The sequence below is a fragment of the Nasonia vitripennis genome, chromosome 4, assembly GCF_009193385.2.
Source record: "Nasonia vitripennis strain AsymCx chromosome 4, Nvit_psr_1.1, whole genome shotgun sequence".
Taxonomy (NCBI): Eukaryota; Metazoa; Arthropoda; class Insecta; order Hymenoptera; family Pteromalidae; genus Nasonia; species Nasonia vitripennis.
In genome coordinates this window covers 15,151,781-15,432,400 of record NC_045760.1, presented here as the reverse complement: position 1 = coordinate 15,432,400, position 280,620 = coordinate 15,151,781, and the positions used below count along the sequence as shown (strand labels likewise).

General features: G+C 47.2%; 19 protein-coding genes and 1 long non-coding RNA gene across 56 annotated transcripts in view; 10 read left to right on the top strand and 10 right to left on the bottom strand.

The window, feature by feature from the left end:
* Positions 1–9,702, top strand: part of LOC100114560 (xaa-Pro dipeptidase) — a 31,644-nt gene extending 21,942 nt beyond the window's left edge. For 5 of the 6 annotated variants that reach the window (XM_032598961.1, XM_031928532.2, XM_031928534.2 and 2 more), the window contains 6 exons: positions 638–699; positions 1,120–1,164; positions 7,659–7,928; positions 8,013–8,457; positions 8,533–8,684; positions 9,340–9,699. In XM_032598961.1, coding sequence (XP_032454852.1) covers positions 638–699; positions 1,120–1,164; positions 7,659–7,928; positions 8,013–8,457; positions 8,533–8,684; positions 9,340–9,415 — 1,050 coding nt within the window. In that variant the 3' untranslated portion in view covers positions 9,416–9,699. Of the gene's footprint in view, positions 1–637; positions 700–1,119; positions 1,165–3,496; positions 5,261–5,330; positions 7,587–7,658; positions 7,929–8,012; positions 8,458–8,532; positions 8,685–9,339 lie in introns of those variants that run through there. The other variant, XR_004344839.1, reaches the window with a different exon arrangement.
* A 40-nt stretch (positions 9,703–9,742) lies between these two features.
* LOC100114633 (C-Maf-inducing protein) lies at positions 9,743–40,309 on the top strand. Of its 5 annotated transcripts, none has more exons than XM_031928529.2 (11): positions 9,743–9,885; positions 9,975–10,575; positions 13,284–14,573; positions 33,873–34,052; positions 34,209–34,316; positions 34,386–34,984; positions 35,115–35,213; positions 35,535–35,787; positions 37,453–37,710; positions 37,808–38,108; positions 38,189–40,309. In XM_031928529.2, exons 3-11 carry the CDS (start codon positions 13,284–13,286, stop codon positions 38,311–38,313), a joined length of 3,213 nt encoding a protein of 1,070 aa, XP_031784389.1. In that variant the 5' UTR covers positions 9,743–9,885; positions 9,975–10,575; the 3' UTR covers positions 38,314–40,309. The 5 variants fall into 5 exon arrangements, with proteins under 5 accessions (XP_031784389.1, XP_031784387.1, XP_031784388.1 ...); XM_031928527.2 differs by having other exon boundaries at positions 9,746–9,885; positions 9,970–10,575; XM_031928528.2 differs by having other exon boundaries at positions 9,746–9,885; positions 9,959–10,575.
* A 1,211-nt stretch (positions 40,310–41,520) lies between these two features.
* LOC100114667 (cartilage oligomeric matrix protein) lies at positions 41,521–57,800 on the bottom strand. Of its 5 annotated transcripts, none has more exons than XM_032598960.1 (18): positions 57,611–57,800; positions 56,978–57,359; positions 54,150–54,248; positions 52,010–52,180; positions 51,702–51,919; positions 49,623–49,824; positions 49,407–49,492; positions 49,253–49,319; positions 48,941–49,145; positions 47,621–47,869; positions 46,645–46,798; positions 45,265–45,417; positions 44,633–45,014; positions 44,198–44,551; positions 43,700–43,927; positions 43,168–43,439; positions 42,844–43,081; positions 41,521–42,655 (listed from the first exon to the last, which is right to left on the bottom strand). In XM_032598960.1, exons 3-18 carry the CDS (start codon positions 54,223–54,225, stop codon positions 42,576–42,578), a joined length of 3,135 nt encoding a protein of 1,044 aa, XP_032454851.1. In that variant the 5' UTR covers positions 54,226–54,248; positions 56,978–57,359; positions 57,611–57,800; the 3' UTR covers positions 41,521–42,575. The 5 variants fall into 5 exon arrangements, with proteins under 5 accessions (XP_032454851.1, XP_031784383.1, XP_031784385.1 ...); XM_031928523.2 differs by lacking the exon at positions 57,611–57,800 and adding an exon at positions 56,176–56,248 and having other exon boundaries at positions 56,978–57,330; XM_031928525.2 differs by lacking the exon at positions 57,611–57,800 and having other exon boundaries at positions 57,174–57,330.
* A 6-nt stretch (positions 57,801–57,806) lies between these two features.
* On the bottom strand, positions 57,807–69,235 carry Akhr (AKH-like receptor). Of its 11 annotated transcripts, none has more exons than XM_032598768.1 (8): positions 66,397–66,820; positions 64,242–64,519; positions 63,571–63,719; positions 62,932–63,037; positions 62,068–62,275; positions 61,559–61,682; positions 61,208–61,340; positions 58,375–59,846 (listed from the first exon to the last, which is right to left on the bottom strand). In XM_032598768.1, the coding sequence occupies exons 2-8, from the start codon at positions 64,476–64,478 to the stop codon at positions 59,811–59,813; spliced, it is 993 nt and encodes a 330-aa protein (XP_032454659.1). In that variant the 5' UTR covers positions 64,479–64,519; positions 66,397–66,820; the 3' UTR covers positions 58,375–59,810. The 11 variants fall into 11 exon arrangements, with proteins under 11 accessions (XP_031784266.1, XP_032454659.1, XP_032454661.1 ...); XM_032598770.1 differs by lacking the exon at positions 66,397–66,820 and adding an exon at positions 68,673–69,235 and having other exon boundaries at positions 59,080–59,846; positions 64,242–64,577; XM_032598771.1 differs by lacking the exon at positions 66,397–66,820 and adding an exon at positions 68,673–69,215 and having other exon boundaries at positions 59,080–59,846.
* Positions 69,236–71,699: 2,464 nt separating this feature from the next.
* On the bottom strand, positions 71,700–73,731 carry LOC100114781 (protein AATF). The gene is made up of 2 exons (XM_001599642.6): positions 73,391–73,731; positions 71,700–73,255 (listed from the first exon to the last, which is right to left on the bottom strand). Exons 1-2 carry the CDS (start codon positions 73,609–73,611, stop codon positions 71,839–71,841), a joined length of 1,638 nt encoding a protein of 545 aa, XP_001599692.2. The 5' UTR covers positions 73,612–73,731; the 3' UTR covers positions 71,700–71,838.
* Positions 73,732–77,128: 3,397 nt separating this feature from the next.
* Positions 77,129–82,966, bottom strand: LOC100114818 (peptidyl-alpha-hydroxyglycine alpha-amidating lyase 2). The gene is made up of 7 exons (XM_016988009.3): positions 82,575–82,966; positions 82,199–82,383; positions 80,473–80,671; positions 80,005–80,233; positions 79,277–79,513; positions 78,730–78,842; positions 77,129–78,170 (listed from the first exon to the last, which is right to left on the bottom strand). The coding sequence occupies exons 1-7, from the start codon at positions 82,752–82,754 to the stop codon at positions 78,054–78,056; spliced, it is 1,260 nt and encodes a 419-aa protein (XP_016843498.2). The 5' UTR covers positions 82,755–82,966; the 3' UTR covers positions 77,129–78,053.
* Positions 82,967–86,586: 3,620 nt separating this feature from the next.
* Positions 86,587–91,964, top strand: LOC100679468 (growth arrest-specific protein 1). The gene is made up of 5 exons (XM_031929039.2): positions 86,587–86,881; positions 88,656–89,046; positions 89,641–89,852; positions 90,120–90,460; positions 91,033–91,964. The coding sequence occupies exons 2-5, from the start codon at positions 88,675–88,677 to the stop codon at positions 91,035–91,037; spliced, it is 930 nt and encodes a 309-aa protein (XP_031784899.1). The 5' UTR covers positions 86,587–86,881; positions 88,656–88,674; the 3' UTR covers positions 91,038–91,964.
* A 3,970-nt stretch (positions 91,965–95,934) lies between these two features.
* On the bottom strand, positions 95,935–165,028 carry LOC100679497 (ETS-like protein pointed). Of its 3 annotated transcripts, XM_031929034.2 has the most exons (11): positions 164,215–165,028; positions 156,270–156,379; positions 147,865–148,099; positions 114,080–114,196; positions 112,217–112,420; positions 110,183–110,467; positions 99,067–99,363; positions 98,685–98,978; positions 98,090–98,407; positions 97,449–97,746; positions 96,434–97,362 (listed from the first exon to the last, which is right to left on the bottom strand). In XM_031929034.2, the coding sequence occupies exons 2-11, from the start codon at positions 156,372–156,374 to the stop codon at positions 97,299–97,301; spliced, it is 2,217 nt and encodes a 738-aa protein (XP_031784894.1). In that variant the 5' UTR covers positions 156,375–156,379; positions 164,215–165,028; the 3' UTR covers positions 96,434–97,298. The 3 variants fall into 3 exon arrangements, with proteins under 3 accessions (XP_031784895.1, XP_031784896.1, XP_031784894.1); XM_031929035.2 differs by lacking the exons at positions 147,865–148,099; positions 156,270–156,379; positions 164,215–165,028 and adding an exon at positions 120,991–121,691 and having other exon boundaries at positions 95,935–97,362; XM_031929036.1 differs by lacking the exons at positions 147,865–148,099; positions 156,270–156,379; positions 164,215–165,028 and adding an exon at positions 121,003–121,164 and having other exon boundaries at positions 95,935–97,362.
* A 1,726-nt stretch (positions 165,029–166,754) lies between these two features.
* Atp5j (ATP synthase, H+ transporting, mitochondrial F0 complex, subunit F6) lies at positions 166,755–168,152 on the top strand. Its single transcript, NM_001172346.1, has 4 exons — positions 166,755–166,799; positions 167,065–167,224; positions 167,408–167,535; positions 167,612–168,152. Exons 2-4 carry the CDS (start codon positions 167,082–167,084, stop codon positions 167,650–167,652), a joined length of 312 nt encoding a protein of 103 aa, NP_001165817.1. The 5' UTR covers positions 166,755–166,799; positions 167,065–167,081; the 3' UTR covers positions 167,653–168,152.
* On the bottom strand, positions 167,701–176,457 carry LOC100114949 (DNA polymerase epsilon catalytic subunit A). Its single transcript, XM_031929032.1, has 23 exons — positions 176,232–176,457; positions 176,004–176,127; positions 175,704–175,922; positions 175,386–175,609; positions 175,058–175,301; positions 174,555–174,963; positions 173,969–174,463; positions 173,379–173,899; positions 171,797–173,299; positions 171,474–171,701; positions 171,170–171,402; positions 170,881–171,085; positions 170,630–170,811; positions 170,397–170,566; positions 169,984–170,320; positions 169,723–169,912; positions 169,481–169,647; positions 169,111–169,399; positions 168,963–169,034; positions 168,697–168,884; positions 168,480–168,615; positions 168,178–168,389; positions 167,701–168,103 (listed from the first exon to the last, which is right to left on the bottom strand). The coding sequence occupies exons 1-23, from the start codon at positions 176,309–176,311 to the stop codon at positions 167,800–167,802; spliced, it is 6,732 nt and encodes a 2,243-aa protein (XP_031784892.1). The 5' UTR covers positions 176,312–176,457; the 3' UTR covers positions 167,701–167,799.
* Positions 176,458–176,617: 160 nt separating this feature from the next.
* LOC100680389 (DNA-directed RNA polymerases I and III subunit RPAC1) lies at positions 176,618–178,315 on the bottom strand. Its single transcript, XM_003426870.3, has 7 exons — positions 178,175–178,315; positions 178,039–178,101; positions 177,757–177,947; positions 177,498–177,682; positions 177,225–177,413; positions 176,908–177,144; positions 176,618–176,796 (listed from the first exon to the last, which is right to left on the bottom strand). The coding sequence occupies exons 1-7, from the start codon at positions 178,232–178,234 to the stop codon at positions 176,684–176,686; spliced, it is 1,038 nt and encodes a 345-aa protein (XP_003426918.1). The 5' UTR covers positions 178,235–178,315; the 3' UTR covers positions 176,618–176,683.
* Positions 178,316–178,569: 254 nt separating this feature from the next.
* LOC100114990 (bifunctional glutamate/proline--tRNA ligase) lies at positions 178,570–186,271 on the bottom strand. Its single transcript, XM_031929033.2, has 16 exons — positions 186,173–186,271; positions 186,044–186,087; positions 185,519–185,704; positions 184,659–185,423; positions 184,125–184,296; positions 183,648–184,049; positions 183,109–183,562; positions 182,817–183,041; positions 182,012–182,221; positions 181,594–181,812; positions 181,330–181,521; positions 180,115–181,260; positions 179,632–180,033; positions 179,172–179,563; positions 178,962–179,105; positions 178,570–178,880 (listed from the first exon to the last, which is right to left on the bottom strand). Exons 2-16 carry the CDS (start codon positions 186,084–186,086, stop codon positions 178,712–178,714), a joined length of 5,121 nt encoding a protein of 1,706 aa, XP_031784893.1. The 5' UTR covers position 186,087; positions 186,173–186,271; the 3' UTR covers positions 178,570–178,711.
* A 231-nt stretch (positions 186,272–186,502) lies between these two features.
* On the top strand, positions 186,503–189,882 carry LOC100115025 (dihydroxyacetone phosphate acyltransferase). The gene is made up of 7 exons (XM_001599807.6): positions 186,503–186,850; positions 186,966–187,381; positions 187,454–187,864; positions 188,168–188,684; positions 188,770–189,056; positions 189,130–189,383; positions 189,476–189,882. The coding sequence occupies exons 2-7, from the start codon at positions 187,087–187,089 to the stop codon at positions 189,800–189,802; spliced, it is 2,091 nt and encodes a 696-aa protein (XP_001599857.1). The 5' UTR covers positions 186,503–186,850; positions 186,966–187,086; the 3' UTR covers positions 189,803–189,882.
* Positions 189,883–189,896: 14 nt separating this feature from the next.
* On the top strand, positions 189,897–192,316 carry LOC100680447. Of its 2 annotated transcripts, XM_003426871.5 has the most exons (5): positions 189,897–190,381; positions 190,463–190,543; positions 190,648–190,740; positions 190,979–191,023; positions 191,081–192,316. In XM_003426871.5, exons 1-5 carry the CDS (start codon positions 190,294–190,296, stop codon positions 191,266–191,268), a joined length of 495 nt encoding a protein of 164 aa, XP_003426919.1. In that variant the 5' UTR covers positions 189,897–190,293; the 3' UTR covers positions 191,269–192,316. The 2 variants fall into 2 exon arrangements, with proteins under 2 accessions (XP_003426919.1, XP_008208386.1); XM_008210164.4 differs by having other exon boundaries at positions 190,979–192,316.
* A 505-nt stretch (positions 192,317–192,821) lies between these two features.
* Positions 192,822–194,108, top strand: LOC100679599. The gene is made up of 4 exons (XM_003426865.5): positions 192,822–193,180; positions 193,266–193,346; positions 193,454–193,546; positions 193,759–194,108. The coding sequence occupies exons 1-4, from the start codon at positions 193,105–193,107 to the stop codon at positions 194,049–194,051; spliced, it is 543 nt and encodes a 180-aa protein (XP_003426913.1). The 5' UTR covers positions 192,822–193,104; the 3' UTR covers positions 194,052–194,108.
* A 387-nt stretch (positions 194,109–194,495) lies between these two features.
* On the top strand, positions 194,496–196,925 carry LOC100680505. Its single transcript, XM_003426872.5, has 4 exons — positions 194,496–194,937; positions 195,023–195,103; positions 195,192–195,284; positions 195,572–196,925. Exons 1-4 carry the CDS (start codon positions 194,862–194,864, stop codon positions 195,859–195,861), a joined length of 540 nt encoding a protein of 179 aa, XP_003426920.1. The 5' UTR covers positions 194,496–194,861; the 3' UTR covers positions 195,862–196,925.
* LOC100113566 (annexin B9) lies at positions 194,973–202,514 on the bottom strand. Of its 10 annotated transcripts, none has more exons than XM_016987992.3 (7): positions 202,314–202,514; positions 201,733–201,780; positions 199,377–199,761; positions 199,103–199,182; positions 198,777–199,023; positions 198,481–198,662; positions 194,973–196,204 (listed from the first exon to the last, which is right to left on the bottom strand). In XM_016987992.3, exons 2-7 carry the CDS (start codon positions 201,760–201,762, stop codon positions 196,154–196,156), a joined length of 975 nt encoding a protein of 324 aa, XP_016843481.1. In that variant the 5' UTR covers positions 201,763–201,780; positions 202,314–202,514; the 3' UTR covers positions 194,973–196,153. The 10 variants fall into 10 exon arrangements, with proteins under 10 accessions (XP_016843481.1, XP_032455749.1, XP_032455751.1 ...); XM_032599858.1 differs by having other exon boundaries at positions 199,377–199,758; XM_032599860.1 differs by having other exon boundaries at positions 199,377–199,758; positions 201,733–201,796; positions 202,314–202,388.
* A 2,292-nt stretch (positions 202,515–204,806) lies between these two features.
* On the top strand, positions 204,807–207,376 carry LOC100115119 (probable ATP-dependent RNA helicase Dbp73D). The gene is made up of 6 exons (XM_031929037.2): positions 204,807–205,033; positions 205,108–205,757; positions 205,841–206,053; positions 206,138–206,348; positions 206,420–206,860; positions 206,936–207,376. The coding sequence occupies exons 1-6, from the start codon at positions 205,011–205,013 to the stop codon at positions 207,291–207,293; spliced, it is 1,896 nt and encodes a 631-aa protein (XP_031784897.1). The 5' UTR covers positions 204,807–205,010; the 3' UTR covers positions 207,294–207,376.
* LOC100115153 (lachesin) lies at positions 207,350–268,911 on the bottom strand. 2 transcript variants are annotated; one of them, XM_016987995.3, is made up of 10 exons: positions 268,571–268,911; positions 237,990–238,046; positions 219,314–219,458; positions 214,751–214,866; positions 214,337–214,522; positions 213,980–214,163; positions 213,058–213,189; positions 212,856–212,975; positions 212,578–212,748; positions 207,350–212,402 (listed from the first exon to the last, which is right to left on the bottom strand). In XM_016987995.3, exons 3-10 carry the CDS (start codon positions 219,375–219,377, stop codon positions 212,002–212,004), a joined length of 1,374 nt encoding a protein of 457 aa, XP_016843484.1. In that variant the 5' UTR covers positions 219,378–219,458; positions 237,990–238,046; positions 268,571–268,911; the 3' UTR covers positions 207,350–212,001. The 2 variants fall into 2 exon arrangements, with proteins under 2 accessions (XP_016843484.1, XP_001599961.2); XM_001599911.6 differs by lacking the exon at positions 268,571–268,911 and adding an exon at positions 238,164–238,473.
* Positions 268,912–276,608: 7,697 nt separating this feature from the next.
* On the top strand, positions 276,609–278,160 carry LOC100677891. The gene is made up of 5 exons (XR_134135.4): positions 276,609–276,834; positions 276,937–277,136; positions 277,224–277,470; positions 277,667–277,838; positions 277,914–278,160. It is a non-coding gene; the product is annotated as an uncharacterized LOC100677891 (long non-coding RNA).
* The last annotated feature ends 2,460 nt before the right edge of the window (positions 278,161–280,620 follow it).

Genomic DNA, 280,620 nt, shown 5'->3' with positions numbered 1-280,620 from the left:
CATTGACAGCGCGAGTTTGCAACTATATACATGTATACACATAAACCCAGGGACAAATGCTAAATATCTGTGTCATTGAACTCTTAAACGACCTGTTATTTCTTTCCTCGCTTGCGACGTTACACTGATCACGTATGCGCGCGAGCACGATACGTATACGCTCGCTATAAGTATGTGGATACAGAAGCACCACGAAAATATTCACATGTAAATATTTTATCTTCGCGCGTCTGGCTCGAGACGATTGTCTGGCTCATCGCACCCTGCGCGATTTGGATAAATCGAGAGCGATCATCTGGACATTGTTATGATACTGCGGTGTGCACCGTTTTTCGGCCGAAAAATCGGCTATCGTCGCTTCGTTATCAAACCAGACGTGGAATCAAACCAGATATCCACTTCTTCTTAAAGTAAACATTTTCTCAATCGATCGTACATGGGTTTTCGATCTTTCCGAGCTGAGGTCAAAGGCCGCACGTGCAGCTCGTAGGCTTCTAAAATAATAAAAATCCCTGCAGTATACGCTGAGCAAGAGTTTTTCTGCGATAAGTATCCCTCTCCCTCTCTCTCTCTCTCTCTCTCTCTCTCTCTCTCTCTCTCTCTCTCTCTTGCTGATCGTTTTCGTTTTCTGTTGCAGCACGGCGTAAACAGCGACAGCGGTCTGACGAGCAAGGAGGCGACGTTCGAAGGCATCGACAAGTGAGTACACATGCGCGTTCGCGTTGCGCAAAACGTCGCAACTCGTGCGTGAGTAATTCGCTCGCGAATATATAATGCAGAGGAAAAAATGCGCCGAGAATCATTGAGCGAACAGACGCGAGAGAACAATCGAGTGCATGCTCAAATTAGCCCAGTGTCCACACAATCGCCATCAGGATGTATAGTTTTTACGGAGATGCAGATTTGGTTTCATATCATCCTTCAAATTCACCGTTTGCGCCGATTTTCATTGCTGGACCGCATGGGATCAGCGATGGTTAATGATACGTTGCGCTCTCTCGGCGCTGATCGCGATAAAAAGATGAATAATTACTCAACGAAAATTTTTTCCTCTGCACAGAGAACCTTGGCCGGATATGCAAGCACAGCGAACGATTACATGACTATTTTCTTCCACAGGTTCGAGGTGAATAACGAAATACTGTACCCCGAGATATGCGAGTGGTGAGTTTTGCAATTATCCTCGTTCTCTATAATATACAGGAGATGGCTTTTTATTTTGTTTTCGAACCGCGATCGGAGCGACGCTGTGCATAAAAATACGCCACTGGACGATGCTCCCTTTCGCGTATTCAAGTAGTACAGGCGAAAAAGTCGCATTGCGCGCTTTCTTTTTATGCAGCACTAAAAAAACTATGCTAATCTAACAAATTATTCAGCATGAGTTGAAAATCCGCCATGTAAATCGCGTCGGAAGCGACATAATGCGTTCATTATTTTTGTCTGCCTTCACTTAACGGAAATACACCGGGCCGGTTAAGTAGATAAAACAGTCAGATCCATAAGTCGCAGTCACTGGTCGTTTCCTCGTGAACTCATTAAAACCGTCGTCATCTCTGCACAATGTTTTTCCCGTGTGATGTGACTGTAACGGAAAACATGCGAATCACGTGATTAATATCTTGAGAAAGCCCGCAGATAACGTGGAGTCTTATTCACGACACTGCGCTCGCGTCTGTGGGACAAGCCCCCTTTTATAAAATCGCAAGTTGTTGTTGTTTTTGCGCTTACCGTCTCCTTTTCTCTTGCTCGTTGTAATTGACTGAGCTGTGGAAAAGAAACGAGATCGCGCCCAAAGCGCAGAAGAAGAATAGAGAACGGAACAACAATAAGCGCCGATGGAATACAAAGTCAAGAGGAATAGGCAGCCGAAGATAAGCTCTCAAATAGACTGGTGATCTCGAAGAGCATAGTATATAGCATACAACGACGATGTCGTTCTTTAACTTGGCGATCGCAAGAGACATTTAAAGTAGAGCTCACCCGCATGCGTCATGTGTGTGTGCGTGCGTACACACATATACCTATAACGCAACGCAGTTCGAAGCGCTGCTGTATCAGACACTGCGAGAGAGGCGGAAGTCTGGGACTATACTGGGACGCGGTCTCACCCACAGCGCAATACTTGTGTGCACGTATACACGTCAATAAAGCGTATATAATAAGCGTCAACAACTCGCGCGCCAATCGAGATTATAATAAAACAAGACGCACACACACATGCACACAGCGATAAGCTGTCGTCGGCGTTGTGCAACGCATGCGGTATGCCGCTGCCCTTCTTGGCTCGTGGTGCAGCGACTGCCCGACTTTTGTTTACATGCGACAATCGCGCTGAACTCTTTCCCAGCCCAGTATGTACAACATAGATGTGCGCTCGTATGTGCTGATACACTCGCGTCTGTGCGTATACCTATATATTCATCACACGCGACAAAGTGCAGTGCACTGCACTCTGTCGCGCGCTACTTTCACACTTGCAGCTCATCCGCCGCTGTTCTGTATGACTATATGTGTATAGATAGTCGCAAAACGCTATGTATTCATATTTATGCTTGCGTGTAGTTGTCCGACTGCGGCCTAGTTTCTTCTTGTTGTTGTCGCTCGCTCGAGTGACCAGTGATGGAGCGCTGATTTCTTGTTGATCAATCAATTCCTCGTTTGGGTTTGTACCGCTGCTATGCATCTATACACGGAAAAGAAGGGTTAGTTGTGATAACCAAGTGTACTTGGTTGGAATAACCAAATTGCTTGGGAAAATACGCACCAACTATTTTGTTGGTATCATTAGCCAAGTGGACTTAGTTAAGAAAAATTTGTAACCATAACCAGCTATATGGTTGTAGTATTTTATGTAGTCGCGAGGCGACAAACACTATTTAATCTTGGTTATCTTAATCAATATATTGGTTTGTAATACAAACAAAATATATCGACAATGATAATCAATTTGTCAGTACAACCAAGATAATTGTTGGTTCAAGAAATAATTTAGTCCTGATTACTAAAAAAGTAGTCAAGCTTGTTTCCAGAACGATGAAGAAAAAAATTTTTTTCTGATTTTTTTACTTTTTTAAATTTATTATTTATTGTTTATTTATTTATTATTAATTATTATTATTTATTTATACATGCAGATTTATTTTATAGACCCGTTTACAAGTGTGCTATTATTTTTTACATTTAATTTACATGTTTAAAATTTTATAACACAATTAATATATCTGAAAAAATTTTCTACCTCACTGGGGATCGACGAACTCGGGTCTTTCAAGTCTAAAGGCGGAGATTCTGTCGTCGCGCTAGCGATCCAGTTGGTAAATAAGAAAATTTTTGAAAATATAAGCTGCAACTCGGATTTCAACGAATATCTTGGTAATTACAACAAAAATGTTGGTTGACTCATTATGAAAACAGTGATGTACCAGAAAAAATGTTGTCCTTGCCAAGTAAATTGGTTAGTAACCTATAAAGTTGACTTTTTCATTGTAAAAAAGTAGGCTTGGTACAGTTAACCAAGCACCTAGTTCTCATAACCAATTTTTGGTTAACCAATTATCACTTGGTTACCACAACTAACCATTTTTTTTCGTATACGAATGCGCTTATTATAGCACGATAACGCGCGTGGCTGCAGTACACAGTCGATCGATTCAGAAGGTTTTTTTTATCTGTCTTAATACGATTTTGAACGTCTTATAAATTGTCGCGATCGATTTTCCAGAAACGGGCTGCATTGATCCCGAAGTTGTTCGCACAAATAGGAAGAAATAGACTGTGCTTTACGTATACGAGGCTATTGCGCAATTTACGTAATCGTTTACTTATGTAAAATTGCTGATTTAATGCATAATGATGGGCATTTTTTTGTATCAATTTCATTCACAGCAAAAACGCGCATATCGAAGCCACGTATGTACGCACCGACGAAGTAAAAGTATCAGCAGGACATCGACTTTTACCAAATCAGGCGGCAGCGTTCAATTATACTTACTCGCTCTCCGCATCGCGTACATGCCTGCACATGGACATTCCTCCCGACCGTTCGTGTTTATTTTTTCAACGCTCGACGCGGTCGCACGTTGTTTGTACTCATCCAAGGTACACAGGTTGTACATACACACGACTTCGAGAATCGGGAACAATGAGGGCGTGCACGCGCGCGCGGCCGAGGAGAAAGAAAGGAAACACTCGCTTTCTCCACATGTGTGTATATACATTATAAGTACGCGCTGCGACTTGTAAGCTATGGCTTAATGTATGTATACCGAGTAGCTTTGCAAAAAACGTTGCGGAATGTCGCGCGCCAGAGAGCCGAGGAATGAGTTCTCATTTACGTGGGTGATGTAAATTTTAGTTTTTTCGGGACAACCAAGAGATGTATTAATTTTGTTTATGTGCATATACGCGGTAAAAGGTGAACAATGAGGAGAATACCGCGCGTAAACACGCACTAGGAAGTATTGTTGGACGTTATCGGACTTGGCAAAGTATCGACTGTTATTGATGCGCTCGATGATGTTAACGCATTTTTTCTGCGATCAGTGTTGAGAATGGAAGAATTTTTCCACGGAAGTGAGCATTAACAGCTTGCTTTAACGAGGCGCGTATATTCTTAGATCTAGCGATGAAAAAAAAAGTCAAAAGAATCAAAGCGACGTACACATTTAACTCCCTTTCGCGAATTTTGTGCTTCGAATGGTGACCTAGCTTTTGTGTATGTACACTCCACGTCAAAACGAATCCTCCAATGAAAAGGCGAATTTGCTTTAGTTTATTTCAATGAATCAAATTAAATCCTTCATAGCTTTTGTACGTTTTCTTTGAACTTTTGTGACTTTCAAGCTTATGGCTGGAGCGGAAATTATGATTCCATTTCCATATAAATATTCCCTTTGTTCGCAATCGATCCGTTCTACTATACTTATATGTTTGCTTTCATTTAAAGAAACTGCAGATGTTTCGCAAAATATCAAAGAAGGAAATTCAAAGCATTTCAGTCGCCCATCGCCATCTACCGGTATTTCGTTCGAATAGCTGCGAATCTGTTTTGTCGACAGACGGACGGAACAAAACCGGTGCAGAAAAGTAAACCATCCTTTATCTGCGTACTACTTACTTTTTAACATTTTCAAGTCATTATTTTTCTCGCAAATAATATGATTTTGCAAGTTGTTTTTTCATGTAGGTTTTTACTAGTCGCTTCTTGACAATTTCGATATGAATATCAGCTATTTCTCCTGTACTAGAATTTCTTTTGGTAAGGTTATGTTTAGAAAATTCGTGATTATTTAATAACTGGTACATACGATTTTTTTATAATTTTATAGGTAGCATGCTAAAACTGAACTTTATCGAACGTTCTGTAAAAGTAAAATCAAACTTCTGTACATCATTTCATTCATCATGTGGCGGAATGGGATGTCAAGAAGACTCGCGTATTTTAGATTGAGCGAAAAGTCAGATTATTTCATAGCAAAATTCAGTAGGTGGCTAAAGCGTAGTAAAGAAATTGCATCAAAACATGATAATTTAATTCGAACTGAAATGTTTGTACAAGAAGGATTCGATATTTATGAATTGCCCATAGTTATTAAAAAGATCAGTGACATACATTTTTTTTGTAACGCTAAAAACGTTGATAATTTTCCTGCTACTCTGTGCATTAGTCAACCCTTCAAGGAACATAAATCAGAAGAACATTGTAATGCATTGCAAAACAGGAAACAAAAGATTTGCATTGATGCTGATAATATTCCTATTTTATTTGCTCAAGAAGTAAATATTTCAAATATCTTGAATGTGGAACAAATTTTTAAAGAGACTGTAAACTCAATATCAGAGGAAAAGATCAAGGCATTATTATTAGATTCAGCCATTCATATGGATATTAATAGTAGGATGGCACTGGAGTGCTTGAAAAAAATTATTAACATGGAAAGAAAACATAGAAAACTTATGAGAGCTTCAAAATTTATACCAAATCGTCATATGATGTTGAGACAGTTATCTGAAATTATTATCACTAGCCAAGACAGTGGAGTAATTTTGAAAGCACTCTCTATAATTATAAAAGATAAGTTTTTACCCCCAAATAACTCGTACAAGGATATTCTCACTAATGAAGCATTGATCAGATCCACCAATGGAGATTTCAGTATTCAACAATTAATTGATATAATTAAGATTCTTTCTATTTTTGGAGATGCAAAATATCAAGACGCAATAGATTATTTTTGGACCGGTATTGTAATAAAACAGGAAGACATCACTGCTCATCATTTGGTACCATTATTCAAACTGCTTAGTTACATGAAAAGAAGTAGAATCAGAGTGCAAATTTTATTAGAGAAAAAGTTGATAAAGAACTATCATAAACTGTCTGCACCACAGATGACTGACATACTAAATATATTTCAAAAATATTCAAAGTCATCGGTAGTTATGAAATGTGCCAGTAAGTGGGCAACTATGCACCTGTTATCTATTTCGAAATATGATTTTTTAGAATTTGTAGAGAGTCTTACAACTGCCAAGTTCATAAATTTCACTCTTGAAAAAGCAATAGAAAAAGCACTGGATATGAAAAAAATGAAGAGCAATGATCATTCATTGATGTCAGCTGTTGCTGTTTACTGCTCAACGGTTCATCTGAGGAATATATGCATATGTAACAGAGTAGTAAAATATCTTGAAAAACATAGCAAATATCTTCCACTGGATTCATCAGTTGAAATGATAGTTGCTTTAGGAAATTTAAATTTTGAACTGCAAAGCAAAGATGATTTTTGGCATGCTTTCGAACAAACATTAGATAATCAGTTTTTTTACTTGGAGCAAGAGAAGGTGATGCAAGTTTTATTGTCTTGTGCATATATAAACAAGTATTTTCCCAAATGTATGCAGAAGATTTTTTCACCGGGATTCTTAGATAACTTGGAATCGCAAGGTGACACAGCAATGGCACAATCGTTGAGAAATCAGTTATATGTTCTAGATACAGCAATGACTTTAGAGTGCACAACATACAGTGGTCCACTTCTATTTCGTTCAAATCAATTAGATCCAGTTGTCATTGACATGCAAATCACAAGAACAATTAGCAGAATTCATAGTCAATTAATAAAATTAGCAGGTGACAGCGAAAAATTGAGCACACATGTTACTTTAAGTAATTTATCCACAACACCATTGTATATAATTGATGCTTTGATTCATAAACAATCGAAATACACGCGAGCTTTGGAATTAGATTTGATCAAAGAAAAAAATGAAAATACAGCTGTGATTGTATTGCTACCACACCATTACTGCTGGGGTTCGTGTAAATTAATCGGCGAACAGGCGATGAGAATAAGACACCTAAGAAAATTAGGATTTAGAGTCATGCTTCTTGATTTTAATAATTTATGTTTGACCTATGGCAAAGTACACGAATTAGCAAAATATTTAAATCGTGCGTTCAAAACGGCGTACGAAGCTTTATAACGTTCTTCGACTAAACTTATTATAAAAAAAGCACAGCGTGGGTATTCCCCGTAAAGTGAATGTTCGCATAATACAAAACTAGAATTTTTAAAAGAGTCGTACGTTTTCCTTCTTTAAAAACTGTACCGAAAAGCTTCGAAATTGCTATTAAAATGAATTTATTTTTACAGCCGTGTGATAAAGACCCCCAAGGAAATAGAAGTCCTGCGCTACGTTGTCAAGGTGAGCTCAGATGCGCACAAATCTGTGATGAGAACGGTGCGTCCAGGCCTAGCCGAATTTCAAGCCGAAGCTGCCTTTCAACATTACGCTTACTCCGTCGGAGGTTGTAGATACGTCTCTTATACTTGCATATGCGGCTCTGGATGCAATGCCGCTATTTTGCATTACGGGCACGCCGGAGCACCGAACAACAAAGTGCTTAAAGATGGCGATATGTGGTAAGCATCTGATCCGCACATTTATTTTTCTCAAAATTTTACATTGGCTATTTTCTGAACGCTCAAATTTTTACGTGATTTCAGTCTCTTTGACATGGGTGGAAACTACTGTGGCTACGCAGCTGATATAACGTGCAGTTTTCCGGCCAATGGCAAGTTCACCGACGACCAGAAGATTGTCTACAATGCAGTGTTGGACGCCCGTAACGCCGTAATGAATGCAGCAAAGCCTGGCGTCCTTTGGACGGATATGCATCTGTTGGCCAATCGAGTTATGTTAGAGGCTCTAAAGAAGGGTGGCCTGTTGCAAGGTGATGTCAGGGACATGATCAAGGCGGGTTTGAACGCGGTCTTCCAGCCTCATGGATTAGGGCACTTCCTTGGTCTGGACGTGCACGATGTCGGTGGTTACCTGCCGAATCATCCGGCAAGGTCCAAGGAACCCGGTTTGAACAAACTCAGAACTGCCCGACCACTGATGGCTGGCATGGTTCTCACCATCGAACCTGGTTGCTATTTTATTGACTGGGTATGAGAGGACATTTATAAATATTGATTTTGTCTTTTTGCGAAAAAAAAGCGAATGCTTGTTTTTCTGTAACAGTTACTTGACAAGGCTCGTGAGAACAAGGAGCAGTCTAAATTCATCGTGTGGGAGACACTGTCGCGCTTCCGTGGCACTGGAGGCGTGCGTATTGAAGATGACGTACTGATCACCGAGACAGGCACGGAAAATCTGACGATCGTACCGCGCACGTAAGTAGTTTATGAGCAATAAAAGCAGCTATATGTGCGTTTTAGCGTATTTATAACTTTTACTTACTTATTTTTAAATTGATTATACTTGAATTTGGAGCGCTGATAAAACCTCTAATTTAGTAAATGGAATTGTGCTTTATTAGCATTCGTATAAATTTACTTTGCTCCTATTAATTAGTGATGACTAATATGATAGATACAGAAATAATTTAGAGATAATAATTACCGTTTTATAACTGAAAACTTTCCAGTTATTACTTTAAGAACAGGAGCTGTATACTCCTTTGCTAAAACTTTTAATTATCTTGCGGACGTAAAATTTTTATTTATGACTTTTAAAATCATGTTATCAAAAGTTGTTTTGATCCTTGATTAATATTGCAACTAATTAAAATGCGCGTCGAAACACGTAAATTAGTGCACTGAAAAAAGACTTAATCGTGGCATTTTATTATATAAATTATTGATAATCCTTTCCTATGCGTCTTTTTATCGCTTTTGTAATTACGTCGTTGGCAATAAAAAGAAACTCATTAACAATCTAAAGGAAAAAAGTAGTCACCTGGCCGATTCTGATATACGAAACTTTTTCCGTTAGTCAAAGATAGACATCACCATCTCACTTATACTTAATTAACTTTTTCTTTTGCAGTGTCGAAGAGATTGAAACTTGGATGGCGCCAAATCGTGAAAAATTGCAACTACCTCAGGAGAAATTGTGCGTGTAAGCCATTCGCAAAATGTAAGTGTCGATTTGTCATTCGTCCTTTTGCAACCGTCGAAGAAAATCCGTAACAACTGTGTAAATTCGGCGATTGGCGTCAATTTTCAAGAAGCAGAGGAGCTCTTCGTTGAAAATTTCGGCGCGTTTATCATACTCAAATGACTGAAAAAGATGTAAACACTTGTTATACATATATGTATATGTAAATATATATTATTATTATATTATTTACATATATATTTTTTTCATGTATTTTTATGGAAAAGTTATTAAACGGTAGTTTTACAAGTACAGGATTTTTTGTATGATGCGGGATCCAGAAGAATCCTCTCTCCATAGATTCGTATGAATTTCCTGGTTCTATGCTAATCTACTCATTGGAATCGACGATTTATATAACTGTGTGTTAAGAAATATTTTTTGGACTCGTGAATTCATTACTCCAAGTCTGCTCTGCACTTCGATTCGTGTGAGGTACTTTCATTTATACGGTTTATTAGATAAGTTTTTTTTATGGTTTATCGTGTTCACCAATTTCTATATTTAGTACTCTTATAGCGCAGTATCATCGATGCGATAGCCAAATCCTCGAGTTAATGACGTCAAAACGCCATACATGACGTAAAATGTTTGAGCATGATAGTCTTATCCTTCGGTCATTTTTTTCTTCTGTCAATGAGAAGGGAGTCAGGCGCCAGATATAATTCAGCTGCTAATTGCAAAACCGGAATGAATTTCACGAGATTTCATCGAACAGAATACCGAGTTGCGATATCCCTTTCTAAATCATCCGACACGCGTGATATGATGAAAGAAAAAGAAAGAAAATTTCTGCGACTGTGAGAAGTGATGAAACCAATAAATGGCAACTGTCATTTAGACTATTAGAACAAAAAAATGAAAGAGATTGTGTAGACACATGTCTCCTGTCGATCTTTAGCCAACACGAGCGGACAGAAAAATGTGAATAGTACACGTCGATCGTTTACCTCTAACCGATCGAAATATACACAAACGCGGCGTTCAGGTATATATGTATAGCCTAGCTAGACACAAAAGGAAAATTCATTCAAGTGCACGGATGTTTTCCTCCCGAGCGACTGTGCGTCAATAGTCGCATGTAATCGCTCTCACGTTCTACGTCTTGCGGGACTTTTACTGCAGGTATTTATAGTAAAACTATGCTTATGTGTTAGGTGTCCAATGCGTCATTTAGAATCCTAGATTTCAAATATTATACATACATCCGCCGACGATAATAACTGTTTAATAAGGAAACTCTCGTTGATCACAGAAAATTAATACTTCACGACATTACTTGCCGTTGTAGCTTTCATGTAACCGAGCGATTAATAATCGACGAAGAGTGTACCATCGAATGGCTCTTTATTGCGACAACTTATATGTACAGACTGTGATTCTTGGCTTTTCCCGGTTATATACTTGGAAGTAACGAATTCGAACGTTTGCCCAGGCAAGCGTACATACGTACAGCCCTTCCGTTTGCATCGAATTCTAGTATTGCGAAACGTGCGCGAGCGAAGCTAATTTGTATCGTCAAAGTAAACACGACATCGTGAATGCGGCTTTTGTTTATTCGCGCAATGTTTCACTAACTGAAAATCTTTTTTTCTCTGTACAGCTCGCGTGTAAAGCGCATGTCATGATATTTTTCGCGATGTATATGAAATATTCGCATCAGCTTGAACTAAGAATATCGCTTTAAAACGAAAAACAACATTCACAATTTGTGAGATGAATTTTTCATCGAAATGATAGAATATTCTGCAAAGTTTTTTTAAATATAATTTTTGGGATTTTTATGTCTGTGACCTGGCCGCATCACATGTATAGAAGAATACATTATTCAAGTAGATTTGTCAGGGCATAACAAGACACGTCTGACTGGATCGGACATCCATCCACTTAGTCGAATACCGGTCTTTGGGTTTTCCACGAGACTCATTGTCTCACACTCGTTCTATCATTGTTGAAGTTTTTTTTGGAGACCGTACTTTTTCATCGTCAAAAACCCCGAACATCCGTAGGAAAAGCCCAGCGAAATTTCTTTTTGCGCGATTACGACTCGAACTTTACATTTCTAATACGTTTCGTTTTTCCGGAAAAAACCAATTCCAATTGCGAGTCCTGCACTCCCTACGTCAAAGTTCAATTAACTCCGCACGACAGCAGCACGTATTATAATTAACATCGGAGCGGCACCCTAAAAATCGACTCGAAACGTCAAACTCTCTGCGTAACGAAGGATAAAAAAGTAGGCGAGACAAAACACGACTTTAAATATATCAAGCCCCTCGACCACGCAAACAATTGAAAGTAATTAAGAAAACATCACGCAAGTGCACGCGTCATCGAAATTGTTCCTCTCTCTCTCGGAGATGAAAAAAAAAACGCGCATAAATCCACGTCAAAAAGTCTGGTGTTTATGCCTCGGCGTTGTGCGCCGTAAGATATTACGCTGCGTTTCGGGAAAAGAATCGAGGCTCGAAAAAGGGTCGTGTAATGAAAATACTATAGGCGAGTCAGCGACGAGCGGGGTTAATGAATGTCGTTATAATAGTGTCGTTAAGTTAAGTCGGTTATTGGAATATATTGCGATCGACACCTGCGTACTTCCCCTACTTGAATAGGACACCACATATGGGAGAGTCTTCCCCCGAGCCTGTACAGAAAATTGCCTCACGAAAAATCCTCCACACACATTTCTAATACACACGGAGTATATACCCATACGCGAACGAGTCCCGCGCGATCTCGAATTCGACTCTATCGACTCGGGGGGCGCCGGCGTAGCATCAGATTCAGAGCGCGCGCGCGCGCGCGAGCGAGAGAGAGAGAGAGAGAGAGAGCGCTCTCTTTCTCTCTCGGCGTTTATTATCGTGCGCCGAGTCAGTAGCCGCAGTTGCGCGGTCGCCGTCGTCGGCACACGACGTCTCACCGTCACGAGAGCGCGCTTTTCGCTCATCGTCGCATACCTATAGAGAGACACTGCGCGCAGCAGCAGCAGCTCCGATTTACGCTGTCCGAAAGCTGCGACAGTGCTGCACGGCCTGGACAATATTACATAATACGGTTGTACTCTACGCGCGTAGTTGTGCCTGCGGTGCGAGTGCGGTGTGATACGCGATTGCGTTGTTCGTACGCACTCGCGCTACGATGCAGCGGACCATCGGCTGCTGAGGGGTGGCGAGCTTGCAAGCTCCGCAGAGTGCGCGCGCGCGCGTGTCTGTTTACACGCGGATCGCTGTGTTTTCCGTTGCCAGCCACGCGGCGACCGTGTACGAGCCAGTGTGTACTAAGTGCCCGGTGCAGCGGCATCCGTTCTCCGAGCACACGCCCGAATAAATAGGAGAGGGATAAGGAACAAAGCTCGCGCGAGCTGGTCCGGAAAATGTCGCCGCGCTCGGGCTGGTCGAGCCCGAGGACGGACTGCCGCGTGAGCAGCTCGACGATGCCCAAATCGCGCTTCAAGCCCCGCAGCCCCCAGATTAAGGCAGCCCAGAACGACAGCTCGGCCGCGACCCACGAGCTCCAGCTCAGCTTGCTGGACGAAACGATCTTGCTGAGCCACGGGCAGCTCGTCTGAAGGGAATCGCGCTGCGAACTGCGCGCTTATCCTCCGAGCCTCTGCGAATTAGCCGGACGCCGCGGTACTGCCCGGATTCTCGTTCACTCGCCGTTGTGATCGGCCGTTACTTACGCATACCGGCTGGCATGAGCGGAGCCGGACCCGCACTGCCCGCTGTTCCCGCGAGCTGACAGGTGTGCTGCTTATCGTTACCCGCGCGCGCCCACGCGGGCCACATAGGAGCGAGTAAACAAGTGACGAAAGACTGAGCACAGCCTCGAAGATGTACTGCTTCCAGAACCCGTTCTCGCGGGCGGCGCGCAGCGTCGTGACGAACCCCCTGAGCTCCAAGTGCAGCTCGGAGCCGAAGCGGCGCAGCAGCGAGGCGACGAGCGAGGGCTCGGGCTCGGGCTCCTCGATCCGCTACATCGACCAGCTCTCCGGAGCCAGCAGCACCGACACCCTGCCCGGCATCCGCAACGACTACCTGGACAACGAGCTGCTCTCCCCGGGCCCGGAGTGCCTCGCGTCGCCGACCATCGTCTTCACCAGCGAGGACAACAGCAAGACCACCGTGACCACCGCCTGCGCCCCGGCCGAGGCGCTGAACGCCGGCACGCCGTCGACGCCGCCGACGCTCGAGGAGCACGTCGGCAACGGCTGCGCCACCAAGTCCCGCCGCCGGCGCAAGCTCCTGCTCTGGCTGCGCTCCGACGAGCTCTCCAACTCGAGCAGCTCGGCCTCGCCCTCCCCGGCCAGCGACTCGTCCTGCAAGCAGCAGCAGCAGCAGCAGCAGCAGCAGCTGCAGAACAAGCCCTCGCCCAAGCACCGGCTGCAGTCCCGGAGGCACTACTCCACCGGCTCGAGGAGCATGCTGCTGCGCGGCATCGAGACCGGCTTCAGCGACGAGGAGGACGACGACGAGCTGGACGACGAGGAGGAGGAGGAGGAGGACATGGACGAGGACGAGGAGGACACCTGCGCCCTCGAGGAGACCGAGACCGAGGAGGCCTCCTCGCTGCCGTCCAGCCCCGCGGCCCCGGCGACCGTCGGCCTGGCCAGCGGGGGTCCGCTGCCCAGCGTGCCCTACTACGGCTTCCTCTCGGTCAGCGGCGGCGCCATGCGCCAGGAGAGTACCAGCACGAGCTCGCCCCAGCTGACGAGCGCCTGCGCCGCCGAGGGCGGGCGCACGCCCCCGACCGAGAGCCTCGTCTCGCTGAAGGAGGAGAAGCGCGCCGGCAGCACCGAGACCGTGGCCATCAAGTCGCTGCAGCACCTGAAGCCCGGCGAGCCGTCCGGACTCGAGGCGACCCTCGGGCTGCCCGTCGCCCGCTCCTGCCCGAACCTCGAGCGCCAGAGCGCCGGCTGCTCCAGCGCCAGCGGCTCCTCCAGCCCCAGCCCCAGCCCGGGGCCCGCCGGGCCTCGCTTCAAGCCCATCGAGGAGGGCGACATCCAGGTCTGCTACCTCAACCACACCAGGACCCTCGTCAGCAAGATACTCTCCAGCAGGTTCCTGCGCAGGTGGGAGACCCACCACCTCTATCTCAACGACGCCTGCCTCTCCTCCAAAACCGTGAGTATGCCTCAGCGGCTCTCGTGCGAGTCAAATTAACTCGCATTAGTTGATTGCGACTTTCGAGTAATATTAACTTTCACGAGCGCGCCGGTATAACCATATAAAAGAAATTCCCCATCCGTATGCTCGAAATTGCCGGTCGCGCGAGAGAGAAACGAATTCCGCCGCTGCAAGTAAACGACCCCTCGCGCTCGGTCTAATTATCCGAGTTACTCACCGGCGGCGGCGCCCCTTTCTCACCACATCGATCTCGCTTTTATTTTCGTCCATCCGCGCTTCGAAATTGCCGCGCCGCTCGACCGAAATATATGTATTCACCTGCTCTCACCGTGTATATAGAAGATACGATCGGCCCTTCTACTCGCTTCCCGTCTCGCGTCTTCTGTTGCGATATACTCGCGCGCACGAGTCAAATCGCTTCCTCGATTTCTGCAGGCACCAATCGGGCCTCCCGATCTCGTGCGCGCGCACGCGCGCGCATAAAAATAATAAAAACGATAAATCTCCTTCGATCTTTCCTCCTCGAGATGATTCGAGGCATTCTCTCGTCAGTTTTGTTTTCGTCCCTTTCGCCGGACGCCGATACTATATGCTATATAGGCGTAGCCTGGCGCAAAGGATCACTGCACACACGCACTCACGGCATATGGAGAAAAAAGAATCCACGCCGCTTGACGTCATCGAGAGCCGAGGGATGTTCCTTGTCGCTTCTATAGGTATAGTACGCGACAGGCGCACCTCCGCGAGCGGCATCGAGTGTGCGCTCGCGCACTCTTTGTTCCTCTCTTTTCTGCCATTTATTTAGCCCCGCGTCGTCGACGTCCGGATGATCGTTAATCATACGTAGGGAGGATTTATCGCCCAGTGGACGACGAGACCGAGGATTAGCAGACGCGTGGAGAGAGCTGCGGATTAACTTTCGATGTGGATGTGCGGAAAGTGCGAAATTGCCTCGGGGCCTATACGCCGATGCTTGCTTCAATTGTTGAGTCGGCGAACGGCTTGACCTGCTTTCTTTTTCGGCGCTGCGCTCAAGGAGCTTACATTACGCGAAATACTGTACGGTCGATTGATTGAAATTTGACGAGATCCTTGAGTGTGTATCAGTCATGTCTCGGTGCGCTTGCTGCAGCGGGCCGAGAAAACTTATCATTTCGCGGTTCCTTGTTTCGTTAACCTTTCGATCGGTCAAACAACAAATTGCCTTGAAACAAAGGCTGCGAGCGACTTCGTCGACGACGGCGCGGACGAGAAAGAGAGAAAGGCAGAGGAAAAAAGCCTGAGAATTAACGATCCCCGTCCAGCCAAGCTGCACGACGTGAAACGCGAAGTAAAAGAGAAACAATTCCGTTAATTAGAAGCTCGCGCCAACCCTTCCTCTTATACGCTCCGCATCAATTTTTCGTTCGCCTCACGGGCTCACGGGCTCTGCCTTTCTCGTATGTATACGTATAGGCGTCGACGAAAAACTACGTCGCGCTAATATCGATGAGTAGTTGCGCGTCGGATAATTTATATATGCGGCTTTCAATGTCTTATTAAAATTTTTTAAGGTAGACAAAAACTTGCTCGTTGCAGCAGTTTATACTGTATAGCTCTCGACGTTGAAATCCGTTCTCTCCCAACCAAGTTCGGATGAACGTACAAGGTTGCCCGCGGAAGGGATTCGGCGTTGCACAACGCAGGGCAAAGCGTGCACAATATAGAAGCCTCTTTAAATCCCTCGCGCGTCAAAGTCATCGATGAGTTACAAATTCTAACTACTTGTACTATGACGACTGAACACAAAAACCTCCGCAGACTCCATTCCGGTCGACAGAGCTGCTATATAATAAGGTACATTTAAGATGGCTCATTAGAGAGCAACGACTCATCGCGTCGTTGACGCAACCGCGCCGAGAAGAAAGGGTCAACCGCATTGCATCACAGCCAGGTGCGCAACACGAGCGTCACCGCTATAACGTCCCTTTTTTCTGGCTTTGATTGTAGTCGACGATATACGCGCGGCGAGTGCCGTTCATCTACGGGCGCGCAAGCGATAGGATTGCGCAGGGCGATAAGGAGTTATAGAGGTCGACGCCATCTTTATCGAACTGAGTATTGGTCAATTTTCGAGATGGAAATATATGATTGACGACGCCCCCGGAGCTCACGATTATGCTCCGGAAATTTCCCGCGCGGCCGATTTATACATTTGTACTTTTACAATTGCTCGTGTGACTCACTGCATATAAAACTGCATCGCTCGCGCGCGCGCGCGCGTCAAGCGACGGACAAATAACTTTTTTTTTAATCCTCTTTCGTTCTACTCGCGAAAAACAAAGGGAACACAATATCCACGCGAGCTTGCTTTATTGGACTCGACGTGGCGCGCGCAGAAAAGTCTAAATAAATAAATCTCCGCGGAAGAGAGAGGAGGTGAGCGCTCGCCCGGAGCAATCTCGCACGTTCTATTACTTTTCTAATACAGTTACAAGAAAGGAGGAGGGGGGGGGGGTAGCAATTACGGCCGCGAAAATTGACCGATCGCATATTATGTATACGGGCGCGAGAAAAGCATGCAGTGCAACTTCGCCGAGGATTTACCGAATTTCTCCCTTCATTTTGCCCTCGCCCCTCGCAGGATCCGCATGTAGGCATCGGTAAACGCTCTGCTTATTATACCGTCGCGCAGGTAGAGCTGGAGCCTGAGCGTTCTCGAGTGCGCAATTTACATACCACTGGATTGAATAGCTCGGGCGAGCAAATTAAAAAAGTTTATTCGTTATGAGCTAATGAGGCTCCGAAGTTTAAATTCCTATCGCGTCTAAAAATAGTAGTAAAAGAAAAGCGAGAGAAGAGAGGTGGATATTTTAAGAACGACTATGGATCTCGTTCTTTATTTTTCTCTGGCTCTCGCGGCATTCTGCGCGACGAGTCCTTAACGCGCGCGACCGACGTTGCGTCAGGAGGAGCGAGAGACCCGCTATATACGAGGATGCCATAAGCGCGCGCGACAAAACAGTCCTAAAACGTATATGATACCTATACGATACCGAGAAATTCGCTCAATCGTTAATTCGTATAAAACGCGCGTACGAAACCCGAGCATTCCTCGAACGACGCTCAACTGATGTGTACTTGCGTTACTGTAATTAACTTTCTCTTTCTCTCTCTTTCTCTCTCTCTCTCTCTCTCTCTCTCTCTCTCTCTCTCTCTCTCTCTCTCTCTCTCTCTCTCACCTCCGACGATGCGCTCACGTGTGCAGCTCGAGACAGCGTTATACGTCTATCTCCAGAAATAGCCTTTCTTCGCACCCTCCTACTCCCTCTTTTCCATTTTGTCATCTGCAGTGTCGTCAGCGCCGGCCGATGTGTATATATATGTGTACTTGCGCGCATCGAGCCGCGTGCTCCCAAATGATAATGAGTACAGAGAGTTCTTTGACTTCCCCTTCGACGCAGCGCGTTGTTAATGCGCCTTGTGACGTCCAGCTCGTGACGCGGTTCGTGCGTGCCATGTGGCTAAAAAATAGTGCGCAGTCCACACAAGTAGAAAAGAAGCGAATGCAGTTTTTGCGCCGAGGCCTTTTTTGCGCCGCCGAGCTTCTTGCGCGCGAGCGACGATGTCACAGGCGAACTGACACAGACTGTGTGTGTGTGTGTGTGTGTGTGAAGTAGCGACTAGCGTAGATTCAATGCACATTGCATAATGCACCTCGACTGGGGCACTAGAGCTTGATTGCATCTTTCTTTCATAGAGACTTTGAGCTGCATGCTCTTACTGCGCGCATCATCGGTCTCCGCTAATGCACCGCCCAGTCGAGGATGGATGTGTATATGATATTCGGAAATACAATCGTAGTTTTTCGTCATTTTCGCACTGAAAAATAAAAAGCGAAAAAATCAACCGGAAATATACGACAATTTTTAGCTCAAAGGGAAGCCTTGTGACACGTGTGCACCGGGCCAAATTCCGTTAATACATTCGAGAATAGAGTATGATCATGAAGCATAACTATTATCAGCAAAAAGGAAAAAATAGAAGCTCGAGCTCGAAGACCATTACTTTTTCTATCGCTCCGGCGCGCGGCGCTCGATTTCATTGGTATATACTGGCATAATAAATTTCTCTTTCGTGATCGGCCGTTCGTCGAGGCGCGCAGTAAAAAGACGGTCGGATATATACTCGCCTTACTATTCCATCGCGATCCAGGCGAAATTCCTCACCGCGTCATCTGTTTTCGCTCCGGGGCCGATTGAAATTTACGAACGGCCGTGCGCTTTTCGCGGGAAAAACAAAACGAGCGTTTTCTATACGGCGCGAGGATTGAGAGCGCGTACGTAAATCGTAATCCGCCGCCCGCTAAGAATAAAACGCTGTGATGGTCGCTTGAAATATATAAAAGCTGTGTCTCCCGATGATTGCTCGGCTCTCATTGTTAAATTAAGTAGTATATTTTCCAATCGGAAAGAGAGAGAGAGGGCATGTGCGCACACGCGGGATAAGGGGGATGTGCGTAGACACTGACTCCGGCTGCAAAAACAGAATTTATCACCGCGAAACGTCACGTTCGACTAAAGGCGCAGATTAGACTTCGCTCGTTCGGTCGCTCGGTCGTGTATGCATTTGCGTTGTTCGATCATCATCATCCGCTTGGAATTTCCCCTTTTCTTTCTGTCTGTCTGTCTGTCTGTCTCTCTCTCTCTCTCTCTCTCTCTCTCTCTCTCTCTCTCTCTCTCTCTCTCTCTCTCTCTCTCTCTGTACGTATATAATGCAGCCGATGTGTTCGAACTTTATCGCGCCGAGATAGTCGAGGAACTAGCTCATTGTTATCGTTTGAAAATTCAATTTTTCTCCCCGCATCCGCGCAGCTTCCGTTGATGACACGGTATTATACGCGCTTCGTCTGCAGCTGATCTCCGCGCCCAAGCGCATCACACAATTCTTTCTCAAAATATGTGTTTTTGTTTGCGTTACAGAGCTTCGCATGAACGAGCCCGTCTGACAATGTGACATAGACGAATCCCGCTTTCCTATTTACCGCACACACGCACACACATACACACTACACCGCGCGACTTCAATAAATATTGTCACAGCGTACAGTTGAGGAGAAGCGGACGATAGCAGGCTAAATATTGACTGTATGACGGAGAACGTACAGACGACGATGCGAAATTTGTTCAGCCTAGAATATGTGAAAGGACTTACCAATAAAGTATCATAGACGTCATAATATATGTATTGCGTGCGCGCGCGGGACTCGGAAAAGACGGCGCCGGGGAGAAAAAAATTGGCTGGAAAGGTCGAGCAGGGCGCGAAATACCTATTCGATCGTAACAAGATAGATAGGAGATATCGTCTCGGCTCGGAATTAGGTGCCCCATATGCCTGGGGGAACGTGGATCATGAGAGTCGAATTTTTACATATCTCGGTATATATACCTATATTACGGCCTGAGCCTGAAAAATGAATAAGCGGAATGTTGTAATGCGGAATCGATGTATATAGCCGGGCTTTCGGAGTGCGAACAAAGGATGCGGCAAATCGAGGTACTCGCGAGGATAAGAAGATAAGCTGCGAGACGTCTTCCAAAGTAGAGCAACGACTGTTGTACACATAATATAATCTTATCGCAAACGAGCGGGCGATACTGCATCGCATACAACCGAATCGGTCACTTTTTATGTGTGCTTTTTCTTACACGTGGGCATCAATATGTACAACTGTCGTTGCGTCCGCTGAAACCATCCTTTAACTAAAAAGCCCTCGACGGGGTCGGCAAACTTAATCACCACGACCAAACAAAAAAATAAATAAATAAAAAAATAAATAAAGCGAAACCGTCAGCCTCGAGACTCTTCAACGGAAAAGTAGTAGCTAGAGCCGAGGAGAAAAAACAAGAGGCAGGGCTCCTCCTGAGCGCGCTAATGGAAATGAAACGACCATCCACTCGACTGTCACCGTCAGAGTCCATTCCGTATGCGCTGAGCCTTGTATTAAAGTCCGCACTCTCTGAATTATCGCAAGCTTCACCAAATTCTCATTGCTGAACACCTATCGAGAGCTGAGTATGGGTATATCCCTTATCTCTCTTTCGTTCGATAAGCAGTTTAATTCTTGAAAAAGATAAAAATTCGCAAACAAGTTCCTTCGTGATTAACGGATTATAAGTATTAGTTCCAGTGGCAAGAAAAAGTCGTTTTATCTCACGAAAGCCGCACGCATTGTAACACAGTCGTTCTCACCAGACCCATCTTCGCGGTGGGGGCTCGTCTGAGGCACCGGAAGCCGCACAGTCTGTGCGTTTACGTGTATACCTCTATATACATCGTAGGAAAAAGAAGAAAAATGTGAATAGCTATGCAGGCGACCGCTGATTCACTCGACTTTGGTGGCTGAAGAGCCGAGTGGATTTTTAATTACGAGAAGAAGGTCCGACGAGTCATATAGTTAATAACGACCAATCCTTTTGTAGGAACTCATTATGGTAATATACGCTTGGGAGATTAGCGGAAGAGGCTATATGCCCAACTCTCGTCCGGGGAAATGAAAAGTTTTTTCGGACACTCTATACCGCTATTAAAGAGAGAGGGAGATAGAGAGAGAGAGAGAGAGAGAGAGAGAGAGAGAGAGAGAGAGAGCCTCTTAACGCGAAGCTCTCGTTTAAATAAAATCTCTTTCACATCTGTACTACAAGATATACATGTGTATCAAGGAGAACAAGTTTGCTTAGCTAGAGAATTTTCGAAACCGACTTTTGCGCAATAGTAATAATTTATTAATTGATCGATCGTCGCGCTAATTGAATCAACTAATAAATCGCGTCACAAAATATCTTTCTCGCAGTGTCTATATATAGATTTAGGTATGGGAAATCGCCAGAGAAGATCTTCATATCGCAGGTGCGCGAGGCGCGAATCGACGCGACGAGTCTTTCCCTCTCTCTCTCTCTCTCGCTCTTTCCGAGTTCGGGTTTCTTGCGGCGCTTTTACAACAACTCGTATACTCATACTCAGGAGCGCGTGAGAGAGCCGCGCGCGCGTTGACGTCAAAGCTGACCCTGGTTTCAGTATAGCGGCGCGCGAGCGCGCGAGGCACTCTTCTCTCTCTAGATCATCGTAACGACGCTCTCTCTCTCTCTCTCTCTCTGTATATAAATATATGTATATACACACAGACAGACGCGCGTACATTATGAACCGCTGCAGCGACTGATGCTCTCGAGAGTGTTGTGTCTACGACCGCGCGCGATTCTGATACGCTCGATTCATCCTTGTGTGCGCGATTGATGAAATGAACGCTCCGAAGAAAATCACCTGCATGCATGAATCGCGTGTCTCTTATTTTGGGAGCGTCTCAATGAACAAATTTCAAACAACGAATTTTCGTTGGCGTCTTCGGACGCATTGAGTTCGAAAATGTATACCTGATGGCAGCAACTTGGTTAGCTGGGTGTGTCCCCCGAATTCTTATCGTCTTATAACTTTCGAACGGACTCGTTGCACATTTCCTGCGCTTTTATCACAAAGTCATGGACCGCCGTTTGATCTGCGTTTAATTCACGCGCGCACTCTCCCTCCCTTTCGAATCTACATACTGCTCTTATTCGATATTCAAATGTCGCGCTGTGCGCCGACAACACGCGAGCAAAAACAACTGGCATTGAATGAAGCCGCTTGCCTCTCGTCGACTACATAATTTTCGGGACTGTGAGCACGTGCCGTCGTCGTTTCCGACGATGCCTCATTGCAGGCTCGCGTATGATTTCGTAATCGAGCCTGATACGCGTCGTGTTAATAGAGCTGAATAGAGAATGTTCAATTTTCACGATAGCAAGCGACGTCTCTTGTGTTGGCCGAGAACTTCGTGACGCCATAGCTGTGCAGCGATTCATGCTCTCTCTTACGTATGTATATAGGTGTAAGCTCGCGCAGAGTTAGCTGAGGTTTTCAAAAATTTCGCTGAGATATTCAGCGATTTCGAGAAATCTCTCTGACGCATCGCCGGCGCTCAACCAATACCATTAATTACAACTCGCCCGTTTATCGTGTACAGTAATAACGATATCCCTTCCGCGTGTGCAGTATACAACGACATACCGGCAGCTCGGTCGCGTGTCAGAAAAACCAAGCCAAGATTACTTCCAGCTGTCGCGCACGTACACACACAAACACACCTATACGCTCACAATATAGGAAAATTTTCAAAATGTTTATTGGTCCTAAATAGTAAACATGTCAGCTGCTGTGTATCAGCTGTATACAGTCAACAGGAGTGTAAAGGTTTGTTGACTCGCTATACGTCGCCTCGGGAATTTTTAAATACGCGAAGCTTTCCGATTAAACCGCGTCACCGACGGCGTAAGCCCGCGAATGAGGATCCCTGCAGAAACACGCACAACAAAGAAGCCGACGACGCGAGATCATATCGCGTTTAAATCGAGTTAATCCACTCGTCGTCGCTTTACAGCGCGCATTGTATGGATAGGGGCTTGAAGATTATAAGCGCGTTATCTTCTCAAAGACCAGCGCGTCGTGTTGCGAAAGTCCTCTTGCACTTTGGAATCGCGGCGTTATGCTGTAGAATGCACGAGTTACTTTTGTTCGCTTATCTGTCGCACAATTATTGCTGCTGAACCATACGACGACTACAGCGTTGTTGTTTGTTTCTCGAGATTAAATTTATTCTCTTTTTTCCCCAGTGTGTAGCGAACTTTGAAAGCCGAGATGATCCGCGATTAATACGTTGCGCGCGTCTCATGCGTATAATGAAGCCTGTATCGAATCGGATTAGCAGTCGGTAATGGTGTACTGCATCGGACGAACATCATCCACGAATTTCCATTTGATTTGAAAACGTTTAAACGCGATCACAATGCGTTTACGTAGGCTCACAACTATCGCGTATAGGTAGACAGAAATGTTTCGCGTATCGATCGTCGCTCCGCAAGTTTCTTTTTTGGAATCTGTTTGATGTGCCGTGATTTCGGGGAGCTCGATATCGTCGGTCGCACATACGTTTACACAGAGTGATCGTCTACTTCCCGCCACGGCTTCCCCCGCCGGGATTTTGTGAGTGACGCGCGGTTGTTGTTGATTCGATTGATTGACCGACGTCGCGAAACGATAAAATTTGTCGATCGTGCGATGATTAGAAGTGTGAGAGGACTGCTTTATCTCACCTATACAGATTGTTGTATATACAAGTGAGTTAAATTCAGGCGGGCAAATAAAATTATGCCAAAAGATGCCCCGACGGCGCACAGGTATTTTAATGCAATAATAATCGCCGCGAATGACAATTAAAATTTATCAGCCGTTGACGTCACGCGTCGTATTTTCCATTGCCGCGAACAATAATGCGCGAGCAAAAAATCCAACGCATTATATATTGTAAGTACAAGTTTATTTCAAACGTGCACCGAAGGACAAGCGACTTCGCGATGTGTTTTGTCTGCTCTCCCGCCGCGAGCGCGAAGACAAGGCGTTATATATTCATCCGAAATGTTCTACCTGTCAACAGGATAATTAAAATCTCACTGCGGTGATATCGAATGAACAAACGCGGCGCGATTTAATCAAAAGTTTCAAAATTAGCTGAGCTCGAGACCAGGCAACTGAAATTCAATGCGGTATCGGCATAATTTGCATAAGAAAATTATTTCCGCTGGGGAGCACGTGTTTGATTAATCAAGAATAGCAGCAGCCAATTTCACGCTTGCGCGAAAAGGAAATGAGAGTGGAAAACGAGAGGCGGAGAGAGAAGGCGAAGGCCCGCCATTATATATCGCGAGTGAACGAGGAAAAGGGATCGTCGGCGCGTGCTTACCGATAATCCGCGAGTCGATCGATGTAAAATTTCCTCCATCCCTCTCTCTCTCTCTTTCTCTCTCTCTCTTTCTATATATATATATATATATATATATATATATATCATCGCACCGGAGCGATTTGGCTCCTGGATATAACGACGCTACTTCTTGCAATACTCTACTTCACAATAAGTCGGCATCTGTAATTGAAATTTCAAAAGCACCCCGCCTCGGAGCAAATTGTTCGAAGGGCAATCTCGATTTTCGAAAATCTCATCACGCACGCAAATATGAACGCATCCGACACTAGGAGGCCATATCCGTGGAAGTAAGCCGGATCTCGGGGGGCTCACGATACGCATAAGTATACGTGCAGGCAGATAGGCAACAGTTTGGTTAGGATATCTTATGTGTGGTTGCGCAATCTCTTCGTTGCTGCAGTCGTGAAAATTTGCCTCGAGAAAGTCTCCTGCAAAGTTCCGATCGGACCTCATCTTTAGGACTCATTTATACGATTAATTATTATTATATTTATTATTATATCAGTTCTGAAATATTCGACGCCTAGTGCGCTAGCACAAGTACACGCGCGCAAAAGTGAGCGAAAGCTCGACCGTTATCCGGACAAAAATTGGCAAAAGGGACACTCCTCTCCCGGGCGATTTGAAAAACTTCATTCGGAAAGTCTTGAAAATGGCCGGAATTTAAAAGAATGCTCGCCGCCGCGGAGGAGGAACTGAATTCCGAGTATATTGTGCGTTGGCCAGTTCGCCTCACGGGAAACGAATTTCAGCTTTCCAGCATTGTTTGGTGCGGGTAAAAATCCGTTAAACTCTTTGCCGAGCTCGCATTTCTAGAAAATTTCGTCTCTCGAAAATCCACGCCAAAAGCACGGCTTTTCAACTCTCTCCCTGTAAGCGCGGCTGTGCGTATACTCTCTATAGACGCACGCTTTGAAAAATTCAAGGTTCGCCCCGCGCCCGGACATAATCGTCCTGGAACTATACTGCTGCGTCTCTTTTGCTCGCGATATATACGCATAAATATACGTGTATACTCGTCGCTCAAACATTAAGTAAGGTCGCAAGCAGGCCCTTCGGCACGTACACCTCGCTTCATTATGCAAGACGCGCTTTTCTGCGTCGCACCAGCGGTTAATTATTGACGTGGTTCGCGAGCACAGAGTGCGATATACTTGTTTGGCGGCGCTTCTCGCATTAGACATTGTATATGTGCGTGAAAAGAATTCAACCGAGGGTCAGCGACGTGTATTTGTCTAAGCGGGGGATCATAGCAGTACGACGATGGCTATTCCGCTGGACGCTCGTCGGCGTAAACAAATTTTAATTCGGGTAAGAGAGCTCGACTTTTCTAATACTATTATACGAATTCAATGGTCTAATTGAATTTTGCATAAATCATCGGCACGCCCGACCCTGTACTTGAGCACACCTTCCTGTTTAAGTCTTCGAGAATTATTAAGGTCGCGTTCTACGCACCGAGCGGCCTCAGTCAAACCGAAATTATTAAAGCATGGACATAGTGTGCGTAACCTTTCGTAATACGATTACACGTCGTCGAGTGTGTAACGCGAGATTATGTAACGCTCGGCGCTCAACTCTTCAACGGCGCGCGCACGTGGGCTCGAATCTCTCATAATACACACCGGAATTAGAATTTCTAATGAATTCGTCAGCGATTATCGATGATGCTCCATCCGGTCCCAGGCTTTCTATATTATACGTTTCCGCGCCAAGTACGCAGCAGGCTATATTTAAAAAAAAGAGCAGAATCTTTCTTGATATCACAGCTGGTCAGTGTAAAAATCGCCGCGGAAAAGAAGCGCGAGTCATCGTGTCTCTGCAGGAATTGTTATATCCCCGATAAAAAATGTTATCCAACGCGCGATGCTCATCTTTTCTCGTTTGTATACAAATTGCACAACTCGACGGGATATCTAGCCGCGTATAGGCCGTCGGAGTTTTTTTTTTAAACAAGCCTTTCCTCGATAACTGCATCAGATATTATAATCCAGTTGACATAACAGTTGGCCCACGAGTTCCGCTTCGCTGCTTCTTCTCGCATTAGTTTCCGATTTAGACTTCGACGCAACTTACGCGTCATCGCAAAAAGGAGCCCTCGCTATCGAAGTCACGCAAGTATAACGGCAACGAAATCAAGGTGGCTGCGCGATTCGATCAAGCGGGAAGCTTCTATTTTTTTTTTATCAAAGCTTCGAACGGGAACTTGTGCTTCCGGGCGAATTTCTAGGCGTGGGTAAAGTAAGGTATACTTAGTTAAATTATGAGGTTGTTATTTTCTCCCTCCGCGTCAGCGCTGCGTAGATATCTTTATCATTATATATTCTCGGCATTCAATCTAAATGCAAGTGGACATAAAGGAGTGAAATATCGCTGCAAAGAACGAGATGTATGGTAATTTTCGAATACATTATATATACATATATATATATATATATATATATATATACATTTCGCGATCGTTATATTATACACATTCGTCACTGTCGCGCACTGCGAGAATAATATAATAAAAGCGCAATTAACGCGCAGAGAGCGATAAGCGAAAGAAAGCTCCCTTGCGCGCGGCGCGTGTCTGACCGATTCCCGGCGGCGACCACTTGTGCACGCGGCTATAACAAATCGCGACTGCGCCTATCCAAGTTCTCAAAGCGAATGCACATATATACAGTCGCTCGGATAAGGCTCCAGGCTATATACAAATACATGATACGCAAACTTTTCAAATTGCTCTATAGTCATACGAGATCATGCCGCTTTCCAAGCGAATCAGCCGCTTAAATCCCCGTGTACCTATATATATATATATATATATATATATATATATATATATATATATATATATATATATATATATATATATATATATAATCGTCGTTTTTAAAATCGCTTTTCAATCCTCCAACAATACACTCGCGAGCGTCAAACTTTTTTAATTTAAACTTGCGTGTGCGTGCGTGTCTGGGGATACAGTATACATGCTCAGGCGGAGGGGCGACTCGATCACGCGCGCATGCAGAGCCAGCCTTCGCGTGACCTACATACACACTGCGGAGCAGAGCAGCCAGCTCTCTCTCTCTCTCTCTCTCTCTCTCTCTCTCTCTCTCTCTCTAGCTCTCGTATACACTTTGTATAAGAAGGCCTTCTTCGGTTCCGCGTCGTCACGAGCTTTCTTCGAGCTTTATATTAAAATGCGCCAAAGCCAGAGAGTTTATGCAGCGCATATAGTCCCTCGCCGCTTCTTATATCCACACAAGGAGAGCGACGGCTGTATGAGAGCCAAAAAGTGCAGCGTTGCCGCGACGACGATGTGCGCATCGTATGCAATATTTCTCACACTCGTGTACATTGTATCTGTATAGACTTGTAAATTGAAGCTCTCGGAATGCATCAGTTCGTCTTCGATCCCAAAGCTCTTTTGATGCGCTCGATAATAACCCCCGCATCACCTGATCATCGGTGGTTGCGCAAACGCTTTTTGCACACCGTCGTCATCGCGGAGAGGAGAGGAAGAAATCGCCATCGAGCCGATGCACCCTGTCGCTGGGGGGCGGCGTCGCTTATCGCGGGGCTTTTGGCCGCTTCGCTCGGTTCATTCAAGGGATGCAGTAGCTCGGCGAGGTGCGCGCGCGGCGGCGGCCGCTGGCCTAGTTTCCTCGCTCGAGACTGCTTCAGCAGTCGTTCAACCCTCGGCCTAGATTCACCCCCGCTCTCTCTCTCTCTCTCTCTCTCTCTCTCACACACACACACACACGTACTCTTTCTATCTCTCTGACGTCATTCGCGCTCGTGCACCCTATATTCACAGAGGAACGGGAACACGGAGCAGCGCACGTCTGACCCGGGCCGACCGAGAGAAAACTCTTCGGCTTGCTCGCTGCAGGCCGCCTAATTAATATTAATTTTTATCGCGCGCACGGCCAGACAGGCCTATATATGCGGGGAGCGCGCACTTTTTACATATGCGTGGTGGGAGCCCAACGCAGTAGTGTATAGAACCTTGAGCGCGAGCGAAGACCTATCCTCGCTGCTATATCATGCTGCTGTTGCTGCTGAGTTCGCGGGATTAGCATGCCCTCTTTGCTGCCTCGAGGGCTTTTTGCGCGCGCGCGTGCGCGGGCTAATTGTTGTTGCGCGTTCTCGGAACTAGGTAATATACCCTTGCACTGAGAAAGCTTTACTATCTTAACGACAGGGTTCGATTCGGAGTACGCGAATTGCATCGCAACGAATGTACGTACGCGTAAACTCATTCGACTGATGACGTCGAGCCGCCTCTTTCCTCAAGGCGGATCTAAGAAAAATGAGTGAATTTCCTGACGTTAAATCCTCTTTGCATCGGCATATTCAGTATAAGCGTGTATAGCGCGGTGGTCTCCGTGAAATTCGGACGCCGATAATTTTGTCCGTGCGATATCGCACGCGTGTACGAGGAGCTGTTTTTTCGAGACGGTTATAACGTCAAGCGACAGACTTCTAATTGACGTAGGCAAGTATATCTCGGAACGAGCTAGCGCGCGGGTTTACATACTCACGCTTGAATGAAAGCTCGGCTTGTGTGTGCGTAGCGCGTGGATCATCTGCCCTGCTTATCGGCACTTTTTGTTTTCTTTCTTTTTCGGCGCTGCTTTTTACGCGGATTTTCGATCCGACCAGGCAATCGGTGCCAAAAGTTGCGTCACTTTTTCGTAGAAAACTCGCGGCCATAAATCTGCTTTGTCATCGTAATTGTGTTTAATTCCGCGACTCAAGACGAATCCCCTTCGCGGCTACAGCACTTCATCAGCAGCCGAAAACGTTGCCGCTCATAATGCACAGAGATATGGAGCACGAAAATTCTAAACGAGCGAAAAAACTAGGTCAGCGCGGTCAACCCCCTTCGCCCCCGCGCGAGCGCAACTGAGAGATCATTCATCTTTTAACCTGATTTAAAATTCAACGCCGTTCTCTCGAGTGGTCGAAAGTTTTCACTCGCACATAATCGTATCTAATTAGCCCCGTATCAATGAGTAAATAATCCAGTTGAAGAGCTCGATAGCGGCGGCGCCGGCGAGAAAAGTTGGCGTAAATTGATTTTCCGCGGAAGACTGATGACTCCGAGGCTGTATAGAGCAGCTCTGACCTCAAGAGAGCGAGAGCCTCGCTAGAGCCTCGCTAGAGCCTCGCTAGAGCCTCGCTTAGTTCGCGAAGACGCATCTCGTCGCAGGAGAAACACTCATCGATCCACCCCCCGGCAAGGATGAGAGAAAGAAAGAGAGGGACGTGCTGACGAAAAAGTCGCGCCGTCGATCGTTCTTGCATGCAACGAAACATCGAGTGTATGTGTGTAAAATCGATGGCGTACGGCGCATGTTATTAAGTGGAGCAAAATTCTGGCTCGATAATACACTGTCATTCATGAAAAGCCCCAGCCGAGTTCTTTAACTTTAATTACACCGCGACCTTCTTCCTGCTTGCGTAACGAAAACGTGTACGCGTATATACATTGGGAAAAATAAGACAGCTCTCCGAAATTCGTATATCGAATGCGCTCCTTTGATGTCATCCCTCATCGGCGACCCATTTCAGCCTCGTGTGTCACGTGCGGTAATATGTATATACATGTATGTATGTATATAGTTGCAAATGCCCGTGCGCGCACACTCCCTTTCATCCCTTTCATCGTGCAGTGCACGCGGAGCATCGTCTTCAGGTCTTCGCAGGTCCTCGCGTACAGCTCGTTCGTCGATCCGAGCGTTCATTTTCAGCGGAATATGCGTATATTCCAGCCTCGCGTCGCGGCGGCGCGCGCGCGAAATCGATCGCGGCCGGAATTCCGCATGGTCGATGCGTCGCCGCCTCCTGCGCTCTCGCGCGATGACGCAGTCAGCTGCTAGCACCGCGGGGTCGTTGAGGCGCTAGCTGCCGGTCTAATACTGGGGCACTGGTTTCTAGGCGGGTGCGTTATACTTTGACTCGCCGACGAGAGCGAGAGAGAGGCTTTTAATTCATGTATTATGGCTATATAATGTAACCAGCTCGGAGGCCGCGATCGATGCGGATAGAGCGCGGGAAGGCTCGATCTTCTCGTCTTTTTCGAGACGCGCATACTTATAGCGGCGCCATTCAGTCTCGCGCGGATAGTGCAACATACCACGTTATATGATTGGACGGTCTCGTCGATTTCTTGAACTATACTGAAAATCTCTCGAAGTAGGAAAAACTGTCGTCGTACAATACACCGCATCGCCTCCCTCTCTCCCTCTAGTATCAGTGACTGATACAGTGCGATCCTCCTCTCGGCCGCGCGCCGCAAAGAAACTTTGAAACGAGTTAAAACAGCTCTGACGTATGCGGCTCACATGCATGTACATGTGCGCGCGTATATATGACACAAAGTGGGTCAACCGCGCGAGTGCACGGCGCACAGTGTATAGAGCGTCGTTGCGTAAACAGCAGTGCCGGATCGCCGAGCTAGAATAAGAGGAGAGCGCGAGAGCGGAAGGAGGCCAGCGCGCCGCGCGTTTGTCAATGGTTAATCGATCGCGGCCGCCCCCGCGCGACGGATCGAACCTCGCCTCTCCTGCATGCACGCGGTACTTTGCTCTCGCGCGCGACTTTCCTCGACGAGTCTTTCTCTCTGTCGTCATGCGGCCGTTATCGCGCGTAATCGCCGCGTGCGCCGTGTGTTTATATACGCATACGTGTTTATATACCCTCTCTCGTATATGGCTTTGTCGGGCGGCTAACCGTACCCGAACTCGATCTACTCGAATATCGATGAACCGTCGAAATACGACGACGCCGCAGCTCCGCGTACAGCCCTCAATTAAACCGGTTGAAAATATACTTTTCCCGCACGCTCGCGGTTGATTATACCGCACGTCGGCGTAACTCGTTAGACGAACGAGCCGTCAGATATATCGCTTCGAGCATAGCTAGCCTCGCACGCGAGCGAAAAAGGTATTATATGTGTACGAGAACGAGCGCGAAGAAAAGGACGTCCGCCCGCGAGTTACCCTCTCGTAAAAGCGCCTCGTAAAATTTGCGCGCCGTCCGCGGAAAATTGGATTCTCGACCGGCTGCGGAAAATCACTCGTGTCTAGAGGTGACGCGAGAAAGTTTTTTATCGGCGGAGGCAAGCTAATGCGGAGCTCGAGATACGCGCAACGCCCACGTCAGGCTGCGATCAATCGACGACTCGCAGACCGTGCGTGCAGAATATTCGTCGCACGAGACGAAATTCGCGCGCGATAAGGCGCGTGAATGAAAGCTCTGCGACGTGTCTGCCGCGCTGCACTCGCGCACTCTGGCTAACTTAACCAATTGCCCCTAAATATTCGCTTATCGTGCAGCACCTGCGCTAATCGAGGGTCAGAATAACATTTTCGCCCGGCACTCATTCTTTTCCACTCGCCGAGTGTTTATGTATTTTTACGCGACTGCGTGATTGTGCTGATGTATCTAATATACTACTCTTATATTATTTACTCTTCGCGAACAGCGGGGCTGCCGATTTCAATCTGCCCGAGTGCTTTTCATTTTGTTTTCTCGCTTTATCACAATTTTCAGCTGGTCTCTTCCTTAGCTGTCGTAAGAGCGCTGTTAGTCGTAACGTTTCTCGGTATACGCCTATGACGGGGAGAAAAGAACCTTCGTGCACGTTTGCACGCGATATGGCAAGTCTCCGTCGCGGGGTCGCGCCGCGTGAGTAATGCCGCTGTTTACGCTCTCATATATTTTATATTTACGCACGCCTCATTCTCGTATTCGCTCGTGTCTACCATTAGCGACGGGGTTGCAGACAGTCGGGGAAAACAAATCCGTCGTACTGGCTGCTCAGCTCTGGAGCGACTCGATCCTCCCATGTGTGTGTGTGTGTGTGTGTGTGTGTGTGTGTGTGTGTATCGAATTCCGTTATTTTTGTGTTCTTCGAACGTCGGTCGAGCTCTTTGGGCGTATCTATAACGCGCCCGTCTGCACTCGGCAGTAGTCTATTTTTCTTTCCCTCGGCGTTATGCGGACACGATTCTCGGGCTACACCGTTGGCTGTATAATACACGCACACGCTGCACATTCGTATATACGTGCATAGAGAATAATTCGCGCTATACACACACTGCGCCTCGTAAACATATGCGAGTGTTTTGCGCAGGCCCGCGCGCCAAACGGACGACAAAGCCGAACTTTCTGCCTGCGTATGTTGCATACGCGCGCGCGTAAACATCCGTCACCTAATATACGAGCGCGCTATACCTGCATATATAATAAATTCAATTTCCACTGCCGCCGCCCGTATATCGCTATATACATACATCTATACGTATAGCCTGAAAGAGCTTCCGTGTCGTATGTATGCCATGCCCGCCGCCTGTGTGCTCGGCCGTTCCAAACAAACACGCGCGCACTGCGATTACCATCTAACGCACACTAACGCGGTAATCTTTCACGTAGAGCTTTCGTTGCACACGCCGCGTTGAACTTCTCGTCGGTGAAGCCACGCAATGCCTCGCGATAAGCCGCTGAGTGGGGTAAGAGCAAAGTATTCTCGAGAGGCACAAGCTCATTACCGCACAGCCGAGCGTAGCTGGAAACTGCGAGCGTCAATAGCAAAGCCGACACGCGTCGGTGTACCGGTGTACCGTTGCTTCGAGCTTTGACGAGATATCTCTATACAGGATTCAGAGACTGCCGCAAGGGGGGAAATCGGAAATCGGGTTAGACAAGGGCTGGACGCGTTTGACGCTTGTCGTTAGCGAAATTTCCAGTAGGATACTTTGGCTTTCTATTGCTCTGCTTTGAATTCGTAGAAGCTCCTTCAACATCCTCTCTCGGCGAAAAGACTGCATCTGAGCCGACACACTCCGAGCCTTCTGCCAGTGGCAATATTTTAATCGCTCTTCTCTCCCTCTCGAGGATCGTAACCCGAGGCTGGAAATTCAGCAGTCGAGCCAATGACCGCTCGCTCGCTTTGTTGTTGTTGCTGCCAACTATACTCGACGGCTCGAGAATTATACATGCTGTTCTTGGAGGGAGAGCTGAAAGAGAGAGCTTTTAAATATATATATATATATATATATATATATATATATATATATATACTCGACCCAATAATATGTCGACGTCCCGACTTCGAAAGCTTCGAAATTTCCGAGACGATTATACGGAGATATACCTATCTAGCTATCTCCGTTGTTTTCCCTCAAATTATAGTTCTGTCTGCTTACTCTTCCGAACGAGTACTCGCGCATCGTTATGTGTATTAGCAGCGGGACGAGGAAAACCAGGTCACGGTGCAGGACATGCCGCTTCCTGCATAGACCGTTTGAGCTCACTCTTAATTGGGCGATCGTGTATGAAAGGGATGTTGTCTCGAAACGGCGTACTAGCCTGTTATAGGCATAATAGCTAGTCTCGAGAATAAAGCGCACAGCTATATACAGTTGTGCTAATGCAGGTCGTTATCTCTTGTGCCACAGCTGACCGGGTTCCTCCAGCAGCCAGTGCCCTACAGCAGCATGACGGAGGTGTACGCGGTCGCTCGATGGGATCCGACCTACAAATACTGCCTAAGAATCGTCCTGCCCGACGGCTCGCTTCTGCTCCAGGCGAGCAACGCCTACACGCGGGATCAGTGGTACCACTCCATACTCTGGAAGGTAAGACTTTCTGAATTTTTCAACGAGAATCGGCAACTAACTCCGCCCGGCATTATGCCGAGGAAAATTTATACGCGCGGGCCGCAGCAGCGGACTGCCGAGTACAAAGTAAAATAAGACGAGAGGTCGATGCGAGCTTTCTCTTTGATTTTGCAGAAAAGCATCTACAAGTACCAGCACCTCGTGTCCGAGGCCACGAAGGAGGAGGTCGTGCTGCGCGAGCTCAAGGCCCTCGTCGACTTTGCGCTCTGGACGCCTCTGCAGGTAAGGACCGCGTAGTGGACGAGATTGGTCGCGCGCGGCGGTGGCAAAGTTAAAACGCGGCGCTTTCAGGACGAGCGAGTGGCGGGAGCGCCGCTGGAGTCGGTGGCCAAGCTACTGGACGAGCCGAGCCATCTGGAGAGGGGCGACGACGCGACGGCCGCGACCAACGCCATCAACAACGGCATCACGAGCAACGGCCCGCTGATAATCTCCAAGCTGATCGACGACTCCTCGCCGGACGAGGAGCTGTCCATCAGCAACTCGATCAACTCGACGAGCAACTCGGACGTCATGCAGGAGGACAGCGAGGGCCGCAGCTGGGCCGAGGCCGTGCTGAACGTCGCGGCGCCGCTCCTGGAGCGCGCGGCTCTGCCCCCGAGCTTGGCCCGCGCGCTCGCCCGGCTGGCCCAGCGACACCCGCGCTCGCCCCTCGTCATGGCGCTCAGCCCGGCGATCACGCGCTGCCTCAAGCACACCGTCGACTTCGGCAAGTCGCCCGACATGCGCCGGCTCCTCCAGGTCTTCATCGCCGCGCTCTACGAGAACGTCGACGGCGAGCTCGCCATCAGGGACTACGTCGCCTCGGTCCACGGGCCCGGCAGCGACTGCCCGCACCCCAGGATCCTGCCCAACCTCGTCTCCATCTGCGTCGCTGCGATATTCCACAGGTTATTTCTTATTAAAAGAGAGGCTGCGGTGCATAGTCTCGCGCTCGTAAACTAATGCCTAAACTATTCATCATTTTCTTAACGAGAACGCAGCGCTAGCAACAGTTTTACGATCCCCTCTGCGTTCCAGATTCGAGGTGAGCTCCTGCAAGCAGCAACAGCAAGCGGAGGAGGCCGCGCCCACGTCACTGCCACCCTTAAGATGCTATCTTCTCGTTCTGAACATTGCGTACGTGAGCAGAACGTTTCTATTTATATAAGAGCAGAATCAGCGCATTATGGCTTGCATTACGCGCGCACCTGGTGCCTGCGCTTTAAATTTGCCGCGCGACGGCAAGCTTTAATTGCTCACACGAAAGCGTATACGCAACAATTGTAATTTATGCAACGGAGACGTTAATTTTCATTTGCGCATTACGTGCGTCGTTCCATATACGCTTCCAATTTGCATATTAATGAACGAATGAATTTGACGCCCTCGTCTCGGAGCTACAAAAAGCCAGCTCATTACAATTAAATGTCCTAATTCGCTTTCACGTGTGTCGCGCAGATCCGAGTACGCCGACTGGCGACCGGGTCTCGGGGCGCTGCTGCAGCCGGTCCCCTTCCCGGAAGACGCCCTGGCCGACAAGGAGGTCCAGGAGACGGTGCTGTCGTGCGTCATGCGCCGCTTGGCCAAGGACCCGCGCTGCTCGGTGCACCGGGTCCTGTTGCCGGTTCGAGAGCCCCGACCTGGCTGGATCCACATGGCTGCGCCATCTAGTCCCGCCTGCCCGGACGAGGGTCAGCTCTTCGGCGATATGGTGAGTTGGTGTTTATCCTGCAAGTTGTACGCTCGCGATCGGCGAGAGTTTTCGACGCTGGTATCGACCATAGGCGTCCCCGTCAGGCGTTATAAAATTTACGCGCCTACTTTACGAGCGGAGGTTGCTGCCGCGTGACTCGCATACCTTATTTAACACGCACAGCGTTGATGCTTGATTATTCAGACGGCAGTTAAAAAATAACGGTCTTACGCGAGAGCAGAGGGTCGAGAAAATGGCATTTCAAATATTTATTAAACATCGTATTAAAACCGGGTAAATATCAATGGCGGCAGACCCACCCCCGCGCATGAACTGTCAGGTTAATGAAAGCTCATATAATAATGCATGAGAGAAATGGAAAGTTGATTGGAAATTTGTCAGAAGTCGGTCTCGGTCGATGGCCTTTCCCTTTCATCGACCTCCCGAGAGAGAGAGAGAGAGAGAGAGAGAGAGAGAGAGAGAGAGAGAGAGAGATGTGCGTTGATCTTGTCGGACAGCAACAGCACATGTGGGCGCGATACGCGTAAGAGAGTGTACAACGTTTATTTGCGAGGAATATACATCGCGGCATCGGGCGATTGATCGACGAGGGCAGCTACGATTGACTGCTCTCTTTGGAGGCCCGGCTCCTTTGCTCTCTGGAGATTTGTTTTCGCCTCGCGCGTTACGGGCTTTTTATTTTCGACGTCGGGCTATATTTACGATGTGCGCTGGTATTTTTAAAACAGCCTGTTCTCTGCCTTCGCATACACGCGTTTGCAATCATTGTCACGCGCAGCTAGATCGAACCGAAGCTCGCATTGTTGATCAAGTCGCGAATCGCGTTATGCGCGTGCAATAGTGCAAGAGGAATGTATAGCTTTATTAAATTTTTAACAAAGCCATTATTAGTTCTCGAAAATAAAAGCCGAGCACAATGGTGCCGCGGACGACAAAGAAGCTGATCGAATATCTGCGAGCTATGAATTTCGAGCCTGCTCTTTCGTTCTCCGGTTCTCCGCGAATAAAAGCGCGTTTTTCATGATTCCTCGTGCGTTATTACGCGTCGAGTACATTCTTTTTTTCTCGTTCGAATTCGCTGCCGGTATATCGGAATTGACTGCTGCAGAGGGAGAAAAACAGAGCGATCTAATACACTGCACCCTGCACTCAGGGCGTCTATACGCAGGTCTTACAGGAATAAAAATACAAAAGCGTGCAATAATACCCAGTCTCGGTTTCCGGCTTCTGCTGCTGCCGCTGCGCGTATAAGCTCTCTCTCCGGCGGCTGCGACCTCGCTTGCTCGGCCGACGAGCATTTATAGAAATGGAACGCGCAGCGAATTTCCACGTGCAGCAACAGTGCTTTCCTCGCGCTTAAAGTCTCGCTGCTACGCGATGGGGATAAATCTCCGATCGGATAACGCGCTATATTTCCGTCTAAAACGCTCGCGGCGCGTAATAATATAATAGAAAGCTTCGCGCGTGTAATAACGTCGAGTGTCGACTCGATCGGTAATAAGCAGTTAATTTTAATTAACGGTGTACCATATATAGTAGTATATTACGCAAACGCGATTAGGCAACTTTAGCGCGCAGCGGCTCGATTGACATGGATCGATGGGTGATTGATGTGCAGTCAACGGACGAGGGTCGAGTAAAAATTGAAAAACGAAATTTCAGCTAACTACCCTGCTCGCCTGCTGCTGCCGGCGCAAACGCTTCATAAGCTCGCTGCTCAAGCAGACGGGAGGCGCGTGCATCCTGTTGGGCGTACGCGGCTGCGACGCCGCGCAGGAGGCTCTCTGCCTGATGCTGGAATGGCGACTCCTGCCGAACGAGGAGGCCCGGCTGCAGGTCGTCTCGGCCCTCCAGTCCACCGAGTCCGGCAAGACGAGGTACTCGGCGCTCTGCCAGAGGCAGAGGAATCTCCAGGAGCTGGTAGGTTTCGCCTCCCATCGGACGGCGCGTGCGATTATCGCGACGACTCGCGAGCGATCGAGGTTCGAGCACCACTAAAAATCACTGCTCGTTGCAGCAACAGAAGGGCGGGCCGCGCAAGCTGACGCTGCCGGTGCGAGCGACCGACGCGGACGTGGCTCTGCTGCTGGGCGGCGGCGCCCTCGGCAATCTCGAGTGCCTCAGCCTGGCCTTCACCTCCGTCACCTCCGCCTGCGCCGAGCAGCTGATCAAGCTCCCGGCTCTGAGGTACCTCAACCTCTGGGCCACGCAGTTCGGCGACACCGGCCTCCAGATGATCAGCGAGCACCTGCAGAAGCTCCAGGTGCTCAACCTCTGCGAGACGCCCGTCTCGGACAAGGGCATCTCCACGCTGGCCTGTGAGTCTCTTGCTTTATCTTTCTCTATTCTGTGATGCGCTCCTCGCTCTCATACCTCATTCTACTCGATCTGCCCGCAGCTCTGACGAACCTGCGCAAGCTCAACCTCAACAGCACGAAACTCTCGGCCTCGACGTTCGAAACGCTGAAGAAGCGGCTGCCCTCGCTGCAGGAGTTCGACGTGCGCTACACGGAGGCCTGGTGACCCGAGTACACGCCCGAGAGCGCCGCCAACTCGAACGGCTGCTCTCGGGACGGCTCGCGCAAGTCGCTCGGCAAATCGGCGAGCGCCAAGGCCCAGCGTTAGGGCGGCCGGCGGCTCGACGAGGAGGGGTGAAAGAGCAGCACTGCGCAAACATCGGGAACGCTGAAAGAAAAATGAAACGCACCTAAGCGCATCCTCCTCCGTATATCTCTCTTTCTCTCCGTCTCTCTCTCTCTCTCTCTCTCTCTCTCTCTCTCTCTCTCTCTCTATCTATGTAATAATCGTTGCATTTTCTCGCGATCGACGAACGGTCCTACGAGCGTAGCTCTCCTACTTATATATTGTATATGTATAACGAGAAACGAGAATTAATACCCGTTCGTTTTTTTCTCTATCTCTATCTCTCTCTTTCTCTCTCTCTCTCTATAGAGCTCGGTCTCTATCGTCTATCTCTCTAACTTTGCTCCTTACCCACCACGCTCACTCTTTCCTCTTGATCCGATATTGCCTTCCACCACAGACACACACAATACGCGCACGCGCACACACACACACGTACAGACTCGTCGTCTATCGTTTGCGAGACGCCTCCGATAACCGTACAAGCATAAGCGTGTTACATTCATTATGTTTATAATCTAAACGTAAGGCCCGCAACTTGCGTGCGAGATTCACATGCGCCGATTGTTTGTTCTTTTTTCCGCGGCTTGAGGAATGGCAATCGAAAAGCCGAGCTTTATAGCGTTGTTTAAATTTTTGTACGTGTTGTCAATGTTATAATATAATGCTATTCGTTGTGAAACTTGTTAAAGTTGTTTTTGGAAAGATTTCGTCTTTTTTATGACGCCTTTGCAAAGTATTACATTTATTATCTAGATTCGCTGGTTCTAATTCACTCAGACGTCGAGTTTTATTTTTACGATGGTTTTATCTGCCTCTCGTCTGCCTCTCTGCACTCGATGCACAAGGGTGAACAGTTGCTCGTCTGATGATGATTCCTTGCTGGAGTAAACGATTAATATATTCCCGCTCATTGGTACACGTGTCATTGTAAGAGTTTCCAAACTTCTCTATGCATATATGTATAACATTAAACTCATACATGTATTACAGATAGAACCAAAGAGAAACTGGTTATTTAATATTATAAAAGAAATGAATCATGCACGATGGATTTATCTCGACACTTGATGTTCGCATTTGTCTTCAATTAAAACGGCACTACGTATGGTGGCAGTTTTCTCTGAAAGTTTTAAACCTATACGAATGACTGAGGCATAAACGTTCGTCAATTGTAATTTATTCAATTTGTTGACATGTGGAACCGAAGGAAAAATATCTCGGTGAAAAAGTATTTACTTGAAATTGAACTTGACGCTGCATTGTCCGTGTTATTCTTCAAGTAAGTATTTTCTTGAACGCTGTTGGCGTTTACGCCTAATCGTAGCAACGTTAGCGATTAATCCTGAAAACTGCGAAATTGAAGTTGGCTTGTTATCACGACTATAATATACTACTACTACTACTATTGCTACTACTAGAACCGTATGCTATGTACTTAAACCAGTGAAACGATTATTTTTCTCTTTATTTTCTACTCTACGCACAAGTGCAGTGTAACGACTGTTCCAGTCGATAAACGAGAAGCCTATCTCTGCTTAGAAGAAGCTATTTATTTTGCTGAGAAAACTCATAGAGTGTAGATTCGATTCATAAATCGAAAATCTCTCCATTTGTTTTCTATACATATCATCCAACTGCATACTCTAAGACTTGAATATATTCCATTAAACTTTAAGCAGCACTCTTTAGAATCTTTTATTAAGACTTTCAACTCTGTTCTGAGATTCTTCTTGAATACATATATAAATATACTGAACATTCGCATGAGAATAGATGGATTGTTGTAAGCAGGGATAGTTGAGAAGTAAGAGAGGATATTAAAAAAAAAAAAAAAAATATCACAATAACGGTGAAAGTCTCAGAGAACCTAACGCCCCGCGGGCGACGTATTCGTCTTTGTGTGAATGGGTGTTTTACTCGGCAACATACCAAAAACATTAATAATGATAACAGAACTAGAAGAGACTGAAAACGGTAGAGAAATTAACTTCCGTCTTTCATAACATATACATAATATATGAATAAAAGTTATTATTTTAATTGCAGCTGATTAAAAATGACGACGAGCATTCTCGCTTGCATTCTCAAAATCTCTAATTAAAAAATTAGTTTTACCTATATCATATCTCATAGATTCTGGAATAATATATGAAGTTACTATTTCGATCGCATTTTTTAAACTAGTCGTTGCAATGATTAAGTTCTTCTCACTAAAGTCCGAAATTAATTTTAATACCATTTCCAGTCCCAGATAAATTATAGAAAAGCAGCGGATCACAAAAGTAGAAAAAAAGTTGAACTCGACCGACTGCCCATAGCAAAAAATTATATATCATACAGATACATATTGCGATTTCAGTGTGAACACTGCCACGCGCCCTCGGCCGATGATAATGACGACCGGCTCGCCATGACGAGGGCGCACCGACATAATTTTGATCTTGTGCAGTCGCGCATTAACTGTGGACATTAGTACAAGCATCCTCTAAAAAGCATAAAGGATATAAAAGAAATATTTCGAGAACGATGATATATATGACGAAGCGATTTTAGTGTATATAGTTAAGCGCAAAACAACAAGGTTAACATTAATAATTTATTTCCGGTAGATCATATTTATATATAAACATATTATCTATTATTATTATTATTTTAATTTTATTGCTATAATTAATACTATTATTCGTCGCACAAGTTGGTGTAAACGCAGTCAGAAGATACAAAAAAGATATACAAACAAACAAACCAAGCAAACGATGAGGAAATAAAAACAGTTCAAAAGACAAAAAAGTATAACTATGCGTAGAGCAGACTTTTCAACGCGCCTCGCAGTCGCGCGACTTCAAAAGCCGCGTACGATGCATACTATATATAATTTCTATTCGATTAAAAAAAAATAATAAAAAATAAAAAATTTCAAGAAAAATATTAATAAATGTGGAAAACGGGCGCGAAAAGATCGGCCAGTTGTAAACTGCTGCCTTTCGAGCCGCTCGCGTTATACATTATTATGATTACAATAATTATGTAATAAATACTTAAAACGATTATATAGGACGACTGATTCCGCAATGAAAATTTCCTTTTTCGATATTTTTGAGCTATGCAATGTGTCAGGGAAGCAAAGCGTTGCAAGAAGACTGTCTGCGTCAATTTCGAATAACTGCGATTCCAATGCGTAGCCAGTTATGAAGACTCTTAGCTAGGCGATAAACAATAATGAAGAAGAAGAAAAAGAATAATAAAGATTATGAAAACGTAGTTATACATATATAATTCTTGCGTCTAACGCCGATCGTTGGACACTGTGTAATATTCGCTATATTGCGCGCGAACGCGACACCGACGAATGCTATATACACTGCATAGTCTCTTCTTTTATGGATTATTCCTGCGTTAAGATTCGCCTATTATCGCATACCACTTCTGTTTCCTACTTTTAGTTGTACTATGTCTAACTTTATTTTTCTTTATCATACTGCGTGTACTCGTCTCGAGAAAGAAAGTCTAGAGATGAGGTCAATATTGTAACGATTTCGAGCGATACTTGAAAACAATTCTTCGAATGTATAGTCATGATGCATGATTTAAGTATCTTAGCGTTATGTATACTTCTGTATTTACGTTCTTTTATTTATTTTACAAGAGAAAAAAAGCGTCGCATATACTCATTGTCTTTTTCTTTTATATGAATTCTCGTCGCATCTTTCATTTAATCTTCGAATAAAGTCGACTTGTTTTTAGAAAATATACATAATGATCTGTGAAAAAAGTTGCGTTGATATGATTCATCTCTCTCTCTTTATCGTCCACACACGCACACGAGTCCTACAGTCCATTGTTTCTTATATGTAGATCCGCTCGGTTCTCTCCTCGAAAATCCTCTCTCTCTCTCTCCGCAGCTTCCACATCGTGATTGTCCCTATATAATAATAGCGAGCGAGCGCTTTTCCTCTTTGTGTCTCTTCGAAAAAGTGTATGTGTGGTCGTCGCGTGCGAATCGGCGTCTCAGCGCTGCCGAGAAGAAAACTGCGTTAAGGCTTAACAACAATTATACCTGTGGACAACGATCCGTCGCTATACAGAGAATGAGACTTTGTCGACGCTGTGCCTTGGCGGCTCATCGACGTGGATTATTTTCACGGACGATTGTAGTCGGTGTGGACGAGTGGCTGTATGTTCGGGGGCAGCGTCCGATACACCTCGTAAGGCACGGTCTCTGCAACAATGCGAAACAAAGCGAAACCAGTGAAGACACTAAAGAATTACGGCGTTGACTCAATAAACAGTTACTCGAAACGATCTCTCGTTCTTTCAATCTACTCTCACCTGTGCACTATAACTATTATCTCTCTCATTTTATTTTCCTAATATCGTTATACAGTCATACAAAGTGCGATGCCTCACCTTTACACGTGTACTTGAGATTCGACCAGAGCACCATTTGCTGGGAGAAAGCGAAGACTCCGAGTCTGCCGCCTTTGAGGGTCGAGTCAAAGTTATTGCCAGAGTCGGCGATGAGCCTCTGGCCTTCGTAGATCCAGAGACGGATCAAACCGATCCTCGGCCTGTGAATCAATCGCCACCTGTAGGACGTGTACTGCTTCCAGCCGACCTTTCGCGGATCCTTCCACAGCAGTTTCACCTGTTGAACCATCGAAAAAGTTTTCACTCGACGTTAAAGCGCAAAGATTTGGATGTCGCCTTTATCCGAGTGAGTATGACGCAGACCTGATCGCGCGTGTTGCCCGTATGCCAGAGGCTGTTGCGCATGATTTCACCGGGTCCGGTCTTGGAGTCGACGAGCTTCAATTGGATGCCAGTTTCAGCGACGGCCCGGAAGGGTTTCGGCTCCCAGTATGTCTGCAGCACCTTTTTCCACATGACCGTGTAGAACTGCCGAGTGTTTTGATAGGAGAAGACGAAGCCCACGTAATCGTCGTCGATATCCGTGTTGACGAAGAACGTACCCTCGAAATCGACGCCGCTGAAGCTGTCCAAGCCTGAACGAGAAAAAAACATCGATGACATCTATGGATATTTATGGGTGAACAAAATCGTACACGCTTCAAACATTTCAAGTCAACATGTGCATTCCGAGTTTCCATTGTTTCTGATTTTGTTTACAACTGTAATTTTGCTATTTAAACAGCATTTTTTTTTAAACAGCATCGGGGGAAGAACGATCGCTCTTTAAACAACTTTCTTCGCAGCAGCGTGAGCGCTCCGGCAAATTTGATAATGGCCGATCAGGCTGACTTACCGACGGCAATTCCAGGATCGCTATTCATCGTCTGATAAATTTCGGAGCCATTATGGTGAATCTCCCAGATTGGATCTTCTTGGGTCTTGCCGTAGGGGTCAAGAGCGATGGTGTCGTATTTTCGGAAATCTGTAGCCCAGACTCGGCTGTTGTTCGGGCAGATGTCGATGAGGTTTCCGACCTTATCGTTATCGTTGTCATCGAAGCAAGCGTCGCCGATTCCGTCACCTGCAATTGTTATTCACGCGTCACCAGATCGAAATCCGAGTGGTCGTTATGATTTCGGATCGCTTTTCCAAATTGAAAATTTTCCACGGCCCAAGCGGCTGAAAAGACACAAGCCGCCGATGGGCAAACACGAAAGCAACGCGATTCAGATATTCCTTATAACCCTCCGAAAAATAAGCCTGAATACACAGCTAGGGGAGAGCAGTCAATATAATCTACGTAGCCTGATGATATTTCAGATAAGGGGATAATTCAATCGACGCAGCTCACCATTGAGATCCGCCTGATCGGGATTGTGCACGTAGGGGCAGTTGTCCTCGTGGTTGAGCCGGTCGTCGTTGTCGGCGTCCTCGTCGCACTCGTCGCCGATGCCGTCGTTGTCCGAGTCGGTCTGACTGGGATTCGGATCGTTCTTGCAGTTGTCGATGTCGTCCTGGATGCCGTCCTTGTCCCGGTCGTGGTTGTTGTCGCAGACGTCGCCCACGCGATCGCCGTCCTCGTCGGCCTGGTCGGGATTGTGCTGGCGCGGGCAGTTGTCGCAGACGTCGCCGATGCCGTCGTGGTCGGTGTCTTGCTGGTCCTCGTTCCAGGTCTTCGCGCAGTTGTCCTCGTTGTTCGGCACACCTGCAAGACACGAGATCGTTGTTAAGAAGTAAAAAAAAAAAAAAAAAAACGGTAAGCTTTCGCTGGTCCTCGCGCGCGTACCATCGTTGTCCATGTCGTTGTCGCAGGCGTCGCCGATGCCGTCTCCGTCAGTGTCGTGCTGATCTCTGTTCTTCACGTAGGGACAGTTGTCGCAGACGTCCCCTACGTCGTCGGGACCCTCTTGGTCGCTGTCCGCCTGGTCGCTGTTGGCCAGCAGAGGACAGTTGTCCGACAGATTGAGCACTCCGTCGTTGTCGGCGTCCTCGTCGCAGGCGTTTCCCATGCCGTCGCCGTCGGCATCTTCCTGGCCGCTGTTGGGCGTCTTCGGGCAGTTGTCGGCTCGGCAACGCAGGTCTTGGCAGTTGAGCCGCTCGTCGGGGTAGCCGTCGCTGTCCGAGTCTACGCCGCAGATCAGACCGTCGCCGGCCCAGCCGACGTTGCACTGCACGGGCAAAGCAAGTTGACTTCAGTAAAGTCTTGGCCGTCTCGTTACAAACGTAACGAGAAAAGTACGATCTGCGAAACTAATTTCGAGCGCGGAATTTTAAGTTTCAGCGTTATTTTCTCGAATCTAAGTAATTGGATCGAGTGTGAAACTTTTAATGGCTTTTCGAAACTCATTTGTAAAGGTGTTTTCAGGTAGAATCGTCGATTAGTCGACTAGATTGAATTATTAAAAAAGCGATAATCACCCTGCAGGAATACTGGTTGACTGCGACGCAGATACAGTCGGCGTGTCGGTCGCATCTCATGACTCCATCCGGACAGACTTCGTGACTGGGATGGCAGCCTACCGTCTGATCGCCGACAAAACCGGCTTTGCACGCGCCACATCTAGCTGTCCCCTAAGAAAAGATTCCTTTACACTTTCTTCTATTAATATTTGCACAAATCAATGCCTCACTTACTTTAGCAACGTCTCTCTCTCTCTCTCTCTCTCTCTCTCTCTCTCTCTCTCTTTCTTTTGCTCCTCGCATGCCTTACTCTATAATTATGTATTATTTTATATAACAAAGAAACTCGTCCTCGATTGGGATCACCAATGCTTCGGCCGGTCGCGACGAGAGGCATCGCCAATCCAAATGAAAGGAACGTATACACAAGCAATGATAGAGAGTCATTTTTTTGTTTTTTATACATCATGTATATTTATTTCTTTATTTCGACGCATAAAAGAAGAAACTACAAAACGAAAGTTAATATATTAATAATGCATGTATAAGTAAGACAGAGTTATCGAACATATTCGTGTATGATGACTGAATAAAAGAGAACGGGGAAATGGTATGTAGAGAAGAGATAAAGAGCGCTATACCGACGCGGTGACGGGAAAGTGACGAACGTTACTCCAGAGGCACGGATTTACTCCCGCTTTTTCCTTATTACGCCTCATTTCTTTCTTTCGCTCACTCACCCACTCACTCGCACTTTCTCGTTCCGTATATAATACATTATCATTCACCCAAGGAGTGAATTCATCGATGTCGCATGCGTATAATCTACAGCAGATATATATATATATATATATATATATATATATAAACCACACTTGCACGCGCAGACACAAAGATTCTCGAGGCTCCTTTTTTCTCCTGATCTCGTGCGAGAGGTACAACTTTTCGTAAAAAAAGGCCGCTAGCGCTCGTTGCTCGTGTGTACGTATAGAATATAAAGAGAGGCGCGTCTGTGTAGAAAACTGCAAATAAGTGCTTATAATGTGCAGTATAGTATAGCAGTAGTATAGAGGAGCATAGATTTTCGCTAATATTTACTTCTGTATTATATGTAACGTATACAATATATATATATTTTTATAAAAAGTAGTGGTAACTCTGACGCGCGCGCGTGTGTATAAAAATGCCTATATAATGTACGCGTCGACCCAAAACTGCCGTACTCGCAAGCGTATATATATAGATAAATCGTTGATTCGGCTTATCGCCTATGTACAGTTAGCTGGGTCGGCATTATAGCGCTCTCGTTTCTCGATATAAGTATGCCTCGTCTACGATGTACGTAATAATATAGCGTTTGCCTTATTGTGTGTCAGTAATTCACGGGCAGTAAGTCACCTCGGAGTTGATGCAGTCCGAGTTCTCGACGCAGCCGCCGTTGTTGTCGCTGCAAGGGTCGATCTTGTAGCAGAACTGCTTGTGCGTCAGGGCGTACTCGACGCCGCGTCCCGAGGAGCTGTTGCCGCTCATGCCTTCGGGGCAGGGGTCGCATCTGCATATGCAAACAGAAAGAACGGAGCGTCGGCTCGCATTAGTGTACGCCGACAGTTCGTTCTGCGCGTCTGTGTATGTTTTTTTGTTTTCTTCTTCTTATATATAGCATATAGCTAAAGCTGCACATTTCAAATTTATTCTATATTTTGCCCGAAATTGCGCGAGCCGTAGTTTGGAACTACCGAAGCGTATAAGCGCTCGGAATTTAAAAGTTGGACGCATTTGCATGACAAAAAAAAAATAGCTGAAGGACGAGAAGTCCAAATCTCGTCTTCCGATTTAAAACTTGCGCGCGCGAGCGCGATGGGCATTTTCTCGTTCTGCTCTTTTCAGGGAAAGATTCTTTTCCCGCGCGGTAAAGTGATTAGAATCTCGTTGCAGCCGGAGAGTTGCGGAAAGTTCGAGGAAACTTTTGGAGAATCTTTTTCGCGCACTCGCGCTGCGCGGCATAATTTGATTAACGGAAGTATAATAGAGTCTAAGCGAATATAGGGCATTCGGTATATAGGGGAAAATGTTGAAAATCCAATTCTGCCCATATACCAATACGCAATGTGTAACGCTATATAAAAATCCGAACCATTTATCAAGCTGCGATAACGCGATACTCCCGAGCGGTTCGCAGAACTTGCTCCAACTCCGATGAAAGGGTCTTCCAAAGCTGTAAACGAGTTTATTAGGCACTTTGACTGTGCGCGGCTCCCCTTTCCTTCTCGAACTCGCGAAGAAATTCCAATAAAGCTCTCGCAACTATATATATATATATATATATATATATATATCATAATGCGTCATATATACAGAAGCGATATGATCTCACCTGTATCCGCTCTCGTACTTGTGGCACCTGACTCCCTGCCAGCAGGGCTTGGCAAGATCGCACTCGTCCTCGCGGCTGCAGCTGACTCCGTTGCCGTGATATCCGGCAGGACAGTGGCCGCATCGGAAGTACGGCGGCACGTGGGTCGGATTGCAGGGTACGTTCGGGAAGCAGGGATTCGGCTGGCAGGCGTTGATGCGCTCGCAGTGCTGCCCGTTGCCGGTGTAGCCGCGCGGACACGGGCCGCAGCTGAAATTCCATTTTCGCGCGTGCAAATTATTATACCGTGTGCATGATTAATTGTATATTGTTCATCAGCCGTACTACATCATCCGCTTATCCGTCCCATTTCGTTCGGATTCGTCTTGATTCCAGACAGTATATCTATACTATATATACGTTATATATGTTGACGCAACCCCAATTCCAATCGATCCCCCTGTCATCCCCCGGCTTCTCTTTTTCTCATTATTTTCGCTTTCTGATTGCTCGGCGACGCGCGGAAAACACTTTCTTTGCGTGTATTTCGCCGGCGAAACGTCGATACACAGATCAACAGAGCCACTCTCTGTTGCCGCTTAATTTTCCCGCCCCGTAATCAATCCGAGGACGCGAGGGAAATGTGTCCCAGCACGAATTCAGGCAGCTTCGCATGGTCCGCCGACTTTTTCTATAAATATAACGAGATACACGCGAACACGCATGAGACCCTTTCCAAATTTTCCGAATTATTCAAACCCACGCGGCAATAAATCCTACGCTGAAAAAATCAGCATCCCCCGCGCTTATAGATAGTCAATCTACTGTATACCCCGGCTTATTTTAGTTAACGTACCTGCGGTTATCCGCCCCCGCGTATATGTTTTATCCGCAAAACACACACTCGGTTAAATCAATTCTAATTTTCCCGGCCCCGGCGTATTTTCATTCTCGAAGGAACGTGCGTAGGGGGGAGTGCGAGCGCTTTCGTATGAAATGAAGGGATATATATATATATATATATATATAGATATATATTCGCAAAATGAAATTTGTTGAAATGTTGAGCTCCTTGATTATTAAAGGCACAATTAGGTTGAAAATAGTCTGCCTACACTCTGCGTAATAACTCGATTTTACTATACATACGATTTTCATGAACGATTCACAATTTTTCGGACTGAAGTGCGGTCGTAAACAAACATTTTAAGATAAACATTTTATCGGAGTTACAGTACAATTTCTCGTAGGCTTATACGAAAGTGCTCCAACTCGTCGAGAGTAAATTCGTAATGGCGGTAATAAATGGCAATGAAAGCTGCAGCCGCAGAGAACACTTACGTGAATCCGGTGGCGGTGTCCATGCAGTCGACGCCCTCGAAGCAGGGGCCGTCGCTGCAGCCGGGATATCTGCGGCAATTGCGCCCGTCGCCGTAATAGCCAGAGGGACAGCGCAGACACTGGGGACCGCTGGGGGTGTCACGGCACTCGGCGTTCGGGAAGCACGGCGAGTTGTACCGACAGCTTCGTGGAGGCGGCGGTGGCGCTGAAGCGAAAGACGCGTTACATTCGTCGCGTAATCGCAGGGACGTGTACCGAAGTACGTATCCATATATATATATATATTTTTTTTTAACGGGTATGAAGACTCACGTGTCGGTTTCTCCTGGCAGGCCGCGCAGTTCTCCAGCAGCTCCCGGATGCGCTTGGTCTCGAGCAGCTGCGAAACAGATCGTCTCTCATTCGCGCGAAATTCAATCGGATATTATGCGAATACAAGCACATTAAAAATTAAAAATAAACTCACGTTCAGATCGAGCTTGGTCCACATCTTCCTGATCGCGTCGATGAGCTGATTCAGCGTCTTGGCCATGAGCTCGTCCGTGTAGCAGCCTAATCCGGGCAAACACAGCAGCAGGGAGAGAGAGAGAGAGAGAATTGTTTACTCGATTTTACCATACGGCGAATACATAATATATATATATGTAGCTATCTAACACGAATGCAGACTAATCGCGCGTACCGTTGGGATCGACGAGGGCGGGAATGTCGCCGGGAATATCGCCCCTCCTCCTGACCCTCGTGCTCTGGTTGCCGTGCAGTTGGCGCGAGTCCTCCGGCACCTCGAGGTCGTAGAGCGTCGTGCTGGGGCAGTCCTCGCGGTGCAGAGCCTGCTCGATCTCGCCGCTTCCATAAATCCTCGTCCTGTATCTGCGCTCCCGGAACTGCCAAACAAATGAGAGACGTACGGACAGATGTTTAGGCGGCGTCGCCTCTTTTCTCTCTCTCTATCCTCCTCGCCATTGTTATTCATTCGGCTCTGGGCCGTTTGACGTGTCGCCGAGGGCTGCTTAGCCGCGCGCGAGGGGGTGGAAAATTTGCGAAGCCATTCTGGTTGTTCTTTTCTTTGTCGGCGCGTGCGCGAGCGTTGAGTGCCGAGCAAACGTTTATTTTCGAGCGCACACTAAATCCACTAATCGAGAGGAGCTCTCGAATTTTCTCTCTCTCTCTCTCTATTATAACGCGCGGCGGAAACCCCGAGCCATTGAAATAAAACTAACGCGCGCGCGTGTATACGTATATAAATTTTCGTAGAATAAATCCGTGTCGTAGTCGTGGAGAAAAGAGCAGAGGCTTTCAATTTACAGACGGCGAGAAGTTCTCGGGAAGTATAATCTCATGAATAAATCCTCGGAGCCGTAAACATTATTTCGGAAATGTCGCTTCGACAAGGCGCGCGCACACGCTGTATCTAATACACGGAGGAGGGTTGAATATAAATAACCCGGTCACGTATAGCAGCTTTTTATTCGAGAACGCGCGAGTATAGGGATCTCGAGCTTATGCCAGACGCTTTTTTTTGCTCCTCTCTCGGAGAATATTTTCCGCGAGACATCGAGGAAGTGGCGCATTATCGCTCTTTCTTAGGCGCGCGTAATGTATAACACGACGACTGATCGCTCGAGATGAAATGAAATTTCCTGCGCGCATATTACTTCACGCGCGAACACTCATCCCGAGTCACGAGTCGTAAAGTTGCATGAAAAGCGAGAGTCGAGGCGCAAACACGTGTCCTCCGCAGAGAGATCCGTCGTTAAGCCTGGGTAAACTGCCCGATAAAGCCATAGTCGGACGCGGATCCCCTACTCTCTCTCTCTCTCTCTCTCTCTCTCTCTCTCTCTCTCTCTCTCTCTCTCTCTCTCTTTCTCTCGGCGAGGAAAAAAGCGCGCAGGACACAACGAGTCATCTGTAGCCGCATACCGTCGGCGGCTCTTGCGGGAATAACAAAAAAGTGCAGCAGCAGTGAGAGAGAAAGAGTTGGGCAAGTGGCTGAGCGCGTGCGCGCCATATTTGGCGAGACCTCGTCCCACGGACTCGAGTCGCGAGAGCGCGCGCGGTACCTATATACTATACGAGCATACGTATACTCCAGATGCGACGCGCGTTCGTGTAGGATCAGAGACCGTATGCGCCTTGTGAGAATAATGCGCGTTATTGCACATGTGCGCGGCGAGGAGCGATGGCGAAATCAGCGCTGCAGCAGAATAGCGCGCGATCGGAAGGCGCGATGTATAGCATAAGCGAACGGTTTGCCCTTATCGAGAGAAAGAGAGGCTGCGTATGCGCGTGGGAAATCCGAGAAAGAGAGACGAGAGATATGAGGAGCCTATAGTGATTTTCTTGTGGCAGAAGCTCGCATGTCTCTATGAGGATCGTTGTTTATTTTTACGCGTATTTTTTGAGGGAGCTTAATTGACAGATTCAGGCTGTACCGAGGTGAGATGTCAATATTTTTTCAACGTGAGCCCATTTCGCAACCGCGTTATGACAGCGTTATGAAGCGGACCCACTTCTTTGACGCGCGCGCGCGCGTGCGTGTGCATTAAGGCTCGCTTATTTTTAGGGAGAACTTTTTCTGCTCGCGCGATGCCTCCCAAATAAATCGGAGACACTTATAAGGACGGCGCGCGGAAAACAAATGCGACGCATAAGTATGGATTTGAAGCTGACACGTGGTCGTTACAGTAACGGCCAAAAAGGCAGCGAGGATAACAATCCGCAGAATGACTTCCTAAACGCTCGTCGCTATAATCGCACTCACCACTTCGAGGGGCAGATCACCGGCGTGTTGAGCCATTTGTTTGAGGCTCCTCCTCAGCGCGATCTCGCCCTGCAGCTTGCAGTCGACGTAGACCTGGACCTTCTGGGCTCGCTGGTCCACGATAAGGACGAGGTTCCTGAAGGGCTCGGATATGTCCAGACTGTCGGCGACGATGTGTTCGCGACGCGGCTGGTTGTCCTGGACCGTCTCCAGGATTACTGAAGTGAGAGGTGAAGGCGAGACATGTATGATGTGAGACGTGCGAGGGTATAATATTATTATGCATGAAACGTATTGCGGTGACTTACTTCGCTTCGATCGCCTGTCGATCATGGCGACGAGTTTCGACTTGGCGTTGAAGGACTCCGCGGCGAAGAACGTCTCGATGGAGTTGGTCGGCTTCTTACGGGATTTCACGTGGTCCACGGTGATGGCGAACTTGTCGTCCATCAAGACCTTCTCCAGAGTTTTGGTTAAACCTTTGGAGGGGAAGAAGGTGCAATTGCTTTATGTACTTTTGACGATGGTTTGGTAAGATTGGCCGTTAAAATTTGAAGCGCGATATTTAAACGAGTTTTGATTTTATTTAGACAAATATGCATTAATTTTCGAATCGAAGCGGAAACATGCGAAACATGGCAATCGATTCCCCGGCGAAGTAGTGACAGTCGAGATGCGCCAGACGACGAATTAGGAGATTTTTGTTTGCTACTCGCGGATATAGTCTGCATTTCAGTTCTAATTGAACGACAATGGTATTTGTAAATAGACGTAGGTTAGGGTGCAGACGTCGGATAAATTGAATTAAGCCGCGATAGACAGTAAATTAGAGCAATTGGTGAGAGCGAAAGACCGCCGCTGTCGCTTCTCAAATCGATCAATCGCGCCAATAACTTTCTCGCAAGCAGTATATAATAATAATCGAAGTTTGTTTTTCGAGATTTGACCCAGTTCGACCCAAATCATGACACATAACTATATTCTTCGCTTTACGATTATAAAAATAAATCACTATATTTGTATAACATTCGAATTTTAAACTCATCGATCGTCTGGTTGCATCCAAATTTTGCATAACGGACGAATAAATAAATAGATCTAACGTGTCTCTCAACGCCTAACGTAATATGACGACTCCTAAAGGGACAGCGTTGCATCTCGGAGAACGTCGAGTTGACTGACCCGTGGCGTCTTGCGATGCTCTCGAACATACCCCACTGTTGACTACCGGGTTTTTCCTGACACAAACAGGCCACCGGACGGGTTTCCGCGCGATGCATCAGAGAGCACATCCAGCGTGAAAAAGGGCGCGAGATCGCTCGGCGCTCACTGCTCGCATTCGCGAGCTTTGTTGAGAGAAAATTTTTTAATTTTTAATCGCATCGCCCGGTGGATCACCATGGATTAGGTAACGCTCGCGACTACGAGCTTGCAGTTTGCGATTTTCTCTGGCGAAGAGTACATTTTTTTTAATTATGCTGTTGCGATGAAAAAAAGAGTTTTCCTTTGTGGATTTCGCTTTGAAGCTACTGATATTTTAACTGATTAAAAAAATTTGTTGTACGTTTGCGCGAATTCTAATAACGTTTTTTCACCAGTAATTCGGTATCTTGATATTGAAGTTGGCATATATATCAAATGATTTCAGTGGATTCTCAATTGATAATTTCACTCTTGGACCTTCGCCCTGATTAGCGTATACAGCCTAAAAAGTACAACTTGTTTACACGTTACTGGAATACACATTCGAACAAAAAGTCATAAACGTGAATCCAGGAAAAATGTTTTCACGAAATCGAAGGAAATGAAAGTAGTTGTTGGTTATATTGAAACGTTTTATATCCCTGAATTTTCCAAATTTATCATGTGATACTCGAACCGAGAATCGAATGATCTGATAAAATTACAAATTCCTAGTTCGCTCAACGCGCGATCAGCCTTGATAAAAAGTTTTTCCCCGAAAAGAAGCGTATACTCAGTTCATCGCAACAACGTCTAAATCGACTGTTAAAATTAACCATGCAGTGAATTCCCGTCCCGGCAGCGGCGGCAATTACACGTCGTCTTCCTATCGGCTCTTTCCTCTGTTTATATACTCCACATAATGTAACACACTCCCCCTCCTCCCCCTCCTCCCCCTCATCCCCCTCCACCTCCTCCGCTGCATACATCTATATCCGTAACGTCGCATTACGCTCGTGCGGGATGAGTAAAAAAAGGCGATACACAAACATGCGGCTCTTCCTCCGCCGCTTTCAAGCGCGCGAAACATAACACGCGTCTTTTGAACGTTCTATTCTCGGTGCGCCTTACTCGTCTTATGATTTTTACGGCTCTCGCGCCGGTGCGGCGCTTAAATATAGAAGATTAGAAAATAGTTTTTTCCGCTTCGAGAAGTGAAGTGAAAAATAAAAAATAAGGAAATTCATATGAATCGTATAGACTTACCCTCGTCGGGCGCGAGGCTCGAGCTAGAAATAGTGGCGAGCGCCACGAAGAGCACGATCGTAGCGACGCCTCGCATTGTGACTGATGTGCTCGGACGATCTGCACCAGAAATATACAAATTTTTCATGCCTTTTTCAACGTCGATATGTGCGATTATGTACAAGTGGGCGTTTACGTGAAATTTTTACTCTCGAGCTCGAGAACAACGCAGTTAGTTGGAAATTAATGATTTATATACAGTTACGGCACAGCTGCTGTACGCGAATTATTTACAAATGTTTAGTCGTGTTATCGATGTCGCACCACATACACGTTACGCATATACATATATTATATCACAGTAGGATACGTCGAAATAAAAAAATCACGTACGTCCGCACTGTATAAATACTCGAGGGAAAACAATAAGGTGTATTATATGCATGTGTATGGAATAACGAGTGGAATGAACTATACTAGGACACAAACACTGCGTACAAACTAAAGTAAAGCCAAGCGTAAAAACACAGAATGCCAGAAAGCAGCACTATATGGATTTCCCGCGAGATCCGATCCATCAAGCCCGCGATATAGCAATGGTTCTCTATATCGGTATGTATCCGATCGGCGCACACGCACCTTCGAGGGCTCAGCTGTCTTGCCGAGGACTGCGGGGCCGGCTCTCCCTCTCGGCGAGAAAAAGCTCGGGGATCTTGTCTGAGGAATCCGGAGTGAGAGAGAGAGAGAGAGAGAGAGAGAGAGAGAGAGACTATGCGATGAATGTGTGTGTATGTATAGATGTCTCTCCGCACACACTGCGGGTGTATTTACGCGCGCGACTTCGGCCGCGCTACTCGACTCTATGAAGCGCGTTTAGCCGGCTCCGCGCAGTTTTATACGGCGCCCACACGACGCTGCTGCCGCGCGCTCCTTTTTACGATAAACCTACTGCTCCTCTCTCTCTCTCTCTCTCTCTCTCTCTCTCTCTCTTATAGAAACGGGGAAAGAGCGCGCGACCGAGTTGACACGCGTTGTATTTCGGGGAGAAAAAGAGAAAGAGAGAGAGAGAGAGAGAGAGAGGGATGCCTCGGGACAGGTGGGACGGGGGATATAGCGGTGCGGTTCTCGGGTCCCTTACAGGATTTACAAGTGCAGCCGTAATGCGTCGTCGGGATTTCCGAAGACTTCTGTAAAAATAAACGGTGATGCTCTTTCTCTCTTTCGAGAAAAGCCCGAGAGCGAGAGCGAAATCGCGGAAAAAACACGGCAGAGCTCCGATTTCAATGCTGCGCAGACTTCTCGATATAAGCTGTCACGAGCTCGTCCTTATGCATCCCGCTCCTTCGCGCACAATGGACTTGCCTGCCAGAATCGTACATAATAAGCTGCACATAAGGTAGCGCGCGTTTATTCTCACAGCCCGCGGCGAGAGGCATCGCAGAGAGCGGAAAAGGGAATCGCGCGCGAGCGACGAGCGATAAGTCGCCTGAGCGTTCAGTGACATCGACGCCGATGCTTATTATCGGAGGCAATTGAGCGTTTTTACAGCGCGAGGTCGTGCCGGGCGAGTTTGCGCGCGTGTGTATACATATAGAGAGGAGAAAGAGAGAGAGAGAGAGAGAGAGAGAGAGAGAGAGAGAGAGAGAGAGAGAGAGAGAGAGAGAGAGCAATGGGCGGGTTTCCGCTCGAGAGCTTTTCCGAGGGATTTCTACGCAGCACGTTCGATGAAAGTTCTTCGGCCAAGGGTCTATTCGGGAATCGCCGGTTATTGAGCTTTTCATTTTTCCCCCTCACGCTTTCTCTTCCGCAGCGAACGAAGTTTCTGCGATTCAACTTTGCGACAGTTCAAAGCGTCGCGTACGCAAGCTAGAGTTCTTGATTTGTTTATGCAAGCTTGCGGCGCGCTTAATTTATGGCTACAAAGTGGAGGAAAAGAGGGAAAGGTTGTGCGAAACTTTCACGCAATAGTCGGTGAATTTATATCGAGCGAAATTTCAATTAAAAATATATATGGCAGGTTATTATAATATATAATATATATACCTACATCGAATGAAAGAAAACAAAGTAGCGAAATGGATGTCAATGTTAACTTCGGCCCTCGCACGCTCATATAGTCGCTGCAAATGGTGTATAAACATTGAATATTCATGGGGCGGCGGAGAGACTCGAGAAATGAAATCGCTAACCTAACGCTCATAATCGCCCGACTTTCCGATCGGGGGGAAAATTAGAATTTCGCAGGCGCGGCGCGTTCCACGCGCGACCTTGCGCACAGCTGGACGCACTCGGAGCGCGTGGGAAGCCGTTCCACCTACGGAATATTATATAGAACCCATTGGTCCTTATCCGTTAGCTGTACTCGTGTATTAACGGATCTCTCTCTCTCTCTCTCTCTCTCTCTCTCTCTCTTTCTCTCGTGCCGTTTCTGCGTTTCCTACTCTCCGTCGAGTAAATATAGCTCTTGATGCGTTTTTTCGGCGAAGAAGGCGCCGGTATTATTCGTATCGTATCGTACCGTAAGCTCGCGCCCGAGTTATCGTTTTGGCTTAACGGGCTGATTGCACTGCGATTGCGAGTTGTGCTGACCTTTGCGGAATTGCGGCGATGTATAGCATGGCCATTCGCCCGTATAATATTTGGAACTTTATACGTATAGTTATATTTCAAATAATTTATAACGAGCGCCGGAAATACCTCGATCGCATGCTGTTGCATTCATTCAAATATTACGCATAACATAGTTTGATGTTCGAACGCGCGCGGCTACCGAGTTCGAATAGTTCAAACGAACCTAGCTGTGCGTGAAAATTGATAGCGAAACAAAAACCGACGCTCGGCAAGCTTACCTGGCTCGGATTTTCCATGATGAGCTTGCTCCGATCATTCCTCGCGCCTCGATGAATCCCGTACGCGCGCACATGTTGTACCCACAGCGATAATTATCGATGAATCGCGAAACGATGATTATATTTTCCTGTATACACAACCCGCGCTCCGAGGAGCGCGGGCCATATCAGTTTCGAAGGGACTGTATACACTCACGCGCGTGCAATTCGTTTCACATCTCCGTTGCGCGCTTTTCGTAAAAATAACACTTCGTTAGCGCATACAAGCGCGTATATAGGCGAGGGTGGCGTTGAACGAAAATCATCACTCGTATTCTCCGTCGATGGGCGCTTTCCTCGTATAGCCTGCCTCACAGCGCACTGACGTTGTTCTTGATTTTCTCTGAAATCAGAGCGACGTGCGAGAGATTTAGAAAGAGGAATTAGCGAGGCGTCACTCCACCACGCGACGGAGTGTATTACAGCGATATATCGAATCAGGCTTGATTACATCAGCATCGCCAGCCCCGGATTAATTGAATCCGCCCCCCCCCCCTCCGCCCCGACCCCCGAATCTCCGCAGCTCCGATGGCCGAGAAATTGATATGTTGCATAAATATATGTATACGCGCATATAGGTAGAGGAAGACTCACCATCGCCGAGGTCGTTAATGCCGAGCTCGATCGCGTCGTACTTGCCCGATGGCACGAGGGTGATCTGCGTCTGGATGCGCACTCGTCGCTCGGATCTCGGCGAGGCCTGCTGCCAGCTGACTCGACAGCCCATCTCGTTGGCCGAGCCCTTGCTCGAGCACGTTATGATCTTGTGCGAGGCTGAGACGTCCTGGCGACACAATATGTAACGCGGCTTTCATGCGGCTCTTTGCTGCGACGCCACTGATGCCAACGGATGCGTGCAGGAGATGCTTTGGTTTGTTTGCTTGCCGGATGTGGTGTGTATGTCTGTCTGTTTGTGTGTGCGTGCGTGTGTGTGCGTGTGCGTGAGTGCGGTGGTGTACTTTCGCGCGATCGGAGCCTAATGCCTCTGCTAGTATTGCAGCTCTTCCTCGAGCTCCAGGTTTCGGGTGTAGGTGAGCGTCTGTGTGCGCAGGATCATCCCCTGTCGAGTGATTAAGAGAAAGCGGCTGATTTCTTTATCCCTTGAAATTTTGCAAACGTGAAATCGTGCTGCGCCTATATGCATATAAACGCGTTTTTCGATCGCGGCTATTTTTTTATTCCACGCATTCGGTGTTTGTACACTTCATGTTTACAAAATTTCGACTTTCCCTTTTTTCAATTTTTGTATGCATATTAAAAAAGCACGAGTATATGGCGAATTCGTTGGTTTTTCATGTCACGAGAGTAAACTTTGAATGATAAATTTTTGTTCACCGTGACGCTCTTTACCGACGTTAATAATTTCAAGAAATCAATTTTATTAGAATTTCTACTCTAAAATAAAGTTGGACGAGAATGGAGAGCAATTTTAAAATGTGACGAACGTTGATGAGCATTTCAATAACTCTTGATAAATTAAAGTAATAAAGTCCGAACGAATATACCTTTATAATTTCAAATGAAATGAATGTGACTCGAAATACTCGATATCCACAGAGATATGACAAGTTTTATTTTTGGAAAACATAGAGCTTCAGCGATGTTCGTTCATCAAAAAATGTAGTCTGGATTCCATGTAAACGAAACCCAAAGAGAAAAATACCCCAATCACACTGAACATCGCTCTTTTGGAAAATCACTCGCTTCTATACATCGATAGCTTTCATTGAACCCTTGCTCAGAAGAGTTGACGAAGGTCGAATGAAAAAAGAAAAAACCAAAAAAGAAATACCGTCTCCGATACTTTCGGTCGACCCTTAACGCTCAACTATTTGGTCCATTTTTTTCGAACCGTTTTTTCTCCTGCTCTATGAAGGGTGTCTCTAAATTTATTTCGGAAAGAGGGTTCATACAAAGACGCGCGCGGGCTATAAACATTGACAGAAAAATCGCCGCACGTAGGTTGAGTGATATTTCACTTATAAGAATTTCCAGTGGGCGGCGACGATACGAATTTATCGACATTAATCGCGAAATTCCACTCGCTGATGAAGAAAGTGCTCTTTGTGTTTTACAAAAGACATTTTATTATCCACATATGTATCATCGTTGAACCGCGATAGTTCCTGGATTAAAAAAATATTAATAAAAGTTATATTTACAGCTTATATAGTACACGCAGACTTAAAAATCATGTTGTATATATAAAGCCTATACAATAGAATATATCGGTAGTAAAGCAATATAGTGTTCACTAATAGCTATAAATGATAGAGTATAATATAAACGTAGGAGCTTCTAGCGCTGTATATAGTAGGAAATCGTACATGGAAAAGTCACAGCCTCTGCAGAAGGCCCGTTGTGTATAGAACGCAGAAAAGAGGCACAGATAACAATAAAGCGTTAGGAGAGAAGCTTAAAGTATTTACGCGCCGCTCTTTAAGACATCTGGAAATTGCAGATCGTTCGAGTGATAGAGTGGCCCCGGAAGCTCAGCGGAGAAAAGATCTTTGAAAGGAGAGAGAAGGAGAGAGCTGACGATAAGGACGAGCTTATAGATACGATGATACATGGGCGCAGTGTAAGCGCATAGTATAGTGCGTATATAGATGAGTGCCTTCGAATGGATGCGTTTCGAAGCTCTTGCGAGTAGAGACTAGACGCTTTTACAGAACAATACAATAATAGATTATTGTTTTTCCAGCTTTAAGGTTCGACGTCGATATTTTTATACAGCTCGTGTGTAGTCTATAATAGAAAATTAGCGGAGCAGTGTAGCTGTCCGAAGTCCTGATCACTTTAGGGTATGTATGTCCCAATTTCTGGTCACCTACAAAAGAGACTTATTATGTATTGCACTGTCTGGCAGCATATGCGACGCAAGTCGTACATACACATTACTATACTAATGACATACGGGTCTTATTTAATTTTTTTTTTCGATCTTTCAATGAGTTCACGCGTGAATACATATAATCGCGATGATGGCGGGTGTATACCAGGACAACTACCAAATTTACGTGTCATACTCCCAAGTTGCATCGAGTTGCGTCTTAGTCGTCGGACGATGAATGAAAGACAGTCTGAAAGTTGAATTTAGGACGAACACTCGCTCTCTCACGTAACACACAAAAAGTGACTTGTTTAGGTGCAAAACGCGCTCGACAAACTTCTTACAGACACAAGTATATAAGCTCGTACACACATAATCTCCGCGAGAAAGTTACACTTTTCGCCTCTATGCACAGGCGTGTATAGCACTAACACACATCAGCTTATTCGTCCCGCGTAGTTCTGCAGCGCCAGTATAGGCTGCATTAATCTCGTACCAAAAATCGATCTATACACGCACACACTCCCACATGTGGAAAAAGTCGTGCGTGTTTGTCCCCAATAAAACGAAGCAGGCGACTGGCGCCAGGACGTGTGTGTAGTATATAAGTATGAGCGCGTGTCGTTTTCTTTTTTTTTTTTTTTTTTGTCGCATCGTCAGGCGAGAAGTCTAATCGAGAGCGACAGCGGAGTAACTCGTGTTTCTATAGTGGGCGCTCGTACCGGTGCCTACAACCAAAGTAACAGATAAGGCTATACTGCAGCGTGCTTTAATTTTTGTACTTCTCGCATCGACATTGCTTTTTTTGCTTTTCCCATCGACATGTGTGTGAATGAACAACTGTATATAGGTTTATTTTTTTTATTATTTTGTTAATTGAAGCCGATTAGTGCCGTGCGCAAGCGTTTCGACTGAAGCGGTCGTTGTTTAATTGGTAGAAAAAAAGTCAAACTGTTTGTTATGAGGCTATGGTTGGGTTAAAATATAACTTGGTAGTATACGAAGCGAAGCTCGATCGCAAAGGTAAGTTGTGGTTATATTTACATCGTCTTCTCGGTTTGTTCTTTGAGTTTCGTATCTGCGGATGCGTTATATATAAGCTTCCCCCGTGTGTAAATAGGACTGCTCGAAATGAACGATTAGAAAAATTGGCACGAGGCGCGATATTGCGGCCTTTCTCACATTAAGTCTAACACGAGCAGTCCATTTACTACACCGCCTCTCGCTGCTGCACAAAGACGTATGAGATGTAGTCGTATGTAGGTATGTATAGTCATGCGTGTGTGATGAAAGCGGACATAATTTATCGTCGCGGCAAATAGAGAAAAGACGGCGCTGGGGTGAGAGCTGCGGCCTACCTTATTGCCTTTGCGAATGTTGAAAGCGCCGTAGACAATGGGGTTCATACAGGAATTCGTGCAGGCGAACAGGAACAGGGCCTTTTGTATCCTCAGGTCGACCTTCGTCGCGGTGACGCTGTCTATCCAGTACCTGAAAAATCCGGACAAATGTTATTATTTCGTATACGCGGCCGCGTGTGTGGAAGAAAGATCGAGTGGCGCCGATAAAAATAACGAGGATGTGCGTGGCGCGGAGAGAGAGGGAGGGAGAGAGAGAGAGAGAGAGAGAGAGAGAGAGAGAGAGAGAGAGAGAGAGAGAGAGAGAGAGAGAGAGAGAGAGAGACAAAAATCAATTACACGCCGACTTACCAGAGGCTCATGACGTAATAGGGCGTCCAGCAGATGAAGAAGACCAGAACGATGATTATCGTCATCTTGAGCGTGCGGACCCTTGCGCGACCGAGAAATCCTAGCGAGGAGCGCCTTATCCTATCTGCGCACATTAAACGGGACACACGTGTAATTTTATTCGAATTTGCGCGCGTGATGTGATTAGCAGGTATTTTTTAACTCTAGCTAGATTTCGATATACACAGCGTGTGTGTCGATCGAATCGAGTCTGTTCTTTATCGATTTGCACAGCTGCGCGCTTGTCACTTCACCCCGAGGACGGAGATCTTCATTTTACCGTGAAATTCGATCGCCGAACTAGTTGGAAGTTCATCAAAGCAAATTGCGCGATTTGAAAAGTCCCGAGCGCGATAATTTATTGTATTATATTGTATTCGCGATGTAGACGAGTTATACGTGCCTCGCGCGAGCATTAATCACGTCTCTTCATTGCCGAAGACAAACGATCTCGCGCAGCTCTCACTTACCAGAAGTGGTGTCCTTAGATCTCCTGTACATTTCGGCGAGAATACTGGTGTAGGTATAGATTATGACGATAAGAGGGAACCAGTACATCATCACCATCCCGAAGAGCGAGTAGGTGAGCTCGTGAGTGAAGCTCGGGAATGTATTGAACGTGATGCACTGCTCGTACCACGTGAATGTCGGATGCGCCTCTACGTGGAATACCACCATCTGCAATTTTCAGTCATTCTGCATTACGTTCTCGGCGGCTCTTACCCCAAAATACACCCCGTACTTCTCGAGAGGCGACATTTATGCGGATTGAGTTGGAAAGCGAAGGGAGGGATGGGGCACGATCCATCGGAAAATGTTTTTGCCCGGCAGACATTCATTTTGATGGGGGAACACAACTTTGAGCGGATCGATTTTTTGCCTGAAACTTGGCCGGCCAGGCTCATTAACTTGCAGCGTTGCGCAAGAATCCGAATATGAAAAGGTCACATATATTGTAGCCGCACAGCTGACACGACGAGTCCGACCCGTAGACCGGCTGTTCTGTGACACTGCTACTCGGAATTTAAATCACCTACCATTCCCGCCCATCAGTGCGTGCTTTAGAAGCCGGGAGGCTAAAGTTAGGCTAAACTACTAATCGCATTGCTTTAAATAAGTTTGAAATTTCACTATTTTTGGAACGTCTATTCGAGTGTTGGCCCGGCGGATAAACTGTGAGGGCAAGCGCGACTCGGGGTGGAGTTGGTGGTTATTTTTTTCAATTCAATATTTTGATATAACTATGTTATTACAGAAGTGGGTCAACTCGGTAACCATGAGAAAATTCATAGGGCACGGCAATTTCGGGCTACTTTCCTATAGCGAGACGTTACCTGGGGCGCCGAACAAAGCGCGGAGCATATCCAGGAGCCGGCTATCATGAATCTTCCCCTTCGGTCAATGTCAATCATCTGTAGCGGTCGCAATACAGCGTGATATCTGAAAACAGAGATATTTTTTCGCGTCTATATCCTTCATCGTTAAAACGTACTCGAGCTATGTGACGATATCTTAAAGGCTGGGTATAAACAGGGTGCGTTAATCGGCTAGGAAAAGAAAATTGAGTTGAATGTTGCAAAATCTGGCTGAATCACGACTTTGACGAATTTTTGTACAAAATTTTCATCTCCATAATGCTACTGACTTAACTCGCGAGTTAAGCATTTCTTTGAAGATGAGATACATCAAACCAGTATAAAATAGAAGAAACCAGTCCAGAACACACTAATATAGATCATTAATTCAATCAGGCGCATGATTCAGAAGCCAATAGTAGCGAGTATAGTAGGCCAATTAATTCACTCAATTGAGCTCTCGCCGCTTCCTTCGCCGCCGGCAAACGCTCCCAAAAGATTGGGAGAAAAAAATTTCCAGACATACGCCGCACGGTTTGCATAGCCGCGTGCGTGCCGCGTGTTTTTCATTCAATGGAATACATCGATCGATACATTATAATGTGGAAACTCGCGCACCTGTCCACACTGATGCAGATGAGGATGAACGAGGAGAGATAGAGTCCGAACATCCTGAAGAAGGACATGATCCTGCACATGGCGTCGCCGGCCTTCCAGGATACCGTGGCTGCCCAGCCGATCTCCAGCGGCATCATCAGGAAGGTCACCTGGAACACAGGAATGATTTGTCTCTCGATTCGGCAGCTCGACTATTTGGGCGTACTCGTTCTCTCTCCGCTGATCAAATATTTGAAGCGGCGCCGGTGTATCGTGCGACACGAGGCGACTTATTCAATGGACGCGGTAGATAAGCTTATGTTTCGTAAATGGAAAAACTTTTATATTTCTCGTCGAGCCTTTGATTAGTCGATCGAACGACGTCCGACTTTGCGGATTTATTGTGCATCGAAGTTTCCCGAAAATCACGCGTTGCTCATATAATTAAGCTTGATCGAGCACACTTTGTTTGAATTGATAATCAGAATAGAGTATAATTTATAGCGCGAAGCAAAAATCGAGTGGAAATTGAAACGTTTGACCCCGCTCCTCCGAGAATCATGTAACGAAACGAGCTTTCTCTGCAATTACAAAAAAATAAATTCATAATTCAATCGAGTCGATTTTTACAGCTGCGCCAATTTGAATTTGAATGAAAGCCGTTCTCACGTTCGTACATTACAGCAACGTACCAATAGGTCGGCGATAGCCAGGTGGATGAGCATCGTGTTGATTCTGGTCCGCGCGGCGTTGCCCCGTCTACGCAGCAGGAGGGCGAGGACGGTGATGTTGCCGACGGCCGAGATGATCATGAGGATGCTGTAGGTGACGATACTGACGACGTGACCTGCATTGAAGCGCATGTCGATCGGCAGGTCGTCGTAGTCCAACGACGCGACCGTTGTCGCGTTGACCGGTGCCGTTGTCATCCTGACGCTGCGGGAATCGCGCGAAACTTGCTCGGGGGTGTCTGCGGCGAGAAAAGTATGTGGCTTCTATCAGTCTTGAAAAATGATTGCTCGGGCCGTCTGGGAAAAAAAGCGAAGAGGACGATACGAGAGCGTCTGATTAGTCCCTGGCAGTACTACTTGTACACGAAACGCGTAAATCTGCTTTCCCCGCTTGGCCGAGTATTTTTATCGTCGACTGGCTTGTGTTTCTCGCGAGTTTAATTGAAAGGCCATTTACCGATTGATAATACGGCGAGAAAACATTGTTCGATAAAACCGATGAAATAATTAGTATAATTGCACAGGAAAATTTTAAAATTAAACTGCGTTGTTATTATTATTATTTTTTTTTGTTATCATTGCGTCGTGTTTGAAATAATTCATGTGAGACTTTTATGCTAGTAGCAGATACAACAATGTAGTGAGCGAAATTGCTTACAAATATTAATTCTTGTGTAAAAGCTCCCACTCGGCGAACTTTCAGCATTAAGAGCGACGAAAGTTCAACCGATATAAATTTAATATCGGAGCGCTTAGAAAAAGATTAAAGCTTGCGCGCGCGCGCGCGTCATTGGAGCGGCAGTGTATCATAGACGCCCATCCGAACTCCGTGGAAAAGCATCCCTTAAAAAATAACCGCCGCGCATCGTATGATGTTTTTTCTTCAACCCATCGTCTCTCACACACACGCAGAGGCCTGTTCAAACAGATAAAAGCACACGCGCCGCAGCCGAATTATTCGATGGCAAACCAAAGGTGTTTTCGCTGCGAGCACAGCGTCTGTGCAAAGAAACGAGCGTGTGTATGTCTGCGTCCACACACGCGATACATATCGCATCGCGGCTAGATAGAGATACCGCCTTATTTTACACCCGATAAGCGCGAGAGCGTGTTTATTAATTTCTTTTAGGAACGATATATCTAGCTTTATTTCCCGATCGCTGATGGTCGGTAACGGCTTTTTTTATATGTATAAAAAATTGTTGTTTCTCTGCTACAGTTTGTTTGTCAGCTTGAAGCGGCGCGCTGCGTTATATTTCATCTAAGATGCATCTAGATCAACGGGATCTCGAGCCGGAGGGCTTGTTGAGCATCCCGTATCTCCGGTGCGTATAAATACGAAATAGATTGCTTGCTAAACCTATTAACCTACTTTCGCGCAATAATGAAATTTATACTGCGCGTTGACTGACTGTGTTCCGCTGTACTTTCTCGAGCTCCCAAGCTCGCTGCAAGCTCCGAGGCTCTTTCTCTCCCTCTATTTTTTGTCCGAATCAAGTGGTGCAGGTAAACGGCTGACAATGGAACCCTTTCAATTTCCTGCCTCGCACGGCGCTATTTTGTTTGCAGCACTTTAACGGCGTGACTCAACCGGGCGAAAGAGTGACCGCTTGGGAGCATCCGATCCTCTCCTGGAACAATAGCCCGACACAGTGTGCGCTACCTACTCTCTTGGATTCGCGTAAATGTTTACCCTCGCAGTTTATATTGGTCGCGGCTTGCAAGTATGCGCGTCACGTGCTGCGACTGCATTCATTCCTCTATAAGGCGCTGAGGGGATCGATTGTTTACGCGTGCTTGCAGGAGCTTCTGTCGCGCGCGTAGCCGAAAATTCCAGAAAATGACGCTCGTTCACGCGATTTTCTTTCGACTCTTGTACGATTGCAACCATAACTTATGCTTTGCATACTAAAAGACACACTGACGTAGGGGCTGGATTTACTCTACACCGAAAATAAATGCTTCGTCGTTAGGTCGCACAATACAGACTCCTCTTTAAAGGAGAAAATTAAACGACTCGAGAGGAGGCAAAGATTGATAGAACGAAGCCTCGGGATGATTTATCGCGCGTCGATCGCTAAGCTCTCGGAAAACAAAAAAATTCTCGCACGCTAACCACCTGTATGCGCAGCTACTTCCTCGCTGCGTCGAGCACCTCCGCAAACTCTCCAACAAACGTCACTGCACCCCTTCTGTACAACACACTGATGAACGGAAAAACAAAGCGCTAGATCGCTATGGTCCGTGAAGAAGAATCGACGTCGGCGGTGGCGGTGGTTCCGGCTCCATGGCCATAATAACAGCGAGCGATGGATTTTACTCTTCCCGGCGTATATACGGATAGCAGCGGGAGCTTTTCGCGCGACGCGCGCTCCTGTAACACTGGGGAGACGCGCGCGCGGTTTTCGCCAAGCCGGGAAGAGCAGACGGAGAACCAGCGAGAGAGAGAGAGAGAGAGAGAGAGAGAACGACGATTGCGCGCGCGCCAGTGATAAGAGCGGCGCACGCAGGTGTCGAGCTTTTTTCCCCTCCTCGAGGCTTTTCTTTATTATTGAAAGAGAGAGAGAGAGAGAGAGAGAGAGAGAGAGAGAGAGAGAGAGAGAGAGAGAGGCGATTGGTTTTGTTTGAGTTGGCGAAAGGGGCCGACTTGATTCCCTCTGTTTGTCCCGGGCAAATGTGTGGCCTGTGATTATGCAGAAGTTCGCGCCGAAGTGGGGCGCGCACACACGATGCGGAATTTTATAACGTGCATGGAGGTGCTGATCGAGTCGCAGAGTAATGCTATATGTAGAGTATAGTTGGTCGAAAATAAGGAAATCTCGGCGCTAAAAAAAAACCATTGTTGAGTCTGCCGCGTGTGCGAGATAAAAATTTATTTCGCGCGAGATAAGAAAGCCGACGATGATCGGCCTTCTCGCGCGTTATCCCGGGGCGGCCTAATAATGTACGAAAGCCGATATCGGATGTATACGTCTCTCGGTCAATTAAGTCAGAGTTGAAAAATCGTCGGGAATCATCGCGGTCCATTACGCGCGAGAAACGAAGCGGGGCTCTCGGCAACAGATGGAGGCTTAATCCCGTGCGGCGGCGGCTTTTGATGAATCGCCTGATTTGTGAAGGAAATCGCGCTCGCTGGCGCGCAAAAAAGAAAGGACCGCAGCCCTAATCCCGCGTTTATGTATGCGGCTTCATTTTCTCCCCTGCGCAGCCGCTACTTATCTTTCTTTCTCTCGCGGAGCAAAAAAGAGAGCCGAATGGAGCTTCGATCGGAAAAACTCACGTATGTATATAGTTCACGCGGAAAGTTGCGGGCCACGAGACGATCACGAGCATGAGCCGCAGCTGATTTCTCTCTCTCTCTCTCTCTCTCTCTCTCTCTCTCTCTCTCTCTCTCCCTCTCTTTCTCGGTGCAAAGTGCACGCTTGTCGCGCGCACGATTTTGCACGGATCAAAGTTTCCACGGGATGCGCAACTGCGGCTCTCGAACAATTGATGGAGTCTGGAAAAAAGGCCGGCTTGTGTTGACTAGGCTCGAGCGTTTTTCCGCCGATAATCGGACTGGGAGTCGAGCCGAGCAAAAGACTAATCGCGATAAAAGTGCAGCGTTATTCGAAAATCACGGCCAAGTATAGACGGTTGTTTCTAGCGCACGTATACACATGTCCACGCGTGCATCTATGCGCAGTTATCGCACACTGGATACGACCACAGAGTTTCTTGCGCGCGTCGACACGCGACGATTGAGTAATCGCTAAAGTTTATACGAGAGCGATTCCCGAAGCCATAGCGTTTATTACGTCTTATGATATTTCTTAAAAATACGCGCGCCATGGGGGAGCTTTTTTCGCGAGAGTACGCGCTTGCTCTAATAACGAGAGAATCGAAAGGTACATCATCGATCAGCGCAGGTATACGCTGTTTCCTCCTTCCTATACACAACTATGCACGCATACAGACATACACAAAGCGCGATTGTATCGAAGGTCCGCATCTCGCGCCTTGTTAGTGTCGCGAATCGCCGGACGGCGCGATACGATCTGCACCCAAGTATATACGCGCGTATCGGTCTCCCGCGCACTCTTTTCACGTGTTGTCAAAGTTGACTCGCCGAAAGGACGCCCAGCGACGTTTTATTCAATTCGATGTAACGCGCGGCATTTTTGTTAACCTACTCGCTACTTTCAAAGCTCTCATTATTCTCGCGATTATAACGCAAACGGAATAACAAAGCTCGAGCGCGCGCGAGTGAGAGAGAATAAGTTCTTATCGTGCAAAAAACAAGCATCTAGCGCTTCTATAGCGAGTCCGATAAATCGCTCAGCGATTTTACACGAACGGGGTTAAATTCAAATTGCCTGCGGCGAAGCTTCAAAATTCTATCGTGGCACTCACCTGCGCAAGCGTCCTCGCACTCCGTACACACACGCGCGCACACGCGCGCACATGCACGCACACACACACACACTGCTATACCGGTGCGCCTCTTGGAAAAAAGGCAGAGATGCGAGGACGAGGCGACGACGGCAGAGCAGAGCGGCGCGTCGCGACTCCTCTTCCGGCCCTAATAAACATATCTGCAGAACTCGTCGATGAACATGACATCCAAGGTCTGTCGCAACAACATCTAGATCGGCGGCTCGCCGCGGCGATCGCAATCTTCTTGGCTGTGCGCTGCAGTACTTATACACACAGACGAGCGAAGAAAACACACACGTGCTCCGGGAGGGTATATAACGGAGGAGAATAGGAGAGCGAGAGAGAAAACGAAAATCGAAGAGGCGCGCGCGCGATAGGAGACCTTCGCTCGCGGTCGCGGCTTCGGGTTTCAAGGTGTGCGCGTATAATGCACTCCTCGCTAAACACCGAAGAGTGAGAGGGAGAGAGAGAGAGAGAGATGGATCGACCGCGACTCTACTCCACTGCTAGCGCGGATCTGAGCAGCGCTGACGATCATTAGCGCGGCGGAGCTGGAGAGGAGCGAGCGAGAGAGATGAGACATCATCATCGGTCAAGGGTCAGCGTCGTCGCTGATAGGCACATATTTACACCGTCTCCGCGTCTATACTATACGTGTGCGTCGCGCGTACACAGGCATGTGACCAGAGCGAGATTCGTATGTAATTACGTGTGTCTCTCGCTCGACGTATCGGAAAACAGTGCGCCGGCCACTATATAGTGCACTTACCTGCGCGCTGACGCGCTATGCGGAGCTGCGTAAATGTGATGTCATGAGTTCTCATAATCGTATGCAAAATTTCGCTGTTTGCCAGATCGATCCTATACTCGATGCACGCCGACGACGAGGATGATTTTCCAAAGCCGTGCATAATGTATTATCGATTTTCTTTTTGCTGCAGTCGCGCATGCATCGCGTTATGATGATTTTCAACATGTAATTCGTATACACATTGAATAGCCAAGCAGATTCAGATACTTGGATAGCCTTTATCCGAGCTTGACCTGTTTATGAAATTACAAGCGATTGCATAATTTGAAAAATAGACGATAACAGTGTGCTGTGTACATAGACGAGATGGCGAAATTAAAACTGTATACCCGTGCATTGTGATGCGTTCACGCGTTGTAGATCACCTTAACAAATAGGCTGTCATTAATCCCTTCGTGAGATTGCTTTATGCACCAGTTGTGTACGTGCAGAATTCGCTGCTCCACTCGAAGCCTTCTTCTTTCTTTCGTGCGAGATAACGAAACGAGGGACGAAAGATTCCAGCACAATTACGATAAATGATGGGCGCTCATCAGATTCGGCAATTCAAATTATTGCGCGGACATGATCGCGCGCGTATACCGTTAAATAATCATGAGATAACCCATTATCTCACAGTCACAAAAAACCTTACACGATTCGTAACTACCGTCGCATTGTCCAAGTTTTTTTTCAAGCACGCGGCGATTCGTTCGTCATTTAATTAAGACCGCTTATCATGGAAAAGCTTGTAGCAGCTTCGAATATTATTACTGTATCTCGAGTCCCGGCAAAAACTTGTTGTTGTTTAGCGCGGCTAACTTGCACTCGGAAAATTTCGTACAAAAATCTCGAAAAAAACGGTGAAAAAACAACAAGATAAACTCGAAAGGAGGAAACGCACCGCCAAAGACGCGTGTAATCGGTGCGGTGAAAAAAAAAGTTTCGCCGACCGTGATAACGAGATTTCGGCTAAAAACAAAAGTTGAATGGCACCGTGCGAGCGAGTCACTCAACTTTTTTTTCGGCTAGTATATATGTGAGAATTGTATCTATACCGCCTGAGAAGTGCGCGACGGCGAGCCGCGTTGAAAAAGAAAACACAACGGATACGCTCCAAATCCAGCGACGCGCGTATTTCACGATGCTGCGTATGCGCGTGTATGCGTATACGTATATTAAACGTAATATTTTCTCGCGGGTGATAGCGAGAGCTCCAAGTTGAGATTGCACGCAGTGTTTGCATATCGAGTGCGTTTACGTACGAGCCTTTGACTTTGTGCAGCTATATTTAATAAACATTTCAAGCGCTCATCATTTATTGCAGAATCAATAATTGCGTCTACGATTCTTCGCGATTAAAAAACAAAATGATATCGGAAACGCTATTTATCGTAGATGAATCTATACAGCGCGCGCCTTGTTATTTTCGAAAAGTACGTCGCAAAAATCATCCGAACACGACGCGTCGATAAAGAGCTCCGACGCAGCTCGTCCTCCGCCCGATTCCTCTCTCACCCCCGTAAACCACGAGGAAACGTGTGCGCAATACATCGGAAAGAGCAAAAAACAGAATGATCGAAAGCGTTATTATTATATCAATGCGGAGAATCGCTCGTAGAATCTCCGTAGTTATACGGAAAAAGAGAGACACGCACAATTAACACGTAATACGCGCGTACTGCAGTCGATATAGATTTAGAATATCGAGATCCCGCGATACACGCGTCATTCATGAGTAGGTCCGTCTGGGTTAGTCCGAGAGGTTCTTCGTCACTTAAACTTAACCGGCTGACCTCGGGTCATTAAAGTTCCGCTACGAGATCTACTACGCACTCGTGCCTTCGGCTATTCAACATGTGCGCGTATGTGTGTACCTGATATTGAGAAAAATTGATCTCCGTTTCTGTTGCTGCTGCTGCTACTGCTAGTTGTAAATTGATAGTTGCTTTATCTTTATTCGGTTTAATCGCTTCGAAAGTTCTGGACACGTGATGTTTCCAGACAGGCGATAACTTGACGTACGGTCGACTATTAACTAGGACATTTGCAGATTAGGATTAGTATAAGAGTGTAAAACGAGCTTTCGACAAGTTTGATCATTAAAATTAATGACCGAGTAACGGACCAAATTGACGGACTCTGGCGAGTTGTTGATCTTCTAGCATATTTAATTATGCAGCGGAGATTTGAATAACGATTGGCAGAGTCGATTCGTTCTAAACATTAATTATTATTAAACATATTTACATGTACATTGTCGTAAATGTATGGTATAGTGTTTTGTAAAAATCATAACAAAAATTATATCACATTCATAACGAAGATTCCTGGTACGAACGATGATTTCTACTACGTCGGCTTCGCTTCTTTCGACTCCTCTCCCACTGCCTTGATTCTGCCAAACAGCGAGCTGTAAAGCTCGTCTTTCGCGTGGTCTGTCCACGTGTCGAATACTGTGATCGGGGCCATGAAGTTGACGAGCTTCTGATGTACGTTGTAACGTATTCTGCGGCCTTTCGTGGCTCTGGTGTCTATTTTCCTTTTCATCTTGCTCCTCATATTTTGCAGCTGAATCCATTGTTTACTTAGCTGGATCGGATCCGTTATGTCGGCTGATTTATACTCGATGAGCTCTCTCAGAAGTTGGTGATAAAAATCGTCGTCGTCGTAGATTTCCGTATCGTGCTCTTGGACGCGCCGTCCGTCATTGTCCTCTAGGGAAACTGCGGATCTTCCAATGATATCGTACTCCGAGCGCTTCAACTGTGTTTTCTTCAGTAATTTCTCCTTATTAGCTAATGCAAACTCTATTTGCTTCACAGCTGGCTGATTTACTCCTTTACTTATCACACCTGATGCTATCCTTGTTTTATCGTTCCACTTTTGTATTACAGAATTTCTGTACTCTGTATACGCTTTGTGATTTTTGGCTAAAATATTTTCAAACTCTGATAGTTTGATTTTCTTTGTAGGGGGTCCTTTCTTTTCTACTTTTTCTTCTTCTGAATCTCCCGACTCTTCCTCTTCTTCTTCTTCTTCTTCTTCACCATTCATCTCATCTTCCGTGTCAGAAGGAATTTCCTCATCCATATCATCCTCATCATTGGATACTTTTTCTCCATCATTTGCTTTCCTCTTTCTGTCGTTCTTTAAAATACCCTTTGTTTCGGGGAAATTATTTAGAAGATTGCTTTGCAAATCTAATAGATTGATGAGCAATCCACTCATTTTTTGCTTGGCATCGTTACAGTTCTTTTTAAAATCACCATTGGATGCGTAATCTTTGTATATATCGTGTTGCGGCATTTTATTGCTGCTCACCAAACACTTTTGTAATTTTATTCTCATTTCCAAGAGATTTTCCCAGAGCTTCAACTGCTCTCTGACGCAGTTACCTTTTTCTATTTCTGCACGAACATTTGTAGTAGTCATAGTTTTGATACCTCTATCGTCAGCTCGATTCCTCCTCAAAGGATTAGACAGATCGATGCTGTCATCAAAATCTAATTCTTCATCTTCATCCTCCTCCTCCTCCTCCTCCTCATCATCATCGTCGTCGTCTTCGTTTTCGTCTGACTTCTCATCATCATCACTCTCGTTTTCTTCTTCTGATTCTTGCTCTCCATCAACATCAGATGCACCATCTGACCCTTCATCCGCACTGTCTTCTGTGCCATCTTCGTCGTCTTCCTCCATGCTTCCCTCAGCCTCGGAGCTGTCATCTTGATTGAAAATGTCCTTTTTGGATATCTTTTTGGCCTTGTACCTAACGATAAACACAGTTTGTTAGACACAACGTTCACGAGGACAGAGAAAGCGTGAAAAAGTTAAAAAGTAACCTCAAAACGTCAAGTCAAACAAGCGACTTTCTGACGCTAGCAATGAAAAGTATTGATCGTACCTTTTGTCAGTGTCCTCTAGAAGAGCAACGTTTCGCCTGCGGATGTTCGAACTGCCGAAATCGTTTTCGAAATCGTCGTTTTCGTCGATCTCGTCGTCGAAGTCCACTACCTTCGCTTTCGTCTCCTCGGCTTCATCGTCCGAGCCGAAAGTCGTAGGTGCCGCGGTGACCAAATTACTGATTTTTTCGGCGAGACTCACTGGCTTCTTCTTCGACGACATTTTCGTTGAACAATTACAAATACTTTAGGCTGACACCATTCGATAAACACACGTGTGTCGGAGAAAGAATGTGTCGCACAAACATAACCCAACCCGCGCGAACGAAGCGGCGTGACAATATTTTTATAGATGGCGCCCGAATCATTCTTTGCATTTTTCAAAATGATCGATGATACGGTGGAGTTCTGACTTGCCGACTGCTGGGCTCTTCTGACTTATGCTCGATGGGTAAGTGCACGTATGATCGTCGGGTAAGTTTACATACGAAACCAATAATGAACGAACGCGCACATGTTCGCGTTCAGCCGAGGTTGAATAAATTATTCTAAGATAATTTTCTGCGTATATAAACTATGCGTGTACCACAAAGAAGTATAGATTAATTCTGGAGCCGGTAAGAGGCGCAGATGAGTTTCTGACAAACACGCATTAATTAAAACGATGCCTACATCATTAAACATGAAAATTACAAAAATATTCATCATCCGACCGATGTCTCGCTTTTTTTCAAACCGATACGACTCATTTCTCATTCATCCAGTCATCGAATCGGAGTTCGTGGAAGAAAAAAATAGAAATAATCACCGCTCTCGGCATGATCCAAAATCGATTAACGATATAGCCAACGCGGCGACTTTGACAAAAAATCTTAGCTCTCAACATTGCTCCCAAATGACTAATCGCCGTGGGTTCGCTCTTATAATACATGAATATATAACAATTAAATAGAAGGAAAAAAATCGTCCGATTTTTTGCAAAGGATTTTTTCTATAATGTATAATACACGACTCTCGCGATTCATCGTAATAACGGCGATAGTTTTCAGCGAAACCGTCGGCGCTCCTCGCCCGTTAATCGGAACTCTCGAAGATTTATCAAACGAGTCCCGCGTTTGTGTGCGTGTATGTGTGTGAGCGCAACCGAGCGGGGGAAAAAACACGCGAACTTTTAAAAAACACGCGTGCATCCTCTCTATTTTTCTCTTTCTATCTCTCTGTTCGCTGCGCTGCGCATTAATCAAATCGATACATGAATAACGAGACGTACGGATCCAAAAAATGCAAAACGACCTTGGCAAAGTAGAGAACGAGGGCGTGGGGGGAAGCAAAAATAGTAAACGGACCAATCGAAGCGAAATATTCTTGGGATAACGTGACACATTGCTATCTTCTCTCTCTCTCCCTCTCTCTCTCCCTCTCTCTCTCTCTCTCTCTCTCTCTTTTGAAAAAGGAACGTAATCGCGAGCGAGTGAGCGGTTCGATCAAAAAGCCCGACGTATCGAGAAAAGAGAGCGACGACCACTCTGCTCGGCTCGAACTTGGCTCGAACGTGCATGGTAATAATCAGAATGATAATAACAAGAAGAGACGATATAATCCGATGAGAGAAAAAGAGGCGGGGAATTCGAAAATCTCCTCTGTCGGGGGATAGCGAGAAAAATGTGTTGATGGCTTCTTTACGATTCGCCAAAGGCGATTATATCGCGCTGCAGCATATCGCCTTTATTTCGTTTATTCGCTGCGGTGCAGAGAAAGTTTTTCGGATTCTCGCTCGATGACGAGCCGTCGGCGCAAAAAGTCGAACATATGAAATCCGCGGCATGCGCGAAAGAAAAGGAGCTGTCGGATGAGAGAGGAAACGCGCTTCGACAACTTAATCGGCACGGCCTCGCATAGGATATATAGATATAGCGCGCGCGCGCGCGCGATTTATCCGTTCGAAAACAGAATCGCGCGAGTATAGGTGTACTTATTGTAGGACGGCAAAAGCCAATCTGCAATCAGGTCTAAAATTTATAACCCTCGCAGCTCGCGGGCCCTTTTCCGCACGGAATATAAGCAGCGCTGTGCGCGGGTATACGTACCTATATATAATACGCTGCAGCTATATAGACGGAGCGAGAGAAGGAAGGAAGGAAAAGGATAAAGAAGGGGAGGCTTTAAGCGCAAACACGTGCGATACGGCCGTGAGCAGCCATTACCTTCTCGCGCGCGAGCGGCCGCTTTGGCTCTTTCTCTCTCTCTCTCTCTCTCTCGCTCTCTCTCTCTCTCTCTCTCTATCTCTCTCTCGCACGACGCCTCGGGCAGCATTTTAACAACTTAATTTCTGACGACGATCGCGAGGAGCCGTCGAAGGGGAGGGAGAAGAGGGAAGAAGGGGCTCTCTCTCTCTCTCTCTCTCTCTCTCTCTCTCTCTCTCTCTCTCTCTCTCTCTCTCTCTCTCTCGCTTTCGCGAGGAATCGACGCGTATGTATATAGGTATACCCGCGCGTCTTCTCTCACTCTTTTTCGCGCGAGCGCATCTGCAGAAAGGAACGAGGGGAGAGCGAGAGATAAGAGCCGCTGCTGCAGCCCTTTCGATGTGACTTATGCGCTTGTACGATATCCCCGCTTGCCCCCTTCTTGAGGGGCTCTCTCATCCCGTCTTTTTCTCCAACGTAATAACAACAATATACGCGCACGGAGCGCCGAAAAATCGCGCGCGAAAAGAGAGAGGGAGGGAGAGTACACACAAGAAGGATCCCTCTATCGCTGCATGCGCCGGGTTCTCGCGTAATAAAGTTATCGAGGAAGAAGGAGCTCCCTCGGCGGCCCGCGGGGGGCGGGAGGGAGGGAGGCCGCCACCGCCGCCGCCGCTGGAAGCAAAACCAGTTTAGAGATGTGTTTTAAGCGAGAGGTTGCACGCTTAAAAAAGCAGTAAGAGAGAGAGAGAGAGAGAGAGAGAGAGAGAGAGAGAGAGAGAGAGAGAGAAAAACAAATGGAGCGAGAGGGAGAAAGGAAGCGAGCGAGAGAGACGAAGCTCGCTTGAGAACAACCGCGCGCGCACTGCAGCGCCGAGAGAGGTAAAAGATGAAAGGCAGAAAAAGTCAGAGGCGTGGCGGGGCGAGATGAGAGCTGCTGCTGCTGCTGCTGCCGCCGACGAGGCTCCTGCCGTCCCTGCAGAGAGAAAGAGAGAGAGAGAGAGAGAGAGAGAGAGAGAGAGAGAGAGAGAGAGAGAACCGACCATTCCGGCCTCTAGCACACGTCTTCATTAGTCCAGCATCGCGCTGTCGCCTCAATGGCGTAGACGCCGAGCCATAGTCGTAGCAGGGCATCAGAGTACGACTCCTTTCCGTGTGTCGTATGTATGCCTATATACTCGCCGCCGATTTTGCGTACCCATATGCACGCTCGCCTTTCGATCTCTCCTCCCGCGTCCCGCGGTATATACCTGTACGCGGATTTATACTTTATTCATGAGCCGCGCGCGTTCTTTTTGCGCCGAGAGGTGTGACGAGTGAGAGAGAGAGAGAGAGAGAGAGAGAGAGAGAGAGAGAGAGAGAGGAGAACGAGTACATGATTGAGATGTTTATGGCGGATCGGAACTTGAGCTGCAATTTGCGATTTTAAGTCAATGGACTGCGCGCCCCGTCGGATTTTTTCTCTCCTTTGCTCCGGACTTTCCCCTCGTCGACACTTACCTGCGACGATTTTTTTATGCTGCAAAAGGGAGAGAGGCTAATGTACATAGGTATGCATAGCTTTTTCGAATCTCGTATATTTGTTACAGGAAAATCAATGAGATGATAACAAAATAACGCATCGGTACTATCACAGTATAAAAACTACGTCTCGGATAGCATACAGTATAATGAAGTCGTATACGTATTTAAGAGATTTCAACTTGACGGAGAAGTAATTTTTTTTTTTTTTTTTTTTTTTTTTTGATATTACAGTTTTTTTATCAACGATGAATTGGGATCCCCCCTGTGCGTATTACATTGAGCGCTATGACACCGAAACGATTACTGGAAGATATATTGCATAGCATAGTTGATTATTATTATCGGTATTACGCGAAAGCTCTGATGGTTTAATCGTAAACATTCATATTCGAATCGTCAAAATATACAAGCAACAGACTCCCCCGCATATAAAATTATACATCCCCATCTTCCCCGCAGCCGAACTGCGCTTGACGTTTATAAAATCTAAAAGGTCCAACTATACATAGGCATTATACGCAATAATACTACTACACACTCCAAAACGATCCTTCCTGACGTTAATCAGCCGTATACATAAATATCACGCGACATAATCAGCGGCGGAGGACAAGACGTGGTTTTCATAACGCTCGGCAAATACAGCCGCGCGAGAGTCTATAGACTCGTCGCGGTAATTGTATTTACACTCTTCGGAGTGGCTTCTCTGTTTGCTCGGCGCATTATGATGAATCTCGAGAGAGCCGATGATGAGAAGGCGGGGGGGGGGAGGGGCGACGACAAAAAAGTCAAGCACGACTGATTTCGAGTGCGCGCGGTTTCATTTGAATTTCGAACATATATCTGTTGTATGTTTATACCCATATCGCGGTTTCGCGAGGCTGAGCCTCTTCCTCTTCTTTTCCTTCTTTCTCTCTCTCCTGCATCGTATTACTTGTAGACATTGCGGAGAACCGATTTACATTTTCCAGTTCGTTAGCAGCCTGAACTTCCAGACGACGTTGGGCCCGATCTCCGAGACGTAGAGGGCCGTGCCGTTGGGGCAGGCGGCGATCTCGTGCGGATTGCTGAACGACTGAAATCAGCAGCAGGCCGGCGATGATTATTGTAATTTGCAAGGATGAGAGAGACGTTGCTCGCGCGAACCGGAGGTGCAATTTCGCGCGCGCGAGAGAGAGAGAGAGAGAGAGAGAGTGAAAGGATACATTGTGCGCGGCTGTCCGCGCGACGCCCGAGTGAGATGTTCGCTCGTAATGAGCGAGGAGTATACGGGTGAAAATAGTTAATTTTTCGGAGAGCCGGAGATTATATAGCTCGGGCCCTTCTCGGAGTTTTTGGCTTCTTCGTTCGGCTCCGCGTCCCTCGGAATTTTCAAATTCCAGCGTCGAAGGTAGTACGTTTATACCGCCGGTGTTAAGCGACGCGTATCAACCTCGCCGATTACGTTCGGTAAAAGACGCATGAACTGCCGTCGTAATAATTTGCGTAGGCGTAATTTGCAAAGGTCATAACTCTCTCACTCGTGATCGTGCGTTGTACCGTTAAGGATTCACATCCGTGCGATTTGCGCCTCTCCGATTCTCGCGTCTCTATATCCAAGCGAAGGCATTAGACGTTTGTTTTGTTCAACTTACGTCGTAGGTCGGTCCCCAGGTCGAGATGACCGAGCCGCGATCGGGATTGAGAGTGAAGCCCATGACCGGATTATTCGGTGTCGTCGGTCCGTTGATGGCGTACAGCATGTCATCTGCAATGCAAAAAGATCAAAAGGTATATGTATATAAAACTTTCTCGTCCTCGCTTTAATCTCTCGGACAGCGAATTCCGCGATAAAAATCGGACGCGCATAAACTACCGTCTTACGAGTGTTTTATATAAGCCGCCGCCGCCGCCGCCGCCGCCGCCGCGATGAATAATAAAAAGAGAACGCGAGGCAAAAAGTCCCTCTCGAGGATTTATTCCTCTGCTCGATCCCTCGTACGCGAGGTACATCAGTTACATCCGGCCGAATAATGCGCCGGTAACCCGAGCCGCGCGGAGTGCAAGTTTTGACGAGTTTATTAAATATCCCGCGGCCTCTCAGCTTGCGCAGAAGGACTTTACAGCTTATATCCACCGCGTCAACGAGAAAGAATAAAAGCGGGAGGAAGCGAGAGGGGCAAAAAGAAAAGAAGCGATTACCGTGCGAAGTGACGCCGAAAATCCGGCAGACACCTGGCCGGTGGATAACCAGCGGCGGCCAAGAGAGCATTTGCTGCGGCTCCTTCTCTCCGTCCGCAGCTTGTTGCTGCTGCTGCTGCTGTTCCAGAGATGCCGTCAAGTTGAAGCAGACTATGCGCTGGTGCTCACGGTCGGCCACGCAGACGTCGCCGCGCTTCAGGATCGTCAGGCTGTGCGGCACCCGCAGTCTCAGAAAGTCTGCAATTGTATTTATTGTTTTTCTTTGGATCGTAAAAGTGTAAGCCGATTTTTGTACATTCGCGCGTCGCGGCTTTCAATGCGTATAAAATTCTAAAGCTGTTCGCTTTCTCCTCGCGCACAATGAAATGAATGCACGCCTACTCTCTCTCTCTCTCTCTCTCTCTCTCTCTCTCTCTCTCTCTCTCTCTCTCTCTCTATACGTTCTATTCATGCGCGAAGAGATTTTTTTATCGGAGCCTTTACACGCCGCTTGTCATATTTCGTTATGCGAGGGTTGAACAACGCCGATTTTTGTTTCTTCGGAAAAACGGCCCGACCGAAAGGACTTTCTAATTGCCCATTTGACGAGGCATAATATCGGTTTTCCGAGTCCCTCGATTTTTCAGAGAGACAAAGACCTTTCTCAAAAATAACGACTCTTGAGAAAATCCCGCAGCTTATCAGATCGAGTCGGGAGAGTAAGCGAAACAAAAGGAGTATATGCGTACCTTCATTGCCGTAGGGTGGAAGCTGCCCGATGACGTTGCCTTGCGGGTTGAAGATGAGGATCCGGTCGTTGCAGTAACCGTCGGCCACGACGATCTCGCCGCTGTTCATCACCGCGACGGCCGTCGGCTGGCAAAAGTGTCCCGAGTCGTCTCCCGGCACGAAGCGCTCGCCCAGCACCAAACTCGGCTCGGGCTGTTGGTTGACCTCGCCTCGCTCCCGCCGAGGGAACTGCCAAGCGGACAAAGAGCACATTATACATTATACGTAGTTTCGCCTGCGCGATGAGAACGATTTTTCTCGGACAGCTTTGGCCTTTCTCCGAGGAGGGACAATGCCTTAGCTCGGGGGAATAAAAACTACGGTTTAACGGTGCTGAGCACTGTGAAGAGAAAATCGGAGCTGGCGTACAAAAAACAGACTCCGGAACGAGACGTTTTCGAGAGAAGCATATTGGGCGTTTGGCTCACCTTGAAGACTTGGTGCAGAGCGACATCGGTGAGCCAGAAGTTGCCGGCCGGGTCGACGTGCACGCCGTGCGGCAGGTAGAACGCGTCGCTGCCCCATTCGTCTTCCACCTCGCCGCTCTCCGGATTCAACGTCAACACCGTATTAACGCCGATGGGCCCGTCCAGCGCCTTTGTGTACTGGTAGTAAGCGTCGAACGAGCTGCGAATCATAATAATGCTGGGTACACAGTGTCCGGCTTTACAATGCTCGCTGCATCGGGCGATTTCAAAGCGCGCCCGTCGGGTGCGCATGTACGCGCATTGTGCTGCACGTGCGCAAGGAGAGTAAAAGAGAGAGAGAGAGAGAGAGAGAGAGAGAGAGAGAGAGAGAGAGAGAGAGAGAGCATTATTCGATACACAGCCGGTGCACGGGAGCGCGACGCTTTCATTTGGTCGGGGAACAATGCGGGGGAGGTGGAGATTTTCCCGAGTAGCCGGTCTTGTTCGTACTTTTTTCGCTTCTCTCGGCCTTATTCGAAAGAGAGCAAGCTACCGACACGCCGGAGGCCCGGGAGATCGATTTACGAGGATATTATTGCTCGCTCGAGCGCGCGGCCCCGAGTGATCCCGTGTAATATCCACCTTTACTCGGCCATCTCCGATTCCGAGCGACCGACTGCGTGAGAACTCGAGAGAGCGATCATCTCTCTCTCTCTCTCTCTCTCTGCAACCGAGTGACTCGGACGACTCAATCGCGCTGTGTTTTTCTTCGAGCGCGCGCGTAACTCATCAGCCCGCGAGGAACAACACGTTTGCGCGCAGCGGTGCGCTTACGAGGATAATGTAAAGAAACAACACGGCTAGCAGGCGGCGGTGTATTTTTCGGAGCCCGCATAAATCTCGCTCGCTGAATCGTGTGCATAATCGCGGCGCTTTTTTCCCTTCGCACAAGTGTCCCGCGTGTATACAAAGGAGAAGAGAAGGGAGCCGTATGTAGGTGCGGACTCGCGCCGTTTTATCGAGAGCTGCATCTACACTCGATCGTTGAGAGCAGCGGCGCGTCGCGCGTCTCCTTTTTCTCGCTCGGCGCTGCAGTCGTAAAGCGAAGCTTTTTATACGCGCCGGAGAGAGAGAGAGAGAGAGAGAGAGAGAGAGAGAGAGAGAGAGTGTTGGGAGAGGAAGGAAAAGGAGTAAACACAAAGAGAGAAGAAGGAACGGAAGAGAGGTGTTATTGGCTCGGAGTGGAGGTGGCGGGGGTCGCACCTTGCGTATACTATCTGTTTCAAAAGGTTGGACCCTCGACTCTCTCTCTCTCTCTCTCTCTCTCTCTCTCTCTCTCCCGTTCGATCTGTCGCGCGGCTCGTTCTTCGCGATGCCCTCGCTTGTCTTACCAGGGAAAACATCCCGAAGGTGCGCGCGCGCGCGCGAGCAAACAAAATCTAGAGAGGCTCTTTTACCTCGGACGCGGACTATACCTGCGCCTCGAGAGGAGGGCGTTAATTCCGAGCAAATAGATTATCCGCTGACTCGGAATTTGTTGTCCACGCGCCCCGAGTGCCCGAGCAAATATACAGCTGATTAGTATACCGTCGCAGCTGCGTCTATTTGTCCAGCTCGTTCGATGGCTCGCGTACGTATGCACAAAAAATTCGAGCACCTGTCGATCGATCGCGACAAAATCGATACTCAGGATCGCCGATCCATCACGCGCGACTATATAGAGGCGGAAAAAATGTGCGACTCTCACTCGTATTCCCAGATGTGATCGCCTCGATGGAAGACGACCGGTCGGCCCTGGGGATCGACCGAGACTCCGGATACCTGACCCAAGCCCTGGGGACTCTTCCAGTTCTCGTCCTGAACGGGCTGCTTCGCCAGGAAGGCCTCCTGGCTGGCCCTCGGATCGACGCCCTTCTCGTGCGGCAGCCGACACTGCCAAGGAGTGAAAAATCGTATAATCATACGAAACGTGCACAGTGCGCGGAGGAATGGAACATGGACTATGTGCTATACGCGCCACGCAACAGGTTCTGTCTACGCCAGGATTATCGATCCCGTGTTTACACCCACACACGTTCAGTATCTCCCGAACGAGCAGTCGATAACCTGGAGGCGCGTTATACCTGGAGGATGTCGAGGACGTTCTCGTAGAGTCTGGCGATGGCCTCGTTCTCGCGTCGCTCGTAGGCCAGTTCATTCTCCAGGCCGAAGTTGCCGCTGGCCGCGTCGTACTCCTCGCCGTAGACGGCCGCCGCTCTCGCCGAGCCCAGAACAGCCAGCAGCGCGACCAACAACTCAGGCATCTCGTCGCTCGCGATTCACCTGTGTCTCGAGCTATCGCACCCTCGCGACCTTTTCGCTGTATGCAGATGAGAGCAGGCTCGGATTAAGGGATATCGCACGCAGTTATTCGCTGCACTCCATTTCGCTCTCTCTCTCTCTCTCTCTCTCTCTCTCTCTCTCTCGCGGGACTGACTGCGGGCTACAGAGCTTTTCGGCGCGCAGGCGCCGCGAGAAAGCGGATACTTACGTCAGACGACGGCACACAATGCACGCACCCGGATGGCGAATAATCGATAGAGCGACGCGCAAGCGCAGGCGAGCCTGTTTCCCATAGGGGAAGCTTATGGCCCGCTCGAATTTTGAATTTCCCGCTGCGGCGGATGTTCTTTACACGGAGCAGAGAAGGGAGAGGAAAGTAGCGGGATAGAGTTGCAGGAGAGAGAAGTGAGTGAGGTTTTTGCGCGAGCCGAGCGTGGAACAATAAACGCGCGGACGGTCGTAAACGTTTTGCTTCTTACACGCGCGGCACGTTGCAACGCGCCTTCGAAATTGCTTGATTGCAGTCGCGGCCGTCGAGGCTGCAGTCGGTTGGGTTTCCTGCAAAGAGTATACACGTTGCGTACAGCTTTACAATGTACTTTATGCTCGTGTTTTTCGGATGAATCTTACTTGTGTATAGTAGTGTACGAATTTACATGGTGCTCGGATTCCGGACGTGGCCCAGCTAAAACATTCGCGCTTCTATATAATATAATACAGCGAAAAGGTGAACCGTCGTTTATGCGCAAAGTATAAATTTACCTCGATCCGCGAGAGCAAACAATACGACGTCGAGTAAGTCGTCCGCGTGAAACCCCCCGCGTTTTACAGTCTCGAATAAATTTCGAGCTTTAGCGCCGGCTCGTACTCGGAATAAGCGAAATAAACCCGTAAAGCGGCGCAATAACGCGAACATCGGCTCTTAAAAAGCGCGAATAATGAATTCCAGTCCCCCGCGCGTCTCTGCATACACGCACCCACACACACACACAGCGCGTGTACTTACAAGCGACCGGCCGCGATATCATTAGTTCGATCGCGCGCCGTCCTCTCTCGTGTCGTATACTCGCGCACAAAGCCCTCTATCTCTCTCTCTCTCTCTCTCTCTCTCTCTCTCTCTCTCTCTCTCTCTCTCCCCCGTGTGTATATGCCTACGTATACGTACTCTCGCGCCACGCGGAACAAAGCTGCTGGAGAACAAGAGAGGGAGAGAGAGAGCAAAAGCCGCGTTACGCGCGCGCTCGTGTGCTGCAGCGCCGTATGAACGTGCCATATGCGGGGGCCGTTAATAAACGTAACCGATCGCTCGCCGCAAGAAAGCGTGTTCGCATCGGGAAAAATCGATGATCGGGACACCGGATAGTATCGCGCATGCATAGTGCGGAGATACATATAGTACGTTGTCGCGTGTTCGATCGAGAGGGCAGGCGACGGAGCAGCTAATCGAACGGAAAAACCGCAAGCGAAAGCGAAAAAGTTAGTGTATCAGGTATCCAGTCGACTTCCTCGCAGTAGCTTCTGCGGTTTGATCGCTTATGCCTACACTGGTTGATCGTCCGCCGATTTTTTTCCCCATCGCCTTTTTCTCCAGCAGCACTCGGAGCTCGTCCGCGAAGCGCAAATATTATCCGATGGCATAACAATCGCGCGCGCGTCTCGATGCTGTTTTGCGAAACCCTCATCAAACTGCGCGGCGCGAGAGCCGATAAAGCCGTTCGCTCCGCGGACGCAGGGACTGCATAAGGCAAACCTTCGCGTGTCCCGGCTAACGATGCTGAAAATACAAGCTCGAAAGCGGCTTTATAACTCACGTCGAAATAAATCACGTCCGCGCTCAGCGGCTATACACTCTCCCCAAGTGTTTTCCAATCAAACTCATGCATATTGCAGAGCTTCCGCGCAATCAGCGCATCGCGCGCGCTTCTCCGATCGAGGCATTACCATACATGCGTCGTGCCTCTACATACACCTATACAACGCATGCATAACGATTTCGCGATTCCGCGCCGAAGAGGACGCGTGGCTCGGTTTGTTCAAGCTGTCCTGGCGAACACCTACACGCGCGCGCGCCGCTCCCTCTGCCGCGTGGTCCGTGTTTGTTAGCTCGGCGCATACACGCGCATGTATACCAGTGTATAGGTATAGTATGGCTAAGCACACGGGCGAGAAACGTAGAAAGTAGCCGCGGAGAGCCGAGAAAATATTGTGTACGGGCCCGTTTCCGTGTGCGGGGCGTCGCGCCGCGGGACCATTGTCCTGCCAGAGCAGCGCACGGGGTCCGAGAAAGAGAGAGAGAGAGAGAGAGAGAGAGAGAGCAGGTACCGGCAGCAGCTGGAACACACCCTCGCTCGGGGTTCTCAATTTTCCTGCTTGCGCTTTTTCGCGCCCGAGAGCCGAGCCGCTGCAGCGCTTGTGTATAACATTATGGGCGCAAGGGAGAGAGAGAGAGAGAGAGAGAGAGAGAGAGAGAGCCAAAAAGCCTTGAGCCGCGGCCTTGTCCGCTCTTCCCCCATTCGTCGGCCGTCCCCCGATGTCCCTTTTGCTTTTTTCGCAGATGTTTGTGTTTTTACGCCTCGCTTGCGAATCATGTAATGCGACTACGTTTATTTGCTTTGCGCGCTTTTATTTTTTTCCAAGTACATCGGAGAGAAGTGAGGAATCGAAGGATGCAGGCTCGTTGCGAATCTCGCTGTCTTCATCACGCGCGGCGCGCGTTAACGAGGCGCTTTATGAGCTTCGGTCGCGGCTCTCTTGAGACGCCGAGTGTATGCTCTTTCGAAGCCTTTGATTTTTTCCCCTCGGATTCTCAGGAGATGAGACGAAATAAAAGACGGAGTCGACGACCTCTCTTGGAAAACAAGTATTTTCCTATGCGACGCCGCGCATCTTTCGGTCTCTCTCCAGCAGTATGCGGCTCGCGTACGGTGTTTTATGCGTCTCCACGTGGAATATAAATACTATGTGGCGCGCGTCGGGAGTCGAGCAAACGGAGTCGCGAGAGTTTTTGCTCTTCTCTCTTTCTATACGCGATAACCTCGCGGCGAAGGAGCATCCATCACGATGAATTATTTCCATCGGGGCTAGCGACTAATTTTTTTCCCGCGCGCGCGATCCCTCGGGAAGTCATTAAAAAGCTACAACACTTGTTGCCGCCGCCGCCGCCGCCGCCTTCGCCGCCACTCGGGAACCTGCTGCTCCGAAAGGCCGCCGCGCTATAATTCATCACCCCCAAATCAGCGTTCGGAGGCCCATCTCTACACGACGGGCCCGGTGAAAATGTTCTAGCAAAGGGGCCCGATTCCCGGCGCACCTGTCTCTCTTTCTTGAGGAAAAAACAACACGCATATAGGCACTGCGCGGATCCGGAGCCTGCTTAGCGAGCGCGGCGGGGAAATTTGTTGTTTATTTGCGGGGCCTGCCGTCCCCTCCGCGCGCGCTCGCGAAAGGGCCCGAGAGTTGAGAACCGCCTGTAGTCGGTTCTCTCGCTCTGCCATTTTGAGATATCTCGGGACTCGTGAGCAGGTATATAGGTATACAGGCAAGCGCGGCTGTGTGTAGTGTCGGGCTCCGCCGCGATGGAGAGAGAGGGAGAGAGAGGGAGAGAGAGAGAGAGAGAAGAGTTGGTATCTCAATCAGGCGCAGAACTTGGGGTGCTCTCTCTTTCTCTCTCTCTCTCTCTCTCTCTCTCTCTCTCTCTCTCTCTCTCTCGGCAGACCCCCGAGTGCATAAACGCCGCCGTCCCCGCTACGGTCTTGCCTGGATGGTGGGGAGGCAGAAAGAGAGAGAGAGAGAGAGAGAGAGAGAACTTCGGCCGCGCCGAGCCGTCACAACTCAATCTAGTTCCTCGGAGGCTGCGAGACCGCCAAGAGCCCCGCTGCCGACGTTCCCCGATCGCTCGCTCTCGTGTGTTATAGCCAGGCAGTCGGTGCGCTGCTCCCGAGACGCGCAGTTCCTGCATCTCAGTGCCGTGGACTGCCGCGCACGTAGTATACACAGTGCGAGAGACAGCGACGCGTATACAGTGTGCCGTTGTGTGTGCAGCCTTCTTCGCTCTCGAATAATGTGATTGACCGTGCTCCGTAGCCCCGCACGCAACTCTGCAAACGAGGTAATTATACATCCACTTTGCCTCTATTAGTTCGCTATAGGGCTTCTCCTCGGCGACGATGAGCTTTAATTGGCGCGCCGAGGATAAAAACTCGAGGGAGCGCGCACGCTTTTTCGAATCGTCGATTGAGTTATATTCTTCTTGAGCGGCTATATTCTTATTTTGCAGATGACAATCTCTCGAGGGCCCCCGGCTTTAATTGAATTTCATACATGTTAATCGAGAGCCAGAGAGATCGCGAGCGTTGATTAAGATTGAGGGGACACGACGCGCATTATTAGTCTGTCGCAAACGAACAAGCTTCATAACTCTAGCCTGCACACGCTACATTACGCCATCGATATAATATATAACGCGCGCGCAATAAACTCGGTTCAATGACTCCGCTTGTGCGTCCCGCTAATTCATCTCTCTCGCGCGCTGCTTTCCTCCGAGTCACTCGAATTAGTTGAGCTAATTCGACGCAGCGTGTACAGGGCAACCGGACCGTCCACTCTTATCTCTCCTTGTACGATGCGCATAGTCGATGTACACTTTCACGAGACGACGTTCGCCGCACAGCGTTTGCGCGCACGATAAGGCTTATCCAGCATATACGCGATCGCGCCGCCGCGCCGGAGCGAAAGACGCTCAGCAGAGGATGGCGCGGGTAAAAATTGAACGCGCATTCCACGAGGCTGTCACGTACGAAAGCCGAGTGCGCATCTCTATTTTTAAACGCTCCTCGTCGCCCCGCGAACGGAATAAGTTAAGCATGGAAGAGCCGCACGCGCGCTAGTGGCACACGCACACACACACACGCACACCAGTCGCGGCTATAATAGCAGCTTTATAACGCGCGCACGAGCTTTTTGGACATCGGCGGGGATTGATGTAGCTGTGCAGTCGATGAAAATTTATGTTTGCCGCTTTAGCCAGCGGCTCATACGAGTGTATGAATATTGAATACACCCTCAGATGGGACACGCTATCGCGCGATGATGCGACGTCGTTAACATTCCTATTTATTTTGAAACCGGAGGCCAGGGTCGCTCTGCTAAAACATTACGCCGCGCACGTTTGTAAACACGCGACCGACTCTCTGCCTCCTTCTCTCTCTCTCTCTCTCTCTCTCTCTCTCTCTCTCTCTCCCTCTCTCTCTCTCTCTCTCTCTTTGCGGCTCTATCGCGCTTTTACTTTGACTGTGAGAATCGAAAATCGGTAGGAGATCGGTCGCAAAAAGCGCAATGTTTTGATCCCTCGATAAGCCGCTGTTGCCACGTGAGAGAGCTTCAGAATTTGAGGAATTCGACGCTCGGCTTTGTTTCTCTGTAATAGATTGTAGGAGAGCTTCGGACGCCGAGTCGTTTGGGGGCGAGTTATGCGCATACCTCGTCTCTTCGAGTGACATTCCTACCGCGTTTTCGGATTCCCCGTTATGCCTTTTTCATCGGTTTAAATAGCTCTCTCTGATATCTCTATACAGAGCCCTTCTCCAAGCGCGTGCCTTTCTTCACGCGGGATAAAAAGCGGAGAAAAGGGGAGGATACGCGGAACGCGCTGAGTGAGAGATCATCGCTGGCAATTTTCTCGCACTCCCCGCTCCTCGATCGGGTATCTAATTCCCGATATTATCGTCGATGGCATAGCATCGTCAATCCCGCGAGATCGCACGGAGCGATGCGCATCGTTCCCGATTTCTTCCTCAATCGCTCGCCGATCTCTCAGGCTCGGCCAGTTCCGTTCTCACCGACTGTGCTCTATGTGTACTCAAGGCTCTTCTCTCTTTCCGCAGGACGCGCAACGTCGCCGTCATGTCCTGCCGGTGTCACAGCTCGACGCTGCTGCTGACGCTGCTGCTGCCGCTGCTGCTGCCGCTGATGCTGGCGGCGGCTGGTCGGACCTCGGGAAGCAGCAAGGCGGCCCTGCCGATCAGCATGGTCCAGAGCAACTCCAGCGAGACGGCCCTGCTCGTGGAGGAGCAGCAGCCGCTGGAGAACGCGACGGTGAGCTGCGACGACGCGAGGCTCAGGTGCGCCTACAGGACCGGATGCGGCAGGGCTCTGCAGCACTACCTGACGCTCTGCGCCTCGTCGCTGCAGGGCGGCGTCAACGACTGCCCGGAGATTTGCCAGCACGCGCTCATCGGGCTCATGAGCACCGACGAGGGCAAGGAGCTCATGATGGTGAGAGAGAGAGAGAGAGAGAGAGAGAGAGAGAGAGAGAGAGAGAGAGAGAGAGAGAGAGAGAGCGAATCCGGCTTGGGATTCTTTACGTTTTTAGCCGGAGGCCTTTTATTTACGGGGCCGAAAGCATATAAAGATCGGAATCCGGACGCGCTCTTTGGCAGGCGCGCGGAATTCCTTTGTGAAAACCGCCTATCTCGATGACTTGTAAACGCTCGACATAATATTCGATGTTTGTTTATAGACTCGATAATTCCGATGCGTATAGCCGATCGGTCACGGGGCTCAGCGCGCATTACCGTCGCGGCTTATCCGAAAAGATAACATTTAACGCAGCGTGAGCGCAGCAGAAACAAACGGTAGCGCACACCTCAATGGGATCCCTCCAGCCTCGAGCCTCGAGAGAGAGGGCCGGAGAATAAAAAACACACACGCGCACAAAAGCGGCCCTTATTTCCCCGGGACGACTCGAGGGAGGATTGACGAAGGAAGAACAGCTCATTATGCCGTTGTGCGGCCCCGAGCGAAAATATTCGCGGAACGAGAAAAATAATACGAGAGAGTGTAACGAAGGGTAACTCGTGTCTTTTGCAGTGCGACTGCGCGGAGAACGACGTCATGTGCAAGTTCTCGAAGCAGCGCGCGGAGATCTGCCGGGCGAGCGTCACGGCGACGATGAACCGCACGAGGGTGTCCTGTCGGGTGGCCACGTGGATCTGTATCGCCGACACTCTCTGCTCCACGGCCCTGCAGTACTACAATGAGAACTGCAAGCGCATGTTCCACGGCAAGAAGTGCACCAAGCGGTGAGTACAACTGCATATGTATTAGGCCGACGTTAATGAACCGATTGAGCGACAGTTTGCGCGCGGAGCAGCTTCGTTAGGCTCGAATTGTGCTTATTAAAACGATTATTTAGCTTTCCTTCTCCGCCGGCTCGGGAGCCGTACACGCGCAGAGAGAAGAAGCGTGAGACGAGTCCCCGTGAGAAGGCATTACAGTCGCGCTATCCCGATCGTACGAATTCGAAATTCGCCCTCCGTATACCTATAACAAAGACCTGTTTGCCGCAGCTGCCGCAACTCGATCAACATCCTGCGGAGGCAGGAGAAGGCCGAGAAGCTGAACACGTGCTACTGCGACGGCATCGAGGAGTACGACTGCACCGCGATACACCGCAACATGGACGAGCTGTGCTTCAACAAGCCGGCCCAGCACAACTACCGGGAGCAGCAGCTGGGCGCGGCCGGCGGAGCTGCCAGCGGCGGGGGCGGAAAGGGCACCGGCTACAGGAACGAGGACCCCAGGAGGGACAGGCTGCCGGCGAACGCGGCCGTCCGACGGGAGAGCACCTCCTGGAGGATACTGCTGCTCGGGCTCGTGCTCCTGCTCCACTCCCTCCTCGGCCGAGAAGGTATAACGCCATGTATTTTTCTTTTTATTGCACCGCGCGCTTGGAAATGGAAAGAAAAAGGCCTTGATTTATTCAAATAGCGTTTTTACGAGCCGGATTATCGGTACAATGGAAACGTCCGAGGATTAGGTAAAGGAGAAGAGAGAGAGAGAGAGAGAGAGAGAGAGAGAGAGAGAGAGAGAGAGAGAGAGCGGAGAAGGGAAGGATCTTCGACGGCGCAGCGGACCCCCGACCGGAAAGGACATATTAGGAGAGACGAGAGAAAAGAGGCGGGAATAGATCTCGGCCGCTCGAAGGACCGGGTGCTCCGGGTCGTGTTTTTTATCGCCGAACCGCTCGTTTTCTTCTCTCCGCTTGTATACATGCCTCTTTTCTCCTCTCTCTCTCGCTCTCTCTCTCTCTCTCTCTCTCTCTCTCTCTCTCTCTCTCTCTCTCTCTCTCTCTCTCTCCTTCGTTCTTCGGGAAAGCTCGGGGAGAGGACTGAGCGGTGCCGCTTTTGATTCTTTATCGGCCCGTCGGCGGAGCTATGTGACGCAAAAGCGACCAAAACTGAGCCTCTTCGCTATTTTCAGAATGAGCGGAGACGAGCACTGGCACCGACTGCTGGCAACTCCCATGAACGAACGTGTGTCCGGAAACAGTATTTTTGCGAGTGAACGACCAAAGACTCCGTAAACGTTTACGTGGAATCATCAGGGGACATCGTCATCGTCGCGAGGAAATGCCGGAGGAAAAATTCGCGCCAAAGACAAGAGGAGAAGAACGAGAGCAGCGCAAGAGAAGAGAAAGAGAGCGGAGAGCGAGCGATCCCTTAAACATTCTGCATAGTAAGTAGGCTGCCGCGAGAGCGAGAGTACGTCTACAAGCGAGACGTACCTATATACAGCCATACGGATGAACGTTTTGCGCGGCGCCCGATGAGAGACGACCAAGCGACCACTTCCGTTTTGTAATGTAGATTAATTAATGGAGATTATGGCTTGTAGCAATTATCATATAGTAATTTATATCTCGTATAGGGCTGACGAGTGCGCGCGGCCAGGGGAGGGGGGTTCATTATTCTGTACGTGAAATCCGAGCTTTCGCCGTTCCTTTTTCATTTAACTTTATTATTTTTAATATTATATTGATAGTTTTTCTTTTTTTTCTATTAGAAATTGGTTATATATATATATTTACTCCAAAGTTAGAGAAGACCTGATTTTATACAATGCACGGAAATTATGCTCGTAAATAAGAAGACCGTAATTCGAGGATGATTCTTTTATATCTTTTTTTTTGTTTCTTGTTGTCATATTATTTTAACTAGTTGATGAGAATCGAAAAGTTTCGATTTCGTTATGGAACTGGTGTTGTTGCGTAAACTATCATCCTACTTGACAAGTGTATGATTATTATTATTATTTTCTGTACAGCCGAGAGCGAAAAATTGTTGAATTCGATTGTGTAGATTTTATGTGTACCTGTATTGTGTGTGTATATGCGAGATTTGTAAAAAAAAAAAGAAGAAGAATTGAAATCGGCAGCGACGGGATAATGATTATATTGTATATGTACAACTGATCGAGCGTAAACGAAACTGGATTAAGTGTAATAATGCACGTACGATTTTTAATGAACAATGTGACTCCGAGTCATGGCGAATTATATTGTGTTCCTATAACTATCTTACCGTCTTACCGACTCTCGTGCGTATCGGTGTGCGTCTGTGTGTTTCTTTCTCTCGTTCGATTCGGCGAATCACCGCGCGCACTTTGAATCGAACGCGTTCTCGTAATTTTGAAACTGGTTTCGCAGATATGTAGAAGCTAAACAATTGGCGATTCAAAGCGCGCGCGACCAAATACGTCGATTTCGAAGGGCTGCATCAGTTTGTTACTTTTCATTGTGTTCAACATCCGACGCATAGCACGAGGACCTATATATATATATATATATATATATATATATATATATATATATATATGTGTGTGTGTGTGTGTGTGTGTGTGTGTGTGTGTCGGCTTTAGTCTTTTTTCGTTTACCAAGAAGGAGCGACTACTAACGCAATTGTAAATATGTCCGATAATTCATGTTCTCTCTTGTACATAGAAATTTCCACGAAGTCGCGAGCACGGAATTGAACGAACTATATATTATGTTATTGATAATCGTACTATACATGCGTACAACAGATGAAGGGTTTATAATATTCTGTGAATACAACATGAGTAAAGATTTTGTATTACGAAAAGAAATTAGAAATTTATTTTGAATAAGTATATTAATCACGGGACGAGCGCTGTGAGTACGGAGAACGATTAGCGAAAATTTATGCCTCGACTCCGCGTGTGACATATTCGCACGAATTCGTGGGAGGACGAGCCGTAAATTTCTCGAAACAGCTCCGCGGCTATCAACGAATTCGATTTGTTATCATCGAGATCGCGCGAGGCAAAAATACGTGTCTGAAAATAAAATGGAAATTAGAGGAGAAAAGCGCTGCGGGTCGCGGAAAAAGGGGCGAAGCGAAGGCAAAAACCGGAAAGAGCCGGGCTCGTAGATAAAAATCCGGGCCAGCGGCAGAAAATCTCTTCCGCGGCTCGTCTCCGTCTGCTGCACAGCACTCTCTCGCGAAAGAGAAAGAAGCAGAGCAGCTGTTGGCTCCTCTCTCTCTCTCTCTCTCTCTCCTTCTCTGCGCAGCAACGGCGGGGCCACACACGACGTCGCGCCGAGCCGGTGGCAGTCTATCCGCGAGCGAGAAACTCTCTGTCCTTCTCGGCGGCCTTCGTGCTCGTCGTTGTCCCTCTGTGTGTGTGTGTGTGTGTGTGTGTGTGTGTGTGTGTGTATATATACACGCGACGATTGTTTTGAAGCGTCGCGGATAGAGTTATTTCGAGGATATCATGCGCGCGGCGACGAGAAACAATTCGAATATACCATAAGTTGTATTCAGCGGTGGATCATCGCCGCCGCTGGCGCGCCTCACAGGAAGATGATTGTGTAATTGGCTTTTGGAAAATGCAGCCGACCGACTGTGGCGCGGAGAGAGCACGTATTTTTTGCCGCCGCTGCGAGCTCTGTAATTATCGGAGCGGAGGCTGCCAGAGAGAGAGAGAGAGAGAGAGAGAGAGAGAGAGAGAGAGAGAGAGAGAGCCGCGGTTCCGCTGCAGCGCGCGGATGGATCTGGAAGAGGAAGTAGAAGGTAGCCGGGAAAGTATTGATTAGGCCACGCCGCGAGGAGAGAGGGGGCAGATGAGATCGGTATGGGTGAGCGCTCAAGGGTAATGAGCATCGGAATGGTAATTGCGGAAGCTCGATTAACGATTCGCCCTGGAATCGGACCGAAATCTGTATATAGGAAGATCGTTGCCAGCTCTGTATAATACAGTCATTCTGCGGCGTGTAATCTGTGGCGAATACCAACGACTTTGCGGTACCGGGAAAAACCGCAAGATCTCGTCGGAACAAAATGTAAATCTCTTTCCATAATCTCTGCCTCTCGAATTTTCCTACCCGACCCTGTCATACAGCGCTTATCTTCCTACATAATCGGCTCCGCACGACCAGCCCCGTGCGTGCTTCGACTTCCGACAATGAAAATCACTTTCACTCTTGTCGCGCCGTAATCCGATAAGCCGCAGAAAATCACAAAGCCCGAAACAGCGTCCCCCGCAAAGCATCCCAAAGGGCATCGTCAGCGCGCGAGATTTGCATGAGAAACTCGCTTCCGCTCTCGCGATACGTCCGTTTTAAGAATTTTCAGTGGCGCATCCCGAAAACAAGAAGGAGGGACAGAGGGCGAGCGAGAGAGCGAGAGAACTCGCCGGCGACGGCCGCCGGATCAGAGCACTTTCCCCGCGGGCGGACGGAAAAGAGCCTCTCGGCTCCGGCTCTAAAATTATACCTAATACCGAAGCGAGATAACGGCGAGATAACGAGGGAGGGACGTGGAACTGCGAGCGTCGCGAATCGGCGCGTGCTTTGGGGGGACGTTTTTCGGGGCTGCGCGTCGGGGGAAAAAGGAGCCGATTTTCGGTATAATACTCTCGTAAACAAGCGGAGGGTCGGTGGCGAACGATAACTCAGGAGTCCGAAAAAGCCTCGAGAGCGGATCGTCGAAAAATCGGTATCGAAAAACAAGTGCCCGGGGGACTGCTGCGCGCAATAAGGTCCCCGCGAGACGAAAGCGCGGCCGTGTGTGTACGCTGTATACTGCGAGTATACGTCTCTCTTTCGCTCGCGTGTATAGAAGAAGAAGAGGAGGAAGACGAAGAGCAGAAGAAGCAGCAGAAGAAGAAGAGCGGCGGCAGCAGCGGACAGTTCGGAATATAAGCGAGAAAGAGAAACGATCGTAACGGGGCGAGCCTCGCTGAGCACGCGCGCAAAAGAGAGAGAGAGAGAGAGAGAGAGAGAGAGAGAGAAAGCAGAGTGTACCGGCCACACACGATGTTGCAGTAGTGTAGGTTGAAAGAGAGACGAAGAATGAGCCGCGCGCTCTCTCTCTCTCCCTCCGCGTGTATAAGGTGAGCGAGCGCGAGAGTCTAAGTCGCTTGCATGCGCAAGAGCGAGAGAGTAACCGAATCTGGCGCGCACACCAGCTTGGCTCGCTCTGCACGTAGGTGTGCCCAGGGGGAAGAGAGGAAGGGAAGGAGAGTGAGAGAGAGAGAGAGAGAGAGAGAGAGAGAGAGAGAGACGAGGCGAAAGAGCGGCCAGGAGGATATTGGAGCCCGCAGGGCCTCTCCGGCTGAGCTGGACCACCCAGCTCGACTTTTACTAGAACTCTCCTTTCTCTCTTTCTCGCTCGCTCTGCTTATTCGTTCGGCTGAGGCAGATAGCGTCGCTCCTCGCGGATCCACTTTTCCGCTGCTTTTCTCCTATTATAAAACGCGCTTCTATTTTTCCCCCGTCGCTCTTGTTTTTCGTCGCACGCGACAAACTGTATGATGATATCACCCCCGTGATATATTTTGTTCCCATTAGATAGCCGCGCGCGCACGAAAGTAGGTCCGGCAGCTGGCGGAATCGTTATTTTTTTCGCCGCTAACGTAATTACTAGTGGACGAAGGAAAAAAAGTTAAGTAGGCGGATTGGATTTCTCAATTCGTTCGTCATCTCTCTCTCTCTCTCTCTCTCTCTCTCTCTCTCTCTTCCTCTCGTCGTGCTTTTCGGCCTTAATTGCGCGCCGACTCGTAAAAAGCGTAACGAGGGTGCAGCTCGTTAATGATCGTCGGGGCTATCGACACCGCCAGCAGAAGCGGAGAACGTGCCGCGGGAATCGATTTTTACTCGAGAGAGCGCCGCGAGATTACGTGCCCGCGTCGGCTTCGAAATTCGAACTGATGGCCGATTTGCATCGCTCGTCGCTGATGATGCGTGTGTGTGTGCGCGCCGCGCGCGGACTGACGAGCCCCTGTGGAATCGGCCACGCGATGTACTCGGGTGCGTGGATGGTTGCCGACGATTGCGGCGCGCGGCAGTGAAGAGAAGCGTCGTTCAGAATTTGGTATTACGTTTTATTGCCTTTGCTTTCTCATTACACATTAAATTTTCTCCTATTTATACATGCCAAATATTAAAAAGTAACAATCTTATTTAGAAAATATAACGATACTCGAGTATACAACAATTTACAAATGATCGATTATTTAAACAATTTTTATAAGTGTATGAAAAATAATTGTATACAGGATTATATGCAATATGATAATAATAATAATAATAATAATAATAATAATAATAATAGTAGTAATAATATTTAAACATTAGAGATCGCTTGGTGAACGTAGCACGGTGAGTTGCCGACCTGGTTCGGTAACGCGAGATCGGCAACGAGCGCGCTTCGCTGCCGTCGGTAATGCAGAAACGATTCGCACTCGCCGAGGCCCCACTTACAAAGATTCCTACAATACAAGGAGAAATAGACGCGATGTTGCAAAGGAGATGCATCCCATAACTGACAGGTTTTGCTGCTCAATAATCGAACATAAAAAATATTGGTATAATATTTTATTGTAGTAAAATTAGAATCATAACAATCACATATTGTGTCATCTATCAACGAGATGTGATAACACACGTATTAAAATGATGCGACATAAATAATTTAGATGCATCATTGATGAATCGATGCCACAGTGCTTAAAAATCACGTAACGTTAAAAAAAAAAAATTTAATGTATAATATATATATGCATGTATGTATGTATAAACTGTCTTCGAGTTATTCCTATAAATATCTTCTAAAATCTTGTGTGGCAAATCGATCGTCGATCGAAAAAAAAAGATTTCACATTTTAGCTTATTACTTTGAGGCACCAATGGTATGCGGACCCTGTCTTTGGTACATACGACCGATTCAATTTCATTGCATCATTTTTTCTCTCTCGCTCTCTTTGAAGAAGAAGTATAGAACAAGTAGAAGAAGAAGAAGAAGAGGGAGCAGTCACGGAATGTACCTACGTCATTCGGCGCTGACCCTTCATTGCTTTTTTTTTAATTATTTATTTATAGTTTTAATCTAGGGGAAAATCTCACGGCATCCTTATGTCGCCTCTTGCGCACACTCTCTCTCTCTCTCTCTCTCTCTCTCGCTCTCCACTGTTTATCTCTTTCGCACGCACACGTAATAATGTCTCACTCTCGCTTATCTCGAACAATATATACTTTGCTCACGCGCTTCTAATAGTAATACTCTCCTTCTTCTTCGTTCAATGCAGCCCGTGTTTACACTTTCAGTTATTCTTCCTTTTTTTTGTCTCTTAATGATCCATAGCCGAAGAATAGGTTGTCGCGTGGCCGACCAACGTCATCGACACTCGTCTTCGGTGCTGCAACGTGTCCCAAGGGGTTAAAGAGCTCAGTCTTCCTCCTTCTTCTCGGGTTTCAAATCCACCATCGCGTGCATTTCTTCCGGACTGTATCTGTTGGCGAGAGAAAGAAGAGAAATCGTTAGCTGGTCGTTCGGCCGGAAAAAGTCGGTGTTTAACTCGTTAGTCGAGATACCAACCCTAGGAGACTCTGGAGATCGCAGACGAAGCGGTAAACGTAACGCTTGCCAGCCGTTTTGTGAATAATGTTCTTATCGTAGTAGTAGCGCAGCCCGCGACTGAGCTTCTCGTAGTTCATCTTGGGCTTGTTCTTGCGAATGCCCCAGCGACGAGCCACCTCGTCGGGATCGGTCAGCTTGAATTCCCAGCCGTCGCCGGTCCACGAGATGAAGCCCTGGCAGCTCTTGTCGGTGAGTAGCTCGAGGAGAAATTGCCACAGCTGAATCGGTCCCGAGCCCGTGAAGCAAGGACCACCTCCTGCAACAGGACGAACAAAAAGCGAAGAATTAGATTTTTTGCTCCGGCTACGGCCAATGCAGGCTAATAATTAAAACGCGATTTGCCGCGGATGACGTGAGTACGGGTGAAGGAAAGAAAGATGAACCCGATTGACTCTCTAGTCAAGGCTAACGCCGTCGGAGCGGAAGCGAACGTGACGGCTTTATCGTTCTTTAAATTTGGACAGGTTTGCTTTAGAATCGATGTTTCCTGGAAACACTTGGGTGGAAGGCTCTGCCTCCAAAACCCGCAGACACGCACGTACGCATCAGCGTGTGATATTTAAAATGCGATAAGAGAGACTTTGAAATCGATTACTTACCCGTGTAGCCAGCGAGCATGGCGCTGGGCAGCAGGGGCTTCTGATGATCCTGGTTCTGCTGGCCGATGTTGGCCGGATGATGGGACGAGTTGGTCGAGTCTCGCTGTCCCAGGCCGGCGAGGAAGGCCGGATGGTGGGCGAGGTGATCGCCGACCGGGCCGACGGCCCATTGTTCGCCGACGCTGGACACGGGGTTGCCGCCGGGAGCAGCACCGCCGCTGGCGCCACCTCCGGGGCCGGTGCTGCCGGGTACCGTCTGGAACGGCGTCGCGTCGTACTGGCCGTAGCCGCCCTCGCTGTAGCTGTCGTGATAGCGACCTGAAAATTAAGAGGAAAAGTCAGAGGACGTACATGTAGCTTTAGCGGACGCATCTCACGAACGATCCGGCACAATGAGGCAGCGGTCCACGTGAATCGCGTGTACAAACAGAAAGGAAAATCGAGCAAAGAAAGGACACGTCGTAATCTTGGAAATCTCGAGACTTTCTCCGGCAACGTCCCCAATCAGCATATACGCGTACAGCGCGTGCGGAATGCCCAATAGCTCTCGAGGGCACTATTGTATACAGAATAGAGATGATGATAATCGACTTACTGCGAGGGTAGTTCTTGAAGGGCGGCGGCTGGTACTTGGGCTCGAGTTGAATGCCGGGCTGGCCGTAGAACTCGGGCGAGCCATCGAGGCCGTAGGGATGGCTCGGGTGGTGGCCGTCGGGCCCGGCGCCGAGTCCGTGGTAGTCCGAGGGCTCGTCGTAGCCGGAATAGTGACCCGGGGGCAGGTAGCCCTCGTTGGCCGAGGAGCGCAGGTCGACCTCGCCGGCGGAGCCCAGCTCGCCGTTACTCGGCTGCAGGTGGGCCTCGGTCGTGCCCTGGTGGCTCGCGTACGTCGCTGGAATTCGAAAATTCGTCGGGGTCAGATGAATATGTGCATTTTGATGGGTCGATTTTTCTCTCGAATTTCATCGATGTATACTCACACTCCGTCTTGAGGTGGTTCAGGTTCCTCAGCGCGATGTACGCGTTGCTCGTCGTGTTGTTGTTGTTGTTGTTGTTATGGGCGTTGGTATTGTTATTGTTGTTAGTCGGGGTACCGGGGTTATTGCTGGCTGGCTGCTGCTGGCTGGGCTGCAACGCTCCGGGTGTCGAACTGTTACCGGCCGTTTGCTGCTGCTGTTGCTGCTGCTGGGCCGGGGGTGAGCTTTCCCTCCGCCGACTGTCCTGCTGCTGCTGCTCCTGCTGGCTGCAGGCGGGACTGCGTAGGTGGTGGTAGCCTCCTGGAGAGAAAACACAGCGAAAGCCTCGGGGTTAGTACGTGATTTCGAGCTTCGAGGGAGGGAGGAGAGATTTATCGGGGGACGGGGGCTTCTGCTCTGCATCGTCGAAGCGATCGTTTGTGCGTACCATGTTAGAGTTTCCAGAAGGACGCAGTGTTTGTTTGTGAAATTCGTGTAACGAGCGAGCGAGCGTTGTGGAGAACGCCAGCTCATGTGTATGTATATGTATACACATGAGCTGGCGTTCTCCGCCGGCATCTCGCCGGCTATATAGCTCTGTACGCAATATCTCCCTCTCCTCGCTCGCTCGCGCACACAGCGCGAATGCGCGTGCACTCCGACCTCGCGGGGGCAAAGGGGCGCGTGGGGGCGGCGCGAGTCCGCGCGATTGGCGAGCCCGGACTCCGCCTATCGCCGCGCGAGTGTCGGGGGGCCTCCCGCGCACAATAGCGCTAGCTCGCTCGCTCTTTCCCTCTTCCTATATAGGAGCGCGAGCTCGCCGAGAGCCGCGCAGATAAGGAGCGCGACTCGTCGGAGACGTTTATGCGCTCCTGCCCTCGGCTCGACATTTTTATGCAGGATCGGTTGTAACGCATGCGCGGCTCGTCGATCACATTCTCGCCAAAGGCGCCGGAAATGTTTTCGCAGCGCTTCGAATCACAGTACGGCAGTGTTTTGCGTGTTGCGTAAGCCGCGCGAATTTTACATAATCGCTCGTCGCGTCCGTAGCAAAGCGCAGAGCCGCATATGCGTCTCTGCTGATGATGGCTCGCGCGCATGCTAAATTTTGCAAAACATCGCGCGGTTACGCGAGCGTTGTTTACGAGCGCTCTCGAGCGAAAATTTATCGGACCACTTCGACACTGGGCCGAAGAAGGAATACTTATTATCAAAAGAGGGAGAAAGCTCGAGTGGGCTACAGCGGCATGCCGGGCGCACGTGTTCGACACGCGGCGCTCGAGAGGTGCAGCGCACCTGGGAAAACCTTGCGGACGGGGATCGACCAGCTGATTCGACAATTTTCGGGCCTCGTCTGCTTATCTTCGCAATCTGTGAGCTAATAGACTCTTGTATTTACGAGCGATTCGATGACCTCCAGATCTATCCGCATCTGCGAAATCGAACGAAATACGCACACACAAACGGTCGTCCAGTCGACTTTATTGTTATTAATCGCGTTCCTCTCTCGGCCGACCGCCGCGTGTAAAACGGCGGCGAATCCCTTGCGCGGCCAGCTGTTCGACGACGGCCGGTCGAGCACCTCTCGCGGAGAGCAGGCACATCTCCATATACACCTGCCCCGCGACAGCAGGTCACTTGCAGCCGACGCAGCTCGCCTCTACATTTCCATCGAACCCCGTGCGTGTCTCGTTATCTCGGCGCTATACGCGTACGCGCGAGTTATTAACGCCTGACGCCTGCGTCGAGTTTTACTACTGGTCGTTTGCACTGCGCTTACGGTTTTCCTTATAAATGCAAAAAACGCTAATTGCCACGACATTGTTCGAGTGTCAAGCGCTCGAAGAAAGCGCAATAAAGTGTCGTGCGCGCGGAGAGTTTTCCGAGTAAGGAGAGTCTTAGAGCGGCTAAGGGCTTGAAAAAATCGACGGACACGTGTCTCCTCGCGAGCGCACGATTTCCGCTCCGCAGCCGTCTGCCGGGCGTAAATCGAAAACGTGTCGAATGGAGAAGGACGGGGCCTAAGTAGTTTGTGTTTTAAGGAGAAAAATCATGTGGTCGCAGCTGCAGCCAGTTTGACGGATGCTGCGTACGGAGGGCGAGCTTTCCTCTCGATGAAAAAAACGCAGGGAAGGCCGCACGAAAGAGCGTTTTTTCCTGCTCGCTCCCCGTCGTTCCGATGATAAATTTCGAACGAGGAAAGATTTCGCTTCCTGCACGCCAACCGGGAATGTGTGCGCTTATCTGGCATAATATAATAAGCTTTATTCAAATCGCTAACAACTGCGAGTACCGCATATATTATATTCGCGTCAGAGGAGAGAAGACGGAGACCCCGAGGAAGACAGCAAAGAAGAAGAAGAAGCGGCGGCAGAAGAGGAGGAAAAAGAGAAGACGAGGAACAGGTGCTCGGAGTACACAATCTCCTCAAGGGCTGGCGGCACGCGCCAGCGACCGACTGGAGTCCCTATGTACAAGAGAGACCTCTCTATCTCTCTCTCCCTCTTCCCGAGACAACAGCTGCTTTAGAGCAGCAGCAGCAGCGGCGGCGTCTGTTTTACGCCTGGAGTAAGAGCGTCCTGCGTCTCTCACTCCCTCGCTACAGCGCAGCCAGAAGGCAAACATGTCGCGCGCGCGAGACCTAATTTCGTGTGTGCAGTTTAAATACTCGCCGCGGCCGGTTAGCTTCTTCTTTTCACGCTCGATCGCGCGCATATGCGCGAGCGCACTTTTGGGGAATAATGCAGAGTCGAATGCCACGCTACTGGGGGGACATTGTCTGTCCTGATCGAGTCCGATTGTGCAGCACAATAGAAGTCGAGAGCCACTTGTTAGCTATATACAGTTTAGACGCTTCTACGAATCCCGTCCTTTCCGAGTCCTCCGGCGATATTTTTGATTCACGAGAGTAACCTGGACAAGAGGTTCGATCGACGTTATAGGCTGAAAGCAATAAGGGAGCGCTGCGCACTAGCAGTAATTAGCGGCAGCCGCACTGCGCGTTATTTGGTCGCTACTTGTCGGGGAAAGGAGCAGCTGTTTTCCTCCTTTTCCCTCGAAAGACGACCGTTTCGGTCCCTCTCGTGTACGAGGAATTAGTGTGCACACTTTTCGGGAGGATAATTTGAAGGAGAGAAAAAATCGTTACCCGCCGCGCGTCTCGCTCCGAAAGAGCCGAGTCTCAATAGCGCGATCGCAGCGATGAATAATTATCCGGCCAGTCGCGAAACGTTCATCGCGGGATTCCGCTGAAATGATTAATTTCAATAATAATTCAGCTTGGGCCGTTAAAAAATTCAATCAAGCAACTCCTGCGGAGTCAAACGCCGCTAGCCGAGTCCATAATACAATTTCCGGTCTCTGGCCCGCTAATAATTCTTACATTTTTATATGAAAATATCGATACTCGTTAACCTGGAAAAAGACTCCCAACTCGCTCGCCAGCTCCTCTGAATAAACAAAGCTCTGAAAAGGATGTCGCATGTAATTTCGATGATGCGCTTTTCTCATCAGCGATGGTCCAGCCATCTTCTAATTGAAACTATAAATTGATTACCTCTATACTCCGCACTATGCGCACAGCTCTCGCCGGATGAGAGACGGATTATTTCTCCCCCCGCGAATTTCGTCACACGCAGTTCAGCATTCGAAAGTAAGCGTATATACACTGATGAAGAAAATCGAGCGCGCACTCGTCGAATTATATTTTTGTCTCTCTCGTAACGAGTTTCACCGCGCATGGACTGCGCGCGCTGCACGCACATCGGGGGGGGGAATTAGAAACGCGCGGCGGCGTGGATTTTGATTAATTTTAGCCTTGCATCCCGCAAAATATCGCTTTTGTATAATTAGGCACTTCCGCTCCTGCAGCGCGAGGGAAATATGTATCTCGGCTGCTGCTATACGAGCTGCTCTGGTACTTTCGCTGGCTTTTTTTGCGGCGCTCCAATATCTTTCTCCTCCTCTGCTTCCTCTGAATTTGTTTTTTCGCCTCGTCCGATAAACGGCTCGTTTATTATCGCGAGTCGCCGATAGCGCCGGTGGCTTTTTGCTGTTCTTTTTCTCCGCGTGGAAATTAATCGCGACGACGTCGTGATATTGTCAGGAAAATCCGCGGGTTTCAAGGTTCCTCGATCCTCGCGGGAGAAACAGTTTTCGCGCCGATAAGCCGGTAAGTACCTCTTCTCGCTCTTATCGGCAAATTAAAGAGGCCTGGTTCTCGGGAGGAGCGTACACGTATGTATACAGCGCGGACGTCATCGTTTCTTTCTTCTTTTCTCGAGAAAACCGAAGAAAGAAGTTAGTCAACGATAAAGCCACAGAACGACGAGGTCGAACCCTGAGCCAAATTCCCATCGTCGCGGATCATGTACAGAAGGGAACGCGCAAAGCGTGCATGCCTACAAGCATCATTCATAAAACCCACAAGGAAAACCGCTCGCTCATTCAGTTATCATCTCCGATTTCCCCAAAGCAGCGCGGCCGCGGCTGCACGTAACGTAACAGACAAAAAGGCATCGCGCGCGTGGAAGCCTCGCCGTGCGAGTTTACGAGGGTATATAGTGGGAGAAACGGAAACGGAAGCGCGAGCGAGACGGACGGCTTTGTGCTGCTGCAGCGGCTCACCATGTACAAGACAGTCGAGGGAGAAGAAGGAGAGAGCTTGAGAATCGAGGAGAAGAAGGTATACGCGAGCTGCAACCACCTACCCACACATGCGTGATCCGCGGTGTCTTGTACATTCGCGGCGCATATGTGCGCCTCGCGAATTTCGTGAGGGTAATTGCCGTGTGAACCGCGATATAAACTGTGCCAAAAGTGTGTGCGTTCGGCGGGGGATCATGTGGACGCGCAGCATTCGTGGGATTTTTTCGGCGATTCGAACGACGGTGCAGTGGAAGTCGCGAGCGGAGCTTCCTCGAGGATATTGCGACACGTTGCGCGAGCGTGACGCACGCCAATTTTCGGTCATCTCCCGGCTAATTAGCCCACTCGGAGGCCGGGAGAGGAGAAGATCGGGCAATTGTTCCCACCCGCGCTCGACAGAAACCTGCTCGAATTCCTCGGGACAATGGGAGAGAAGGCTTCGTTCAGAGATCTCGCGGCTGCGAATGTAGTACCTGGCGTGTGAGTCGTCGCGTCGAGGGACATGGACGTCGGCGACACGACGGGCCCATTACTCCTGCACTGCAGCTGCGTGGCCAGTTGCCTCCTGTGCACTTGCTGCTGCTGCTGCTGCTGTTGGTGCTGATGGTGCTGCTGCTGCTGCTGCTGCTGCTGGTGATGATGGTGCAGCTGCGTCATGGCGGCGACCGCGCTGTCCTGGTACGAGGGGTAGTCCGCGTAGATGGGCTCGTGCGCGGCCACGAGGTTGTCCAGCATCGAGAGGACCATTTCGTTGCTGGCCTGCTGGTGGTGGTGGTGCTGCTGCTGAGCGCTGCCCGCGAGCAGGTTGAACTCGGAGCTGAGCTGCTGGTGGAGACTGGCGCTGTAGGCCTGGTGCACAGCGGCTGCGGCCGGCGAGATCGCGCTCGTCGTCGCGGTTCCCGGCGCCGCTGGCCGCGAGCCCGACGTCTCGACGCTCGCGACGCCCGCCGTGGCGCCGTGCTCCTCGGGACCGCTTCGCCCCGTTTCTTCGGCTCGCGCCTCGACACTCTGTCCCTGCAGGAGACCCGTTTTTTTGTCTGCTTATCGCTGATGCGGCGGCGGCTACCTCATCTGCGCTTTCTCTTCGCCGCTGCAACTCGCTGGAGCACTTTCCGGGGGCGGTCAGGACTGTCCGACGAGCGTCCGCATGCTGCAGCACTCGTCGAGCGGATATGCACTCTTGCGCTGTAAGTACTGCCGCACACTGGCACGCGCGCAATTCGCTATCTCGCGCCCGGCAGGTTCTGGCCGACTAGGTCATACTCGCACTCGCGGAGGAAAATCAACGCAGCACTGCAAACTCGCACGTTAACAACAACACACTACTCGCTGGCACAGTATAGCGGTACGCGATACGATGCGCCGATGGGGAAGAAGACGTCGATTCTCTGAAGCACTGTTTCCCTTAATAACGTAACTTGTTTATAATTATATTACATGAGGTGGAGAAAAACTAGTCTGCACCGGGTCTATGTACAGGAGCGCGAGTTAAGGTATCCTCGGAGCCGCACTTGACGCGCGGGGCGAGGAGCACGCGTGTCACTGCTGAGCGAGCCGCGGAGCGTTTCCGCTGCCGAGTGAGTACACACAGTCGCCGAGACAGAGAGCGAGCTAGTCTCGCCGCCACCACCGCCGCCGTTGCCACTTCCCTCTACTTCCTTTCCCCCGTTCTCGCGCGCGAGCTCCTCTCTGCAGCCCCACCCTTCTCGCTACTGCTGTTGCGCGCACGCACACACGTATTTCCCGTCTCGCTCGGCTGCTGCTGCCGCCGCTGCTTAGTTTGCCGGGCACGAGCTTCGCCGTCTATACAGCGCTGCACAGTAGTGGTAGAGGGAGTTGAGCGATGACTCGTGTGTAGGTGCGAGCGCGAGAGAGAGAGAGAGGGGGGGGGGAGGGGGGGGGGGACGGTGGGGCTGACGTGCCGGAAGATCGCCGCGGGAGGGGTAACGCGAACGCCCCCGTAGATCCTTAAACTATAACCACCTGCTGCTGCCCTTTTTCTCTCCAGATCGGCCGTTTTCTCATTGTGCTCGTCTTCTTCCTCTTCGTTAATGTCGCCCTTCTCTCCTGGAAATCGCTTCCTTGTTTCTTCGCTCATTATCAGTTCACGCCGAATTTTTTCGTTACCGATCCGCACACGCGATTGCGTTATCCGGGCTGTGTGATTCATCCTGAATTCCCGAACCCGCTATAACCTACATAATTATCGCGTTGCAGTATGCTCTCCTTCTAGCCGAGCTTTTATAGTCATCCTTCAATTATATACGCGATCCGCTCCTTTCTCCCTCTCCCCGCCGAGGAACATCCGGTCGCGCGCCAGTACACGAGTAAACGGCCGTACAGCCGCGATCCTCGATTCGTTAAATTAATCGTAGAAAAATACGCCGCGCGGCCGAGATCCCAACGGAAAAACCGAGGAGTGGAAATCGGTGCAGCCCCTCGAGAGAGAGAGAGAGAGAGAGAGAGAGAGAGAGAGAGAGAGAGAGAGAGAGAGGAGAAAAAAACAGAGAGAGTAAGAGGATCGTTGGAAACTGGAGTAAGGCGAGGGAGGATACGGAGCGCGCGCGGCTGCAGCATCAGGCGGAAGCAACAATTTTTCGGCTGCGCGACATAGAAAGGAAAAAAAAACACGCGGGAGCACAAGGTGGTCGCCCACGCGGGCGCGTGGATCGGAGGAAGCCGCGCGCATGTACATAAGTATACGCGATGGGCCTATATAGCCTATTTTTGAGAGCCGCAGGGCCCTCTCTCGAGTGTGCGCGCGTATAACGGCGAGCGAGAGAGAATGAGCGAAGGAGAGGGGAGATAGAGAAAGAGAGACCGGATGTCGAGAGGGACGAGGCGCGCTGGCTCGCACGTGATACCGAAGAGGCCGGAAACGCTGGCCCCCTCTCCTCGACCCGTCTCTCATCGTATATAGGTTCTTACGTACACATACACGTACTCTCGCGGCTGTTGCTACTGTGCAGCAGCAGCGTTGGGAGAATCCTCCATATCTCGCGTACGCGCAGGCGAAATTTCGGCGGCGAGGAACAATGGCACATCGGATCGTTTCGGCGAGAGATGGCACGTGAGATGAGTAAGGCGACTTTTCACTCGCCATTCATCTTTCGCCGAATTCGCCGAGCGACAAAAAACTGCGCCTATAGGTACGATACGGTACCCCGATCGAATACAAATCGCTAAAGAAGCAGCGCATTGTGTGCTCTCGCGGAAGGGCTGCATATAATACGCCGCCGTCACCCGAGAGCCGCCACGACGACGACGAGAGCTGTCGATAATGCGCGGGTACATACGTATATACGAACGCATCCAAGGTCAGCCGAGAAAAACTCGCGCGCGCGCGCGCGCGTTTCATTCATAAGACGCGCACGCGGCTCCCTCGTCCGCTCTCATGTATATACATCTACGCTGCGCTGCACTGGCAGTAGTAGTGCGCGCAGTGTAACGCATATGGAGCTCGATTCATCCGAGGAGCTCTACTGAATTGCCCTTGCGCGCGACACCCACACCTTATAACGAGCGGCGTTTAACGCGCCTCAAACTTTCTGATACGGTGAATCACATTAGGCTCGCGTCTCCTCGTTTTTATTCCTCGCATCCGGATGTGGGGGGTAATTTCATTGAGGCGATTTCGCCGCGCGAGCTACACTCGGAAAAGCCAGCGAGTGTGTGTGCGTGTGTTGATATATAGTATAGTACATTATAACATCGGTCGTCGCTGGAGAATCTTTGGAATACATCGGCGCAGTGAGTGAGTGTGCGTGCAGAGAGGAGCCGATCCGGTCGTTAGCTCGCTCTCGGGCCAGCCGAAAGCTCTCGCGTTACAACCGGAAGCCGGGGGGTGGGGACCTGTCTCTCGATATATACTCGCCCCTCTCGCTCGCTGCAGATAAAGCAGTGTCTCTCTTTCTCCGCTCGAGTGCTCCTCCCCTGACTGCATTTCGCCGGCCATTGTCGCGGGGAAAAGCAGTTTTTTCCATCCCGCATTATCTGCGCGCGCCACTCCTCCCTTTCTCCTATCTCCTCGAGGGTACGCTCACCTTGGAGGAGAACTCGATATCGAGCGCCTGTATGACGCGAGGGGATGGGTCTATGCCAGTGACAGATGTCCGCGAATCTCCTTGAGAGCGGCGAACAACTGCTGCTTCTATACACCTTTCTCAAGAAGAAATCAGCGAATTCCTCGCGATTGAATCGCCGTCGTCGTCGTCGTCGTCGTCACTGTCATCAAAATGCATCGCCACACTCGGCGTCTGGCCGATCGGTAGGCAGCTCGGGGAACGAATTTATATACTTGCGCGCGCGTCCATAAAGCGCGCGACGCGTGGCGTCACTCCACGCTCCTTTTTTGGCCAAGCTCTGTACCGGCATCCTTCTCGCTCGCTCGCTCGCCGCTTATTATTATATATTGTTCCTGCGCGGGCTCCGCTACGTGACGTCGTTGTATTATTATGTATAGATGTATGTGCGAGGGACCAGTGCGCTTAACCCCCGCTCTCTCTCTCTCTCTCTCTCTCTCTCTCTCTCGCTCTCTCTCTCTCTCTCTCTCTCTCTCTCTCTCTCTCGCTCTCTCTCTCTCTCTCTCTCTCTCTCTCTCTCTCTCTCTCTCTCTCTCTCTCTCTCTCTCTGTGTTGACCTTGTCGAACGAGAGCCGTACGTTGACATGCGCGCGGTTTATAATTGTGTATTAATGTTATGTCGTTGACGCCGTCGATGAGCTACAGCGCTTTTTTCCGTGTTGTATGTTCGAAGACAAACAGGTGATGAATAAAGAAAACGCTTGCGCGTTGACGATCGCTTTTCTAATTATTCTAAATTATAAGACTATTTTTATCGCCCTACTCGAGAGATACGCGATTCGGCTGCTATTGCGAACCAACGACGTATGAGTACACGCAATATAATAACCCGAGGGCGATCGAGGCACATTCGCCGAATGCGAAATTCGGACTCAAATATATATCAGCTCGATATGTCCTCGTGAAATTATTATAAAATCGACACGTGGAGCGAGACGCCGCGTGGAATACAAGCGCCGCGACACAATGAATAATACAGCTGAAATCTATTATGCGACTCGTATGTCGCGCGCGCGCGCGTGTCTTATTAACGCTATACTATGTTAACGCTGCGGCTAGATAGATACGCAGCCTCGATATATTTTCGCGGATAGCGTTGCCCAATGGACGGCACACGGACATCGCATCCGTTATTAAACCAAAAGCGAGTGCATATATATCAGATCCGCCGCGCAATACGCGATGAAACGCTGGCGCAACGCTCGCGCGGCAGATCGACGGCGCTGACAGCGCTCGCAGATCACGAAAATTACGAGTTATATATATATATATATATATATAGAGTCCGCATCGAAGCGAGGCACGCCAGGGGCTTTCCCTCGTTCACCAAAGCGTCCACGGTCACTGCTGCCGCTGATGCGCCACGAGCTGTGACGTAAGATTTTTTCGTGCGGCTAATCGTCGTTGTTCCCTTCCTTCTCTCCTCTTTTTGGAACCGGTGAAATTGGCGAGCCGCGGAGAGGTTTCTCGTGTAGAGGCTTTTAAAGCTAATGCGCGCATACATCGTGCATCGCTCGTGATTAGTTATTTTTATGAGCGAATTGAAGAGCGTATCATTACAGTATATCGAATGCGAAGTAACGAGCTGTTCAGACTCCGCTTCATTCATTCTGCGAGTGGGCTTCGTTCCGAGAAGCCGAGGTTCCGTTATCGATTACTTGCGTTCATGAAATAAGCATAGCAGAGAACTTCTTCCTTCGATAAGTCAAAACCGAAACGTTTTATAATGTAGTTTCATGAATGAATGACTGCGCGCACTAGACTACCATCGTCTCGGTAGCTCGCTGTGTAGCTGTATATACAGAAGGAGACAAACGAGAGGGTAATAATGAGGGGCCCCGCGAGAGAGTTGCGCGTATAACGCAACCTGCGCGCGCGCGCGCGCGCGCTTCGAGTCGAGCCGCAACTGCAGTATATACACTATACACACGCGTATTCCGCACTCGGCAGAATTAGATGCTATCGACTCTCCAGCGCTGGTGGCAGTCCGCTTGACGTAACAATGAGAAACCTCGGCTGTATATACCTACTGCCGTTTGCATTACAATCGAGGAAACGAGCCGCTCTCTAGCAGCCTGCAGCGATATTTTTGTCGCAGAGATGCGCCGAGGAAAAGACAGTTCAATTGCGCCTGGCTCCACCGCTCTCTCTCTCTCTCTCTCTCTCTCTCTCTCTCTCTCTCTCTCTCTCTCTCTCTCTCTCGCGGCTTTCGCGCGAGTTTAGCAACCGCTCTGTTGGCCAAATAACGCGATTACTCGCGCGAGCGATCACCGAGCGCAATTAAATCGAGAAATGGATATTATAATGGCAGAACAAACAATCGGGCATCGAAATCTGCATAAGAAGCTCGTAAAATCGGGTAATAAACTGAGGGATTGAGTAGAGTAGAGTATAGGTAGAGGGACACTCACCGTCGTTGTGGAACTGTCGCGGGCCCATGGGCACGGCGATCGGCGACGGCGCCGATATCGCGCTTGGGTTCGCCGCCGGTGCTGTTGCTGCCGCGGCTGCAGGAGCCGGTGATCGAGTCGCGGTCGAGCCGCTCGAGTTGCCGACGGGGACCTTGCTGTCGCTGGCCGCCGGGGTCGTGCTGGCGCTCGCCTGGTAGCCCAGGAACTCGCCCAAGTCCGGCACGCAGACGCTCTCGTACAGGTTCGCCGGCATGTTCTCCAGCGAGGCCTTTTCGAGATCCACGTCTGGAAGGTGCATGAAAATTAATATATTGTTCTTAGACTGCCGCTGAACACGCGTCGATGACGATTTTTGGTTTGTATACGGAGTTGAAAAACGCCCGCAGCCGCCGCTCTCACCGTAACCGAGTCACGAGCAGCCCGCAACGAGAGAACTCTCTGAACAATGGCTCGGTAATTTTTCACAACGAGTATACACAGCGCGAGCCTCGCGCTCCATAAAGCAGCATCGGTCGTATTCCGCGCGGCGATGAAAAAAAAGCGAGAGCGGGGCCTTTTCTCCTCGCGCTAATATTAATTTTTATCGCGGCGGGTCTTTCTCTCTCTCTCTCTCTCTCTCTCTCTCTCTCTCTCTCCGATGAACCCATCGGCTCTGCAGATAAGATTCCGCCGCGAAGCGATGCAGCGAGGGGGCGTTTCGCATGCGTGCAGCGAGAGAACTCGCGGCGAACAAAGAGATCGGAATCTCGGCTACTCGCGCGGCAGTAGCAGTTGCAAAACGCGCCCGCGCGGCCATTAGCCTCCGAGTCCAATTACACTTTCGTTATAACGCACGCGGCTGCGGCATAGTCGAAGATTGGAAAATGTCCCGTGTATACGCGGGCGAGCGGAGTCGCGGCGGCGATTCGCGATTATTTTTTTTTCGTGCCGATTTTTTCCCCCGTCCGAACCTAACGCGCTTCCTGCTTTTCTTCAGATCCGGTGCGAGGTTCTGTTCTCGCTCGATGGTGACGTTTCTTTTTATTCGCCGCTGATCTTTGGAAAGCGACTTTCCGCCGCCCTGAGCTCGTGCTCTCTGGCTTTCGACCTTTTGCGAAATGATCACCGACGTCGGTCGCGCTATCAAAACTTTTAGCGCCGTGAATAGTAGACAAATTTGTCTCTAGACAATGTGCTCGCGGGTATTGTTTCGCTCTCGAGGAAAAAGGTCGAGTGCGGCACTTCCCGCGTAAAAGTTCCGTTGGAAAAAATTTGAGAGAGAATTTCCCCATAAGAGCGCTGCAACGAACGGTAGACACTCTATTATAGAGCCGGCACTCGAAGCACTTTGTCAATGGGCAAACAGTAGCGCGCGAGCGCGTAAACCGTTTCATTGATCCGCCGGAGAAAAAGGCCCACGCGGAGAGATTTGCGTGAGCGCACGTGAGCATCGAGACACCGTAAATAACACACTGTAAATACGGAGGGAACGCAGGACCGAGTGCTAGTGGCCCGGTAATATACGCTATGTATACGCTGCAACGAAACGCTATATAATATATCTGTCCCATTATGCCGGCAGCGTTTCCGGACTGCCAGCTGATTTCTATGCGGCTCTTGTTCTTTTCTCCCTGATCGAGGGCGAGCAATATACGGGGCCGCACAAAAAGCCGAGTAGGAGAGCAGGCGCCGATTGAATGCTCGCATTGTGAGCGCGCGTCCGATCGACTACCTGTTGCAGAGCGGCGGCGATGAGATATCGCGATTTTACGGAAATCTGATCGCTATTTTCACCGAGTCACACGCAGCAGGATGTTGTGCACCGTCGAACGCGCGTCTTTTTCTCTATTCTTCCCCGATGGAGCTTCCTCTCTTACGTTTCCCTTTTCGCTGCTGCTCGCGTTTTCTTTCGCTTTTTCTCCGTCAGCGCGTTTCACTTGCGGTGCCCATCGGGGCACGGAAAGCTTTTTCTACAAACGCCTGCGTATAAGCGTTCTCGTCATCGACGCGTTTTATTCTATACATTGGCATTGGAATTATAATATATCGACGTACCTTTCTGGAGTATCTCGAGGTGTTCCCAGAGGATGTCGCCCATGAAGGCAGGGGCGCGCGCCAGGAAGGACTCCTTGCCCATGGCGCAGATCTGCTTACCGGTCATGTGCTGCCAGGACTGCATGGCCACTCCCTCGAGGGAGAACTCACGGATGGCCCACTGCAGCCAGTTCGCCACCGCCGATTCCGACCATTGCCGTGGATCTGAAAGCACGATCACAATAACGCACGGTTCAGTTGCGAAGTACATAATATAATATTGTCTCCGATTCTGTGTACGTCGGTAGAGTCGCCGATAGAGCGAGGCCCATTAGGCGAAACAGTGATGTCAGAGACGTGTACTTCATTGAATGAAGACAAGGTGCGCGGCTGTACAGTGTACACGTACGCCCATGTTGACGCGCGCGCGCGCGCGCATTGTCCTCGCATTTACATGTCGCATACCTACTTCTCGTCCGTTCTCTCTTTCTTTTCACGTTCGATCGAGCGCGCCGAGAGTGGGCCAAACACGGGCGGCACTTAAGTGGCTTGTACGAAAATATTGGCATAGCCAAAAGTTCTCGATCCCTGAGTACTCGCGCACACTTGAGCACGCATCGTTTGGTAAATCTCGCCTGATGCGCGGCGCGTGCGCGATGAATGAATTTCGAAGGACTCTGCTGTACGTAGTCGCGAGGATCGAATATATTTATATCCAGCTCGTCGCCGTGGGCCGGGCGTCGCGGTCACGGACGCGAGGTTCAGCTCGCCGAGCAAACACATCGAGGAAGAAAGGTGCGACTACACAGGCGTATACGCTGCTTCTAATGGCTGCAGGAGGAAAAGAGAGAGGGACAGAGGATCAAAGCGCGCCGATATTTGAAGATCGCGATGAGCGTGTTTGCTCGGCTTGATTCTTGTTGGCTCTCTGTTAACAGACTCTTTTGTTTGGCCCTCTCCTCCTTTTCCTTCGCTTTTTCGGCCTCAGATTTTGACGTGCCGCCGATTTTTGGCTCCGCGTACGAGAACAAAGGCATGTACAATGGCGCGCGCGAATCTCGACGCGCTCGTTTAATCGGCCAAGAGCAGCGCGCGCGTAGACAGGGGCACAGGTTACACTCGGCCCGGATCAACTCCGCTCTTCCGGGGCCTGTATCTTCGAAGCGCTCAACGTCGCGAGCTCGCACGAAAGAGCCAGGAGAGAGAGAGAGACACGACGACGCCTGTGATGGGGAGCCGATGCCACACACATCCGGTATGCGCATTCAGAGCCAGGCGGGTGTGACGCTGCTTCCGGTCTAAATGCCCTCGAACAGGCCCCGCCGCGAGAGAGACACCTCCCTCTCTCTCTCTCTCTCTCTCTCTCTCTCTCTCTCTCTCGCCGGATGACCTCTCCGTGAACCTCGCCGCGGCTCGCACACACGATTCTTTTTCCATAGATGAAAGTGCGCGACAAGTGCTATTTACGCGCGCTCGGGCGTTATATGCATCGGAGTGACCGCTTTTACGCGCGCGCGCAGGTGTACTGCACGCGAGATAGATGAAAGAACCGCGGCTTATCGGCGTAATGATATGTGCTGGTATATGGGAGACGGAGAGAGACAGGTCGCGCGATCGATATCGCGCGTGGATTTTGATCGAGAGTCTGGTGTTGCTCGCGTCCGAGGCAATTTCGCGCTCGGAATGAGTATTATTAGGCTGGGAATTTAATTAGCCGTGCGTTTTTCTCTCTTGCCAAACGCGCCGTGTGTTCGTTGTTACTCAAGCTTGATGTTGCAAGCGCGATTCGAATATATATATATATATATATATATATATATATATATATATATATATATATATATATATATATATATATATATATATAAAAGAGCGTAGACTGACCTTTGGTTATATTCAAGCGAATTTGTTCCTTTTCCCACGATGCGAAGGAGGCCTTCAAGGCCTCGGTCATCTTCTTGTTGGTTCCGGGCGTAAGCGGCGGCACTTGCGCCGGGATATCTGTAACAGAAAGGGAGAAACACCATTCTTTAGTATACTGCCTATATGTAATACTGATGGATATACGTTATATGTAGAATGAAATAGAGCGTTTAGCGCGTATAACTTTTTCGACTCGCTCGAGCGATTCGCATTTGGGAAATAATGCGTTGTTTCGTGCGTTGTACGCAGGGGACGACGAGAGCCGCGCGCGCATATAATGCCCGCACCTCCGCTTCTCTCGAACATGCCTGCGTGTGTGGGAAAAAGTGACTTTTTCCGACTTTAGCATACGGACAAAGCTTTTTAATTGACTCTGCCTAAAGCCCCGATCTTCGAAGAGCAACAATCGCGCAAGGCCATCGCGATTTTCGTGGCGCGCGGAAAAAAAGAAGAATCACTCTCGAAACAAAACGAGCCGTTTCCTCTTCTCGGCCATTATCCGCGCGTGCTAATTACCCTCCGCGACGCTGCTCTCGGGAGAGATCAAGTCCAAAATGTCGTTGACCCATCAGGCCGCGCGCAATCGCACGTGTTACAATCGTGTATAGCATCGACGTCGCATGCGCGACGTGTAATCCGTGAAAGCCGGGCATTCCCGGGGACTGATGCGGTATACCCCTCCCACGCGCTCCCTTTGTTATGTGTCCGCGCATTTTCGATGAGCAGCGCCGGCAGCAGCGGAGCGCGACCAAGGGGTTGCAAGGTGCACAGTACGCGCGCCGCGCGACGGGCCAAAAGACGGGAGTGTCCCGTTCGCGAAGAGAGGGAGAGAGAGAGAGAGAGAGAGAGAGAGAGAGAGAGAGAGAGAGAGAGAGAGCAGTAGCTCGCGTGTGAGAAGCCGGCTTAATGGCGATTCTCACACGGTGCTTATATACCGGCCAGCCGCCCGCACCTGACGCGCGCACGGAGACTACAAGTGTGTGCTGCAATGTTGCGCGCGGGCGCAGGGGCGGTTATGCCGCGCGGCCTATCTGATAGCATCGCGTCGCGCAAATAGGATCGCGAGAGGGCAGGTGCGCAGTGTGTCCTTGCGTTACGCCTCGCCGCGGACGAGACTATGCGGAAAGTCGAGAGGGGCCCGATATGTTCTGAAATATTCTTCGGGATGATTATCGCGAGCTGGGGAATGTATGACCAAACAAGGACAATCACAAACTCGCTACGGTGTTGTACGGTAGAAGAGTACATGTGCGTGCGTATCGGACGTCAATGAACATGCTAATTCCGGCAGCTCGCTTGGAGAGTATACAAAAAAGGAATTAGAAATTCATTCAATGCAAATCAGCGCCGTTTGGGAAAAAGTATATATAACCCTTTTATATAGGCTTATACAGGACGCGCGTACGCGACGACGGACAATGGCGTTGACGACGAGATATCTCTCTCTATATCCTCAACGGCACACTGCTTTCACGAGTAGGCGATAGCGATTTATCGCTATCGTCTAGCTACGCGTTTATTTTTTTTCCTCGCCGCCACACACAAACACGTGTGTGTGTGTGTGTGTGTGCGCGCGCGCGACATCGCATTTAATTATACTCGAGTCCGATAAATCGCGTGCGGCGCGGACTGCTCCGTTCGTTAAAATTCCCCGGCTGTGCAGGCATGGAAGTTTCTGTAATTGATTTAATTTTTTCCTTCGGTTCAGAGTGCACGACTGGATTACTGCAGCGCCGATGGTAGGAATATTGCGAGCGATATACTTATAAACGCGCGCCTCGTGTCCCCTGCCGGCGAGAGAAATTCAAATCGCAAAACAATGGTCCCGCGCGCGCGATGAAACCTCGCCGGTCAACGGTACATAACGAGCCTTGTGAAATTGTATTCTCCGCGCCGTACGACGCCACTCTGGGTATAAATGTGTATGTGGGTGTGTGTGTGTGTGTGTGTGTGTATGCCGAAGCGACAAGCTGCGAGAAAGAATAGGGGGAGCAGCCGCTTTATACTCGATGGAGTTTATTTATAGCGCTGTTGTAATTTCGTCGAACATTTCGAATTTTGCAAATGACGTGGAGAAGAGAGCAATGAAACATGCATGACGCAGTCTCAAGGGTCGCGTCCATAAGAAAAACGAAGCTTCATAGCGTTTAGCATATATCGACACGGGATCGGGAGTAATTTCAATATCTGTATACGAGAGGAGACAAAAGTCGTCGAAATTAGTGGACACTCGAGCGAGTCTCGGCGTACTCGAGAGCGGCACACACGAATGACGCACTTAGCATAATGAGCATACACCGCTCTCGAGACAGAGAGAGAGAGAGAGAGAGAGAGAGAGAGAGAGAGAGAGAGAGAGAGAGAGAGAGAGAGAGAGAGAGAGAGAGAGAGAGAGAGAGATACACGTTCGTCGCGATCGATGTGCACATGGTTATCGGATTTATATTGGACTGATGCTAATGCGCGCTATCGGCTGACCCGAACGAAGCTCGGGTCAGACTGCGACACCTAACCCCGCTTCTCGTCGAGCGCTGCTCTACATAAATTTGCATCCCGGCTTTGTGCTCGTTATATACATGATTGTGTGTACGCTCCTCGCGGTTCGATAAACGTATACGGCTATTCGTTTTCTTTCTTTATTCCGCAGAAGCGCGTAATTGCACTGTTCGGATTCTACGTATACGTATACCAGGCTATAGCGAGGTATTTAGAGAGGGAATGATGTCAAAAGAGTCGGCGTATAGACGAGAGAGAGAGAGAGAGAGAGAGAGAGAGAGAGAGAGAGCGTTTATTTTTAGGCTGAGCAACTATACACGCGTCGGTTTAGACGAGTAGACTCTGCGATGTTTTGAAGCGCGGAAACTTTCCGTGTCAATAACCGTGACGAAAAGCACCGTTTTATACACCTCCAAACGCTGCGATTACAGCAGCGTATACGTATAGAGGAGAATATGAAGAAACGAATTACCCGCCTTGGTCGTCATCTCCGCAATACATTTCGTGCAGGCCGACGAGAGCGCTCAAAGAGGGAGCTGAGAAAAAGCGAGAGAAGAAAATTACGCGCGCGTGTCATATGCGGGGCAGTAAATGAGCTTAACGGACGCGTAGCACGTGCTGCTGCTGCTACTGGCCAACCTACACACTCCTTCTCGTTTAAAATAGTACACCTCGCTCTTCGCGTCTCGAAGCGTCGATTCACGCGCGGCTGTCCGAGCTTGATTATATCGCGCGAGGAGTATATTATAGAAGCTCTCTACCGACAACTGCGAGCCCTTGTTTGCCCGAAAATTCATATTCAACGCTAGCTTGGATTGTAAAACTCAAATTAAAAGCCAGTATTTGCGCAGACGAGAAAGTCCTCTGGCTCGGATTGCGAAGCTCTATATACTATACAAAAAACGCGGGTTTCAGCTGATAAACATGTTATTTTTCCGCGAAAGAGAGAGAGAGAGAGAGAGAGAGAGAGAGAGAGAGAGAGAGAGAGAGAGAGAGAGAGATTTACACGAAAAGCTGTCCGTGTAATATACACATTCTCATTATAACTGCGCGTATTTACCCCTGTATGGGAACGCGTGCACAAAGGTAAATACACCCCCCGAGAATGCGTTAGAAATTGAGCGGAGAAAGGCCGTTTTCAGCCCTTTCACTGCGTGCGCATTACCTATAGACATCGCAAGCGTCCCCTACTATACACACGAGACGTAGTTACCTGTTGCGGGCATTGTCAACGCGCGCTGGCCTGTGCACCTGTTGCGACTGTGTGCCTGCTCATTTCGGAGCATTAATCACGCCGCTTGACTTTTATCCCTGCCGTGCGTGTACGATCGGCCCGCTGCACTTCTGTGCGTGCGCTGGGGTTACTGTACCGTCTGTGACTTCATTTCTCTTTAAAAGCCCTTTCTGTTCGAGTCCGCAATTGAGGCGAGTATTTTCTTCATTAATAATTTAGAGTATATCGAGTCGTGTATCCGTATGCGCCGCAGTATACTACCAAAAATTCATCCTCGCCTCGATTCGGCATATGGAAGGCGTATCGAAACATCGACTCTGCGTGCGCGTGTATACGTACCCGTTGCACCTGTCGCCGCTGCCGACTCTTAATGTATGCCACGTTATACGCGCCGAGCCTCCCCTGCAGTACCTATACATCGAGCCGATGAACCCGACTTTGCGCTTGTGCGTTCTACGCAGAATACGCCTGAGATATCCAGCCTCGTTTTTCCGCGAAATCGTCACGATAACCTCGTGTGTGGCTAATTTCACGTGTGGAAGAGAAAAAATTACCGACCACTAAGGTGAGTCGAAGGGCATATCATACATCTTCTTGTTTTCAGCTTTTCTAGCAATTGGCCGTCGCAGCTCTTCTCCTTCTTCTCTCCTTCTTTCCTAGGCCCGGCACGATGTACATACACTTAATTCGCTTCAATCTTTTTAATGACCTGTAATTTGACCACGTCCCCGAGTCCGCTGTCCACACATTCGCTTAATACGCAGCGGCGACCCGCGCGCTGTACACACATATATAGTAATAATGTCTCTTTTTGCCGCGCGATAGACAGAAAGAATAAATCATAAATTTAATATTCAATTATTTTCCGCCTACGCACAGGCTCGTATAAGCGACTTATTTTTCCCGACTTTATCGCGATCAACGAGCACGACACGCGCGCCTACCAACTATAATGCACATCATCAGCGCGCGCGTTGTGGCAAACGCATCAGAAGAAGGAAAGAGAAGAGCTGCTTCCAAGGATTTTTCGCGCGAGCGAGGTAAATCATCTTTATGGGCCAATTCGCGGCTGCTGCGCCGAGAGCGGGTGAAGACGTTCTCATTATTAGGCCGTAAAGCGACGGGCGCTTTTAATTAAGGTTTTAGTGCTGCTGCTGCTGCTGCTGCTGCTGCTGCTGCCGGGGACGCTGATTTTTCTCGCGGCGCGCGGAAACGTGTGATTTTCCGCAGCGCGCTTTACGGCCGCTCCCGACGCTAGCATGCATTCGAGGCTCTATATCTGTGCACTTTCCGTGGAATCGATTATACACACGCATAGACCGTCGTCATCCAGCATCGGCGGCGGGCCCCGCACGAGAGGAAAAAACCGAGCTCCGTCTCGTTGTGTATACGGAGTAGGCGTGCGCGCGAGCCGAGCGAAGAGTTATCGCCGCACAAGCAGCGTCATTATCTCGCTGAAACAGTCGCGCGGCGGCCCTGCGTCCATTGATAAAGAGGGGCAAGCGACTTGACGGACATCAGCGCGGATGTTACGGGAAAGTACGCCCCGTTTTCGGAAATTTAGGCCTGTGCTTTCTTCCATAGCGTAATAACAATACAGTACATCGCTATCGCAGAGGAGATAAAGGACTGGCCGATGGGTTTTCCCTTTTCTCCGTACGCGCGTGTTTTCTCCACTTGTTTCGTTCGTTCTTTTTTTCCGAGCGAGAGATAACAAAGCGCGCTTTATCTCGGCGCTTCGTCACCGGTCGCGGGCACAAAACAACGGAGCGCTATACTCGGAAAGAGCGCTGGAGCAAAAGTGAATTGATTTAATAATACCGCGAGGACCAATCTCGGCTGGATAATGTACCAGCCGATATTTTCATTGATATTCCCCCGGGAGAGCTCGGACGAAAGACTGCAGGCATACGCGCTAACGAGGAAACAATCGTCCTCTCTCCTTCTGTGCCCCGTATTTTCGTCTCTCTTTCTCTCTCTTTCTGAGCGCGCGGGCTTTTGTGTGTATTATCGCGAGCCGCGCAGTGTATTCCACTAGCATGGCGCACTGATTACGCCTCGGCGGCAGCTGCCATTTCGCCCGGGCGTCGTCGTCCCTCTCTCTCTCTCTCTCTCTCTCTCTCTCTCTCCCACTCGTCTACCATCGCCATACGACTTTTGGCTTCATTGTCAGTCCTGCTCGCGCGCGTTCTGCGGGTTCACGTTCGAAAGTTTCTTTTATCCTTGAATTACGCGCATGTACGTAAATTGAGGACTATTATTTCTTGATTACGCTCCCGGCAATGGCCGCAAGCAAGCAAGCAAGCAAGCAAGCAAGCAAGCAAGCGGCTCGCGGCGTTTGATGTTTTGTGTGTGCTGCTCCATATAGATGTATATATCATTTTTTCTCTTCTTTTCTCATTCGCTTGATTGTACTTTTGTTGGCTTGTTTGGGGATGCTTTCTTCGGGCGGAGGCGTGATTCACGCGCGAAAGCGATTGTTCGCATAGCTATCAGCCGGAGTATGCGTCTCCGAAATCGGAGCGAGTGCGAGAATCGTCGGGGATGGACGAAAGAAATCTGCGATAAATCGGAAACGCTCGAGCACATAACACAAGTCCGCACGAGGGGGTTGCGCAACTCTCCGCCAGATGTCACCGGCTCGTCCCTCGCTCGACTCTCTCTGCTCCGCTTTGTACTGCACATTTATATTGCATACATATACGCGCGCACATGTATAACACGGAAAATCGGCATCTAATGCACAATAGAGGAGAGGACTCCGCTATGCGGACAAGTGGCGAAGTATATGCGTACATTCCGCTACGACGCGTATCGGGCAGGAGTGCATGAAAAGCCATTACTTTCAGGCATATATATTTTTAATTGTCCGCGTATGTAGAGAGAGGGGGCGGGGCGAGCGTAACACGCGCGTTCGGCATGCAAAAAGCCAGCGAGGTTTTCTCATTATGGGTATATGGGCTCTTTGTGCGCGCGAGGCTCGTTTTACGCTTTTACGGTTTCTTTCGCGCTTTTGTCCGCTCCGCTGATGTCTTTTCGCGAATACGAAAGAGAGGGACCGGTTTGTTTTTTTCACGTTTGTTGTTTTAATGTACACAGCCGATCGCGGGAAATCGGCGGTGAGAAAAGAACAGCGGTCTCGCACCTAGGAGGCTACCTCTGGGTCTGCCAAAGGGCTTCATGGCCTTGATTCCCATGCCGGCGTGCGCCGCTGCTGCCACTGCTGCCTCGGCCGCCGTCGTCCCGTAGTCCACGTACATGAGTCTCTGCGCGGCACGATTCATAAACCACTATATCTGTCTGTCTCTCTCTCTCTCTCTCTCTCTCTCTCTCTCTCTCTCTCTCTCTCTCTCTCTCTCTCTCTCTCTCTCTCTCTATACACTGGTGGCACGAACAAAGAGTGTACGTATCACAGCGCACGATAGCGCGGGACGCGCCGTTATCCGCCTTCGAGTCTCATTCTAGACTCGGCGCGGTTGTAGCCTGGTAGCGCCGTGATCGGCTCCATCCGAAAGCAGCCGAGGAGACGCTCCAGCCATCGGGCACCTCACGCACACATCCAGATTTTCACTGCACTCGATGCCGTAGAAATCAGTCCGAACGTCGCCGATGCCGCAGGTAAACTCGCTGCTGCTGCTGCTGCTGCTGCGAGTCGCGCGAACCGAGGAGAGAGAAACGGCAGCAGCAGCACGCGAGCCAGTGCACCGCGTGCGTGCGACGCGGTGTACACAGTCGGCGAGCCGAGTGAGGAGGGGGAAACTCGGAAAGTGAGTCCTCCGACGCTCGAACGAGAGCGAATCGTCGATGATGCTGCAGCGCGTGAATTTCGGCGCTGCGAGAGAGTGAGATCCTCACCGGCGAGCGGAGAGCCGTTTACTGAATGGGCGCGCGCTCGACCGAAAATACACCGGCGGCGCGCGGACGTGCGGGTATACGTATAGAAGCGAGAGATGACTCCTCTCTATACGTGTCCGTACCCCTTCTTCTGCTGCTGCTGCTGCTGCTGCTGCTGCTCTGCTGTTTCTACGCTCCCGCTTCTTCTCCGCCTTCTCCGCAGTAGAGCCGCGATTCGCGAGTGGCGAGGATTTCGGGGTCGACGAAACTTTGCTCAGTTTGAAAAAGCCCCGGCGACAGAAAGCTCTACCGCGCTGACGACCAAAAACTACGCGGAGAAGAAAATTGGCCCATTAAAGAACAATGCAGAGCAAAGTAGTCGCGGGTAAGACCTCGGCGAGTCACGGCTGACTTGCCCCGTGTGCTTGGGCTCATTACGCACTCGCGCGCACACTACGACGTCGTGCACACGCACTGGGGGGAGGCGTATACCTGTGTTACGTACTGCAGCTCGTACATCGCGCTGCGCACGGACACACACGCAGGCATCGGAGAAAGAGGAGTGGGAGCGAGAGAGAGAGAGAGAGAGAGAGAGAGAGAGAGAGAGAAAAGTCCGCAACTGCACGTAACGTTCTCTCGCGCGGCGCAAAGAGGAGGAGGAGAGCGTATAATAACGGCCGCCGCGAGTCTTGCTTCTCTCGCTCCCTCTCCACCGCGCATGGGTATATAGTCCCGAGAGCGAGCGTTCGTTTTATGAATGAAATGCCCTGAGCGCCGATGTTGGCGCGATGCCTGCGCTATACGGTATACTATATATACACACCTCTTTCTTTTTTCCGCGAGAGCTGCTCTCGAGTGTCTATACAGCCTCCGTGAGCTACGGGTTCATTCATTCGTGACGGATCCGGCGATTGCGCCGTTTTCTCGAGTGTAGATCGCCGCAGCTTTCATTCACTGTTTCTCGATCCTATACGAATACCAGAGTATAGAGGATGCCGCGTTAGGATTCGATGAATGAATGTATACGCACATCGAGCGGGGGGCGGGGGGGGGGGCATCGCTGGTAAATTGATTCTCGCGCGCGTGTAATCATGCGTCGTGCGGCGTGTAATGGAGTAAAATATAAAAGCGCGCGGTAGCCCCGGGTGAGTATATAAGACAGGCGCGTTACAAAGGGAGCGAATCCGAGGATCCCCGGTGTGTATAATCTCCGTATCAGCCGTAAATATATACATAATACAAGCGGCTATACGAAGAAGCCTAATGATTCGCATTACAGAACGTCGCTGCACTCTGCAGTAGCCTCGACATCTTCCGCAGATAAGTGTATCCTTGGCGCTGGCGCGCGCACGCGAGGACAAAGCCGATCCTAGCCATGTATCTATATTACTGCGCAGTCGCTCCCTCTACTTTATTACGAGAAGCGCTTGACGCCGAGGGCTGCGCCGAGCAAGCGGTGTACATAATATACGGAGGAATTAAGCGCAAAAGGAGCAGGAGGCTCGCGCCCATTAACGCGAGAAACCAGCAGCGGCGGAGAGGAGCAAAAGAAGCACACGCGCGGCTGGTACAGTATAATAAGCTCGCGATCCACAGGTGGTATCTGCGAGCGGGCGAGCGAGCGAGCAACGAGTATAGGAAGAGAGAGAGAGAGAGAGAGAGAGAGAGAGAGAGAGAGAGAGAGAGAGAGAGAGAGAGAGAGAGAGACAGAGAGCGGCCGACTACGCCCGAGGCCGAGCAGGTTTTTGCCGTACTTTTTTAGCGGTATTTATTACGACTAGGAAGCCGACGCGTGCGAAGCTGCCGCTGCTGCAGAGAGATCGAACGCCGCGGATCGAGGTATACAAGTATAGAATACGCGCGTTGGACCGTACTTTCTGCAGTTTCTATTCTCGAATTTTCTTCGCTCTCTAAATGTATAACGAAACTGTACACCGAATAAACTTACGCCTGCAGCACGCCATCGGGGCCTTAGCTGCAGCTCGAGCGAGCATGAGGAGGGTGAGAATGGGAGGAGAGCGTGAGAACGCGCGTATAAAACTTTGCGAGCTGCGCACACGTGTGTGTGTGTGTGTGTGTGTATCGGCGTCACTTCCTCCGCGAGAGAGTGAGAGAGAGAGAGAGAGAGAGAAGAACGGCGACTAACTCACCTGCTGTTGGCGCACGACATCCGGTCTCTCTCTCTCTCTCTCTCTCTCTCTCGCTCGAGATCACGGAGGCTAGACGCGCTGCTTCCGCGCTCGGGAGTCAGATGCGATAAGATGTGCGAGGAAGCCGGAGATTTAATCGCGTGCAGACCACTGCGCACACTCCGCGCTGCGGATGAATGAACCCGCGCGAGCGATGAATGGACTCGGGCATTTTTGAATGAACGTCGCCTAATAATAACACGACCGCGCTACGGCGTCTTTCCACTATACACGTGTGTCAACGAAACTTTGGGCCTGTATAATTCAGCCCGATAGTGCGGAGCTTTCGAAATATCACACTCGCACACGGACAGCGACGCGAAAGTGGAAAAACAAAAAGGAAGAATGAGTTACGTCGACTTCCGGCGAGCGCGCTGCAGGCCATTGAAAAACTCGCTCTCCGCACGAGCTGCATCTTGCGCGAATAATAGGAATCGCTTTTATCAGTTTAATTAATGAAACGGCTGCGCGCAATTGTCTCTCTCTCTCTCTCTCTCTCTCTCTCTCTCTCTCTCTCTCTCTCTCTCGCTCTCTCTCGTTTCTTCATTTTCGCGAGCGAGCCCGCAGATTCGCCGGGACTGATAATTCACCGTGTGCAGCGCGTTTGCTCAATTCATAAGTCGGCTGCAGGTTGATTCATGAATTGCGCGAGCCGCGGCTATGGAAACTCGAATTTTTCAATGAAATCCTAAGGTTACGCTCGACGCTGCAATACGTGCGAGCAGTGAGCATTGTTATAATATACGCAGGCACGTACGGACGCGCTCGTCTCGCGTCGCAATTTCCGCCGCGAGGCTCGCACTCTCTGGCTTATCTCTAACGCGAGGCGTCAAACGAGTTACAATATAATATAATAATCAAAGGAAAAGTTATATACCGCTCGCGCACTTTCGTCCTCATTTCCCATCCGGATATTCGTCTACTGGGCCCGAGGCGCACTTGAAATCCACTCTCTCGATATCTCTCTCTACACAAGAATGAGATTTGTAGAAAAATTCAGACAGGACGTTATATTATACATTACACCGGTGTTGGAAAAACGGAGGATCGTTATTGCAATAACGCGGTGGAGTATCAGCTACCGATCACAGCGCGTTGATGCTTGCAGGAATAGGAAGAAAAGTCACCGGGAAGAGGAGGTTTCCAACGGAAATGAGCGGAGAGGATGCTGCGCTACTAGCGACTCGTTTAATGCACGCGAAAGAGTGAGAGAGAGAGAGAGAGAGAGAGAGAGAGAGAGAGAGAGAGATAGAGAGAGAGAGAGAGAGAGAGAGAGAGAGAGACGCGGTAAGGAGTGTGAATCGCGAGCATCGCAGCCTATGGTGTACCACTATCCGAGGGCGTGTTCCCATCCGCTGCATGGGCAAAATGAATTTACAGCTTCCGAGAAAAGAATGATCCCCTCGCGCGAGGGAGAGACGCGGAGGAATCTTATTCGTCCTCGGCGGCGCGTCAGGTGTACAAAATATACACGACGTCGCCGCTACTGCTGCCGCTGCACTGGCTGCAGCATAATAGAATCGTAAATCGCGCGCGGCGGAGAAAAGCGCGTGTACAAAAGAAAACATTTGTATGCGCGCGAGTACGGAGAGCGCGACACACGATAGACCCGCCGGGAACACGCCTACACCGCGACTGTGCACTATTCCCCCCTTCCCCGCCGCACTATGGCTATATCGGCTACTGCTTCCATTCACTAACTCGAGAGGCGCGCGCCGATACGTAATATCTCAGCAGCGGACACACAACCGGTCGTTTCCGGTCCCCTTCGAGATTCGCGTATTTCTCTTTCGCTTCTCTATACAAACTGCGCTGAGCGGATAAATACAAGAGACTCGATCGGACTTTCCGCGGCTCCTTTTAATGGACCGCTAAAGGCGCCGGGCGACTAATGAGAACCTGTATGCGCTGCGGTATACGCATGAGCCGCGTTAATTGAGTCGTTGCGCGTACACGCACGTATAACACACCGCGGCGATATTTTACTAATGAAGCTCATTGTGCGGCGCGGCACATACGAGCCGGCGATTCATTGATAGATCGCCGGCGTCGATCTCGCTGATGCGCAGGAAACCGCCAGGGTTTAATCAATGCCTTTCCTCCGCGCGATCCGTCGTTTGTTTGCTTAGGTATACTAGAGTTATATATAGATATAGGTGTTTATAGCCGATGGTTTACGCAAAATTGTTTCGCTATTAAAAACGCTGTGTGTTATTCATCAGAACGAATAACCATTAAAACCTCTACCAAGCATCGAGTCATTGAAAAATCATTCGATGGTTTGTGTAATTTTTAATGAGCCCCGCGTGTTGCGCTCGTAAAGTCCGCCGCAACGGCCTGCAGGATTCTTGCCGCCGAGCGCGCGAATTCTCTATTTCGCAGTAACGCGCGAGCGAGGAGAGTTGTGTGTTGCCGAGTGTTGTGCAAAAAAAGGGGGGGGGGGAAGGACCGAAGCCCCCCTGATTTGTACTTTCTAGAATGAGTCGAGCCTGCGAGTATATATACACGTGTGCGCGTGTGACCTTCTGCGTCGTCGTCGCTAAATGGGACATTGTCTTTGAATTTTCGCGCGCGCGTGTGTGTGTGGAGCGTATACGACTGTTAAAATTTATGTTTCAATGTTAACGACTCCGTTTACTTTTTCCGTATAACAATACGCTTTACGTGTGTATACACATGCTTTGCAAAAATTCTGAAAATATTTCTCCTTACATTCGCAGCTTACGTACTCCGATTATAAATACGATTATACCGCGAACATTTAACGCCATTACCACAATGGAAGCAATCTCGCTGCGTTGATTCGAAAAACGCGCTTATTTCCCAGCAATCATTATCAGCACAAGAGTAAAGCAGTCTCTATTAATAATTCCCTCTAATATACAGCCAGGCATTCTAAGTAAGCGAAGAACAAACAGCGCGCGGCGTAACGACTCATGAATGAAAAATTGCGAACGCGCGATTTTCCTACGCTCTTGAAAGAGGCGAATGAAAACGCGCGATGACGAAGAACAAAAAATAAAAGTACAGAATCAGACGGTGGTAAACGCTGCGAGTACACGTGTGTGTGCTTGGGTATATAAAACGCGCCGGTGAAACTAGCGAGGCATGAAGCAATTTGAGCCCAGAAAAATATACACCTTCCCCTCGCAGAGACCGCGCGCGCACACAGCTCGGCTGTCTGTCTTTTGTCCGCGGAGCCGTATCATCGGCGCGATCTTTCTCTATTTACGAGTGCGAAATCGGCCCAAAAAACTCCCGCGCAATCTGCAGCCTCGTATCGCTCTCTCGCTCGAAATTCGGCGCGGCAGAGGGAGGTCTGGTTATTATAACGTATACGTAAAGGTACCTATATATGTACGTTGCAGTGATTCCTGCGGCTTCGTTTTAATTGCCGCGGCGGGTTCTCAGCGAGGCAGGAAAGACGGACAATCGAAAAAAAGTCCGTGCGCGGCAACGGTAAAAGCCATTTGGCGGCTCACATGAGCGAGACCGAGATCGTATTCTACCACGCACTCTCTTTTCGTCCGATATACACGCTCAAAATGTACGCGTACGAATAATCGGCACTGGCTCGAAATTAATTTCCAAGAACGCATGTATAGACCTCGTATCCCAGCGCATTATTTCCGCGCGCGCGCGCGCGCGAGAGAGAGAGAGAGAGAGAGAGAGAGAGAGAGAGAGCTGAGGATCTTCGTCAGTGCCGATCGCGTGCGTGAGGCTCGCGCGGTTGAAGGTAAAATAGGAGAGCGAGGTTACATAGGCGAGGCGCGAGGGTCGTCGTCGTCGTCGTCGAGGTGTACAGTGCGCATGGTAGTCCCTACGCGGGAGTTTGCTGCCGCCGCGAGAGAGGAGAGAGAGAGAGAGAGAGAGAGAGTTCTGGCTGGCTGAGCTCGCGTCCGGTCATTAACAGAGCTTATCTACATGAGCACACCTCGAAGCCCGCGAGAGACAGAGAGAAAGAGTATAGGTGTACACGTGGAGAGTCGCTCCGTGTGTTGGTGCGTGTGCGCAATCCGCAGTGGAGTCTTATAGCTATACCTATAGCTTGCTCGAAATTTCCGAGCGAGCCGCCTTTACGTAAGATGCGCGCGCGAGTTCCTCGCCTTATTTTTTCTTTAGTCCACTCCATCAGTACTCGATACACACTCGAGCGATCGACTCTCACGGCGACGTTCGATTTCGCATAACCGCACCTAGCTTTTTCCCACGCCAATTTCCATAAACGACGCGACGCTGAAAATTTCGTTCACCGCACAATTCTTATCTCCCGGTCGCAATCGACGAGGGAATTCCGTACGGCGAGCTTGCGCTACATCTTTCGCAGGATATCGGACGCCGAGAATAGAAAATAGTGGGAGACAGCGCGAAATGAGTAAAAGAGAGGAGTGTGTCGCGCGAGGAGTTGCGAGCGGGCGCGGGGTCACGAGCGAGGGAGAGCGCACTAGGTGGAAGTACGCTTCGTTGCCCACGCGTTTCGTTCTCTCGGTCTCTTCTGTGAATGTGTTTGTGTGTGTGCCAGCAGCGTCATCGCCGCGCGAGCGCGAGTGTTATGTGTGGAGAGAGAGAGAGAGAGAGAGAGAGAGAGAGAGAGACGTGGCCTCGGCGAATCGAAAAAGTCGTTGCTTCGGAAGGATTTTGCCTCGCGCGTGTGTGTCTTCTTTTTTCACTCGAAATCTTGGATTGTTGCTGCACTGTTTCGAGAATTGCTCTTCGTAACGCGCGTGTGTGTGCGCACTATACTGTATAACGTCTGGCCTCGAGCCTCAAAAAGCTCGAAACAATGGAAGAAAACGCGCGAAACGCTGGTTCACGCCTTATTCAGGGTTCGCCGGGAAAAAAAATCTTTTGTCTATTCTCGCAGACCCAGGAAAACTCACACCGGTATACATGCGCGTAAGACCGTCGGCGTTATACGGCTTCGATTGAAAAAAAATGTTTTCGCTCGCGAACATATTTGTCTTTGATAAGATTCACGAGTCGGCTCTCGGAAAGCACTCACGCTTCTATATACTGCTCCCCGATGTGTTTTCCCAATAAAGGGCTTATAATACCCATTATATCCGCGAGGCTCTCGGGATTGAATCAAAGCACAACACGGGCGAAAAATACGAGGCGCCAACAAACGAGCGAGTCTTCTTATATAACGAAGTACACACGTACCGCCGCGCGGCACTCGCGTTCGCGAGTCGAGAGGCGTTTAGCGGATCATCCGGACTGGCGGCGCGTGATCGCCCGCGGCGTTCGATCGCAAAGGGGGATGACGATGATCGGCGGCGGCGTATAATTAAGTCGGCGCGCAAACATAGAGAGCAGAGTTCTCGCGCGCTAGCCCAGGGCTCTTTAATTAGTCGCGAGACGGTCTTGCGCGCACCCTTGGTTGCCTCACTCTCGCGGGAGAGAGCCCTTTGTCGCGTACGCGTGTACGGCACACGCTCGATTGGCCGTAAAGAAGCTGCTCCTGCTCCGATGCGCGGATTCGCGTTTAATTAGATCCAGTGGATCTTTGACGTGCGCGCGGGGGCGGATTCAAGGAGAGACTCATTTCGAGCTGCTCAGCCGTCACTGTAAAAGGCTCTGTAAATAGGGTTTCCACGTGCGTTCTGTCCGGGTGAATTTGATTCGGAGAACGTAAATTCGAAGTTGACGCCTTATGTGCTGGAAATTCAAACGCCTCGCAGCACAAAGGAATGCATAAACCGATGTATCATAATAGTCGAATTCGACGTTATAATTAGCGCACCCTAGCCCTCTCTCTCTCTCTCTCTCTCTCTCTCTCTCTCTCTCTCTCTCTCTCTCTCTCTCTCTCTCTCTCTCTCACGCGCGTTACGAAACGACGCCACCACGCGGCAAGTCAACGTCCAAGAACTGTAGACAAATATACCTACACCTCGACCATCCGCCCTCGTGTCGATTCCATAGACGCCATATAGCTCTCAGGCGACGAAAGCGAAGCAGCAGCGGACTTTACGATGCGAAACGACAATAAGGGAAAAAAGCCGAGGGAGGCATCTGCGACGAGCGCGCATTCTCACGCGCGCGCGCTCGCACTGCACCTGTAACCCAGAATTCGTGCAGCAGCTCGGACTTCACGAGGGAGAGACTGTACTCTATACTCGCATTATGCGTACAGCGCTATAACAGAAAGGGGCGCGCGAGCATTTTCATTTTTTTTTCATTCCTGCCCCTCCTGCAATTACTAAATCGCTTAGATGAGTAAGTGGAACGAAATTGTCCGTTTGGAGAGAGAGAGAGAGAGAGAGAGAGAGAGAGAGAGAGAGAGAGAGTCGATGTTGTTTTCCCCTCGTGCGCACTGTAAATACTTACAAGCGCGTGTGTGTATGGTTTTTTCCAAGGTGCGTTTTGCAGTACTGTGGAGGGTACAAAGTTTCGAAATTAGCATATTTCGATATTATACGTACTTTTGCAAAATTACATTAATGCAAGCCGAGCTCGAGCTAGTGTATAATTTCGACTTCTGTATAAGTACAATAATACAAAAATCGACCTTCGGTATAATTCGATGAAACACTCGCTCCTTTCGCTCTCCAAAATTTAAAATTTTCTCCCGAGTAGCGCATGCAAGCGGTGTAATAAATATGCAAAGCCCTTTATTTATATACGTATGCCCGTCGCTTGCGCGCGCATAAATTCGTCGCAACCGCACAAAAGAGCGGAGAGAGAAAGACAGCCTTCGCTTTGGATTAATTCAATTCCCCCATCATAATTAGCTCTCCTCTCGTCTCCCTGTCCCCTATGCTAATTTTTCCGAGCTAATGCACTCGCCGCGCGTTCACGGAGTGTAAATTAGGCGGCCCGCGGTGACGTCATGTTGTGTACGCGGACTACACGGCGCGTTTTATTATACTCCCGCTGTCACGCCTCGCCGTCATTTCGCCGTGAGATTTTTCATATTACACGAATCGAGTTCGTTTACACTTGTTGGATACACGCTTGTGGGTGTGAGCGAGCGCAATCGTCAATTTTCATTTTAATTTTTTCGCGCGCACGGCAACGGTAAATCTCGTATTATAGCATTGTCCTATAGTGGATGTGGAGAGGGTAAAAACCGGAGGCTGTAGCACACATAACTTTCGTTCGAACTCGAGGCTGCGAAAACGAAGCTCGAAGGAGTGAAAAAAAAGCTATTATCCTCATCAAGGCGGGAAACAATCGCGCGGAGATAGATACGAATCCGGCTCGTTAATGCGCGAAAAGGAGATAAAAAGAACCTGCGCTTGCGTGATAGAAAAAAAGCTGAAAATCTCACGGTCGAATCAAGCTGTCCACATAACAAAGCGGCGGCCGCGTATATCGGCGTATAGCCTTGAGGCTTGACGAACTCGCGGCGGCGGCTGCAGAAAGCGAGGCGTGTGTACGAGAGAGGTTTATAGAGGCAGTAGCAGTAGCAGCAGCAGCGGCAGCTTCGAAAGCTCGCAGCTAATGAGAAACGAGGATAATGGTATCGCCGCGGAGCGATTGGACGCGCAGGCTCCTCCCGCGTCGCGATCATCCAACCTCCTCCGGCGGCACCCACGCACCAACTGTATATACACTCGCTTTGTTTGCAGCTGCACTGCGACGGCCGACAGAGAGAGAGAGAGAGAGAGAGAGAGAGAGAGAGAGAGAGAGAGAGAGAGAGAGAGAGAGAGGAGAGAAAGAGGGATCTGCTGTTTGATTTTCGTCGCAAGTTTCGCGAGGATTAGCGTGGGCCGGGTTATATTGCCGGTTATTAGGCGCGATGCCCGGGAGTAGCGAGCTGAGATGGGCTGTAATTATGTTGTTGAAGCTGCTGGCGAGCTCGGTCAACATTTGCTTTCGAGTTAATTTCGCGATGGGAGTTGGTTGCACTAGCAGCGAGCTTTCGGGAAATGTTTGCCATCCAGGCCTCGCGCTCGATTTTTAGCTCGCGTACACGCGCGTGCGAATGAAATGAAGGAGAAAGAGGAGAGGAAATCAGAAGGGAGATAGAAAGCGGGAATAACGACGATGGCCGCGTTATCGCGCAGCAGTCGTCCTCGTGCGTATATTGAGGGATTTCGACACGGATGAGTAATGGCCGTCATTTGCGCGTCTCGTGCGAAGAGAATGATTGAGATTTATACACGTACAAGCAGTTTCTTTTATCTCTACTCCATTGTTGTTTGTTCACTTTTTAATCATCCGATTCCTCGCAGCGGTTTCATCAGCCTCTGCACAACGCAAGTCGGTTTGTGAAAGCGAATCGGCTAATTTTAAAATAAAAGCTCCAGGGATCGGCCGAAACCTGTTCTCGCGAACGAGCAGGTGCAGCGCCGCGCGAAGGATTTATTTCGGGACTGCTTTTGCGCTGCGGAGCTTTGTCGAAACGAGTCGGACTCCGAGATTGCAGGGGATGTGTTGTACACCAGAAACATTCGCTCCTTCGTGTAACACACTTTATCATACATCAAGCCTCGAGAAAAAGAAGAGAAAAGTTTCGGAGAAATCGTAACCGGGAGAGAACAAGGCATCGGTAGCAGCTCATCTCTCTCTCTCTCTCTCGCGCTTGCGCTCGCGAAAGAGAAGCTCGTTGTGCGGATCCCGTTAGCGCTTGGTGTTGTGCCCGGCGGCGATCGACAGTAATTCAATCGCACTTTTTTTCGCCGATTTCCGGGACGCCGTTCGCATCCGCTCGCTCTCTCGCGCGGGCTGCGTGTGTAATACATATATAGAAGCGAACGCGCTTTAGTCTCTGCCGTAATAGCGGTGGCACACGAGTCTCTCTGTTTCTCGCGGCTCATTGTTCCGAGCGAGCGGCACCGCTATCAACTTTCGGCAAACTCGCGCACGGTAACATCATCGCGCCGGCGTTTTTCACGGCGAAACTTCCATTTCGGGCTGTGAGTATGTGTGCTGATGTGTATACGAGCGGAGGAACTATTAATCAAAATTAAATAACATCCTTTCATCGGCGCACGGCGTTATGCGAGTCCGCGCGAAATATACGGAAGAGGCGTTCGCGCGCCCGTCAGACGTGTATACGAGCGAGCTCTCGCTTCTCTCCTTCGTACAGTGCATGTGCGCTCGGAGGCTTTTTCGCGTATCAGCGTCAGGCCTCCTTTTGTTTGTTTAACCAAGACCAGAAATGAGTTTCTCCCGGCAAAAACTACAAGCTTTCTTTCTCTCTACTCCGACCGATTTATATACCATACTCAGCGGCTTACATCCCAATGCAGAGACTCAAGAAGGGGGAAGAAAAAGCGTCCTCTTACCGCAGCGAGTATATATACACCTCGAAGGCGCGCTCTCCGAGATAAGAAGGATATACACAGGTCCGCGGCGCTGTATAGATCGAGTGAGCGATACAGTGCAGCGAGCGGCGAACGAGAGAGAGAGAGAGAGAGAGAGAGGAGGGAAGACACGGAAAAAGGAGCAACGACGCCGCCGAGTCAAGTGGAGCAGAAAGAGAGAGAGCACTTGCTCCTCGAGTCGACTTATAAATAAATCTTGATCGCGTGGCTCGCATCCCCACCGTAGCTCCTGGCGTGTGCTCCGCGCGCGCGGGCTGCGCTCCTTCCTCCTCCTTTTTCTCCTTCTCTCTGCCGCCGCCGCCGCCGCCGCTGACGAGTATCGCCCGCGGGGATACAGACTCGTTCTACTGCGTCGCGCGGGCCTGTGAGAGAGAGAGAGAGAGAGAGAGAGAGAGAGAGAGAGAGAGAGCTGCGCCGCTGGCTATTAAAACTCCCCTTCGTGCGGAGAGAGAGAGAGAGAGAGAGAGAGTATTAGACTCGCGCGAGAACCGAGAGATATCGGATGATGCGGATCCGCGCTTATTTTCTCGTTTGGTATACGTGCTTTAAAGCGTTTCGAACTTTCGGAGCTTTTAAAGCACACGCGGAGTGTCGCGGTGCGCGCTCGGTATTTGAACGAGAGCCGCCGCGCGCAGAGGAAAGAAAAACCGAGATTCATAAAGCCGCGGCGTTACGCACGCGAGAGAGAGAGAGAGAGAGAGAGAGAGAGAGAGGGAGAGCGCAACCGGCTACACAGAAACTCGTTTGGCACGCGGCGGCGTCAATTATTTATTTCGCTACTTTATTTGCCTAACGTCCTGCCGCTAGTCATTACCGAGGCTATCGAACTCCTCGCGAGATGCGCCGCAAAGCTAATGATCGCGCGCGCAGAGAAAGAGAGAGAGGATAACTTCTGCGCGTGCGCTTCTTTTTCTTATTGTTGTTATTACTTCGATTTGGAATACGCAGCGCACTGCGGCGCGATGATGACCGACGCGTGGCACTCTGCGATTACGTACGCGCGCCGCAGTCCTTCTCTCTCCTATAGCGTGATTGTACGTCTCCCGGGAATCGGATTGAGACACGACGCTGCGATGCTCTCGATGGATCCGCTTTTTACCAGGCCGCTGCACTTCTCGACTCTGTCGTTTTGGAAAATTACCCGCGCAAAAGCGAAAAAGCCCAGCAGTGTGTATCCGCATCGGAGCCGCGATAACTCGCTCCCGCGCACGCGTTATTAATTATGCTTTTCAGCCCGAGATAGCGGCCCTATCGTGAGTGCGCTGTAGCGCAAAAATGAGAAACGGGAGAGCGATTATAACCGCGATCGCTAAACGTCCGAAGCCGCAGTGCAGCCTCTCTCTCTCTCTCTCTCTCTCTCTCTGGCGGTCCGTCATCTGCATAGAGCGAGCAGCGATACAGTTACCGCGAGCGAGCGAGAGCGATGATCATCGACTCGCGGGAATCGTCCAAAAGGAGCGAAAAGCCCGTCGTTCAGCGCCGGGGGCGATCCTTTGTGGATATGAGACCTACACGCGTTTAACGCTCATCCTGGATTTTTCGCGGTTTATGGAGCAGGCTGTCGAGGTAAAGTGTCCGCTATTACGGCCTCTATGCGATCGAGCGAAATGTGTAATAACCAAAGCGGATATCAAAATCAAGCCCATAACCGCAAGTTATTCTAGAATCGCGCGGAGGATATTATATATATATGTTCCGATAGCGGGAGCGCTACCAATTAACAGTAGTTCTGCTGCGCGTGAACGTTTATCGCGTGCGCGGCGTATGTGCGTACGAGCGCTTTGATAAGGGCCGAGTCAAAACCACAGCAGGAAGGAAGTGGCGCGCGAGTCTCCGTTTGGTATACTAATACATACTTGGCGCTACAAAATTACGATTCGACAAGTCGCATGTACAATGACGCGAGAAACCCCAGTTCGATAATTCTCTCTCTCTCTCTCTCTCTCTCTCTCTCTCTCTCTCTCTCTCTTTATTTCTCTCTTTCTGCGGTCTCGGCGCGCGGAGCAAGAAATATTGTAGCGAGAGCGGCGATTAATTAAATAAAGGTTGTGCAAGCTGCGCGCGGCTTTTTGAATAAAAACTTGCGCGCGGAAATTTTTCCCCCCTCAAACCGAATTTATATATTCCTTCGTCGTTAGGCTCTACACTGCTCGCGGTTATTTTATTACGCAACGTATACTCAAGCAAGCGTAATCTGTTTAAAAAGTAGTAAACGCGTTTTACGAGCAGGCGCAGTGGCATTTCTTTGTCCAAAAAACGACGACTCAATAAATATATATATAAAACGCGAGAGAGACACTCCGATATACACGGCGCACTGCGGCCACCTCTCGATATCAAACTCTCTCGTCCCCCGAGCGCGTGTGTACAGATAGGTATCTTTCGATCGTATCGAACGATTGCTGCTGTAGTCGGAGGGAAAAATTGAGAAATACGTATACAGTGTACGTAAGCGACAGTAGCGTAAAATCTGTGAGAAAGCCGCAGCACAGAAGCTGCATCAGTATATACAGAGGACACGCCCTCGCGGCATAACGTATTTCACCGCGGCGCGGCGCAAGTTAATGAAATGTTCAGCGCTTTATGGGTATACCGATAGCCACTACGGTTTTTCGAAATACATAGCAGCACCGTTCACAAAATGGACGAATAACGAGGCTGTTAATTCCGCGCGGAGCATCATCGCGCTGCGTATAGGCTATATATATATATATATATATATATATATATATATATATATATATATATATATATATATATATATATATATATATAGAACAGGAGCACGCGGAGATTGAAACAACGCGGTGCATCGCGGCGGCTATTACAATATGCACCAAGGGGAGCAGGAATATCGAGCGGCGGGGCAGTTAATTTATGCAAATCGAGAAGTGCTTCATTATCGAACCGGCTGATCGACTCGCGGCGGCCGCCGTGCACGCGTGTGTATGTATGTATAGACTGCATGGAGGCATAAAAAGCAAGCAAAAGCCTCGCTCGCGCAGTACTACTGCTCCTCCTCCTTCCCTCGTACCGCGATGCACCTGGTGCGCGCGTGCCTCTAATGCTGCGCCTAGCCAAGGGCGTCTTTCCGCTGTTTCTTTTCTTCTCTCTCTCTCTCTCTCTCTCTCTCTCTCTCTCTCTCTCTCTCTCTCGCATCTCTCATATACGTCGGACTTGCGGGCAGGTTGTGTATTTCTTTTCGCATCGGGGGATGATAAGGCCGACGACGCGTCTGGTTGCAGCCCCGAGATGTTATTGCTCGCATTCGAGATTTTACGTTTTGATATAATATACACGGAGTTGTTGTGTTCGCGAGGATACATTAACATTGTTGCAGCTGTCAATTCACTGGCTTCCACGAGAAATGGATATTCAGAGGAGCAGTAAAACTTTTTTCCTCGGCGCGGCGATTGATTCGAGAAATATTGGGTACAGCCGCTTGCGCGAATTTAATTTGCCACAAGACCGGCATTTCGCAAGCGGGCATTAAACGCGAATAACAATCCTTTTAATTTCCGAGAAGCCGTTGCCTTTATTATACGTATATATACACACCAGCATACTCTCCTTGTCCCTCTCTCTCTCTCTCACTCTACAGCGCACTTGCACTGCTTCTTATACACGCGATAATCTCAATGCCGCTCGCGCTCGCGCGCGCGCGCGAGAGAGAGAGAGAGAGAGAGTACATCGCGCGCGAAGTAGCAAATTATACGCGCGAGCTCGCGCGAAAATATAGTGGCTCTCGCGAGAGTAGCTCACCGCTTGCAATTTCGCTAATAACGAGTCGCCGCGGCGCAACAACATGCGTATTCGCGATACATAAGTGCGCGCGAAGCGAAGGAGTCAAGCTATAGGAAAGAAAGTCGCTGTCTGCAGAGTGAGAGAGCGAGATAAGAAATCATCGGCAAAAACGCGGCACTATTTGCCGTACAAAGTGAGCGAGCGAAACGCCTTTCGACGACTCAAAGTACGCTCGTTATCGTCCTGCGCGCTCTATACCTGGCGACGATAACGCAACGCAGAATAACACACACACACACACACACACACACACACACACACACACACAAGCGCGCGTACGTCTTTTTCTCCGAGCGGCCGCGATTTCGCAAGTATATACGAGCCGCGGGCAATTGAAAAAGTAGCCTCGGCGATTTTTCGAATATCTATGTGTGTGCACGTGTTATTAGAGGCGTTTTAACGAGATGCGGCGCGTATATAAAAAGTAGGTGTTAACGGGCGTATAACCAAGATAGTTTGCAACGTTTCTTCGAGCACACACGCGTATACGCAAGATTGTTATCGCTCTCTCTCTCTCTCTCTCTCTCTCTCTCTCTCTCTCTCTCTCTCGCTCTCTCTCTGTCGAGGAAATAACTCGGCGAAATTCGTATCATATACAAAGCGCGCTTTATCGCGCGTAAAATTGCTTCGTTATATAGTTTTCGAGCGAGTGTATCATTACTCATACCCCGGCGGTCGGGCAAAAACACACTGCAGCCATAAATAAGCCACAATTTTTCCAGGCCCCGGAAAATCCCGACAGTTTGAGAGCAAAAAAAGCGCTCCCTTAACGACTCATCTCTCGCGCATGTATAATGTAATGCGCGTATAGCAGGTGCAGCTAGAAAAGTCCAAACTATAAAATCCGCACCTGCACCACTGGCAGCGCGCACGCGAGAGGCAGTGTTTCTAGTTTTTCCCCGGCGCGGGAGATGAATGAACCCGGCAATTCGCTGGGAGCAAGGACCCCGGCCCCATTATCAGCTCCATAATCTCCCTCTCTCGCTCGCTTGCGCGTCCTTCTAGCATAGTAGTCCTCTCGCTCTCTCTCTCTCTCTCTCTCTCTCTCTCTCTCTCTCTCTCTCTCTCTCCACGCCCTTTCTTCGTTTTTCTCCCTTTCCGTATCGAGCAGGCGTATATGGACGGCGCTCAAAACCAGAAGCCGAGGCGCGAGGGAATTATGTTCGTTATGCTCTCTCGCGGCGCGGGGATGCTTCATACGACGGACGTCGTTTACACGAGGCGATGGCTACTCTTTCCCTCTGGATCTATCGCCGAGGTAATGCAGATTGTTTTCGAACCGAGAGAGCTGCTGCTTTATACGAGGCATTTCCGCTCGTACGAGCTGACGATGATTCTAGAGGTGACTCGCAAACACGCGTTACACGACAAAGCGTTAAGTTCCATACGAGGACGATGCTCGTAAACGCTCGTGTGCGATGATGCTCTCTCGCGCCGCGGCGGAAATTGATTTCGCAGTGCGCAATATGCCGATATCTCACAGCTCTCCGTTTATACACAGTATATAAAGCGGAGCAAGTAGCCGTCGGCCGTTTCCGGTGAAATTGGCAGTCACGCTAAATAAAGTTCGACAGCGCCCCTCTATGCGCCGCCGGAGGATCCCGTTGTCCTCCTCGTCGTCGTTGTTGTTTATAACGTATTTCGGGGAAAAGCTCGTCGCGGCCGCTATCCGCGAGAACGATTAAAAATCCATAAGCTTCCCTAGCGTGTGTGTATCCGCGCGGCGATCTCGCAGTGGGGATAGTACACCTGCGCGCGGCCGTAGCTTCGAATAATGAATGTACTGTGCATCGGTAGCTCCGAGCGCGGCTGCAGCGGGAAATACGCGTGATGCAGCGGAGAATGGACGCGCGCGCGCGCGCCCGCTGCCAGAAGAAACTTCATTCACAGATCGGTAACGAGAGGCAAATAGAGAAACGCGAGTGAGGAAGCAGTAAAGCGGCGGTGAGCGCATAGAGAGAGAGAGAGAGAGAGAGAGAGAGAGAGAGAGAGAGAAAGGAGAACGACGAAGAAATGCGGCGGCTGCAGAGGTGCGGGATGGAGCGTGCGAAAGACGCTTTGCTCCGCTGTATGCGTGGTGAGCCAATGACGTTCGGCTAATTAATGATCTACTTCTCGATGCTTGTATTACACGGGTATGCAGGAGATTCGAGTGATTTTTGTCTCGTACACACTCGAAGATCTCGGCGTATAATGGTTTATACGCTCCATTACAATGCACACACACGCCCTTGGGGCCGAGCGGACTGTTATCGCACTGGCCGAAGCGTTATATTTCAGTCTCCGAAATAAAGAACCTACTCTCGCTGGAGAGAGAGAGAGAGAGAGAGAGAGAGAGAGAGAGAGAGAGAGAGAGAGATACATGCGGGACTGCCCGCAGCAGTGGCGGCGAACAAGAGGCTGCCGTCCGACAATAAGAAGCCCGGAGAGAAAAATAGAGCAAACGAGCGTAGCGGCCAGCAATTATGTCCCCGGTGTCCGGCAGCTCCTGCGCTATGCATATTATACACCAGGCGCGTTCGCATAATAACGTAAAAATTACAAGTAGCCGCGGCTCAATTTATAACGCGAGCGCGGCAGTAGCTTGCTCTGATAAAGGCTACTGCTATTCGAGGAAGAGCCGTAAGTTGGGCTGGAGACCTAATATCGGCTCTGAATCGCCGATCGTTATTAGCTCCTCCGAGAGAGGAAACCGCTGCTGCTGCTGCTGCTGCGCTTAATTGTGTCGATAAATTTATTTATTACTATAAAGAGCTATCAGGTCTCTTTTGTGCTCTTTTGTGCGCGCTCGGGAGCGCCGAGCATGGGAACGTTTTTAATTTCCCCGTCGTAAAGCCGCGCGTGCTCGCGGAATTCTTTATTTTCATCCGGCGAAATATTGATCGATATGCCGGTATGTATTCCGCAGGCAGTAGCGGATATAAAAGCGCGCGCACACAACGAGAGATAGCGGCCAACATATATAATACACCTCAGCAGCCAGCAGCAGCCGATACATATCGTTTACACGCAGGCTACTCTCGCTTGTAAAAGGAGCTCCGCGAATGCTATCGCGCAACGATCGGAGTATAACGTACAGCTACACGCGAGTTTCTCTAAAAGTCGTGAATGAATCGAATCGCCGCCCTCGGCTACGCAGGAGGTGGAGGAGGAGGAGGGAAAACGGCGGCCGCCTCACGCGCGAGTGGTACAGAGAAACAATGAATGGAACCGGGGACTACTATACTTTCCGGCGCGCGCAGCCGAGTGACAGAAGACAGCTGTCTGGAAAAACGGCCATTGATTTCGAAAGGAAATCGGCGAGCGACTCGAGAGACTCTCGACTTCCGGTGACGAGAGACAGAGAGAGGGATGACGTAACTTCTCCGACAGCAGCAGCCGCGCGAGGTGAGAGAGAGCGAGAGAGAGAGAGAGAGAGAGAGAGAGAGAGAGAGAGAGAGAGAGAGAGCAGGTTGTGCACCGCGCGCGAGGGCTGCCCGCGAGCGCACAACGGACGTGTGCGCAGTGCGCGAATGAGAGTAATTTTCGAGTTTTCCCCGCGGAGCCTGATTATGCACGCTAATAATCGACCGGACACATTTCGAGCCGATTATAACCGGGGCTCGCACTGCTTCATTTTCCACTTAGGCGCCTATGTGTGCAGAGCTAGCCGGTTTTTTTCCAAATCGAAAATTCGCAAACGAGCAGCGGTGTGGATGCCCCCTGCGCGAGAAAGAGCGGCGTCGGCATTGTGCAAGGGAGAGCTCCTGCGAAACGAGGACGAAACGAGATAATGGCAAGAGAGTAGCCGTTCTCCAGAGCAAGAGGAGGAGGCGGAGGGGGAGGCGGAGGGGGAGGCGGAGGGGAGCGAAGAAAGAGCGAAAAGCCGCTGGAGGGGAGAAGACGAAGGTAAAGCGGTCCTCCGCAAGACACGTTCCCACGATCTCATGAATGAACTCGCGTGGCTACTCGAGCCTCGAGTGGGGGTCCCCGACTTCCCCTCGACCGGCCGCCGCGAGCGGCTCACTTCCTTTCGCTCGCCGCCGCTACTTCTTCTTCTTCTTCTTCGTCCTCCGATCGATTCTCTCCCTTTGATGCGCTCGTCATCGTCTCTTCTCCTCTCTTCGTTCGACGTCCTCTGTTCTCCTTTTGCGCGCTGCAGAGGACGAGATAAAGAAAAAGCGGCGCTACTGCAGCACATGCATCGCGAGGGGGGGGGGGGGGAGCTCAGCCGGACCGTACATAGGGGCGAATTTATCGTCGGTTATTCGTATACGCTATACGCGTGAGTGCGCGCCGGCCGATTTTCATTTACCTAGAAGAAGACGTCATTACGCGCCGAGAAAAAGGGACGCGCAATGGTAATTGCCGCGCGTACGGCGTGCACTGTACACGCCTTTAATAGAATGTGCGCGCAGAAGCGGTAGCGAGAAAACGCGTTATGTTTATGTGCCCCCCCCCCATCCCCCTTTTTACGCCCCTCGTGCACTTTTTTTTCTCCTCCTCCTTCACTGTACACGCGTATCTCTGCGCTAAATTAATTTCGCGCCGAGAGAGTATACAGCGGGGCGGGTCAGGTGCGCACAGGAAACGGCGGTCGGCTGGATTTTTCGGCGATGAACCGACGAAACGAGCTGTGTATTATATAGTCCGAAGACCATATGTGCGCGCGAGCCAGCGGGAGAAAGTCGCCCCGGATTTCGTGAAGGCTATGATTTCCGACACAGCGATAGTTTCGGGCTGTCCGCGTGCCCCTAGATTTATATTCTAGGATTTCAGAAACGCCGCTGATGATAGACAGGAAGTCGTCGGCTCGTTTTTATTGCTCGAGCAAGCTCGAACTTTTGAGCGTAATTTCGCGCGATAAAAAGCCTCTTAAAAACAGACGCGTATGCAGCAGCACTTTCATATCTCTCTCCCTCTTATTCCTATGAGGAGCAAAAATTCGATGGTTGAAAATCGCGTCAGGTGAACGCATCCTGTCCGCTCGGCCGCGTCGCACACAATGTAGGAATATACGCTGCAGCACACAAAGCGGAGAGAGAGAAACTCACATGCGAAGACTGCTGGCTACCTGTTGCTGCCCCCCGGCGCAGAAAAGGGGGCAGCAACAGCTATGAATCGGGGATATAGCCACAGGTGCCCAACACACGAATGTGCGCCCTGCTGCACGTGAGTATAACGCGAGGGGAGACATGAACGAGTGGATACGCTGGGATGCGGTGAACAATATACGTAATAGGGGGATACATTTTGGATAGTAGTCATCGCGCTCGACTGACTTTCTTCGAGCGAGCGTTGTAATGTACGGCGTACAGTGGGTGACCGGTACGCGTCCGCTATACGACGGGGCACCAAGTCGACTATTTCTATATATGAGCGACGTTGGCGAGCAGACGCGAGGAAAATTGCTGGACAATGGGAGGCATGGAGGTACATCGCCGACGCGTAAAAAAGGAAACGCGCCGAAGGGGAAACCCAAAAAGCTACCAGGCAGCGTTTACGAGACGGCCGCTGTAATTCCAGCTCCGCGAGGTCATTTACAAAATCCGAAATGAGGTATCAGGAGATAAAGCAAAATTCGCGAAGCAGCAGCTATACTACAGCGTATACCATGTACCTCCGCGGCAACTCCAGCGCCGCTTCCGCTAGCCTGTTATCCGGTCCGTCCATCGATGAAAACGCAAAGAGTTGCGCGCAGCCACTTATACAAGAAGCGCGCCAGCTGTCGTTTCCTGACTTACCGACGGCAGAGGCTCGATCGAAGCGCACCGCGCTACCTATGGGCGGCTCATCGAACCGCCGCGCTTTGACCGATCGCCGACAGATGCAGACACCGATCGCGAAAGCCGCAACCATTCGTGTATAATACGTTTCATTGATGCGCGATTGCGATATTTGTTTACTACGCTTAAAAATGCGCCGTGAGGAAATATTACGCGATGAAAGGCCACAAGAGGCACTCTACGTTGGGATAGAGAAGGAAAAGCTTTCGATCGAGGCGTGTACGAGCGCGAGAGTTTCGGTGATGTATGCGTATGAATGAAAGGAGTCGCCGAGCGATGCTCGTTAATGGGCTGCGCAGTGCATAGAGAGAAGCGAAAGTATCGAAAAAAGAAGCCCGATAGAGGAGGTATAATCTCCTCAAAAGCAGCGGCGAGAGATTCGCGCGCGTGGGAAGGGCATCGCAGCGGGCTCGACGCTGCCTGCGCTCGCGTATACATATTTACAATATGAGTAAGTGCAGCCGAGGAGGAAAGTGTGCGCTTCATATATAAAAATTATATTCGAGCAGCGTAGATTGCAGCGCTTCGCGGAACGGTTATCTGCACGCGCGCTCCCTATATTTATACGTGTACTTCGAACACGCGGGTTGCGCTCTTTTTTCGGACGTCCGTTCGTTTTTCCGACAGGATAATTAGCGAAAGATTTCGAAGGAATGTGGCGGTATCGGTTGGCGAGTAATATCGGACTATGACTGTGTACTTTTCATATTGATGAAATATTTTTGAGCTCGACGCGCGATAATGATTTTATTAGGTACTCGAGGAGCTCCGCGTATTATCTGGCGCTCGTAGATATATCGGGAGAGATCGCATGACGTGTACTGTATGTAGGGAAAAAACCGATGCCATAACCGTCGCGGTATGCTTTCTCGGAGACGCTTTGGGATATGCGATTGCGTAATAATCGTCGAAACAATATTCGTGAACGAAATCACGCTCGCTGCTCGTTTTTCAATCAGCTCCGGTTGTAAACTAGAAAGGAATTAACCAAATAGGGCGCGCGTCGCGAAAAAGCAAAAGAGTGTAATATGCGGATAAGAATAAAAAGATAAATATTTACGCGTAAGAACGAAACGCTTAGGCGAGTGTTTCTTCGAGAATCGATTAGTTTCAATTGGCGCGGCGATTAGGCCTGATAAGGGTCCCTCTCTCTTAACTATGTAATCCTTTCTGGGAATCACCGCCGCTACTCAAAAGAAAAAAACTTCAGTCACGATGACGACGCGCGCGAGCTCGATGTTTAACTAAAATATTTGTACGACTGCAGCGGAGCGTAGTCGACGGATTCCTCCGGAACCGACGAAAAACTGTTAACTGAAAACGGTCTCGGGGACTTTTTTCCCCTTTTCCGCATCCTGCCACTTAAATCGTAATCAATACGCGCATCTCGTCGTCGTTTTCTGGCTCTTTTTTTCGCCGCGATCAATCCCGGCGTCTTTAACGAAATAATCGTCGCCGACGTCGGCGAGAAGAAAAACACTAGCTTATAGCTGCCCGACGAAATTATCCCTCGCTTTTCCATCGCGCGGAGAGAGAAAGAGACGCGTTAATGAGCCAGAAGAAAAGAGATGCACGAGCATCCTTTATTACCGTCGCTCAAAAGTCTCGAAATGAAAAAAAGCGGCAGCCCACACAGAGGATATACACGAAAGAGCGAGAGAGAGAGAGAGAGAGAGAGAGAGAGAGAGAGAGAGAGAGAGAGAATCAAGCTCTCGCACGCAACGAGCTTTATATACTATACACTGCGCGCACGCATCCGATCGGCTTTCAGCGCTCGGCGACGAGGAATCAATCGAGAACGTGAGAACGAAAAAAATTTCGCGTTACGAACTAAAGGCTCAGGAGCTGCGGCGCGATCGTGTACTTTCCACTGCTCTTTTCTCTTCTCTTTTTTAATCTCGCAACCGCCCTGCGGTTTTTGCGCCCTTTCGCCACAGGGCCTTGAATGCGCATTATTCGCTCTCACACACACACACACACACTACAGCCCTCACTCTCTGTGTATTTTCGAAACGAGATTTTTCGCTTTTGAAGAAGCGAGAGTAAGTGGCCGCGCGACGACGCACGGGCTATATACGTAATTGAGCGGCGGCTCTCCTGCGGCATTGTCGTCAATGAAGCCTTTCACGGAGTGTATATAGGGACCGGACAGAGAATGAGCGAGACGTAGAGAGAGAGAGAGAGAGAGAGAGAGAGAGAGAGAGAGAGAGAGAGAGAGAGGCGAGCCTATTGCAGTGTATAGAGGATAAACAGCGAGTTTTACACGCATGAGAATACGAGCATCGGCTAGCTTATGCAAGTTTACCCGCAAGCTTGGGTAAATATTGGGTGTATTAATCAAATATAAAACTTCTTTTTTTCCCGACCCCTCATCTGTGTACACTGTACATCGTACGGGCGGACGCAGGTATGTGACGCTTTTCAGAGAATAGTCGCGCGTCTCATCGTTGCACGCGACTAATGAAGAATCTCGTTTTTGAAATTACGCGCCGCAACGACGCCGGAGAGAGAGAGAGAGAGAGAGAGAGAGAGAGAGAGAGAGAGAGAGAGAGAGAGAGAGAGAGAGAGAGAGAGAGAGAGAGAGAGAGAGAGAGAGCAATCAACTTTCAAGGGAACTCTGATTTAGCCCGCGCGATGAACCCGACGCCGTCAGCGAGATTTGAGGAGAAAGAGAGCAGATGGCGCATGTCCGCCGCGACGTATAACGTACACGCAAGCGGCCAGTGAAAAAAAGGCTTCGCACCAGACAGCGCCTAACCTACACACACGCAAGGCGGCCTCGAGAGGAGAGTTCAAGCTCTCGTCTATCTCGGACACGTATACGGTCTCCGTTTATCCGGTATACCAGATAACCGAGGCGCACCGGCCGACGATCGAACGGACCCTTTTCCATGTAGCTCGCTCTCGAGGTTTTTCCGCGCGACTCGGGATTCACGGTACACGTGAACCAGACCCGTCTTCAGCGGCAACTTTTTTCTCTGTACTCGTACATGGACAGGACAACGGCTGTGCGGATCCGTGAACTCGGACGAGCACACTTCGCGCGCAGGGGATATTAATTTTGTTAATTGGTGGCGGTGGGCGTGGATAAGAGCGGATACAGAGTGCGGTCGTATTTGCGTGGCTTAATAGTCCGGAATCTTCGAGGACGCGATCGACTGTGAATGAGCTTGATGCATCGAACAAAACGAAACCTCTCGGTTCCGCTGCAACTTCCGGCGACTTTGTATACATCGGATGCAAAAAGCCCGGCCGAATTAGTTTCCTCTCAAATTGCTACGACTTGAAAATCGAAAATCAAAAAGCTCGATAAGCACGAGAACAATGCGCACGCTGTTATATCCACAGCGCTTTTGTCTTTCCCCTGTTGTGACAAATCGATCTAGAACCTACGCGGCTCCGTTGTTATCGAGCGGGTCAACACGTCGCGCGCAAACGAGAACAATGCCAGTGCGGCGCGCTCGCGCGGCGTTAATTGTAAAATTACGAGCAATGTTTACGGTTATTGTGCGCGCGCATGCACTCTCTTTCTTGACGCCTACGATTTTCGTCCCGATGTGCAGCGCGCACGTAATACGTTGTGTACCGGGAAGACTGCGCGGAGCTAATTCAATCGTCTCTCGCCGCGAGTAATCTTGAAAACGATTTTCCAGGGTGCAACAAGGCGTAATTTCGCAAAACAAATTAAAAGCTCGCCTTGTCGGCTAATTGCGAAGCGCGCGCTTAATTGAGAGCGTGAGCGAGGCGCGCTTTTCAGTGTCGCACGACGCTGCGCGCTGACTAAACGCCAAGAGAGATTTTTACAATTGAGAAATTAAAGTATTAACGGATTATAGACGGATGGATATTTTCACGATCATACGAAAAAGCGAGATTGCACGGTTAATCGAATAAAAAAAGGGAGAGAGAGAGAGAGAGAGAGAGAGAGAGAGAGAGAGAGAGAGAGAGAGAGAGAGAGAGAGAGAGAGAGAGTATAGCTCGTCCACAGCGTCCAGCGCACGTGGGTCATGATGCGTTCGCCAGACGAATGCGCTTAGTCAAGCGGCCCGAGTCAGATAGAAGGGAAGACGGGGGCGTCCAGTGGGGGGCTTTAATGAGGATGCTGCTGATTATCCAATTCGTGAATTCTCGCTACATTTTCATAGCGCGCGAGCGCGCAACGCGATAGAGACGACGTCTACGTGCGCTACTAGTCTCCTTTTTTTATTCCTCGGCTATCTCGTTACCCGCAATTAAACGGCCTCGCGCGCGCGCAATTGCGCGCAGGCGTTTCGCTAAAGTTCGTTTCCTTTCGCATGTGCACGTATTAGCCTCGAAGAATTTTCGTCGTCGTCAGCGGTCTATACAGTATATACGCCTCTATAGAAATCGATATCGGACTGCTTGCCTTGCAGTTTGATAAAAACGCTCGCCGAAAAATTCGACTCGTATACACACGCTTCGTGACGGAGAGGAATGACTCGCGTCACGCTCTCCATGGCACGACGATTCCCATACCAATTTTCCAATAAACTCGTCGGCGATTCCGCTTCGCTCATCCGATTCTTCACGCTACCCATATTTTCGGTCCATATGCCTGCGGCTTCCGTGAGACAGGAAGTGTACGCGCGACTACTAATACAGCGGCGATATATAAATTAGTATTGGGATCGCGGCGTTTCGTTTACGCGCACGTAAACAGTCTGGGCGTCGATAGAGCGCGCAAGACGACGACGTCAATGGGGGTGTGCAGCGCAGTGTAGTCGACGCGCTTGTCTTCTTACGAGATGCATGTGCGTTTAACGAACTTCCGCAGCGCCGGCAATCGCCGTCATCAATCCTAATAGACCGAGTACAGCGAGCGTCTCGGATCATGCTCTGTATGCGCCGCGCGTTTCATCTATACTCCCGCATCGTACGTCTATGTGTGTGTGTGTGTGTGTGTGTGTGTGTCGATCTGCTACGGGAGCCTTCGATGCTTTTTACGTCCGTTTGTTTCGGGACTACGGGCCGTCTATTATACTAGCGTCGAATCACAAAGGCTCGGTCGAAATGTATTCCATATTTGTGCGGGGGCGTATAATGGTGGCACCGTGGGGGGGCTATTTACGAGGCACTTACCTTGCACGATAAATCAAAGATCAAAAATCACTTTATAATAATGAAGAGCACTCACCAAGCGAACTCTCCGGATCGGAGAGGTCCGAGAGCGAAGGCACCTTGCGCATAGCGAAAGCTCCGGTGAAACGTCCGGGGATGTTGGGCACGAGGCCCTCCTCCTCGGCGTCCGAGGTCAGTTCCTGCTTCATGTACTTGGCCATCATCATCATCATGCCGCTGCCGGACATGCCGCCTAAGCCGCCGGCCATGCCGCCGCAGCCGAGCAAACCGCCCACGCCGCGAGCATCGCGCTGCGCAAAACAAAAGGTACGTCGAAATTAGATTATGTTTATAATATACAAGTGCAAAATTATAATGTATTCCTGCGCTATATGCGCATATGCTTAAACAACAGTTGCGATAAACATCAATTTGCGAGATTCGCGTGCTACACTGTTTCGTTATTAGGATTTATACGCGACGCTTTTATTGGCTCTTGGACCGTTATTGTTTCGTCGAACGCGAGCATTTACAGGCGGCGTGAATCAATGGACGAGTCGCTGAACGAATGGCACGGAGTCACGACGTTACGGCTCATTATGAGCGGTACAACGAAGCGGCGCGAGCAAACTCGCGTGTATAATTATTCAGCGTTTGCATATTTCACAGCTTCGCGAATCGAAAACAGACTTTTCCTGGCTCGCTGATGCACATATCTTCGTGAATTTCTTGGATTTCCGATAGTTCTGTATCGCGCGCTGTACGATATACAGATAGGAATCTGCGCGAGTATAATCGTGTTTCCGGGAGTGAATGAGTGAATGAATCTCGTTATCAAAATTTCGTGTAATCGCCGGCGGAGCTAGTTTTTTGCTTTCCTGTTTCCTGCCCGCGTTCGTACACTTATAGCCGGGCGGTTCGCTGTATATATCAAAAATAAGTGTATCATTATCAAAGAATTATATATCCGTTCGCTCGAACTGATGCTTCTTTGCTATACACGTGTGATTCATCATCGCGCGAAGCATCCGAAAGATTCAAACTATATATACATACACGCCGCGCGGTCTTATCGGATATATATATATATATATATATATATATATATAATATATATATATATATATATATATATATATATATATATATATATATATATATATATATATATAGTGTAGCCTGTTCCCTCGAAGAGCTCAATTCGCCATGAGCGAATGGCAAGATCTAACGCGGAGCAAACAAGTTACATGGATTGCTTAACGCGTTATCTCGCGCATTTTATTGCATAAAACTGCGCGCGCATGACATCATAACGAATCAACGCGGCTATAGATCGAAGCCGAGTTGGCGTTCTTCGCTGAAATGAAATCCCCGCGCGAGTTAGATATACAATATACATGCATGCTCGAGAGCAGAGCACCGAAAACACTGCGCGCCGCAAAGGTTCTTAGCCCGTGCAGTCCGTGCTGCTGGTGGCCGCACAAAGAATCGGTAAGAAAATCGGCCACGGGATGTGCACATCCTCGTGTACAGCAGCAGCGTATAATAAGAAAGAGCGGAGCTGGCGAAAACGAGAAGAAAAAGAGCGAAGAAACTGGAAGAAAGACGAAACAGGAGAAACGCGCGAGGAAGGGGGAGAGGGATGTGCGCCAAGTGTATACACACACAGACAGACACACGCACGAGGTCGCCGCCGCCGCAGCCAAGACAAAGAACCGAAGAGTCTGAAAAGTGGAGTGAAAGAGTGCGAAAAAAGAGGAGACCGTAATACACACACACACGCGCGCGTATACAGTGCACGCTCTCTTCGGCGAGAGATGTAAGGCTTCAATAACGGACGGGACTTTTTGTTTCGCAAGTGTTGTACAGAGATCAGAAGCAGCGGAAATATTTCCGATGATCGGTAAAAGTGAAACCGTCCTGCATAGCACAGCCCTCCTCCCCCCGCACAATCGCAAACATAATCGTCGCGGTCTCGCGCAAAAAGCTCTCTCTTTCTCTCTCTCTCTCTCTCTCTCTCTCCCCCCGTCTGTACCAAGAAAGAGCGGCGAATGAGCTACACAAGAAACATCCTCTCCGCCCGGCTACCGTCCCTTTCTCTCCCCATTTATACACCCGACGCGCTCTGCACATTGCCGCGGAAGAGAGAAAGAAAGACGAAGAGCGAGCTATAGAGTCGACGTCGCGGGAATCATGAATGAACGGCTGAACCTGCTGCCGCTGTCGGGAGTAGGGCGAGAAGGAGAGCCGCCGCTGCTGCTGCTGCACGCGAACGGCGACGCTCTAGTGCAACGGACTGAGACGGAGAAAGGGGGAGCGAAGGAGGAGGAGGAGGAGGAGGGTGACCACTTGACCTTCGCCGCGAGCTCGCGAGCTTGTGAATGAAACGAAACGCTGCGCCGGCAGGAATATGACGCAATGGAATAGTGAGAAAGAGAGCGTGCGCGTGTCGTTGCGCTCTAGAATTGGAGCGACGCGTGTGTATACGCCGCTCTACTCTGACTGCCGAGTGGGAGGTTTCCGACTGGGAAATCAAAGTCTTTTTTTTCCTCGAGCTTCCGGAAGGACACGGTAAATTAGTAACGTAACGTGTTCAACGGTCGCGCTGTGCAGTCTCCCGAACGCGTTTTGAGAGATTCGCGCATCGAACGACTCGCAGTCTGAATTGCGCAACTTCTGCGGTCAGATGCCAAGTTCAAAAGCGGCAGCGAAGGCCAGAGAAAAATAGAGCTCGGCTCGCGGGGAAAAGCCAAAGATCAAGGGGATACGGATGCTTCTAGCGCTCGCGAAGAGAGATAAGAGATTCAGGAGGATACGCGCGATGCGACAGAGGGTAAAATCTCGCGTATCAGCCGTTTACGAATCTCTCTCTCTCTCTCTCTCTCTCTCTCTCTCTCTCTCTCTCTCTCTCTCTCTCGGCGGCGATAGGAAGTGCGCGCTTGGAATGCCCAACGAGCGAGTCTCCTCTTTTATATTGGCTGTGTCCTCTCTCTTAATTCGGCCAGGTGTCTTCCGTGGCACGTAGTATATTTTTCCGTCGGATATATGAGTCGAAAATTACGCGGCCACGCGGCGAATGACAATGACCGCGCTGCCCCAGCCGGGAATATGAAAAGTGTGCACGCGCGTTTCGGCTGGATTTTTTCTCTTTCTCTCTTCGAAACTCTGATTCGGATATTAACAGGCGTCGCGTATGCAGCCGCGCGCACAGTAGCGGATAGGCTTGTTTCCGGCCGGATCGACTCTCGAAGTAAATAATGCCGGCCGACTCGACGAATCGTTAATGTGAGAAACGCGATGCGCTTGTTTACGTCTCTGAATTTCAAGTCGTTCGATCGACTGTATATATTTGGATACGCGCATATACGTGTACGATATTGTACACGTGAAATAGTTATTCGAAATCCAAGCCCCTGCGCGCGCAGGGGTGACGAACCCGAAAACCCAGAGCTCGAATATAGCCGCGCGGGAAAAAGCGCTTTCATTCATGCGCTGCGGCTCTCTATGCGCTCGCGCGCGAGCCTCCCTATTCCGAGAAACGCCACGTACGAATATTGTAACGCGACGGCGAAAATTATTCGTCGGACTATCGCTCGCCGCCGGCTAAATTAAGAACGACTCTCCCGGCGGCGACAAAGTCAAGGAAAGCCTCCAGCTAGTGTATAACAGCGTCCGATCATCGATCTCACGCGCGAGTGCGCCGGTTGCAAAATGCAAGGAGCACAGAAAAACAGTCGTGGGGGTTATACCCGAGTTTCCAAAAAAAGCGCTCCCTCACCCAGGTGCGCGCGATAAATATGCAAAAGCCAAGGCGATCAAACTCGCAGACTGTGTGTGTGTGCGGGGCAAAAGAGTGTAGAATGTACGTATGCGACTCTCGACTCTCTACTGAGAGAGAGAGAGAGAGAGAGAGAGAGAGAGAGAGAGAGAGAGAGAGAGAGAGCCTGGGTCAGATAAATTTACGCGGGGCCAAAATAGACGCTGTTGCGAGTACCTGGCTGTGTGTATTTGTCGCGCATGCACTGGTGTGCGGCATCGACGTTCTACACGGAAATGCTCCTTTCAGACATGTAAATCTATTCGACTACTCGCGATTCTTCGCGCGTCGCCAGGCTCCGAGGAGAGAAATTGAGCTAGAACTGCCGCTGCTGTTCATTCATGGGCTCGCTGCGTATACATACAACGACGCGCGAAAGAGACTGCGAACGAGGAAAATTGGCTGCTTTTATATCGGCCTCGCTTTCATTACGTAAACACGTGCACGGACAGTTTGGAAATTCCAAGATTTCGATTTGGACGCGTCTATTACGCAATCGAACGAGATGTTGTCCATTAACTTTTGCGTAACTACGACTGAACTGTTATTTTAATCTCTCTCTCTCTCTCTCTCTCTCTCTCTCTCTCTCTCTCTCTCTCTCTCTCTCTCTCTCTCTCTCTCTCGTGTGTATGTACATATAAAGGGAGTATCTTCGCGTCTGCGCTATCAAGTATATTCGATTTGATTTATGCGCGCGACGAAAAAATACACCGATATGCTATAATTGAGCGAATCTGCGAATGTTAACTCGAGCCGGCGCCGATATGATGAAAGCTTTGTTTGCATCGCGGCTTATGCAAATACCCCCGAACTTGCGACTATTTTTAGCCGTTCAATGCGCTAGTACGACGCAAATATATGCTCGACTGCGAATTTCGGCCCGCGAAATTTCTGATATCGGGCGGAGAATACGCGACGATGTGTAATCGTGTGCGCGGCTATTTTAGCATAGTATGTACATGGGATTTACATGCGAAAAATAAGGCAATATTTATGCGCATTCTTTTGTATATCAAGCGGAATAAGTTACGAAACGCCGGTGTCCAACGCACTCGAAATGTATACAATATTTTTTTAAACCCGCAGATTAAATAAGGCGTTGATAAATGATTCGCAAAATTGTAACTATACACGATATAGACGTCTATTTTGGTATGTTGTGCGCAAATGCGCTTACTGCACGCCGAGAGCAAATATTCATTATCCATTTGAATAATCAATGCTCGATAAACAGTTAATCGAAATCATTCTATAATTAATTATTATGCATATAAAGCAGTTAATTCAATTACTCGTCCTCGACGGGAAGATAGATGCACTCGCGTATGCCCATAGAAAATTAAGCTAATTTCCAACTCAGGATTTGCAATATGGATTTTTCATTAAACGATCCCTCGGCAACGAGAAAAAAAATCGTAATGAAATCGTCGGGGCTCTACAGCCGCGCATCAAATATTAAAGCACAACCCGTGCGCTGCACTAACTCCCCCTTTGTTCGTCCACCTCGTCGTCAGTGTATACATATATATATATATATATATATATATATATATATATATATATATATATATATATATATATATATATATACCGCTGAAACCGAAGAGCCGAGAGAGACAAGGCGACACGAGGCGTAATTAGATCAGATAAAAAAGCGAGCAGTACGCTGATGCGGAGGCCAGGGAAATAACGCGCGGAGATCAAAAATCAGGCGACGGCCGCGCGCCGGAGCGCTGCACACCTGCATCCATATGTCTGCCCTAAATAATTCGCACGCGTAAAATCGGCATCATCTATAGATCCGATCGCTTTGCGCCAATTCACTCGCGTGTTTACTCAATAATTCAAAGAAGGCTTCATCATCGCGAAAACGCACGTAGAGATAGGCGCGGCGGGAACGATTCATTAAACGGGGGACACGCATGGCAGCGTTTTTCCGACGCCATTCTACGAGATGCCAAAAAGAGAAAGATCAGGATATTGCGACGATGAGGGCGATTTTTCACGCGTGACGAGGGCTTGAAAGTTTCAAACACCGCAGGCGCATGTTTTATTGAGAACAGAGTCTATCTCGAGAGCTCGGCCGCGCGCTGATATATTCACGAGGACAACTGTACTTCAACGTGATTGACGTAAGAATTGCTCTGAATAATGAAGCTTCTGTGATGCAGCTCCGAGTAATCTATCTTTGGAGGCAGCTACTTTGATTCGATTAGAAAGCATCGTTCCACGACGCGAGCGCTGCAGCCTCGACGAAATTCGTAAGAATATAACAGAAAGCAGCTCGCGCGCGTTAATATATAAACGAACGTTCGATCACGTAGACACGGAGGAGAGAAGGAAAGGTCGAGGACAGCGAGGACTAAAGATCTCGCGGAATATAAATTCGCGGAGAATCCGAGATCCCCCGGTCTTCTGCGATAAAAAAGGCGACATCACGAACGCGACTCGACGAGATAAAGTGTGTGTGCAGAGTCGCGCCGCAGGCGCGGAGTCGTCTGGGACTGCGAAGGCTTTGAATAAGTAATCCGTCCAGCAGCAACAGCAGGACAGAAGCCGAAGGATCCTGCGCACGTGTCTGTGTGTGTATTTTCGAGCGAACCAACGGCGTCGAGACGGCGCCGCAGAATTCGCCTCTTTTGCAGGCGTAATATCCGCGAAACACACATCAGGTTATTGCTAATCGGATCGAGTCTGGGCGCTCTTTCGTATACGCATCGTCGCTTTGTTTTTACTCGACGAATCGGTGGGACTGCATTAAAATATTTTCCAGTCCAACAAACTGCGCTGGTGAATGAACTGCAGTCGATGAACCGTTTTCTCCTTACGAAGGCAGACGCCTCGGATATTAACCGGGAGATAATCATTATTGATGAGAATCGTATAATGTACTGTTTCAATTATGTTCGATTGAATCGAGACGTTGAATGTTTGATCGACTCCACTTTTTATTCGTGAAATCGTTACGAGAATTACCCGAAAATTCCTATATATCCCTAACCATCGAATTTACCATTTACAGTCGGCTTATCAACTCATACACACATCGTTGTATAGAAGGTATAAGGTATAATATTGCAGAGAACGAGCAAAGCCTCGACGTTTTCTTGCGAATGAGGGGTGGCTTTTGTAATTTTAGCAGAAGGAGCGAGGGAGACCGAGAGGAATGCCTCGGTTCGATAAAGGTTTATTTTTGTACGTGCGCTGCTGCTGCTGCAGCTTGCTCTTTAGAGCCGAGTTCCAGAAGCCGAGAGCAAGACTCCGTACAGCGAAAAGTGTGTGTTATATACCTGCGCATATATACTTATACTAAGAATGGATTATTTTCGCTTCTTTATATCGACTCGTCCGAATTCGCAATTCGCAGAAACAAGACGAACTTTTTTGTATCGATGACGATGCGGCGTTAGAGACCGTCGAGATAAGTAACGAATGCTTCATCATTTAACAATCTACGCCGCGATTCTGTTTGTCAATTATGAGACGTCGTATCGACTGTATCTCTTATAAATAGCATCGGCGCGTTTATCTTTCGCGAATAAGAAAATCAATTACGCACTACTGCGTAACTATGTATAAGCGATACAGAAATAGCGGAGATCTCTCTTTCTCTCGCTCGAACGAAAGCCAGCCTACGCCAATTTGAGATGGTTCTTCGAATCGAATCATCGTAACTTATAGAGATTGTACGTACGTTATTTGAAAACGATAAGATTGTCACGCAAAAAAACTACAAATATTACGCGAGCAGTTCTCGAGAATGCGTGTATTATATCGTGTATTATCCGTCACTTCTACAATATAGCAATCTGAGTAAACATTACGATACAATAACAAAAAGCAGCAACGAATTTGCATATGAATCGACTTGTACAAAATTTCTCGCACTACACGTTATGCCGATGGTTTGAGACACTATTATTTTCCGGAACAACAAGATCCAATTCCCAATAAGCGTCGACTGTATATTATAATGCCATAGACGTCAAATACTGCATAGACTCGACAACAACAATCTTCGCGGACCCTTCGAGGATATCGCGTCCGACGTCCGAGACGAAAATACACCGCGCGCGGGGGCTGCAGTGCAATTACGTTTATTTGTCATCGGTGCGGTAAGCGGCAATAATCGGCAGATTGAGTATGCGTGCGCTGTAGCGTCGTTATCAGTACTCCTCTCCCTCTCCTCTCTATCCGTACGCTATACACTATATACAGTGCACACTATACACACGCCATATGTCTTGCGCTCTCGGCACGCAGACAAGATACAATGGCATTAGGCTTTTCTAGATTATCCAATTATTTAGCACTTGATATACGCGCGGCTCGCTGCGCAGCTACAGTAGTTGATGCGACGGCGCGTACTCGCGTAATTGAATTCTTTCATGAGGTCAAGCAGTGCAGCTGCTCTTCGCGCGCGCGTGTGTGTGTATGTGTGTGTGCGCGTGTGTGTGTATCCTTTAACGAGGCTCGTTCCAATGAAACGTGGTCGGCCATTGTGCCATGCGTGCGTGCGTTCTTTCTCTCTTTCTGCCGCGCGTACGCACGCGAAAATTGCCCGCTGCACGCATTGTCGCGCACGACGCCGACGCGAATTTTCTGAGCCGTGATTTCGGATCGTCTGCGCAGAGATGATTTAATTGGCCTGACTTGTGTTCTACCTTAATGGATCTGTGATCGATCGGATATCCCTTCCTCGAGCCGGGAGCTTCTTCGTAAAAGTCTTGTTCCTCTTCGCCGTAGTCATACAGTGATTCCATATCCATGTTATCTGAAACAGGAAAGTCTTTGATAAACGTCTGGTCTGCGCTATACACGGACACACGGACTTTCGAGCGATATTTTATTGAAAATCAAGGTAACGCGCGTCTACTCCTGCGTTTGTGTTGCAGATGCAGCAGCTCCTTGCGCTTTACTTTGTATACGGGAGCTGTCTCCGGTTCATGCGACATGCTTTAAATTCAATCGCGAGAGCCGCAGCCATCATAATAATAGTTTCACCCCTCGCGACTCGAGCGCGGTCCTCATAAAAATAGCCCTCATTAGATAACAGATGACGACTCTTTCCCTCGGTACGTACGTTGTAATAGGTGTGTGAAAAGTTCACTCGGAAAAACACTTGCGACAGCTGCAGCGTCTGCAGCATAGATCTCCTTAAAAAACCGCGACGCGCGCGCCAAGTACCCGAAAATAAATTACCCTCGGCGCGCAACCCTGCTGCCGCAGCGCCGCGTCGTGAGAAAAAATTAGCGATTTTCTCACGACCATAGCTCGAGAGCGCGTCTCCCGCAGACCCCAAAAATACGAGATGTATCCCATACGTCTAATTATCCCCTTCTCCTCCTCCTGCGCTTCGCATCGCCGTAATATTACGAGAGCGAGTGGTGGAGGAAAAAAGGTTCTCTCGCAGACCACGAGAGGAAGAAAAACAAAAGCTTATCCACGGTCAGGGCGTTTCTTCTCACACGAAGCCACAGTAGGCCTGCCGCGTCATTGGCAACAGATCGCGCGGAGAGCCTTGGCGCTAGCCGAGAGGAATCACTGCACCGTGGCCGCCGCAGATGCACTTTTTTAAAGGCCTGATGCACTACTGCAGCGGCGGCAGCGGCGAAGGGTTTGGGAACGTTCGCGTGGGTACAGCATACTCCTTCGCGCAGGACCCGCAGGCTGCAGGCGGGGGCCCGAAGGCTTTCTCCACGAGGATCGGATTACTCGGCTGCTGCTGCTGCCTGGCCTCTAGTTTTTCGAAGGGAAGAAGACGCCGGCGAACGGAACCGGAGGAAGAGAGAGAGAGAGAGAGAAGAGTAGCTGCGACAGATGGTAGGTGCTCTCTCTCTCTCTCTCTCTCTCTCGTGCGCCTTGCGAGCAAGTGTGTGAGAGAGCGTAGGAGATAGAGAGAGAGAGAGAGAGAGAGAGAGAGAGAGAGAGAGAGGAGAGCCTGCTGTTTCTGCGTCTGGAGAGGGACTCGCTTATATATTCGATATGCGCTTTTCGGGACCTTGCGAGCATAGTGGAGGCTGCGAAGGACGGGTTTTCCCAGTCGGCTGGTGCACATGTGTGCGCGCACATTGTCCGCGCATGGACGGCCGGCTGCAGCGCTGCGGCGCTGGGAATGGCTTTTATTGTTCGGGAAAATTTTTCTCTCTATTCATACGCAGGATACCATAATATAACGGCGCGAATCAAATCTGTGCGATGGCGCTAATGAATTTTACGAGAACCGCCCGTTGTCATGGAAATCCACTCCCGCCTATGGGAATTCAAAATTTTACAGCTCCAGCGCGCCATGCAATATACAAATAAATCAGAGGAGAAAAAAGCAGGAGCCCTCGTAGCATAAACAGCCAAGTCGAGCGCGACTGCAGTAGCCTATTCGTCGCTTCGGAAGACGAAAACCAGCATCGCAGAGAGAGAGAGAGAGAGAGAGAGAGAGAAAGAGAGAGAGAGAGAGAGAAAGAGAGAGAGAGCCGAGGCTCCAAAATAGACACTATGATGCGCATCCTCTCGACCTAAAGAGAGAAAGCAAGCGCACGCAGTTCGGAATCGTTCGGCGCCGCGCGCGCGCGCGCGATGCACTTGACCCTCTTTACCCTTGATGCGCCGCTGCACCAAGATCATCCGGGAGACGAGAGCGCGCAGCAAAAAAAAGGGAAGCGAACCAGCATAGGGCTTCTTCCTTTGAGAATTTTTTCTTCCCTCGACTGGTGCGTCCTTGCCCATAATGCCCATATTCCGTACTGCACGCTGGGCGGTATAATACCGATGTTCCGCACCGAGGACGCCCCTCGAAGGTCCTTTTGGAGTTTCCGAAAAAGAGCGAGCAAGAGAGAGAGAGAGAGAGAGAGAGAGAGAGAGAGAGAGAGAGAGAGAGAGCGAGATCGGTCTGCAGAACGAAACGCCGGGAATGCAGCGAGCTCTTGTGCGGCATACTCGGAAGGAGAGCGCAATTTGAGGATCGAGTTCGAGAGCACGCGGGATTTTTTTTCTTCCGGATATACAGTCGACTGCGGACACTGCGGCTCGAAATCTCGAGTGTGCGGAGACGACAAGAACAACAAAAGACACTTGTGTTTAGCTTCGATGAAAGTCGACCCCGCGGAATTACATCGATATACATTGATAAAGCAAGTGTCTTTTCCGCCCCTGCAATGCACCCCCCAAAATTCGGTATAACAGCGATAAATAACCTGCAGCAAGTTTCCAAGGCGACTTTCGCCGCTCCATATGTAACGAAGCGATTTCGAGCGTAGAAGCGCACATATAGCGGGAGACTCATGCCGCGCACATGTGTTTAGAAGACCTTCTCGGACGCGCCCAGAGCTTCTACGTAATTCCCCTTCGCTCTCGCGAAGAGTCAAAATTAGCAGAGCCGAAAGAGAGAGTGGAGGAGCGAGTCGCGATTATATTTTTAGCTATGCCGCTTTACGCATATACACATGCAGCAGCCGCGAGAGCGAACGTGTTTTCGGAGGAAACAACTGCAGCGTCGACCCTCTCGCTTTGTACAAATAACGAGTGCAGTGCGCGCGCGCGCGTGCGGTCGAAAAGGGGGAGAGAGAAAGAGATTCTACGAGGTTCGCAGGTGCTGATGCAGCGCGCTCGCGGTTCTCGGAAAGCCGCTGCGAGTTTTGTAAATATCGCGTATACGCAAGTGGGCGAACCCCACGCGCACGCGCTCTGTCTCAGCTGCAGCGGGTGGGCTTTTAATTTTAAAACGCGCCGACGAGTCGTTGCTGGGCGCAGTATAGGAGTCGCGGGCTCGTTTGCGGGAAAGCCGCGTGATTTTCAGACTCGTGAATGATACACAGGACGATGAGTCAATTATTTAAAGTTACGCGCGTGCATCTTGAAGGATTAATAGATTTCAAAGAAAGAGCGTGCGCGCGCGTTCGCTGCGAATTTCCCTCGTTATGACTGAGAGATCTATGGCTCTATTTTAGCTTCATTCACGATAATAGAACAGTGAACGCGCGCACGCGCGCACGCGCGCATATTACGCAACTGCAATATATATGAGCGTCGAAAATAATCCTTCGTCCGAAGAAGAGGCCGTGCGTGCATAGTCTCTGTTCCAAAAACCGACTCATTTGGTGAGAGAAAGAAAAGAGAAGAGAGTAGACGCGGAGGCCCCCCTGAGAAGGAAAAAAAAGAGGCGCCGAAAACGAAACGAGCCATTATATTTCAAAGGCGCTCTCCTCGAGAACGAAGCGCTCCTCTGTTCGCATTGTTCAAAGCGAGCTCTCCGACGCTCATCGATTACCTCATCATCATCATCATCGCCGCATCGACGCGCGTATACACATGCAACGCTACACATCGTCTCTAGAGGGAGAGAGAGAGAGAGAGAGAGAGAGAGAGAGAGAGAGCTCAAATAGCGTCTTCTACGGACACTCATGAGCGTTTATAAGAAAGGGGAGAAGCTGATGTGGGTCTGCACGGAGGGAAGGAGTTATTGCTCGGGACCCGCATCCCGTGAGATTCTGCAGCAGCGTTACCGATATGCGCTGCCGGCTTTTCGATGACGATTAGGCCTGCGGCTCGATCGTCCCGTCTGTAGTCGATGGGATTTCATATAATATAACCCAGGAATAAAGCGATGAAGCAAAGAGTTTCTCTCAAAAACTCGGACTCAAAAATTCAGAGGTGCGCACGAAACGGTGCTATTTCAAGCGCAAATAATAAACGCCTCTCGCTCGATCGATATGCGGTTCATGTTATTTCACCGAGAGAGCTGAGAGGAAGAGAGACAGGACGGAATCGCTGAATTGATTTCTCCGAATGAACGTCGCTGCTATAAAATCCATTCGCGAATTCTAAATTCGAAGCTCGCTCGTGAATGAAGAATATAAGCTGCCATGAATTAAAACGTCGAATCGTATATACAGAGACACATATCGTCATCGTACCCGTCAATGTAACACAGCAGCTCCATTGAATAGCCGCGCGCAGTGCTGTGCACTCCGAAAATATACGCGCCGCGGTTGCCGAACGACGCGAGAGAGTGAGAGAGAGAGAGAGAGAGAGAGAGAGAGAGAGAGAGAGAGAGAGAGAGAGAGAGAGAGAGAGAGAGAGAAAGACCCCTGCATTCGCATGTATAACTAATACAGTATATAAGTATCGATTTCGTAGAATTCGCTGGATCGACGAATTAAATCCCGAGCAGCCGCCGTATGGATGTTCATAATGAATTTCCAATGTTTCAATCAAGCTCGTTCATCATTCAGAGCGAGCAAATGGAGGGCGCTGAATATTGATCGGTCCGCGCGCGCTCGCGGCTCTTTAATTTCATTATGCAGGGAGAGAGGATTCCTAATTCGAGCGAAATGACTGTATATACTATATACGAGCTAGAGCGCGAGATACCGCACGGCGTCCGAAAGCGTCGAACCGAAATGCCGTAAATTATAAATAAACGGCTGCCCCGGCCTCGAGTGTGTTCAACTCCCGTACGCGTACACTATAGGTGTATACATATACAGACAAGTGCAGCGCAGCAGCTTGGAAATTGGAGAGGAAACTGAATGGTCGCGGCATTGTCGATCGCGCGATTCTCCCAAAACACGGAGAGCAAGTGCTCGAGAAGGGCTCCAGAAATTTACGGTCCGAAGCAGATGAAGAAGCATCACGCGAGCGGCTGCAGAAAGTCACACGCGAGTCAAAGACGAAAGAAAGAGGGGGTCCACACACACACACGCGCGCGCGCATCCAGCAGCCCGCGCGGCCTCGAAGAAAGTCAAAAGCGAGAGCGGGTGTGGACCGCTTCGTCCCCACCTCTCATTCTCTCTCGTATATTCAGCCTGACCACGTTTGCTTTTCTAGCTAAAGCTCGACGCTCGCTGCTCTCGCCGTAGCCCTCACTCTCCTTCTTTAGGCCGATATACACGCTCCCCTCTGACGCTGCTGCAGGGCCTGGGAGCGAAAGAGAGAAAGAGAGCGAGAGAGAGAGAGAGAGAGAGAGAGAGAGCGAGACAGAGAGAAGGAGACCGACTCGATCCAGAGCAAACGCTGATGCTTGCGCTCGCGCCGCGCGACGTTGCCAGCGCGCGCGAGAGCGAGAACTGACGATCCTACTAAAAGTATATACTTGTATATTGACGCTTAGCTCGTCTGCTCGCACTATACCGAGAAAAAGCAAAAAACTCGCTGCAGACGCGCTCTTAAGTATGCTCAACGCTCGATTCATCGAGAGCAACCGGCAGACATTGTTATTCATAAGGTCTCATTTTGATTCGTAAAACGATGCTCGATAATATCGACAGTGGAAATTATTGCAGGTCCCTCTCGCGGCGCGATGTCTTATTTATAAAGCTTCATTCGGATCATCCCGATCGATAACGGTTCATCTCATTCATGGCTGATGCACGGGAGACTGCATCGTCTTCGCTGTGTACGCGGCGCTCAATTTCGCAACACGAAATTCCCCCGTAAAAACTGTAGACGCTCTAGCTGCAGCCGAGATAATCGAGCGTTTTCGACCCAGAGAAGCTGCATAATAGGTATGCAAGCCGGCTTTTGTGATGCGGCGACACGAATGAAATAACGGCTAATTAACAACTCGCGAGTCTGCGCCGCGGCATGAATCAGCTGGAGTGAATCATCGTAGAGCTTTTTTCTCAACGAGTGTACTCGCGCATCGATACACGTATCATGTAGCAAAGCTCTTTCTCGCGAATTAGAATATCCGCACACTTACGGGCGCATCGAGGTATCGCGTCTAGACTACGCTCGAGCCGATAAGAGAAGATTTTCCGTGTACTCATATGTTTGCATTAACGAATCACTCGCCTCCTCGAGACACTATACGGAGAGAAGAATAGGAAGATCGAATTTATAATATCTCGACTTTCCGTCTGCGCTCCTCTGCGCATATACATCGATGTCGTTGCGTAACGTTACGTTTACGCCGCGCGAGCGTCCGATAAAAAAATCGCTCGAACGATAACATTCGACAGTTTAATTACAACGGCTCAATCCGCGAGTCGATTTATCGCGCCGATCGGATCTACGTAAACAGGCGCGGTTCGATCGTTTTTTCTTCTTCTGTCTCTCGTGTGTGGTCTTTGTGTCAACACCCGGTACAGAAAAATTGTCAGGCGCCAACAGCCAAACATCTGCGACAAGGCCCACTATACCATCTACGCAAAGATCAGTCGAGAGATGAGAATAAAGAAAAAAACACGAGCCCGATCGTTCACCTCCCGAATTTTCCTATGACACTCGTTATCGCGACGATCGCTCGCTATCGTATAACATAATATACGAAAAGCGCGACAATTTTCACACGGAGATAAGATTTCCGCGCTGAATATCCAGTATCAGCTAGAGCGTCGTCGTATAGAGCAGGGCGAGCGATTAAATGAAATTATAGATTAGCTACGCATTATCAGTGCGCGCGCGACGATAGCAGAGCACCGAAAGCTTCCGAGCTTCGCCGCACGGTTAGCAGCAGCCGATGAAAACCAAAACAAATATAAGTAGGCTGCTGCTGCTGCGCGGACGCCCACGACTCGCCGCTCGCGCAAGACTTTCCCAACGAGCGCGCGCGAAACTCTATTTTCGACGCGCGAGCACTGATATACGCGCATATGCTTTTATACACATACGTCGTGTATGTGTATGCGTTGGCTGGGCGGCGGGCGGTCACATGCAAGCGCGCACGTACATATAGCGTACAAGCAGCCGCACAGTCGCCGCGATTCATTCAACTCATTCATCTGGTCTCCCCCCGCTTCCTCTGGCTGCTGTAAGTAGTCGACTACTGCTTCAATGGCCGCGAATGCACGCGCTCGCATCGGCCCGAGTCTCTGCACCAATTCGTGCTTACGTCTCTTATCGCGAGCTGACCGGCGGGTGTACGTTGTAAAATGGAATAGATCGCGCGCTTATGCATCGAGTATTGTTTTTCCGGCCACATGGCGGCGTGCGAGCAGTTTCCTTTTAAAATCTGCGGCAGGAGCCGAGCGATAAATATAGGCAGGGGGCTATTATCTCCCGTTTTCATGCACAGTCGATTGGAACGGCGACGAACAAAGATTTATCTGTTGCGTTCATATTGTATGGCATCGATGAAGGGAGTCGTTGTATGCGAGTGTGTATACGGCACCGATCGCGCAGGTTCGCCTTTTTATTCCTCCGAATGTATAAGCAGAGAGCGACGCCGGCTATGAATAGCCATCCCGATGTGGCCAAACCCAACGGCTTTCTCGCAAACAAACAAATCTCTCACTCTGCTCCACTCGCTAGGTAAGGTGGAAACAAAAATCATGACGCTTACGCGTGAGCCGCATCTTTCCCAATCCGATATCTATTATACAGCGCGACGTGTGAGACTCGCGCGAAAAGCCGTGAGCAGAGATTACGTGCGCGATGATATCAGAGGAGCGTCTGTCGATCGCGATATCAAAGTACAGTCGTGCCGAGTGCTCCGCCTCTCTCGCACTCGTTGGGCCGCACGCGCCTTTCAAGGTTATGTGTGCGTGTGTCGCGATAAAGAGAAAAGAGGCGCGCTCGCGGCGGTGAAAGAACCACAGCGCTAGAAGAAAGAGCGAGTGAGAGTGGGACAAAATGTCGGGATGGACGTCTAGGTCTGGAGGCCCGTACACATACCTGAAGCTGTTCCGGCGATTCTCCTCGCTCTCTGCGAGTGGCCCGCTCTTTGCTCTTTCTCTCTCTCTCTCTCTCTCTCTGTCTTCTCGAGTAGGTAGTCCCTCCGCTTATGCGCTGATGCTGCTGCAGGTACCGATCTCCTTCTTCTTCGACTTTTTCAAGTTCGAGAACAACAACAACAACAACAAGGCACGTTGGGGTAAATGCGTATACTGTTCTAGCGCGCTATTCTCCCGTAAAACGCATCTTCGTATACGTGTAAACGTCCGCGAATATCGTAGGAAGCAATAATCACGAAGATCGGTGGCACTAATATAAGTACTATTCGCTGCTCGAGTCCGCTGCGCTGCGGCACGCAGTGATGCACCCACGTAAGTAAACGGGCATTGATGCTCCGGTGCACATTGATATCTTCGCCGCACGAATCTCTTCTTCTGTTTTATGCCTGATGTGCACGATCGGAATAGTCTTCGGCTCTCAGAGCTTGTCCAAGTACAGTCACATACACTGGGTATACAGGCGCTCCCGCGTTATCTATACAGCACACTGACACAGAGTACAGACACACATCGGCTGCGGAGAGGGAGAGCAAGAGTGAGAAGATAGTCGAGAGATGTAAACGAAGAAGAAAGATCGGGAGAACGTCGCACACACACACTACGCTCGCTCGCTCGCAGCAGCGCACTGGCACTGGCGCGGGCCTCTCTCTCTCAGCTCAGCTCTCTTCTCATCAGCTAGTCGCACGCCTCCGCCGCCGCAGACGCACTTCATGAATGAACCTCTAGCGCTGTCCTCGTCGCACCACCGGGAGCTGGCCATAGGCCGAGAGTCTCCCTCTTTCGCGACTGCACGCCGGCGACGGAGGCGACATCTGGCTGCCGTTTGCTTCTCGCCGCTTCTTCAGACTCCCACTCGCGCGCGAGCGGCGAGAATGTGCGATTGTGCGAGCATCGCGGGGAGGGAGAGGAATCGACGAGGATCCAGATTTCCGTTGGCTGCTGCTGCTGCGACAGCCAGAGAGGCAGGCCTTTTTCGATTTCTTGCGCAATGCTCATAGCTATATCCATCAATATTTCAATGCATACTAATTACTAAGCGCCTGAGACATTTCCCGATGATATATGTGTAGCCTAATAAAAATAGCTCGATGCATTGCAGCAGCTCAAGACCGACGACGAAATTTGGAAAGCAGATTTCGAATTCGCAAGTGCGTACGAGGATCGACAGCTGCGTGACCCCCCGAAATCCCTGCAGCTCTTTAAAATTCTAGTCGAGCGAGCATATTTTGAAAAGCATATTTGCATAAGTTTCTCACGCGTGTATACATGAATGTACACATTACGTTAAATATGTAAATACACTCCTTTTTATTTTCTTGAAAAAAAAAATCCTTTCATGTATACCCTGAAAGTATTTTCTTTCCGCGCATGAATCAAAAAACAGACGCGAAACAAAAGCCGGCGAATGTACTCACTTGTAGAACACACATTTTACAAAATAATACTTACACGACTTCCTCTCGCCTGCAGTGGCGCGGAGACGATCGTGTAAATGACCAATTAAACAAGTCGTCGATGTATACGCTCTTGCCTCGTGTTCGGCCTATCAATGGAACCTGCGCGCTTGTCAACATGCGAAACAGCGTTTAAAAAAAAACGACTCGGATATCTATTCCGAGGAGTTTGCAGCAGCCCTTATGACGCGCGAGGGACGCATCTCGTATGTGCGCCGTGTATAGCACGCGCATGCACACGCGTGAGAGCGAGTGGGAGGAGAGACGCGAACGCCTCGTGAATGCGGAATGAAGGGTAAGTGCGTATACCTGCTGCTGCACTACTGCGCTCATAGGCTACGTCGGTGTGTGTGTGTGTGTGTGTGTGTGTGTGTGTGTGTGTGTGTGTGTGTGTGTGTGTGTGTGTGTGATCCTTTTGGGAAACGGGCGGCTGTTTGAAGGATTGACCGTGTGTTTTCGGAGGCTCCGCGCGCGGGGGTGCGATGACGAGGCTTGTTCTTCTGAATTTTTAGAGGCTCTTCAGAGATTTTTCTTTGGATTAGTGAGATTCGTGGCTGAGAGTTTTTTTTCAAGTTTCTTGCTCTGCAGATGCTTTTGTTTGTTCTTTGTCATGCGAAATTTTAGTATACAATGTAATTAGTTTTGTGTATAATAATTATTATGAAAACAGTTTTGCGAAGTTTCGTTAAATATTTAACATCAAGTCCTATAAACTTTGGCTGGATAATTTTGACAAATAATTGTTATTGTATTTTTAATAAATGTTTTGACCTAATCTCTTTGTTAATTATAACGCAAGACATACCGTAGGTCCGCAATGAGATAGTAAAAAATGTTAACATTAGAGTAATATTACATGAGCTGGCCGATTGCCTTTTTTATTATTATTTTAATTTTAATTTTTTCTCATATAAAATAAAAATATTTCTTTTCAAAATTGATTGCACCGGATGTGTTGAGGGGGCGCTGAAGGCCAAGTTCCGTTGGCATGGCCGCCACTTGCCAATCTACGTTAAGTTTCGTGCCCGTACTCTAGCAGCCAGCTGATTTTGACGAAATCGAAGAACGAGTCGTAAGTGTTTTTATTTTACATTTCTTGCTTATTTTATCAATAACATTCAAGATTTGCACGTGTTAAAACTACTTGATAATTACGAAAGCTTTGCGTTCATACTTTCTACACAAAATTAATCATGATTAACGTTTCAATAAAGAGCTTCCAACTTCAAAACATTTTTAACCTCTAAAGATCATTGGCTCAAGTCGCGCAGAATTCGCTATATGTCGTTATGTAATAGAGAAAAGTTTTATTTTTTCATAAAATATTTGTTTAACAGGTCGCTTAAACAACAAAATGCTGTCACAACGCATTGTCGTATCAGTTCCAAAGCTTCTGAAGCGAAACTTCGGAGTTGCTGCTCCGGCTCTGCAGAAGGCTTCCGACCCGATCCAGCAATTGTTCCTTGACAAAATCAGGGAATACAAAAGCAAAAGCTCGTAAGTTTCACATTTTGAGACAGTACTTATCATCGCGCAAACGAACCATTTGTTTCAATCACGTTCTAGTCTTAATTTTAATCTGTGTCAAGTAACAAATTATTCGGAAACTTTTGCTAACAAATCAGAGACAGAAAATCTGTTTATGCCTGGGTTATACATTGATTTTTCCCCCTGTTACAGTGGAGGAAAACTTGAAAAGTCCCCTGAAATCCTCAAGGAAATCAAGTCAGAGCACGAAAAGTTAGCTAAACAGTATGGCGGTGGTGAAGGAGTCGACATGACTTCATTCCCCAAATTCTCTTTCCCAGGTAAGAATATTAAATTTGGCATTACAAATGAACAAACCTATAGTGGAAGTATAATGGCAATTTTCATTTGTTTCAGAACCCAAAGTTGAAATATCTCACACCCAAGAAAAACAATAAATACCATTACGTGTAATTCTTACAAAGGTATAGAATAAAAATTAATTGTTAAGGTTAAAAGTGATTGATTTTAATCTATTTTTTATCCTACATTCCTAATTTATATAATTTATACAAAAATAATTAACTTATCAACGAATTATATAGTTATTTTACATTTGTCAGCATGAATTGAACACTCTCAGCTAAAATAGGCATCTGACACTTTGTAGATATCATTCGGAATATCTTTAATGTCCTTACAAATTTGTCTCTTGGTAATAAAGTTTTGAAGAAGCCTGAACACGAACAACGAGCGGCTATATTATCTTGTTTAACTTCGGAACATTTCAAACACTGTACATCTTGAATAATATAGGCCATACTTTTTCGATTTAAAGTATCTAGGAGAGAAAACTCTATCTGATTATTGTCGTATACCAATTCGCAGTTAGGGCATTTCCAGACATGTCTGTAAGAGAAATCACATCAATATTAAACTTTTAGTAAATAAATTGATAACGAATATGTAGTTGTAAAAATTACTTGTTATCTTCAATGTCCTGAAAAGTATCTTTGCATAGATCGATGTCCCTCACATGATTGCAATTTTCACATAATACTTCTGGCAGAATAAATGATATGCAAGGATCTTTCCATTCAGCTTTATCACTAAAAGCTCCAACATCTATAAGCCTTAATAAATTTTTATGTAAATTTTCAACTTCCTGCTCTATTTGAGAATCTAAAGATAAAACCTTTGAAAAAATAAAAATTAATTCGATTCCGTCCAAATTTCAGTTAAAGTTAGAAAAATTCATTAAAATATATGTGCATAAAAGCCTTACTTTGCATATAGCTTTCGATAATTCTAAAGCAGGATTTATAGTTATTTTTGTAGAATTATTTTCAAAATCCAAGTGTGGATACTCTTCTACAGTTAAAACTTTTTCTGGAAATTTTTTATGGATAGATTGAATATACCTGTGGATGAGTAATGAATAAGATTATGTCTAAGATTGTGAATAGATAATTACTAAACAGGAAAAAATTAAAAGTACGTACTGGAAAAGCTTTTGTGACATGTCACCTGATACAAGATTTCGAGCAAATTCAGTTATTGCCTCTGGCGATTTAGTTTGCATTTCTGTATAAATATTACCAAAATAGGCAGAAATCGTTTTTGTAAAAGTAGCCTGACATATCTCTATGGGTATGTAATCTATCATACTCCAGTTCATGATAAATTCTATCTAAAATTGAAATAACAGAAATGTTTAGAGTGTTTACAGAACTAAGTTAAAACCTTTCTAGTACTTCATATGTATTACCTTGTCACCTTCCTCGGATTCTTGAGTATTTCCTTCATTTTGCAAGCATTTTTTCACTCCAGCATGATTAGACTTGAAAAAAACGATGTTTAAGTGAAATAATTAAATTATTTAGCTATTATCGCATTAGTATTGTTTATATACTCACTAGATCCAACCATATGAGATATTCCCAGCAATTTCGAACATCAAAATGAATACTATGAAAGATCTCTTTGTTTAATATTGACTGTATGATGAATTGCGTATAGCCATATGCATCTTCTGTCACTCTTTTTTTTGTACATAAAATAATTTTTGTGAAATCCGCAAATATTATCGTCGCACCTAATCTTTGAAGTTCTGACACCAACTGTACAAACAATTTTTTCGAATAATTGTGTAAAGTACGTCGCAGGGCAGGATCGTAGAGAAAAGATGTAGGAGAACGTAACCATCTGTTTGAATGCATTTAACATTAATAAGTAACTTGCTGACCTTTGATTTTGCATTTGGAATAAATAAGAATTGTGGCATACCTATAAAAATGAATGAGTAAGAAGTCGGCAAATGGATTTTTAAAGTTGCTCACTTCTTTTAACCAAGTTGCAACCATCAGTCTTAAAATTCGGAATGCTGGTCCACACAATGCAGTTTCATCGTAAGAAGGTATCGAAGGTGCTGATCCATCGTTCGTGACCATGTCCTAAAATAAATTCGCTATAATGAATCAGCCATGCTTTACAAAATGTAAAGATTTTAATTAAATAAAATTATTTACCTGTAATGACGTTTGTTGAGCGTTATGAAAAGCTACATAAGAACTTGTACCGTCTATATCATTGATGTGATTTGCTTGAACTAATGCAGTAACAGCTAAACTTATGACATCTAGTTCAAAACAAACGTTAGAATAAACGCCAGGATTATTCTTTAAACAACCCGAACTTTCTTCAAAGTCCGTCAACAGCCTTAAAAACAATTACAAAATTATTGATTATATTTAATATTTAATAATAATTATTATAAATATTTAAATTACCTGCTGTCGTCATTTTCACTTCCTCCAAAGTCTGGCTTCTCGGTTGGTGACCACCATAGAACAAAATTAGCTTTCTGTAAATGCCGAGCATAGAACAAATCAGCCCCAAATATAACAACATCAGGTGGTAAATTCCCCACAGGGGCGTAAAAGTAACGAGCTTGTTCGACTAATTGCTTGAGCACATCTTCACTTTTAAAATAATGCCGAAGTAGCATTTTGGATCCAGTCCTTTGCCAGTCTAAAGTATCATACAGATTATCCAAATCTTGTATATGAGCTTTGATAAGTGGGAATTCGTTCAAATATGGCATTTTGTTTATCAAGGTCGATGTTGCTACAGACAAAAATTGCACAATATTTTTATTTAAGCACATAGGGTGAATTTTAAATTTTCAATGACAAATATTTACCTATAGGGGTCTGGAGTATGAGTATCGTTCCACCTCTAGCTTCATTCTTATAATTTTTTAAAGCATTTTGTAGTTGCGTGTATATAACTTTAACGTCCGTTTCTACTTTTACGTGGAATGTCATTGATTCTGGTATCGAATCCACGCGTTCAATTTCGTTCATTTCGATTCTACAAATACCGGTATATTAATTACCAAAGAATTACTAACGAATGTTAAAAAAAATGTCTTACGCTTTGATTTTCTCAGTAGAGTAAAGTGTATTCATATTAGGCATACGATCTGTTCTCACTGTATCCAATACAAAAATATAACACGTTTTGGTCGCTGTCAAAAACAAACTCCACATGGCTCTTCGATAATTGCTACTGGCAGACCAATGGTGGTAAAGGAATATTTTATTAATTTCTTTGACCTAGAAAATTTTAATTTACGTTAATTATGGATATCATGCAGTGTATTAAATGATAAACAATATAAGTACATTTCGCAGATAAGGTTGAGAAGCAATACTTCTATAAACTAATTGATCCAAATGAAAATTATCAGAACCATCTCTCAAATATTGAGCTGCTTGTTTGTCAACGGTACATACGCAACCAAGTTGCAATATTGCACGAAATTCTAGAGACAATTGTGTTTCGTATATTCCTTCGATATCTGGATCTATCAAGTCATTCATTAAAGTTCTGTAAATGTAATGCACGTATTAGTTTTTTTTTGTTTTGTTTGTTTTAATACTTTGGGTATGAATCAACGGTTTGAAAATTTACTGGCTATGCGTCTTGAAGTACTGCTCAGGTACTGAATATCGATATAAGTGATGTACAGGACGAGAACGTGGTAGCGTTTTATGGCATTTCTTCCACAAACTAGCTTCAGACTCTTTTCGCTCAGTCCGAATATTGACATAAAATATTCTTGGGACGGTCAGTCGAATGTGATGAAGTTCTTTATCGACCAATATCCACATTCGGAAGAGTCCTGGTTCGTTTGTCTCGTATATCTGCGTACAAAATACAGTATTTAAAAATCATGTTGATCGCATTCGTATTTTGTCTCAAAAATGTTAGTTACTTGAATAATTTGCCACGGGGTTTCCAGTAGTTTTTGTTGAGCGCGTTGTAGAAATCCACCTAACAAATTCGAAGTAGGATTTTTGTGAGGCCTCGCATGGCCAGCAGTGTGCGGATTGTTGTCAAACTTCTTACGTTTGGTAGCGCATTGTTTCTTTCTCTCTGCTCTTTGCTTTGCCTGATACTTCCACTTTTCTTTGTGAAACTCTAGCCAGGCTCTTAACTCCTCCTAAGTGATCATAAACCATGCAAGAAAAGATAGATCATATTTGTACACCTAATGAATATTATAAACGTTAAGAATAATTTATAGGCACTGCTTACCGCAGTTTCACCCATTGGTGGAGGATTGCCCAAAACCTTTCTCCAGTTGTCCGTGAGTAAGGTATTCTCTTTGGGAGCTTCTTCCTCATCATCATCCGAAAATGCCCTTTTTCTTTTTGTAACAGTTGCTACCACACCTCTGTGCTTGTTAGAGCCTCCCTCATTACCGAAGTCTTCCATATCGGGTACGGAATCGGCTGTTTTATCGCCATCCGAATCCGACCCGGTATCACTATCTTCGTTGTTTTGATTGGCTTTATAATTCTCGTCGACTTGGAAAATGTCTGTGATCTTCCGTTGCTTTCGGCCATCAGTCTTTTCCAACATCTTCTTGTGCAGCCAGTCTGGATGTTGAACTCGTGGTACCGGATTTGACACACCCTGCAACGCAGCCGGGATAGTGATAATCTTTTGAATAGCACTACCCAAACGTTCGATATAGTACTTCCAGTCAAGGATCTCGCGGATATCGATTTCCTGTATGCTCGGGTCTTTCAGCCAACGTCTCAAGTAGTGCCTCGCGACACTGGGATCCGATTGGAATATAGCTAAGGGTATGGCTCTTTCGGTAACGGGAGAACCCAAGGGCTTCTGCGAAATGATGTACTGACAGGCCAGACCGGCATCCTTTACCATCTCGTCACCGAGGAACTCAGCTAAGCGTTTAGCCGTTGATATTGAGGTTGACTTTTGTGCACCGTACTCGTCCAGCTTTTTCGACATCGACTTGTTTTCGGAAATTAGATCGAATAGCTCAGCATCTGGTAGACTGCTACCCTTGCTGTACAGCACGTCTAGCCAGTAATTCGCAACCTTGGCTACCGATGCGTAACATTCCTCTAGAGTTGTTCCTTTTAAAAAAGCTTCGAAAACGGAGGACTGGAAGATTTTGATGAGTCTCAATTCACCTCTTCTTTTTACCTCGAAACCCTTAAGTTCGGCCAGCGAACCGTCAAAATTAAAAACGGCGTACCTCTTCTTCAGTTTTTTACCTTCTTCCTTCGCTGCAGGTAGCACCATAGCCAGATACGGACCGTCGACCTCGAAGAAGATCGAGTTCTCACTGCGAATCTTGTACTCGCAATTGGCAGGATCGACGAGTTCGTGGTATTGATCGTTAGTGAACAGATCCTTCACCATGAAGTTCAGCACTGCATTAGGATATGACACGACCATCTTCGGCTTCTTGGGGTTATTCAGCTTCACAACAAAGTTATCGGGAAAGGAACCAGGCAATATACACCAGATACCGTCGGTATCCAGTTCCAACGGCCTGCCTACCTGTTCAATGATCTCTCGAGCTCTCATAATGATGTGCGCACCAGTGTAGCACACAATACCGCCCATCTCCATACTAAACCATCGTGAACCTTTTCGCATGACGTAGCCATAGAAGGAGTTCAGAATACACTTGTGAGCCAGTTGCAGAGAGTCAAAGAGTACCTCACGGCTCTTGGCCTTCTTGATCTCTGCTGCGTCATTGTTCGCAATGGCTTGGGCCACCTGTTAAAGTTTGCTAATTAGTTATCATGCATAAAATAAAAAGGAATACATATAATTATCCTCTTAATCAAATTCTTACCTGTGCTTTCGCCTTCTTTGTCATGCCTTTGTACTCGTACCTCCGATCTCTAAATGCCCTCACCGTGTCCACATAGAAAGAATTCTCTCTCTGACAGATGGTCTGTGTGCGTACTTCTGTCCTGGTCTCTTTGACCTTCTTGTACGTTCGTCTGCAGTATTCGGATAACCGTTTCTTTTCAATAGCCGCTTGTTCTTGCTTACTTAACTCGTGGAAAGCCCGGTGTTTACCACCAGGTATCAGAGGAGGGAACTTTTCCATCTCGAGTTGTTGCTGCGTGCGCTGATACTCGCCAGCAGAGGCTTTGAGATATTCGCCTCGCCACATCCACTCCATGTTGCGTTGACACATAGCATCTGGCTTATTGAAGTCACAGGCCGCGCAGACCGATTCGTCGACCATCGCGTAAGGCTGCAGACGATTTGTGAGGATGATGTTTGGGTACATGGCGCCTACATCCAAATGGTAGATTATAGGCTTCTCCGTTCGCAATGGTTGAGCGCGAAGAGATTCGAGTTTCCCTATGAGAGGTAGTTATTTTTATCTATGTTCTGGATTTCCGCATGTTTGTATTGTAAAGAGATACTTACCTTTGATTTCTTTGACGATTTCGTCGAAATTCGTTACGTCTGCAAGGGGAACCTTTTCTTCTTCCTCTATCGCATGTTTCAAGGCGTTTTCCACCCCGGCAATCAACTGATCTACAGCACTTGGTATGATTTTAAATCGATAAGGGATGTCTGCCCTGAAAACTCCAGATTCGAGCGCCTCGACGTGACCACCGACATACGTCTCAATATCCAACAAGTGACCATCCGTTGTGAATTTTGTCAATTCGGCCTCCTGTTTGTTGGGATAGATGACATTTGCTTGATAAGCTTCGACCATCAACAGAGATTCGCAAAGTGTACCGGAGCCTTTCCTTAACACCTCGTCGGGTTCCATGGGGATGATGGTGCACAAGGCAAAAATGAACGGATGAACGTACTTTTGGTAAAGGTAGTACGTTGCAACGGCATCCGAAACTGAGTAACTACACATGACTTCTGGTTGTTCTGCGGCTAATTTACACATTTCCTCGGGATCTGTGAAAATAATAAGTTGCATATTCAATTTTTTTACTATGTGATTATATCGTACATTTTATGTAAAAAAGAATGCATAAAAATGTTTTACCCAGTTCAACGGGGTCGTATCTGAGTTTAGCTTTAGCCACGGCTTTCAAACTCTGAGAACCTACAGGGAGGTACGAGTCTCGTTTTACCCAGCAAAGGCAATCTAAATGCATGGCCGCTCTGCTAGCGTATATACCGTCTTTATTTTTTGCGAAGCCGATCCTATCCTTCATGCTCATACCGTGAATTTCGGCTCTCGTTTCTACGAACGGCCAGTCGAAGAAATCGCCGTTATAGGTAACGAATATGTGCGGCTTGACTTCATTGATGTGATTGAAAAATTTGTTTAGAACTGCCTTCTCGTTTACTTCATTCCAAACTGTGAAAAAACCTTCAAACTCCGGTTTAGGAGTAAATTCGAAATCCTCTACATCAGCAGATATGATTTCTCTATTATTTATTAAGAAACCCTAAAATTAAAAAAAAATGTATTGATGTTAAAAGATAATATGGCTTCCATTTACCTATAGGTAACCGCTGTTATAGAATTTTAAAATGGCATACCTGTCCATCCAACATGTAAGATATCATCATAATTTGATCTGTGTTTGCATCAGGAAACTTGAGAGGCAATTTTGTTGTTTCAATATCATAAGCTAGAACAACAGGTTCAGGTGGCTCAACAATTTCAGGCTTTGCTTTAATAATAGGTGGCTCCTGAGATCCTCGAGTTTTTATCGAGTACCACTTGCCAACAAAAATCTTTAAATCTATTGAAACTCTTACATGGTGAGGAACATCATGCTCTCTATAAAAGTCAAAATGTATACTTAAAATAAATAAATTCCCAGTAAAAGATATGTATATATTTTCAATGAAAGATTATTTTTACCTAATATCAATAATATTATCCATATGATCAATAATTTTTCTACGATCCTGCTCATGATGACTGAAGGCTTCAGCTAATAATTTTGAATAATGTGTATTACTTTTTTCACGCTCTTTATTGCTTTTTACTGCACTCATAATATCTCTTCTTACTTTTGTCATGTTTGCAGAATTAGTAAAAGAAAGTTTTAGAAAATCCCTTTTTAAACCAGTCAAGTGATTTGGCTAAAAAATTTGATAATTCATTTTACATGATTCATTCTTATGATAATTTGTTGAAATAATTTCTTCAAGAACTGTGCTATTTCAATCAACTCACCAAATCAAGATCTTCTTTAGTGACAATTTCTACTTTGAGCAGAAAACCATTGAATTTTTTTAGAAGAAACGTTATCACCTCTTGGTTTGAACCATCTCGACATAGTATATAAAAGTATGGATGATAAGGTAGAGAAACCTTAAACCTAGTACAGTCTTCTTGAAGAAAATAGTAGTCAACACCAGTTACCAATTGTTTGTCATCTTCAACAATGTCTGTCTAAAAAATGAATATTTCAAGGTTAAGACTGCCATAATTAAATGATTATCATTATAATACACAATTGAAAACATGAATTACTGTATGCATATTAATTAGAAATCCGATTCTTTCTCTGACATCTGTAACTCTGTGGAAGCCATAGAGGGCATCAATTTTAATATTTTCTTTCACTTGATTTAACCTGCCTTCGGCAGTATTCTCTCTGTGGAACATAACAAAACAGTTAAGTAATTTATAGATACTTTTTCTGCTATTTAACAACAAAGGTATGAATTTCAATATGAATAAAAATAAAAATACTCTAACCTTGGAACACCACCATCTGACGTAAACTTTTTCTTATCCTCTGATTTGTCACGGTAATATTTTCCCGTGTTTACAGACATGTTGTTTTAATAAGGTAAAATTTGTTTTCACATGAAAAACTTTATTATCACAATTATTGGCTGGTTATTCATAAAAATAAACGACTGTTTATGTACAGTACACGACCTTACGTGCGCCATTCGGGCTCCGGGCGCGCGATGGATAGAGAATTTACGCGCGAAAATTGACGGCTAGATCATGAAACTTTGGCGCTGATCGTGTTTAACAAATTCCCGCGCTTATTTAAAATCCGTATTGCATCATTTTTATTCGACCAAGAAAAATTGTGATTATAGCTTCATAAGTAAGAAAAAAAATCAGCAAAATGTGTTATAAATATGTCTTTATTTATGAACTTTTGTATAAAATTAGAATCTAAATATTTTTGTCAATTAATCAATTGTCTTTAATTCTTCCATGAATATTTTACACTTTTTTTTTAATACTTTAACAGCCTCTATAAACAAAACTGAAGATGGCAAAGCACCAACCGATTCAACAGTAACTGAAAAAAAAACAACAGTCAGATTAGTTATTTTTCTACCATTTTGCTTATTCGAGATATATATATATATATATATATATATATATATATTTGCATAATGGGTATTCTTACAAATAAAATGATCAGGTACTCTTCCTAATTGTACACAATCCTTCAAATCATCATGACGAAATACATTTCTTGAGCAGCTATCATACCGTGCATTCTTTACTCTTGCTTCTTTACCTTTTGTTGTCTCCACAATTTCTATTACTCCAGGACTAAAGCAGCTTTTAAACCTTTCAGCGGCTTCTCCTCTTACAGGCTTTATGATTTGAATTTCTGGTAAAAGCCTGTATGTCGCTGTGGCTAAGAGTGGAAATTTTAGAATATTAATAGAATGCAAAATTAACAATTTCAGTTGTAAACATAATATTATTTAAACGTACCGACTGGAGAAAATTTGGCATGGTCCTTGCCAATTCCTTTTACAGCATGCATATATGCATGAATCTCTTGGTTTGGCCTCATTTTGCAGATCAAAATATCATCTGCTATCATACCAAACTGTTTTTCTCCATCAGGATATAATTCATTTTGCCTCCCAATAGGATTCCACTTAATATCTTTACTATAAACTGCAGATTATGTATATTACCAATTATTCCAAAACCAAGCAATTTTGTAATTAATATTTTATATTTATTAAAATTATAACTCACCATTGTTACCACAATAAATGTCATCTGGTCTCCTTGAATCTTTGGGTGCATGTGGATTCCATTTACATATTGCTTTGATTTCGTATCGTAACGTATCTTGATCACTGACTTCTTCTTCGTCTGCAGTTGTTTTTGATGGATACTCAAATAATCTTGGATCTGCTTTTAATGGTAATAGCCCTAATCTGTAATAATAATAGGATAAAATTTAGAAACTTAGTCAATAATTCAATAAAATTTTACAAAAAAGGTACATTACCTATGTGCAAGCACTTCATCCTGTATCAAACTAGTGTTATTAATCATATATACTTTTTCTATTGCCATTGATGGTACTTCACTTAACATAATTCTACGATATGCGTTAGCTAATGCAGCAGAGCATCCTATTATGTCAAATTCTAGCTCACATTTGTTTTCACTTTCACTAACAATTTTTATTTGGAATGCCTAAAATAAAAATTAATTTTGTATTACAACATTAATTTGAAAAATCATATACTGTCTAATATTTCATTAAAAGTATCTAATTTTGTAATACCTTTTTAAATTTGTCAATAGTCCAATCTTCTTGTAAATGTAATAGGTTAGCAAATTCAAAGGCCTAAACACAAAGATAAATGTGATTAATTCAAAATAATTTTATTTCAACAAACTATAAAATAAATTCAACTTGCGTTAGGTATCCCGTATTCTTCCATAATAACACGAGATTTCTTTTTATTTGTTTTTTCCATTTTTGAAGTAATAACACCGGGAACTGTACAACAAAAACACGTGTGCCCTAACCTAATCTACAGTCGTACTCCTGTATATAGATGCAACCACTACTATATATATATATATATATATATATATATATAGGTATACAGCGCCCACGTGGTCTGATTTTACTGTATAGCAGAAGAAACTCTGTCACTATTCACTGATCAAATATATATACACACGATATATACGATATATATCAATACCATGTTGCATAAATTATATTTAGTTTTCCTTGCATGAATATGTACATACATATATAAATAGCTAATTTATTTAAAATAAAGGTGAAATAATAGAATATTAATCATTATTTAAACATTTTATTCCTAAAATAAATAGTTTATTTTATAATATACATTTTCTAAAAAGGATGAGGTACAAAATTTGGGAATTCAATGAACTTCTTTAACTGTATTAAAATCCAACAAGAAAAAATCGTACTATTTTTAATAACTGCGGCCAAACAGAGTATAAAACTTGGGTTTTTCCTGGCATGCAGTGTGGATGCATTTTAATTTGCTGATTTGCTCAGCACTTCCATCTGGTTGATTAAATGGAATGCACAAGCTCTTTGCACCCATGGATGGTGCATTAGGATCATCACCAGGATCCTCCCTGAAATTATAATCATTATTCAATATTCGTTATTAAATAGTTTTATGTATTATAGCTTTTAAGTTAACGTATTCAGCATACCTAACACTATCAGCCTTTATTTTATCTTCACATTCAATTCTACCACAGAATGGAGCAAGAATTAGATTTTTGTTGTCTAGATATGAGCAGAATTCACTCCAATTGTTAGTTTGTTTGGTATGCTCTTTCAATTCGACCCTCGCCCTATAAAATTAATTATGTGTTATGTGCTTAAAAAAAAGTTAAAATTTTTGAAGCATTTATTCTTACTTCTCTAATAAGTTGGACTGGATTTTATCCAATAATTTCAGAAGGAAATCATGAGCCTCAGCCCTGTTAGCAGTTATCCTTTCTGCTGTGTCTCTTCTTACAAACGTAACTTGTCCCTTTTCCAAATCTTTAGGCCCTAATTCAACACGCACTGGTACTCCCTTCAGTTCCCAGTGATTAAATTTCCAGCCAGGGCTGTAGTTATCTCTGTAATCTCCTTCGACTCTTATCTTATTTTCTTTAAGCAGTTCTTTTTCTAATTTACTACATTCGTCTAACAGTTTGTCTTTTTGTGCTGGAGTGGTTGATGCTGTAATACCACAGGGAACTATCATAGCTTGAATCGAAGCTACCTTAGGAGGAAGAACGAGACCTTTATCATCACCATGAACCTACGATAAAATAATGTAAAATGAAGAATTGTCAGTATTTTATATTTTTTAAACAAGTATTTACGAACCATTATCATTACTCCAATAGTGCGCGTTGTGAGTCCCCACGAATTTTGATAAACGTAGGTCTTTTCGCTGCCTTCTCCAGCACCCTCGACTTGGATATCAAACATTTTAGAAAAGTTTTGACCCAAATGATGACTAGTACCACCTTGGATAGCACGACCACTGGCTGAAATGAAAGCCTCTACTGTCGTTGTGTAGTCACCACCAGCAAACTTTTCTTTTTCAGTCTTGCGACCCTTCACAACAGGGATGGCCAAGAATTCTTCGTAAATTCTAGCATACAAGTCTAAAATTACTAGTACTTCTTCATCGGCTTCAGATTTAGTAGCAAAAGCAGTGTGACCTTCCTGCCACAAGAACTCTCTGGTACGCAAGAATGGTTGAGGATGCTTGAATTCCCACCTCTGAAATAAAAATATTAATCAAGTTTTAAGAATAAAAAATCCATCCGTAAATTGTCAATTTTTAGAAAAACGTATGCATACCACAACGTTATTCCATTGATTGAGTTTAAGTGGAAGATCCCTATAAGACTTGAGCCATTTAGCGTACGCTGGGTACATAACAGTTTCCGACGTCGGACGTATTGCAATATGCTCGGCTAAATCGGAGTCACCACTCTTTGTTACCCACGCTACTTCTGGTGCAAAATCAGCAATATGCGTCTTTTCTCTCTCAAGTACTGCTTTACTAACGAAGATGGGAAAATAACAGTTCTTTACACCTAATTTTTTGATTTCTGCATCAAAGAAGTCTTTGATAACGTCCCAAATCGAGTAACTCCAAGGACGAAGAATATAACAACCCGACACATCGTAGTACTCAATCATTTCTCCTTTCGTTATGACTTGCGAGTACCAATCTGGCAGATTTTCATTTTTCTTTGCTTCCAAGCCTAACCTTGTTCCCGTCTTGCCACTGTCACCGTCCTTGCTTGCTGCTGCAGATTCCTTTTCAGTCTTACCCTCTCGAGGAGCTACGATTTTAGATGCTGATTTCGGAGCTACTGCTTTAGCTTCACGGGGAGCACGCCCAGAACCAGAGGCAGGCACGTAGTCTTTACCGTGGACATTTTTGTATTCTGTTTTTAAAGCTAAAAGAGCCTGGACTTCCTTCTGTATAGTGTCTTTATCAGCCTTTTTCGTCTTTAAATCTCTAACTTTGTCACCCTGAGCAATGATTTTCTGCTCTAAATCATCTCCTCCTTCGATGCTTGAAGGCTGCATGGTGCTCTCAACTGTACAAGATAGGGGACTCCAGTCTTTACCAGTTAGCCTCTTGTACTCAGCTTTCAGGTTGAGAAGTTTTGCTACTTCCTGAGTTATGATATCTGGACCTGGTTTCTTAGATTTCAAATCCCTAACAATATCACCTTGCTTTTTTATTTCTTGTGCTAGAGAAATAGGAGAATTAGATTGTGCAGAAGATTCGCTTTTAGCCACGGGAGCAGAATTTGGTTTCCACTCTAGACCCGTTAAAGTTTTGTATTTTCCTTTAAGACTCAAAAGGGTCTTGACTTCTGCGTCAATCACAGCCTTACTAGCTTTAGCGCTTTTCAAATCTCTGACTTTATTACCTTGAGCCACTATTTCTTCGTTTATTTTATCAGCTGAATCAGAACCTTTAGATTCCTAAAAGTAAATTTGAAAATGCCATATAATCATTATTTTGTATAACAAAATTATATAAAAAATACTGACTGCTGGAGCGGCGTTTGGCTTCCAGTCCTGACCAGTGGTAGCCTTATATTGAGCCTTCAGATTCAGAAGAGCTTTTACTTCGGCATCGATTGTTGCTTTATCGGCTTTAGCAGCTTTAAGATCTCTGACTTTATTACCTTGAGTTACAATTTCTTGGTTTATCTTAACAGCTGAATCGTCGTTGCTGGACGCCTAAAAAATTTCTTACGATGAAATTTCGAAAAATAGGGGATTTCTTTTTTTAATAGAACAAAAATTAAAGACCTTTACTGGAGGAGTGCTTTTTTGAACTGGTGGAGTGGCGTTCGGCTTCCAATCCCGTCCTGTGACTGATTTGTACTTCTGTTTAAGGCTCAAAAGGTCCTTAACTTCGCAATCAATATGTGCCTTATCTGCCTTAGCAGCTTTGAGATCCCTCACCTTGTTGCCTTGAGCAATAATTGCTTCGTTCAGCTTTTCAGGTGACGCGTCGTGATGAGCTGGCTAAAAATTGTTTGGAAACAAAAAAATTAATACATACTGATGACAATATAATAATATCATAGGATCGATGGTACTGTTGCTATCACACAATATTAGACTAATCGATCATGTAGGTTCCAAGACATTGCGAAAACATTCATACATACAATTATATACATCTAGCCAAAATGAAGAAATTTTTTAACAAAAATATACTCACCGCTGGTGCAGCTTTTGCGACAGGTGGAGAATTGGGTTTGTAATCTTGACCCGTGACAGATTTATATTTCTCTTTGAGGCTTAATAGAGCTTTGACTTCAGCATCAATAGTAGCCTTATCTGCTTTGGCATTCTTTAGATCTCGCACTTTGTTTCCTTGAGCTGTTACCTGTTCATATAATTCGGCAGCTGATCCGTCGGTTTTAGTTTCCTGAAAGAAATAATATTAGTAAAATATGCAATAACTTTTACAATCAATAATTATTTATTGACTATATTATGCGTTATAGAATCCCAATATTTTAATTATGAAAGAATGCATCAAAGCGATTAACGATTTAACCGATTTACACATATCAAATATATTTAACTCAACTTTTTTTAATCGACAAGACTAAATTTTTTATCCAAGTACAACATATGGCTGTGACGAACACTCTCTGTGAAGTCAGCGCGTTACCCGTGGTTGGAGGGCCATTGGGAAAGAGCCGCAAGGAAAGTATAATGCACTCCTCTTCCTCTACCAAGAGAGAAGGGGAAGGATGGGGGAGGGGGTCAGGTTGAAAGCAATGTGTACTGATGTCAGAGTGGGAAAAATGATTACCCCAACTGTATTATTTTCCTTTCTTTGATACCCCCACTTTTTTAAATTGAATCTTCAGAGGAAAAAACCTGATTCAGCACAACGATATTGTGCAATCATAAAAAAATGCGACTGTTTTTTATCTTGTAGTGTTTGCAAAAACAAGAAAAATGTTTGTTTTTAAATTCTTTGTCTTAAAAATAAAAAATATTTATATTTTTACCTTTTCTACTTCCGTGGTTCCAATTTTATCGGCAGCACCAGGTAGTGTAATACTGCTGTGTCCATCAGGTACGTGGAACAAGATTAGCGGCTGGATACGAGAAGAATGAGCAGTTGCATCGACATATGGAACGTCGCAACGGAAGAATCCCTTTCTTTGCAATTGAACAATTTCACCCTTCTTTACCCTCCTAAGTTCAGCTTCTCCAACCATTTCGATTTCTCTCTATGGTAAAAAGTAATGTAAGAAATTTGCAATTAATCGAAAAATATCAAGTTCTTTGAGTACATACTCTGGTATCTTTTGCAACGAAATCTTTGAAATCATCATCTTTACCCAAAACTGGTTTTGTAATTATATGGTCAAAGTAAACCGTGTAACAAGGAATCGTTGTTGCATTCGGTGTTTTTTCTACTAATTCTGGATTATCCGCCGCAATCCACGTCAGCTTGAGAGTATTTTTATAATCTTTGTTATCCAGATTTAAAGAGGCATCAACTTCAATGACTTTTCCATTCTCTTTTCGAATTTTTTCGATTAACAAATTTCCCCAGTTGATAAATGTAGCATTTTGTCCTTCTTTCAAAGCTTCGGCATCTTCTTCCTCTATCAGGACAGTCGGACCAATTCGTACTTGTTTTGTTCCTATAGCTGGATCTTTTGGATGATTCGCGACTGTCAAATAGCCTTCTTTAGCGCCTTTTACGTTGACTTTGACAGTATCACCAGAAGTTAAAGCTGTGTACCTAAAATATAAAATTTTCATATTTATAACAATATATATTAATGTTTTTAATGATAGTGAGATAGTATACGTTATTATCTTTTTACCTAATAGCAACCGGGTCAATAACTTTTTTATTGAAAGCCCAAATTTTGTCCCACTCCATGAAAACTACAGATCGTGAACTACCTTGAGCAATGATGAATTGTTTAAGACCTTCGACTGTCATGCCTCTTCGTAAGATACCTCGAACGGTTGGGAAACGAGGGTCATCCCAGCCGTCGACTAAACCTTCAGCAACGAACCACGTTAATTTTCGCTTGGACAGTACTGTGTTGGTCATGTTTAATCGTGAATACTCCCAAATGTAAGGCCGTCTGAGATTAAGAGCTTCTATGAACCAGTAGAACTGATCATCTCTGTCGTGATATTCGGTCGTTCTTAAAGTATGAGTGACATTCTCGATCGCGTCGACAATCGGGCATGCGAAATCATAAGTGGGATACACCCTAAAAATCAAAGGATCATTTTAATATTGGTATAGGTATAGCTCTACACTATCATAAATGTTTTCGTATATTTACTTATATTTATTGCCAGTTCTTGGATGAGGTTCAGGTTTACATCTGTAAATGGTAGGGTCACGCATGCAACCATTTGGTGACTGGTAATCAATCTTTGCTCTCACACAGCATTCTTGTCCTTTAGAAGTACCCTGTATCATTTCTTTCCATAGAGATTGATTTTTTTCAACAGCTGTACAATAATAATAAATATAAATAAAATGAATAGTTTCCATATTTAGTTCTTCAATTAAAAGTACATTACGATACTAGTGGCATAAATCGTACTTTACGGCACGGCGTGTATATAAGCGCCCGTATGAAGATCGACTTATGACACGTGTATCGTACAATATTTTATAGCATCTGCCTGACATAAGTCCGCTGTCACGCCTATTCGTGGCATTAGCAGTGCATTTTTTTCACCGTGCAGTAGCGCCTGAGCGTAGCGAGGGTGATAAGCACGGTGAAATAATGGACTACTTATGCCACTGATAGGCGTGACATAAGTGCGGACTTATGCCACGTAGTGCTATAAAACGTCAATTTACTCACAGTTATCTCGGTTTGCAGATGGTAATTTTTGATCTCTTTGTTCCTTCATTTGTAAAGCTGGAGTGTCATCAACATAAGCTTTTCCTTCTTTGAGTAGTTTCTCGCAGTATTCCAACATCAAGTCAAAATAGTCAGATGAATGCGTGAAACGATTGTACTTGACTTGAAGCATTTCAAGATCTTCCAAAATAGCTTGTTCAAATTCCACATTCTCTTTGGCAGGGTTTGTGTCATCAAACCTCATAATTAATTGACCTTGGAAATTTTCTGCATAGTACTGATTCAAAAGTGCAGCTTTGGCATGACCAATGTGTAAAAATCCACTAGCTTCAGGAGGGAAACGAACAACAACTTTTCCCATCTCAGCCCCAGGCAATTCAATGAACTTTCCTTCTTGCTTCCTTTTGCCAGCCTCTTTTGGAGCTGCGGCATTCCTTTTATTAGCAGCTTTAGGATCTTTGGTCCTGTTCTTGGAAACTAGTGTCAAGACTTTTTGGACTTCTGGCAAAGAAAGCATTTGCTTATACCATCTAAACAAGTTGGGATACTTTTCTTTAAGAGCTTCATTATCTTGGTCATCATTCATTCTTGAGAATACACAAATGTCAGCAATGGTTAAGTGCTTAGCTACGAGCCATGTTCTAGGTGTTAATGCACGGTCCAGATAAAGAAGAGCATCATCTACTTTGTATACCTTATTGTAAGGTTTTTCAGCATACGTAAGCCAGTGATCAACTTCTGTTCGTTCAAAGGGATCATTGCTACCTATAAAAATTAAGATACAATATATTGGAGAATATGGATGAAGTGAACAGGTGTTAGAATGTATAATAATTAGAATAATAATAACAATAATTTACCATAAAGTTCAGCATTCTTTGCTCTGGATAAGTAACGGGCTACATCACTGCTTGTTTCTCCTAGAATCTTGTCATTATCTCCAAAAAATTGAAGCTTAGCAGGATTTTTTCCAAAATCATTAGACCACACAACTTGGAATTCCGAGTTTAGCTTGGAGCGGACAATCTCCACAATCAGCAGAGCTCCTGTATATTGATTAAAATTAAGTATGAGTATTGTTGCATTAGATTCATACAATAAGAAATCCAACAATCAAAAAATTGCATCATCCAAAAGTATGTGTTCCTGACAAAACGCTATTCACCTACACGATTTTTGTAATAATTAAGCAACGACGAGTAATTTTCGACTCGATTTTTTCTAAATCAACACGTCGAACTTTTTATAAGCATTCACGACTCCAAAAGCCGGGGATCGAAATACATCTCATGACCATATTGGTCTGTCTCCCGCACAGTGAAAAGTACAAAGCAACTCAAGTACAGAAACGTTTTCATAATGACGAAAATGTAATATCTACATACCCACGGGAGGATCAGCTGCATTAACAACGAGTTTGAGAGGCATCCTGAAAAAACAACAATCTTTTAGGAACACGTTTCGTTATGCCGAAAGAGGTTAGAAATACAAAGGACTATAGCGCCGCAAAGTACAGGCTACCACAAGGGTTAATGATCTTGCTCGCGAGACTCTCGAGTCTCGCTCTCGCCGCTCGCGACGCCACAGCCCACAGCTGGGGAGAGAAGAGGGGATGGAAGGTACCTACTATATGGCTATATATATACATACTATTGTAGTAGGCGGCGCGTCGTGCGGGAGGGAGACGCTCTTGGGAGTGCAGAAGTGCAGATATTTAAATGGCCGGGTACTTAGGCCTATAGGTGTGAAAATACCTTAAAAATACATTTGTGCACGCTCCTCGTGCGGGTGCGCCATCTCTGCGTATGTGTCGTAATGCGAGTAAAGAGAGAGAGAGAGAGAGAGAGAGATCAGTCTCTCTGCCTGAGAGAGAAAGTGCGATTGCCAAAGGAGTTTCCCTGAACATTTGTTTAGAGCTTCAGTCGTATTGACAAGTCGATACCTATGCTTCCCGAGTGGCGTTTGCATACTGTCTGCGTGGAGGCGAGCTGCAGTAGGCTACTGCAGCGATAGGCAGATGCCGAAGCATCGCCGAGAAGTGCGGCTGAGGAATCATATTTGCACTGAAAGAGAGAGCTGGGCAGCTAAACTTTTAACTTACTCTTCGCCGGTTATACGTGCGAAGACTCGCGTGTGCTTATACTCCTTTCATCTTCGCCGCGCACTGGCTGGCGTACACCGGATGGCGTAAGGTTGATTGCTTAAATTTTTCACACTTTTTTCCTTCTCAATGAGACGTCGACGCCCGTCTTTCGGTCATTTGCATTGGAAATGAAATTTGTCAGTGAAACTTGCATGCTCACGCAGGCACTTGGTGAAGGATGAAGGAAAGACAAGCAGAGCAGAGCTTATAGCTACTGCTGCCGCTGATGTACATACAGTATTCAGTTGAATTTCACTACTGCTCCTGGTCGGAGGTACATATACAATGAAGCCTGTTGACGAGAGATTTGTTGATCTACTGGAGGAAAGGAGGAAAGACTATGATGTCGTGTGGGTCTCCAGGTCCATGAAGCCGCTCACCCCTCACAGACTTTCTCCAGATGTTATTTATACAAGAAAGCAAACTATTGAGGCTGCATTGTCTGATAACAGAGTAATGGGTGTGATACAGGCTCTGGCTGCAGCAAGAGGCGTTCCTGTATCCACTATTGTTGCTGAAGCTCAAGATATATTGCATGAAATGGCCAGTAAAGCCCATCTTCCAACTGTTAGATGGTTGGGTGAGTTCTATTTCAATATTTCAAAATAATGTTGCTCTTGGTGGATTCTAACGTTATTTCTTATTTTTTCAGCTTTGTTGATAACAAAAGTTCTTAAGCGAATCTTGATGAGTATTAGATTGAATGAAAGTCTTCTTTATATATTGAAGGACCAAATGAGTATTTTACAAGTGCAATATGTTTATGCACCAACGCATAGAAGTTATCTAGATTTTATCTTACTTTCATACGTTCTCTTTTCTTATGACATGGCTTTACCAAATATTGCAAGTGGAATGGATTTTTATCGAATGAAAATTGTTGGGGAATTGTTGCGGCACACAGGAGCTTTTTATATTAGAAGAAGTTTTGCATCAGACCCTTTTTACAAGGAAATATTCCGTGCTTATGTTGGCTCTTTAGTGGCACACAGTGATCGGGCTATTGAATTTTTCATTGAAGGCACAAGAAGTCGCAGCCAAAAGACTTTAGCTCCTAAATTTGGTAAATGCATGCAATATAAATTGAGTTATAAATAATACATTGCTTATTGATCATAAGAATTTAAATTCATATGAATATCCAACCACCCAAGAGAAAGATTTAAAATACCAAACAAATATTTGTTCTGACAACACATTCAAAATCATTCATTTGCTGAGTTGAAAAAATTTTTGTTTGAGTAATTTCAATTCATGCAGAATCTAATGTTGACATAACTAAGTGCATTATTCATTTTACATAATGCTCAGCACTTTCCTTATCATATTTCTTAAATGAGGAAATTAATATTTTGTAATTTTTCAGGTTTTTTGTCAACAATATTGGATGGGTTGTTCAGAAGCAATGTACCAGATATCCAATTCATTCCAATAAGTATTTCATACGACAAACCATTGGAAGAGCTGTTGTTTGCTTATGAATTGTTAGGAGTGCCAAAGCCAGCAGAAAGTACTACTGGATTATTCCGATCACTTTCCATACTCAAAGAGCCGTTTGGCCACGGAAACGTATATTTAAAAATCGCACCACCTATCTCAGCTCGTGAATACCTGGACATGACGACGCGCAAAGCGAGTGCCTTATCGCCAAACGCGAAATTACCTTCTCAGGTCACGAAAAGAGTAGCATATGCCATTGTAGATTGCCATAAACAGAATACCGTCCTTACTCCGTTCAATCTTATTTCGTTGCTCTACAATGAGAGAATACATTCTCACCCCAGGGAACCTTATTCACTTGATGATCTTCTTCTAGATTATAGCTGGATAAAAAATATTTTTGTGCAGAGATTTCAGGCTATAGTTAATCCAGCAGCTGCAAAGTAAATTCCTTATCTATATATGTTAATTTTACGTCTTATCTTATCAGTTTGATTTTTTTTTTAATACATTTTTTTATATTTACAGTACTTCAATAACAGATAATGCAGTTGATGATACAAATAAACAAGAAGTTTTAGAGTCATTAAAAACGCACAATAATTTATTGGAAATTGATTTTGAACAAAATGTGAAGCTTAAAAATAGACATACTGGTGTCACGCAATTGAAAAATATCAAAGGGTATCCACTGAGCGAAAAAACATTGAAAATTGCAGTTCCAGTAATAAATTTAATGATTTACGTTAATCCTGTTTTTGCTTATTTATCAAAACCAGCAATAGCGGCTTTGTGTATTAATTTGTCATCAAAAGGTAAAGTTCGATTATTCTTTTTTTAAACACTTTTCTATTTGATATTTCTTATATTTTAATCTTATACTTGCAGAATCAGCATTGAGACGGTACTCGATGTTAAGAACAGTATTTAGTAACGAATTTGCTCTGCCTACAAATATGAGTGAATCGGAATTGGTACAGGAATGGGAAGAAACGATTCAAAGCATGGCCAAGGACAAATTTATTCAACAATCAAGTGAAAATCAATTGAGTATTAACAATGATAGACTGCATTCTATTTTGTGTAATTTAATTACTCCGTTTGTGGCAAGTTTGCAAACTATTTGTAAGACTTTGTTACAGGTAAATAAAATTTGCTTACATATTTTTCTTCAAAACTATGCTCGGTTCATTTACCACTAATAGTGACTATAAAAATGACATTTTATTTATAGTGGGATTATTCAACTCATTGCATCGAAAAGAATGTAATTAAGGAATGCCAAAAACGTGTAGAAGAGTCATTGTATGAAGAAACTGCATTGATCAAACATCCATACTCACTTTCTTTGGATACTTATACAACCCTACTATCTAGTCTTGTTACGTGTGAATATGTTACCATTGACAAATGTGGACTTTATAACTCGAACAGATCCAACATGGAAGAAATGGTCGACGATTTGGACAAAATTTTAAACCAGTGTTCGAAAGGATTTTACGTGGAAATCCTTTCCTCGCTCATTCCAGAAGAGATGACAAATATTCGAGCTAAATTGTAGTTACCTTCAGTTTGCATACTAAGTCATGTTTCTTACAATATATAATATTGCAATAAATGGACGTTGTTATAAATTAGAAATCATGTTGGTTTATTTTTTGCTTATACTTCTGTTTTTGAAACGACGTCGAGAAGCGTACTTACCTCAGTGGCTACCAGAGCTCGCTTTGTGTATCCTCTCTAAATGGTATCCACGGTCTTAACTACAGGGTGTATATCTACACTAAGTCCGTGATGAATGTGATGGTAGGGGCTAGTATGAATTTTGCCCACATTTTGCCTGTTGCTCCATGCTAATACGAATTTTCCTACTCATTGGGCCTTGTATAGCTTGTTGACATTTTGCTTTCTGCACCTCGTTTAAGTTAGTCTACGTTTTAAGATAGTTTATCGACTTGGACAAACAAAATATCCTCCTTTCACATTACCATTGCATGAAGAAAGAAGTTACCAAACTTTTCGTTTAAACATAAAGTCTTTTACGCCGCCACGATGAAACGGTGCTCGAATCGTTTATTGATATTATTACTTATAGCCTTGCTTGGTTTTATTTTGTTCGGCGTAATAGCGGCTGCAAAAGGTAAAAATTTACGATTAAAAAAATGGTATGCGGCTTTATAGTTTGATTTGATTCATTGTAGTTTGACCACGCATTTTTTAGGTGACGGACACTGCGAGTGCATTGACTACGATTGTGGCTGCTGTACCAAGTTACAAGTCAAAAATGTGCTTGATGGAAATCGTAAGTATATTTGTTTTATCAGCATAATATTCTAGTATAGTATAGTCAAATGTAAAGGTATAAAAAGTATTGTTGATTAAATGATAACATTTTTATATTTTCAGTGTGTTCAAACTTTTCATATTTGCCAGAACAGTATGGTTTGTCTGCTACAGTAACTTACAAAGATACAGCTATACTCAACAAAACAATGTCAGGTAAGAATTTCATTATAATGCAGTAGTAATCATAATTGAAGACTACACTATGAAATTAGACTAGTGTGATGACATGCAATGTACGATGTTTTCGCTTAATTAATTGCAATTTTCTTAATAAATAAATGTAACATTTGATGAACTGCAATGATAAAAAAAACTAAAATTGTTTCATAGTGCAGTCTCAGATATGATTAAAATTCATTGATTACAAAATTTGTAAAAATAAACCTTGCAGCTAAGAATCCACTGCCACTCTGCGTTGAAACTTTTGATGAATTGGGTATGGAGTTTTGTCTACGATTTTATAATCTTGACATAAAAGACAAGTGTTTTTCAGGTTGCGTCGAATTTGAGGTATCATTTTTCAAAGTCATGGCTGTTAAAAAAATAAAACTTGTTTGCTTTGGATGCCAAAGTTACCAAACTTTCATTACGGAAATTCATAGTGCTCTTAACGAAGCTCTCGATCATGTGAGGGGCATATCAAATAACGATACAGACAAGCAAAAGGTCTTATTGTTATAAATTAAATATTACTACTTCGTCTAAATCATGTTTCGAAGTATTCGTCAGACGAACAAAATGTTAGTTTATACAAAAAAATAATTTTTACGAATGTATGAAATGAAAATAAGCATATATATTTGCATTTATTTCGTACATCTACTATATCGAGGGACATTAGACCTGCTACGATAATATGATATTGAGTTTATATTCTGCTGATAAAGGCGAAAACTGATGTAGACTCGGCATTCCATTCCAGGTATATCTTTAATTACAAAGAACCGTTTCTGTAATGGACGATCCCCTTTTTTAACTTTGGAAAGCTATTATAAGCGAAGAAAGTCAATTCTAACAATGTAAAAAATTAATTTATCAAGTTTTGTTGCCTTTAGCATAGTTTTGCATTTATTGATAGTAACAAAAAAACCGGAAAAAAATGACATACGATACTTGTATCATAAGTTGTCCTTTAGATCATTGTTTTTAAATATATAAGTAGATTAATAAAGAAAATGACCATTATGTATTTAAATTATCATAGTAAATCAGTGCTAAATATAACAAAGGTAGTCGGTCTATCACAACCATTACGTTCACTGATCCTAGCTTCTTCAAGATAATTATAGTCAATTATAAGACACGATTGGGTGCATATAATTTTCATGAGACGCAGAGCAACTATGATATATTAAGACTCGGGATTCCCTGCCGTCCGATCACATTTTTACGTGATAAAAACAGAGGGGATTCCCCGAGATTACGTGACTTTTTTACGATAGCTCGAGTTTTGTCGAGAAAGTATCTATGCTAATTATAACTTGAATTTTTACGCGCAAATTAAAAAGCGTTTACAATAATTTTATGATCTTTGTTTGTAAAAGAGTTCCAATATAAGTCTGATGGTAAAATGTATAACTTACACCCACGCGATTGTTTGCGAATAGGTAAAACGGAAGATAATCCTACTTTTACTAGTTACCTTTACTAGATACTTCCTACTTTTTTGTATATTTTATTATAGTGATGATAAAACAAATAAAGTACAACAAAATTTTTCTATCAATATTATTAAGAAGAACTTATATTTATTCTATAAATTAGATGTATGTATTTCCAGGCGAGTCTTTTTTATTTCACACTCAACTTAAATAGCTAATAATTTTTCTTCCCGAAAATTGGAGCGAAATAAGCATGATTTCTCGTGAACACAAAACTAAAATTTTCGATGCTAACATAAGTAGAGATGGTTTGATCTGTTAATCGTTGGTTTCACGAGAAAAGTAGCCGGTCAAAAGAAGAATAAAATACTTTAACACGGGGCAAGAGTAGGTTTTCCTATCACTTCGCTCGTATATAGTGATATTGTTGCAATATTTCGGCGCCTTCACTTATTGCTATACCATTTTTTAAGGATATGTGTTGATATGTATATAACCGCTATATGTGCCGTCATCGGGGATTCACTTAAACGAATCTGAGGTGGTGATAAGCATATGAATGTTGCACGAGAGTCGCCAGAGCCATCAAGACAAAGGGCAGCTACAGCCAGTCTGAAACAAGCCGTCCAGCTCATCAGTCACACTTTTGTGTTTTGCTATTTGTATATATTACTCAGAACGCGATATTATACGATTTTTTAAAAAGAATTCTATAGATCTTAGTCTTTTATTTGAATTGTACTGCGTAGCTTACATAAAACATTTTGGATTTGATTTTCAGCGGGATATAATTCTTTGAAAACCATCCCTTTTATTTTTTCTACATTTATCGTTATAATAATAAAAAAGAGAATCACCTATAAATATTTAGTTATATATTGTCCCTTATATATTGCGTCAATAAATCAATTGCACCATGAATCATTCATTGCTGGTGCTGGCTACAACCTTTCTTGGTTTTCTTTTACTTTTCGTAGCATCAGATGAAATAAGTGCGTATTTTATACTTAATTGTTTATTATAAAATGAAAAACCGAGTTATCTATAAATATTTATGCGTGAACACATATTTTTTAGGCGACGGGCGCTGTGAGTGTGCTAAGCGTAATTGTGGTTGCTGCACCAGTTTACGAGTCAAACATATAGTTGACGGAAATGGTATTAATACGTATAAATATATATTTGTTATTTATGTAATATAGTCATAGCATCATGAATAACATTGTCTGCAGTATAAGTAATAATAATAATGTTTACTTTTTCAGTTTGTGCAAACTTTTCGTATATTCCAGAAGAGCTTGGTATATCTGTAACAATAACTTACAATGATAAAACTATACTTAATAATACAGTGTCAGGTAAGAATTCAATGTACCTACAATACTCATTACCCTAATCAAAGACTACAGTAACAATTGTAAAAGTAGTGCAATTTTTTTATTCATTTTTTTCTACGACATTTCAACAATTAAAAAAAAAATTATTATTTTTTCCGAGTATTCGTAACGATGCGTGCATAAGCTGATTCATTTCAAATTCTTTAAAAATAAAAAAAATTAACAAATTGCAGCTCACAATCCACCGCCACTATGCGTGGTGCATGTTGACCAATTGCACATGAACATTTGTTTACGATTCTACGATCTTGCTGTCAAAGATAGGTGTCTTTCTGGTTGTTCTTCACTTGAAGTATCTTTCTCCAAATTTATTCCAAACCAGAAAATTAAACTTGGTTGCTTTAAGCTGGATACTCTCCAACGTTCGAGCACCGAAATTCAAAGTACTTTCAACGAGTCTGTAGTTGATTATTTAAACAGACAATCAAAACATAACGAAGTAGAGCCAAAGGTCGAATCAATATAAATGCAGCAAACGTTTCTACCGCGGGAATATATATATATATATATATATATATATATATATATATATATATATATATATATATATATATATATATATACACACACACACACACGCACACACACATAAACTTCATATTTTATCAACATGAAAAAAAGTTTATATATATCATACATTTTTGTAATAATAAAAAAAATAAAAAGCTTCTGCATCAATAACAAGGAACTATTATTGAATCTTCATATTTTTGCATTTAAAGTGAGAATTGTTATTTTATAATAAAGCCACGCCATTTATACCTATTAAAGTGGAATATAAAAAAACTCATTTTTTAGTTTTAAATATAAATAGGTTGGATTTATAAATGTTAACCGTATATATATATATATATATATATATATATATATATATATATATATAATTAAATTAAAAATTTAGCTTTTGATTTTTAGCGGGATATCTTAGTTCAGTAATTTTGTCAAGCGACTACCAGAGTTCGCTACTTTCATCCTTTAAAAATAACTATCCCTACTTCCCTGTCTTGATTTTGCACGCTACTGTATATATCATATCCAAACACATCGTGCCTTGTATAAGTGGGATCAGTATACGTTCGAATTTTCCCATCTGCACTTCGCGTGGAGAATTGTTGTCGATACTTATTAGTTTATAGTATCACGATAGTCTATTAGTTTATATTAACCGGCATTATCTTTTTCTGTGTTTATCGTTAACTAAATACGAGAAAATCGTATAAATATTTAGTCGCTGCCTTAAGTGCTTGTCTTGCTAAGAGAATAAATCAATCACATCATGAAGCATTCGTTAATAGTACTCGTTACAACCTTTCTCGGTTGTCTAATATTTTGCGTAGCAGCTGAACAAGTAGGTGCGTTACTACCTTATAATTATATATTAACTAACTCGATATCTCATTAAATTTTATTTATATGCATATGAGCACATTTTTCTAGATGACAAACACTGCGAGTGCATTGAGTATGATTGTGGCTGCTGCACCAACTTACAAGTGAAGAATATACTTGACGGAAATTGTAAATATACAAATCGTATAGTACAATAATATTTTCAGTATAAATGATGATGATAATAATAATAATAATGTAATCTTTACCTTTTCAGTATGTTCAAACTTTTCGTATTTGCCAGAAGAATATGGTATTTCTGTTACAATAACTTACAATGGTGTGGATATATTTAATGAAACAATATCAGGTAAGAATTTAGTGATAATAATTTTTATAAAATAAGACTACACTAAAAATTCAGGAAAATGCATACATTTTTGACAAAACAAAACATAGTACATAAAACTTCACAACACTAATAATTATTTGGATTGTTACCATAATTTTTTCGTCTAATGACACGTAAATTATTAACGAACAATAATTTTTGAAAATTATAGTAATAATTAATTAGTGCAGTCTCAGATGTACAAAATAAAATTAAAGCTAATTTATTTAAAAATCTGTATAAATAAAAAAATATAAAATTTACAGCCAAGAATCCACCGGCACTATGCGTGATTCATTTTGACAAATTGCACATGGAGATTTGTTTACGATTTTACCATCTGGATGTTAAAAACAAATGTTTTTCTGGATGCGCCGAATTTGAAATATCTTTCTTCAAAATTTTGCCCCTCAAGAAAATTAAACTTGGTTGCTTTGGATGCGAGACTCAACAAAGTTTGAGCACTAAGATTCAAAGAGCCTTCAACGAGGCTGTTGATTATTTGAGATATCAATCAAAACATAACGAAGAAGAGCCAAAGGTCGTATTGATATAAATGCAGACATTACTATACCTTTTATACTTAATGTTACAATTCGATGTTTATAAATACTTCGATGAATTTCTCACGGAATTTTTCATGAAAAATAATTACGAATTGAATGTATTGTTATACATTAGATTCATCGATATTTGACAAACGCAACGGAAGGCGATGAGAAAATTAAGTATTTTTATAGTTTATGGAATTCACGTATTAGTTGTAAATGTTTTTTATATATGACGTTTGAAGTGCTGGGCTAAAGATAGCTGTTTTCAATTCTGCTGATAGAGGTGAAATCTTGATCCTAATTCAGCATTCCAATCAACATACGTTTCCGCTCTCCGCCAAAATCGCTCTGTAAAAACGTAACATTGGAATTCCAAGAAATTTCTCCAAACATGATTGACAGCTATATATATTGCTTAAAAATAATTGGTTCTAAAAATATTTCATTTTGATAGAATATGTCATATGTACAATTGGGTACGATAATTTGGAAATTATGTAAACTTTTCTTTTGTTTTTAGCGTAACAGTGCGTTTATTGATGAAAAAGAAAAAAACGTAAGAATGTGTGTAAAATTTGTTCGGTTCCATGTACGATTTTGAGTATAAATTAGAGAATGCGATGATAAATAGTCGATAGCACGATGCTCGTTAATCTTGAAAAGGCACATTAAGGATTAATTCAACAGCGATATCAGGAGCCTTTTGGTTTCACCGCCGCAATCGCTCTGCAAAATATTTTGAAAATAATTTTGATTAACGTTTGCTAATTGTTATGTTTGAAACAAACGCATTTTTATTAGCCAATATAATTGAGTTTCATTCGTAGCAAGGGTTATCGAAAGCTATTTTTGGCCCAGGCTTGATTACACATGAAGAAAAGGATGGCGAGTTAGTTGTGATAAACCAATGTTTTGGAATTTTGCATTTTCTCATAGCAACTATAAAATATTCATTTGTTAAACTGCGCAAAGACTTTTTGTAACTAAGATCTTACTGAGATTGTAAGATGCATGAATTTTCTACGTTTTGTACCGATTAAATGATACACAATAAACTTTCTTTATCAAGCTCATGTTCTTATTAGATAGTATGTACGTATGATTATGTGAATGAGATTTTGAGTTACTAACAAATAACTTGTGTACATGTTCAGCTAACAAGCGGTATAAGGTCAATAGTACGAAAAAATGAATAATTGAAAGGCAAAATATTAGGAATTTAAAATTTTATAATTACGTCGTATAACATTTGGTATACATTCAACTTTGCATTTTTTCAAAAAATACTATATACGGCGTATAATTTAATATTTATAATATGAAACGTTTTCCTTGCTTTGTACTTTGTTACGCAGAAATACTGGAAATACAACTACCAGAAATCAAATCCAAAAGAAAAAACGTCCTCTCTACAACCATCATATATATTAAACAAACGCGATTGTATAACAGAATAAACAGCGACACACTTTGCTTTAGCGCGAGTGCGAGACGTCGCTGCCGTCCAACACCAATCCATACTTGGAACCCGCATTTTTTCCCCTGAAAGCAAGCTACTCCGCTCGCCTGCAATGTCTCGCTCTCTCGTATACTTACGAATGCAGCGTGTGTGCGCTCGCGCTGAAGCTGGCGTCATGTTTATTATTGTACCTCTCTCGTGCAACACCGAGCGATTCGCATCAGCAGCACTTTTATCTGCGCATGTGTTTATCGAGTAAAGGAACTTGCAAAGCTAGATTCTCTATTTTTTATTTACAAAAAAAAACCGCAACAATAATGTATGCCTATATAATTATGCTATTATACACAGGTGTGCATGAGAGATGAAGAGAAAAACTCCAGAATACCAAAGTGTATGAGCGATGCTTGCAATAATTTATATATATATATATATATGTGACAGAGGATGAGTATTATAAATTAACAAAACATGTATAATGATAAAAACAAAAGAAGCAGGAGATTATTGTTTGTTCTTTCTTTCTTTCTTTTTTTTGTTTCTGTTTTTAGGACAATCGCTGCGTGTGGAGGTTTCAGCCGACCAAGGTAAGCAATAGTCTCTTGTAGTCTCCCGAGCAGTCATCCTGAAATCGATCGATATTAGACGACTAATGGTGCTGATTAGGGTGCAACAGTTGTGTATTAATAATTCATTAGTAAGGTGCTGCGTGAGAGGTGAAGGATAGACGAAAGAGAAAGTATGAATGAACTACGTCGGACCTGGAAATCACTGGATAAAGATGTATTTTCTCTAAGCTGCCACGGAGAGAAAAAACCGTTGGGGAAAAACATGCGCAGTAGACGGGCGCTAGATGCGCAGAAGGTTCAAACCGGGCCCTTGCCCTTTTCTCTCCCCACTCTGTAATCACGCTCGGGCGTGCAGAGCTAAGCTGCGCTCTTAATGTGCAAGCCGGGCGGAAGATTCGGTTCGCTTAGTTCAGTATTAGAGACTAGAGTCAACGGTTTTTTCTCTCTATGCACTGCGTATACCTACATAGCACCAATCAGCTTTAGCAAAAGAGTGAAGGTTCCGGAAAGTATCGAATTACTCGTGGCATCTCTATCCGCGGTGACGTCCAGTGCCCGACGGTCGCGCGTGAGAGAGTCGGGATGTTGATACTCACATCAATGTCAGCGGCGAGCTGAGTGCCGTATTTCTGCTGATAGGCCTCCTTGATGTCACCCAAATCGATTTCCGAGCGCGCCACGATTATGCGGATGAGGGTCTTGTCGTCGGTTCCCATTCCCTTCATCGCGTGCTTCAGCCTCTTGGCGAAGTAGGTGGTCTTGTCACGGGCGCACCTCACTGCGAAAGAATTACGGTAAGTGTGAATTCCTCGATTTGTCTTGCTATTCTTGCAAGCAAGGATTATACGTAATAATGCGCCTCTGTTTTCTTTGCGATAGACGGCGTACTCACCGACGGCGAGGTAACCGGTTTCGAGGTTACCGGAGAACTCGCTCTTGACGGCGTCCTCGATGCTGTTGCCGGTGATCCTCTCGTACTCGTCGAAGATCTTGCGCAGCTGAGGGAAGCTCTTGGTGATGAGGATGGCGTTGAAGGTGCTCTCGTCGGTTCCCCACTGGCCCTCGCCGGCCTCGACCAGCCTCTCGGCGTCGGCGGTCGCCTGAGCTTCGTTCACGTCCGGATCCTCGTTTCTGCTGGCCTGCGGGTGAGTAAAGAGATTTTTTTTAATTGATATGTAAGTAGTTGGCGAAAGGGGCGTTCGGAAGCGTCGCACTTACGCAGCAGAGGGAGACGAGCAGTCTCTGGAAGTGGCCGGACGTGTCGCCCTTGATGTCGCTCTCGAGGTCGTTGCCGTAAACTGCGTGCAACGAGGGAACATTTGTATAGAATTGTTTGGTTCGTACAGCAGCGACGTATTGATAAGAGTGTCTAATTGCCATCGAGTAATTTGCGTCTATCACTCGATAAATCGCCTTTACGTAAGCGCCTTTAGATCAAGACTCGTCTCTCAATCAGCAACGAGCTTAGATTTTATTTAATGTTTATACTAACGATCCTTGTAGACGGCCGAGATGGTCTTGATTCCGTAGTTGCTGAGCGAGGCGAGGATCTCAATGATGGTCTCCTCGTCGGTTCCGGCGCCGCTGATGGCGTCGTGCAGCTCCTTGGCGTAGAACTGGGGCAACGGCGTCATGAGGGCGATGATGGCGTCCTCGAAGTTGCCGCCGAGCTCGCTCTTGAGCTCGCTGATCAGGTCCTTGCCGTACATGGTCTTGAACTTGTCGGCGATCTCGAGGCGCTGGACGACGCCGCGGTGAGCCAGGACGTCGATGATGGTGCGCTCGTCGGTGCCCATACCCTTCATGGCGTTCCGGAGCATCTCCGCGTCCAGCTCGGGCTCGAACGGGTCGGCCGGGTAGACGGTTGGCGTGCACTGCTTTTCGGGAGAGGCATTATCGTATTATTAAAAAATAAATCGCATAGTAGCTCCCGTTATTAACGCTGCACGCGAAAGATCGATCGTTCACAGAGGCGTCGTGCATTATATTTGGCGCAAGACCGTAATGAATAAGGCCGAGGTTATTGCAACACTGACGTGTATAGATATACGCACTAGCTCGCTCGCTCACGGCTTAAGGAGGCGCATTTTGCAAATGGAACGATTATTTCTGAGATACTCGGAAATCTCGCGCGAGGAACTGTTTACTAGCTTTTTTTTCTGTTTTCTCGGCGTCTCTACTGTTCTTAGAAAATAGAAGCATTTGTCCAGCGCGATATTGAAGGTATTCGTGCCCCTTATTACCCTAGAACATGCCATTTCGAGTAAACAAACGTCGTGTGTGTGTGTGTGTGTGTGTGTGTGCCTAATTCTTTTCCGGAGTATTTATTACCTCCGGGGTATAATTGTCGCGGTTATTAGAAATAGTGAAAAAAGGCTAAGCGCCTCCATTGTTTGAGAATTGGCGTTAGTGTAAGTTTAGCAACGTGGTTAATGTGCAATATACAGGAGCGTTGCTAATAATTGCTCGGGATTTTATGGCTTCCTTGAAAAGTAATTAGAAAACTACATCACGAAACAACCACCGAGTTGTTATTAATGATTCATCCTGCTCAATTTTGACCTCGCGCCACCACTAATATTGTGTTCGTCAAACGTTGTAGTATAGTTATAGATGAACACATTGCTGACGGTCACAACATTATTGTATGAACGATTATTCTATACCGCAGGAAAATACAGTCGCTATAGCAGTTGTACAGGATGTACATTTTTAAATAAAAATAATGTTTATTCTAATAAGTAACACATTCCTCTCTATGCAGTGTATCATTGATGACTATACACGAAAATAACCGCGGCATAGATTATTCATCCATTCATCGTAATAAGCTTATGTTGAATAATGCTATTTATAAAGCGATTAGAAATTCAAATGGTTTTATTTTTCTCACGTATAGGCTACTGAATCTTCCGCATTATTAAAAATCCATTTAATCCCAATGCCAATATACTCTTATTTAATTCTCAAACGATGTCATGAGTCATCTGCACCAAGCCATGAAATTCGCTGTATGTACCAATTCACGATGATTGAACTCCGTCTCTTTCCTTCGGATTTTCGCTCGCACACGCGAGATATTGATCCGCTCGCGAGATAGCTGAGCAGCGCGTGTTGCGAAACGAATTTTTCGAATTCCTCTGCGTGAGATATAACCCCGTAATGCGTAAATCGTGTCTATGAACAGCATTGCATAGACGGCCGTCGAGGAGAAAACCCCGTGAGAATTAATCGTCCGTATAGCCTTGGGCGACTCAGTGGCTAGATCGATTGTTTTTCTCAGCGTCTCGGTGCCGCCTGTACTGATGATGATTCCGCAGAGAAAGGCTCGTCGCGGTGGCTGCGATCGGACGAGTTTCACCGGCTCGTTTTTTAACGGTACATAAAAATAGAGAGAAACGGCGCGGAAGAGGCTTTTTCCAGCCGTGGGATAGACGATAGACGGCGAGCTGTCTTTGCGAAAAATCTCGATTTTACACACGTTGCGTCAGGCGTATACAAATATAGCCGACGTTAATTAAAATTCATTTTGCGGCTGATGCGCTCTCGCGCGTGGTATGGTAAACATTCCGGAAATTCCCTGTTATGCTGATGACGACGATAATGATGATGCGAAGGTGACGCGATTCGTGAATTTATAATCTTCCGGACAGGACGTTCAATGCCACGTCCAACGCGTTAACAGTGTGTCGGCGTCCCGTAAAATACATCAGGCACACAGGTCGCCGGTAATTGCGCCAAATGACACACTTATACCCTCTCAATTGCACGCGCGTCGCGAGGTCCATATACGCTGCGTACACATCGCGTTATATGTCCTAAACTACAGCGGCTTGTGATATACTGACCTGCACATGGTAATACTGAGAAGCCGACATGGTTGCTGCTTCTTTATCCTGCAAAAGTAATTGGCTGGATTAACGTGGGAGCTGTACTTGTATGGGCGGGAGTCTGAGAAATGCACGGGTCGAGTCGTGGATGCACAGTTGCGGATATGGAGTAATAATTCGGTGAAGCAATTGGTTTTTAATGCTACCCAGTCTCTACTTTGAGCGTGTGTAATTTAAAATCTTGAATTAAACGGGAGAGATCGCGCGGAGGTATTGTATTAAAAAAGTGGTTAACAACAAGCGACACAAACTCTATGATTTTCAAGCGAAATACTATTGATCGAAAAGTATATCACGGTACATCTGCAAGAAGCGCGTCATTTCGTTAGAAAAACTGGTGTAGCACGAGAGAAATCCGCGAGTTTCCAGCCGGTGCAGTGCGCCGGTTGCACTACTGCACCGGCAACTTATGCGCGTTCGCCAGCATATACATCACCGCTACCAGAACTACCGCAATGCCCTCCGATCTACCATTGTCCCAACGCGCAGCGTTACTTCTTTGGATACGTTGAAGCGACCGTAAGCTTCAAAATATTTACCGTCAAAGTTTCACTATGATCACAAAGAGCGAGACAGGCACGTCTTGACGCGGCGATAGTCGAACTGTGACTGCAGCTGCGGCGGGAGAGCCTCGCGTCGTCGTTTCCACTTGGCTAGCGGCCAGGAAGTGTGCGTGCGTTGTCTCACTGACTCGCGTGTACGTACACGGATCTCTGGGTGTGGCGTGGAGTGGTGTAAGTGTATTACGCAGAGCATCGGCGCGCGTCTTTTGGAGAACTGCGAAAGAGGAAGGGAGATGGTACGGTATAATGCCGGTTCTCTTTCTCTCTTTCGCTGTTTCCAAGCGGATAGCCGGCTGTCGTGGCAATCGGCAGCTGCTCTGTCTTTTCTATACCTATATACACTGCGCTGTTTGGTATTATATGTATAAGGACGTCAGATTTTTCCTCGATGACAGCGCGACTTGTTTTGTTGTCTTTTTTTCGAGGCGTGAGGTAATGCGGCACGCACGGCCGAGCGCAGTCAGCCGTATCTACTGATTCGTAATTTTTCTTCATTCTTTTTCGGCGGGAGAAGTAGTCATGAAAAAATCGAGCATATTATAGTTGAAGGAACGAGCCAATAATAAATTCTGCAGTCCGCTGCAATAACCATCTCGCGCATAACTCGATGAAGGCAGCATATAAAAACTACGTGCGCTGCGTGCACGCCAGACTATTTTCAGCATAATAAAACTTCATAGTGGGACGCTCTCCCGAGTCTCCCGAGTCGGCAAGCGAAGCCGGCGTCGTACAAGGATAGAAGTGGATGTATATACGTATTAGACGAAGACCACTACGTGGCATGCGACCGCGCGCAGAATCAAGGATAATGCGGTGACGACGTCGATGACGAGACGGAGTAGCGCGTCGGTATGTGACTGTCCCTCTTTTCCTCGACGATGACGCATTCGCGAATGCGCGGGCAAGTGCGATAGATATAGTCTATTATAAAATTGTGGGGTGCGTTACACACGATGTATTTTTTTACTATTAGAAACGTTGTTGTCATGCGTTGCTGCGAGGAGGGGCACTTTTCTTAACTTCTAAAATATATGTCCTACTCTTATTATACTCTCGCCCCTGCATACGACATTATACGCAATAATGAAGGACGCTCTGGATATTTACTCGAAAATGTCCTGATGGGGATATGAGAACACACCCGCGGTCTCGTTTACGCGCTCGCGCGAATACATTATACCATCGTTATTCGTATACGTACACTAAGTGCACTGTTGCGTTTTACGCGAGAATCGCGTGACGAAGGGGTGGCGCGTCACAGCAGCGAAGCGATGATGCATAGCTCATTTGTATAATTAGGAATCATCGCGGCTGTTATGACGATCCGATTGTCTGGAAAAGAGTTTGATATCTATTTTAAAGTATTACGTTTGATAAATTTCGAAATTGCAAGACCGAGCCGAGTTATCGACACACGGCAGTGAAAAAATTTTAGTAATTTTTGAAGCCAGTAACCCTGCTAGAAATTGGCCGATTTAAAATGGCGAAAAAGCTAAGAACTTGGTAGTTTTCTTTGTCGGTTCTTGTTACAAGATGACACTCTTTATCCTAGTTCTTTGGAAGTTCTCAGATCGAGCTGTTTTTGAAAGCTAATGCCCAAGATAGTTGGTCAAATGACAACTTTTACTTGGCTCGGTTGGCTAAGGCGCGCAACTATCCTTGTGCAGGGCTCGGGTTCGAGTCCCCGGTCGCTCGAAATATTTCGGATGTTTTTTCGCATGCAAATCATTATTCTATATACTTTCATTATAAAAAAAAAGGAATACAAGCCTGGCTAGTAAATGATTTTCCAATTCCAACCTCGAATCGCTAGTTACCACGTGCACCTGTGTCGTGTTATTTCACCAACTATTCTCTCTCTTTGACACATGTTATTTATGAAAAGAAAAACCCACAAACACCAACTAGGCCAAAGGGACCGGGAGGACTAGACCCCGCAGAGCTAGTAGAGTCTCAAAACGACCAACAGCCAGAAGGGAATATCCCACGAAACAAATAGAAGGAGCACATCAGGCTTTCCAAAACGACCTCGAAGCGATAATTACGGCTGGCGTGAGCCGCCTCGTGCGCTCTAACAAATTGATTCTTACGCGAATTCCTCAGTTCGTTGCGCTTTGGAGCTTCGAATGTACTTTCACCTTGCCATATAATACAATAGCCGTTGATTAGTCTGAATTTTTCATTTCATCGATTGGTGACTCATCGCGCAGCTATGGCGTATAACTTAAAGATCCAACGTCTGTTGACTATTTGATGAACTGTATAAATATAATTGATTTTTGAAACAAAATCTTTTTATATATTAACACCGCGTACATATTGTCATTTGTATCACTACCTTGTTTCTACATATTGTTTGTTTTAAAAGCTGAACTATTATTTTCGATGGTACAAAACGAAACGACGACTTATCTAAGTATAAAGGATAATTCTGCTTTATCCACGTTCGACATTTGAATTGCAGCGCTAAGAAATGCAGTATGTGTATTCACCCCCAGAGGGCGACAACGACAACTCGACATAAACCGCACGTGGTCTGCTTGTATACAATCACACGTGTTTTCATTGACTTCCATTCCATGGTTTTAGGTTAGAAAGTTGTGTTTTGCGGTAGCCGAACGAGCTGAGAAACGTTATGTTGATAACAGCTTATTCTCAAAAGTCTATTTCAGCATGAGTTTATTCGTTGTAAATAGGTAAATTATTTCTTCAGAAAATGATCGTAAACATTGACAAGGTCGTTCGCTTCTAACATTTTAAAATTCATTAGGTACGAGGATGAGGAGTGGAAGAAAGGTAATGACGATTCTCAAAATCATCTTTCGGATTTATTGAAACGAATTGCCGAAAGAAAACGGGAGAGAGAAGCTGCTGCAAAGGCTGCAGCAGAATCGAAAGTAGAAACTGCAAAGAAAGAGCCTGAGAAGGTAACTAAATCAGAGACTGTTCAAGAAAAAACCACAGAACCTACCGATGAGGCGCCGAAAAAGAAAGGAAAGAAGAAAAAGGGAAAGAAAAGAAAGCTTGATCCACCAAATGAAGAAGTACCTGTAACTCAGAATGTCGAAAGTATTACTGAAAATGGTGAGGAAAGTAAAAAAGATGCAACTCAGATCACGCAAGAAGATTTTACAATCTTGGGAAGCAAAAAGCGATTAAAAACTCAAGTTGCAAAGAGAGTTTTGCCTCATTGGCTAACGCATCCAGAAATTGTGCATTCGGATTTGAGCAAAGGACCTACGTTAGATGATATGCAGAATGTTTTGGATTCTAAACTGGTGGACAAACTCAAAGCAGATGGCTTTGACAAATTATTTCCAGTTCAAGCAAGGGTCTTGGCTTGGCTCGTAAAATGTGACCAGGATTATAAAACTGGAAAGTGGGTTCGAGATACGTGTGTCTCTATGCCAACTGGAAGCGGTGAGTTTTTCTGTCTTTTAACAATTTATGGAGAAAATCATAATTGTGTTATTTCTGCTGTCACGATACTTCTACAATTATAGGCAAAACCCTGGCTTATGCTCTACCAATTATTCAGTTACTCCAGCACAATTTTGTGCGACTGGTACGCTGTTTGATTGTCTTACCGGTTCAGGAACTTGCGACACAGGTTTATGATGTCATTTCAAAATACTCCACTGGCACATCTCCTAGGATAGCACTGATTTCTGGAGCCTCATCGTTCAAAGAGGAACAGGAAAAACTTGTTCAAAAAAGTATATTATTTCCAATCGATGATTAAGTGTTTGATGCTTTCTTAATAACGGATTGATACATTGTCTTTGCTTTTTTTATCTTAGCTGAAAAAGATGACTATATTAGCAGAGTTGATATAGTGATAGCAACACCTGGTCGGCTGATAGACCACATTAGAAAGACTGAAGGTTTTTCACTTTCTGCTTTGAGGTTTTTAGTTATCGATGAGGCTGACAGAGCAACAGAATGGTTACAGTACATCCCTTTTCCTCATTCAAAAGCTCCTCCTCTTTCTGTTGCAAACGTTCGTTCTAGGTAATTATTTGGCAACTAATTTGATTTTTAATTTAATTTTATTGTTACTACATTGAATATCTGTTGTACAGTTGGAATACACCCGCTCAAAAATTACTACTGAGTGCAACACTGTCACAAGATCCTGAAAAATTAAGTAGACTCGGTCTGTTTCGGCCCATACTATTTACTTCGGCAGTCGTTGATTTGGAGAAAACGGACAAAGATATCAATCTTGACGAAGATTTGAATGTTGCAAGTCGCTACGGGAATCCCAGCGAATTAACTGAGAGAATCGTCGAATGTTCGATTCAACATAAACCACTCGCTTTGTATCGGCAACTCATGAAAGACGAAGTTATTGAAAAAACGTTGGTCTTTACGAATTCCGCCGAAGCAGCTCACAGGCTGGCGATCCTTCTACAATCTTTGCTTAAAAGTAAAGATGTAACTGTTGGTGAACTATCTGCGCAATTGGGCTCGAAACAGCGAGAGGAAACTCTCGAAAAGTTCATTCAAGGAACACTGAGGGTGTAAGTTGAATATTCAGTTTTGTTCTTTCATATTTTTTAATGCTTAACTTTGTTTGAAAACATTTCTACTTTTAGACTGGTGAGTTCAGACGCGTTGGCTAGAGGACTCGACATTCCGGAAATCAAACTTGTCGTGTCTTACGATCTTCCAAAACATGTCAAGGGTTACATCCACAGAGCCGGTAGGACGGGTAGAGGAGGCCACCCCGGAACCGCCATTTCTTTGCTCTTACCAAATCAAATAGCGCTGTTCAGTAGGATGTTAAACAAAGTTGGAAAATCAGTACCAACTCCGGAAAAGGAAAGTTTAGACGAAGTCGCTGAATCTGTAAATTACGAAAGTCATTTGGAAAATCTGCAAACGACGTTAGCAAACGAGCAGGAGCAAAACATTCGTCGACTGAAGTCCCATAAGCGTGTAATTAAAACGTAATTGAATTTCAAATTTAAGTTAATTCGTATGTAAGGAAAGTAAATTGTATAGTTTTGTTGAATAACATCGATAATAACATTTTATTGTCTGAAGTTAATAGCATTATACATAGTACACTCCCCTCTTTTTCTCTTACAAATATGTACCACGTCGTTCGATATAGTCTCTTAAAACTGGATTCAGCAAACTCTATATTAACTCTTGTATCGTTCCAGTTACACTTGTCTCGATCAAGACAATGGTTCATATAATTCAATCAACATACAAAAGATAAACATCGCAATGACTTGGCGAGAACGTTTCTATAGCTTTTCCACCTGTATTATTGCTGCGAGCAATCCTCTCTTATTCAATAATACCGTAACGTTAAACGAAAACAAGCTTTCATCCTACGCGCAAATTTAAAGCTGCTAAATTCTGCTTTTTTGTTATTCGTTGTATCGAGAGTGTCTAAACCTCGAAAGAACGTAGCAGTAATCAACTCGATGGGGATGATAAATTCATCGGCTAAATTTATATGGTATTTTACAAAATTAGTCAAAAGTTAACAATTTACGTAGTGTTACGTAACGTTCTTTCGAAAAGACAGTTCATTAGCGAGTAACGCAATAATTTTGAAATCTCTTTGACGTGTGAATTCTAGCGAACCTTATAGCCAGAAGCTGTAGACTCATGCGCTAATTTTGAATGATAATCACTTTAGGTATTCGCTTCTATTCAACTCCATATTTACATCGTTAACTTGAAAAAATTTCCTTGACTTTCAGTTTAAATAGAGTCGGTGTTATAAGATTTAAAAAACATGAGAAATACAAGAGCCTTCATCTTGAAAAATGTCGATATAGTAGCAGACAAAGTCTTGATTGTTTTTACATTTTTTTTATCTGATACGTAATATAATAATATGTTTATGTCGTCCTAATATACTCTATTCATCTCTATCATTTATAGCTTGGATATATCGTACAATATTTTTTTCAAATAATAACATTCTATGTAAAATTGCACTAAATAATGAAGCAGCGGCACTATAGTTGTTTTCATTATTCATCATAGTAATTATATATGATTCTATTTACAACGAGTGTTATTTCGACAATATTTCATTACAAGCGTTCATTCTATGAATTCAGTTGAATCCGCTGCATCATAACACAATGCCAATCTATAACGTTTGATTGTCCATACAGAAAATCCTTTGAACAAAATTTTTATTAACCTTTCCAATTGCAAGGGTCTTTGGCGCAAAACGTAAAAAAGTATTGTATTTTATATTCTACTACATATTCCAACTACATCTCTTATTATTACGCAACGAGAGCAATTTTCTAACGGTTAATAAAATAACATTCTTCGACTATTTCATTCATTTATGTATGCACAAAAGATATATAGGTGTATATCGAACCAGTTTCAATTTTGTACACGCGCGCATACATTAGGTATCATTTGTTTTGGTGATTGTGGCGATTCGCAGAAAACAAGCGAGTTGGTAAATTTTAATAATCAATTCTATAATTCCATCGCTATTATTCAAACTGAAAGCCAAAGTTGTTCACAATCGATTTTAAATATTTGACTAAAGTAAGGTTTTTTCTCTTCTAGCTTGCTCGTGAAAATTAAGGCTGGTAATATCATTGCAGCATGTGCGGCTACATAGTTGCACGTGGAAAAATATTAAAAAAAAAAACGGTGTGTGTCGAACTTCGCATTTTCCATTTTTCAAAACTCGCCTATTGCTTCGTTTCAATTTTATTGCCTTCTTTGAAACTCAGAAGTGCCGATGAAATATTATGTTTATCCCGCACGCAATAAGGTTATTCGTCGCAAAAACAATTCCTCTTCCATGTTCCGTCATAACGAAGCAATCCAAACCAACAGTATAGCGTCTTGAGATATGCATTTTTTTCAGTTTCTTTTTTTTCACTTACACAATTATATGATCGCGGCTCTCGTAACAAAGTAATAAAAAAGTCCACGTGGGATCTGATCGAGTTTATTAAGATACAAGTATTTATTGTCGTGATATATCGCTCATGCTGGCGAAAATTATTTCGAGACACGCGAATCAATAAGTAAAGCACCTCGTGAGTTATTCTTCTTCACACGGTAGTACTCATACATTTTATATATATATATATATATATACTTTATTCGTTTATTTATACATTCTTAATTACAGGGGTCGCGACGCCTCTCGTCGAACCGTTTCCGAATTCAAATCGCATAATTCAATCAACATGGATAAACAATTTCGACTAGATATAAGTATATAAATAATATAAGCAATACATTAAAAGAGGAAAAAAAAATATAATTTCGCGATTAACAAAACCATTCTGTTATATTATGTATAAGCGTCGCGCCATGCATCAAGCGGAGCATCAGCGCCGGCTGACGCGCAAAGAAGAGCGCAAGAATATATACGGGGAAGAAAGCTTCGCGAAAATCCGGCGTGTGTCGCGTCGCGATTCGGCGAAAATTTCCTTATCCGCAGCCAGACATCTGGCGCTGACCGACCGGCTGTCGCGTCTTGGCGCAGTATAGTATTGGGCTCTCCCTCCTCCTCGTCTCACCCCCTTGAAAACTATATCGCTGCGCTCGAATCTCTGCGGCTCCTCCGCATCTTGGTCGATACCTATACAGCGCGGCCGGCGCGCTTATGCTGTGCGGGGGTGTGCAGTGCACATGTATGCACATATACATACATATAGAGACGCGACACTTCGCTATACTCTCCGTTTCGCACTGACCACCGACGCCCTCGGATTAATTAACATTGCGCACGCGGTAATCCGTATGCTCTCTCTCTCTCTCTCTCTCCCTCTCTCTCTCTCTCTCTCTCTCTCTCTCTCTCTCTCTCTCTCTCTCTCTCTCTCTCCCTCTCCCTCTGCAGTGCAATTGAGGGGGGGGGGGTATAGCTGCCTCTCTCTATATATTTTTTGCCAGCTTCGTATTTCCCGTCGTTATACCTTTCGAATTTGAAATTATTTCGCGCGATATAAAAACGACGTCCGGAATTTTAATCATGCCCGCGCTGCAGCAGCGGCCTCGTTAGCGCCTGCGGGAATTATACGCCGGTTTTAATGATATTAACGAAGCCCAGGCAGATAATTCAGGATTTAGACATTCTGCAGGCGGGGGCCGGTATATATACGTGTCTTTAAATGGAGCACGCGTAATCCGGCGCGGCCACAAGATCCGCCTTTATAAATTCGTGCGTCGTACCGCCGGGGCCCGCCGTGAAATATGATGCGCAAAGTGTGCGCCGCGCGCAGAGGGTCAGCGCGCGCCGCGCTGCAGCGGCTGAAAGGAAAGCGCGTCGAAGATATACAACGCAACAATATTAACGCGCAAGAGAAGAGTGAACGCGTTTACGCGCCGAAAAAACTCAATACGAGGGCTTTCACGCCATGTACGTTCGATATATATATATATATATATATATATATATATATATATATATGTGTGTGTGTGTGTGTGTGTGTGTATACTCGCTTGTTTGTATAATGTGTGTTACTATATATTGTTTAATATGTCAAACGCAATACACGTACGCCAGATCGGCCATAATTGGCACTCGTTCCCTCGCGCTCACTCCGTTTTGGTCAGAGTCGCAGCTATAGAACAGCACTGAAGAATCCGCCTCCTGTTATATTTATATATGTATATACTTTTTTATGTATAGTATTTACAGCCTCCTTTTGTCACGATGCTCGCTTCTCTCTCGGTGCGCTGGACCGGCAAAGCTCGATGAATCGTCTCGGCCCCGACTCGTGGGCTCAGATTTCGGACCGAAAAATCGCTTAATTTTCGCCTACCTCCATACCTCGTCCCATGTGTAAATTTATCGTTATACCTTTGTCCCGAGATTCAAAATATATCACATTCTATTGCACGTGACATAGTCGCACGCACATAAAACACGACGCGCCGCGTATACACCGATGATGATCCTCTGACTGATTAAAGCGCCGCGCGGAAAACACAAGCGTAGCCCCCATAAATAATGCAAATATAATCTAAATGTATATTGTGGCACATCGCGTACCGACTATAAATATCGTGATATATTTCTTCGAACGCACGTATACAGCGTCGCGCATATTATCATCGCCCTATATATACGCACGAGTCGCCGATGAATCTGTCCGCATATTTACAAGTGTCCGGCGTGTGTATAACAATCGAACGAAACGCGCAGTTGCTTAAACGTATCCATGATATTACAGAGATGGAGAGCGCCTCGTCAAGATGTTCCATCGGATTCGACGCGTGCGATGCCTCGACTTATATAAATACAAAGGAAGACCCGCCCGCGTGTGTAAGTACGTATTCGCGCGACTGCACTCGCGTCTTTCTGATAGCGCAGCGAGGGAGAGAGAGAGAGAGAGAGAGAGAGAGAGAGAGAGAGAGAGAGAGAGAGAGAGAGAGAGAGAGAGAGAGAGAGAGAGCACAGAGCTGTACAGCAGCGAATCTGGCTGTTCCGTTCCGCTGTGCTGACGCCGCTGCCGCTGCTGGTGACTGGATGCGTGAAATATCGCCGCGCGCGTTTCGGGATGGGACGCGGCGTAGTTCCGCCAAATTTATTACGCGACTCCGCGAGCACGATCGATGACGCGTGCGCGCATAACGCGATAATTCGGCCTAGACCGCGCTTCGTCGGATATTTACAGGCTCGATCCTCGCTGCTGCCGGAGACTCTGCCCTAGTGCGGAGCCCTCCGGGCGAGAAGCGCGGCGGCGCAGAGGCTCAGAGCGAGCACCAGCGTCGGGCCGACGGCGTCGCGACTCCGGGCCACGCCTGCACTCACGTTGATCCAAGGCGGCGAGGCGGAGGGCAGCGCGTTCGGGCGCTCGGTGCGCTGCTGGCCGCGCGTCGACTGCTGCCCGCCGCCGAGGGTCTGAGTGGTGATGCCGAGGCCGTTGCCGGCCTCCTCGTGGCCCGACTGCTCCAGGTCGTCCGTCGAGCCGGGGAAGTCGTCGTGGTGATTGCCGCGCTGCTCGTACTTGCGATTGCGGCCGGGTTTGCTCTGCTTCTTGCGGCCCGGGCGCAGGTCGTTCGGTCGGGACTGCGCCGGCGTCGTCGTCGGGAACAGGTCGCGGAGCTCTGCAACGAGAAATGTGCGCTGATTCTCTGATCGAGAGTTCGAGGGGGCTCATTCCGCTGCGTATCAACGAGCGCGTGGCTGGGTTGGAAAATGCTCCAAAGGGTTGTCGAGAATTTTCAAGTTTTAAACAATTACAAAGTTTTGAACAACCATTTTCTCGGCATATCGACGTACCTTGCAGTCTCACCGCGCCCTCGGCCTTGCCCAGCGCGTTTTCCGACGTGCAGATGTAGCCGAGGAAGTCGTCCTTCTTCAGCGAACGTATCGTTAGGTTCATCTCCCATGAGTAGTCGTTCGTCTGGCGTTCCGTCATCAGGTACTTTTCACTCGGCAGCAATTTGTCGCCTGCAATATACGAATTTCATTTCGTTATTAAGCGTTAATAAAGCCGCTCTCTCATTATCACATTGATCGCGTCCATTGTTGGTACAGAGAATTGAAATACACTCTACCTTTATCCGTGAACCACGTGTTCATCGCTTGTGGCGAGGCCTCGACGGTGCACTGGAGCACGACGTCCTTGTTGACGGGCACGCCGACGACGTGGTTCGTCACTTTTATGGACGGTTGAACTACGGCAGAAAATCGTACATAAAAGAAAAGCACACAGCCGAGGCCGTTGATATAGGCGCGCAAATAAAAGACCGGACTCACATTGGACGTGCACCGAGTATCGTTTGCTGACTGTCGGGGGGATGCCGTTGCTGGCTATGCAGAGATAAGTGCCCATTTCTTGCCGCAGCACGCCGGTCAGCTCGAGCGTCTCGCCTTCGTACTTGGACAGCACTGCAACGACGCATCGTATAAGTTACACCATCAGAACTCGCTATACTCGCGCGCGCGAGCGCCTGATCTGTCCATCGGCCCTCTTTCCGCGGCGGGATTTTAAAAGTCAATGAGAAAGGAGTCGTCGCGCGGTACGTTTATTTATTTATGATGCGCGCTATGCCCGGTGCGTCGCGGCGAGAAGGCGGAACTGCCACGCGGTGCGTATATAATGGCGACACGCCATGCGGGAAATTGTAGAAGGGCCTCTCTTTCTCTCTCGAGAGCGTACACTCCGCGGACTCTATAATAGAGCTGCTACTCGGTAACGGATTTCAAAACTGAAGGGCTGTCGACGTTATAACAACGGCAAGCTAACGTTTTCGAGAATCCGATCCGAGCTCTTGGCAGCTATATACAGAAGGTATGCTTCGTTTTTTCGAATTAAAATTTTTCCACGAGAGTTCTCAAAGCAAATATTTTCGAAAAAAGTTCAACGGTTCGAATTGTTTACAATTCATAGAAAAAAAGCTCGACGGAATTCTCCCATCCATCCAAGTTCACTGTTTGCTTATCAATAAAACCGCCTTCTCGGAATTCCAAGAGCATCCATCATCAATTTTCCATTGCCTCTGCGGCGTCGAATTTGAAGCACAGAGTTCTTCTCCAAGCCCGCAAGCTCGCTAAACGTATCGCAGCTCCGAAGCTGCGAGTATACAAGACACGCGCGAAAGTTCAATTTACAATCCCGAGGCATATGGACAGATGCGCCACACGCACGTTATAAAAAAAGGTAAAGCTGCGTTATTACGTTTCTTCTGTCCGTTCTCGCGCAGCACGATGGGCCGTCCGTCTTCGCGCTTCCAGGTGACGTTCGGCTCGGGCGAGCCTGTCGCCACGCAGCGCAACTTGATATTGCCGCCTTCGTGCGCCACCAGGCCCTCTGACGTTTCATCGAGGATATCGGGTGGGATGACGACAGTCATGTAACCCATCTGCATGCGCGCGTGAAAGACAAAAGGTGCATTCGCATTATTGTTGTATACTCGCACAACACACTCGACTCGCTTATGTGCGTAAAGTCGGGAGGAAAGACGAGGGCAGCAATGGCGTTTCCTCGAAACTCGCGCGCTGCACGTTACGCGACCATTAGTCATATCGGTCTCACCTGGCTGAGCATCGGCTCGGTATTGACCTGGCACATGTAAGTGCCGGAGTCGTTTTTCTGTACGTTCGACACGTGAAGCTTCCACGTGTTGTGGCCGTTGTGGGTGACTGATAGCCTCGGATTGTGGGCCACCAGGTGCGTGTGTATCGCGAGGATGGCGCGCGAGTCCGACTTGATCCAGGCCACCTGAAAACGAGTACAGAGGGCTGTATAGCATAATCGATTTTAAAATCAGCCCTTTCCTTCTTTTTCGGCGCGGCGCGAGGAGCGCATTCTTCCCTCCTCCTCCGTCGCGCGGCTGGCTGGTGTTTAATCTCCGAAAACAATGCGGGCAGCGCGGGAGGAGGAGGCGGAGGCGGAGGCGGAGGCACGCGCGTACATAAAGCTCGCGGGCCCGAAATCGATTAATCTTACCCTGTAGGTCTGCAGATGATTGACGACGCAGGTAAAGGACACGTCCCGTCCCTGTATGACCGTGTGGTTCTCCAGCGGCGCCAAGAATTCCGGCATAATCTCCGGCGTTATTTGACCTGTCAACAAAAGCGCGTCCGCGTCATTATATCTACAATGTTACAAGTCGCTGCATGGCACACGTTCGATCTATATACAACGATGCGGGTGTAGCCGTGTATGCAGCGCGCGGAGAAGAGCGAGTGCCGGGGCCCGGGGGAGCTCGGTCGAATTTCTCGCATGCGCTCGTGCAAGAGGAGCGATAAATGGAAAAATTCTTGAGTCTCGCAATGGTAATCCGGCGTGAAGAGCGGCGGAGCTTTTGCTATATGTATAGAGCGGCAGCTGCTGGCGTTTTACAGTCCCCGCTGGAATTCTAATTTTGCATTTAATTCTTTATTCGACTGCCGCGAACACGCCGTAAGCCACTTTGAGCTGCTGAGAGCCGGCGTCTGTCTTCTGCTTCTCTCTTCTATTTTGTTCTCCGCGGCGAACGAGAGCCGCGCTGATGATGAGCTTTCCGCGAATCCCCGCTCTATATCTTTCCTCTCCTTCCTGCCTGCCTTCCTTTCGTCTTTCTTCTTTTCAAATCCAGCCCCGCCGCACCGTATACCTATATATCCGCGTACGCGCACCTTACATGCGCGGCCCGCGAGACTGGCTGGTAATTGAGATTTTTACTTTTTCCCCGTAGCGGTAGAGCGAGTAGCAGGCTCAGTTTGAGAGCTGGCGATTTTGAGTTGAATTTCGCGAGCCGACGATTCTCGGCTGTCGAGGAGCTTTAGCCGCGCTGCTGATATTATTCCGCAGTTACGTACGTATTCAGACACATTATTTCCGCTCGTCTCGGTCGAGTTTGATGTAGCTTTTTCATACGAGCTGAATTAGGGACGATGAAGTGTGGTATTTGAGCTCGGGAAACGGATTTTCCTTCCCGGCTCTCGTCAAAAATCAAAGCCCCTTACTTCGGTAGCATGATCCCCTTACACAGCTTGTGCGCGCGAGGGGATGAGGGATTAGGCAAACGTGATACCCCCCTCGAAAACTTCCGCGTAATCGGCTTCGGATATACACACGCACGCACACACGCGCGCGCACACACTCACACACACACACAAGCACGCCGGAGAGCGATTTTGCGCTCGAAAAGAAGCAACGACGAGCGGAAGAAAACCGGAAGCGAGCCGGTCGCAATCAGCCGCGGCTGTAGGTACACACACACACACACACACACACGGCGCGCAAACTCCCCCTCTCACGGCGGCCGAGTTTACGTCCGCAAGTTTCTCGGTAAACGTATCCCCTCTCGGTCTTTGTCTTGCCGCGCTCGACGCTCGTCGAAAAAATGATGGACGATATATGTATACACGGCGATAACTCAAACTCCAGCGTAGAGCGAGAGGGCTACAGAGGAAAGAGGAGCTCGATATACGTCCATAGAGAGGGCTTGGAAGGAGAGAGAAAAAGGAGTGAAAGTCTACGCCGGAGATCGTGGGAATCAGCGGAGGATCGCGGCACCGTGAAAAGCGGAAGAATCCCCGCGCGAAGGATATGCAGTTAGACGAGTGGGTTTGTCTCGTTAGCATAATCTCGAGCGACGCGCGAGAATCGGACGACGATTCTCTCTCTCTCTCTCTCTCTCTCTCTCTCTCTCTCTCTCTCTCTCTCTCCCTCTCCCTCTCTGCAGCATATATCTATATATGCACACAGGGTATGTATATATCTCTCTCGCTCGCGCCACGTCGCGTACAGACGATCCGTCCTCGCGGCGCGCGGTCTATATCTCGTTTTCGCGCTTCTCTGGCCACGTCGACTTTCAAAGCTTCGATTTCTATATATACAAATGTAGATATAGCTGTATGCCGCAGGTATCAGCTGGATTTCCTATATATATTTCGTCAGCGCCTGTAGTCGCTCGCGGGCGTTTGGCACTTCTTTTCTCGTGGAATAATGCCGATTTCGAAATTAAATTTCACACCCCCTCATGTGTGTATCGAGCCTGGCTCATCTACTTTTCACCTTTCGAGCGAAAATTTACATTTATATGGAAAAAAAAATATCCAAGAGTCTCGACGCTCTCTTATACCTACAACTGTATTTCACGTTATATTTTTACGGCTTATAACCAGCTCGGCAGCTCGGTTCAAAAAACCCATCGCGAGCCGTATGTATATACCTTCCTAGCTGACATTACCCTCTCGTCCGCAATTTTCGCGAAATCTGGTAATCGCGCGCGGCCGCCGCTCGTATAGCTTCTTGTTTAGGGGGACCGCGTTGTCGTTCCCCGAAAAAAGAGCGAGCGGCGGCGGGAGAGTCAATCTCAGGCTTGCGTGTCGCGTCGCCTCCGTCTCTCGTCTCTCGTTATCTCTTGCACGCACGAAGGAACGTCGTCGTCTTCCACTGGCTGCGTGCCTTCGACGACTCGATTCCTCCTTTTTTCCCTCCTTTTCTCGCGGATGGTAGAGCAGTTTACAAAACAGCTATCAATTCTCGAATCCTTCGCGTATATAAATCTTACCTTCGGCGCGGGCTTGTATTTTCGCTTTGTTTTCGCTAGCTGTGTGGATGCAGCTGTGTCGCGATGCTCGTTTCCGCGCTCGCGGCGAATTATTATATACGTCGGGTATGGGCTCCCCCGAGGGACAGAGAGAGAGAGAGAGAGAGAGAGAGAGAGAGAGAGAGAGAGAGAGAGAGAGAGAGAGAGAGAGAGAGAGAGACTGACTCGATTGCGTCAGTTTTTGGTCGGGCGCAGCAGCGTCTCTTGGTTTTTGCTAGACTGAACGATCTCAAGGATTAGTGCGCTCGTCGCTACTCCGCTGTACAGTACGTGTATCTTCTTTTCGCTGGAGACGCGTAAATCTTCGTTCGGGGCCGAATGCGCGCTGAATAATGGAACGCTGCCAATTATTGCCGTGTACATCCGCAGTTCTGAGTACATCCCTTTCCTCGCTGAAATCGCGCACAAATCACCGCCGAGGGTCAATCAGAGGAAGATCAGTCATTTGCGCTAGAGCGAATAGTTTCCCCGCGACAGCGACAAAGCGACTTGCGAGAAAGAAGCCAAATTCATCAAAGGTTTTACTTTTCACTTAGTCGCTGCCGTCATTGGGCTTTCGCTCGCTGCTGCTTCTCTGTCTTCTTCTTCTTCTTCTTCTGCGGGGCAGGACGATGGACGCGAGCTGATACTTTTTACCGTCGCGAGAGGATCTGCACTATACGGGCTGCCGTCGCACACACTGCGATCAATTGTCGAGTCTAGGTGCGGAAAGGGAACAGGGACGCAATCTCGTTTTTTTACATTCGAAATTCGCGCGCAATCGTATTTTCGGCAATACGTATAAAATTCCGCCAGCGAGAAGTTATGCGAATTGATATGCCGCTCGAGCAAATGAAACATCACCATTCGTTATGTACAAATTATATCCTCCCTACACACGCATACGAATCAGTGGACAAAGGCATTCGCGAGCGATATGCGCCTCTTTTCGCTAATATACCGCCCGCATTCTCGCGCAGCCCGACCCTCCCGAAAATTCATCGGGCTATTTTATTACTCGCATTCCGCGCGCTAATTTAAAAAATCACTCTTTAATCACGATCCGCTCACAGCCGTTTAATTATACGCGCTGCAGCTGGCCAATTAGAAGAGTCGCGCGCCTGCGCAAACATCGATCGCGGATACATCGTTCGTCATCCACACACGGACAGTCGCACATATATCGTTATACGTGATAACCGTGTATATATGAGGAAGAAACTAATCCTTTTCCGCGTACGATTTACCGCCGGAAAAATCGCGAGGGTAAACATCGTTTATCGGTAATCGGCTGGACGAACTGCCATAACACGCGCTGTACTGCCGAGGGGGCAATGTACCCGGTATTTTTCTGCATAACGTTATACTGCACACACACGCAGCAGCAGGAGGATATGGCGCTGTATCCCGCGCGCGAGAGCCGGCGAAATGTACGTCACGCGCATTAACTGCATCATTCCAGATAATAACAATAATTCATCCCAATCTAATGGCATTAAAACGGATTTTAATAAAATATGTCCCGGCCGCTCGTTCGAGCTCGCCGCCACCGCGCACTAATTCTCTCTCGAGCCGGCGCGGCGGCGAGGCTCGTTATACGCTATATGCCGCCCGGCGGATATTATTGTCGCAGCTAGCGCGGGTCCGCCCCCGCCGATTTTTCCCAGCTGATGAGCACGTCGCAGAGAATAAACTTTTCCGTGCGAGCAATGACACGCGGCGCTGGCACAAAGGAGACACCGCGTCGTCGCGTATTACACGAATATTACTCGCGCGCGTATACGTGCATCGTCGCGGGCAACAGGTCTCTCCACTCTACTTCTCGGCAGACAGCGCGCAGCGCCTCTCTGCTGCATAAGTATACGTGTATGCGCTCGCTGGCAGGCAGGCTGGCAAAAACACGTATATTTACGCATCGGAGGCGGATGGAGAGAGAGTAGAGACAGCGCAGGGTAGGTGTACACGTATGTAGGCGAATGTAATGCACTCACAGAGGCATAGCTGAAGGAGCAGAGGGGTGGCGGCGAGGAGGGCGTCGAGCTTGCGCGCAGCCATCGGGGCCGCTTCTGTGTGCGGCAGTCACCCGTCGCCCTGCGTATATGCTGCGTACAGTCGCGCGAACTTCCAGTCAGCAATCTGAAACAGAAATCTTGCTTAAGTACCGTGAGCTGCTCGGCTATATAGCACGCTACATTTCTCTCGCTCTCTTCTCGCTCGCTCCAGTCCCGGCGCGCGAGAGTTGCCGAGACGTTAAGTAAATCACGCCGTCGGGGGAGTGTGTAGACTGTACAATATATACCTCACCCTACTTTCAACCCTACTCTCCGTGAGCTTCGCAGTGACTGACTGGCTGATCGCTGTACGCTCAGTGGGATTGTTATCGAGAGGGCTGCCTGCAGCTTTCTTATTTCATCGAATTGTTTACCCTTTCTCGCACTGATGCAGAGATTCGGAATAACGGAAAGCTCTCGCGTAACGGGAATCCAATCAATTGCAAGCAACGGGTACAGAAACGCCGCATCTCCGGGCGCAAGCCTCTCAGCCGAGAGAAATGATTTTCAGCGCGGTTATACTTTGTGTACCGCCAAATTCAATATCGCATTATGTATCTCGTGTGTTATATTACAGAAGAGGGAGAGAGAAATAAATAATTGCCCTCGTCTCGATTTTATACGTCAAAAGCAATTACTCGCGCTCCATAACGCGCGATACCTCTTCCCGGCGTCATTGAAAAACCGTGAAATTCACTCCCCCCCCCCCCAAAATCGGGTCATGAAAGCTAATAAAATCATCGTCCACATTAATATCGTCGCGCCGCTCAGCCGTATACGTACACGAGAGTAAAAAAATCACGTAATTGCGCCGTCCACCCTCATAAATCTCCTCTCTGCCCGAAAGACGACGCGCGCTTTATATACACGGATGAAAAAAAAATCATAAATAACAACCGGCGCGCGCGCGCGCATTAACGAGAGGTTTAGAAATTCACTGTGACTGCTCGTGTCATTTATCAAGAGTCGCGCGATCGATCAAGCGAAAGTGTGTGTGTGTGTGTGTGTGTATATATATATATATATACACACCCACACATGTGATATACGCACTATACTCATAAACGTCAGAGTGCGGAGCCGAATATGTGCAACTGTGTATAGGTTCAATCTCCGCTCGGCCGTGTACGAAAGATTGAAAAATCTATGAATTATAGAGTGACGCGCAGCGATCCCGCCGCGGCGTATAATTGAGCGATTTTTCAGACTAGCGGCCTGATCGGCAAAATGGATTTGGCCCTGCGCATGCACAGAGAAAATGGAGAATATTTCTCCACATTCGTCCTATCGTAGAGAGCGGCTCTTCCTCATCCCTCTCGCTCGAAACGCGCGTGTATCTCTATACACGTCTCTGCACGCGCTGCGCTTTCGTCATACGTGCGCCTCAGTCAGCCGTCGGCGATTTCGATACTCTCTCCCTCGCGCGCGCGCGCGAACAAGAGTACAGCCAGAGAGAGAGAGAGCGAGAGAGGGAACCGCAGCCGCCATAAGTTATGACTCTCGCAGTATGAATTTATGCATGAGATACGAACTTTATGCTTTATGCATTGGACGCAGCGGGCGATAAGGAGCACTGCTGCTGCTGCTGCTGCTGCTACGGAGGGAGACGCTTTTCACGGAGTCCGCGAGCACGCGAGACGCATTTCATCATTTAATCGGAGAGTGCGCCGCGCTGCAGCCGAGTAGCTTTTTATAATCGTATACGATCGGCGCGATTCCTTTCAATTTACCTTCCCATCAAGGGATTTTGCCGATCCAGTCACGTACACGGCGTCGCGCGCGACCGAGAATTTCCAAAGAGACTGGTGATATATATATATATATATATATATATATATATATATATATATATATATATATAAATGGAACGCACACGGAGAGGATCGGGGGGCGAAAATTATGATTTAGCTCCGGCTGAGCTGGTTATTTTATTTTTAATTTTTCAAAGCCGCGAGACTCGAGTGCGATGAAATTTCGCGCATATAGACGCGAGCTGACTCGAAATTTTTCCGCGGTGCGAGTGTAATAGGTATCTCGTCGCTATATATATACTGCAGGGGCCGAGGTATTATTTCATGAATGCGAAATAAGCTTGATGTTGATTAAGTGCGCGCCGCGCGGGGAGCGGCGGGGAAGGACTGCAGGCTTGTGGTTTTCAGGGGATACAATAAGTCGAGAGCTCGCCGAGACGGATGTGTAAACAAGCTCTCATCCCTCCCTATCTCGACTCCGAGATTTAATTTACATTATCGCGGTCACGATGGAAAAACTCGGCTCTCGCGATCGATTTCGCTGTACACTAGCGACGCTGAGATTTGTCTTGCTCTTCGCGGACTTTATTAACTTTCCTTTATAGCGCGGGGCTGTTTTGCGCGCGTGATAGTCGCCGGCGAATAATAAATTTCCGAAGCGCTCGCGCAGGCGGGAAAAGTGATGCGCCGACGATATAAAACGCCGCGTACTCGCGCGATATTTATCGCCGCGGGTCGCTGCGCGCTGCAAGTTTTTCAGTCCCGGGATATGATGCGCCGCAGCTCTGGCCGCTGGAAAAATATTTCGTTATGCATTGCCTGTATTTTTCATTGGGAATTATAACTCTCGGCGAAAAATGATCGCGTAATAGGCCGAGCGTCCGCGATGAGCCCGGTGTACGGTGAGCAAATTTCTTGTACAGGCTTGCGGATCATCGCGCCACACTGTCTATCGATGTATGTAATTAAGCTGAATCATATTACACGCGCTTCCAAATTAAAGTTGGGTTATTAGATTCGCCGCGTGGCTGCTGTATGAATAATTGGAATTATTGTTTGTTTACGAAACGCTGCATACGCCGATTAAAATTACAATGCGCCGATGCGACTTTCGAATTAAAAAAACCGCCCGACTGATGAATCCGAGCCATCGATCAAATTTGAAACTTTTCCTCTCCCGCGATAATATAACAGCGAAGTGCAGAGAAAATTTAGCCCCTCTCCTCGTGTGTGTGCGCGCGCGTGTGTGTGTGTGTGTGTGTGTGTATATATATATATAGTTCCTTTTGATTTAAACCCCGGAGCACTCAAGTCGTCATCGCTTTCGAAAAGTGACGGCGCAGCGCAAAGCAGGACACTTTGTATGCGCGCCGTCGGTCCGGCCAACACGTTTCGCCTATCAGCCGGCCATCGCGCGAAAATGGACCCGCGCGCGGAGAAAGAGCTGAACTCTATATATTTCATAATATTCCCCGGCTATGGCTGTTCCATCTCCGAACGCCGAGCGAGCTATTAATCCTCGGTGCGCGAGCGCATACGAACTGGCCTCAATCGTCCCGGGCATACGTGTTATATATACATGTATATGCTCGTCTTATACGCGGGTGAGAGAGATGCGATCGGGGCTGTTTTTCCATTGGGAAGCGCGTCGCCGGAGGCCGGCACGTAAGACGCGAGAGATTTATTGGCCGCGTAATTTCCGCGGGCGCGATGCTCTCTTGCCATAAAACTCGCGGAATGATCGCGCGCCGCCGGGAGAGTTTGAGAATTCGAGCTGACGATGTCGCCGTAGGTATCGGGAACTTTGACGTTTTTAACGTCGAAGCGTTAAAACGTCGCAGTTTAATTAATATTCCCATCGAGAACTAGCTATCTCCGCGCGCGAGCGCGCGAGCGCGCGAACTTTCAACGAGATCGCGCCATTCTTCCGCTCCTTACATTATAGATTCACCGTTTAATTTTTCGACGCGATTTATCGCCCTCTCTCTCTCTTTCTCTTTCGCGAAGGAATTTATGCCCCGCGAAATATACATCGTTTGCATTTATCTCCGATATGCAGATCCGCGCGGTGCCACTGCGTTTATCAGATGATAAATGTAACGCTCTTTCTCGCTCGCGAGCATGCAAATATTGCCGAAACTTTTTCGTGGGCCGGAGAATAAAGTTGCCAATTGAACGCGATCCTCCGTTGTTCCCTGGTAGAAATGTCAACGGTTCAATTTTTTGTTAAATTTTAGCTTGGCAACCGTTAAAACAGTTAGCTAAGTCTCAAGGTCTTAGCAAATTCGAACCGTTAATATTCTACCAGGGTTGTTGCACAAATAAATCCGTCGTTAATACACGTCCCGTATTTCAAATATTTACGCGTTCGAAAGAATTCAATTTTTTTCCCGCTGCGAAAAAGAATTTATTAAAATGTTTCCACTCTCGCCGCGAGCATTCCTCGAATACTTCCGCGGGGAAAAAAGGAGAAAGCGAAAAGCGCGCTCGACCTACACTGCTCGGCAAACGAATCACGAGCGCGCTTATACTCTCCTTGCGCTCTCGTCAAAACAAAAGCAGAGACCCTGATCTGCATTTTCCCGTTGCTCTGTGTAGCGCGTGCAAAACAAGAGGACGAGAGAGGGAGAGAGGGGGGAGAGAGGGGGGAGAGAGCAAAGACGGGGCAGTAGCAGCGCCGGCGAATGCAAATTATCGCGAGCAAGGCCGTTATATAGCGTGTCCGGGAATGAGATTTACATCCGTAACCGTGCACGCGTAAACTCTCGTAGACCGCGAAGCGGCTTGCGATTGTCATTGGCCCCGTAAAACCTGCAGGCGAAACTTTTCGCGGAACGTGCGCCTTTTTCTCGCAGCGCGCCATATCAACGAGTTTACCCTGCTCTTATTCCATCGGTTCGCACCATATCCAGGCATTTGGCCTGCAAAATATACATACACGTCCACTTTTCCCGATAATCAAACAAGCCCGGCGTGCGGCGAAACGAAAGAATACACAAGCGCTCGCCGGCTCCGAAAAGAATGCGCCGCCCTCGAAATTCCGAGCTCTAAATACCTGAAATCCCAGCCGTCTACTCGCGCGCGCGCGCCTCATTATTACAAAATCTTATAAACTCTCTTGGAGGAGAGAGGGGCGTTCCAGGGCGCGCACGAGCGCTTCCGCAACTTCTCCCGCGGCGCAATTCTCTCGAGAATTTCAGCCGAGCGTCTTGCGCTGCAACGGAAGCAGCCGCGATACACAGGGAAAACATGACGCGAGCGCGCGGTTGTACGCCGCTGGAGCGGGGAAAACTTAATTCGGCTCGACGTCACTGTTTCTGGCATTTTACCGCTAGTGCCGCCTGCTCTGCTGCCTCGGCGTCCTCCAAATCCTCGCTTATAACACGGCTACACACGCAGTTCTCGCGCGACATTTCTATTACCGCGCGGCGGCGCTAGCTAGCTCCAGTCGATTTTGCGCATAAGAGCTGCGCGGCAATCCTCGGGATTTTTCTCGGCTTGACTGACACTGACGCGATCTATACTCTCTCTCCATCTCTCTACTTATTTTTCACGAGAACGCTTCGCTGCCGTGGAGACGGACGGCTGATGTGAATTATGCGCGCTTTGACGGCTCGATTCGCGTTGCGATGAAACAACGAGAGAACAATGCGACGCCCGCGACGCCCGAGGGAAAATGAGAAGCAAAGATCAAAGGGTTATTACTCCGTAAAGACGCTGCACAGCAACGATCGGCCGTATAGTCGGAGATCTATTGGGGGATCGGAGCGGCGCTCTCGGTCGGGATTACGGAAATACGGCGGCGGCGCTCTCTCCTTAACGCTTCGCGCGCGGCGCGCTGATGCTGAGTTACGCCGGACGCTATATCCCTGGGACCCATTACCTTGCCGAGAGCAGCGCGGCGGGCTCGGGACTGACCCGTAAATAGACTCGCTCCTGTGCGGACCAGAGAGAGGAGATCACCGCTGTAGCTGTAGTGATTTTTTCGCTGTCTCATCTTTACCCTCTCGTAGCTATTCTTTTTTCTGAAGAGATCCCTTTTCCGCTCCGAGATTTGTCGCGTCTCGGGCTTAATAAGCTACCAGTCGCGGGGGGCTCAGTTCGGCTTGTCGGATGCGATGTACTTTGCAGCGTATACGAGATCAGCGCGCGCTCTTTCACCCAGATGTCATCGGCTTCGGCTGGACGTGTGTATTATTCGAAAAATTCGATGGATCTTTCGTGTATTCGATTCGAGCTGCGTGCAGCCCGTATATTATTAAAACGAATCGCGGATTTTGACGCGTCGTTTTACTCGGTTCCCACGCGGCGTTACAATAAAGCTCCCGCGCGAGCGAGTATCGAGTTATAATTGAATGATTTGTCGATGAAGTCGCGCGATATCGACGAATTTCCTGCCACTCGATATTTATCGCTGCGATACTTTGAACGCTCGCTTCGTGAAATATAAATACGAGTGTGAGAAATACGAATCTATATAACGAGAGTACAGCGAAATAAAAAACCGATGCACTCAAAATCGAGCGCATAAATCCGCGCCCGACAAAACACGTCCCCTGATTCCGTCGCTGCGAATTAACCCCCTTGAATTACTCCGCCCTTGAAAAAAAGAGCTCGGCGCGCGGTGGAAAAACAAACGAAAATAACAGACACAGCGACAGCGCGTGGAAAAACATAGAGCCGTCGCGCACGTCCTCGAGGTGCAATTTTCGGACTGACACGCCGGAACGACGGAGCTATGCCGGTAATGACTATTGTATGGCCAGTTCGTTCGTTCGCGCGCCCCGTGTGCGTTTGCCAGCTACACGGACGCGAGAGCGCGGGGGCGGGGGAGGGGGGGTGAGTGAGTGAGCGAGTGGGGCAGAGGAAAACGCGCAAAGGGAGAGAGCGAGTGGGCTCGCGCCTATTTATGGTTATAGGGCGTTTATAGCAGTTTCGAGTGCGAGCGCGCGGCCCGTCTGCCTCGTAAGTTGGGATGCCGCGCTGTCAAGCTGTTTGCGGAGCTTGATTAATTAGCCCGTCGCGGCCGGGCTCTCAACGCCGCAAGCTGCTGCTGCTGCAGTCGCTGTTACTAAATCCGCTGGCTCGCTCTGTGTGTGTGTGTGTGCGGCGTTTGTGTACTCGGTCTCTCGCTCTTTTTCCGCGCGAGGATCGTTAACCCTCTCTTGATGTTTCGGAAAATCAGCCGCGTGCTTACTCCGGACTCGGCGGCGAACGAAACGATGCTCGTATTATGCGAAATTATGAATTACGTATTCCGCGCGTCGTCCCTCCGAATTAGGCAGACCATCAGCGCTGCAGTTAAACTTAAAAACGCTACGAAATTCCTCGTCAACTGGAGCACCTTTAAAATCTCCATCGTTAGCTTTGTTTCCCGACTGACGCGCGACTTTCTAACAACGTAAACACGGCTGCTCTCGCGTTGCGCGCATCTCAATTCGCGCCAGCGTACACGTGCGCACAGCTGAGAGAGATGGCCCGGCAAAGTAATTGTAAACGTCGACGTTTTTTGTCGCAGCGCGATACAACCCTCCTCCGCCGCTGCCGCGTCGTTCAACTTTCCGCGAAAGAAGTGGAAAGTTCGTTAGCGGGGTATCCTGCAATGAAATTCCCTGTTTTTTGCCTGTATGCGCTCTCGCTCTTCTCCTTTTTCGCGAGCGACGCGCCAGCCCCTTGACGTTGCAGAGGGGAAAGGAATTTTTTTTAACAGATTAGGAAATAGTTTTCCAGCGCGTTTCGAAACATGACATGAAATCGAAAACTGTATACAGAATGATTGAAGATGTTTGCGGCTGACCCGACTCGGAGTTAACTACTAATATGCATCGGCGTTTCGTTTGATACCAGCGATTGCAATTAGCATGATTGGAAAGGATCGGAACCACCACTCTTATAGCGGCTGAAGAGTTATCGGCTTGATTAGAAGCGAGTACTGCGCTAATTCAAGTAATCTGATGCTTTTCTAAGAAATGTAATTTGAGATTACGGAATTCTCAGCAATATCGCGCTACACGCGCGTAGAAACTGATTTGTTCAATTGCTTCTTAATATAAATAAGCGAGTGATCTTCGATCGAGATTGGAGTAGTGCGCGTAGTACTCCCCCTCCCATAACAATTTATTACTTCAGAAACCTTTGAACAGTTTTTTATAATAGATATCATTATTTACAAAAATTATACAAATAATAATCAGAAACCGGGACATCCGTGCCCTTGATCATCCAGTGGATAAAATTCCCTGTTATATAACGCTCTAAAGTTATCTCGCAGAGCTTCAATCCGAGATTAAACGTATTTTCCCCTTTCTGGATGGAAACAAAACGTTAACAAAAAGCAAAACATCCAAACTCTCAATAGAACGATCGGAAAATTGCCATACAACATCAAAAAGCGACAACCCTGCAAAAACAGTTTTTCCTTGGTTCTATCCCAAAAGCGAATTTGAGCGTTATATTGCTTTTTATAGCACAGTGTGGCTAAAATCCGCTGTTAAGTCACGCCTATCTGTGACTAAAGTAGTCCTTTTTTGCACCGTGTTTATCACACTCACTACGCTCGTGCGCTAACCTCACGGTGCAAATAAGGACTACTTAGTCACGAATAGGCGAGACTTGCGGACTTTAGCAATCTGCGATATAAAATTTTATACGATACTCTTGACTTAAATGGTTCAGTTTTACACGGCGCAGTTAGCACCCGAGCGTAGCGAGGGCGCTACGCGCCGTGTAAAAATGAACCATTTAAGTCAAACGTATCGTAATGTACTATTTATCGATGCGCTTGTGCAAACAACAAATTCTACGATCCAAACAGGAAAAAGTGACGATTCTATTTGTCTTGCATGTGTTTGATGGTCGTTCGACTGACCAATTGGAACAGATATGCGATCATTTGAGTATAAGACAAGAAAAACTTATAACTATTCTGTATTCTAAACGCCTTTATATTTAAAAAAACTCTGAGCAAACGCGCTTATCCTCAATAAAAAAATACTCGTCGATACAGGTCCACATAAATATCCCATTCTGCCTGGTCTCACCTTTATTCCCCGTAGCCCCGGAGGGAATAGTGCCGAAGTCAAACAAGTATCAACTGCATCGCGAGCGCAGTCCTCTCGCAACTCCCATTTTTACGGGACAAAACCCGCAGCAGCAGTCCATCCCCCCCCCCTTGTGTACTCCCTCTCGCATAAAATCCGCAAACTTTGGTCGAACAGCAGTTTCCATATGCTGCCGAACTTTCTCAAATGTAAAACACACCGCCGCCGCCGCTGCCGCCACTGTCGCACAAAGCGGCCAGATTTCCATCGCGACACAACGACGTCGAGCAGAACACAGCGCGCGGAGAGCAACTTGGCTCTCCCTCTATTATAAGACGAGGCTACACTGCCCGACGCTTGTAATGAAGTTTCGTACGGGATTCCTTTCGAGATAAGCTTATTTTTTTCCGTCGCGAATGAATTTTGAGAGGAGCGGGGGTGTTCGATGGAAATTGCCGTGTGTGAAATTTCAATAAACGCCCCGCTTTGTAGCGACTGTTTAAAGAGCGCATTTAGAACTTCGTTGCTGCAGATTTTCCGGGAAAAGCCGCTGATAATGCCGATAGCAATAATGAACGCGATTCCGAGTACCTATTATATTACATTCAATACTCTCATTACTTTTATTTGCTTTGGGAAATTTTCTCGAAATATAATTATTGATAAAGGTTCATTATGTGTAGCAAGAATGCTAATAACGGTTATGACCTTTGATATTTCTTTTTATGTACGTTTCGAAACTGGTTTGAAAAGGGGATTACATCGTCGCTCCCAACGAAGACTAGCACATCTCAAATTATACCGACGAAGATATAGCAGACTTGATTTCGAAAACAGTAGCGCTGTTTTCGAAATGTTTAAAAAATTGATGAAATTTATATAAACGCCAAAGCGGCGCACAATAACGTTCACATGCAAGCTGCCAGCTCGTACAAAAATTATAAAATATGTGACACGTACGTATAAGAAATGTGCTACTCTACTCTTCGTAGCTCAGAGTCAATTTCAACCCTGTGTATGTATAATCCTCCTCTCTTAAAATAGAGATGTCCGGATGTTGCGAAGCCGTGAAAAAAGTGATCTGTTTGGTTAAAAAACAAACATCCGGTCTGAATGCAGTTGCAAATTTTATTCAATTTTGATTTTGGATTTAGCTAGTACAATTAATGCAAGATAAAAAAAAACACCATGCGCTCAACAATATACGTATACAGTTCCACTCGCAGCAAAGATCTGCCGCATTGGCGCGCGCAGAACTATAACCTCTGCTTTAAATTGTCTGCGAAGTTCGCGGCTTCGAATTCAGCCTAGTGTACGGCTGATTGCGACCAGGCGTTTGTGTATGCGTATATCTATATGTATACACACGTAGAGAGAGAGAGAGAGAGAGAGAGAGAGAGAGAGAGAGAGAGCCATATAAGGTATAGCATAGCCATCTGCACGGCAGAACGCCTCGCGTACTTAGAGAGTAGTTGACTTCTCGAAGCGCGCCCCCGCGTCTACTGTTGACTCGTGCGCGCGGGGCGCGATGCATCCGCAAACTCCGAGCGCGCGCGATTTCCGCCGGCTTTGCGGAGTATATAATACACACACACACACACACACACATATATATATATATATATATGTAGGCTGCACTGTGCCACGCGGCTACACACTCTCGGCTTCGGAGTTTCTGCTCTTTCGTTCGCGCGCCATTGCCTTTTTGAAGTTGCCATAATGTGATTTGACGTGTTTCCCCGTCGTCGTAACGATTCGCTTGATTCACCGATTGCAGTATACGCACGATATACGCGACGAAGTGAGCGTACATGCGTGTACATGTTGGATTTGGATGAAATTACGTATACGGTGCTGCTGAGTGCGATTGCAGTCGGATTGCGTGATTTAGTTGGTTTGTCTATGCTAACGGATGCGTGTTATTCGTAGCGGCGCGGGCGTTGTTATAGGAATAACATTTATATAAGCCAAATTGATTTTAACATTTAAATTTCGCTACGTTCAACCGAGCATACGGTATCATTGCGTAATTATATATGTTTAGCACGATTGCGCCGATAGGCGCGGGAGTGCAGTGCTTTCGCCGCGCGGATACGATCCGATCAAATTGTAATAGTTTACACTCCGCGGCTTTGGTTGTAGCAACGGCTGTTAAATCGACAGAGCAGTAGAGAAATCTTTATTACGCACGCACCGTGCGATTTCATTGCACAACTGCACTGATGCGATATAGGAAAAAATCTCAAACTTTGCGATCTTCAACATAAATATACGAAGAGGCTAAATAAATACGCATATTTGAACTGCGCATCGGAACTCAGACTCGCGGCTCTGAGAGAACAAATTGAACAAGTAATTCCCGGACAAAGGCGTTAGCGTGCTGCAGCGCGATCGAGCGAGCGAGCGAGCGAGGAGAGCTAGAGAAACAATGCCGCGGTTGAGCGCCGACAAAAGTCTCCCCCCGATATATTCATTCCAAATACAATAACTCCCTTATCAATGGGCCGCACACACGTAGAGCTTTTCGCGAGCGAGAGCCGCCCACAGACAGCCACACACGCCAGAGATCGTGCGGTAGCTTTGGAGTTAGCTGCGTTCGCCTTGCCGTATGACTTAGAGATAGATAGAGAGGTAGCTAGGATGCCTGCCGGGAAGTTTCGATCCTCTCTCGGTATAGTCTGCATTGTCGGGAGTAAACTCATTACGAAGCCCCGTGCGCGGGGTTAAGCAGACTCCCGCTGCTGTATCTTTCGCCGAGGCGAATTTAAGCCTCTATGGACTAGTACTGCCGCCGCTGCTGCGCGCGTCGAGCTATACGAGGAAAGACGAGGAGAGAGTGGCTGAAAGAGAGATGAGCACTAGTAGTACGACGGGGTCTAATCGGTCAGCCGGAGGCGCTGCTCCAGATCTTACATAGCCGATGCTACTCGAGGAGTGCGACTGGCTTCAGCTCGAAGCGAGAGGAGATTTATAAGCGTTTTAAGAGCGCGAGAGAGCTGAATTCTTTTTTGCCTCAGCAGCTGCTTAATACAAACGTGAAAAAGCAACATTCGCTCGTGCACGCGCGTATTGCACTAATTGATTCTACGCTCGAGATTTCATTTGAAAAGCCCTCTTCCTCGAACGATCAGCGCCCGGAAAGCTCCTTTTTTCGTCCCCGACCTAGCTCTACTCTACTCGTCGATAATATTCCGATGCGGCGCGAGAGCAGCAGTAACGGCAGTAAGAAAGGACGCCGTCGCGGCGGCATTAAATCAGGAGATTACGCTCGACACAACGGATTTTCTAGTGGCGCAGAGCGAGAGAGACACACAGACTTGTGCTCCGCGGCAGCCGGAAGAGGCTTAAACCGGCGAGTCTCTGCCGCGTGTCGCTCTCTTTCTCTCTCCGCCTGCTTCGCAGTGGATTTTTATCTCTCCTTGCTCGCTGCGAATCTCGCCCCTTTTTTTACTTCCTTCCCACGAGTGCTGGATATCGGATAGCCGCAGGGAGCTTTAATTAGATCGTCCTTACGGAATCCTTTGTTTGTCGCGTCGCGGGACTTTCGTATTCCCCGCAAGACGCGGTCGAATCGCCGGGACGATATTCGGAAGAAACATGCTCTTCCTTTATAAGGCTTTATAAGCCCGGTTTTATTTACGCCGTTGCAACAACAACTCGTCGTCGCCTGGCGATGAAATTCGACGCGAGAAGGCACACGCGCGCGCATGTCTCTGCCTCTCTCGTAATAAGTGCGCGAGCGAGGGACAAAGTACGGGAAGCTCCGCCGAGTGAAGAAGGGCGCGCGAATTTTCGCGTACACTCACTTTGCCGTACTTACGCACTACTGCAGAGAGAGAGAGAGAGAGAGAGAGAGAGAGAGAGAGAGAGAGAGAGAGAGAGAGAGAGAGAGAGAGAGAGAGAACTCTCGGGCTTTTATCCACGCCCCACATCCTCGCGCGCTAGACTCTTTTCCGGAGGAGGGGTGCCGGAGAGGATGGAGAGCGAGAGAGAGGCATTACTGGCGCTGCGGCGCATTCACCATCGCATTTCCATCTGCTTAGCGGCGAAATCCGCTTTATGTTACGACTCTGCAGAGCTAGCGCGCGCGCGCGGGGGATATAGGCAGCGCGCGAGTGCCGTCGACACTGATTGCGAGAGACACACACGCGTTGTGCGCGAGAGAACCTCTGTTTTCTGCCTTCTTTTTTCCGGATAGGCTCTTTCTTTTTCTCCGATCGACGGCGGGACAACCCCCTCGATAATTCGACGGGCTTGAAAGAGAAGAAGAGCAAGAGGGGAGGGAAGAGGATTAAGTGGACTCGAGAGTCGAGGGTGTCGAGTGTGTAACGCATTTGAAGCTGCTCTTTTTGCGCACTCGAGAGCTACACGCCACGCGTGCGATAGTTGCTTCGAGAGACGAATTTAACGTTGTTTTTCTTCGTACTACACCTGCACGGGAAGATTTCGGTACTGTTATATAGGCGCTATTAACCGGCAAACTTTTGCAAGATATTTATATAATAGTCACCCCATTGAAGTACGGAACCACAATATCATCGACTATTTTACGCTATTCTCGGCTGCGCCAAGAATACGTTATGCCAATTGTATCTAAAGACAGTAGAGCGTGGGAACTGTACATCCAGAAGAAAGAAAGAGATCAGCCATTAAATTTCGACCGAGCGCGCGATTTTTGCTGGGTTCCTGAAATTATTGGCCCGCGTCAGACATATATAGGCACGCTCACGCGGGCGCTTCTGAACAAATTTGCACGACTCGTTTCATCCGCTTTGATCGGTGAACCCTTGCGTGATGCTTTAAAACGCCGCGCCGCTGAGGTCCGGCCAAAGTATTTTCATTAAACTCTCATTATCGAGAGCTGCCGCCGGCTGCGCGTCCCGTGCGCTCGATATATACATATATATACGCGAGAGCCGATGGTCGCATAAGGGTCGCCTGTAGAATATGTCCGTAACGAGGCATGAAAATAAAAGGCCGGCGAGGACGCGACGACCAAGTGACACGGTGTGTTTTTCGATTTTCGACGGCAGAGAGACGTATCGATGCGTCCGCCCGCGATCTGCCAGCTGTTACGCGCCGCATACGATACGGTTATTGCTATCGTCGAGTGTTTATTAGAGAGAGAGAGAGAGAGAGAGAGAGAGAGAGAGAGAGAGAGAGAGAGAGAGAGGGAGAGACTGGAGCGCGTAGCTCGTTTTTATTTCTTTATTTTTAATTTCTCGTTCGAGCTGCTTTCCGCGAGCAACAATCGGCAAATTCGCCATTGAGCGTTGACTTTTTAGCGCCTATGGCGCGAGACGGAAAAAAAGAGTTCAAATCGTGCCTGCAAAGCGCGCGCTTCTTTTTTCCGAAACGATAAGCCAGCGCGAGAGAATAAGGAGGGATAGACGCCTATAGCCCGAGGCGCGCGGATTATACGCATCAAGATCTCTCGCACATCGCGGCGAGCGAGAGGGAGTTATAGGGGAGGCGCATTCCATCTGCTCTTTTTTCCGGCGCTGCCGCAGTGTTTTCCGGCTTCTTGCCCAGAAAGTTGAATTGTCGCGAGACAGAGAAGGGGGTCGCGGGCGTTATTAAAACTGACGGCAGGCATGCGGAGCGAGAGAGAAAAAGACGGCGCAGCAATGCGAGACAATGCGCTGCTGATGGTTGAACGGCGCGGGCAAAGTTCCCTCTCTCTCTCTCTCTCTACTCTAACCACCTGCATTTACCAACTTGCCTCTGTCCGTGTTTCGCTCAGGGCGCAGTCCCTCTCCTCTCGCCGCGTCTTTTTATTCGCGCAGTAGCGAGAGAGGAGTCGGCGTCAGCCGTTGCAGCGGAGGATTTGAATATTCGTGAATGCGGGGCCTCGCGCTCAGGAAGCTCATTAGGCATGGCCCGAGGTTCTCTCTCTCTCTCTCTCTCTCTCTCTCTCTCTCTCTCTCTCTCTCTCTTCCTATCTCGCAAACGGGCTCGCGCGAGCTTTTATCTGCTTATTTTTCTGCGGCGGCTGCAGCTTTCTTTTCCACGCCTTTCACAGACAGCCGAGAGCCAGCGAGAAGAATGTAGATCCCGCGCGCGCCTGCAGCCGAGCGAGCTCCACGTGTGTGCGGAATTTCAAAGGCCGAGGGACAATGCGGCTCGATGCTATGCATGAGATGATTGCGCGAGCCCATCGACGGTAATTACGACTGAGGGCCGTCGCGATCGACTTTGATTAAATTTTGACGACGCGATAAGCGAGGCGAGCTTTCATCTGAAAATTTCCGAATGCGTATCATACTTCTCTCCCGAACTCACGCGAGCACATACAAACGTCGCTTTTCAATTTTCGCCGGCGGACAGCCGCGAGATAGCGGCGCGGAGACCTCCTTCCTTCGCGCGCGAAAAAATTGAATCGTTCGGACAAGCTGCGACCGTACGTCGCGCATAAAAGCCCGCGAGCAAAGGGGAAAAAGATCGCTAAGCGCTGCTGACTCGGCCGTTCGCGCGCGCGATTTTTTTATTCTCGTCATGCGAATCGAGCGAGAACGCGTTCGCGGACGAGGAATAAATTTCTCTGCCGGCAGGTAGTATAGCCTCTGGTACGTACGTCGCTCGGCGCTGCCCTCGTGAGATAAATCTCCGCGCCGCGCGAGAAAGGGGATATTCTCCTATTTTCGGCCAAGGCGGGAGGACTGGGCAGCGAGGTTAATATACGCGTAGCGGAGCGTTACGCCGCGTGATTTTTCCAGAGCTCGCGATATATTTATCTTATAGCAACGTGAAATTGGCAGATATTCGATGAGCGAGGGACGAGCGGACTCGATTAACGGATTTGTATGAAATCGGCGGGCAATCAATCTCGAGTTAAATTAACTATCGTTTACCGATACACATCGTGAATTAGCCGCCTATATAACGCCGACTATATACGCGGCCGTTAAAACCGGCAACGTGTTTTTATTATATCGATCACTCGTTCCGAAACAAATAATGCGCTAGTGTGTCTACGAAACGCCGTAAAAAAGCCCAGCCGTATTTATATAACGCGGCTGCAGCTTGAATTTCTTCAAAAAGCCCGAGCCTTAAACATGTGAGCAGCGGCGCGGCGTAATATTAATCACATCCGCGCATAGTTTAGAGAACAATAAAGCAGGAAAATGAGAGCGAGATGCGAGGGAAGGGGCGAACAGAAGAAGTGCGTGGCTTGTCGTCCACTCTACGGTTCTCTCGCCCTCCCTCCCCGCAGGGGCCAGTAAAAGCTGGGCCGCCGCCGCTGCAGGGCCGGGTATAAAATTATGCCGACACCGGTTAACTCATGACCCGAGCAAATCTTAACGGGCGTCCTAGTCGTCGTCCGGCCCGGCAGCACCGCGCGCGAGTGCGCATAAAATTATGCTGCTTTACGACGTCGCTGCAGCCTCTGCCTCCACCCCCATTGTGCAGTATACGTTTTCACCTTGTATATAGAGCCGCGAGCATGTCCGCAGCGCTATTGTGCGTGTGCGCGAGTGAATTGTCGCTTTTGGCATAGGGCTGATCCTTTTGGCTCGATTATTTTTGCTTCGTTTCACGGCAAACATCGCCTCGTCGCAAATACTCGTATAGATAATTACGGAAAACTCGCATTGCCTGCAACGGCGTCAGCGGTTCGAGTTTTTCCTTCGACTGCGTATAGGTATGTAGAACGTCATCCATCTCCCGCGGGAGCGCGCTAATCCATTATGTACCAAGTTTCGGCGTACATCGGCCCCGGCGTCGCGATTTTCGGCTTATAGCGGCGGCAGCGTTCGGATAAAGTTCGCCGAATAGCCCGCGGCAGCTCTATATACCCGAAGAAGCCGCACCGGCGAATTCTCACTCGTCCGCGAAGCCCCAGCCAAGTTTACGATAGCGCAGTCGGATACAAGGGGACAGAAGCTTTTTCTCTTCGCTCTCAGCTTTCGCGAATCTTGTCGGTGATAGTTACGCTAAAAAGATGCGCGCACGATAAGAACAGTCCTCACGCGTAAAGTTTACTCTTTGGGATGGGTAGAGTAGTAGCCTAATAATAATGATAATTTTTATGAGGTAGCTTTTTTATGAGACGCTTAAAGGCTGATGGGCTGGTACAATTCTGTTCCTATATATGCTAACTACATAAACTAATTAAAATAGTTTATCGTGGAAAGTATTTTTTAATATTGCGGGGTATTTTTTAGTTTATAAAAACAGAAGAAAGAACGGTGCGCGTCGTACGAAGAGCGCAGAATTTTGCAAGTAAATTGCAATGACGTTGCAAATCTGGCTCTTCAATGTTTTTAACGAAATCCGTGACGATGTGAGAATTCTTCACAAAAGCCCTTTGAAAAAAACTCACACAAAAGTAATGAATCTGAAAATTCCCTTCTTACCAAAATCGAAAGCTTCAAAGATTATTTTAACATGTTTTGCTCATCAATCTGTCTCGTTAGTTATACAGGCATTAATCCGTTCGTGGAAAATATCTCGAAAGCTCAAATTTTCATGCGTTTCAAGAATTTATTCGGGAATTTCACGTTATTTTTGAAATGCCTGATGTATAATAAGTTACGACAAGGACGGTTGTATCCAACGAATCATCAGTCAAGGATTTCATTAATAATCAGCTGACTTTTTAATACTCGAGTTTCCTAAAATATAGTATAACCATACTGTTTTCTAAAATTTACTCCATACACGCATCCATGGAAAATTTGCCAATAAGAAGGTACAACTATTTTCCAGTCTGAGACACGATTAAACTTAAAAAAAAATTATATTAATTCAGGTACGCGAAGATTTCACTCTGCGCAGTTTTCTGGAGAATTAAATCCTTCTGTTATATACGCGATATAAGTTCCTTTTTTTTTAATTTAAAATTAACAGCATTGTGCATGATTCTGAATCCCTGATACGACTTATGTACAGAGCCGAATTTCATTTGGCACCGCCGGCAACGCTCATAATGGAATACTTTTTGAAAGGAGATACAGGGCTCTCACTTTGAGACTACTCGCGCTATAAGGAATTTCTCAATCTGGCCGGCGAGTCGAAAAGAGAAAGCGTACGCGCGGCAAGTACGAAATTAGGAGCGCGGAATATTAAATCGTCTCGGCCATGACGAGAGAGAGAGAGAGAGAGATAGAGAGAGAGAGAGAGAGAGAGACGAGAAAAAAGCTGCGAGCATCAAGCCGATGGGACGAGTGCGAGGCTTTCTATACATCCTCGTATAATTATAACCTCGGAGAGTAGTAGACGTTTGTCGGACAATGACGAGCGCGCATCGTAGTCGGGAGGAAAAACGTACGATATCAACAGCAAACACCCTGATAATTGAAGGCAAACGATAGACCTGCGCTGTCATGATTGAATTCTTCTGCACACAAGCGAAAATCTCGAGGTGTAATATAAAGGTAATCGAGCTAGTCAGCATAGCATACTATACTTGAAGCAATGTCGTTCCCGCACGCGTATAAGTATTCCAATCGGCGCGCGGAACTACACGATAAAGTGACTTCTGACGAGTTGGGAGAGCAGCCGTGAGGCTTGTCTCTCGCTATACCTATATACACGTTTGCTAGGCGCACTGCGTGCCGCGAATGAAAACTTAATCCCCTCGTCTCTCGAGTGCGTGCATACAGTTTCAAGAGTGGTTTTTATCAAACTTTAATTTGTTTCGGCTCTTTCGCCGTATTATATAACGCGTAAATATAATTTCGTTTCCCTCGCAAGCTCTGTGGCGGTACTATCATATCGCTTTAATTTGACACGTGAGGTTTGCGGCGTTTGCGCGCTCAACTCTCCCCGCCGAGGATTAATTTCTCTGCTCTGTTTGTATACTGTATAGAAACTAATACTCACCGAAAAATCAGTCGTATACGCCGCCTGGGATATTATCTCCGCTGGCGTCGAGTCATCCTGAAAGCAGCAAAATATATATCACGGAATGAATTAAGGCTCGTCGAGTGTATATATTACTTTATGGATATACGCGTATAGTATAAGGCAAAGATAAATTGTCAGGCAGCTGATTACCGTGCAAACTATACTGCGACGCACTAATGAGTGAACGTCTGGATAAGTAACAATGGGACGTTTCTCAATGAGCGCGACTTCTTTGGGACACCGCCGCCGGCAACACACCGAGCACTCGGAGACGATCTCTGTCACGCTAACGAACTTCCCGTCGCGTCTTTTGCTCGCGAGCGAGGTATACCAGTCGCGCTAGCCTCGATCATCGACGAGCAATCATACAATGCTTGAGAAATAATATTCCTTCCTTCCTCGTCCTTCTCTTCGATATAAGAAAGGACGTAGGAATAAGAGGCACACGGAGCACGTCGCACACGACGGTACAGCTATTACGAATATATACAGGCCGTACGGCTCGTATTTCTCGAAATTTTCGAACAATACCCAGCAGCGCTGAATAAACAAAACAATGCGCTCCCTCTCTCGCGCGCGATTCATAATTCAGTCGTAAACTCTCTCTCTCTTCCCCTCCGACTCGAACAAAACTGTTTCCCCCGTAAACTTTGCGCAGCTCTCTGCCTCATACTCTCGGCCGTTCCTTTAATTCGTGAACTGCGGCGACGCCTCTGTAGGGAGATCCCCGCGCTCAAAAGTTAAAGCTTGTCATTTTCCACTGCGGATGTACGGGTATACGTGTATGTGTGTGTGTGTAAATATATATATATATATATATATATATATATATATATATATATATATATATATATATATATATATATAATAGGAGAGCTTAGATGCGAAATTTATGGAGCACGTTGCGAAATTTTCGACTTCGCCTTCGGGTATTATACATAATTATGCGCGCGGGCGCGAGCTATTTTCTCCGAATAAAATTCCTGCAGTCGCGCGAGCTCCAAAATACCCCAGGCTCATCCAGCCGTGCAGCGGCGGGGAATTCTCGCGCAGGTGTATGCACATTTCATTATACTTATAGGACTATCGCTGCAGCAGCAGCTGCTGCTGCTGCTGCGAGAGACTCGAGGGGTTTGAGGGAAAGCGTTTTATCGGTTGCGCATAGCGCCGAGTATTGCCGCGCGTCGATGCTTTCTCTTCTTTTGCAGTTTGGACTTGCGGAGGCAAATCTCGATTTCTTTTCTAATCGCAAATGTAAAGCAGGATATTTTTATAACGATCCTTGTTCGTTTCATTCAGCCAAATTAACGAATTCTATTGGTGGAGTGGGAGAAGAAACAGCAGTCGATATCGTCGTTATTTGGTCAACGCGTTCATCCGACAGCGTGTGTACTCACACTTTGTGATTCTGTTTTTGTGAAGCCCACAAACGGAGCCGAGCACGTTTGCTCACTGGGCGCTGGGCTCAACATCGAATCGGCATCGACTACTCGCATACGATTCCCGGAACCTTTTATTCTTCTGTCGAAGCGCGTCAGAAGCGACACGACGCGGAGTTTAGCGGAGAGGGGACGTTTATTTCTCGTCTAATTTAAATTTCAAAACTACACGAGTGATTTTTGCAAAAGTTATGGTTCGCAGCTATCTCTCACGATGTCGTTTTTGCATGAAAGTTAAAACTGTAAAATTCAATGTGGCGGCCGCTCTCGATCTATATGCGAGCGTGGGTAAAGTTAGTTTCGAACTATTTTATTAAACGGGCTTTCGACGTCGTTACATCGATAAGCCGATTATAGAAAAACCGCCTTTGACGCACGTGGCGAAAAAGTTTGGCAACGATACGTATATCGTAAACAATCACCGTAGCCTCAAAGATTCAACAACGCTCGAGGAGAAAAGAATGCCGCGCACGTGCGAAATCGCGCGATACCTTCCTCCGCAGCTTGGAATTTTTCCCGCAGCGTTCGCGCGTTAATTTAAATAATGGCCACGTCGACTGCCAGGGGTAATCGGTATAGCTCGCGGACGCGGCGCAAAGTGAATTGAATTTCTTTCCGCGATCCCGAGTATATGGCTTACGGCAACTACTCGCACGTCGCTATCGGTATTAGATTGCCGCGCGTGCTCGGCGCTCTTTCCAGCAAATTTCTTCTTGAAACGTCTACATGTCCTCCTTTTCGACTATAAAACAAAGGACGATCGCCCGCGCGTATAATTGATACATCGAGAGCGAAAAGGGAGCTCCGTCGTACGTATCCGCACGGAAAGCCGGCACGCACCGCTGGGACCGAGAAAGAAAACGGAAGAGAGACGATATGAAGAAGCCGATAAGTCCGGAGGGATGAAGGGAAAGATGGAAGCGCGCGTGCGGTGGCCGCGTCCCCGAGAGTATCATCATCAGGAGAAAGAGCGCCGCAGCGCCGAGTAGATTCGAGTCAAGCCTTTGCCTGCACCTCCTTCTGTGTCTCTCTTAGCGAAGTTTATGTATTATCATTACTCGTAGCCGGCGAAAAAGCCGACGCACACGCGCGAGTTCTCTTTGATATCGGATAATCCTCCACCGCCAAAGCTTCTTCTGGGCATCAAAGTGCCTCCATATCTCTCTGTCGCGCGCTTCCTTCGCCGCCGTCGTGTTTATGCCGGGTTATGTTCGATCAACGTCGCCGAACATTTTTGCAGCGCGACTTTGAGATTTTTCCGTTTCGTTTCTTTTTTGTCGAACCTACGAGAGACTTTTATCTCTGACCCCTGAATAGCGATAGCGAATGAATTCTTCGGTAACTCACATTGGTGGCGGACGCGCTCTGACAAATATTGCGAATATTGCGATTGCATTTTTGGCTTACACACGCCGCACACATCCATCGACTCGCGCACGTGGACGTTCGATTTCTGCAATGATAAATCATCTCTGGAAGAACCACGCGCGGCTGCACATGCCGTATCGCCGACAAAACTTGAAGCACATCAGCAGCAGCAGCGATTTCGGACTAATAGCTCGCGCCGTCAGAAGCGCTGCTGTATCTTTAACGTGCAGTCGCGAGCGGTCCTATAAAGTACGCTGACGAAGCCTTAGTATAACCGCCGGCAGGCAAAGTCATCCGCGCTCTGCATATACCTGTGCCTCGTCGTCCCGTGACTTAATTAATAATAACTAATATAATGGCGCGCGTGTCTCCCCGGCACTTCAAAGCTTCATTACTATTACGAGGGAGCTTGCAGCCAACTTTCAAAGGTAAACGTCCTTGGCAACGCACTTCTCTCTCACTCTCTCTCTCTCTCTCTCTCTCTCTCTCTCTCTCTCTCTCTCTCTCTCTCCTGAGGAACGTCATTTCGACAAGTGTGTGCGCAGCGTACGCGAAGAGGAGCAGGAGGACACGAGCGTTTGACGCAAGAGATAGAGAGACGGAGAAAGAGAGTAAGCGAGATTACGAGCCAGAGGGATTCGAATTAGGGCTGGCCTACGCTGTACTGCGTAAACGTCCGACGAGCGTCGTTCTCGCATTTATATATATATATATATATATATATATATATATATATATATATATTCTCTACCGACTCTCTGCGTGATATTTATGCGGGAAAAGATTAGTGAGGGGGGGGGGGGAAGGCGTTTAAAAAGATGCGTCTCATTCCACTCGCCCAAGTATAGTCCGCCAACGGATTAACATTGCGCTCGCTCTTTCCCAGCGCGCTGCACAGTACGCTGTGTGTACAGAGAGAACCGAGAGAGAGAAGAAAGCTCAGAGGCTTCGACGGAAGTGCGGTGCAGAGGCTCTCTCTCTCTCTCTCTCTCTCTCTCTCTCTCTCTCTCTCTCTGACGTGCTGCCGGCATTTCACGCTGTGTACACTGTTTATTCTACTTTCGTCACCGAGGCTCCGGCTTCGTGTACACAAGCACGAGCTGCTCGTCATTTTGCGCCGGACGCTGACAAAGGCTCGCTGTCGTCGTATAAACATCTCTTGTTGCTCTGCGACTCTCTCAATAGTATGTCTTTTTCGCGTAATAGCGGCGCGTTTGGACGCGAGCGATGCGGACGTGGCGTTATATTTAGACGCGGGAACAATGGGAGTTTCTGCGTGCGCCCCATCGCTCAGTATACACACGCACACACACACACACGTGGAGAACGTCGTCGACATAGAATATATGTAATATGTATAGATAGCGCGCGCGCATAAGAAAGCCGTCGAGCGCGAACAGGGGTATAAAATAAAGTGGGAGGGAAAGAATGTATATTTATAGTCGCGAGGCGAAGATTCCCGCGCACGAGCTAGAACATACTCGCGCGTTGAACGTAAATTTCGGGTTCAATCTGCCGCGATTGTTTCGCGCCCGCGTGCGCGCGTCAGCGAGCTCGTAGTTGTATTCTATGTGTGTACAAACGGACGGAACAGAGAGAGAGAGAGAGAGAGAGAGAGAGAGAGAGAGAGAGAGAGAGAGAGAGAGAGAGAGAGCAAAGATGCACGAGCAAATCGAATTCGAGACTCGATGGATTCATGCATCAGACGTCGAAGGAATCGTTCTTCCTTCCTTCCTTCCTTCCTTCCTTTCATTCCCTATCGCGCTTCTATATAGCTGTACAGACGCTTGCAGTGCCGTAAAATAGATCAGCCAGTCGTGGAATCGCGCGTCGATATGGAATTTGTGTAGAGTTTCGAAAAAATTAACAAGCTCTCGTTGTAATAGCTCGCGCGTGCATAGTTGTATACGCGACTGCAGTGCTCGGGACGGCCGTGATGGAGATTTCGAAGAACGCATATAACGAGGCGCGCTGCGCTGCAGAGAAATCAAGCGGAAAGCAGAGCGAGAGGAGAAGCGAGAGGCAGAGCTTTGAAAGGCTTTAAAACTTGTCGCATTCTTTTTGCCTTCTCTCAGGCGCGCGTTATTGCTGGTTTTTTCTCCCCTCCCCACTTTCGCAGAAACGGAAAATTTTTGCGAAATTCAAGAGCACTCAATGGTCCTGCGCCAGAAAATTCCAAACACATCGCCGCCGCCGCCGCCGCCGCGTAGTTGCAGAACTTTATTCGTTCTTCCGCTGTTTTCGCGATATTTGCAGAAAATTGGGAGAGATTCGCCCTCTCTCTTTTCCGTGCACAGCCGCGAGTCTATTGTGAACGTCGGGGAGAAATTCATTTTCTGTGCGCGGACAATCAGTGGAACAAGTCGAGCTTCGGTCAGACATCCGCATGCACTAAGAATTAATGTCTACAGCGACTTAATTCGTTCCTTCGTACGCGCAAAGTTGCCGAATTAATCTAGGGAGTCAGCGCGTAATAAGCGCAGCGGTCATTTGGCTGGCAGTGTCGAGAGAGCTATATGGGAGAGTGAGACGGGACAGTCCGTTGCGAGAAAGTGGCGCATCGCGAGCTGCCGAAGAAAAGCTCGCGACACCGCGACTTGGCAGCGCGCCTCCCGAGATAACCGAGACGCAAGAAAACAGAGGGTATGCGGGAGGAGGGAAGAAGAGGCGCGCGCCTGAGGAAAATGGAACGGACGGAGGTGAGAGTTGTTGCGGCCGGCCTCCTTCTGCCTGCGGGGCATTATAACGAGTTGTACAGTACATTCTTCTTCAGAATCGAGAATAATAAGCGTACGTATAAATTTGCGTTTCGTTCCAAACCACGGAGCGCATTCCAGCAGGTCGCACAAACAACGAGGGTCCAGCGACGCGGAAATCCCCGAAAACAGAAAGGGAATCAGCTCTCGAAAGAGCGACGTGTCACGCGCTCGCGCGCGCGCGCATTATACGTACAAAGCGAGTATGAAAAAGCCACTCCTCCTCCTCTCTCTCTCTCTCTCTCTCTCTCTCTCTCTCTCAGGCGCACAGAGAGCAAGAGAGAGGGCGAAAGGCTCTTGACGGCGTCCGTCGAGGCAGAGAGCAAGACAGAGCCGCGCACGGCGTGTATATATAGCGAAGGAGAGCTGGCAGGCAGAGTGCGCACGAGGGGTATCCCAAGAATGACACGGACAGAGTGCGGCAATTTCGTGCAATACCCCTCGGCATACCGGGCCTTCCAGGAATGTGGCTTAGCATTTTCCAGCTGCCGCCGGCAGTAGTAGCTCTCGGACCGGCGCTTGCGCGCGCGTTTAAACCCCACGGCGGCAGCGGCGGCAGCGGCGGTAGCCTTCCTTCTATTTCCCCCGGAGTTTATATATTTCACAGCCAGCCGAGCTGTCCGTCTTTGTCACCGGCGGCCGCCCAATTCAATCTTACCTTCGCATTAATTCGTTCGGCTGCGAGCGAGGGATGTGTATACGTATCGTTGTGTGCGCGCGCGAGAAGGGTCGGCGCGGCCGGGATGCGTGTAAGCAGGAAATTAAAAGTGCCGAGCGCTCTGGCCGGATGATCGTTTCTCGGCCCGCAGCAGCTTCCCCCCTTCTCTTCAGGGGGATGCGGTGACTTGCGCTCCGGCGCGTATACGCTTTTTCTTTTTTCTCCGACGTGTATATAAATTATCGCGAAAACGAGCGGCACCTTTAAATCGCGCAATTTCTTCTCGCTCAAACACAAAGAGCCGCCTGCATGTCGTGTTGCGGCTTCAGCGATTCACGTTTAGCGTAATACTTTTTTTTAATTTCCTCTACTGCGCGCCACAAACTCGCAGTCGGACTCAACGGGAGCCAAAGCGTTACTCAGCGCGACTTCATTTGGCTTTTCAATTCCGTCAAAACTCGCAGTTCCCCGAAGCCTCGATAAGTTTTCAATGCGAGCTTTATACACAGCCACGCAGCGAATGGACGAAATTAAAATGCCCGACTCGTTCGCTCGCCGACGTACGATGAATTTTCAAAACGTTCGAAAATAAGCGCGCGCACGTTTTATCCCGGGGGAAAAGCGATAAAGGGAGGGAGGGTAGGAGAGAGAGAGAGAGGGAGAGCAGTGTTTAAAACGCATTCGGCCACAAAACGCGATAGAGCCAGGGGCGCGCGAGAACGAAGAGAGCGAGAGAGTTCAGTCGCTGGAAAGGAAGGAAAAAGAAGAATATATATATATATATATATATATATATATAGCTCGGCCGGAGAGAGAACGAGAGTGCAGGGGATGGAGCGTCTGCTCAGGATATCGCACTCCAGTCGAGGGCACTGGAAATACGAGTGCCTTACGAGCTAGCGCGCGGCTGCGGCGAGATATCGGAAGATTCGAGCTCGCCTCGAAACTGGCTCCTCGGCTCAAGGCTCCCCGGTATATATAGGTGCGCGCGGCGCGGACGAGGAAATGAAAAAACAGAAAGAGGGGGGGGGGGCGAATGAAAGAGATGCGGGGAGTAATGAGAGTTAGGGACAAAAAAGCAGACATGGGTCGAGTAATATGATAACGAAGGCCGAGCGAGAGGCGAAAATTAAAAACTTCCTCGAGACGCATCAAATTCAGTAGCTCCTAATTCCTCCCGCGGACTAGCGTCGAGACACCGCACTTTCGAAAATTCCATCGCAGTGGAGAGCGGCGACGATGTACCGGCATCGACCGGTATATATATATATATATATATATATATATATATATATATATATATATATATATATATATATATATATATATATATATACTCTCTCTCTCTCTCTCTCTCTCTCTTTCAATCGCGCGCGCGCGCGGTCGCCGGCTGTCGTAAATCGCGATTTTCCAATCAAATATTTACGTCGCCGACATAACAATTCTCGCGGCCGCGCCCGGCTTCCTGCTTTTTATCGCGCGGCGACGTCCCTTTTTCGGGCCGCCTCTATACTGCAGCCCCGTAAACACAGCGGGCTCGCAGCGAGCCGACTAAATGGCGCGCGAGAACGAAGTCGACTCGTAAAAGGGACACGAGTGGCCCGCGCGAAGATCGAGTATATTACGTCGAGTATTTACGCGGGGCATAAAGTCGAGGCTGGGCTGGATCTGATGGGATTTATATTGTAAGAGTGCGCGGTTTGTCTTTTTTTTATTTAAAAAATGAAAAAAGAAAGAAACAATAGCGAAAGTCATGTTTACGAGTGCTACGTACACACGCAGAGTTATAGAAAGCGATCGGACAATCAGGGAAAATCACGGCCCATCAAACTCCGAAAACTCGCCTCGATCACACAAGAGCGTGAATCAGAGCGGCAATTTACGAGGCCGCGGGCAGAACAAACGAAACAACGCTGATTGTTACATACTGCAGTGCGTGCTCTCCATGCGAAGCGGTCGCGGTGTGTGTATAGAGAGAGCCGAGAGAAAAAAAAGCACAACGACGAAGTTGGCGGGCCGTATTCTTTTTCACTTTCAGCGCTCATTTCCCGCCTCTCAGCTTCCTCGCCACGTCCTCTCGTCGTCGGCAACGCGGAGCGCGAAGTGTCCCCGCGGGAATTTCCCTCACGACCGAGTGATTTTTACGGCTAAACCGCTCGAAACGCACTTTATAAATCTTCACTACGTGAGAGAGAGAGAGAGAGAGAGAGAGAGAGAGAGAGAGAGAGAGAGAGAGAGAGAGAGAGAGAGAGAGAGAGAGCTGCGTTACTTGTCCCACGGGACGACCGAGTTGAGTACGCATTATACCCCGCGCGTACGCTCGTCGCTTTAATCTTTTTTTCGGCCTCGTTTAGCGCGTTATCAATTTTCAAAACTCGCGCTGTCGAAGACGAAAATTGTCATGTTTGTGCTACAGAGATGTGCCGTGGAAAAAATTTATCCACGCTGTTTTCTTACGCTCGGAAAAAATTTAATATCGCGAGAGAGCTCGGAGCGCGGCGTCAATGGGGCTGCGAGTCAATTGCGCGCTTATGAGTCTTTGACGCTCGTTCGTCGCGCGTTTGATATAGCGTGGCTTTTATTCACCTGTACGGCAGGCGCCGAGCTTTTTCATATTCAAAGTGTTCATACGCACGTCGCTCCGACACTCGGCAGTATATAAAAACAGTTGTTCCAGCCGAGTCAGTTTCGAAATCCGCGAACGGTATGATGTTGCGTATACAGGCTGCCGAACAAATCGAGGGCAAAACGACGACGCGCGGCGCATACTTGGGCTCATCCCCGGGGCATAATAATCTCTCTCCTCGATCCCGGCCTGCAAACACCGCGAACGAGACTCTCTCCCTCCCTCGAGGGCGAGCAGCACTAGCGGCGACAGCAGCGGCAGTAGAAGACGAACTATCCCATGCACACTCACACACAGACACAGACACGAGGCCGGTCTATAGAGCGCATAGCGATCGAGCCGGTGCGCGGCATAAAGCCATATCCTAACTCCGGCAAGTCGAACCCTTTCGCAGCCGCGCTGCCGAGCTTACGGGATTATATCTCCTTCTCTCGATAAGTATAGCCGCAGTGTATATAGATACTCCATAAACGCGCGGGAGAGGCGCCCGCGCGACCGCAGTATCCCTCTTATAACCGAGAGCTTGCAGCCCTCCTACACGACTCAGCAACGTCTCTATATAACCCGCCGCCGCTGCTCCTGCTCAGACCAACAATGCCGGAATGATTGGCTCGCCGTCTGGCCTCTCACGCGCAGCCCGTCTCTCTTTATACTATACACACACACACACACACACACACACACGCGTATACTATATACAGTATATCCCGAGAACTCGCTCGCGCTGCATTCAGCCGGATACTTACAATGCGCGCGCGCGCCACTATCGCGAGCTTGCAAGCGCGCAGCGCCGCCGGAAGCACGTGCTTTCCAACTCCACTCTCTAATAGTTCGCGCGCGTTCGCCGGCGTTAAGAGACTCGAGAGCCGCCCTGCCGGATTCCCCGCGCGTGTACGTGTTCGCTTTTCTCGCACCTTACTCTCCCCCTCTCCCGCGCCAATATTTTCCGACTCCGGCGCGCGGCGGCGGGACCACAAGGGACCGGCTGATTGCGCCTGCTTTTCCTTCCCGGGCGATAATATTTTTAATCTGCGCCCGATATGCTGTCCTGAATATTTCGCTCGCGCTTGTGTATGGTATACACGTATAAAAAATATTTCGAAAGTATCGGATTCCCCGCAGCGGATGCCTGCACAGCTACGGCTTTTACACATGATGTTAAACTTGCGCTGTTTCCTACAGTTGATCTAATTAAATACCTGTGGCGGCGTGTCCGGCTGAATTTAATTAAAACACGGCCATGGCGCGGCCGGCGCCATTAACGCCCCATGGCTGCTGCAGTAGCGCGTCGTGAATTATTCTCGAAATTTTTTCCCAAGCCCGACAAAAGAACGACGATAGGCGATACTCATCGATCCTCCGCCGGAGAGTTTACTGCACACGATCGGCTCATCTCGTCTTTAATTTACCCGGGGCCCTTGCGGCATTATTCCTTTCCCCGCCGGTACACGCTGTGATGGTCTCGGAAAGCGAGCGGCCCTTCTTGCAGTCCGCAATGGAATATCATATCGATACGGGGCTGATGCGCACAAAGCCATACACGATACTCGCGCCGGCGGTTAGCTCGCGCGGTTATACAGCGGCGAGAGAGATATCAGACGGAATTGGCGAAAAATTCCCTTCCGCCGCGCCGGCAGGCATTCTTCGCTCCGGGTCATTGTGAGCTCTATGCGCACCTATACATGAGTACGCGCTCGCACGGCTGATGTGTACTGCAGCTGCTGGGGATGGATAAAATCTGCAGTGTCGCGGACTGTACGCAAGATAAATCTTCGCCGATGAGAAAAAGAGGGCCGCGGAACGATGCGGCTCTCTCGGCGGGCTTATATTGAAAGAAAGTTGCGAGTTAATACACTTTGCTTCGCGGGTATTCTTCTCTCTCCCGATAATATTTTCTTCTTTTATATCTTTCTCTTTCTCTCGACGGTGTACTCCTCTCATACAGAATAAGGATTATATGAAACTTTCCGATTTTTTTTTCGATCGTTATATAATCATAATTCGCTCTGCAAAATTTCCTTGTCAATAAAGCACGAATTTACGGGAATATATAATAAAGCTCTTGTTATATATTTACGCGATCGCGGGCCGTGTAATTAATCGCTATGTAAATTAGTGAACTCGTATACGTACAGCGGGAGAGCTTAACTTATGCGCGCACTTGAGGGAAAATGTTTGCAAATGTTTGCACAATGGGCTACGCACAGTAATAATATCATCAGTTTCATATATATATATATATATATATATATATATATATATATATATATATATATATATATATATATATATATATATATATATATATATATATATATATATATATATATATATATAATATATATATATATATATATATATATATATATATATATATATATATATATATATATATATATATATATATATATATATATATATATATATATATATATATATATATATATATATATATATATATATATATATATATATATATAAACATATATGTGTGTTCACGCATATGTGTGCGTGAAATCTCGTCCTCGACTGCCATCGTATTTTGTACGCCTGGAATCCGGCTCTCCTTGCCTTTGAATATTATTCTCGTAATCTGCTGTTATTATGCGTCTGCTCTGTTCTCAGTCTCTCGTCTAGCGGGGAGAAAAATGTTGCACGGAGCATTACCTCCACTCGGCGTATATTGTGCGCGATTTTACGTACAGTTTTAATTGACCCGAGAGACGTGTATAGAGGGTGTATGTTCGAGCTTTGAACTTCATCCTTTGCGCTATCTGCGCTTGAGTTTTAATTGAAACGTCAATGCGAGAGTATCCCAATATAAACACCGGGACTTTTTTTCAGCTGAAGTCTCCTTTGAAATTCAAGGAATTTTTCAAATTTCGCGGAGTTGAATAAAAAGCGAGACTTGCTATGATTTTTTTCCTCGATTAAAATCCACAGTAGGCGAAGGCTTACTTTGTAACTAATTTTCGTAACTACGCTACACAGTATACCCACGCATATCGGCCTCTAAACAATTCTCTTTACGCCGCGTACGTGGACTCTCGTGTACCGGGAGCATCGATCCGCCCCTATCTGCATACGTTAAATTCTGCTTCAAAGAAAATGCGTCGCATTAGCGCCGCTAATAAAATGATTCGGTTTAATGGCGGCAGGCGCAACAAATCTGTACGCGACCAATCGATCGCTCTCGTAAAAGGAGTTCACTTTGCGCGCGCCGATATCCAAGCCGTCGCAGGGATTATATTCCCTCTCGATTCGATTAGCCGCGCGACTCGACACCGGGTGTGCATACTTATGCGCACGCGCACTCGTTCGTTGCTCTCGATTTTTCGGTGTGTACGAATCGGTATAATCCGTTTGATTATACCCGCCGCCGCGAGCGCGTCATCGTAATATCTCTCTTTGGTCTATATAAGACGCGTAAGAGAGAGGGAGAGAGAGAGAGAGAGAGAGAGAGAGAGCAAGTCCCAAGCGGAACGTCTTAATCTCCCAATTAAAGTTTCACGCACGGAGCTCAGACCGGCTGCGGCTGAATCGAGCCCCGAGAAACTTTTATCCTTTCATCCGCTCGTGTATACACTGGCTTGCGCACAGGGAGGAACGAACGGGGGATGCGCAGCTCTCGCTTAACGGCGCTCCGATTATTCTTTTGCGATTGCCTATCTCGCTAACGAGAAATCTCTTTGGATATAGATATCGCGCTCGCGACAGCTGGATGGAGTGTTTTTTAATCGCCGGGTACGTATAATCGAGAGTATTATATGCGGCATCAAGGATTCCAATGGCGCACAGCGCGCCCATAATTTTAAGGGCTTTTGACGTGGCCCCGCGCCACGTCGAGTATATTATTGCGTATAGTCTATGCGCATATAGTATATACATCCTTCCATCCTTGACGGCGCGCAAACGGAATCAGCGATCGATACGCCGTTACGTTTCAATGGGCCGTCTTGACCATCGGTGATGCCCCAGCTCTGCCGCGCGCATGACTGATATAGCGCGAATTATTCGATTTGTGCGTCCAAGCAGATTTTGTCTACAGGCTCACGGTTTCCCGCGTATTATACGCGGCCCGTACGTGTACACACACGCGAAACGCTGCGTTATCGTTGCGCAGCGGCGGAGAATTTATACTCGGAGGTATCGCGCAAACAATACCGCTGATTGACCGAGAGAGAGAGAGAGAGAGAGAGAGAGAGAGAGAGAGAGAGAGCGGGGGGGGGGGGAGAAAAAAGTTGGCGCGCGATAGCGGAGGCTTTCCCCCTAATGAAATCTTCGATTTGTCTAAAGACGTCGGCAGCGACGTCGCGCTAGCGGCGGCTACGTGTATATATATATATATATATATATATATATATATATATATATATATATATATAGAGAGAGAGGCAACCCCAAATCAGCCAATCAGCCTAACGAATCGGCAAATCGAATCACGCGGAGAAAGTCTGGGAAAAGCGGATCATTCGGCTCTCGTGTAAGTATATACAGATATACCCTTGCTCGGTTCGTGAGTGTATATATAGAGCGAGAAGGGGGGGGGGCGTGCGCGCGCGCGTGAGTGGAGAATACAAGAGTCTTTTTTCAGCTGCTCCTTTTTGCGCCGTGTTCCGCGCGGCGACGAGGGTGGCATTGATTACACGCCGGAAAGAGTCAACGACGCTGAATTTTTCAGCGGAAATTCGCAGCTCGCAGCCGCACACCTCTCCGCTTTGACAAATTAACCGCTCGCGCCACTTGCGGCCTTATTGTCGCTCTCCCGGGGCTTTTCTACTGTATACGGAGCGCACGACTTTGACATTCTTCATCCGATTCAATCCACCCTTCGCTGGCCGTGCACAAAATATTCACCAACGAAACATCGAAAGGGTACACTGTACAAGTGTTCATCAACAGACACAGCCGCGTGCGAGCGCCCTTAAGTGCGCCCAGCCCGTATTAGCTTTCTGTCAAAGTCAAAGCAAACGCGATACAGCTATATGTATACGCCGCGTTGTTCTAATGCACCTCGGGAGGATTGCCCGGGACGCTAAGACAATGACGGCGCTCGCGCGCGGTTAATCACGAAATTGATAGCTTTAAGGGCTGAGCGTTCGCTACTGCCGTATTCATTAAGGCGCGCCAGCACTCGCTCTCGTGGCTCACTATTATCTTCATCCCTGCTCGTTCGCGCGTATAGTAATTATATATATATACACATACACACACACACACACACACACACGTGTATACGCGATATAATGGGGAAGGAACTCACGGCCGGGGATTGTTTATGTTGCTGATTGAGATACGCCGCGCGCGAGACTGGCAACGGCGTCTGTAATTTCGAGGCCAAATATTATCGGGCTGCGCAGGAGAGAGCCTGCGCCGGATCGAGATGGCTGACGCACGCCGCCGTGGCTGAGACGATCGCTTGGGATTGATTGTTTAGTGGGCTAATATTCTATATAATACGCAAAACTCGCTCGACTCGCTCGACGCTATAAAGGAAATGACGAGGCCGAAGGAAGTATAGCGCACTATGCCGTCCGTCGTTCGCCGTGGGTAATTAGAATCCTTGGACCTCGTACGCGCGCGGACGCGTCCTCGCTCTTTCTATATATGAATAACCGAGCAACACACACGAGCAGCGCAGCGGCAGTAGAATAAGAGCTGTATTACACTAGCCGGCGAGTGTGTACACAGTCATAAATCTGCGAGCTCTGCGGGCGATGAATGCGGCGCTTCGGATTCGAGGGAAGATTAGAGAGACATACAGAGATAACCGAGAATAAGAGCCAACGAGTGCCGCGGACGTATTCGAGGCTCCGGCGCGCGCGCACGCGCGTGTGTATGAAAGTAGCGCGATTATTGTGGTAATTCGATATACTTGTTGAGCGTTATATTGCAGTTTTTTAACGCTCGACGTATCCTGTGCTGCTGCTGCTGCGGGAATTAATTATTTTTGATCGCCGCTGCAGCGTTGTTATTTTTTCGAAGCATAGAGAGAGAGAGCTGAGAGAGAGAGAGAGAGAGAGAGAGAGAGAGAGAGAGAGCGAGAGAGAGAGAGAGAGAGATAGAGACGAATCGGTATTTCGATCGAACCCAATGCAGCTGAATAGCTGGAATATATGTGATGCGTTTGAGCGTGTCGGTACGCGAAGCAGCATACCGAAGATATTTCGCAAATTAAATTACTTCTCATTAATTTCTACTGGATTTATCGTATGGGTAAAAAATACACGGCTATACGGAATAACCGGGCCACTTTCGCTTTGTGTTTAGCATCACGGCGTCTCGAGGGCTATACTCGACGGTCAATCCTATATCACTGATGCGATGGCGAATCGTGGACCGAACGAACTTACCTGCAGTGTATACGATGAAGTCTGATGGCGATATGTCGTGGAGAGCTTTTGTACGGACAAATTGATTGAGCGAGTGACGCCGATCTGCATATCTGCTGACCCGACCGTATACGCCGCCCGCCGCAGTTTGAATACAAAAATAACGTTTTCCGGATTGGTTGCCAGGTGCGCGGAGGGAGATTGAGATTTTGTTTATCATATAAAGGGCTAATCGATTATACTCGCGGTCCTATTGCGACAGCCCGCGCAGTTACATTCAAAAGCGACAAAGAAGAAAAAAAGAGCATGACGAGTAGCTTGAAAAGTATAAAGGATTATGAAGCGCCCAACCGAATAACATGTAGTTGGCGCGAAGTAAATTATGTTATTATTATCTTCTTCAAATATTCGTTACATGAGTACAGCTGGTTTTCTTTATTTCGAAATTTCTGCACAACGATTCATTCATCCTCGAATCTACTAAGGCGGTGCAGAGAGATTATTTATCAATCGCATAACTGTAGGTTTTATGACGAATCTCATAAAAGCGCGCCGGCAAACAAATCGAGCCCGCGCACGCGGGCTATTTATCAATGGCTTTTTTTCCTCGCGTAACGCATAATAAGGAACTTTCGCATTATCGTCCTTGCCCAAAATGACTAATCGCTCTCGTCGAAACGGAAGCTCGCGCATAACTCCCCCACAATGAGAAAATCCTGTCGACCCTCGTGCCCGGGACGAATTCCGCTTAGGAGAGCGCGCGTGATTAGAGACGACCATAGGACTCCGGAATCATAAGCCGCGGGAGCAAAAGAGGAGACGGTTGTATAGTCGAGATGTTGCCTGCATACATATATAAACGATACTAATCTCACGTTCCGGGGGACATGTGCGCATTATATTCGGATAACCAGGATCGCCATGTCTTCTGACGAACTATGATTCGAGCGCACACTTTTTTAGCAGCCTAAAACATAGGGGGATGTTGATAATCGCGCGCGCGCGTAAAACGCGACTGATTTCCCTCCGGCTATATACCCCTACTCATATTCAAAGCTGTAGTAGGCGCGAGGTTTTACGGCGCATTATTCACACAGCTGCATGGAGCCGTTAAAGCCTCCGCTGCACATACAGGTATAGACGCCGCTTCCACAGCATAGTTTTACGCGCGCCAATAAAAAACTGAAAACACCAGATTTGCTCCGTAAAACGCGACCCCTATATATATATATATATATATATATATATATATATATATATATATATATATATATATATATATATATATATAAGGCTGCATAGGCGCACGCGTCTTTCGCGCGATCATCGTCGCGGGGGAGAGAAAAAAAGCGAGAGCCCAGGGCTTCGATGGAGTCTTTACCCGCGAGCGAATATTGCGCGTATAATATACGTCATCGAGAGTAGCGCGTGCGATGGAATGAGCGGAAGGAATATAGGCTAGCCAGGAGATAGAAAAAAGCGGCGGTGGCAGTGCGCCGGGCATAAACTCGGGCGAACTAATTTCTGGAATGTTCTCAAACTTTTATCCTCCCAGCACACGTGTGTGTGTATATATATAACCCGGTGAAAAAAACATCAGCGGCGTTTTACGAGCCGAGACTCATCCCATACGCTTTATCTGACGCACTTTACACAGGCTCGCGAGAAAAAATCTCCTATCCGTATCGAGCCGCGTTGGGGCTTCCTCTTTTCTTCTCTCTCGCTATACTATAGCTCTTAGGGGTTATAGGCCGCGCGATTATCGCGGCGCAGTCCCGTGATTGAATCTCACTGATGCGCCGGCGTAAAGCAGCTCCAGAACGGCGATAAGAGCGGAGAAGCCTCGTGACGCAGTGCGCGTATTATAAACACGGGTACGCGATGCGCGAGTAGCGGTAGTCCACTCGCGCGTGTATCATATCGTCCTCGAATTTTCCGGCCGATCCGCGACGCATGTAGTGAGTCGCGAGAGCTTTATAGTTCGAAGCGTGCGCGCTTAAAATCCCGGCGGCAGTTTCGGATCGCGCGCAATTGCGCGGCGCTGCATAAATTCGCGAGAGTTAGAGAGAGAGGGGGGGGGGAGAGAAAGCGCAATAAAAGCGGCTCTATACCGTACACACGAGGCGCGCGCGCAGCTTTATATACGCGAATAAAGCTCGAGCGAGAACTGCGCCGTCGTCGATCCTTCTCGTATAATTTGCTTTATCTCTTTCTCCGTTTTGCCTCTCTTTTTCCCTTTCTCTCTCTGTCTCTCTCTCTCTCGAGGTAGAGCCGAGCGGATAAAGTTAACCAATAAAGCGTCGCCAGCGACCGTTTGCAAATTAATCCCGATCCGCCGATGGGTGATCGAGCTTTCAACGCCGACATGCTGTTATATACTGCTGTACATCGCGAGCCAATACACATCTGTATCTCTCACGCACAGAATCTAATTTCGAGCGACGAAAAAGGCGGGACGATAATTAGAGGGGGTGTATGTTGCAAGAAAGTTTTTAATTGGCTCCGCAGTCATCTTGCGCTCTCGCGCGATAATTAATTCCACAAACGAACTGCAATTATACTCGAACGACTTCGTTCCTCTTTTACGCCCGTTACGCGCTGTGGTATAACTCCCCGCCAGTTCGTATAATACACGCTCGCATACTTATACCTATACAGATTCAAGTGCACTATATAGTGCACGTCATAGTTATAGAGTAGGACGATTCGTACACGTTCGAGTTATACTCGTGGAAACAGTTCGGCCAACTGTCCTAAAGCCCCCGGGAGTTAATAATCGTCGAAGAATCGTCATCGTCGTCGTCGTGCTGCTGCTGTAATTGAAATTAATCCGATTCGAGATCATCGGCCGATAAAACGTTGAAACTTCGTCGAGGCGGGGAATTGTCTCCGCGAGAAAATGCCACAAGCTCTCGCTTCGATTGTCATAGCCGTCAAAATCTTTCTCTTGTCTTTTTCGACCTTTATCGGCATTACCTAATTATACGCTGAATGGAGATTATCGATTTTTCCATTCTCCCTCGCAACGCGCGCGCGTGTGTGTGTGTGCTCGACTGGCATTTAAACAAGAGCCCGGCTTTCGTCTGTCCCTCGTTCTACATCTCCGGGAATTTTTTTCGCTCGGACCCTCTGGTGGTACATGTAAATAGCGCGAGCGAGAGCAGAGAAAGAGAGAGAAAGAAGGAGGCTAATTAAGGACTTTCTCCGGGTTCTTCGGTCTTCTATGCGCGACGACGACATCGGGAGGCCGGCCAGGCAAGAGCGCACGGCCGCCGAGATAATAAAAGTTTTGAAGCCGCGCGGAGAGAATTGTGTGTGCGGCGACGAGATGGAAGCCGAGAGGGTGGACGAAACTTGCTGTAAGTACACAGGGTTTTCGTTTTTAACGTCAACTTTTCCCGCTGAGTCCGGTGAATCGGAACGCGGTGATTCATTCGGCCAACTTGGAGGATTTCGCCGCGCTATCTATATGCGCTCGGTCGACAATTTTCCCCGTCGCGGGGATAGCAGCTATAGTATTACTATTGTTCTAGAGAGACGGCGCGATAAGTAATAATAACAGTCGAGAGTCCCTCGTTAATTACTCGACCGAGCGAGAGGAGAGCTTTATTCTTCTGCGTGTAAGCAACGCGCGCCTGCACTGAACCCTTTCTTCGCTGCGTATTTAGACGTATTCGAAAAATCTCGACTGCTATCACGCCCGTGAGAAATTTGCCAGATTTTTTAGACGAGCCCTGCCCCCACACAGCTTCCGAGGCAATTTCGGCGTCTTGCCTCTGCCCCCTCTAACCCACCGCATTCCGACTGTGCCGTCGAAGTGACCATAGCGGCAGTCTAGCGCTGCTTGCGGCTCTCTCTCTCTCTCTCTCTCTCTCTCTCTCTCTCTCTCTCTCACTGGGTATATTTTTATACACGTGCGTTAACGCGGGTTCGAATCGCTCGGCTGTGTGATCGCCCTCTTTCTCTCTTTCTCTCTCTGTGAGCGACGGGTGTGCTCTGCCGTGGAATAAAATGATTCATTCCAGGGTGAAAGTTCGGACTGTATACGCCCGCGCTGCATGCGTACACCTATATTCCCACACACAACGTATATATACGTACGTGCCGCGGCGTGCGCACGTTCTATACAAAAGGAGCGCGACAACGATTTGTCTCGATTATTTTTTCTCTTTTCGCTGTATATATATATATATATATATATATATATATATATATATATATATATATATATATATATATATGGGGAATTCTATGGGAAAAATGCCATTTTCTGGTTGGAGAAACCGAAAAAAAAAACAAATGTTGGGGCAGACTCCCGCAACTTTTTTTCTTATTGTACAATTGTACAATTGTCGCACAATTGAAAATGCGGAAAAATCATGAAAATTGCAGGATTTTTCAAAGTCAAGAAATTTGTATCTTTTTTCATGATTTTTCCGCATTTTTCATTGTGCGTAACTTTTGACCAAATCAAGCATTTCAAACGCATTTTTTTCAAATTGAAGCTCTTTTCCCGTTCTTTCATTCTACCGTAATACATTTTCTGTGTATGCCCTAATGCATTAGGTGCATGTCCTTGAGCAATGGCTATTTTTCGACGAATTTAAAGGGCCTAGAAAACAGTGTCACACGGCACTTTTTCGATCCTGGAACGTGGTTTTGCATGGTTCTAAACATGTACAATAAGAACAAAAAAGTTGCGGGAGTGTGCCCCAACATTTGTTTTTTGTCGGTTACTTCAATCAGAAAATGACATTTTTCCCGTACAATTCCTCATATAGCCGGGCCTTTACAAGGGCAGCTGCCTCTGGATATTTCTCCCGCACTCGATATAGGACGTATGATGAGGTTCGATCACTCGGTTAATTTTTATACGATGGGATTTTTCCAACTACAAATAATTGACGTGGCTCTGACGACCTGCTCGCGTATAGTCGTACGCATTTACACACACAGAGTGCGGGGCCGGGATCGTTAAAACTCGCGCGCGCACCTGTACGCGGGGTTAGAAGTGCGAGAAAAATACGCGCCGCAGTGGAACGGGTATCGAGAATAATGGCGGATTTGGATTTTAGTTATCAGCAAAAAAAAAAAAATCCCTCCCTCACTCTCACTCTTTTTCTCTCTCCGGGTAATTAGTGAAAAAGTTGTTAGGTAACAACGAGTTCTGAAAATAAAAGTCCGCGGATAGCAATTACGCAATGTTTCCAGCATAGCTAAGGTTACACTCCGATTTCTATTACAATCAAGCTGTGTTCGCTTTCGCGCACGCCGTTGATTCGCAGCGAGACGTGACGAAAAATTCGATCAACGAACGGAGACATACTGTACTCGGCGGAGATGATTGAATCAGAGCGCTCTTGCAGCTGTGTGTTGTTAATAAGGTATAGGTATACAAGCAAAACTTGTGAGCTGCCGCGAGAGCGCATATTGAAGTGGAGAAATCCGCGTTTAACTTGATATCTGTCTATAATATTCCAGCGTGAGCTATACGCAGGCACTTGCTCGCTCTTCGTATCGCTGCGCTCTTTTTTCGACTTCTGCGCGACGAGCAGCAATGCAATTTTCGACGAGCAGCCGCCGACTACAACTAAACTGATTTCATGCCCTGCCTTGGGATTCTTCTTCTTCTTCTTCTTCTTCTTCTTCTTCTTCTTCATCTTTTTCTTCGAGAAAGAGAGCGAGAGAGCACGCGCCCGAGTTCGTCAGAAGTCAGTGCAGCCCCGCTTCTCTATATGTGATTTGTGTTTGCCGACGCGAAGCAGAGCGAGTGCAGGGAGAGATAAATCCGAACAAGCTCAGCATTTTTTCAACGATAAACAGAGTAAACTCTCTGGAGTAATTGCTATGGTAACGTATAATCCTGTAGGGGACGGAGAGGAAAATCAGATGCGACGGCGCTAAAAAGCCGAGGACTAATGAACTCTCGCGCGCAGCTCCGTCGGATTGAATCGTCGCTCACGACGTCATCCGCGCATGACACGATTTATAAAGCGATTACGCCAAGTCGAGGCGGCTAAGACCACCCCCTGAAATTCGAGACGATCTATGAGGCGCAAAAAGCGCGAGAGCCGCCGGATAATGGTGTCGATGAAAAGTTTTAAATTGCGCAGCGATGAAAGGTAAGCGCGCGCAGGGGGCCGATTAGCGGATTATAAACATGCGCCGGCTATGAGGCAAACTTTCGACGAGTTATGAGCCGGGATTTTCGAAAGGGAGGCGGTATCCCTCCGACTCATAAAGTGGGTACATCGTTTGGTTCAAGGGTTTTATTCTGCAATAATTCTACTGCAGTTTTGAACTGAAAAACTGCGGTGTATCGACGCGGATCCGTTATTTCGCGAGAGAGAGAGAGAGAGATAGAGAGAGAGAGAGAGAGAGAGAGAGAGAGAGAGAGAGAGAGAGAGAGAGAGAGAGGATGAGCTGAAACATTTTTCGAAAGTTTCTCGTCTAATAAAAAAGGGAATTATCGGTGGAATTCGAGAGCCGTGCTTATAGCGGCGTGTACACGTTCAGGAATTCCAAGCGTGTTCTGTTCTATTCTATACACTCCCTCTCTTTCTCCGCGCTTCTGTTCCATCCAATTTCGTACGGCCTTACATGTATCTGCTCAAAAAAGCGCGGAAAACAATTTCAATTTTTTGCACGATGGCGAGGACAAATTCCTCGGTAAAGTAGGAGCTATATACATACACGTCGCTCGCATAAAATCACGGTCTTAAATAATTATCGTCCTCTCCATCTTCGAAAAGGCAGCAAAGCCAAGAAAAATCCCGGGCATTTTCTTTCCTCCACGCGCGCACAGCCAGTCTGGTTACTGGGTATCCTCCCCTTCAGTCTCTCTCTCTCTCTGTCTGTCTCTCTCTCTCTCTCTCTCTCTCTCTCTCTCTCTCTCCCTCTCTCTCTCTCTCAAAAGTAGCTCCGGCTGTAATCATTTCCCCGGCGTCGCCGATGTAATCTCCGTAACGGAGAGCTCTCATTTCGCCGGCGAGAAAGACAAGTCGAGCGCGAGGAAGGAAGGAGCTTTTTCTTTCAATCGCGCGAAAACTCACCGACGACGCTATACGTGCGCGCGCGCGAGCTTTATAATTCCTTGTTTGCGAGGCGGACGTGCAGGTCGAAGCAAACGAATCAATTCGAGCCGTGAACGACGTGGCCGCTGTGAATTTATAGAAAAAAAATGGGTAAACACAACGTCGACTTATACGAATAATCGCGGAGTCCCGCATGGCGCACAACGACGACGACGCGACAATAGCCCCCTCGTACGCGGCAAGCGTCGTTGCATTAGGCTGCACGTACATATAAGAGTCTAATGGCGACAATTGCGTCCTCTTCAGAAGGCTGCTCCGACACAAAAACAGCGCAGCTATAGGGCATAGTGTCGATTTCGCGCGCAGCCAGCCGACCCACAGACCTTCTCTCTTCTCCGCTCTCTCGCAATAATAGCCAGATGTATAAAAATCGATTGGGCCGCCCCGAGCGCGAGCGCTGCACTCGAGAGAAAAAAAGCAGCAGCAGCGCGAAGCATTGTCTCGGCCCATCGAGCAGAGCACACAGCAAGCGGGCCGAGAGAGAGAGAGAGAGAGAGAGAGAGAGAGAGAGAGAGAGAGAGAGAGAGAGAGAGAGAGAACTGTGGGCACAAAAGCCACTCGAGCACAGTGTGTGCGCTGCAGTTGTAGTCGTCGTCGTCGGCCACTTCGCGCTCTCATATACCGAAAATGCACTTCGCGCTTGCGATGATCTTTTCTGCGCTTGTTTTTCTGTACCCGAGCGAGTTTTCCCTCGCATGTAAACGCGGGATCGAGCGTGTTGTCGACCATCGCGCCCGGGAAATATTACGCTTTAATCTGGTTTAGCTGACGCGCTAAATAATTTGCCGGCTACGCGCGGTGCGTGGAACTCTGTTTTTTCAAGACCTCGTCGCGTCGCATCTGAATAATCCAAGTGTTTAGCCGCCGCCGTCGCTTTTTTTTACTCCAAACACACACGCGCTCACTGGGGCCAAAACAAACGGGGGCTTTTTTGGCCTATTATCCCGAGGCGCGTATGTTTTTCCAAACAGAACTGCAGCGTGCGCGCGTTTAACCGTCAACTGACCGACTCTCTCTCTCTCTCTCTCTCTCTCTCTCTCTCTCTCTCTCTCTCTTCGAAAATAGAGCTGCGAATAGCCAGGCTGAAAACAAAAAAACAAATGCGAGCTCGCGCGCGCGTCGGTCCGATTTTTTATTCCGCATATGCGCATATACCGATAGGGCATGTGTGCGTGCATCGGCTAGTCGGATGTTAATGACTTATAGCCCGCGGACTTTGCGCTGGCTTGTCTATCTCTATCGCGTCGCTCATTAATTACCGAGGCCGATACGTGCGCGCGCGCCCGCTTTATTTCGGGCTAAAAAGCGCCGAGTGCTCTGCGGCGTGTCGCGCGTGTACGTATCCGCGACGTGAGCTCTCCCTCCGTTATCGGGGCGCTGACGAATTGGCGGCGTTCGCTTTGTGATACGGCTCTCTCTCTCTCTCTCTTCTTTTTTCCTCTCTGGAGCCCATTAAGGGAAAATGTAGTTTGGGATTTAATTTTTATCATCGCATTTTCATCTGTGCTTTGAGGCTAATTAGCGGCCGCGCGCTGATTGGAAATTCTTTCTCTATGTCAATGTATTTATTCATTATCGGACGCGAAGGGTACATAATTTATTTTTGAAATGAAAGCGTCTATACTATATTACGAAGGAGTATAATGTCCGAATACGTGAGACTATGTCTCGTTCATACACCTCGAGTCGACACTCGATACAGCCGTGTAAACATCCGCGGGTATATGAATTTAGTGGCCGCCGCTATATACCACGCGCTATAAAGCAATCTATAAAACCTCGTTTCAACGACTGATCCGAGCGCGGATCGACCCCAAACAAGCGTTGCGAATCTCCCTCTACATTTACTCGAGAACACATACAGATAGAGGGATCTAAAAGAGAATAAATAAGATGAAAAGACACGCACACGCACGCACAGAGACGGACAGAACAACAACGAGGACGAAGTAGCCGCGCGCGCGGCGTCGGGGGTCGATATATAGAAATTCGACGCGTCCGAGATTTACACCGGGGGCGAAAAAATCGCGCACGCGAAAAACGCCGCCGGTGGGGACACACGCTATACGGCACAGCCGGCAGCTGTCCCGCTCTGGTTTTTGCGGAGGCTGCAGGCGCGATAAATTTGCCGCGAGCGCGCGCGAAACCTATCGCAATAAATACAGGGCAGCATCCGCACCGCCGCTCTCCCCGTGTTATACTCTAATGCAGTGCATATGGAACAATTTATAACGCGTGTGTGTACGTGGAAGCGGCTCGGATAAACGAGGTGGCTAAAGCTTTTCCGGATAAACTTGCTGGCGAAAAGTGCGCACGAGAGCTTTTTCCGCGAGTCAGTCGCGTTTATCGGGCGATAACCGCGACTCCGGACGTCTATCGCTCGGTCCACGCGGCCGCTGGACGACGAATGCTCTGCGCGAGCGTTATTTTATTCTCCGCGGTGAATTTAAAGCTCGTTCGGCTCGCGTTTAATCGTTATTCGATCGATCATTACTCCGTAATGCTGTTTAATCCTTATTTTTGCCTTCTCCTGGTCGAGTATACCCAGAGAGCAGCGATTAAAAAACAATTTCCCAAACTGGTTGCACAATGAGAGACGAGTTGAGTCGCAGCAAGAAGGGACGCCTGGTATAATGGATCAGCCGCGTTAATGCAGAGCGATTTTCGAATGCGAGAGTCGATGCTTACTCACTCTCTCTCTCTCTCTCTCTCTCTCTCTCTCTCTCTCTCGCTCTCTCCGGTTCCAGGCGCGAGAACGGTGTCGTTATCGCCGATTGGCATCTGAGTGGTTTTGTCGCGGCCGGACGATTTATGGCGTTCTTACGAGCGCGCGCTGCTCTCGCTGCGGGGAAAGGAAATGACAAGTGCCGCGGGAGCATCTGATAGCGAGCGCCTCGAGGAGCTTGCAACCTATACACACAGACACACACGCTCCCGATCGTTATTTCCTGTCGAGGGACTCGCATCGTCGAGAGGATGGCTTCGCTTACACGCCGACGCGTCTATTTTGATTTAATTGCACGGAGAGTCTGTCGGATACGAGTGATATTCTTCTTCTTCTTCTGAGGGAGCCCAGAGAAACCGAGCTGCTGTTACGCAAGAGGCAGGAGAGGAGCTTTTATAACGACGCAGACGTAACACAGCGGAGGAGAAAACAGAGAGACGTCTCTTGTCCCGCGCGCCGCGACGGGGGAGAAATTCTATTAGAAATGGATAGCTATGCACAGCTCGTGTAATATAGGTATATGGGTATTACAGTCGGTCGCGGTGGCAAATTGCGAAATAAAATTTTACAAACGCGCTACCGCGCGCGGAAGAAGAAGCAAGAATATAGAGCGCCTCGGTACTCGGACGCGATAAAAATCGATTCCCAGTTCGTTTTTGTTAGAAGTCGAAATATCGACGCGGCCATTTTGGTATTGCTCGTAAAGCGGGAGGACGTTGCAGTGTATATAGCATATCCGTCGCGATCTTTTTGTAATAAAGCTCGCCGAATAATGAATCGTCCTGCAGCGCTGCGGCGGCGTTTTCTCTGCAGTGGGGGGTGAAATTGCCGTTTGCATTATTCATCCATACACGAGTAACTCTCCGCTCGTATTATCAAAGTACTCGCCATCGTCGACGAAAGGTCGATTGATTCGCGTTCTAAAATCGGCTGCGCGCTGCCGATGGAACGATAACCCAATCGCGCGTCCGCACTTTCCCCCCTCTCTCTCTCTCTCTCTCTCTCTCTCTCTCTCTCTCTCTCTAAGCTATCCGCTAAAAATAGAAGCAGCTCTTCCCAAAAATTAAATATACTCGCTCCCGAGAGCAAGCGGCGGCGAAAGAGCTTTTATACCGCCATTACCCCTCGAGCGATGCGTGTGTATATGTATACCCATCCGTAGCGTCGAAAAAGCGGAATAACGACGAGCTTCCATCGGCAAAAAGGCTCGGTCGCGAACGCGCGCGTATAGACGAAAATCCAATCGAGCTGTTAAGATGCAGTGGAGCATCGAGCGCGATAAGGCGAACTGCGCGCCAGACACCTTTTTCTGCGTATATACGTCGTGCGCGCGGCTGGAGAGAGGCTGACCCTATATACTTCGGATACATCGTACACGCGCCATCAACAGGTCGCCTATAGACTCGGAGACATGGCTCGTCCCCTCCGGCGTTTAAGCATTCATTGGCAATCATCCAACGACTATATGTAAGAAGGTTATACATAAGTGAGTAATAAAAAGAGCCTTATTATTTTGCAAAGCCTACTGAACTATGAATAGTAGCGGCTCTCCCGCACTTGGACTGCACTACTGCGCTGGCTTTGAATATGCAATCCCATCCGCGAGTCGCCGCAAATGAATATGGAAATTCGGCTGCTCGTCGGCGGCGGCGTCTAGTTTTTCGCCTTTTTTGCTCACGCGTGTATACTAATGGATCGTGCTTTACACGCCTCGCTTAATTGCGCGCACTAAACTCCCGGCTCTAAAGAGAGAGATTGCTCGTTTCCGTTGCTTTTTTCTTTTATCCCGCAGCGGCGAGCCTTCGAGTAAGCAGCTTCGTGCATGCAGATTGCCGCGGTGCTTCGTTATTTGCGGGCCGGCCCGCGTTGTTACCGATACACACCCCACTGTTCCCGCAGGTGCGAGAGTGGAAGGTAACGGGCGAGTTCGGACTCGACAGCTGATTTAAAAATCAAAGTCATAATATGGTTACAGCGCATAAATAGAATGATCGCGCGCGATACAAATCAGTTATAGTTAAGTCTCGAGAGCCGTCCGTCCGCTAAGCGTTCCATTTACAAGAAACAATTATCCCGCCTCTCGATCCGCTCTTCCGGAAATCCCCGAGGCTGTCGCGCCGATATAGGCTCGTAAACTTGCGCGCTCTATAGTCCCCGGGCGCGCGGCCGGTGTCGTCGCCGACGCTTGTTCATATAGCTGGGAAATTGGCTGGACGGCACGGGCTCGCCTCTGCGTGCTGTGTATGTATAGGTGCTCGCGCGGGGAAAAAGTGCGCGAAGCCGGTGTATCGCTTGTTGTCGTGCGCGAGGCAAGATTTAGAGGGCGATTCTCTCCTTTTGCGCTTTTTCAGCTCTTCTCGCTTCGCTCGGTACGCTGCGCGCGCGCGTTTCGATATACGGTATTATACGTACATAGGAGTTGCCTCCGGCTATTATATGTGTGCAGCTACGATGCTGGCTGAATTTTCGGGACCGGGATCGTATGGGTTTTCTTTTAATTTGGAGTTACGCGCGACGACGTTGTTTCGGGTCTGAATCGATATACGCACTCTATGACTGCATCAAAACTCGTTCCTCGTTTAAACTCGCGTTATGTAGTTGTTGGTTCAACGAGGCTGAAAATATTTTCTCATTATAATATCGCAGCAGGAATTTCCGGAAATACTTTTCTAAATTAAATTCCCCGCGTGCAACGACGTTGCGGCCGTTGTGATTCAGCGCGCGCTTTTTGAATTACGAGGTGCCAAGAGGAAAAAATCGAACGCACGCGAAACGATCACGTAAACAATGATAATATCATCGAAAATGATCGGATAGAGAGCAGCGTCCACTCGAACGCAGAGTCGTTATATCGGCTCGCGCTCTGCCGGATATCGGATATCGAAAGAATATATCGAATAATTATTTATAATAACTGCTCGCATCGTCAAGGTCTCATATGATTCTCGCGGAATATGCTCGGAAATACGCCGGATATTATATGTCCTCTACTGCAGTAGCCGACAACTTCTCGCCGTGAGAGAGAGAGAGAGAGAGAGAGAGAGAGAGAGAGAGAGAGAGAGAGAGAGAGAGAGAGAGAGCATTATGCCCAATAAAATGAACTGCGCCCCGTTCGCCGGTTGTAAAAAAGAATTCCGCCGGCGCCTACAAGCGCTTCAATAACGTGAAAATTGCCTCGGGCGTTTGAAAAAAAAGGAGTAGAACGGAGAGAGAGAATCGAGGGTCGACCGAGCAAAAAGCGGAATCTTCTTCTACTGGCTCGCAGCGAGATCGATCAGAGCAGCCCGCGCGCGCGGCTCTTACGCGCGATTAATCCGACGTCAGCTGCGCGACGCCGCTGGCTTGCAATCGAAAAGCTACACGTTTCTCTCTCGATTCTCAAAGTCGCGCTGCACTCACAAAAGGATCGCTGCAGCCGCGTTTACCTGTTGCGAGTTTATCGTCAGTCCAGAGCCGCGCGTGTTGGGCCGGTTCGCAAATTCGCCGGAGGATCTCTCAAGAGGTCGCGTCAACGGGTGTACGAGGGCTTTTTCGCAGCCGCGACCCTCTGGTTTTGCGCGGCCCGGGCAGAAGAAGCAGAAGTTTGCGGAATGTTCGTTATTGCCGCTTCTGGACGATTTTCGTTCTCCCGAGAGAGGAGCTGCGGGCAGCGTTAAACGAAAGGGGGAAAATTTCGCGATAGCATCTGCGAGGCTATTAATTAGAGTTATAAAAAAAGCCCGGTCGTTACACGTACACGGAGCGCGACCAGCTGTGCTGCTGCTCTGGAGTGCACGCGGCGAGATGCATTATGAATCAAGCGAAGATACGGGAGACGCTGCGGCTGAAAATACTGTTCGAGGAAAAAGCGTGGAGGTTATCTTGATTAACACCAGCGCCATACGTACGCGCGCACGATGCACGGCGACGGGCCGGTCAAGTGCTAGGAAAAAAATTCCTTCGAGCTTTTTCTCCCGGCCCGGGCGTTGGTTTTTAACCCGCGGAGAGATATGCATCAGCGGAAAAACGTCGCTGTATGAATGCCGCCGCTGAAAAACTGTTCGCGTACAACGTCGTGTATGCGAAGCTATATATCTTTTATCGGATTCAAATCGGCCGGTTTCGAAGTATCGAGTATAATTTTTGCGCGCGAGTTACTTTGCGATGAATAAAACAGAGGGTAAATATTATGCGCCGTAATTTAGTTTGCGCTTCAAGCGCGAAAACTGCATTTCGTATAATCCCTTTTATGCAGCGCGTACACCCAGCGAGAACGCGCTCGGGGATTAAGTTTTAGATAATAAATAACGTTTAACCGGTTCGGACGTAAGCGCGCCGCTTGTTTTTTGCGCGACTCGCAAGATCTTGCGCATTTCAGTATTTATCGTCGCGCATATGGCCAGAGGCTGCAGCCTGTTTACCCTGATGAAGGTAAAAAGTTAATCCTTGTAACGGATAATCCCTCGCGGGGCACGAAAGTGCGGCCCAACTTTTAGCCGGTTTCAGCCGTCTCCCATTATTTCGCGTTAATTAAAAATACTTTTAAAAAGCCGCCGCCGCTGCAGCCGCGCTTCGAATGTAGCGCCAATTGTGTGGGCAACTTTGTTTTTATCAGATTTATACAGAAAATTCGAACAATCGCCCGGCAGACAGTATCGGCTTTTAGTTTTGACTTTGCTCCGCACTGTTTATATTTTAACCAGCGAAATCAATACCGCGCTTCAGCCTCGCCGCGGCGGAAACAACGAATGGCTCGCCGTCTTTCTCACCCGATCGCATGGACGAAATTCACCAAGAGTGTCCGCATATTAGTGTGCGTCCGAGAAGGATGCCCGGCGATAAATAAGGCGGGCAGTCGACGAAGTGAGCATCGCTCGGAAAGCAGCCCCGCGCAAATGAGACTGCAGTGCGAAGAGAGGAAAAATCGTTCCTCGCCCGGGAGGGAAACGCGCGCGCATAACGAGGAACACACGAGAACAGACTCGCGCGAGCGCCGGCACTTCAATTTTTCCGGCTCTTATCGCAGCGCGCGCTTGGTTGGGGCGCGAACATTTTATGAATTACTCACCCCCCTCCGCCTGCTACTTACTCCCTCGCGTATCTACACGAGAGCTCGACTTTTGGATGGAGCGCGCGCGCGTGGAGAGGCTTTTACGTAGGGCGTCTTGTAGGCCGCGGGACTCAAAATCGCGCCGCGACGAGGAGCTGTCGACCCCTTCATCAACAGGTTCTTCCCGAGAGGCTGAGCGAGAGAATGTATACTCATAGACGGGCGGCAAAAGTTACGCTGTAAGCGACTTACCCGCGCCTACTTGGAGTAGCTCTATTTGAGCTTGTGCGGGCGAGTGGCTTTTCTATACTCGAGCTTTGATTAGCTGTGCGCGATCAGATTAGCTTTTTCGATCAGAATACACGGAAAAGGAGAACATTTCGCAGCAATCAGTCGGACGGCTCCGGCAATTTCACGCTTCTTTAGCCGAGCTCGCCGGATCTGACAAGCACGTGCTCGGAGGCGCAGGGCACGCGCGGCGGCCCCGGTCCCTGGCTGGTAAAATAAAAACAACGAGTGCCTATACTCACCAGAGCTGCCGGTCCAGAAACACCCCTTCCTCGCTCACTCGACCTCGCCTCTCGATTTTCCAGCCTCGCAAGCGGTCCCCTCTTTCAGACCGCACAATGATCGAGGCAACAGCAACAACAACAACAACAACAAAAGCACCAACGAACAGTACAGCAGCAGCGGCAGCTAGAGCAAGAATTCGCGCGCGAGCTGAGCGAAACTGAAAAGCCCGCGCGTAGGTGCGAAACCGAAGCGAAGCGCGAAGAAAAGGCTGTAGTGCAGCTCTCTCTCTCTCTCTTTTTCGGTCTCTCTGTGCGCGCGGTTTCGCTCTGCGGGGGTGTCGCGGTGCGACTGTAGCGCGCGGACCAACTCTCTGGCACACAATCGTCGCTCCTCTCTCTCTCTCTCTCTCTCTCTCTCTCTCTCTCTCTCTCTCTCTCTCTCTCTCTCTCTCTCTCTCTTACCCCGTCTTTGTCCCGCCGCGCTACTGGCGTTTCGGCGCGCTCACCCCCCCCCCCGCCACGCGACCGCGCGCGCGCTACTCTATCCCCTCTCCCTGAGAGGACTCCCACCATCGCGGCCGGATGTTGCCGCGCTATACCAGACCTCGGAGAGTCCTTTGGCTCCCTATGCATGTGTGTATACCTATATAGCCCGCTGTACCTCGTGATCCTGCGCTCCTCGCGGGTGGGGAAAAGGGCCGCCCCGCTGTATGCCAGTGCTTTTTGCACTTTTTCCCTTTTCACTCTCTCTCTCTCTCTCTCTCTCTCTCTCTCTCTCTCTCTCTCTCTCTCTCTCTCTCTCTATCCCTTTTCGCGATCGACTCCGCGAGATGCACTTATGCTTGGCTCGAGAGACGTATTATTATACGTAATAAGCGCGCAGATCGGTATATATACGGCCGACTCGGGGCTCGACGATCCTTTGAAGATATCGCGAAGAAGGAGCCTTTGTTTTCCCGAGCTTTGCTTTGCTCTATTTTCCTCTCTATCCTCTTCGTCCCCCTTCGCTCGTTCGCGGCCCGCAACGGGTTATCGGTCATCGACGCTCCAGCGACTCTCGCTCTCGACTAAATGAAGAAGGCGAGTGATTACGATTCGATTGTTTTTTTTTCCTTTCTTATTCTATACTTACACATGCAGAGAGAGAGAGAGAGAGAGAGAGAGAGAGAGAGAGAGAGAGAGAGTCGCGAAGAAGGCTTCTTCCAGGCGTTTTCTGCCCCTTTGTGTCTCGCCTCCTTTAAAAAGACCGCGTCGTAAGGTTTGCGCGCTTCTCCTTCGCTTATTTCCTCCTCTCCCGCTACACGTACACATTTATATCGTCTGGCTTCTGCCCTCGTTATTATTATCGTTGCGACGAGAGCGTTTGTTTGTATTGCATTACGCTGAGAAAATTGCGGGGAAGGCGAAGCGGGCGAAATTTTTAAATTACACGCCTAATACCCCGGAGTTTGGCTCCGGCGATAATTGCACGGCACATTCGTTCGATTAGGTTGATAGTCAAGTTTAATTTGTAAACGCGCTCGCGTCGGGCAACTTTGTCATGCTCAAAGGCCATTCGAATCAAGCCAATGCGAATTCCGCGCATCAAGTCAGGCGTAGAATATACAGTTTGTCAAAAGCTAATTACCGCAGCAGCGTGGCGTCGTATGGAGTAAAGCGAAAAAGAGTCGTGCGGCGATATAGGCTTGCAAATTCGATCGCTCACCCAGTGCGCGCGCTGACACTTTTTGAGCGCAGGCGTTCGCTGTGATTGACGCAAAGTGACGCTGGCATCGATCAATTATACGGCCTCTCTCCCTCTCGCTCTTTTGCGCCGAGTGCGTATGTATATATAGAGCTCGCGGTCGACCGCAGCAGGTCTTTTCTCGCAGCTCCCCTTATTCCTCTACAGCAGCGCGGCCTACTGTATAGTCCCTTCTTTCCGTCTCCTCCTCCTTGCCTTCTCTTCTCGCGCTTTTTGTTCTCCCGCGGCGCTGCAGCACGCGCGCCGCTGGTTCTTATATTTAAAAGACTCGTATATCTTGCCACTTTTTCATTCCGCGTAAATTCTTGTTATGTCCTCCCCGGCGACGGATGACTGTCGGTTAATTCTTGCCGAGGGAAAATGGCTCTATGGTTATATCAGTCATTTGATACGCGCGCGCGCTTTTTTCTTCTTCGAATTCGGCGTTACCTGATACAAGTGCTCTAATGGCTCTGATGGATTTCGGGAATAGAGTTTTGTTTAAATGAGACGTGCGCTAAACCAGAGCGCAGGGAACAGCCGGATGCACTTTCGCGAAAATTGACACTCGTCGCGACCCGCAGCTATCCCTGTCTCATTTTCCATACTTTTATACGTACATATTAGCCAGCGCGAATTTCGCACTCAAACAATCGCGCTCGCGCTCTAACAAGACATTCACGAGTTGACAGTTAAATTTATTTTCTCTCCAGCTCCTCGGCTGCTACAGCGCTGCTCCTTATCTTCTTTTTCCTCGCGCAAGACTTTCGGCCTAGCAGGCAGCTTTTAGCGCGTAAAATAAAAGCGAGAGAGAGAGAGAGAGAGAGAGAGAGAGAGAGAGTGTGTAGTAGTAGTGCAGTAGTAGTGGAAGCGTGTCAAAAGCCGAGGAAAAAACGCACGCTCTCGAGGACGCGAGGAGTTTCTTGCGCTCCGAGTCTTCCAAATGCTAAACGCGCTGCAGCGTGCCGCGAAGCCCGACAATGACGCGCGCTACTGCAATTGTGTATTTTTGTCTCCTGGCATAGACGCGCGCGCTCACACTCGCGGAGCGACAAAAGACGCGCGAGAGCATTTTGCGCCAGCGACTCTCAACTATTATTGAACAATACAGCCGGAGAGAGGGAGGAGGGAGAAAGTGCACGCGTGCCTGCGCTACTATCGGGGAGGCAGATCTTTTTTTTATATCCATTATCGTGAGAGACAGAGACGCGTCGCTCCAAATGAGAAAGCTTGCGCGCCCATATAGCCCCGGCTTTCCAGCACCGACGGGCGCTGAAAAAAGCTCCACTCTTTTTCCATACGTGCTAATTTGCCGCTAATATCTCTTTCCAACTATACACACGCGCAAACTTGCAACGGGAGCTCTGTCCTCTGTCCTCTGTCCTGATGCGCAATGCATAGAGAATCGCCGACGAGAGACCAACCAGTACCATTGCGTAATCGGGCGTTCTAAAATTCCATTCTGTTGCGCAAACGACAGTCCCAAACACGAGGGACGGGGAATTCTCGATTCGCGAGGAGACAAGGGCGTCGGAGTCGCGAGCCAAGATTGACCCAGTCTCGTGTTCTTCTTGTACGCGTGCAAGTATACACCATCAGCCTCGGGCTATCCATCCAGGCCTCGAATTGTTTGCCAATATCCAGTGAAAATTGAGACGACCTCGTGGATGTACTGTCTATCTGTGTGTGTGTGTGTGTGTGTGTGCGTCCTTCGAGAGAAAGAAGAGAACGCTAAGTGAATGAAGAGCAGCGGCAACACGGAAAAAGCGAAGGAGTCGATGACTCTGTGTGGCAGTCTCTGAGTGTGTATGTGTGCGTTGGCTAAAACAAATACTCGAAGAAGAAAGCCGAGCGCCGGCCGATGGGAGGAGAAACGACGAAAGAGAGAGAGAGAGAGAGAGAGAGAGAGAGAGAGAGAGAGAGAGAGAGAGAGAGAGAGAAGGAGAACTTCCCTTTGCGCGCGCGAGATTACTTAAGAGCTATATACACCGCGACCGGGAACTGAAACTATATAGCTGTATAAATGTATTGCAGAGGAGAGACCGGCTTTTCAAGAGGCTCTATACCACGTATGTATAACTTTCTCGCTGTTAAACGCGATAGAAGAGCGCGCGCGCCAAGTGAATCGAAGGCAGGGGGAGGAGTTCTTTTTTGTCTCCGTCACATCGCGCACCGCGCGAAAATGCTATCAGCCGTAATTGGGTTCGCGCGCCACCTCAGGCTTCGGCTCTTCGCCTCTGTGTACCTATACATATACGAGCTACGCGCGCGTGTGTGTGCGACTACGGTTACGCTGGGGCGCGACGCGCTGAAAGGTTCGAGGGCTCGATAAAGAATTTCGCGCGATGCCGCGAGAAATATAATAACGGCGGAGGCTGGAGAGCCGCGGCTGCCGGGGAAAAGCGTTTAAAGGGCCAATGGGAGGCTAGCTACCACTGCTTCTTTTACTTCTCGTCTCTCCGCGGCTTTTTCCTCTCTCTTGTGCAATGAAACTCGTTGTATTATTTTTTTGCACTCGGTCGCAAACGTAATTGAAACTCATTGAGTCGAGAGAACATCGGCGGTCCATTTTGTATACACGCGCATCCCGCAGGCTCGTTCAGTCGCGCAGACAACGAGCTGTACAACTGTGCTATCACTTCCAAGTTCAAAGCCGCAAGTCAGATTGTATAGGTATGTAACGAGACTCTCTATACCCGTCCTCCAATTGCTGCGCCGTTCGCCCGGAGCTTCGCCCGCGGTAATGATAGCCAAGTTTGATATTAGCATCGCGCGGAAAAGTGCGCGACCGAGCTGGCGAAAGATACATCGAAGCTGTGGTTCCTATCTATAGATGGTACACAAGACAATACGCTCGCGGTTCCAAGTTCTACATTACGCATACATCACGTGTGTGCACTTGCTGAGGTCCACGAAAAGTTGCGGGACGCGCAATTGGCTTTGCGTCGGTATTGACGTCGCATTGGTAACATCTGAGCAACGATCATAGGAGCAACGGTAGGGTTCTACAATTATCTACAAAAAGCTCAAAAAAAGAGTACCATAATTATTTTGCCCAAAAATAAGTTTTTTCTGTGTCAAAAATGCTCAAAAGGTTTTTTCGAAAGTCATGAGAGTATTGAACTTTGTTCATCATAGATTAACAAAAATTAAAACATTCGCCATTAAATGTTTGGCTTCAGTTCAAACCTACTGCGCAAAAGACTTGCGATGAACTTCATTATTTAACGTTGCAATATTTCGTTTAAAAAATTTACGAAAATTACTCAAAAAGGCATCTTCCTCTTTTTTATAAGTACCAAATATGAGTGCAGAATTTGAGAAAATATTACAATTAAATAAAAAAGTTAAAATATTTTGTAGAACCCCACCTTAACTCGTACATGTGACGTTTCGATTCCCGCGGAATTTACACACGCGCTTTAATAATGTTCATTGAAATACGTCGAAGACGAAGGCTGCAGCGAAAACAAGGTTCAAAGTAGCAGAGGTCGAGTTCGGGCAAACAAATTCGTCGTACACACACGCAGGACAATTTTTGTGGGCCTATTGCGAAGAAGAGCTTAATAGCTCTAAACTCGTTCGAGATCGCACTTAGAATCCACAAGGGGGAATAAACGCGGCTGCGGTAAAAATCGCGCGTCAATGCGCAACAGCTCCCCGCGTGTAAAAAAGCGCACAGAGTGCGAGCTATATAAGTGTAAAAAGCCAAGGCAGCGCTTGTACATAAACACATTTTCCTCGTCGTGTCTCGGCGCACACAGAGACGCGAGCACGCAGTATACGGGTGTACGTATAGCACGTAGGAAATCTTTCCCCGGGAATATAAAGGAAAACGTACTAGTATACGCTCCTCAATAATAAATCGCGCGCGAGCTCGCCGTGGAAACACTATAACTCCCGTCACGTTACCCCCTCTCTCTCTCTCTCTCTCTCTTTCGCTCTAGATATATATATATATATATATATATATATATATATATATATATATATATATGTACCTGGGAGAGCAGAAGAAGAATAAGGCGGAGAAGTGGCCGGAGACGCGGCTCTTTTATTGAGACCGTATCGCCTCTCCCTCTTCTCCCGATCCCGCGCGCATATATATACGTATGTATTCACTCGCGCATATGCGCGCGTGATATTTCGTTTTTCAACTCTAGCTTGCAATGCATACATATTAGATCGAACACGTCAGTTCGTTCAGGTCTCAATAAAAGAGCCGCGTCTCCGGCCACTTCTCCGCCTTATTCTTCTTCTGCTCTCCCAGGTACATGTATATATCTAGAGCGAAAGAGAGAGAGAGAGAGAGAGAGAGAGAGAGAGAGAGAGAGAGCATATGTATACACTGAGGATGAGGTTGCAGTCGAGGGAGGGATCGGCTGTATAACGGGCATGAAGCAGCGCGCATATTCGTTCAGTCTGGCGTAAATATGTCAGCGCAGCCGCGGCAGCTGGCCGATAATGTGCGCAGATATAGCGGCGGATGCACGTACGCGAAACGCCGCCGATAAGACTGCCGCTGCTCTGCTGCAGCTTCGCATATTGATTGAAAACCTTAGCTTTCCGCGGCGCGCATCTATGCCTCCATACACTGAGTCGATTCATGCCGTTTCAGCTCTCCTTCCCGCGAGTACGCCTGACTGTCGCGCGAGCGATTAGCGCTTATTGCTACGATTTTTTATATTTGTTTGCTCGTCAATCGAATTTTCATTGAGATTGATCGAGTACCATATACGCGCGGCATCGCGATGCAAATGCGACGGATACGAGACGGAGTTATCAAGGACGGCGTCAATTTTTTACCCCGTGGATATAGATTCGCGAGCGCGGTCTGTAAACTATTTTTCAATTTTACTCGATTCCAGCGTGTATCGGAAAGTATTCCGCGCGCGCGAGTGGTATGCGCGCAGTAGCGTTTTATACTTTAATTTGGACGATCGAGTTCGGCCTCGCTCTCTCTGTTCGGGAAAAACCATCGATTTCCAGCGTAGCTATTCCGAGCGGCAGTGTATGGGATTTTTATTGCACAGATTTTTATCAGATTAACCTCCAGTCATGCCTACATATATACCGGGCAATCAATTTTTTTTTGACTCAATGCATTTCTTCCACTTGGGTATAATGAAATCAATTTTTGAAAACTATACTGATAAAAGTAGTAAAAATAAATTAGGTTCAAAACAAAAATGTGAATTAGAAGGAATTTTGAAAAATATGAGTCCGCATATTACTATGGAATTTCAAAGAAAATCATTTAATTTACAAGAACAGAGTCATTGGAAAGCCACACAGTATAGATTTATTTTATTGTACATACTTCCTTTTATATTTAAAAAATATATAACAACAAATAAGTACAAAGACTTATTGTTACTCTATGTTGCGAGTCGAATTCTATTTAATGAAGAGCTTGCTGTAAGTGAAGCTGATTATGCAGATGCTTTACTAAAGAAATTTTTCTTATTAATGCCTACGATGTATGGAAATGATTCCCAAGTTATGAACTTTCATAACCTAATTCAAGTTGCAAGTGATGTCAAATACATGAACGCTTCTCTGTCATCTTTCTCAGCATTTGCATTTGAAAACTGCCTCGGTCAAATCCGTAATTTGATTCGGAGTCCAAACAATCCTTTAGTTCAAGTAACTCGCCGATTACATGAAATGCAATCTGTCACAACTAAATTCGTTCGAAAAAATTATGTGTTTAGTAAATGTTTAAAAAAGGATTTATCAAATGCTAAAAGCTATTTAGGAAAGAATGACGGAAAGTGTGAATTATTAGAGATAACGTTTAGAGAAAATACTATAAAAACTGTGAAACCTAATAATGTAGTATCCTTGAAAAACGGTCGAATTTTAGAAATAAATAGATTGTTCTTTGATGGACAAACGCTGAAAATGCAAGGTCATTATTTAAAGTGTGAAAATGCTTTTAAATACCCGTGTGAATCAAAGAATGTTGGTGTGCAACAACTTGTAAAAAAATCGAAAACGTTAAAAACTCACGATTGCGATAATATTTCAAAAAAATGTTTAAAAATAATGATCACTACTAAGTGTTATATCATTGAATTACTTCACATGTGAATTTTTGATAAAAAAATCGAATAAAAAAGAGTGTAAAAATTTGATTCTGTGCATGTGCACATACGATTTTTTGACATTCCCTGCGCGAAACTCAAGTAAAACTTTGCACACATCAAAAAATTAGTTACCTCGAGTATATTACAATTTATAAATTATAATGCCATTATACATTTCGATAATTCAACGTTTTTTGAAAATAACGAAAATTCAATCTGTATTCGAATTTAATTTCTCTTTTGTCTCGACGTTGTTGCTATGGACTGTTTAATTATCTGTCGCGTTCATTTCACACGTACGAAAACTGGAGCGCGTGCCCTGTCGAACTTAACTCAAAAGGAAACGACGATTACTTTTGAAAGTTCAAAATGCCACTACGTGCCTCGACTAAGTTTGCTATAGTTGTTTTTAAAAATTACACGCTGAAGAACGGAAAACAAGCCGTCGAACTTGTGCCACGCTCTTGGCTGTATGGAAACCTAAAATACAATATTTTAACATATAGTACGCCGAGTACAGGATACGAATGATATTGAGCTTCTTGTAGGCTATACATAAGTTATTTTTCTAGGAAACTATGAACAAGGGATGCGACGACTAGAAAAATCATTCGAGGTGGGAGATATTTCGTGCTTGAAAGTGCTGAAGCTGAATTCGAGCTTGATGAATTGCCGCCTCCACCTGTGCTTGAAAAATCCGCCCCGACAAACTCCAGAAAAAGAGCCAATGAAGTTGAGGTTATCGAGACTGAAGAGCCAGTAAATAAAAACAGTAAGTCAACAACTAGCCTAAAAATTGTATTTACAACGCGTAATTCTAAAACAAAACACATTTATAACATTTTGTTATTCTTTGGAGGTCGTGCACTTATAACGAAGAAAGACAGAAGAGCTAGAGACGAATGCAAAAAAATAAATCGTATCAAGGCCAACATACAATACGATTTGCCCGAGTTTTTAAAGAATCACAACATGAATATGCCAATTTTTGGAGAACCTGAGGCTGCAGGGGTGCAAATTCTTCGGACGTTCCCTTTTTCTGTGCAAGAGGAATTTCAACAATTCGATGAGACTTTAGCCCTAGATGAAGGGAAGAAAACGCATTGGTAATTACCAACATATTTATTATTTTTCTTCTTTACTTTTTGACACTAATAAAGTGCGCGTATATATTTTTATTTGTTAACTAAAGCAAATTTTAAAATTCGCTCGTAGTGATTATGAAAACCTAAACTTTAAAAATACAACTAGCATTAAAGTCATTGATTATTATACTTATTTGTGTTCATCATTTTTTTACAGAAAACTAAAATGGTTCGACTGGCCATCATTCGTTTCAAGGTAGCGCTTGGGAAAATTTTGAAGTCCATTATCACGAAAGTCGTCCAAACTAACTATTCAGCTTGCGGAAGAAAAATTAAGGGCCAGGGAAAGCTGAATTTCAGCAGTACCAACACCTACAAAATATTGACCGGTATGAATTTTTAAAAATTGATTATCTAAAACTATATAAAATGTAAAGTTCTAATGAAAACGATTTATTTTGTAGATGTACTGGTGGAAAAATTTGCTGTAAGATTGGAAAGCATAACAAGTTATGCATCACGCTGTTTTTCCGGTGCACCTGATAGAGAGAAGGGAAAGCAAAATCGCAGTTCTTAAAAAACATCAGTTGATGAACATTATTTTGTTAAAAAGTTATGTTTATGCTTATGTTATCGTTTTCTACGAAGATTTAAGGTTATTTAAACCATATATGTAAACATGATTCAATAAATCCAAATCTTACTATAAAATATGTTTTTCATGTATTTATTACCTAAAATTTTTTGAAGTTTCATAGTTTTATTCCGGCGAATTTTCTGGATCCTGGTATAATGAGATTTTGCGAGAGTACAGATAGTACTGGTTGAAAGCTATGGGCCAGTATACATTTTACACCCCTGGGCCGTTCTTATCATTTCAGTAAAGGAGTCAGCACTGGGGCAATTATTGACAACCAGTACTGCAGTACCAACTGCCATTACTGTTTATATATTTACTCGCCTTATATACGTAAAAATATATGAAAATCGCTAATTCGCCACGCGTATAAAATCATCGTATGCGATGTACACGAGAGTGGAGCGAGCGAGCGAAGAGAAAAATGACGTCGAACGAGAAATTCCCTACGTATAATAAAGCGCTAACCAGCCAGCTGAGAGCCAGCGCGCGGTGAAATTGCACAGGTAGCCGAAGCTATTTCATTTCCACGTCGGTTATTTTTCATCTTAGAGAGCGCCGTTCATTAATCTTAATTACGCATATCGCCCTCTCGCTCTTTCCTCTTGGTCTACTCTCTCCCTCTTGCCGAGGTAATTTCGACGTTGCTCGAGCACACCGCACACACTCTCTCTCCCAGCTCTTTCGAGCTCTCGAGTGCTCCTCTCTCTGTGTGTGTGTGTGTGTGTGTGTGTGTGTGTGTGTGTGTGTGTGTGTGTGTGTGTGTGTGTGTGTGTGTGTGTGTGAGTCCGTCTCGAGGTGCGTCGTCCCGTAACGAGCTATTTAACTTCGGCTCGCGACAAAGGATCGCTCTATAATCCAATTACTCGGGGGTTAATATTCATTAGGCTCTTACGTCGAGGGAGATAAAAGTCCGCCGATCGACTGCGAAAGAAACGGAGCGTGGAGTGGCCTCTTCAGCTCTTTCTTTGATTTTTTGGACGTTTATTCAGTTCCACACATTGACACACACGCAGCTGGTATATATAGTTAGCGTCGTTTTGTCCGCCTTCGCGAAATAACGAGCGCATATAACTATCCGGCTAAATTCAAAACTGGGGTGCGAACTTTATTGGGCGGAATCGCGCTATATGGCCGGAAGATTACTTTCCGGGCGGGATGCCATTGAAACTTTTCGTAAGAGCGACGGTTAACTGAGTTTTCCTGGGATGGACTTTTCATACACTTTTCAAAGATTTCCCGCCACTTAAGCGCCCCGGGCTCGATGTTTAGCAATATATTATATATATCTTCGTGCATCAGGTATTCGGAATAAACAGTTAATTATACGCATACGACTTTTTGGCACTAATCGAACGTTCGAATAAGAACGTCGACACATCCTGCGACTGTGTAGCTACTGGTTTCGCGGATGGAACAAATTTCACGATGACCGTAAATGCAAACAGGTCGCTTTTACAGTTCTACGCGGCAATTTTTTACTCTCTATTTGCCACAATTGAGCCCAGTGGGCATCTCTGCGCAGCATTCCAAACGTCATCCTGCTTTTATATCGTGTTCGACAAATAGAAGAGCTTACATTCAATTTTTTTTTTTCACGTTGTCCACGAGGAAAATACCCATGCGAAAAGCTCATCAACTTCATACACGGCCGCGGAATGGCATAAAGTTTACCATTTATCGATACAACCGCACGCCGCGAAGAATGTAAAAAGTACTGAAAACACCAGTTCGGCTGATGGCGATGAAAAGGAAAAACAAACAACCGCGCGACGACATATTCTTCGTAATGAAATTCCGCGCGAAGTGGGTAGCGAAAAGGCAACAAAAGCAATTACAAGCTATGGTTATATTATACTTGCCTCCAAAAGCCAATTATCGAAGCTGCTTGCTCAGAATTCTTAATTAGACATCAGCCCGACCGATGATCCTCGAGACGACTCAACGTAAATACAGCGCGCACCTCTCGAGCTGCATCTCGAAATTAGCGTGTCTCCCTCGACGTGCACGGGTTGGTATACGCGTATAAAAGTAAGCGCACACAGGCGGCTCGCGAATAAAGGATGCGCTCCCGAGATTTTCGCCGGGGGAATTCCCCGCTGGTATATATCCTCGGAGCTTCGATTCGCGCGGAAAAAGACGCATCGCGGAACGAAGGAAGAGTATTTCCCCGTGGAAATGCGCAGTCCGGGGGATCTCTGAGATGTAGCCGGTGTACTTCGTTTTTCGTCCGCGCCGCCGCCGGGGCGGGTCGATACAATGGCCATCATGATCCTCCGAGGACTGCGATTATATTTTGCTTATTTGGCTCTACGCGCACGGAGAGCTGCGCGGGATGACGTGACGATAATATGAAGACGCTACGCTGGATGGCGATGTCGAGTGCTCTTCGTGATACGGTACGTGGCTTATCTTACTATATACGCTCCGAGCGTATTTCGGGGTCTCCAATATGGAGTAAATAATAGCGTTATCGACCGTCTTGAATTTTCCGATCGGCGGCGATTTGTTTAATCAATCGCCCCTATATTTGC

What these genes read in the sequence shown, in the direction of transcription:
- LOC100679497 (XM_031929034.2), bottom strand. Translation starts at nt 156,374, where the DNA reads ATGGATATGGAATCACTGTATGACTACGGCGAAGAGGAACAAGACTTT. An exon ending in TCGATCACAGATCCATTAAG is followed by an intron (nt 148,100 to 156,269) that starts GTAGAACACAAG and finishes TGTTTTGCGCAG; the next exon opens with CGCGATGCTCGCGGCGTGGG. An exon ending in CTTCAAGAACTACCCTCGCA is followed by an intron (nt 98,408 to 98,684) that starts GTAAGTCGATTA and finishes CTTAATTTTCAG; the next exon opens with GTCGCTATCACGACAGCTAC.
- LOC100114667 (XM_031928523.2), bottom strand. An exon ending in CGCCCTCGTCGATCCCAACG is followed by an intron (nt 49,493 to 49,622) that starts GTACGCGCGATT and finishes TGCCCGGATTAG; the next exon opens with GCTGCTACACGGACGAGCTC. An exon ending in CGATCAGGCGGATCTCAATG is followed by an intron (nt 43,928 to 44,197) that starts GTGAGCTGCGTC and finishes TAACAATTGCAG; the next exon opens with GTGACGGAATCGGCGACGCT.
- LOC100115153 (XM_016987995.3), bottom strand. Translation starts at nt 219,377, where the DNA reads ATGGCTGCGCGCAAGCTCGACGCCCTCCTCGCCGCCACCCCTCTGCTC. An exon ending in CCGAGCCGATGCTCAGCCAG is followed by an intron (nt 214,164 to 214,336) that starts GTGAGACCGATA and finishes GCGCGCATGCAG; the next exon opens with ATGGGTTACATGACTGTCGT. An exon ending in CACGTGGTTCACGGATAAAG is followed by an intron (nt 212,749 to 212,855) that starts GTAGAGTGTATT and finishes CGTATATTGCAG; the next exon opens with GCGACAAATTGCTGCCGAGT.
- LOC100679468 (XM_031929039.2), top strand. Translation starts at nt 88,675, where the DNA reads ATGTCCTGCCGGTGTCACAGCTCGACGCTGCTGCTGACGCTGCTGCTG. An exon ending in AGGGCAAGGAGCTCATGATG is followed by an intron (nt 89,047 to 89,640) that starts GTGAGAGAGAGA and finishes TGTCTTTTGCAG; the next exon opens with TGCGACTGCGCGGAGAACGA. An exon ending in GGCAAGAAGTGCACCAAGCG is followed by an intron (nt 89,853 to 90,119) that starts GTGAGTACAACT and finishes TGTTTGCCGCAG; the next exon opens with CTGCCGCAACTCGATCAACA.
- LOC100679599 (XM_003426865.5), top strand. Translation starts at nt 193,105, where the DNA reads ATGAATCATTCATTGCTGGTGCTGGCTACAACCTTTCTTGGTTTTCTT. An exon ending in ACATATAGTTGACGGAAATG is followed by an intron (nt 193,347 to 193,453) that starts GTATTAATACGT and finishes TTACTTTTTCAG; the next exon opens with TTTGTGCAAACTTTTCGTAT. An exon ending in ACTTAATAATACAGTGTCAG is followed by an intron (nt 193,547 to 193,758) that starts GTAAGAATTCAA and finishes AACAAATTGCAG; the next exon opens with CTCACAATCCACCGCCACTA.
- LOC100680389 (XM_003426870.3), bottom strand. Translation starts at nt 178,234, where the DNA reads ATGGAAAAAACAAATAAAAAGAAATCTCGTGTTATTATGGAAGAATAC. An exon ending in CATTTATTGTGGTAACAATG is followed by an intron (nt 177,414 to 177,497) that starts GTGAGTTATAAT and finishes CATAATCTGCAG; the next exon opens with TTTATAGTAAAGATATTAAG. An exon ending in AGTACCTGATCATTTTATTT is followed by an intron (nt 176,797 to 176,907) that starts GTAAGAATACCC and finishes TTTTTTTTTCAG; the next exon opens with TTACTGTTGAATCGGTTGGT.
- LOC100680447 (XM_008210164.4), top strand. Translation starts at nt 190,294, where the DNA reads ATGAAACGGTGCTCGAATCGTTTATTGATATTATTACTTATAGCCTTG. An exon ending in CGTAATAGCGGCTGCAAAAG is followed by an intron (nt 190,382 to 190,462) that starts GTAAAAATTTAC and finishes CGCATTTTTTAG; the next exon opens with GTGACGGACACTGCGAGTGC. An exon ending in ACTCAACAAAACAATGTCAG is followed by an intron (nt 190,741 to 190,978) that starts GTAAGAATTTCA and finishes TAAACCTTGCAG; the next exon opens with CTAAGAATCCACTGCCACTC.
- LOC100114990 (XM_031929033.2), bottom strand. Translation starts at nt 186,086, where the DNA reads ATGCCTCTCAAACTCGTTGTTAATGCAGCTGATCCTCCCGTGG. An exon ending in ATCTGCAAACCGAGATAACT is followed by an intron (nt 184,297 to 184,658) that starts GTGAGTAAATTG and finishes ATTATTGTACAG; the next exon opens with CTGTTGAAAAAAATCAATCT. An exon ending in CAGTCCAACTTATTAGAGAA is followed by an intron (nt 179,106 to 179,171) that starts GTAAGAATAAAT and finishes TTAATTTTATAG; the next exon opens with GGCGAGGGTCGAATTGAAAG.
- LOC100114781 (XM_001599642.6), bottom strand. Translation starts at nt 73,611, where the DNA reads ATGTCGTCGAAGAAGAAGCCAGTGAGTCTCGCCGAAAAAATCAGTAAT. An exon ending in CTAGAGGACACTGACAAAAG is followed by an intron (nt 73,256 to 73,390) that starts GTACGATCAATA and finishes GTTTATCGTTAG; the next exon opens with GTACAAGGCCAAAAAGATAT.
- LOC100680505 (XM_003426872.5), top strand. Translation starts at nt 194,862, where the DNA reads ATGAAGCATTCGTTAATAGTACTCGTTACAACCTTTCTCGGTTGTCTA. An exon ending in GAATATACTTGACGGAAATT is followed by an intron (nt 195,104 to 195,191) that starts GTAAATATACAA and finishes TTACCTTTTCAG; the next exon opens with TATGTTCAAACTTTTCGTAT. An exon ending in ATTTAATGAAACAATATCAG is followed by an intron (nt 195,285 to 195,571) that starts GTAAGAATTTAG and finishes TAAAATTTACAG; the next exon opens with CCAAGAATCCACCGGCACTA.
- LOC100114949 (XM_031929032.1), bottom strand. Translation starts at nt 176,311, where the DNA reads ATGTCTGTAAACACGGGAAAATATTACCGTGACAAATCAGAGGATAAG. An exon ending in CACCAATGGGTGAAACTGCG is followed by an intron (nt 171,702 to 171,796) that starts GTAAGCAGTGCC and finishes ATGATCACTTAG; the next exon opens with GAGGAGTTAAGAGCCTGGCT. An exon ending in TTACTCATTCATTTTTATAG is followed by an intron (nt 169,400 to 169,480) that starts GTATGCCACAAT and finishes GCATTCAAACAG; the next exon opens with ATGGTTACGTTCTCCTACAT.
- LOC100115119 (XM_031929037.2), top strand. Translation starts at nt 205,011, where the DNA reads ATGAGTTTATTCGTTGTAAATAG. An exon ending in AGTTTATTCGTTGTAAATAG is followed by an intron (nt 205,034 to 205,107) that starts GTAAATTATTTC and finishes AAAATTCATTAG; the next exon opens with GTACGAGGATGAGGAGTGGA. An exon ending in GTTGCAAACGTTCGTTCTAG is followed by an intron (nt 206,349 to 206,419) that starts GTAATTATTTGG and finishes TCTGTTGTACAG; the next exon opens with TTGGAATACACCCGCTCAAA.
- LOC100114818 (XM_016988009.3), bottom strand. Translation starts at nt 82,754, where the DNA reads ATGCCTGAGTTGTTGGTCGCGCTGCTGGCTGTTCTGGGCTCGGCGAGA. An exon ending in ACGTCCTCGACATCCTCCAG is followed by an intron (nt 82,384 to 82,574) that starts GTATAACGCGCC and finishes ACTCCTTGGCAG; the next exon opens with TGTCGGCTGCCGCACGAGAA. An exon ending in CCTGGGGACCGACCTACGAC is followed by an intron (nt 78,171 to 78,729) that starts GTAAGTTGAACA and finishes TGCTGATTTCAG; the next exon opens with TCGTTCAGCAATCCGCACGA.
- Atp5j (NM_001172346.1), top strand. Translation starts at nt 167,082, where the DNA reads ATGCTGTCACAACGCATTGTCGTATCAGTTCCAAAGCTTCTGAAGCGA. An exon ending in GAATACAAAAGCAAAAGCTC is followed by an intron (nt 167,225 to 167,407) that starts GTAAGTTTCACA and finishes CCCCTGTTACAG; the next exon opens with TGGAGGAAAACTTGAAAAGT. An exon ending in CCCCAAATTCTCTTTCCCAG is followed by an intron (nt 167,536 to 167,611) that starts GTAAGAATATTA and finishes CATTTGTTTCAG; the next exon opens with AACCCAAAGTTGAAATATCT.
- Akhr (XM_031928406.1), bottom strand. Translation starts at nt 64,478, where the DNA reads ATGACAACGGCACCGGTCAACGCGACAACGGTCGCGTCGTTGGACTAC. An exon ending in ATCTGCATCAGTGTGGACAG is followed by an intron (nt 63,038 to 63,570) that starts GTGCGCGAGTTT and finishes CTCTGTTTTCAG; the next exon opens with ATATCACGCTGTATTGCGAC. An exon ending in ACATTCGCAAAGGCAATAAG is followed by an intron (nt 58,077 to 61,207) that starts GTAGGCCGCAGC and finishes ATCACTCGACAG; the next exon opens with GGGATGATCCTGCGCACACA.
- LOC100113566 (XM_016987992.3), bottom strand. Translation starts at nt 201,762, where the DNA reads ATGTCGGCTTCTCAGTATTACCATGTGCAG. An exon ending in CTCAGTATTACCATGTGCAG is followed by an intron (nt 199,762 to 201,732) that starts GTCAGTATATCA and finishes TCTCCCGAAAAG; the next exon opens with CAGTGCACGCCAACCGTCTA. An exon ending in TGCTCGTCTCCCTCTGCTGC is followed by an intron (nt 199,024 to 199,102) that starts GTAAGTGCGACG and finishes ACTCACCCGCAG; the next exon opens with GCCAGCAGAAACGAGGATCC.
- LOC100114633 (XM_031928529.2), top strand. Translation starts at nt 13,284, where the DNA reads ATGTACTGCTTCCAGAACCCGTTCTCGCGGGCGGCGCGCAGCGTCGTG. An exon ending in CGCTCTGGACGCCTCTGCAG is followed by an intron (nt 34,317 to 34,385) that starts GTAAGGACCGCG and finishes CGGCGCTTTCAG; the next exon opens with GACGAGCGAGTGGCGGGAGC. An exon ending in CTTCTCGTTCTGAACATTGC is followed by an intron (nt 35,214 to 35,534) that starts GTACGTGAGCAG and finishes TGTGTCGCGCAG; the next exon opens with ATCCGAGTACGCCGACTGGC.
- LOC100115025 (XM_001599807.6), top strand. Translation starts at nt 187,087, where the DNA reads ATGAAGCCTGTTGACGAGAGATTTGTTGATCTACTGGAGGAAAGGAGG. An exon ending in GTTAATCCAGCAGCTGCAAA is followed by an intron (nt 188,685 to 188,769) that starts GTAAATTCCTTA and finishes TTATATTTACAG; the next exon opens with TACTTCAATAACAGATAATG. An exon ending in TATTAATTTGTCATCAAAAG is followed by an intron (nt 189,057 to 189,129) that starts GTAAAGTTCGAT and finishes TTATACTTGCAG; the next exon opens with AATCAGCATTGAGACGGTAC.